The sequence below is a fragment of the Coregonus clupeaformis genome, chromosome 31 (genome assembly GCF_020615455.1).
Source record: "Coregonus clupeaformis isolate EN_2021a chromosome 31, ASM2061545v1, whole genome shotgun sequence".
Lineage (NCBI taxonomy): Eukaryota > Metazoa > Chordata > Actinopteri > Salmoniformes > Salmonidae > Coregonus > Coregonus clupeaformis.
In genome coordinates this window covers 21,681,298-21,969,655 of record NC_059222.1, presented here as the reverse complement: position 1 = coordinate 21,969,655, position 288,358 = coordinate 21,681,298, and the positions used below count along the sequence as shown (strand labels likewise).

The 288,358-nt window shown below is 43.3% G+C and overlaps 3 protein-coding genes across 6 annotated transcripts; all 3 read left to right on the top strand.

Annotated features, from left to right (window-relative positions):
• Positions 1-82,381: 82,381 nt before the first annotated feature.
• On the top strand, positions 82,382-218,327 carry LOC121547289 (thyroid hormone receptor alpha-like). Of its 3 annotated transcripts, XM_041858467.2 has the most exons (10): positions 82,382-82,457; positions 159,737-159,987; positions 176,753-176,814; positions 177,746-177,784; positions 189,988-190,088; positions 190,787-190,934; positions 191,151-191,356; positions 198,772-198,918; positions 207,792-208,050; positions 215,084-218,327. In XM_041858467.2, the coding sequence occupies exons 2-10, from the start codon at positions 159,932-159,934 to the stop codon at positions 215,332-215,334; spliced, it is 1,269 nt and encodes a 422-aa protein (XP_041714401.1). In that variant the 5' UTR covers positions 82,382-82,457; positions 159,737-159,931; the 3' UTR covers positions 215,335-218,327. The 3 variants fall into 3 exon arrangements, with proteins under 3 accessions (XP_041714401.1, XP_041714402.1, XP_041714403.1); XM_041858468.2 differs by lacking the exon at positions 177,746-177,784; XM_041858469.2 differs by lacking the exons at positions 82,382-82,457; positions 159,737-159,987; positions 177,746-177,784 and adding an exon at positions 166,964-167,246.
• Positions 218,328-241,421: 23,094 nt separating this feature from the next.
• Positions 241,422-257,438, top strand: LOC121547290 (ATP-dependent RNA helicase DHX8-like). Its single transcript, XM_041858470.1, has 22 exons — positions 241,422-241,597; positions 243,501-243,586; positions 244,240-244,312; positions 246,145-246,236; positions 246,353-246,456; positions 246,549-246,911; positions 247,025-247,169; positions 251,160-251,363; positions 251,462-251,549; positions 252,489-252,586; positions 252,699-252,846; positions 253,134-253,315; positions 253,431-253,625; positions 253,761-253,946; positions 254,055-254,265; positions 254,440-254,762; positions 254,892-255,047; positions 255,176-255,313; positions 255,408-255,536; positions 255,753-255,949; positions 256,059-256,238; positions 256,377-257,438. Exons 1-22 carry the CDS (start codon positions 241,489-241,491, stop codon positions 256,594-256,596), a joined length of 3,627 nt encoding a protein of 1,208 aa, XP_041714404.1. The 5' UTR covers positions 241,422-241,488; the 3' UTR covers positions 256,597-257,438.
• On the top strand, positions 257,435-285,973 carry LOC121547291 (ATP-dependent RNA helicase DHX8). 2 transcript variants are annotated; one of them, XM_041858471.2, is made up of 23 exons: positions 257,435-257,630; positions 258,120-258,205; positions 258,297-258,366; positions 258,534-258,622; positions 258,743-258,840; positions 258,975-259,277; positions 259,394-259,538; positions 259,657-259,860; positions 261,683-261,770; positions 270,774-270,871; positions 270,988-271,135; positions 271,677-271,858; positions 272,007-272,201; positions 272,303-272,488; positions 272,574-272,784; positions 272,929-273,110; positions 273,242-273,382; positions 273,981-274,136; positions 281,058-281,195; positions 281,457-281,585; positions 284,252-284,448; positions 284,765-284,944; positions 285,219-285,973. In XM_041858471.2, exons 1-23 carry the CDS (start codon positions 257,522-257,524, stop codon positions 285,436-285,438), a joined length of 3,555 nt encoding a protein of 1,184 aa, XP_041714405.1. In that variant the 5' UTR covers positions 257,435-257,521; the 3' UTR covers positions 285,439-285,973. The 2 variants fall into 2 exon arrangements, with proteins under 2 accessions (XP_041714405.1, XP_041714406.1); XM_041858472.2 differs by lacking the exons at positions 257,435-257,630; positions 258,120-258,205; positions 258,297-258,366; ... (4 more) ...; positions 259,657-259,860; positions 261,683-261,770 and adding an exon at positions 264,970-265,010.
• The last annotated feature ends 2,385 nt before the right edge of the window (positions 285,974-288,358 follow it).

Here is a 288,358-nt window from a genome sequence, read left to right as displayed (position 1 = left end):
CATATGTTTGGGGAGACTCCTACATGTCTTTTGGCGAACACCAAACGTGTTTGCTTATTTTTTTCTTTAAGCAATGGCTTTTTTCTGGCCACTCTTCCATAAAGTGTACGGCATAAAGTGGTCCTATGGACAGATACTCCAATCTCTGCTGTGGAGCTTTGCAGCTCCTTCAGGGTTATCTTTGGTCTCTTTGTTACCTCTGATTAATGGACCTCCCTTGTCCGTGAGTTTTGGTCGGCGGCCCTCTCTTGGCAGGTTTGTTGTGGTGGCATATTCTTTCCATTTTTTAATAATGGATTTAATGGTGCTCCGTGGGATGTTCAAAGTTTCAGATTTTTTTTTTATAACCCAACCCTGATCTGTACTTCTCCACAACTTTGTCCCTGACCTATTTGGAGAGCTCCTTGGTCTTCATGGTGCCGCTTGCTTGGTGGTGCCCCTTGCTTAGTGGTGTTGCAGACTCTGGGGCCTTTCAGAACAGGTGTATATATACTGAGATCATGTGACAGATCATGTGACACTTAGATTGCACACAGGTGGACATTATTTAACTAATTATGTGACTTCTGAAGGTAATTGGTTGTACCAGATCTTATTTAGGGGCTTCATAGGAAAGGGGTTGAATACATATGCACGCACCACTTTTCCGTTATTAATTTTTTAGATAAAAAAAAAAAAATGTATTTCACTTCACCAATTTGGACTATTTTGTATGTCCTTTACATGAAATCCAAATAAAAATCCATTTAAATTACAGGTTATAATGCAACAAAATAGGAAAAACGCCAAGGGGGATGAATACTTTTGCAAGGCACTGTATCATTTGCGTAACACCAGCGGTGTTATATTGGCCATATACCAAACCCCCTTGGGCCTTATTCCTTAAATATACCATTACCAACAAGTAAAAAAGTAAACGCCCGTGTCTTTGACTGTGACACACCATAACTGTTGACACTTATTTCATATATTTAAATAGTGCTGTGCAGGGCCTAAAAACGTTTTATTTTTTTATTTTTTTGCCACTCTGATTCTTTTACCAGACACAATAACTTTTTTGCCGCTAAAATTACACCAACAAAACACAAAAAAACAGATGAGCGTGCTTTGTAATGTTTCTAAAACAATTAATGTGTTACTAGTAAGTAGTAATGTGGTATATTGTTTGATTTTATTTCATGTTAACCTGCCCCTTTAAGGGTGGTAGGTTACCGTGGTAACATGACTCCAGTCATGTTTGTGCCTATTAGATAGTCTGACTAGTATATGGGTAGCTTGTGAAAAAATCAATGTAAATAGAAAAGAAACACAACTACAAAGTCTCACTTCAGTAGACTTTAGTTTCAAGTAAATTAGATCAACTTTTATGCCTGTGCGCAACGCTTTGAAAAATGTCTTCACGTGCTCACAGCCCCCAGCCATGCAATGTTGCAATGCGAGGCAGAAATACTTTGAAAACAGCTACTGCAGCATTTATTTTGCTATAAATGTGATCAGACTTGACTTTTTATTCACAAATGTGAGTGAAATGCTCGCACTGTGGAGCACTGACCACCCGCCGACGTGGATGGTGAAATAGACGTCTTACCCGCCAATACCAAAATCTACCCGCATTTCGCGGGTGTTAATTTAAGGCCCTGGTGCTGTGTCATTGCATGACCGGCATTAACCTGCTTTCGAAAAAGACCTCTGTACAACACCAATAAGTTATTTCCAACCTAATTAAGGCACAAAAACCTGCGCTACCAGTTTTGAGCAATGTATGGCATGCTGAATCATCGGTGCTGAGTTTTCTGATTCCTCTGCATGCAGGATTCGCTGTCAGATTGACAGAAGTGTTGTTTAGCCAAGGCTTTAGAAAGGCTTTTCACCTGAGGCGAGGAGTAACTTGGGAATGATTGAAGGACATTAAGAACAGTAGAGTAGGCTGGGCAAGAAACCAATGTTTTATTTTTTTGTGTGTGTGCATGTATGTGTGCGCACGTGTGTGTGTTTGTTTGTGTGTGTGTGTGTGTTTGGGGTGTTTTCAATCCCTACCTGTTTGTATCGTTTGCCAAGTGGTCTGGACTAAAAGAAAAAGGGTGAACTGGGAGTTCAGAATAATGCCAAACGCCCTGAGGGGGAGTGTCCCCCAGGTTGCTTGCGTGGATGTGTGAGTATACATGTGTTAAGGTCAACTGCTGATCTAACATGAAATGCAGGAGTCTGCTGAGCGACAGCGACATACTGAACCATTCAATCCACTGTATGGCCTGTATGAGCATGTACGTGTGCATTTGGGCTGTGTTATGCATGTACAATATGGATTTAAGATTTTGATATATGTTTAGGTGCTGTGTAGGTGTTTATGTTCTCATATGAAAGGGCAGCTAATATGGATCTCTCACTATAGTTGCCCTTGATGTGAGGAAACATCCTCAAAGACATAATGCAATGGATCTGTGATTACTGGACTGTGATTACTGCAGTTTTCAGTGTTTCCCCTAGGATCTTTTTTTCGTGGGGCAGAGAGAAATGTTTTACAGTTTTAAAACAAGTTTCCTGCAATTCTACACATTTTGTCATGGGCCAGTTGACCAAAAATCTACTGGCCCTAACATAATTTCTACTGGCCTGGACATGTGTAGTTTTTAAATTCATTGGGGTCATGCAAGTTGGCATGCTTTCTCTCTGTATGCAGCTACTAATAGGCTATATTTGGTTATGTATTAAAAAGCTGTGTAATATAATTGAGCAATGTAAGTCATAACTCTATTCTTTAGAATTGCATTGTATTAATTGCATTAATTTTTGATTCTAAAGTATGTCATTTTGAGAGACAAAATGTGTACATCTCGACGCTGCACTTTTAATGCTGCAATAAATCACCTTTTGGGTGACCCGACCAAATTCACATATAAACGTAAGTTATAGATCTGTCAGGACGTTTTCGCATTGAAAGCAAGTCTAAGAAGCGTTAGATCTATTCTATGTGGGCTATTTCTAAGCTTCCCGTTCTTGCGTTTCTTTTACTTTGGGTTTTGTACACCAGCTTCAAACTGCTAAAAATACAATATTTTGGGTTATGGAAAATATATTTCACAGCGGTTTAGATGGTACAATGATTCTCTACACTATACTTGCTTATTTTGTCATACGGAAATTAGGCAAACTATTAGAATTTTTGCAACCTGAAAATAACGGAGCGATTTCTGCATAGTGCACCTGCGTTCCAAAAGAGATATCGACCTGGCTACATTAGGCTAGCCAAAACGAATAATAATTTGTATTTTTGTACTGTAGCTTTCTTTTTGCACCCTTTCAACAGTAGCCAGCATATTGCTATGAAGGTTTACTTTTGTAAATCCCTTTCCCTAAAATAAATAAGCTCAGCGAGTAGATTGATGGCAGCTTCTTTTTGCTCAGGACAGCTCGCGTGTGCTGTGTGAACGTATTCACTTCTGCTTTAGTGCTTGAGAAGTTGTCACTCGCTGGAGCATGGTGTAGGGTGTCCAATCAAATCAAATACAATTTGATTGGTCGCGTACACATATTTTGCACGTTATCACAGGTGCAGCGAAATGCTTATGATGTTTCTAGCTCCAACAGTGCAGTAATACCTGACAATACAAAACAATAAACACAAATCCCCCAAATATAAAGAAATGAATTTAGAAATATCAGAACGAGCAATGTCAGAGTCCGGAATATAAATATACACTGAATGTACAAAACATTAGGAACACATTCCAAAATATTGAATTGCACCTCTTTCCCCCCTCAGAACAGACTCAATTCATCAGGGCATGGACTCTACAAGGTGTCGAAAGCATTCCACAGGGATGCTGGCTCATGTTGACTCCAATGCTTCCCACAGTTGTGTCAAGTTGGCTGGATGTCCTTTGGGTGGTGGTTTCCAAGGTAGATTTGTTGGATAATTATACCAGAAGGGAAAACGTCCTGATCGTTGGCGGGAATTGAGACTGGAGTCAACCCTGTGAAATTTGTCTCCGACATGCTGGTGGAAGTGATGGGTAACGGTGTCTTTGACAAGCTTTGACAAGCTGCCGAAGCTCGACCGAGCGCACAGATCCCTCGCCCCCAAACCCAACACAGGGGAGCGGCCTAGGGAGCGATCATAGCCCGCTTTCATCATTACCAAGACAAGGAACGTGCAATGTGCTGGGCGAGGGAACATCATCCAAAATTCCGTGGCCAATATATACGATTTTACCCAGACCTGAGTGCCAATCTCGTGAAGCAAAGAGCTGAATTCAAGGACATCAAAACCTGTCTCTACAAGAAGGGGATAACGTTTCAGCTCCTACACCCTGCCCGACTTCGTGTCTTTTACGAGAAAGAGACCCTAATTTTTGACACACTGGCCGAGGCTAAAGCATTCTATGTCTGGCGCATAGAGTAAAGTTGATAGAGGAAGCGGCCCGGCTGGCTAGCCAAGGCGGGAGGAATATGTGGCTGGCTACTTTGCTAACGTTAGCTGGCAACGGACTGATTTTCATGACATCTAATTGGATATTACTGTTCACATAAAAGCAATGTTTTTTTTCTCATTCTGGGAGCACCCGATGACATCTTTATTGTATTTAGTTTTATTTGACTGAGATTAGTGGCAACGTTAGCTATAATACATTACAGTCAAATTGGCTGGCTAGCAGGAGCTGGCTGGACACACTTGACTGTTTACTATCTGGCTGGCTATTTAGCTTTCTCCTCTACCGAGATTCACTGACGTTGGAATATTTTGGCCTTCGTGTTTGTCGGTCCAGTGACTGACGAGATCCACTGGCCGACACATGTTTTAACTGGTGCTGGGCCAACGGGCCATCATTAATGTCGGACCCTAAGTTTACACTGAAGTGGAGTGGCAGTGGCGATTTAGCAGTGGCAACGACTTAGCAGTGGCGGCTTAATGAATATAGGGAAAACACTGAGTTTTAGAGCAATAGACTCACTGGCTGGGATTGAGTACACACACCCAAATACATGCATGCACACACACACACATGCATGCATACATACATACACAAGAGCATACCCAGTGCACACAGACAGGCACAAATAATTTGACACATTTGAAAGCAACACTCTTACACCCTCACATACACATGACCACTTGGACAGCAAGTGTTATTACAGAAAAGTTTCCTCTGTACAGCGGTTATCACCCTAAAAGCCTGTAGACTGAGTTGTACTCAGGGACACAAGAAATGCACATAGCACAAGGCTTATGATGTTTGAACTTGAGAACCCCGGACGATACATTCAGCATACACAAAAGCACTTTCACTTCATTTTTCATGCAGCCGTGCGTTTGTGTTTGTACAACTACGTCTAAACTCTCGTCTGCAAGCATTAGACCCAGCGCCGTGCGAGGAATGGGCTCTTGACTTGTGTGTATGAATAATCCAAGGAAATAATTGATTATTGAACCGGCTTTGAGAATCTGCAGACGCGCATTAGTGTTTTTGATATTTTCCCGGTATTTTACAAACGTTACATCACGAAAATAAATCACTTTTCTCCTGGGTAACTGTATTTAACATTCAGCAAACAAGAGCAAGATTGCATACCTCTTTGAATAGTCTATTAGTATAATAATAATAAAAAAATTATTCCAACAAGGTATTCTAGTCTAGCTTTCCCAGGACTCCACAGGAACTAATAAGGAGAGAGGCCAGCGAAGAGCAGGTGGGTATTGCGCAAGAGAACATAGTGAAGACAGAGTCTATAAGTTAGAAGCTTATGTATATTAACCCATCATTAATTAGCTAAATTTAAGGCTAATACTGCATTGAATGTAATACCTGAAAGAGGTAGGCTAGGACATCTACAGTTGAAGTCGGAAGTTTACATACACCTTGGCCAAATACTTTTAAACTCAGTTTTTCACTATTCCTGACATTTAATCCTAGTAAAAATTCCCTCAGTTAGGATCACCACTTTATTTTAAGAATGTAAAATGTCAAAATAATAGTACAGAAAATTATTTATTTAAGCTTTTATTGCTTTCATCACATTCCCAGTGGGTCAGAAGTTTACATAGTTTACGCTTTTTCAGTTCTGCCCACAAATATTCAATAGGATTGAGGTCAGGGCTTTGTGATGGCCACTCCAATACCTTGACTTTGTTGTCCTCAAGCCATTTTGCCACAACTTTAGAAGTTATGCTTGGGGTTATTGTCCATTTGGAAGACCCATTTGCGACCAAGCTTGAACTTCCTGAATGATGTCTTGAGATGTTGCTTCAATATATCCACATAATTTTCCTTCCTCATGATGCCATCTACTTTGTGAAGTGCACCAGTCCCTCCTGCAGCAAAGCACCCCCACAGCATGATCCTGCCACCGCCGTGCTTCACGGTTGGGATGGTGTTCTTTGGCTTGCAAGTCCCCCCTTTTTCCTCCAAACATAACGATGGTCATTATGGCCAAACAGTTTCATCAGACCAGAGGACATTTCTCCAAAAAGTACAATCTTTGTCCCCATGTGCAGTTGTAAACCGTAGTCTGGCTTTTTTATGGCGGTTTTGGAGCAGTGACTTCTTCCTTGCTGAGCAGCCTTTCAGGTTATGTCGATATAGGACTCGTTTTACTGTGGATATAGATACTTTTGTACCTGTTTCCTCCAGCATCTTCACAAGGTTCTTTGCTGTTGTTCTGGGATTGATTTGCACTTTTCGCACCAAATTACATTCATCTCTAGGAGACAGAACGCGTCTCCTTCCTGAGCGATATGACGACCTGCGTGGTCCCATGGTGTTTATACTTGCGTACTATTGTTTGTACAGATGAACGTGGTACCTTCAGGTGTTTCGAAATTGCTCCCATGGATGAACCAGACTTGTGGAGGTTTACAATTATTTTTCTGAGGTCTTGGCTGATTTCTTTTGATTTTCCCATGATGTCAAGCAAAGAGGCACTGAGTTTGAAGGTAGGCCTCGAAATACATCCACAGGTACACCTCCAATTGACTCAAATGATATCAATTAGCCTATCAGAAGCTTCTAAAGCCATGACATCATTTTCTGGAATTTTCCAAGCTGTGTAAAGGCACAGTCAACTTAGTGTATGTAAACTTCTGACCCACTGGAATTGTGATACAGTGAATTATAAGTGAAATAATCTGTTTGTAAACAATTGTGGAAAAATTACTTGTCTCATGCACAAAGTACATGTCCTAACCGACTTGCCAAAACTATAGTTTGTTAAAAAGAAATTTGTGGAGTGGTTGAAAAACGAGTTTTAATGACTCCAACCTAAGTGTATGCAAACTTCCGACTTCAACTGTATATATAAATCAATCTTGAACAGGATGATCTAGATTGAATGCAATTTGAATGGAATTGATGGAGAGAGAGAAAGACAGAGAGAGTGCTCACGTGTGCACTGATTTAAAACAACGATTTTCGAGTGATAGGCTTTTTTTAAACTCTGTAGCTGTAATTAAATTAAATAATCATCTTTACAATAAAAAAATAAGGTGACCCCTGAAAGCCAGATGGAGATGTATAAATTAGATGCACATTCAGATATATTAGTCCTAATGTTACTGTAGCATAGGCTATGCTGCGGCAAATGTACCTAAAAAGGTATCAGCATTGATACATGCATTGTGAACTGCGCTCATACTGAGATGCACTGTCTGTCCCAACCCTGAGCGTTGATGATTGATCATGCACATAGCATAGGTCGTGGAGAAGCCAGACATTGCATATAATGTAACAGTACCATTTCACATCATGCGGTTCATATAAATAATTTATTATAATTGACCAGTTTCTCGCAGTTATTTATCCCGGGAAACGGGAGTGGGTTTGGGCGGGAAATCTCTGTCAATCTCGGGAACCCGGTTCCCGCTATTAAACCTTAACACGCATGTACACAATTCAGGCATGGGCAATTCTGGAGATGTCACCACAACAGACTTGTGTCATCAGTTGTTTGTATTTCCTGTGAGGGACACAATAAACACATAAGTATGTGTTGTGTGGTTCTCTACACCAGGGATCATTAACTAGATTCAGCTGCTGGACGATTATTTTCTTGAGCTGATGGTCAGGGGGCCGGAACATAATTACTAATTATTTGTAGACTGCAAATTGACAACAAGAAGCCCAAACAGATATAATATTTGACTAGAACATAACCATTTCAAACCTTGCTTACATTTGTATACGATCACATATACAGTATCTCTCTATTATGTGTGGGAATACTTTGGAACAGATTTCCAAAATTAATAATCACTTGGAGCTGATTTTCTGGTGTTTTACAGTCTTTTATGTCAAAGAAAATAATAATAATATGTATATATTTTTTGTTTTGTTTTTGCTCAGAAAACTTGGGGCCCAAATAAAATCACCCGCAGGCCAAATTTGTCCCGCGGGCCGCCTATTGGGGAACCCAGCTCTACACCATTAAAGAAATCACAAGATCTACTCGTCAATCTCTGCAATGCCTGCCTATCACAGCCAGATACTATCTCCTCTGTAGAACAGAACTGAGAGGGAATGGAAAAGGCAGAGAAATAGGTCAGGCATTCCTTTTTCTGAAACGGGTGTCAGAACGCTATCAGATCTTACCAGGTTGGCTTTGTCTTTCTTTCTTTCTTTTTCTTTCTTTCTTTCTTTCTTTCTTTCTTTCTTTCTTTCTTTCTTTCTTTCTTTCTTTCTTTCTTTCTTTCTTTCTTTCTTTCTTTCTTTCTTTCTTTCTTTCTTTCTTTCTTTCTTTCTTTCTTTCGCTCTCTCTCTCTATATATATCCTTTTTTTCGAAGAGTGTACTGTGGTATATACAGTATTTCATGCTCCAAGCCAGCAATTTACAGTGCCTTCAAAAAGCATTCATACCCCTTGACTTATAACACATTTTGTGTTACAGCCTGAATTCAAAATGGATTAAATATATTTTTTTCTCACCCATCTACACGCAATACCCCATAATGACAAATTGAAAACATATTTTTTTGAAATGTTTGCGAATTTATTGAAAATGAAATACAGAAATATCTCATTTACATTATTCACACCCTTGAGTCAATACTTTGTAGAAGCACCTTTGGCAGCTATTACAGCTTTGAGTCTTTCTGGGTAAGTCTCTAAGAGCTTTCCACACCTGGATTGTGCAACATTTGCCCATTATTCTTTATACAATTCTTCAAGCTGTGTCAAATTGGTTGTTGATCATTGCTAGACAACCATTTTCAGGTCTTGCCATAGATTTTCAAGCAGATTTAAGTCAAAACTCTAACTGGTTCACTCAGGAACATTTACTGTCTTCTTGATAAGCAACTCCAGTGTAGCGTTGTCCTTGTGTTTTAGGTTATTGCTGAAAGGTGAATTCATCTCCCAGTGTCTGGTGGAAAGTAGACTGAATCAAGTTTCCTCTAGGATTTTGCCTGTGCTTAGCTCCATTCCGTTTATTTTGTATCCTAAAAAACTCAGTCCTTAACGATTACAAGCATACCCATTACATGATGCAGCCACCATTGTGGGACAAAACTGCACATTTTAGAGTGGCCTTTTATTGTCCCCAGCACAAGGTGCACCTGTGTAATGATCATGCTGTTTAATCAGCTTCTTGATATGCCACACCTGTCAGGTGGATGGATTATCTTGGCTAAGGAGAAATGCTCACTAACAAGGATGTAAAGAAATTTGTGCAACATTTTTATTTCAGCTCATGAAACATGGGACGAACACTAGACATTGCGTTTATATTTTAGTTCAGTGTAGTAAACATTTTGAAAAACATAATTCCACTTTGACATTATGGTGTATTGTGTGTAGGCCAGTGACAAAAATCTCAATTGAATACATTTTAAATGCAGGCTGTAACACAACAAAATGTGGAAAAAGTCAAGGGGTATGAATACTTTCTGAAGGCATTGTATATATACACTGAAGGTATTTCTCAAAATGCATACTACAGTGCGCCGACCATGCTAACTGGAGCACCGGAGGGCTCAAATCAAAGAATACGAAACAGAGCATGGAGGGCACTTCTCGAATGCGTACTCCGTTTGTACATATTTTGAAGCATGCATCGATGCAAGCTTCAACGGAAAGTGTGCACAGAAATATGATGCATCCATGTAAACACGCAACATTTATTGAAATCATTATTTGAGCTGAAGCGAGAGAAAATAAACTCAGACTTCGGAATGGAATGTTGCCCATTCACATCTCTTATGTTGCCTGACTACAATATTCTATCTTGATATGTTAATAAATACATGCTGTATTAATTTTGGCATGTTTACCTGCCTACATTACCCACTGTAGTGTGCGTAGATCGCAAGCCCATAGTAAGTCAATAGGGCTAACTGGCTAGCTACTACTGTTAGCTAGCCAGATAGCCACAGAGAATTGTTAGCTGGCTAGCTACCCACAAATAATTGACATCTACCTTGCATAACATTAGTTTTAGGTCATTTTTGCCTTTTTAACTAGCTGGCTAGCTAGATCATTATGATTCACATATAGCTAGCTGATAGTTATGAAGTAAAAAGTTTGCTTTGTGTATATCTTGTTTAGTCTCTATTTTTGCCTTTGTCCTGGCTGAAAGAAGGTTCAGTGAATGGGGAAGTGCAGCGTGAGGTAATACAGTAAGGGGAGTGCTTCTCAAATGTAATGTTTTATGCGTTCTCCACACTCTCGTCCTCACAAGAACGTACTCATGAGAACGTCCTCGGAGAATGCACTCGGCGCATGAGAGTGTGGATCACGGCAGTATGCATATTGACAAACACCATGAGTGTACAAAACATTAGGAACACCTTCCTAATATTGAGTTGCACCCCTTTTTGCCCTCAGAACAGCCTCAGTTTGTTGGAGCATGGACTCTACAAGGTGTCAAAAGCGTTCCACAGGGATGCTGGCCCATGTTGACTCCAATGCTTCTCACAGTTGTCTCAAGTTGGTTGGATGTCCTTTGGGTGGTGGACCATTCTTGATACACACGGGAAACTGTTAAGCGTGAAAAACTCAGCAGCGTTGCAGTTCTTGACACACTCAAACCGGTGCACCTGGCACCTACTACCATACCGTGTTCAAAGGCACTTAAGTATTTTGACTTGCCCATTCACTCTCTGAATGGCACACATACACAATCGATGTCTCAATTGTCTTTAACCTGTCTTCTCCCCTTCATCTACACTGATTGAAGTGGATTTAACAAGTGACATCAATGAGGGATCATAGCTTTCACCTGGATTCACCTGATCAGTCTGTCATGGAAAGAGCTTTGTTTTGTCCACTCAGCGTATATTTATCGTATTTCTCTCCCTCTCTCAATTTGTCTTGTCATGGGCCACAAACTCTGAACTATGTAGTCCCCACCATCGTACAGGAGCAGGAATTTTAATGATGAGGGGTCAGATTCAGTCCTCCCTCTCCCAGTCCCCCATCGTGTGGCAGAAACATACCCTGATAGAGGCTTCAGCCCTCTCTTTTTGTCCCTCAACCCTCTTGGTTCACACAAAGCCCCAAAATCCTGCTAACTGCTCTTTGCTCACCGCTTTTCTTTTCCTAAACAAATTAGGGAGACAATGATGTTGACTTAGCTTCTGAGACGCGTTGTCCTCTCCTTTCACTACCCTGCTAACTCACACACACGTAGCTTGTTTTTGGTCACAGGTCCAGGAATGGCTAAAGGATTGCAATATTTACCTGGAGCTAACCCTGCAGATAGCACTACTGGGTGATCTGAAAAGTCATAGTCAATCGATCAAAAATGTTTATTTTCAATTTGCAATCTGTAGAAACAATGAGAATAGAAGGGTTCAAAACTTTTGTGAAACATCAAAGTACAGTTGAAAAATATATGGCAAATAGAAATCCAATATGGATGGTGTTAAGAGATAGATGGGAGGTGTTGAATGGAGCTGAAGGATGGGACTAATAACAACTAACAACAACTAATAACAACAAGATAACTAATGTAAAGCATACTGTGTACATAATAAGTATATAGTTATAGGTTGAGAGCTTTTGTGAAAGAGCACAGTTAGAAAGATATGGCATATGGTAGCAAACCGGATGTACATCATGAAAATGATCGGAGAGGTTGATGGTAGAGGAAGTTCAGGAGTAAAAACAAACAAAATAGAATTATTGTAAATTTGACTGTGTCCATAAAATGTATATAGTATGTATAAGATGGAAGTAGAGGCCTAAGCGTTGTTGTTCACTAGTTTACTCCAATTAGGGAAAGGGTGGTGGGGTTGGAAAGTAATAAAGGGAAATAAATATTTTTAAAGGATATGTATATATACATATGTATATGTATTTATATCTATGTATGTGTATATGTATGTGTATGTATATGTATATGTATATATATATATATATTTGCGAGAAAAAAAACATATGGGGGATTGGAAGTGATGCATACAATTACATTCCAAAAATAAATAAATAATATATATATAATAACTCACACGCACACCACTCCATCACACGGTGAGCCGCACGCACAATGCCACAGGAAGCGTTAGGGAGAGCTGGCTTGCTAAAGACGTGACAGGCGACCAGGGGCCTTATATATTGCTGCTAGTTGACCTCCCCCCACGCTGATAAGAGGCCTGGATGCCCCTGAATGTGGGTCTGGAACGTAATTAGCCCGTGAACTCTTAGCTCCTTCCTGCTGTCCTCCAGTTTGTGTAAAATGGAGGACACGGGAGGACACGGGAGGACACGGAAGGCCCGGGCCGCTGACGGTTTTAACCCTACCTGCCGGCAGCTGGCCTTCTTATCTGGCCAGCTTGTGCTGGTGCATATTTATCCCTCTCTGAGAGGCACGGACACAGCACTGCACTGGCTTAGCATAGGGATTAGCATAAGAATTGAATGCAAGGCCACACCAAACAGCCATAGCCGCTGCGCACTGCTTTAAAAGGGTGCCATTAGTGTGTGCGAACACAACATTTGATATCGGCGATGGGTCTAGATGGCAGCGACAGCAGTTGGTGGAATTATGAGGGCTCTCACAACCTACTGTTGACCCCTGACCCTGAGCTGTGGGTAGAGGTTAGGGGTGAAATGATGTTTGTGCTATTCAGGGATTTCCCTACTTATGAACTTTTGCTTCTTAGACCATGGTGTAAACCATTGGTCTAAAATGGCTAGCTGCTAGCTTTTCTCATAGGCCAACCTGGCAAAATTAGCCACGATGTTGAGGACGTCCAGCTGAGGAGATCATTATATCCGGTAACAAATTCAGTTTCAGCCAATTAAAATCATTCAAGTAGTTGGATCTGACCCAACACTTTTTCACTAAAGCATCCTTACCAGAAGTCTACCGGCACGTTCTGATACTGAAATTAACTGCATCACATGCAAAAAATGTGTCTGGACAATTAGCTCACAACGCTTAGTTCCTGACACTTTTCACCACTTGCGATGTAAGTTTGAATCCCCCGTGGGGTCATCATTTTTGGACACTGTTTTTATAATAATTATCTAGCATATCTTTTCATACGTGTAGCAAAGTGTAAATTGACTGGTCTGGCTACGTTCACCAAGCATCCAGTAGAGGGCGCAGCTACTCCAGGAATCCACTGAGGTGACGCCTCCTCCTGGCTTCACAACTCATGAAGCCGATGCAGTAAAATACAAATCTGATCTTGGTTTCCTGTCAATTAATTTCAGGTCTTTATCAGTAAGTATCCACCACAAATTAAATGTTAATGAAGAGATAGACCAGCAGTGGAGGGTTTTCTCCTTAGAAATAATCTTGTCCCAAATGGGATTTGAACTCACAGTCAGCATATGCTGACGCCGTGGAGTAGAGTTAAGTCCTTTAGTGGATCACACCACTACTCAAGGCTAGCAGTAGTGGGTGAATTACTGCTATTTGACAGCACCACGAGAGTCATCGCCTTTTACTTTTGCGCTGTCTGAATACAAAGTTACATGTTATATAATCCCCCTACTTTCTTCAGTCAAAGTACATGGATGTGTGTTAAATGGATGAGCAAAAATGTGGAGTTTGGTCATATATGCGAAAACCCTTTTGAATTTTGTATGACGTCAGTAGCCTAGTCAAGGAAGCATCATGCAAAAATATATTGGCACACTCCACTTAGACCATAGGTAACAAATTAAACCAAGCAATTGGATGGTTTAACAATCTGCCTCTGGTGGCCAAATTGACCTGTTGAACAAATGCGATTGGATGGTAGCTCTTCTGTTTAAGGTCTCTGATAGGTTGATTAGTTATTTTGTTACCGGATGTAATTATCTGCTCAGCTGGCCGTCCTCAGCATCGTGGCTAATTTTGCCAGGTTTCCCTATGAGAAAAGCTAGCATCTAGCCATTTTAGACCAATGGTTTTTAAACCATGGTCTAAGCAAAAGTTCACAAGTATGGCCACTACGGGTTTAAAATGCGTCCCTGAAAATCCTCCAAATGTACACTAACGTACTAAATGTTTAAAATCAAAAACACTTAAAAGGTACGTAGTTATGAAAACCCCCTTTGCCTCCCGGCATCACGTCCAAAATCCATGAAAAGCTTAAAGAGCTTTCGCAGTCTCTAAAGATGGGAGGCAGTATGGATAATGCGTATTTGCATAAGCCTGTGAACTACTTGACTGCTTATTCCAGGTATTAAATGGACAGTGTGTTAGTTGCCTTTGCTAATATAGACAGTGCCACAGGAGGGAGTAACAGATATGAGTGTCAACAGTGTTGTTATCTGATGTCAATGCACCAATGCATTCAGGTGACCTATAGCCTATTGTACATCTTGATTAATGGTCTCTCAACAGTAAGGGAGAGCCCCTTCCAACGCTCATACAGGTAATTATATTTCTGGCACTATTGCAGTGCAAAGACTGAACAGCGTATAGAGCGTATTTCTATTTGGCTTATTACAGAAATTATTTGAATCCTTCATAGAGTACAACTGTAAATATTAAGCAGACTTCATTGACCAGGAATCCATGTGAAGCCAGCTGGATCACTGACGAACTTGGCAAGCCAAATTCGAGATCAAAAGGCCAAAGAGTTTGTTACACGTTTAGCTTTGATATTACCCCAAACAATGAAGCGTATCACTGGGCGAAAAGGGTTGTCACACCCTGGCTCTGGGACTCTATATGTTGAGCCAGGGTGTGCTCATTCTATGTGTTGTAGTTCTATGTTGGGAGTTCTAGTTGTGGTATTTATATGTTGGCCTGAGTGACTCCCAATCAGAGGCAACGAGTGTCAGCTTGGCTGGTTGTCTCTGATTGGGAGCCATATTTAAACTGTCGGTTTTCCCTTAGTGTTTGTGGGATCTTGTTCCGTGTTGGTCTATGTTACCTAGGACGTTACGTTATCGTTTTGTTGTTTTTGTATCGTGTGTGCACTTTAATTAAATAAAGTATGTTCGCTCAACACGCTGCGCATTGGTCTACTCCATACGACGATCGTGACAAGGGTCAATATCAGGGGATATCTTTTATCTATACATTTGCGAATATCTGACATTTTATTAGATATAAGGAGTAGACATGCTCCAGATACGCATGTCCTTCATTTCATATATGGAGCTAGGGTATTCTCCATAATGGGACAGTTTCTACATGCATCCAATCTAGACAACGGAATTGTTTCATTATCTTCTGAATGCGAGATAGGAGTGCCTTGCGTTCTGTGGCTGCGAAGTCAGGTGGAAACACAAGAGTGCCTGTGAACTACTTGGCATCTGATGTGCAAACCCAAAAGGTACATACCTTTTGCCAATGACACAAAGGGGGTAGTGACAAATGAAGGAGAAGATAGATGCCTGCACGAAGGGTGACACATTTGTTTACCGGTAGTGTATACTGTACTCTACTGTCCTGGGTAAATTACATTATGTTGGTATATTTGCCAAATCAGATACTGATGATAAAATTAATATCAGGATATACTATATGTTTGTACTCAGTCTGAACCTAGTGAAGATACTGTATTAGACCATGCATGGTATAGATTGCCACTGTTTCCATGTTAGTATGTGTGGTACTTTGTACATTCAGAATTTCTAAAAATTAGTTATTAAAAGTTGAAAGGGTATTTATTGAGTTGCACAAGCACCGTAATTGTACTTATGTAATATTCATACAGTGAGGGGAAAAAAGTATTTGATCCCCTGCTGATTTTGTACGTTTGCCCACTGACAAAGACATGATCAGTTTATAATTTTAATGGTAGGTTTATTTGAACAGTGAGAGACAGAATAACAACAACAAAATCCAGAAAAACGCATGTCAAAAATGTTATAAATTGATTTGTATTTTAATGAGGGAAATAAGTATTTGACCCCTCTGCTTAGTACTTGGTGGCAAAACCCTTGTTGGCAATCACAGAGGTCAGACATTTCTTGTAGTTGGCCACCAGGTCTGCAAACATCTCAGGAGGGATTTTGTTCCACAGGACCTTAATGTGCTTCTTCTTGAGCCACTCCTTTGTTGCCTTGGCCGTGTATTTTGGGTCATTGTCATGCTGGAATACCCATCCACGACCCATTTTCAATGCCCTGGCTGAGGGAAGGAGATTCTCACCCAAGATTTGACGGTACATGGCCCCGTCCATCGTCCCTTTGATGCGGTGAAGTTGTCCTGTCCCCTTAGCAGAAAAACACCCCCAAAGCATAATGTTTCCACCTCCATGTTTGACGGTGGGGATGGTGTTCTTGGGGTCATAGGCAGCATTCCTCCTCCTCCAAACACGGCGAGTTGAGTTGATGCCAAAGAGCTCGATTTTGGTCTCATCTGACCACAACACTTTCACCCAGTTCTCCTCTGAATCATTCAGATGTTCATTGGCAAACTTCAGACGGGCCTGTATATGTGCTTTCTTGAGCAGAGGGACCTTGCGGGCGCTGCAGGATTTCAGTCCTTCACGGCGTAGTGTGTTACCAATTGTTTTCTTGGTGACTATGGTCCCAGCTGCCTTGAGATCATTGACAAGAACCTCCCGTGTAGTTCTGGGCTGATTCCTCACCGTTCTCATGATCATTGCAACTCCATGAGGTGAGATCTTGCATGGAGCCCTAGGCCGAGGGAGATTGACAGTTATTTTGTGTTTCTTCGATTTGCGAATAATCGCACCAACTGTTGTTACCTTCTCACCAAGCTGCTTGGCGATGGTCTTGTAGCCCATTCCAGCCTTGTGTAGGTCTACAATCTTGTCCCTGACGTCCTTGGAGAGCTCTTTGGTCTTGGCCATGGTGGAGAGTTTGGAATCTGATTGATTGATTGCTTCTGTGGACAGGTGTCTTTTATACAGGTAACAAACTGAGATTAGGAGCACTCCCTTTAAGAGTGTGCTCCTAATCTCAGCTCGTTACCTGTATAAAAGACACCTGGGAGCCAGAAATCTTTCTGATTGAGAGGGGGTCAAATACTTATTTCCCTCATTAAAATGCAAATCAATTTATAACATTTTTAACATGCGTTTTTCTGGATTATTTTAAATACATTGTTGTTATTCTGTCTCTCACTGTTCAAATAACCTACCATTAAAATTATAGACTGATAATTTCTTTGTCAGTGGGCAAACGTACAAAATCAGCAGGGGATCAAATACTTTTTTCCCTCACTGTATATAGGTAAGTAATAAAAAAATATATATATATGTTTGCAGCTCTTAATGATCTAGTAGTGGCAGGGAGATATATCATTATAGTAGCAGTGAGCAGTGGAGTGAGAGACGATTAGGGAATACCATATAGAACATAAATCCTGTATAAATCCTTTGCACACTGCACCAGCCGCCCACATTCCTGAACAAATGTACCTAAGACGACCCATGTAAAGAGCTATAGGCTATGTATACTGTACATCATATATTGCTTTTGATTCCCCTGACGAGCCTAAGCCTTAGGTAAGACACCTCATTTGGCTGGAGGATTACGATGGTAAGCCTTTTAGTGGTAAGCTGGTCACATGAAATGTACCGCAGAGTTTTGCTTTGACCAGTAGACCCCCCCTCAAACCCTACCTTTTGCAGCCCCCTCTGGTTTCCACCCCTCCTGAACATATAACTACTTGTTGCCTGTCCCTGGCTAGCCAGAACACACACGGATCACAGGTTTTGAAAATCAAGTATTTTCAGATAACATTTGTTATACCATGTTATAAGGACACTTTACCTTTCGGACCGTACCTCAGGCGTATTGAGTTGTTTAATGGTGTGGATTCATCGAAAGTTATTGTTCAATGGGTTTCTGGAGGTCATTAATCCTTTCGCTGAAGAGAACTACTTGAAATATCTGTGAGATATGTTAGTACAGTAGACACTTAACGGTACCCCAGAATAAAAGGCAGAATAGGAGGGGAGGGAGGGGAGGGTTTTATTTCCCCCCGTTCTAGTGCAATGTCTATGACTCCACAAGTGCAGATATCAGGTTTTGGTGGTTGGGAATGGGGAGGAGGGGGGTGGGGTAGGTTTAGGGGGAGCTTTGCTGCCTGTATGGGTATGAGCTCATTGACATCTCTGCTTCGCACACAGATTCACATACAGTACAAGGAGCTATCTTTGGCCACGGCCATGGGTCAACTTGTCTGCTCTCGCTCCCCCACCTCCCCCCTCTCCCCCTTTTTACTTTCAGCTAATGTCCAGTCAGTCTTCACGTGAATCACGTACCCCTGTTCATGCGGAGGACAGTTGAATCAGATCAGTCATGCTGTCAGGCCGGGTGGGGCAGTAAACAGACACACTGGGATTAGCGTAATGCCGCAACAGGTGAGGGGCCTTTTTTCTTTTTTGCAGCCGGCTGACTGGCAGGGGTCCAGCTGCATGGCACTGTCCTCAGGTTTTGTCCTGAAACGCAGTCAGCACTTCAGGAGAATTAATGTCTTGCACAATGACAACTGGCACTTTTTCTCACTCAGTCAACACTGCCTCCTGTCAATATGCAGTGTTGGGTCACGTGAGGGAGCCTGTAGTTTTATGTGCACTGTGATTAGCTAAGGAAAAGCAGCCCACTTTGTCCTAGAAAGAGTGCTCTTTTTTGTGATCAAAATGTTATTGTTGTTGGTAAGACAGTTACACATGGACAAAGAAACAAGTGACAAGACCGAACAAGACAAACATTTCCCCTCCCACCTCCCCTCCAGCAGGACTTCCCCAACCCATAGTTAGAATAGTAGTTCACAATAGCAGTCTTACATAGTCATAAACTGATGATAGAGCAATTATTTTTCTTTCACTAGCACCATGCATGTGTGCTACAGATATGCCCATGTGTATAATGTCCATGAATGAGGAATTTAAGGAATTAGGAGCCTGTCAACGTGAGGCTATCAACAATTTGGGGATTGTCTAGCTTTCATCTTGAATAGTTTACACAGTGTGCAGTAAGTTCTATGGGCAAAATTGTGATGTATCATTTGATGGAAAGAGAGCATTCTTTACATTTTGAACATAGTGTCATAGTATGATATGGAACAGTTAGCATGTTGTATGTGCAGTGTATGCAGGAATGTGTTAGTGAATAGCTAGCGGTTATAGTTTGTGAGAAACAGCTTGATGTGCGTTTTCAGAGGTAGAAGAGTGTGAGTCAGGAAGCAGTTCAAAGTGAATGTGTTTGACAGTGCAGGATCTGCCAGAGACACTGAGAGGAGAGGCATTGGAGGATGGGGAAGTGGTGACACAGATCCCTCACTCGTGCCTCTCAGGTGGAAGAGTGAGAGTGTATTGCCACTCTCTGCCTATCTGTCACTGTTGGAGCGGTCAGGTTAGCATCCCTCACTCTCTCTTTCTCTCCCTGTAAACACACCTATTCCCTCAGTAGGGACAATGGAGGAAACAAGCTATGTTTTCAGTATGTTTTTCCTCTTTTCTGTAGAGCTGGGTTGGGATGCATTTAGCATACAGTGTGGGATTTTTGCCAGTCTTTGAGTTGCCTGAATCTCCAACAGTATGATTCCCCACCTGGCTCAGTGTAATCCCAGTGCACATGTTTGGACCGGATGTGTTCGGAACCTTGACTCTACATTTGAGACAAATACATTTTTCATGTGGGCATTTACGTCTATACTTTACTTGAAGGAGACTTATTTTTCCCTGCTGCATTACAATGCTTAGAGACTGACATTTAAATCACAGCTATTATATCCACACGATACAGTACATACATCAGTGGCATTTAAATGTAATTGTCATTTCTATTCCTGGTTGTGACATTTTAACTAGTAATTTCACCTGGAAATTGTCACGCTCGTCTAAAGAGGAGGACCAATGCGCAGCGTTGAAGGTGAACATATTTATATTTATTAGGGTATGATCACACGATCAAAATAACAGACGAAAACGTGATGTCTCTGGTTCCATAAACAAACCAAATAAGAACAAGAAACCACAAACACAAAGTGAAAGACAGACAGTTAAATATGGCTCCCAATCAGAGACAACCAGCTGACACTCGTTGCCTCTGATTGGGAGTCACTCAGGCCAACATAGAAATACAAACATAGAATTACACACCCTGGCTCAACATAACAGTGTCCCCAGAGCCAGGGCGTGACAGTACCCCCCCCTAAAGGCGCGGACTCCGACCGCGCCAACTAAATACCACAGGGAGGGACCGGGTGGGCACTCCGCCTTGGCGGCGGATCCGGCTCGGACATGACCCCCACTCCTTCTCTAACCCCCCAAAGTACCCCTGGTCCGGTCTGGCCCTGCTGACCAGAGCTGAACTGAACACTGGTGGAGCGGATTGCTCTAGCTCCGGCGTGACGCAGCACCTGACCGGTGCCGGACCCGCCACCGGTGGAACAGGCACGGGCCGTGCCGGGCTGACGAAGCGCACCACTGACTTGGTGCGGGGAGCTTGGATGGGCCGGACTGGGCTGGCGACGCGCACCACAGACTTGGTGCGGAGAGCAGGAACGGGCCGGACAGGGCTGATGAAACGCACCACAGACTTGGTGCGGGGAGCAGGAATGGGCCGGACTGGGCTGGCGACGCGCACCACAGACTTGGTGCGGAGAGCAGGAACGGGCCGGACAGGGCTGACGAAACGCACCACTGACTTGGTGCGGGGAGCAGGAATGGGCCGGACCGAGCTGGCGATGCGCACCGTAGACTTGGTGCGAGTGGCAGGAACAGGCCGGACCGTACTGGGAACACACACCACTGGCCCTACGTGGGGATCAGGAACAGGCCGGACCGGACTGGCAACACACGCCAGTACCTCTCGCCGTGCCTCTACATCTTCCACCCCCTCTTCGACCAGTGGCCCCCGTAACCTGGCGGCCTCCTCTGGCAACCCGCTGGGCCGCTCTATCGCGGCCTCCTGCTGGTCCGACGTCGTGAGCCCCCCCCTAAAAATTTTCTGGGAGTCTCTCCTCCCCGTGGGCCAGGCCTCGATAATTCTCGCCCAACTCTCGCTCTTCTGCTTCCAATCTCCGCCATTCAGCTCCTCATTCGGCTTGACCCAGTCGAAGCTCTTCCTCCACTGTTGCCAAGTCCACCCACTCTGCTCCTCACTAGGCTGCTTGGTCCAGTTCTGGTGGTTTCTTCTGTCACGCTCGTCTAAGGAGGAGGACCAATGCGCAGCGTTGAAGGTGAACATATTTATATTTATTAGGGTATGATCACACGATCAAAATAACAGACGAAAACGTGATGTCTCTGGTTCCATAAACAAACCAAATAAGAACAAGAAACCACAAACACAAAGTGAAAGACAGACAGTTAAGTATGGCTCCCAATCAGAGACAACCAGCTGACACTCGTTGCCTCTGATTGGGAGTCACTCAGGCCAACATAGAAATACAAACATAGAATTACACACCCTGGCTCAACATAACAGTGTCCCCAGAGCCAGGGCGTGACAGAAATCAATAAACGGATTACATTTTCTCTTGTAAGTTATTTTTGTCTAGACAGGAAATAGGGTTGGTGATGGTTACTTACAGTTGAAGTCGGAAGTTTACATACACCTTAGCCAAATATATTTAAACTCAGTTTTTCACAATTCCTGACATTTAATACTAGTAAAAATTCCCTGTTTTAGGTCAGTTAGGATCACCACTTTATTTTAAGAATGTGAAATATCAGAATAAAGTAGAGAGAATGATTTATTTCAGCTTTTATTTATTTTATCACATTCCCAGTGGGTCAGAAGTTTATATACACTCAATTAGTATTTGGTAGCATTGCCTTTAAATTGTTTAACTTGGGTCAAACGTTTCGGGTAGCCTTCCACAAGCTTCCCACAATAAGTTGGGTGAATTTTGGCCCATTCCTCCTGACAAAGCTGGTGTAACTGAGTCAGGTTTGTAGGCCTCCTTGCTCGCACACGCTTTTTCAGTTCTGCCCACACATTTTCTATAGGATTGAGGTCAGGGCTTTGCGATGGCCACTCCAATACCTTGACTTTGTTGTCCTTAAGCCATTTTGCCACAACTTTGGCAGTATGCTTGGGGTCATTGTCCATTTGGCAGACCCATTTGCGACCAAGATTTAACTTCCTGACTGATGTCTTGAGATGTTGCTTCAATATATCCACATAATTTTCCTTCCTCATGATGCCATCTATTTTGTGAAGTGCACCAGTCCCTCCTGCAGCAAAGCACCCCCACAGCATGATGCTGCCACCCCCGTGCTTCACGGTTGGGATGGTGTTCTTTTGCTTGCAAGCCACCCCCTTTTTCCTCCAAACATAACGATGGTCATTATGGCCAAACAGTTCTATTTTTGTTGCATCAGACCAGAGGACATTTCTCCAAAAAGTACGATCTTTGTCCCCATGTGCAGTTGCAAACTGTAGTCTGGCTTTTCTATGGCGGTTCTGGAGCAGTGGCTTCTTCCTTGCTGAGCGGCCTTTCAGGTTATGTCGATATAGGACTCGTTTTACTGTGGATATAGATACTTTTGTACCTGTTTCCACCAGTATCTTCGCAAGGTCCTTTGCTGTTGTTCTGGGATTGATTTGCACTTTTCGCACCAAAGTATGTTCATCTCTAGGAGACAGAACGTGTCTCCTTCCTGAGCGGTATGACGGCTGCGTGGTCCCATGGTGTTTATACTTGCGTACTATTGTTTGTACAGATTAACGTGGTACCTTCAGGCGTTTGGACATTTGCTCCCAAGGATGAACCAGACTTGTGGAGGTCTATAAAAAAAATTCTGAGGTCATGGCTGATTTCTTTTGATTTACCAATGATGTCAAGCAAAGAGGCACTGAGTTTGAAGGTAGGCCTTGAAATGCAGCCACAGGTACACCTCCAATTGACTCATATGATGTCAATTAGCCTATCAGAAGCTTCTAAAGCAATGCCATCATTTTCTGGAATTTTCCAAGCTATTTAAAGGCACAGTCAACTTAGTGTATTTAAACTTCTGACCCACTGGAATTGTGATACAGTGAATTATAAGTGAAATAATCTGTCTGTAAACAATTGTTGGAAAAATTACTTGTATCATGCACAAAGTAGATGTCCTAACCGACTTGCCAAAACTATAGTTTGTTAACAAGACATTTGTGGAGTGGTTGAAAAACGAGTTTTAATGACTCCAACCTAAGTGTATGTAAACTTCCGACTTCAACTGTATGAGGAGGTTTGGAATGAGAGAGATAGATGGTTATATATCAGTAATACACTTTCAATGTAAGGTTTGGTTGCAGAGTACTGGAAGAATAATTGCCATATAACCAGGGATTGGAGCCGAAATAATTTTCCAATCATTACGTTCTGAACAGAAGCACAATTTTTTTCGTTTCGTTTTATATCGTTCCTTTCAGTTCCTTTTTTAACCTGTTTTTTACATTTAACTCATTAAATTACTTCACCAATCAGTGCGGACAGAGCAGGCAAGCTAGTTGTTTACATGCGTGAAGGACAGACAGGTGTAGCCTATGGCGCAAGATGCGACTGACATTTTGCAGGTGGAAAGAGAGCGAGAGAGGAGGCTTGAAGCGCTGGGCATCTTGTTATGACATGCATTATCTGAATTAGGCCCACTGAATTATACCTAGGAGGAGCGGATTCTATGGAGGAATTTTGAATGTCCTATGAGTTAGCTAGCTAACAAGCTTGAGCTAACTAGCTAACAAGCTTGTGTGTGCATAACGGCACCAGAATTAAGAACACGTCTTACCTTTTTGTAGTTAATAAATCCAACGTGAAACGTGATAACTTGGCCTATAGTATCCTGAACTAGCATTGAAAAAGTTAATCTGTTCTTCTGTATCAAGCTTGCAGTAGCCTAAGCTTCGGAGGGGGGAGGGCAGTGCTTAATTTGAGCTGGTGGAACAGGATCCGGCACCTCTCCGTTTTGGACTGTTTTGTTCCAGAACCTATTTGGCCGCATCGGGTAACACTCATGGCATGAACTTTTCTTTTCATTTTTTTGCAATGTAAAAATTATAATAAAAGCGATCAAAGTTCATTCGAGTTGCCTCTGTTAATTCTCCGGCCCCCACAAAAAAAGATAATGTGAAAAAGTAGATTTTCAGCCCGGGCCTAATATTCTAAGAGTTGATTCGGGTTGGGCCGTCCCAGGTTTATGGTTTGTGCAACATTGTAACCTACTGTATGTGTGAGACCAACAGGTGGCCGTGGCTGTGTGAGAAGCGTGCCTGTATCTCTCACGAGATTCACTTTCTATGATCTCTCTCCCGCTCTGCTCTGATAGACATGAGCCTGCAACTCTCATCTCTCCAGCGTTGCAATTCATCAGTTATTTCCTTATAGAATCATAGCGACGGGTTCTGAAGGAACTGCAGCACCCCTGATAAATTGAAATACATTTGCCAAAGTTATAGAATTACTACTGTCTGTTCAGAAATAAATGAAATAATTCAGAATAGCCTACTACACCATGAGTAGGCCTATAATTTAGCCACAGAGGATCAATAGCTTCTTTTTAAAAAATAGCCTAGCTGTGGATTGTAGCCCAATAACAAGGAATAGCCTACAGTCGGGAACGTGCGGCAAATCTGTCCGTGAACAAACAGCATGCAGACAAAACAGGCCTTTCGCAATATTTCAAATACAATCGAGGGAAAACACAGGTTGGAAAGCAAATGACTCCTGCCGAAAAGAGAAGACTATGCTGTAGGCCAGGGTTCTTCAATTCCTGTCCTGGAGGGCCGAAACACTTCTGTTTCGGTAGTTAATTGCACTCACCTGGTGTCCCAGGTCTGAATTAGCCCCTGATTAAAAAAAGAGGTGTCTCGGCCCTCCAGGACCGGAATTGAAGAACCCTGCTGTAGGCTACCAAAATATTTGATCAGCTTCCAAATATTGTTTTACAAAGTAAAACAAGAGAGAGATAGGCTTTTGGTACGAGCGCATCGGCCATCACCAGTGAGTGAGCTGCGCATCATTGGGTGAGTCAGTGAAACTGGAAAGCATTTGTAGGACTATAATTTCCTCCTCATATTGTAGCCTACAATATGTCTCCATACACCTAGGCCTAGGCTATTGATGGATTCAAGACAAGGTCATTTTTATTGATCTCAGATTCTCAGTTTGTCAGTGTCAAAGTAGCCTGCCATTTCGATCATTTGTGCGTGATTAAAAAATACTCTGCGAAAGTCTCCAGTCATGTAAAATGACCTAGAATTTCATGAAATGCGTTAATAAAAGGCCACATTGTTCCCAGACCCTACGCTACTAAAATGTTCCCCATGTGTGCAACTTCTGTACTCTACTGCTCTATGCCACTACGCAAATGCAATGATATGCATGCAATGCTTTATTATAAAGGTACTTTTTTTCCTCATGCGTTCCGGTACCTCAGAACTCCCCCACCCCCCTCTCATGCTCACTTTTTGTTTCCGGCACCTCCCGATTTACAGATTAAGCACTGGGGGAGGGGCATGTAGCCTAAACATTCCAGGTGAAGCTGGTTGAGAGAATGCCAAAAGTGTGCAAAGCTGTCATCAAGGCAAAGGGTGGCTATTTGAAGAATCTCAAATACAAAATATATTTTGATTTGTGTAACACTTGTTTGGTTACTAAATGATTCCATATGTCTATCTGGGACTGTCTGATCCAAATAAGTATGACAGTCTTGCGGCCCGTAGCATTGACCAAAAAAGTATAAAAAATGTACCAATCAGCATTGAGCTAAACTGAGCGAGCTCAACTGTGAATGGTCCTGGCACACCAAAAAAAAGGCTTCCCCAGTGATTTTACCCACGCACTGCAACTGCTTGGCGGCCCTCATATACCCAGGTGACAGACTACAGGGTCAGGTCAGTGCAATTCACTAACTATCCACCAGTGGCATGTCATTTGCATTGTTGGATTGACCCCTGCTGACCCTCATGCAGGCTGGTGAATGGTGGGTGGTCTGTGGGGGGTTGGGAGTCTGTAGCCTCCAAGCCAAGTTCATGTACTAATTACACTAATTGACAGTCTTCTGCTGTCAATTTCCAACTGCATTATATCCTGACTGCTTTCAGATAGGCTGCAGCCCTACAAATAATTGGCGTTAAATTGGTATTTTAAATAGTCATACAGGCATGTACTGTATGTTCTTTTGCGAAACTGGTGTCATTAAATGGCTTATGAAAATGTATAAATTATGCTTTTATTGACAAATTAGGAATTAGTGCTTTATTTTTATTGTAAATATTTTCCAAACCAGTGAGAATTTCCACACGCTCGCCACTTTCCTATGTGAACATTTAAACAATATGCTAGCTGTCCAAACAACATTCTTTTGGCAGAGCTTGTGACATCATTAAACCATGTCGTTTTGTCATTTATCACCCATCGGTAATTCCTGGCAATGTGAAACATTTCAAAAAGATCATTATTAATATCTCTTTGAAAGAAGAATAGTTCCAGTCATATAAAATAAACAATAGCGCTATTAAGTTTGGCTATGTCTGTGCCTTGTTCAGACAAAGTAAGAAGAAATGAAAAAACACAACCTTGAAATTTGCCTTCTGGCACTTTACAAAAGAAAGTAGTGTACCTCAAAGATATACCGGAGGAACCTATAAACTGGTTTGTTATGCTAATCAATCATCTCGTGATTGTTGATCATGGCATGGGACGTTTTTTTAAATAGGGACTAATTCTAATGAATATCTCATTACTAATTCCAACCATAAATCAGTCTTTGTTTCATAATTGTATACATTGAATTTGTCATATTTTTCCACATTCCTGCCATTCTGCCTGATGTTCTCATGTTGATTCAATAAGAACTGACGCCAAAAAAGCTGCTCTGCATGAAAACTCGTCTCGCTCTGGATGAATGTATGGGAACATTTTGTCTTGCTCTCTCTGTCTCTCTCTCTCTGTATTCTCTCTCTCGCTCTCACTTTCTCTCTAGTTCTCTCCAGTGTTGTCAGTTGAAGTAAAAATCTGGTGCAGCCGGGAGGGAGTGATATGATCTTGAGACCCTGCTCAAACAGTTGGGCGACCACACTATACAATCAGTCTAGACCTGAATCTTGCCTTTGAACAGAATAAAAGAGCGGGACCAGGTTGGACCACTCTGATCTCAGTGCCCTGACTCCCTATAGTGATGTGTGTTTTCTTTTAACTTTGTGTGTACTCATCCTTATAGGATTAGAGATAAGGATATCATAGCCTATATGATTTGCATGGATAAGTACTTATGTAGCTGAGGAAAAATGATAGGGTTGTTGCTGCTTTACAGCTAAGCTTTATAAGTAACATTCTCTGTAGATAAGTAGTACAGTATGTCTGGAAATAATCTGAAAAGTGGGCCATTTTACCCTGTGAAAGTACCTGTAAGAACATGCTGGCTCACTCAGTGTACTCTGTATGTGTGTACTGTGTATGTGTGTACTGTGTATGTGTGTACTGTGTATGTGTGTACTGTGTATGTGTGTACTCTGTATGTGTGTGTGTGTGTGTGCGCGTGCATGAGTGTGGGTAAGGGGTTGAGGGCTCGGTGAAACACTTTGTTCCTTGTTTGAGCGATAAAGAAAGGTACAGTGATGGTGCAAAGAGCTGGTGTTGATTTCAAAGCTTGAAAGTACCAAGAATATACACATTGTGGTCCGGGGCACTTTGGGCTATTCGGAACAGCTAGGATGTCCATAATGACTGTGTTCATTGCATCCAAACTGCAATAAACAGAGCCACAAAGCTTTGTATACAGTATACACCTCTGTAATCAAGACCAGACCAGTAATCCAAGTCGAGAGAAAGCGGGAACAAAGAATGAAAATCAAATCAAAGTTTATTGGTCATGTATACAGATTTGCAGGTGTTATAGCAGGTGCAGAGAAATGCTTATGTTACTAGCTCCAACAGTGCAGTAGAATGTCACGTAAATACAATACAAATGATCAAAATCAAAACAAAAAATCAACAAATGACAGAACGAGTCCAATTAACAATCCAGAGTAGATATATTAGAGTGAGAATCCAGAATACAGTATATCCAGAATATAAATACGTGGTGTGTATAGACATTATATCATTTGGAAAGAAAAGGGTATGTACAGTAGTAGGTATATTATGATGAGCTATGTGGAGAATACAGTATATACATACACAGTGAGTAAACAACAGTATATAAACAGAATATGAGGTGACCAGCGTTCAATGACTCTATATACATGGGGCATAGTCTCAAGGTGCAGGGCAGAGTACCGGGCAGGTAGCCGGCTAGTTATGGCTGCTCAACAGATGGCCTGGTGATAGAAGCTGTTTCTCAGTCTCTGTCCCGGCTCTGATGCACCTGTACCGTCTCTGTCTGCTAGATGGTAGCAGAGTGAACAGACCGTGGCTCGGCTGAGGTCCTTGATGATCTTCTTGGCCATCCTTTGACACTGAGTGCTGTAAATGTCCTGGAGGGCAGGCAGCGTGCCCCCGGTGATACGTTGGGCTGACCGCACCACCATCTGGAGTGCCATGCGGTTGAGGGTGGTGCAGTTGCCATACCAGGCGGTGATCCGGCCGACAGAATGCTCTCAATGGTACATCTGTAGAAGTTAGTGAGGGAGAAAAGGGAGGGAAAAAGAGGGAGTGGGAGGAGAGAGACAAGAGGGGCCGAATGTAGCAACAGGATGCTAGCGGTGGGCAGTGTTAGCTAGCATTCTGCGTCTTTTGTTGCCAGCCACACATATTCAGCTTTCTTAGCCTCTCTTCTACATGCTCACCACACAAATGAGCTGCACTGTGGAAGATCAATAAACGGGGTCGCTATAGGTCACAGTGCCGCAAGGAGAAGAGAGGGTAGCGCATTTATTCATAGACAGAGGGTGGAACGAGAGAGAGAGGCCTTACTAACACACAGGGTTGCTCACATATCCAGTAACCCGTATTGTACGCACACAGAGCTTCAACTCCGGCAGTTAATAGTTTCTGGTTGGAGTTTTTTTTTGTGCATGTGGGATAGGGTTTCTGCACCTTTATATACCCTATTGAGGAAACGAGTTATTTGGCACAGTGGATTAATTAAACCACATGCATAACACATGCAGCTGTAGGATCTTAATTTGAGCCAGTTTGCTACAGCAGGAAAATAATCCTGCAGCAACAGGAAATGTGAATTATTATGTGGATTATAACTAATATACATTTTTGTAGGGGTTGATACATTTTTCGTGAGGGAAAGTGTGACATTTCAAAGTGGAAATTACAAGGGGAGAGAGGAATACATAACCTAACTTTGGTATTTGGAAGAGTTCCAGATCAGTGAGATACAGGTAACTGCCAAAATAAAGGAAACACTTGAGTAAATGAGGGATCCAAAGTATATTGAAAGCAGGTGCTTCCACACAGGTGTGGTTCCTGAGTTAATAAAGCAATTCACATCCCATCATGCTTAGGGTCATGCTTAGGGTCATGTATAAAAATGCTGGGCAGGCCATTATTTTGGCTACCATGACTATGCCCCCATAGGATGACAATGCCCCCATCCACAGGGCATGAGTGGTCACTGAATGGTTTGATGAGCATGAAAGCAATGTAAACCATATGCCATGGCCGTCTCAGTCACCAGATCTCTGCCCAATAGAACACTTATGGGAGATTCTGGAGTGTCCCCTGAGACTGCATTTTCCACCACCATCAACAAAACACCAAATTATGGAATTTCTCATAGAAGAATGATGTCACATCCCTTAAATAGAGTTCCAGACGCTTGTAGAATCTATGCCAAGGTGCATTGAAGCTGTTCTGTCTCGTGGTGGCCCAACGCCCTATTAAAACACTTTATATTAGCGTTTCCTTTATTTTGGCAGTTGCCTGTATATTCTGCCCAATGTCCAATGTCACTGTGGGCCTAGTTCCCACTGGTATAATATCCTTCATCCATGGTCTTTTATACTGTACATTGCACCTTCCTACCAGTGCCTGCTATAAAGAAGGACCGTGGATAATGGTGTTAAATCATGGACCCACTGCTGATTGCCAATTCTCTCTCTCTTGCTCTTCCTCCCTCTCGTTCTGCCCATGCATGCCTCTGCCTGCCAGCTCTGGTGTTATCATCATTGCATAAGCCCGCAGTCCAATAAAGTGCCCCACGTGCCTTTTGGCAAAGCACCTCATTGTACCTCTGCCAAGGCTGCTAAGGTTAGCCGGGCGCAAAGTGTGCCACGGCCAGTGCCACACCTCTGAGTGTGTGTGTGTGTGTTTGTGTGTTTGTTAGAGAGCACACCAGGCGGTCTTTCTGCAAGGGTTGCTGCTGTCCCTTTCTGCTGATTGAGGATGTGTGTTTTTTTAAAGTATTTTTTTAACCTTTATTTTGACAGGGAAGTCATACTGAGAGTAGGGTCTCTTTTACAGATGAGCCCTGCATAAATACATCAACTTCATATTAACTAGGTACAGTGGGGAAAAAAAGTATTTAGTCAGCCACCAATTGTGCAAGTTCTCCCACTTAAAAAGATGAGAGAGGCCTGTAATTTTCATCATAGGTACACGTCAACTATGACAGACAAAATGAGGGAAAAAAATCCAGAAAATCACATTGTAGGATTTTTTATGAATTTATTTGCAAATTATGGTGGAAAATAATTATTTGGTCAATAACAAAAGTTTCTCAATACTTTGTTATATACCCTTTGTTGGCAATGACACAGGTCAAACGTTTTCTGTAAGTCTTCACAAGGTTTTCATACACTGTTGCTGGTATTTTGGCCCATTCCTCCATGCAGATCTCCTCTAGAGCAGTGATGTTTTGGGGCTGTCGCTGGGCAACACGGACTTTCAACTCCCTCCAAAGATTTTCTATGGGGTTGAGATCTGGAGACTGGCTAGGCCACTCCAGGACCTTGAAATGCTTCTTCACGAAGCCACTCCTTCGTTGCCCGGGCGGTGTGTTTGGGATCATTGTCATGCTGAAAGACCCAGCCACGTTTCATCTTCAATGCCCTTGCTGATGGAAGGAGGTTTTCACTCAAAATCTCACAATACATGGCCCCATTCATTCTTTCCTTTACACGGATCAGTCGTCCTGGTCCCTTTGCAGAAAAAACAGCCCCAAACCATGATGTTTCCACCCCCATGCTTCACAGTAGGTATGGTGTTCTTTGGATGCAACTCAGCATTCTTTGTCCTCCAAACACGACGAGTTGAGTTTTTACCAAAAGGTTCTATTTTGGTTTCATCTGACCATATGACATTCTCCCAATCCTCTTCTGGATCATCCAAATGCACTCTAGCAAACTTCAGACGGGCCTGGACATGTACTGGCTTAAGCAGGGGGACACGTCTGCACTGCAGGATTTGAGTCCCTGGCGGCGTAGTGTGTTACTGATGGTAGGCTTTGTAACTTTGGTCCCAGCTCTCTGCAGGTCATTCACTAGGTCCCCCCGTGTGGTTCTGGGATTTTTGCTCAATGTTCTTGTGATCATTTTGACCCCACGGGGTGAGATCTTGCGTGGAGCCCCAGATCGAGGGAGATTATCAGTGGTCTTGTATGTCTTCCATTTCCTAATAATTGCTCCCACAGTTGATTTCTTCAAACCAAGCTGCTTACCTATTGCAGATTCAGTCTTCCCAGCCTGGTGCAGGTCTACAATTTTGTTTCTGGTGTCCTTTGACAGCTCTTTGGTCTTGGCCATAGTGGAGTTTGGAGTGTGACTGTTTGAGGATGTGGACAGGTGTCTTTTATACTGATAACAAGTTCAAACAGGTGCCATTAATACAGGTAACGAGTGGAGGACAGAGGAGCCTCTTAAAGAAGAAGTTACAGGCATGTGAGAGCCAGAAATCTTGCTTGTTTGTAGGGGACCAAATACTTATTTTCCACCATAATTTGCAAATAAATTCATAAAAAATCCTACAATGTGATTTTCTGGAATTTTTTTTCTCAATTTGTCTGTCATTGTTGACGTGTACCTATGATGAAAATTACAGGCCTCTCACATCTTTTTAAGTGGGAGAACTTGCACAATCGGTGGCTGACTAAATACTTTTTTTCCCCACTGTATTTGGAGAAGAGGAATGGAGAACAGTAGTATCAAAGAATGGAATAAAAAAATAAGAAAGTGTTGAAAACAGAAGGGGATGATAATTGTATGTCGGATAAGGATTTGTTTCTTTTTGGGATGCTTTTTTTTTTTTTGTAAGGATGTATATCTGGGAGATCTGTTTGGGGTCTGGAAGAAGGTGAAGCTTCTGCTGGGAAATGTGGGATCAATCAGAGTGACCAGGAGTGGGCTTGTCCTGATTAATTGTGTGAGAGTTGGGCCATCTGAAGTGTTGTGCTTCAAACTCCGGAGTAGGGCACCTGTTAAGGGAGTCATCTCTGGGGTGTCGGTGGAAGTAAAGGAGGAAATCCTTGCGACAAGAATCCCATGTGTGGCTATGGCCCGTCGCCTGACCCGCATGGTGAATGGAGGAAAGGAAGCCATTTGTCATGCTATTGTTTTTTGATAGTGAATACCTCCCTACGCATGTAAAGCTAGGATATATGAGGTACGGAGGAAGAGGTTTTGTCCCAAAACTGTAAAGGATTCGGTCATGTTTCAAATGTGTGTAGACGGAAGGAGTATACGGAAGATCGGAGTGAAGAACGTCCATGTTGCAATTGTGGTGGGGATCATGACCAGAGTTTGTGGAGTGCTCTATAAAGGTGGGTTAAGGTGGCTAAAGTTAGGGCGGTCCATCGGATCTCCTATGCGGAGGCAATCAAAAGAATAGAGAGAGAAAGTGACACTAGTGTTGAAGAGATGGTTGTGGATCAGGGTTTCTGTCAGTTGGTAATAGCTGGTTGTTGGCCGATATTTTCTTTTAGAAAAGCAGATAAATAAAATTGCAGCTGGCCAATTGTCCGGGAGAAGAAAAAATAAATCATTGATGGAAATAGCAGTCGATGTAAATACATTTTCTTATTGGTCTATAAGTTCATTTGCATAATTTTGTGGAATTAAATACAGCATACAGATGCAGAGCCTTTGAGCTGAAAATCTGTCAGACAGCACCAGAGCTGCTGCTACAGCATCTCAAACAGCAAATGCATAGGCAACGGAAGACAGGCTTCATCAGTGCATCACACTCCATTTTGCAATGAGCTGGAGGCAGTATGCATTTTGAAAACATATACTTCATTGTTTGAATACTGAACATTTTACTACATATTATGAGGCAGTAGCTTCAAAGTAGCCTAGCCAAAATCAGACCATATCCGTGGAGGCAATTCTTTTATATCAACTTTATTTTATTGTCCAGTAGCCAAAAGCACAATCCTAGTCATATTAACAACCCATGCTAGTTGTTACATATTAGATTGTTTCCCTTCTTTCTACATTTCTAATGGACATTTTCTCAGTCACATGAAACCGTTCTGACGACGATTGTTTTCCTGTTAACTGCATTATGGAACAAACATTCACATGTAGCCTACTGCCTTGTGCGTATTGCCAAACTTATAAAGTGAAGAAATAATAGTTTATCAACATTTTGTGCTAAAGGTTCTGATCTGTTGCATCAGCCTCATTGGTTTTAAACAGGTGTATTTATGTAGCCTAGGCCTACTGGTTGGATGGATTTGGGATCTATCGTCCCACAACTGTCCCAGAGTCAGTTTGGAATAGGCTATTTCTTTCTCAACAAGCTGACCAATAGAATAGGTCAACTTTTCTACTATGGGGGATAGTAGATTGACATAGGCTAGTGATTTTGCTGTTCGTTACTCGTCTTGTTGGCTGAGGAAAAGTAAATGTGGACAGTTATTCTAACATCAGAATTCGGTAAGAAGGACAACACATTGTTGCATCCTCGACTTACATGTTCTGTTAATATGAATTACCATAATCTAAATGTGATTTCTGTCATTCTGAGCACCGTGGGTGGACGCCCGAATCAGGTTACGCACCCAATGCAAATGGGTTCGGTACATTTCTCAAATAACCGGTAAATGTAAATGTTGCCAGTCAAATGTCTGGCTCCACATTTTCCTAACAGAAACCCTGTTGTGGATACAGCCCATAGTGAATGTTTGTCAACTAAGAGAACCAGACATGTTGTATGTGAAGAAAGTAGATTTTGTGGGGTTCATTGCATCTGTGATAAACTGCATGGCTCAAGTAGCGAGGAAGTCAAAGAAATTGGACATCATTGTGGCTGCGGCAGGAAGGTATCTAGGGCTTCAGGAATTCACAGCGGAAGAGTTGCAAGGGTTATCGGAGATGGAAGATGTGCTGCCTTCCGGGCTCCTGAGCCTGTGTAGGGATTAGGATTTTAACAGTAGAGTAAGAAGCATGTTGAGTGACTTTCTGGTAGTCAGTATGAGTATTTCTATCCACATAATTTTTGTCTTTTTGGGATCTTTTATTTTCATCCCGCACAGTAGGTGGCGGCAGTACACATTTTGGATGTAGTCTGCCGTAAATCCCCAACGAAGAAGAAGAATGGTTGCAGTATAATTTCTTTACATGGAGGAGGGAGAGAGCATGATTCTCGTGAATTTGCACGTCCCATATAATGTGTCAAAATCCACTTAGCCTAATTATTGTTTTCTGCCACATTCATTTATTTTCTTTTGCTTGTTTCACATAGATAGCCACAAGGAGTCGTGGCTGATTGGCTATTTACTGTGCTTTGATTGACAACTGAACAGCAAGTGTTGACTAGTTTATTGAAGGTGTTGAACTGACTGAATAAAGTCGGTCTCCCTTTATCATTCATAAATCATGCAACGTGGTTATATGCAGGGCCGGCGCCCCAGAACGAATGCGTTGGACGGGCATTTGATTTCCAAAGGGGGGCACGTTTCTTTCACGGGACCTAGGTGGATATATGTAAAAAATAATTAATCGTATTCGTGGATTGCCTTTGTTACAACTATGAAACAGAAAGCATTGGTGTTGGAACCTGATATAAGCTTATTTTTATAATGACAAAATAAAAATAAATACCCCAACCACCAAGACGCACGGTCAGCAAGATGCATGGTCAAATGACGAAAACATAATCATTACAAGAGACAAGTATTCTTGATAATAGTGAAAATCATCACAAAAGCAATAATGGCATAATGAATATAAGTGTTAATATGACAGCAGTCAAAAAGTTAATTATCAGTTGGAGCATGTCCATGTCACATAGCCTAAACAATGAAAGCTGTTGAGTGAGTTGCTGATTTTGTTTTTTGCTTGAGATGTAGGGCCTGCTCTCTCAGTGATGAAATTTTTGGCTGATAATAGCCTATACAGTGAGGGCAAAAAGTATTTGATCCCCTGCTAATTTTGTACGTTTTCCCACTGACAAAGAAATGATCAGTCTATAATTTTAATGGTAGGTTTATTTGAACAGTGAGAGACAGAATAACAACAACAAAATCCAGAAAAACGCATTTCAAAAATGTTATAAATTGATTTGCATTTTAATGAGGGAAATAAGTATTTGACCCCTCTGCAAAACATGACTTAGTACTTGGTGGCAAAACCCTTGTTGGCAATCACAGAGGTCAGACGTTTCTTGTAGTTGGCCACCAGGTTTGCACACATCTCAGGAGGGATTTTGTCCCACTCCTCTTTGCAGATCTTCTCCAAGTCATTACGGTTTCGAGGCTGACGTTTGGCAACTCCAACATTCAGTTCCCTCCACAGATTTTCTATGGGATTAAGGTCTGGAGACTGGCTAGGCCACTCCAGGACCTTAATGTGCTTCTTCTTGAGCCACTCCTTTGTTGCCTTGGCCGTGTGTTTTGGGTCATTGTCATGCTGGAATAGCCATACACGAACCATTTTCAATGCCCTGGCTGAGGGAAGGAGGTTCTCACCCAAGATTTGACGGTACATGGCCCCTCCATCGTCCCTTTGATGCGGTGAAGTTGTCCTGTCCCCTTTGCAGAAAAACACCCCCAAAGCATAATGTTTCAACGTCCATGTTTGACGGTGGGGATGGTGTTCTTGGGGTCATAGGCAGCATTCCTCCTCCTCCAAACGCGGCGAGTTGAGTTGATGCCAAAGAGCTCGATTTTGGTCTCATCTGACCACAACACTTTCACCCAGTTCTCCTCTGAATCATTCAGATGTTAATTGGCAAACTTCAGAAGGGCCTGTATATGTGCTTTCTTGAGCAGGGGGACCTTGTGGGCGCTGCAGGATTTCAGTCCTTCACTGCGTAGTGTGTTACCAATTGTTTTCTTGGTGACTATGGTCCCAGCTGCCTTGAGATCATTGACAAGATCCTCCCGTGTAGTTCTGGGCTGATTCCTCACCGTTCTCATGATCATTGCAACTCCACGAGGTGAGATCTTGCATGGAGCCCCAGGCCGAGGGAGATTGACAGTTATATTGTGTTTCTTCCATTTGCGAATAATCGCACCAACTGTTGTCACCTTCTCACCAAGCTGCTTGGCGATGGTCTTGTAGCCCATTCTAGCCTTGTGTAGGTCTACAATCTTGTCCCTGACATCCTCGGAGAGCTCTTTGGTCTTGGCCATGGTGGAGAGTTTGGAATCTGATTGATTGATTACTTCTGTGGACAGGTGTCTTTTATACAGGTAACAAGCTGAGATTAGGAGCACTCCCTTTAAGAGTGTGCTCCTAATCTCAGCTCGTTACCTGTATAAAAGACACCTGGGAGCCAGAAGTCTTTCTGATTGAGAGGGGGTCAAATGCTTATTTCCCTCATTAAAATGCAAATAAATTTATAACATTTTTGACATGCGTTTTTCTGGATTTTTTGTTGTTGTTATTCTGTCTCTCACTGTTCAAATAAACCTACCATAAAAATTATAGACTGATCATTTCTTTGTCAGTGGGCAAACATACAAAATCAGCAGGGGATCAAATACTTTTTTCCCTCACTGTAGAATTCTCACCGGCTTGTTCTATTCCAAACGGTGCCGTCCTATCTCCTGTCTCACTGTTTCATTTGGTGGTGGCGTGGGCACCTGCTCAGTGCGTACAGTTCTGGCTTTTTTGCGCTTAGGTCTCGGAGGTGTAGGTTCAGGTTGAGGCTCAGAATCAGAAGAATACTCATCAGAGATGTCATCAGGATTAATTTCTCCCCCACCATCTGAGTCGTTTTCATTCAGATTTTGAAGCAACACTAACGAGTGCATCCATTCATCTTGGTCTTCTTGCCATTATAAATTATGCATGCTTTCACTGTGTACTCCAAGTAGGCCAGAGTAGACTGATAGAGTACATAACATTTTGAGATTATAATTAGAATAGATCAATACAATAGAATGGCCCGCCCTGTTCTTCATTCACAATTGGTGATTACATAATTATGCATTGTTCGCTTCACCTCGCTCATCAACTCATCCATTCTCCCCCATCATACTTTAGCTTTCTTCATTTATTTAATCTGTTATTATATGTGTGAAATTAGTTTCGGTATAGTATTAGGTTAACTTTCGAGGCAATTATCAGGGTGATTATCAACTGGGCATGGCATCTTCAACTATCGGGCGTGCGAGGGGAGCAGGTCCTACTGTCGAGAGAAGGAGGGGCAACGGGGAAAACCATATAAAAAATGACATGCCCGCCTAAAACTGTCTATAACACCAGTTCTGTTTGTGATATTAAGATTCTAACAACGACGGTGTGTATTATAGACTTATTTAGGAAAAGTCAAGGACAGAGGGGGGGCATGACTTTAAAAATGGCAGAGTAAAATTTTTTAAAAATTCATGAGCAGTCCAAATGACTGCTTTAGTGGTTCTATTGTGGGTTTTATAATAACGACATGTAATTTAACTGTAAAAATGTATTAGTCTACCTTTTAATGTGGCATAAACACAACCAGTCATGACATTTTCATCTGATTGTGAAACAAATCACTTCAACAAGTAGGTTACCTTCGCACGTCAGTCCAAAATAGCATCCGACCGACCGAAACAGCGCTCTTCTTACTTACAATATGTAGCCCATGTATCTAATGCGGTCTGGCAAAAAAGAGAATGGTGTGCCATACTCTTTTAGTACAGACATCATCAGATACATGGGCCACACATACTGAGACAGAGGCGCTGTTTCGCTTGCTTGGATGCTTTTTATCTGACAATGATGGGTCTTTCTGTAGGCTCGCGTCTAGGTCAAATACATTATCAATATTTAAATATTTTATTTGGAAGGGCAAAGAGGTATGGTATGGCGGCCAGGAGGTACGTTAGGGCGGGCCAGGCCCCCTAAGGTCCGCCCAGAACGCTGGCCCTGGTTATATGTCCCATGGTATCGCATCGATCACCAAAAGGATTTCCTAGGTTTCCTTTCCTAGGATGTCGGGGCATGCCAGACAGTGACGCTGAAGTGAGTGACTCTCGTCTTGTCAGTCAGTGAAGCCTACCGAATCACATCGGTGAGAAAGCCGTTCATTTGGCTCCCAAATTTGCATAGGCTACAGGTAGGCCTGTTTTTTTGGCGATTATCTACAGATAAATTATGAAAACATTTCATGAAGATGGTGAATCATCACTGCAGGAACAATAGGTAGGGGAGAGACTCATTCTGGTCCATTAAAACGTAATTCAACAATATTCCCAAAATAATTTACCTTAGTAGGGAATCAACTAAATATATTTAAAAATGTATTCACTTGCCCAAGTTTTTCATAAGACATGAACATAACGAATCAGTGATTCGTAGTTCCTGCAACTTTCTGAAGAGGCAACAAGAATGCCCCTCTCTGTGTGTGTGCGGTGCGCGCGTCTACCACTCTGTGTAGCCGTTAGCGATGATGCTAATGAAAACCGTCTTCTGGTAGATGGAAAGGCTTTCCCAAAAACCTTCTCAATTAAATGTTAACTATAAAGTAGCCTCTGCTTACCTGGCAGAATGATATCATGATTATTTTCATCAATGGAAATTCTACCATCACACGTGCGCTACAAAAGCACTGCTAAATAACAGCCTCTTGCTAGGTGTGCACTTGAATTACAGTTTATTTTTATTTTATTGCTAACAAGCATTGTTCAATGCTGCGGATACATGTGCAAAACTCTAAATACAGATATCAAAACAACATGCAACTTGGCAATGCACATCCTACATTTACATTTACATTTTAGTCATTTAGCAGACGCTCTTATCCAGAGCGACTTACAGTTAGTGAGTGCATACATTCTGTCAAAAGAAAGCTAACAGTCTCTCACGACATGCACACTTTGTTATTCATAGTATCATGACCTACAAAACTAAAAACAACTACCACTTGAAAATGTGTACATGTCTTTAATTTTTTTAGATGAACCAACAGTCATTTTTACAAAAGAAGAGTGGCAAACCTGTACTGTATAGAATGTCCTGCAATATATGTAAAGAAATAAAGCAGAAAGGCTGCAATATGCTTCAATACAATTTACTGTATTTTTGCAAATTACTGTATTTTGCTTTTTGCAGGGTAATTCCAAAATACCCAAAAATAAATAATTCCAGTACTGTTAAACAAACAAAAAGTGTATACACAGTATGAATATGCATAGCATATTGTCCAAATGAAACAGATATATAACAATGCTAGTCAACCCTGTCTGATGCATTGGGCCACAAGTTCTCATCCACATCACACCGTATGGCCTCTCGCGCAATACAGCTGGGAAATAATCTCTTTGCATGCCTGATCCATCCCTGGCAATCTTCTGCAGAGATATCAAGGTATTCTGCATTCATTGCATCCAAGAGTGACATTTCATCATGTGGATGGTGGTCATAAACTTTCCACCTCCATGAGGAAAATAATTATTCTATGGGGTTGAGGAATGGAGAGTAAGGGGGGAGGAAAAGTGACACCATCCCGGGATGGGCTGCAAACCACTCTGTGACTGCATGGGAGTGGTGAAATGCCACATTGTCCCATACAATCACCCAGGTTTCCATATTTCTTCTGACTTGCCCTCTTTCTTCACCTGGCAAAAGCCTTCCATAGAGGTCATCCATGAATGAAATGAGGCGCTCTGTGTTGTATGGCCCAATTAGTGGTTTATGTAACAGCAATCCTTCAGAGGATATTGCAGCACACATTGTGATGTTGGCACCCCTCTGGCCCGGGACATTCACTGTTGCTCTTTTCCCAATCACATTCCTTCCATGTCGGTGTGTTTTGGCCATGTTAAAACCAGCCTCATCCACAAAGACGAACGTGGGGTGTTGGCCTGGCTTCAAGCTCCATGATACTCTAAAATATTGTAAATCCACAGGGCAACATAGCAGTTATTCTATAACAGTAGTTTAAATTACAGTATGCTGTAACTGAAATCACTGCTGAGTGTGCAGTGCTCTGGTGGGTTTTGTTTACAGTAAAAACAGTACTGTATTACAGGATATAGACATCTTATCTGGACATATTGGTACCGGAGTTCCTTGACACGATCAGAGTTCCTCTCAAAGGGAACAGTGTACATCTGCTTCATGCTGATATGATGCTTTGTCAAGACTTTGTCGTGCTTACACTTTCAACATTTTGAAATGTATTATTGTCTGCCAACCCTCTCTCTTGAATTTCTCTGAGTTTTATGGCATTGTTGCTAATGACCATGTCAACAATTACAGCTTCCTGCTGAGCAGAGAAAATCCTACCTCTCCCCCCTCCATTTGGTAACCGTTGAGTCCTAAAACAGAAATACAATTACCCACAAGTGGTTCGGAGAGCTTTTGCTCGATTTACTACTGTACAGTAATATTCAGTACAGTTAGATGCCCATGCAGAATGCATATCTTACCTGTTAGTTTGCTGGAAGGTTCTTATAATAGATGACACAGTTGAGCGTTGCAACTCTGGGTCTTCCCCTCAGTCGTCTTCCACCACGGATACGTAATCCTCTGCCTCTCCCGGCAACTCTTCCACCTCCGTAAGCCACTACACGATCTCTGGCTGGGTCCATGTTTATGTAAAATATATTCCAAAGATGTCCCCTTTTGTAGAGATGGTAATGACATAAAAATGAAAAATACCTGGGTAGGTCTTCAGTTACGTAATGTAGAATGAAAATCAGCTGTGAATAATTAAGAGTTATTATAAATAAAAATAATTGCAGTCTAATTCAATTTTCAGTAGCTTTTAAACTTGAGTTTAACCGTTTTGATAAGGGTATCTTAACATTTGCAAAATGGTCTGTAGATACATAGAGTTTTGTTGGTAAATGTGTTTTTGTGAGACAAGTATTTATGTAATTTGAAAAATGTTGTCATTGAATGCATTTTGTGTCAAAGCAATGACAAATGATCCACAGGTTGCCACAGAGTGTTGTTGTGATAACTGTATTTAGAGTTTTGCACATGTATCTGCAGTATTGAACAACGCTTGTTAGCAATAAAAAAAAACTGTAAAGGGTAACTACACGCCGAAATCGAAATTTCTCAGATGTTTTCCATACCTCAAAAGTGGTTTCCTGATGTGGTTTAAGCATTGTAGTGGACTTATAACATCAATTTTTTTATTTTATTTTTTGAAAGATTTTGAGAGTGAAAACCTGAAAAGACTGGGGAAAACGGAAACCTGGAAAAACTAAATGGAATCAAGCACAAAATCTAACGGATTTCATAGGGCCCTACCTAATGATCATTTTAAATTCATTTAGGCTTTATAAAATCAAAGATATAGTACGTAGAACTGATATAACCCTTTAATAAAAAATGTAATAACAATATAATTGTTCTGAACCGCGAACCGACCCCCAGCCCGGGTTGAAGGAATGTTTTCATTTCACCCGCTAGCAAATTTTTTTGCAGGTCACCCATGGGGAACCGAACTGTGGGTACCTGACCTGATGCAGGACTCTAGAACAGGAGGGGTGAGGTGGCTGTCTTTCCATAGGGGATACATGTCGAACCAAACTAATTGCCTCAGCTTATAAAGAGCATGTGTCCATGGGTGAATCAATCAGCTATTTAAAGCTTAGTATCAACATGTAATGGTGGTAAACTGTTCTCTCTGCTACCGCACGGCAAGCGGTACCGGAGTGCCAAGTCTGAGACCAAAAGGCTCCTTAACAGCTTCTACCCCCCTAGCCATAAGACTGCTGAACAGTTAATCAAATGGCTACCCTGACTATTTGTGTTGACCCTGTTATTATTTAAAAATGTTTTGCACTGACTCTCTTGCACAGGCTCGATGTACACTCACTGGACTCTAACACACACACACACACACATATGAATATTGACGTCTTACACACACACACACACATTCCTTCACACTCTTCACATATGCTGCTTCTACTCTCTGTTTATTATCTATGTATAGTCACTTTACCCCTACCTACATGTACGTATTACCTCAATTACCTCGACTAACCCATACTCGGTACCGGTACCCCTTGTATAAAGCCTCGTTATTGTTATTTTATTGTGTTACTATTTTTCCTTTTATTTAGCACATTTTTGTTACTTACTTTTTAACTCTGCTTTGTTGGTTAAGGGCTCGTAAGTAAGCATTTCACGGTAAGGTGCATTCAGCACGTGACAAATAAAATGTAATTAGATTTGAACTGGGTGGAATTGGTTCTCATCCCTCTGAATCTGATCTCATCCACCCTTCAGTTTTGAGTCTCATTTTCCTTTTCAGTGGGCCTGTGGGCCTCATAACTCCTTGATTTCCCAGTCCAGTTTGAGTAGCTCTTTCCACCCCTGCACGTTTGCTGTTGGGAAGGGCCAGACCCTTGGCTGACATCCAGCCTCCTTTAACTGCGCTGTAATCCCATTTCATGCTCTTGTTTTCTTGTATTTTTTCTCTCTCTCCCCTCACTCACTCTCTTTCCCTCTCACTCACTTTTCTTTCCTCCACTTCTCTCTCACTGGCTCTCTCTTGCCTTGAGATATTGTGTAGGCCTATCCATTTGGCTTATTCAATATATTGTACTCCCAATGCGCCAGAGTGGAATTCTCCCCTTCCCAGACTCTGTCCTTACTCCACATTAAATCTACCCCTCCACACAAACAGTCACGTCATGAAACACATGTTACACACACTCAAACACACTCATACAAAGACATACACTATGCACACGGGTAGACTCTTGCAGAAGTACATACACACATACACACACACACACGTTTGTTTTACTATCCTTGTGGGGACCATCCAATTGATTCCCATTTAAAATCCTATTTTCCCTATCCCCTGATCCTTAACCTAACCTTAACCCCAAACCCCTAAACCTAACCCCTAACCCTAACCCCTAAACCTAACATGCTGACCACATCGCCCGCGTTGCGTGCGCGAGCGATGCAAAATACATTTACACATACATGTTATTCAATAATTTCATCTACAAAGATCCAGCAACAACATAAAAAGGACCATATGCATTTCAGGTAAAAGAACAACCCAATGTTTCTTTTCCAGGACGAATTAGCTAGCAATAGCAAGCTAGCTAAATGTCCATGAATGTTTCATGTGTGTTTCGACCTGTCCCCAAATGAATATAGTTGGTTCACAGTTGGTTTTGCTATTTCAACCTGCGTGTCATGAATGCGTCTGGTGGGGATAGACAAAATCAACACGCGTACGATGATGCACGCAGACGCACGCGCAGAGCCGGTTTGGTCAGCAGTTAACTCCTAAGCCTAAAATAGCCCTTTTCCTTGTGGGGACCGGTGAAATTGTCCTTGTTTTACACACATGCACCTACACACACACACACACACACACAAACAAACAAACACGACTGTATCATACATGCATCCACTGCTTTCCACTCCACATGTTTTTCTGTGAAGCCTCAGAAGAGCTTTTTGGCTTGCTGTCCTGCTCACTGTACTCCCCTCAAGAATCCTAAATCAACCGCAGCCTGCGGAGCACCCTGGGCCCCTCTACTCTGCCAACCTGCATGGGGAAGAGTGTGTTTCTGTGTGTGTTTGTGAGAAAGATTGTTTGTGTAAGTGTGCGTGTATGACTGTGTGTGTGTGTGTGCGTGCGCACGTTCAGATGTCGGTGTGTCCGGAGGGGCTGACCAAGCCTCTTATGCTCCCTAAGACAACCTGTCCTGAGCCCTCGGCACAACCTTCCCCCTCTTTACTGCATGTCAATCCGCTAGATAGCTTCTGACAAAGCTCCTTTGACACCCTTTTTTCCCCTCCTTCCTCCCTTCTTTCTCTCTATGACCACCCTCTGTGTTTATCTGTCTTTCTGTCTTTCTTACCCGCCATCGATTTCCAAGTGACCACTTTTGATCTGTCCCCTTCCCCTAACCCTAACCCCCACCTCCCTATGAGTCATCCTCTACTGTTCTTTCAATTGGTGTACTGGTGAGCTCACCCGTGTCCGGTGTCCCGTGTGTGTGTGTGTGTGTGTATCTTTTCTGCGGAAGGGTTGACATTTATGGGATGGGCTGGGGAATGTTGGTATGTGCGCGTTTGTTTTTGCCTGCTCTTTTTTGCTTCCTCCTCTTCCCCCTGGCCTGTCAGCTTCTATTTTAATCCTCTACCTCAACATGACCCTTCCGTCTGATTTCCTCTCTTTCTCTCTCTCCCCCTCTCTCTATATCTCTCTCTCCCCCCTCTCTCTATCTCTCTTTCTCTCTTTCTCTCTCTGTTTCACTCTCTCAGTGTCTGCTGCCACTAATTTGTTATTTTGAATTAAGGAGGATCACATTTGAAGAGACCTTGCTTAGTGGCACTTATCACTTTCAAGAGGGAAGGACCAGCAGACGTTGCTTAGGACCAGCAGCCCTTAAATTCAGCTGCCATTATACTGTACATGTCAATTAACAAAGCCCTAATTGATTATTTATTATCTGTTTACACAGTGGTTATATGTAGTAGAGGTCCCAATGAGGAAGTTTGCATGCATTTTGAGTGCTTTTGTGGATATGTGTGTCTGTGCGTGCGCTAGGGCGGACCCCATTTAGTCGACTGGTCGGTTGTTTGGTCGACAGGCTGTTTGTTGGTCGACCGAGATTTTTTTAGTCGAGCAGTAGCAAATGTATATTTAAAAAATGATGGCACACGAGACATCTGTCTGATTCACGCCTGTCTAAGTGGACTAATCCATTGTGGCACCCCAGTATCATCAGTAGTACATTTACTGTTCATTATCATAATTGCTCATCTACAATGTTTGTTTGGTTATGGTAATTTCTGTTAATGCATTGAATATATTATTATTACAGTCTTACCGTTGTCATTGTAGGAGTGGACACATTGGTTGCAGAGCGCACAACCTAGGCTACACTTGTGAGGAACAAGTTTTGGTTTATTTCATTCCATTTACGAGTTGTCAATTTATTCATTGTCTTTTGTTTGGATAGCTTCTGTCAACCTTGAGTAAGGACACACACCTGATTACGCAAATAGAAGTAGGGTATCTGATACTATTTCTGATTGTCTTAACTCACTCACCATCACTGTGGAGCTTCTTAAAGTAATTTTCCTTTGCCTCAAACAGCAAGTAAACAAAGTCTGTTTTTACATCCATTGTGAATGAAAATAGTTTGTCAACGTAGCCATTTAGAAAAATATTTTCAGCTCTCTCCCTTTCGATTACCAGTCAGCATGAAAGGGGAAAATAAATTAATGCTCTGACCGGTGGAATCGTCATAAAATAGGCCTACCTGATTACTTCTTATCTCTTGTGCAAAATAGCCTACAGCTGTGTCTGTCTGTCCGGAGCTCACTGGCGCAGAAAACTCTTCGGACCAAGTTATTACAATAGTTAATAGAATGTTTCAAGTTAATTGCAGACAGGTCATGCATAGCCAATGTGATTCATAGGATATTTATTTTCATCAGGATAGTTTCTACTTACGGGCTGCAATGTTTTTATTTGTTGGCTTTATGTAGGCTATTTTTACATATTGGCAATGGCAATAGAAGTTACTTTTAGATTTGTATCATTTTCATTTAGAATTTGTATTAACCACATGAAATTGATTTTGAGATATGAATACTTTATTATAAATGAAATTAAACTGTTCCACAAAATGTGAATATGAAAACCATAACTGGCACGCAGATCAGTAGAAATGGTAGGATAACTTGGCACTCCAAATGGAAAAGGTTGCCAACTGCTGGTGTAGCCTATTACCGGCAATTTCAGGAGGAATATAACTGCAGAATCTGCAAAGGCCAGCAGCAGCAGGCAACGGGATCCAGCAGCAGCGGGCAGTGGGAGGAGGAGGGTCGGGAACAGGTTTTTTTCTTCTGGTTAGGCTATATTGATCTCTGGCTCGCTCTTTAGTAATTAGTGTTTCTTAATTTTTAATCGCAGTGCTTAACGCATCAAACAAGCTCAGTAGCCTACATATATAGTAAAGAAAAATATAAGTGTTGGACCCATGTTTGATGAGCTGAAATAAAAGATCCCAGAAATGTTCCGTACGCACGAAAAGCTTATTTATATCCAATTTTATGCACAAATTTGTTTACATCCCTGATAGTGAGCATTTCTCCTTTGCCAAGATAATCCATCCAGCTGACAGGTGTGGCATATCAAGATGCTGATTAAACAGCATGGTCATTACACAGGAGCACCTTGTGCTGGGGACAATAAAAGGCCACTCTAAAATGTGCAGTTTTGTCAAACAACACAATGCCACAGATGTCTCAAGTTTTGAGGGAGTGTGCAATTGGCATGCTGAATGCAGGAATGTCCACCAGAGCTGTTGCCAGATAATTTAATGTTCATTTCTCTACCATAAGCCAGCTCCCACGTCATTTTAGAGAATTTGGCAGTACGTCCAACCGGCCTCACAACCGCATACCACGTGTAACCACGCCAGCCCAGGACCTCGTCTGAGACCAGCCACCCGGACAGCTGATGAAACTATGGAGTATTTCTGTCTGTAATAAAGCCCTTTTGTGGGGAAAAACTCATTCTGATTGGCTGGGCCTGGCTCCCCAGTGGGAAGGCCTGGATCCCAAGTGGGTAGGTCTGGCTCCCCAGTGGGTGGGCCTGGCTCCGAAGTGGGTGGGCTGATGCCTTCCTAAGCCCACTCATGGCTGCGCCCTTGCTAGGTCTTGCCTAATTAATTTATTTCAATTGACTGATTTCCTTATATGAACTGTAACTGAGTAAAATTATTGAAATTGTTGCGTGTTGAATTTATATATTTTTTCAGTATAGTTGATTTTATTCAAACATAGGTTGTGTCTACATATGGAAAAATCCACGTTTAAAAATTCTGACCAATCGATTGGTTGAAAGAACAGATGACTCTCGGTCGACCAATGTGAATTTTTTGTCGGGGACAGCCCTAGCGTGCGCGTTTGGGTGTGTGTATGGATGTGTTTTGTGTTTGCGTTTGTGAGTACCATTGTGAATGTGCGTGTGTGTGTGTGTTTATGTATTCCCACATGTGTACAATGTTACGTGTGTTTGTAGCTCCTCTGCGGGCCCAGTGTTAGTTAGCCAGGCAGCCTCTGGGGCTCCCAGCAGTGTGTGATGCTCAGATGGCAGGCCTGCTGCACATTACCGTAATGATTTACTGAGTTTGGCCGCGGCACTGCCCACAGCCCCTCCCTCCATCCCTCCTTCCACCCTTTCTACTCCTTTTTTCTCTCTATGACCACCCTCTGTGTTTATCTGTCTTTCTGTCTTTCTTACCCGCCATCGATTTCCAAGTGACCACTTTTGATCTGTCCCCTTCCCCTAACCCTAACCCCCACCTCCCTATGAGTCATCCTCTACTGCTCTTTCAATTGGTGTACTGGTGAGCTCACCCGTGTCCGGTGTCCCGTGTGTGTGTGTGTGTGTGTATCTTTTCTGCTGAAGGTTTGACATTTATTGGGTGGGCTGGGGAATGTTGGTATGTGCGCGTTTGTTTTTGCCTGTGTGTGTGTGTGTGTGTGTGTGTACATCTGCGTGTGATTTGGAGGCTTCCTCTAGTACAGTACCCCTCTCTGCTCCACTCTCCTCTGTAGCTCCCCTGCCTCTGGTCTTGTCCCTGCATCCTGCTCTGTCTTCTACTGGAGACGAGAGAGAGAAAAAAAGACAAATTAGAATGAAAAAATGTGTTATACAGATGTTGTCTGTGGAGCAATGCTTTTGTTGAACAGAGGATCACACTCCTCCTCCTCTTCTTCCCCCTGGCCTGTCAGCTTCTATTTTTATCGTCTACCTCCACATGACCCTTCCGTCCGACTCTTTCCTCTCTGTCTCTCACTCTCTCTCTCTCCCTCTCTCTCTATCTCTCTTTCTGTTTCTCTCTCTCAGTGTCTGTTATTTTGAAGTAAGGAGGATCGCATTTGAAGAGACCTTGCTTAGTGGCACTTATCACTTTAAGAAGGAAGAACCAGCAGCCCTTAAACTCACCAGCCATTATGTCAATGAACAAAGCCCTAATTGATAAATTCTTATCTGTTGACACAGTGGTAATATGGACCAGAGGTCTAAAGGAGGTTTGCGTGCATTTTGAGTGCTTCTGTGTATGTGTGTGTATGTGTGTGTCTGTGCGTGTGTGCATGCATACGCGTTTGTGTGTTTGTGTGTGGATGTGGATGCGTTTTATGTGTGTGTGCGTTTGTGAGTACCATTGTGAATGTGCGTGTGTGTGTGTGTTTATGTATTCCCACATGTGTACAATGTTACGTGTGTTTGTAGCTCCTCTGCGGGCCCAGTGTTAGTTAGCCGGGCAGCCTCTGGGGCTCCCAGCAGTGTGTGATGCTCAGATGGCAGGCCTGCTGCACATTACCGTAATGATTTACTGAGTTTGGCCGCGGCACTGCCCACAGCCCCTCCCTCCATCCCTCCACTCCTCCATACCTTCATCCCTTCATCCCTGCACTGCAAACTTCTCCATTGGGCTTTTGTCCATTGTTGTGGCTGTTCTTCAAGGGAGGCATGTGCGGACCAGATGTGCTTGATGTGGGCTTGCTGGGAAGAAGCAACCCAGCTGGCACATAACCAAAAATGGTTCTCCTATGGGGACAGAAGAACCCTTTTTGAATCCTTTTTCCTAAGAGTGTATGTGTGTGCTGTTCATTGACTACAGTTCAGCATTCAACACTGTTGTTCCCTCTAAGCACGTCATCAAGCTCAGAGCCCTGGGTCTGGACACTACCCTCTGCAACTGGATCCTGGACTTCCTGATGGGCAGACCACAGGTTGTGAGGATTGTCAACTACCCCTCCTCCACACTGACTCTTAACACAGGTGCCCAGAGGTGTGTCTTGTTCACCCACGACTGCGTGGCTTTGCACGACACCAACTCCATAATTAAGTTTGTAGGCCTGATAACCAACAACGACGAGTCAGCCTATAGGGAGGATGTAAGTGAACTGGCATTGTGGTGCTAGGACAACAACCTCTCCCTGAACGTCAGCAAAACACTGGAGTTGATTGTTGACTTCAGGAAGCAGAGGAGGCAACATGCCCCGATCCACGGGACTGCAGTAGAGAGAGTCAGCAGTTTTAAGTCACTCTGCGTCCACATCACCTATGACTTGACATGGACCAACAAGACCACCACTCTTGTCAAGAGGGCACAACAGCGCCTTTACTTCCTGTGGCAGCAGAATAAATTTGGCATGCCACCCCGGCTCCTTTCCAAATACTACCGCTGCACCATTGAGAGCGTCCTGACCAGTTGCATCATGGCCTGGTACGAGAATTGCTCCGTCCACGATCGCAAGGCCCTCCAGCGGGTGGTGAAAGTGGCCCAGTACATCACTGGGGCAGTGTCCCCACCCATCCAGGACATCTACTTGAATTGGTGCCTGAGGAAGTCCCGCAACATCAACAAGGACCCTACACACCTCAGCCACGAGCTGTCCACTCCCTTACCGATGGGAAGACAGTATCGGCGCATGAGGTCTCCAACATGAAACAAATATGTAGTCTATACTATCGTAGGAATACTATTGTATTCACTGTAGTATACTGTAGAATTTACAGTTTATTTTAGTATAAATACTGTTGTAAAAAAAAATGGTAGTATATACTATAGGTAGGACTGGATTCTGAACAGACAGTTAAGAGCTTCTACTCTTTCCTATAACCTGTAGCAAGCACAATATATATGGTCTATACTTGGCATGTTGGTTTCTCAGTTATGGGTGGCACAAATTGGGATATGGGGGAGGGGAATGGGCAGGAAATATGCAAATTAAATACTGTAGTTTTTACTATAGTTTTTAAAAATGTAGTGTTTTTGCAGACTGTAGTGTTTTTGCAGACATTTCTGTAGTATTTACTACAGTGTTTTTTGGTGGATAATACTGTAGTATTTACTATAGTATTCTACAGTATACAAAAAATATACACTACCGGTCAAAGGTTTTAGAACACCTACTCATTCAAAGGTTTTTCTTTATTTTTTACCATTTTCTACATTGTAGAATAATAGTGAAGACATCAAATCTATGAAATAACACATATGTAATCATGTACAGTGAGGGAAAAAAGTATTTGATCCCCTGCTGATTTTGTACGTTTGCCCACTGACAAAGACATGATCAGTCTATAATTTTAATGGTAGGTTTATTTGAACAGTGAGAGACAGAATAACAACAAAAAAATCCAGAAAAACGCATGTCAAAAATGTTATAAATTGATTTGCATTTGAATGAGGGAAATAAGTATTTGACCCCTCTGCAAAACATGACTTAGTACTTGGTGGCAAAACCCTTGTTGGCAATCACAGAGGTCAGACGTTTCTTGTAGTTGGCCACCAGGTTTTCACACATCTCAGGAGGGATTTTGTCCCACTCCTCTTTGCAGATTTTCTCCAAGTCGTTATGGTTTCGAGGCTGACGTTTGGCAACTCGAACCTTCAGCTCCCTCCACAGATTTTCTATGGGATTAAGGTCTGGAGACTGGCTAGGCAACTCCAGGACCTTAATGTGTTTCTTCTTGAGCCACTCCTTTGTTGCCTTGGCCGTGTGTTTTGGGTCATTGTCATGCTGGAATACCCATCCACTACCCATTTTCAATGCCCTGGCTGAGGGAAGGAGGTTCTCACCCAAGATTTGACGGTACATGGCCCCGTCCATCGTCCCTTTGATGCGGTGAAGTTGTCCTGTCCCCTTAGCAGAAAAACACCCCCAAAGCATAATGTTTCCACCTCCATGTTTGACGGTGGGGATGGTGTTCTTGGGGTCATAGGCAGCATTCCTCCTCCTCCAAACACGGCGAGTTGAGTTGATGCCAAAGAGCTCGATTTTGGTCTCATCTGACCACAACACTTTCACCCAGTTCTCCTCATTCAGATGTTCATTGGCAAACTTCAGGCGGACCTGTATATGTGCTTTCTTGAGCAGGGGGACCTTGCGGGCGCTGCAGGATTTCAGTCCTTCACGGCATAGTGTGTTACCAATTGTTTTCTTGGTGACTATGGTCCCAGCTGCCTTGAGATCATTGACAAGATCCTCCCGTGTAGTTCTGGGCTGATTCCTCACCGTTCTCATGATCATTGCAACTCCACGAGGTGAGATCTTGCATGGAGCCCCAGGCCGAGGGAGATTGACAGTTCTTTTGTTTTTCTGTTTCTGTGTTTCTGTTGTCACCTTCTCACCAAGCTGCTTGGCGATGGTCTTGTAGCCCATTCCAGCCTTGTGTAGGTCTACAATCTTATCCCTGACATTCTTGGAGAGCTCTTTGGTCTTAGCCATGGTGGAGGGTTTGGAATCTGATTGATTGATTGCTTCTGTGGACAGGTGTCTTTTATACAGGTAACAAGCTGAGATTAGGAGCACTCCCTTTAAGAGTGTGCTCCTAATCTCAGCTCGTTACCTGTATAAAAGACACCTGGGAGCCAGAAATCTTTCTGATTGAGAGGGGGTCAAATACTTATTTCCCTCATTAAAATGCAAATCAATTCATAAAATTTTTATAACATGCGTTTTTCTGGATTTGTTTGTTGTTATTCTGTCTCTCACTGTTCAAATAAACCTACCATTAAAATTATAGACTGATCATTTCTTTTGTCAGTGGGCAAACGTATCAAATACTTTTTTCCCTCACTGTAGTAACCAAAAAGTGTTAAACAAATCAAAATATATTTTATATTTGAGATTCTTCAAATAGCCACCCTTTGCCTTGATGACAGTTTTGCACGCTCTTGGCAATTCTGTGTGACTGGGACCAGTGGACTCAATAGGCTGAGTGATTGAGGAGCGGATGTTGACCTTATTTTAAAAGTGCTTGACAAAGTCGTCTGCAGAGAGGGAAAAGGGATAGAAAGGAAATGAAGGATTAAGGAGGGAGGAGAAGTTTGCAAAGCGTTTCCTAGGGTTAGAGTGATAGAAAGTGGCTTTAGCAGTGGATACAGAGGAAGAGAAGGTAAAGAGGAGGGAGTGAAAGGATGATAGGTCTGGAAGTTTAATTCTCTTCCATTTTTGCTCAGCTGCCCGCAGCCCTGTTCTGTGATGTCTCAGTGAGTCACTCAGCCACAGAGCAGGAGGGGAGGGCAGGGTCAGCCGGAAGGAAAGGGGACAGTGCGAGTCATAGGATGCGGAAAGGGAGGAGAGTAGGGTCGAAGAGGCAGAATCAGGAGACAGGAGGTAGATTGGATTTAACAGAAGGGAGAGATGATAGGATAGAAGAGGAGAGAGTAGTGGGTGAGGCTGAATGGGTAGGGTTGGAGGAGAGGGAGAGAGAAAAGGAAACAAAGTAGTGATCAGGGACCTGGAGGGGGGTTGCAGTGAGATTAGTAGGCGAACACCATCTAGTAAAGATGAGGTAAAGTGCATTGCCTGCCTTGTGAGTGGTAGGGGACTGGGAAAGGGTGAGGTCAAAAGAGGACCTGGCATTGAATGTACATTATATCATTATATTACACTGCCTTGGATGGTATTGCATCAGATGGTCATACGGCTTGGGTCTTTTTATGTCTCGCAGTTGTACCTGCTTTTTGTGATAACATATGTCTTCGGGATGTCAATCTTGCCATCTCTACCTAATGCTCTGGGTCATAAAGACTTATTGTGTAAGCCAATAGCAAAACATGTATTTTATTTTGTGATATCCAATTACGAGTGTGAGGTGCTCACCCTCTGCCCCCCACTCCCACTCCCACCTCCCCCTCCCCCCTAACCCACTCCATGCTTTGTTTTGGGACAGTTACTAAGGGAATCATGGTTTGGGGAGACTGCCAATGTCAACGCTGTGCCGTCATCCACGTGTTTGTTCCCCTGCCAGCCCTACTTGATTGTTGTTGTGGTTATCCGGTGAGGAGGAGGGAAAGAGCTTGACTTAATGATGAACTTAGGCGAGATCAGCTGGAGAATTTTGGCTACCGTGCCTTTGTCAGGCCTGACCAGTACAGATCATCTAGAAATGATTCACCCAGCCGCTGCTTCTCCAGTTGAATATCTATCTCAATCAATATCCATGCTAATGTACCTGTATATCTACACTAACGTTCAAAAGTTTGGGGTCACTTAGAAATGTACTTGTTTTCGAAAGAAAAGCAATTTTTTTGTCCATTAAAATAACATCAAATTGATCAGAAATACAGTGTAGACATTGTTAATGTTGTAAATGGCTATTGTAGCTGGAAACGGCTGATTTTTAATGGAATATCTACATAGCCATACAGAGGCCCATTATCAGCAACCATCAGTCCTATGTTCCAATGGCACGTTGTGTTTGCTAATCCAAGTTTATCATTTTAAAAGGCTAATTGATCATTTGAAATCCCTTTTGCAATTATGTTAGCACAGCTGAAAACTGTTGTGCTGATTAAAGAAGCAATAAAACGGGCCTTCTTGAGACTAATCAAATCAATGTTATTTGTCACATATACGTGTTTAGCAGATGTTATAGCGGGTGTAGCAAAATGCTTGTGCTTCTAGCTCCGACAGTGCAGTGATATCTAACAAGTAATATCTAACAATTTCACAACATATACCCAATACACACAAAACTAGTAAAGAATGGAATTTAAGAATATATGCATATATGGGCAAGCAATGACAGAGCGGCATGGACTAAGATACAGTAGAATATTATAGAATAGAATGCAGTAGATACATATGAGATGAGTAGTGCAAGATATGTAAACATTATTAAAGTGACTTGTGTTCCATTTCTTAAAGTGGCCAGTGATTTCAATAGGCAGCAGCAGCCTCTAATGTGCTAGTGATGGCTATTTAACAGTCTGATGGCCTTGAGATAGAAGCTGTTTTTCATTCTCTCGGTCCCAGCTTTGATGCACCTGTACTGACCTCGCCTTCTGGATGATAGCGCGGTGAGTATCTGGAGCATCAGCAATTGTGGGTTCGATTATAGGCTCAAAATGGCCAGAAACAAAGAACTTGGGGATGCTGACCTTCTAGGCAGAGTTCTAGGCAAAGAAAAAGCCATATCTCAGACTGCCCATCTTAATCTTTAATTTTTATTGGCCAGTCTGAGATATAGCTTTTTCTTTGCAACTCTGCCTAGAAGGTCAGTATCCTGGAGTCGCCTCGTCACTGTTGACGTTGAGACTGGTGTTTAGCGGGTACTATTTAATGAAGCTGCCAGTTGAGGACCTGTGAGGCGTCTGTTTCTCAAACTAGACACTCTAATGTATTTGTCCTCTTGCTCAGTTGTGCACCGGGGCCTCCCACTCCTCTTTTTATTCTGGTTAGAGCCAGTTTGCGCTGTTTTGTGAAGGGAGTAGTACAATTGTTAGATATTACTTGTTAGATATTACTGCACTGTCGGAGCTAGAAGCACAAGCATTTCGCTACACCTGCTATAACATCTGCTAAACACGTGTATGTGACAAATAACATTTGATTTGATTTGATTTTATTAGTCTCAAGAAGGCCAGTTTTATTGCTTCTTTAATCAGCACAACAGTTTTCAGCTGTGCTAACATAATTGAAAAAGGGTTTTCAAATGATCAATTAGCCTTTTAAAATGATAAACTTGGAATAGCAAACACAACGTGCCATTGGAACACAGGACTGATGGTTGCTGATAATGGGCCTCTGTACGCCTATGTAGATATTCCATTAAAAATCAGCCGTTTCCAGCTACAATAGCCATTTAGAACATTAACAATGTCTACACTGTATTTTTGATCAATTTGATGTTATTTTAATGGACAAAAAAATTGCTTTTCTTTTGAAAACAAGGACATTTCTAAGTGACCCCAAACTTTTGAATGGTAGGGTACATAATTGTTATCTCTAGTAAATGTTTTATTTTTGTTCTGCTTTCATTAGACAAAGACGGCTCATTTGAAATGGATTGGTAGTAGGCCTATCTTTTAACAACTTACACCAGGCCATTGCCATGAAGGCAGTTAGTATATATTTACCAATTCCCAAAACAACACCTGACTCAAAACTAGACCTCATTCATTTGATAACATCCCTGCTTAGATGATTAGGCTCCATTTCTCACTGTGCTATAATTTATTACTGGGCTTTTACACTTTTGGAACAGCATCGCCTTCCCAGTCAGTCACTGTGTGCAGTACAGCCTATTTTTAGAACCAATTGCTGCTCAATGGCAGGTTCAAGTGAGGACAGGCCAGGTACACTATTCCGCGGTACTGTAGCTCTATCCCCCTATCATTCATGAATTGCTGCCTGGTGAGCAGAAAGGTATACATAATCAGATTTATTGTAATTGTAGCGAGCAGTTTTGTGGCTTCTAGGAATACCTAGATGACCTTTACGTTTTAGGGCTCAGCAGTGACCCTTTAGCCACCTTAGCTTTTCTTTATGATGTACCCTATTTGTAGAGAGCTGTCATTAACCTAGTATTTTTGTATCCCTCGAACTGGATTAGCCTTGAACTCCTCATTCATGAAGAGATGTTATTGGCTCTGGGGGTCTGTAAACGGACAATGTTTCAGTCTCATGGCCCTGCATGCTACCAACTCTCCGATGTTGGCTCTCCTTCAACACCCCCCACTCCCTCCATCCCTCAACTCCTTCTCCCTATCACACATGCTAAAGGCTAAAGGAGGCCATAACCCCACCAACGATCTGAAAGACAAAGGCAGGCTTGTGACTTTACCCGATAAAGCCCCCTCTGTTCATGGTATAGATCCATTGGTGTCGCCTCTCCACAAGGACAATGCCTTTAAACATTAGAGCACATAGACAAACAGGCAGCGGCCATTCTCCCCTCTAGTGGCCTGGGTCTGGGCCAGAGAAACAAACAGCCTGGCAGGCAGACAGGCCTGCCAAAGAGAGACGCATTACGCCAGAGCCTGGCATTGTACTGCAGTACCATGTCATGGTAAATAAATCGTGTACATTACACATGAACACTCACACATACACACATATGCTCAGAATAGTACATAAACTTACACACACACTCACAGATGCTCTCACACAACAAACACACACACACACACAGAGGGTGGCTAGCAGTGGGATTGGAGCTGAGCTAACACAAATAAGGGTTTGTCCATGTCTTTTCTCCCATGGTTCTGGAAGGAAAGTATGCTATTATTACGATGTGGCCTTAATATAATGAATACAGATAATATATCTCAGCAGCAGCGACAGGCCCATAACTATGCAGAACAAAATGTCTGTGTCTATAGGGCAGAGTTTCCGTTAATGTGGCGCCGGACATTTGACCGGCAGCATTTTAATTTATGCAGTGGTTGCGTAACCTGATTAGGGCATCCACCCACGGTTCTCAGAATGACAGAAATCACATTTCGTTTATGGTAATTCATCTTAACAGAACATGCAACTCGGAATGCAATGGCGTGCGTCATTCTTACCGAATTCCGATGAGCAATTTGAAGATGTCCATAAGGCTAGGGGAAGCTAAGCTTTCCCTAAAGTAAATTGAATTAAGTTGCCAAAATTATATAGCCTAATTAGCTTACTCCTGTCTATAAATAAATAAAAATCATTCAAAATAGGCTACTACACCAGAAAGCATGATTTGGTTAAAAAAACCTGTGGATCGTTTTAAATCGCATAACCTACTGTCGGAAGGGCTCGCAATTTGGGCAGAGCGCGTGGCAAATACTGTACCAAATAGATGATTGTTGAGTTGCGACTGTCAGTGAAAATTAGAGAGACCCAGTCAGGCATATTGCAATATTTAAAAATACAATTGGGGAAAAACAGTTTGGAAAACAAATGGTTATTGCTTGTAAAGAGAAGACAATGAAAAGACTCCAATCTGTCTTTTAGTTATAAAAATTCTCAACTTAATTGAGCGATCTTATTGGCACCAGCGGAGAACATCGGCCATATCCCCAGTGAGTGTGCATATGCACTGTCTTTATCATTGGGTCAGTGCAACTTTTGTTTGTTTTGGACAATAATTCCTCCTCCAGGTTAGATGGACGTCATATTGTCTCCCCTTTTCATAGGCCTAAAATATGGATCAGACAACGTCGTTTCTATTGATCTGTTTGTCAGTGTCAGCAGAGTAGGCTACCCTGTAATTTTTGTCGAATTAAAAATGATTCTGCTAATATCTCTAGTCATATAAAGTGTAGTATGTCAATCTACTATCCCCCATAGTAGAAAAGTTGACCTATTCTATTGGTCAGCTTGTTGAGAAAGAAATAGCCTATTCCAAACTGACTCTGGGACAGTTATGGGACGATAGATCCCAAATCAATCCAACCAGTGGGCCTAGGCTACATAAATACACCTGTTTAAAACCAATGAGGCTGATGCAACAGATCAGAACGTTTAGCACAAAATGTTGATAAACTATTATTTCTTCACTTTATAAGTTTGGCAATACGCACAAGGCAGTAGACTACATGTGAATGTTTGTTCCATAATGCAGTTAACAGGAAAACAATCGTCGTCAGAGAGGTTTCATGTGACTGAGAAAATGTCCATTAGAAATTTAGAAAGAAGGGAAACAATCTAATATGTAACAACTAGCATGGGTTGCTAATATGACTAGGATTGTGCTTTTGGCTACTGGACAACGAAAGAAAGAAAATCAATAGAACAATTCGAGAAAAAGGCTACTGGTTTCAATGGCATATATCTTAATAAAATAATTGCCTGCACGTTTGAAGCAAGGTAAGACATGCCTCATAATATGTAGTAAAACATTCTGGTTTCAACCAATTAAGTATATGTTTTCAAAATGCATACTGCCTCCAGCTCATTGCAAAGTGGTGTGTGACTCGCTGAAGCCTGCCTAGTTGCCTATGCACTTGAATGGTGAATGGGAAGCGAGCTTAAATTTCCAACTGAGAAATAAAAATAGAAGCTCTTTTTAATCGTGGCCATTGTTGTTGTTTTTTACACGATTGCCTTTAGAATTGTTGGGCAATGATTGTTATTAAAGCACATTTCACTCCAGCAGCAACAAACAGCTGTTTGAGCTGTATCAGCAGCTCTCACGCTACATCGACTAGTATTTCAATCAATGAATAGGCTAAAATGCATTATTTTGCTATGGGATCTTTTTTCTTCTCCTGGACAATTGGCCGGCGGCAATTTTATTCATCAGCTTTTCATTTATTTATTTTTGTCAAAAAACGTCTATTACCGGCTAACGGAAACCCTGCTATAGGTTATGGACTCCCCACCCTCCACAACCGAGCTTATTTTCCTAGTTTTTTCCCTAGTTTTCTTCCTTTCTTTCTCCATCCCTTTCTCCCTCTTTCTCTCTCTCTTTCTCTCTCTCTCCCTCTTTATTTCTCTCTCCCTCTTTATTTCTCTCTCCCTCTTTACTCTCTCCCTCTCTCTCTCTCTCTCTCTCTCTCTCTCTCTCTCTCTCTCTCTCTCTCTCTCTCTCTCTCTCTCTCTCTCTCTCTCTCTCTCTCTCTCTCTCTCTCTCTCTCTCTCTCTCTCTCTCTCTCTCTCTCTCTCTCTTTCTCTCTTTCTCTCCCTCTCATAGTATCTGCAGAGGGAATGTGACTTCACATGGAGGGGCCAGAAAGAGAGAGAGAGAGCACATACATATAGCACTGCTACTCACTCAGTACTAAAACGTACACCCTTGCACACACAGAAAGACACACACTGACAAATCCATGGAGAGGAGACACACACTCTCTTTTTTTATTACATCTCCAACCCACAGATAGCTCCCAAATCCTCTTTGCGCCTCAATGGATTTGTGTGTATGTTTGTGTTTGAGCCCATCTGCCTGGGCCTGTCAGTGGGAATCAGATGTGATTGTGTGAGGAGGAGGGTATGCTGGGCATTTGGGGATGTGCTCTCTCTCTCTCTCTCTCTCTCTCTCTCTCTCTCTCTCTCTCTCTCTCTCTCTCTCTCTCTCTCTCTCTCTCTCTCTCTCTCTCCTCTCTAGGGGTGTGCTATAAATCTCTGTTGTTGTTGTCTCTTATGTCACTGTTGTTTTAATGGGGCCAATCAATGTCTCTGAACGGGACATCAGTGGAACCAGACGGTCTTGATGAGTGCTAGCTCTCTAGGGAGACATTGGCTGTCTGTGTGTTGTATGTGTGTCGGGGGTGTATGTGTTCGTATAAATAGACAAAAAAATCAATTCCAACAAAGCTGTTGTGCTATTTCGGATGCTAACTCTATTAATAGTACTTTGGTCGTGTTATCACCTATTTTTGCTGTTGATAGATGCTATGACATGCCTGTGTATCGATATGAGCGCACATGTAAATGTGCGACAGAACTTTGATGTATTATCTAGTGTTTATCTTGTTTCAAACCAAGTTCTCCAATGGAATGAATGGAAGTTTGAGTCTTGAACTATTCATGCAGTGGAATCAAAGATCAAAGTTGTGGTATTCTGACTTGTCTTCCAGCTTTTATGCTGTGACTGTGAACTCAGAGGACCCATGTTTTAATGACATGGCAGCACATAGTAGCTGTCTACTTTAATTATGGAGAGAGTTAGATTGGCCTCATGGCTCATTCCCCTTCTTTCCCACTTTGATACTCCTCCTTTCTCCCTCCTTTCCTCTCTTCTTCATACAGCCCCTTGATTTCCTCCCCTGTCCTGCACGGAGTAATCCCTGAATCGCATGTGTTATGTCCGCTAAACAGCGCTGAATGGGCCAGGATGGGCACCAGGCACTAATCGCGTTCAGCCCCCGATGCTAGCTCCTCGCCCCTGGTCTCTGGTGTTACAATGTGAATGGATGCAGTTCGGCCTGTATCACACCCCAGCTGTTGCCAGGCACCTGTTGCCGCCCCCCTCTTAGCTTGCAGACCTACAGTGGGACCCACGGAATACATTTCAACCTTGTAAATTGTATTTAAGGTGAAATCAACTCCCCTGATGATATTAGCAGAGAACAGTAACTATGTGTTGCTAACAGAACCATGTTGAAACCATGTTGAAAGAGACGCACCATGTTGAAAGAGGCACACGAGATATACAGGGGACATTCACTACTGCACCATGTTGAAAGAAAAACGCGAGATGGACATGGGACTGGGAAGTGACTGGATCTTGATATGTGTGTTCTACTGTAACTATAACGGCTTGGGTACAGGAGCCTTGCAGGGGGCTTACTGTATGCCTCACACCCAGCAAGCTGTGATTGGGCTTGACGTGGGGGACACAGTGGTGAATATTGGGAAGGGCACAGAGGTGGTGGTCATGAGGGTGGGCTGCCCATCCCAATACAAGGTTCCTAACATGGCAGGACAGGGTTAGTAGGGCTTAAAGCGTTCTCCCATTCACAGGACCTGACCTTACTGGTAAGAGAGGCTTAGACAGGACACGGTTCCTAGAAACCAGTGTGGGTCCTTTGACGTGTGTCAGCAGGCCTAGCCGATGCTTTCCAGTCCAGATTGTCTAATTGGTTTAATTATCCAGCACTAAGGGCTCTATTTTAACAAACCTAACACAATGGTAAATCTAAGCGCAGGCGGTAGCGCTATAGGTTCAGGTGTGTGTCAGAAATATTTGTGCTATTTTCACTATCACAATTATTGGCGCACTTGCTGGCGTTGGTGCAAAAGGGCTGGGTTTTGATGAATAGTGCCTTGCAAAAGTATTCATCCCCATGCCGTTTTTCCTATTTTGTTGCATTACAACCTGTAATTTAAATTGATTTTTATTTGGATTTAATGTAATGGACATACACAAAATAGTCCAAATTGGTGAAGTGAAATGCAAAAAATTACTTGTTTAAAAAAATTCAAAAAAATTAATAACGGAAAAGTGGTGCGTGCATATATATTCACCCCTTTTGCTATGAAGCCCATAAATAAGATCTGGTGCAAGTGTCACATGATCTTTCACATGATCTCAGTATATATACACCTGTTCTGAAAGGCCCCAGAGTCTGCAACACCACTGAGCAAGGGGCACCACCAAGCAAGCGGCACCCTGAAGACCAAGGAGCTCTCCAAAAAGGTTAGGGACAAAGTTGTGGAGAAGTACAGATCAGGGTTGGGTTATAAAAAAATATCAGAAACTTTGAACATCCCACGGAGCACCATTTAATCCATTATTAAAAAATGGAAAGAATATGCCACCACAACAAACCTGCCAAGAGAGGGCCGCCCACCAAAACTCACAGACCAGGCAAGGAGGGCATTAATCAGAGAGGCAACAAAGAGACCAAAGATAACCCTGAAGGAGCTGTAAAGCTCCACAGCGGAGATTGGAGTATCTGTCCATAGGACCACTTTAAGCCATACACTCCACAGAGCTGGGCTTTAAGGAAGAGTGGGTAGAAAAAAAACATTGCTTAAAGAAAAAAATGAGCAAACACATTTGGTGTTCGCCAAAAGACATGTGAGAGACTTCCCAAACATATGGAAGAAAGTACTCTGGTTAGATGAGACTAAAATTGAGCTTTTTGGCCATCAAGGAAAACGCTATGTCAGAATTGAAGGAATGATGGATGGCGTTAAATACAGGGAAATCCTTGAGGGAAACCTGTTTCAGTCTTTCAGAGATTTTAGGCTGGGATGGTGGTTCACCTTCCAGCAGGACAATGAGCCTAAGCATACTGCTAAAGCAACACTCGAGTCGTTTAAGGGGAAACATTTAAATGTCTTGGAATGGCCTAGTCAAAGCCCAGACCTCAATCCAATGAGAATCTGTGGTATGACTTAAAGATTGCTGTACACCAGCGGAACCCATCAAACTTGAAGGAGCTGGAGCAGTTTTGCCTTGAAGAATGTGCAAAAATCCCAGTGGCTAGATGTGCCAAGCTTATAGAGACATACCCCAAGAGACTTGCAGCTGTAGTTGCTGCAAAAGGTGGCTCTACAAAATATTGACTTTGGAGGGGTGAATATGTCAGAGTGCTGTGTGTGGATGAGTGTAGGGAATCAAGCGCAGGAACAAGGATGACTTCAACAGACTTTAGTAAATCCAATACAGGAAAATGAGTCGCCAACCCAACCGGGCGGCGCGAACAATTACGCACAACACACAGTGCGGAAAACAAGAAAAAGCGCACGCAGTGCGAACTCTCGAAAAATTACAACAAACGAGAGAGATCAAACTCCTCGGAGGCAAGCTGACAAATACAATCACGCATAACACCTGACCCAAACAAACGAAACTAAATAGGGAACACAATCAAACACAAACAAGGGACAGGTGTTACAAAGAGACAAAACCAAACGAACATGAAACATAGAACGGTGGCAGCTAGTACTTCGGAGACGACGACCGCCGAAGCCTGCCCGAACAAGGAGGAGGAGCAGCCTCGGCCGAAACCGTGACAGAATAGTTATGCACGCTCACATTTTCTGTGTTTTGCATCTTCAAAGTGGTAGGCATGTTGTATAAATCAAATGATCTAAACCCTGAATACTTTCGCAAGCCACTGTAAACAAGTTCTGGGTGTGTCGAGGCTTGGCCCCTCACTGGCCAATCAGAATGTGCTCCATGGCGAAATACAGTGGCAAGAAAAAGTATGTGAACCCTTTGGAATTTCCTGGATTTCTGCATAAATTGGTCATAAAATAACATGTGCTTAAATTAATAACAAACAAATTATTGTATTTTTCTTGTCTATATTGAATACATCATTTAAACATTCAGAGTGTAGTTTAGAAAAAGTAGGTGAACCCCTAGGCTAGTGACTTCTCCAAAAGCTAATTGGAGTTGGGAGTCAGCTAACCTGGAGTCCAATCAATGAGACGAGATTGGAGATGTTGGTTAGAGCTGCCCTGCCCTATAAAAAACACTCACACAATTTGAGTATGCTATTCACAAGAAGCATTGCCTGATGTGAACCATGCCTTGAATAAAATCGATCTCAGAAGACCTAAGATTAAGAATTGTTGACTTGAATAAAGCTGGAAAGGGTTACAAAAGTATCTTTAAAAGCCTTGATGTTCATCAGTCCACGGTAAGACAAATTGTCTATGAATGGAGAAGGTTCAGCACTGTTGCTATGCTCCCTAGGAGTGGCCGTCCTGCAAAGATGACTGCAAGAGCACAGCGCAGAATGCTCAATGAGGTTAAGAAGAATCCTATGTCAGCTAAAGACTTACATAAATCTCTGGAACATGCTAACATCTCTGTTGATGAGTCTATGATACGTAAAACACTAAACAAGAATGGTGTTCATGGGAGGACACCACGGAAGAAGCCACTGCTGCCCCACAAACACATTGCTGCACGTCTGAAGATCGCAAAAGAGCACCATGATGTTGCACAGCGCTACTGGCAAAATATTCTGTGGACAGATAATACTAATGTTGAGTTTTTTGGAAGGAACACACAAGACTATATGTGGAGAAAAAAAGGCACAGCACACCAACATCAAAACCTCATCCCCACTGTAAAGTATGCTGGAGGGAGCATCATGGCTTCAACAGAAGAAAATACGCCTTCTGGAGTGGCCCAGTCAGAGTCCGGACCTCAACCCGATTGAGATGCTGTGGCATGACCTCAAGAAAGCGGTTCACACCAGACATCCCAAGAATATTGCTGAACTGAAACAGTTTTGTAAAGAGGAATGGTCCAAAATTCCTCCTGACCTTTGTGCAGGTCTGATTCGCAACTACAGAAAAAGTTTGGTTGAGGTTATTGCTGCCAAATGAGGGTCAACCAATTATTAATATAATATAATATGCAATTTAGCAGACGCTTTTATCCAAAGCGACTTACAGTCATGCGTGCATACATTTTTTGTGTATGGGTGGTCCCGGGGATCGAACCCACTACCTTGGCGTTACAAGCGCCGTGCTCTACCAGCTGAGCTACAGAGGACCAATTACTAAATTCAAGGTTCCACATACTTTTCCCACCCTGCACTGTGAATGTTTACACAGTGTGTTCAATAAAGACATGAAAATGTATAATTGTTTGTCTGTTATTAGTTTAAGCAGACTGTGTTTGTCTATTGTTGTGACTTAGATGAAGAGCAGATCAAATTTCATGACCAATTTATGCAGAAATCACATACTTTTTCTTGCCACTGTAAATCAAATCAAGTTTATTGATCACATACACATGGTTAGCAGATGTTATTGCGAGTGTAGCGAAATTCTTGTGCTTCTAGATCCAACAGTGCAACAATATCTAGCAAGTAATATCTAACAGTTCCACATCAAATACCTAATACACACAAATCTAAGTAAAGGAATGGAATAAGAATATATAAATATATGGATGAGCAATGTCATTGTCAGAGCGGCATAGGCTAAGATGCAATAGATAGTATAGAATGCAGTATATACATATGAGATGGGTAATGCAAGATATGTAAACATTATTAAAGTGGCATTATTAAAGTGACTAGTGTTCCATTTATTAAAGTGGCCAGTGATTTTCAAGTCTGTATGTAGGCAGCAGCCTGTCTGTGCTAGTGATGGCTGTTTAACAGTCTGATGGCCTTGAGATAGAAGCTGTTTTTCAGTCTCTCGGTCCCAGCTTTGATGCACCTGTACTGACCTCACCTTCTGGATGATAGCGGGGTGAACAGGCCGTGGCTCGGGTGGTAGTTGTCCTTGATTATCTTTTTGGCCTTCCTGTGACATCGGGTGCTGTAGGTGTCCTGGAGGGCAGGTTATTTGCCCCTGGTGATGCGTTGTGCAGACCGCACCACCCTCTGGAGAGCCCTGCGGTTGTGGGCGGTGCAGTTGCCGTACCAGGAGGTGATACAGCCCGACAGGATGCTCTCAATTGTGCATCTGTAAAGGTTTGTGAGGGTTTTAGGTGACAGGCCAAATGTCTTCAGCCTCCTGAGGTTGAGACGCTGTTGGGCCTTCTTCACCACTCTGTCTGTGTGGGTGGACCATTTCAGTTTGTCAGTGATATGTACGCCGAGGAACTTAAAACTTTCCAACTTCTCCACTGCTGTCCCGCCGATGTGGATAGGGGGGTACTCCCTCTGCTGTTTCCTGAAGTCCACGAGCATCTCCTTTGTTTTGTTGACGTTGAGTGAGAGGTTATTTTCCTGACACCACACTCCGAGAGCCCTCGGATGTGGTCGTGTATGTGGTTGCTTCAAGTTGTGTATTTATGGTCTTTTATGTATTGTCTTGGAATCAACTCCAATTCCAATGTTAGTCCGTTATAGTTTGTTAAATGGCTTGCAGAAACAAAATAACAAAATGTAGACCTATCTCTGTTAAATATGTTAACTTGAATCCATTTGCAGTCCACATTGTTCTAAGTAATTGAATGGCTTCAATAGCATTCACATTGATATACAGTGGGGGATAAAAATATTTAGTCAGCCACCAATTGTGCAAGTTCTCCCACTTAAAAAGATGAGAGAGGCCTGTAATTTTCATCATAGGTACACGTCAACTATGACAGACAAATTGAGATTTTTTTTCTCCAGAAAATCACATTGTAGGATATTTTATGAATTTATTTGCAAATTATGGTGGAAAATAAGTATTTGGTCACCTACAAACAAGCAAGATTTCTGGCTCTCACAGACCTGTAACTTCTTCTTTAAGAGGCTCCTCTGTCCTCCACTCGTTACCTGTATTAATGGCACCTGTTTGAACTTGTTATCAGTATAAAAGACACCTGTCCACAACCTCAAACAGTCACACTCCAAACTCCACCATGGCCAAGACCAAAGAGCTGTCAAAGGACACCAGAAACAAAATTGTAGACCTGCACCAGGCTGGGAAGACTGAATCTCCAATAGGTAAGCAGCTTGGTTTGAAGAAATCAACTGTGGGAGCAATTATTAGGAAATGGAAGACATACAAGACCACTGATAATCTCCCTCGATCTGGGGGCTCCACTTGCAGATCTCACCCCTGGGAGTCGAAATGATCACAAGAACGGTGAGCAAAAATCCCAGAACCACACGGGGGGACCTAGTGAATGACCTGCAGAGAGCTGGGACCAAAGTAACAAAGCCTACCATCAGTAACACACTACGCCGCCAGGGACTCAAATCCTGCAGTGCCAGACGTGTCCCCCCTGCTTAAGCCAGTACATGTCCAAGCCCGTCTGAAGTTTGCTAGAGTGCATTTGGATGATCCAGAAGAGGATTGGGGAGAATGTCATATGGTCAGATGAAACCAAAATATAACTTTTTTGGTAAAAACTCAACTCGTTGTGTTTGGAGGACAAAGAATGCTGAGTTGCATCCAAAGAACACCATACCTACTGTGAAGCATGGGGGTGGAAACATCATGCTTTGTGGCTGTTTTTCTGCAAAGGGACCAGGACGACTGATCCGTGTAAAGGAAAGAATGAATGGGGCCATGTATCGTGAGATTTTGAGTGAAAACCTCCTTCCATCAGCAAGGGCATTGAAGATGAAACGTGGCTGGGTCTTTCAGCATGACAATGATCCCAAACACTCCCGCCCGGGCAACGAAGGAGTGGCTTCGTGAAGAAGCATTTCAAGGTCCTGGAGTGGCCTAGCCAGTCTCCAGATCTCAACCCCATAGAAAATCTTTGGAGGGAGTTGAAAGTCCGTGTTGCCCAGCGACAGCCCCAAAACATCACTGCTCTAGAGGAGATCTGCATGGAGGAATGGGCCAAAATACCAGCAAGAGTGTGTGAAAACCTTGTGAAGACTTACAGAAAACGTTTGACCTGTGTCATTGCCAACAAAGGGTATATAACAAAGTATTGAGAAACTGTTGTTATTGACCAAATACTTATTTTCCACCATAATTTGCAAATAAATTCATAAAAAAATCCTACAATGTGATTTTCTGGATTTTTTTCTCATTTTGTCTGTCATAGTTGACGTGTACCTATGATGAAAATTACAGGCCTCTCTCATCTTTTTAAGTGGGAGAACTTGCACAATTGGTGGCTGACTAAATACTTTTTTTCCCCACTGTAAACAGTTTGCACTTATCCAATCATGGGTGTAATCTGAATTAGACATAGGCCTAACCTGATTCCAGAGCATTTTCCTTCAAGGGAGATGTATTTCTCCTCAGAGAGCCGCAATGAGGATATGTATTTCTGTATATTCGCTCTTCCATGAGGTTAAGCACAATGTGTTAAGAGTGTGAAAAATTATCCCCGGCCAAGATATTTCCCCCTCTCCCTGTGTCATGCTCACAATTACTGCATTTATACACAACGGCCCAATAGCAGCTCCCTTGCTCTTTCCGTCCTTCCACCCCTTCTTCCTGACCCATCTTCCATGCAAATTAACTGGGGCAAACTGCAGTACGCTGCTTGACCGGCAATACATTTGAGTTTTGACAAGCCCATCTGCATTGTCTTCCCCCTCCCTCTCACCCCATCCCCTTTCAGGGAGCTGCACAGCTGTGAAGCCTCTTGTCAACGTGGCCTTGTCTTTCTCTATCTCTTTTCTCTCCCCCTCCTCTTTGAGTGCTGTGCATTATAAGGCTGCCCACAATGTGAATGTATTATTTTAGTGGCTCTAAACGGCCACCCTTGGAATGACACAATGAACATGTTGTGTTTTTTAAACTATTTGGCTAGTTTGGACACACAGATGGGCTGTAGGTCATTTAGTGTAATGTCCGTGGGTGTGTGTGTGGTCAGGGAGCGACAGGTAGCCTATCAGTTAAGAGCACTGGGCCAGTAACCGAAAGGTCGCTGGTTTGAATCCACAAGCCAACTAGGTGAAAACTCTGTTGATGTGCCCTTGAGCAAGGCACTTAACCATAATTGCTCCTGTAAGTCACTCTTGATAAGAGTGTCTGCTAAAATATAAGTGTTCTCTTGATAAGTGCGTGAATTGGACCATTTTGTTGCGGCTCAGTTGGTAGAGCATGGCGCTTGCAATGCCAAGGTTGTTGGTTCAATTCCCACAGGGGACCAGTACGAAAACATTTATGCACTTGCTCTGGATAAGAGCATCTGATAAATGACTAAAATGTACATGTCTTGTCCTAGATAAAGAACATGGGATATAATTAATTGAAAGGGTTGCACAATGTTAGAGTCGTGCAAGAGTGATCATCTGATATTGCGGGCATGGTTATCGTAGTGCATTGGTGTTATTTTGAAACAATGCCATTTAAAACATATTTAAGATCAGAATTGCTAGAAGTGCCTTCAGAAAGTATTGATACCTCTTGACCTATTACACATTCTTGTTCTGAAGCCATTCCAGCGTTGCTTTGGCTGTATGCTTGGGATCATTGTCCTGTTGGAACGTAAATCTTCGCCCCAGTCTAAGGTCATTTGCACTCTGAAGCAGGTGCTCATCAAGGGTTTGCCTGTATTTGGCCTGGAAGGGGGGGTTAGAAGGATTACTTTATCCTATCCCAGGTATTCCTTAAAGAGGTGGGGTTTCAAATGTCTCCGGAAGGTGGTGAGTGACTCCGCTGTCCTGGCGTCGTGAGGGAGCTTGTTCCACCATTGGGGTGCCAGAGCAGCGAACAGTTTTGACTGGGCTGAGCGGGAACTATGCTCCCGCAGAGGTAGGGGAGCCAGCAGGCCAGAGGTGGATGAACGCAATGCCCTCGTTTGGGTGTAGGGATTGATCAGAGCCTGAAGGTACGGAGGTGCCGTTCCCCTCACAGCTCCGTAGGCAAGCACCATGGTCTTGTAGCAGATGCGAGCTTCAACTGGAAGCCAGTGGAGTGTGCGGAGGAGCGGGGTGACGTGAGAGAACTTGGGAAGGTTGAACACCAGACGGGCTGCGGCATTCTGGATGAGTTGTAGGGGTTTAATGGCACAGGCAGGGAGCCCAGCCAACAGCGAGTTGCAGTAATCCAGACGGGAGATGACAAGTGCCTGGATTAGGACCTGTGCCACTTCCTGTGTAAGGCAGGGTCGTACTCTCCGAATGTTGTAGAGCATGAACCTACAGGATCGGGTAACCACCTTGATGTTAGCGGAGAACGACAGGGTGTTGTCCAGGGTCACGCCAAGGCTCTTCGCACTCTGGGAGGAGGACACAACGGAGTTGTCAACCGTGATGGCGAGATCATGGAACAGGCAGTCCTTCCCCGGGAGGAAGAGCAGCTCCGTCTTGCCAAGGTTCAGCTTGAGGTGGTGATCCGTCATCCATACTGATATGTCTGCCAGACATGCAGAGATGCGATTTGCCACCTGGTTATCAGAAGGGGAAAGGAGAAGATTAGTTGTGTGTCGTCAGCGTAGCAATGATAGGGAGAGGCCATGTGAGGATATGACAGAGCCAAGTGACTTGGTGTATAGCGAGAATAGGAGAGGGCCTAGAACTGAGCCCTGGGGGACACCAGTGGTGAGAGCACGTGGTGCGGAGACAGCTTCTCGCCACGCCACTTGGTAGGAGCGACCGGTCAGGTAGGACGCAATCCAAGAGTGAGCCGCGCCGGAGATGCCCAGCTCGGAGAGGGTGGAGAGGAGGATCTGATGGTTCACAGTATCAAAAGCAGCAGACAGGTCTAGAAGGACAAGAGCAGAGGAGAGAGAGTTAGCTTTAGCAGTGCGGAGAGCCTCCGTGACACAGAGAAGAGCAGTCTCAGTTGAATGACCAGTCTTGAAACCTTATGCTCTCAGAGTCTTTCACGTGCCTTTTTGCAAACTCCAGGCATGCTATCATTTGCCTTTTTCTCAAGAGGGGCTTCTGTCTGGCCACTACAATAAAGCCCAGATTGGTGAAGTGCTAGAGAGCCTGTGGTCCTTCTGGCAGGTTCTCCCATATCAGCCAAGGAACTCTGTCAGAATGGTCATTGGATTCTTGGTCACTTCCCTGACCAAGGTAATCTTTTCCGGCTGCTCAGTTTGGTCGGACGGCCAGCTCTAGGCAGAGTCTGGGTAGTTCCATATTTTTTCCATTTCCCAATGATGGAGACCACTGTGCTCTTGGAAACTTTCAACACTCTAGAAATTGTTTTAAGCCCTTCCCCAGATATATGCCTCATCACAATTCTATCTCGGAGATCTACAGACAGTTCCTTGGACTTCATGGTATAGTTTCTGCTCTGACATGAACTGTCAACTGTGGGACCTTATATAGACAGGTGTGTTTCTTTCTAAATAATTTCACAATTGAATTGGCCACAGGTGAACTCCAATCAAGTTGTAGTGACATCTCAAAGATGATTGGATGCACCTCAGCTCAATTTGGAGTGTCATAGCAAAGGAGTGTGAATACTTATGTAAATGAGATATTTCTGAAAATTCATTTTTAATACATTTGCTAATGTTTCTAAAAACATGTTTTCACTTTGTCATTATGGGGTATGGCGTGCAGATGGGGAGAAAATAAATCAATGTAATCAATTTTGAATTCAGACTAACACAACAAAATGTGGAATAAGTCAAGGGGTATGAATACTTTCTGAAGGCACTGTATGTACATTAATAGCCTGAATCTCTATCGTTGCTAGATGTACAAATGCCACAATGTGTGCGTGCCTGTCTCTCACACCATCATGCATGAGCAACTCTGCAGTGGTGCCAGAATGTAAGATAACAATGTTGAGTGACACAGTGTAGAACAAGCACTGAACATGGAGGCGATTGGCACTGCCCTGCCCTACGGACTCAACCCGGGTGTCCTTTCCATGCCCTGGCATGGGTCCCCTCTCAACCCCCTGATTTTGCACACACAAACACAGAAACAGAGACCATGTGTGGGAAGGGCAGTGACTAGAGTTTCATCAATGTACAGAACCCCTCTGTGTCTTTTATTGACAATGGATGCGTTCCCGCCATCGCTCCCCTGCCTACTCTTGCAAAGCCATTCGCCCCCCAGGCTGCTGGTATGAAAATTGAGCATTGCCATTGTTTCCTAATCAAATTTCCCATTCATAACCTAACCTACTCTCTGCCTGACTGGGATTTTTTTGCAGTTTTGCCTTCTTAATTGTCTCATGTGATTATAAAGATATTCAACGGTTAGTGTGTTTGTTTTTAGGTGGTTATGGAGGTCAGAGTTCAACATCATGGGAACAGGAGGGCCTCCACATAACCAGTCCAGTAACCACGGTAACACTCCACAGCCAATGGCACAGGCGCTATCAGGGATACACACGCCATCCATCGGTGCTCCCTAGCTGAGTCTGAGTCCAGAGAGTAGCCGCCAACTGCCAAAGCTCCCATGATGCAACAGAGCCTCTGGTTTCATATTGAAGATGAAGGATGCATGAGATTCAAAGTGCATATCTAATGAAACAATACAATCTCCCTGGACCCATGTGCTGGCTAGTTAAGAAAGAAATGCTGCTCATTACATTTTTCATCTCTACCGATATGTATACTTCACCTATGAAATCAAGAAAAATGCAGCCACTTGAAAGTAAAATGATAGAAATTTCTCTGCAACCCTTGATGTCTGCTTACGATTCCTGATTACCGCACTTGCAAAAGTACTCACTAGCCGTATCTGTGTCATCGCTGCATAGGCGACTTACAGTAACCCCGCTGCTGGATATCTTAATATGTCTTGCCATGTTTGGCCTGCACAGCTCCTTCTCAAGCCCTGCAGGAGCGTTTCCCTCGAGGCAAACCAAAGGCAGGATCTGATCTCCTCGATCCCCACCATCAGTCACTGAACCTGTGACATGGCAGTGAATTACCCCTACAACATCAAAGCCCTTCCCTGGCCACCAGAGAAGGGGCCTTTTCAGGTGGGGAAAACTTGGGGCCCACTGAATCTAGCCCCAAGGTGTTTTCAGTTGAAACAGACACACTTTATACTTTTTGCTCATGCGATCAGCCTGAATCACTGTAGAATAGTTTCTCTGGTGTGCTCATCTTGGCTGGGGTGTGCTTTTTCACACAACCCAACACCTTCCTTAGTCAGTAGCAAGGGGGAAACGCATCCCCACAAAAAGTATAGTTGTCTTGTCACCATGAATCTCGTAACCTACACCGGAGCCAGACACATGTTAAAATGCAAAGATTGCATGTTTGACTGCAGCTTGAGTTGCACTTGTGATTGATTGTTATGCGTGCCGAGTGAGCTGCTTGGAAAGGCATCAGAGTTACTGTTGCTATCTCATTCACACAAGGAGGGGCCTTTTTCATGTTCATTTGATTCAAAGGGTTCTCAGATTCAAGATGAAGTTGCGCACAGACTATCTATCAGGGCTTACTTTTTTTAAAGGTCTGCTTTGTGTTAGATCGTGTCATGACCAATGAAATTGATTGAGAGTACCAGTCACAGATCACTTTGAAAGGAGTAGACTGTTTTTATATGGAGCGTTTAACAGCTTCCCATAGTAAATGTAGAGTATGACGATTATGAAGGGCTGTTGGCAGGCAGGGCTTGACCTCGATTCCCTAGGCTTGTCTGAGGTCAGCTAGATTTAGAGCTGTCCTCGACTAAAAAAAATACTGGTCGACCTAGAGTCGTCTGTTCTTTTTTGTAAAGTGTATTTTTCTCTATATAGGCACACCCTATGTGTTTTAATAAAATCAACTACAGTTGAAGGCAGAAGTTTACATACACTTAGGTTGGAGTCATTAAAACTTGTTTTTCAACCACTCCACAAATATCTTGTTAACAAACTATAGTTTTGGCAAGTCGGTTAGGACATCTACTTTGTGCATGACACAAGTACATTTTCCAACAATTGTTTACAGACAGATTATTTCACTTATAATTCACTGTATCACAATTCCAGTGGGTCAGAAGTTTACATACACTAAGTTGACTGTGCCTTTAAACAGCTTGGAAAATTATTTTTTAGAAGCTTCTGATAGGCTAATTGACATAATTTGAGTCAATTGGAGGTGTACCTGTGGATGTATTTCAAGGCCTACCTTCAAACTCAGTGCCTCTTTGCTTGACATCATGGGAAAATCTAAAGAAATCAGCCAAGACCTCAGAAAAAAATTGTAGACCTCCACAAGTCTGGTTCATCACGCCTGAAGGTACCACGTTCATCTGTACAAACAATAGTACGCAAGTATAAACACCATGGGACGACGCAGCCGTCATACCGCTCAGGAAGGAGCGTTCTGTCTCCTAGAGATGAACGTACTTTGGTGCGAAAAGTGCAAATCAATCCCAGAACAACAGCAAAGGACCTTGTGAAGATGCTGGAGGAAACAGGTACAAAAGCATCAATATCCACAGTAAAACGAGTCCTATATCGACATAACCTGAAAGGCCGCTCAGCAAGGAAGAAGCCACTGCTCGAAAACCGCCATAAAAAAGCCAGACTACGGTTTGCAACTGCACATGGGGACAAAGATCGTACTTTTTGGAGAAATGTCCTGGTCTGATGAAACAAAAATAGAACTGTTTGGCCATAATGACCATTGTTTGGAGGAAAAGGGGGTGCCTTGCAAGCCCGAGTGGCGCAGTGGTCTAAGGCACTGCATCTCAGTGCTTGAGGCGTCACTACAGACCCCCTGGTTCGATTCCAGGCTGTATCACAACCGGCCGTGATTGAGAGTCCCATAGGGCGGCGTACAATTGGCCCAGCGTCGTCTGGGTTTGGCCGGTGTAGGCCGTCATTGTAAATAAGAATTTGTTCTTAACTGACTTGCCTAGTTAAATAAAGGTAAAAATAAAAAAAGGCGAAGAACACCATCCCAACCGTGAAGCACGGGTGTGGCAGCATCATGCTGTGGGGGTGCTTTGCTGCAGGAGGGACTGATGCACTTCACAAAATAGATGGCATCATGAGGAAGGAAAATGATGTGGATATATTGAAGTTAAAGCTTGGTCGCAAATGTGTCTTCCAAATGGACAATGACCCCAAGCATACTTCCAAAGTTGTGGCAAAATGGCTTAAGGACAACAAAGTCAAGGTATTGGAGTGGCCATCACAAAGCCCTGACCTCAATCCTATAGAAAACTTGTGGGCAGAACTGAAAAAGCATGTGTGAGCAAGGAGGCCTACAAACCTGACTCAGTTACACCAGCTCTGTCACGAGGAATGGGCCAATGTGGGAAGCTTGTGGAAGGCTACCCAAAACGTTTGACCCAAGTTAAGCAATTTAAAGCCAATGCTACCAAATACTAATTTACTGTATGTAAACTTCTGACCCACTGGGAATGTGATGAAAGAAATAAAAGCTGAAAGAAATCATTCTCTCTACTATTATTCTGACATTTCACATTCTTAAAATAAAGTGGTGATCCTAACTGACCTAAGACAGGGAATTTTAACTAGGATTAAATGTCAGGAATTGTGAAAAACTGAGTTTAAATGTATTTGGCTATGGGGTATGTAAACTTCCGACTTCAACTGTATAAGTAGGCTACTGAGCTTGTCTGATGCTTTAAGCACAATGTGATAATATAAATAAGACACACAAATGACTCAAGAGGGAGCCAGAGATCAAGATAACCTAACAAGAAGAAATAAACCTGATCCCTACCCACTTCCTCCCGCTCCTGCTGGCCTTTGTAGATTTTGCAGTTACGCTCCCGAAGTTGCAGTAGGTAATAGGCTACAACAGGGGTCGGCAACCTTTTCTATTTGGAGTGCCAATTTATCTTACCATTTCTATCGATCTGTGTGGCAGTTATGATTTTCATATGCACATTTTCGTGGAACAGTTTCATTTAATTTATAATAAAGTCAAAATCATTATCATGTGGTTAATCAAAATTCTAAAAGTAACATCTATTGCCATTGCCAACTATGTAAAAATAGCCTACATAAAGCAAACAAATAAAAACATTTCAGCCTGCAGGTAGAAAAAAATCCAGATAAAAATATTGGCTACATATGGCCTGTCTGCAAGGACCTTGAAACATTGTATTAACTTGGGTCTGGCCTGACGCTCTCTCTAGCAAACTTGCAACATTGTATAAAATATCCTGGGCCCTCAGAGTTTCCTGCACCAGTGAGCTCAGGACAGACATAGCTATAGGCTATTTGCGCAAGGGATAAGAAGTAATCAGGTAGGCCTATTTTATGACAATTCCACTGGATCAGAGCATTACATTTTTTCCCCCCTTTCACGCTGAGTGGTGGTTTTTGAAAGAGAGCTGTAAAGATTTTTCAAATAGGCTATGTTGAGGAACTATTGTCATTCTCAATGGATGTAAAAACAGACTTCATTTACTTGCTGTTTGAGGTGAAGAAAAAATTGCTTTGAGAAGCTCCACAGTGGTGTCGAGTTAAGACAATCAGAAATACTATCAGATTCCCAAATGGGCACATTTATAGGCCTACATTTGCGCGCAGGCCACGTAGCCTAGGCCTACTTCTATGTACAGTGCATTCGGAAAGTATTCAGACCCCTTGACTTTTTCCACATGTTGTTACGTTACAGCCTTATTCTAAAATGGATTAAATCCCCCCCCCCCCCTTATCAACCTACACACAATACCCCATAATGACTAAGCAACAACTGTTGAATTTTTTGTTGTTGTTTGCAAATGTATACAAAAATAAAATAAGGAAATACACATTTACATAAGTATTCAGACCTTTACTCAGTACTTTGTTGAAGCACCTTTGGCAGCAAATACAGCCTCGAGGATTCTTGGGTATGACGCTACAAGCTTGGCACACCTGTATTTGCGGAGTTTCTCCCATTCTTCTCTGCAGATCCTTTCAAGCTTTGTCAGGTTGGATGGGGAGCGTCACTGCACAGCTATTTTCAGGTCTCTCCAGAGATGTTCGATCGGGTTCATGTCCGGGCTTTGGCTGGGCCACTCGACATTCAGAGACTTGTCCCGAAGCCACTCCTGCGTTATATTGGCTGTGTGCTTAGGGTCGTTGTCCTGTTGGAAGGTGATCCTTCGCCCCAGTCTGAGGTCCTGAGCACTCTGGAGCAGATTTTCATCAAGGATCTCTCTGCCGCTGAAAAACATCCCCACAGCTTGATGCTGCCACCACCATTCTTCACCGTAGGGATGGTGCCAGGTTTCCTCCAGACGTGTCGCTTGGCATTCAGGCCATAGAGTTCAATCTTGGTTTCATCAGACCAGATAATCTTGTTTCTCATGGTCTGAGAGTGCTTTTGGTGGCTTTTGGCAAACTCCAAGCGGGCTGTCATGTGCCTTTTACTGAGGAGTGGCTTCCATCTGGTCACTACCATAAAGGCCTGATTGGTGGAGTGCTGCAGAGATGGTTGTCCTTCTGGAAGGTTCTCCCATCTCCACAGAGGAACTCTGGAACTCTGTTAGAGTGGCCAACGGGTTCTTGGTCACCTCCCTGACCAAGGCCCTTCTCCCCCGATTGCTCAGTTTGGCCGGGCGGCCAGCTCTAGGAAGAGTCTTGGTGGTTCCAAACTTCTTCCATTTAAGAATGATGGAGGCCACTGTGTTCTTGGGGACCTTCAATGCTACAGAAATGTTTTGGTACCCTTCCCCAGACCTGTTCCTCGACACAATCCTGTCTTGGAGCTCTACGGAAAATTCCTTCGACCTCATGTCTTGGTTTTTGCTCTGACATGCACTGTCAGCTCTGGGACCTTATATAGACAGGTGTGTGCCTTTCCAAATCATATTCAATCAATTGAATTTACTACAGGTGGACTCCAATCAAGTTGTAGAAACATCTCAAGGATGATCAATGGAAACAGGATGCAGCTGAGCTCAATTCCGAGTCTCATAGCAAAGGGTCTGAAAACAGGTATTTCTGGTTTTTCTTTTTTATACATTTGCAAACATTTATAAAAACCTGTTTTCACTTTGTCATTATGAGGTATTGTGTATAGATTGATGAGGGAAAACATGTATTTAATACATTTAGAATAATGCTGTAATGTAATAAAATGTGGAAAAATGGAAGGGATCTGAATACTTTCCGAATGCACTGTATAACCAGGTGCGCGTCCTTATGCAACATTGACAGGAGCGCTACAAACAAAAGACAATGAATAAATTGACAACTCGTGAATGCAATTAAATAAACCAAAACTTGTTCCTCACAAGTGTAGCCTAGGTTGTGCGGTCCGCAAACAACGTGTCCACTCCTACAATGAGAACTGTAAAAGACTGTAAAAATAATATATTAAATGCATTAAGAGAAATTACCGTAATCAAACAAACATTGTAGATGAGAAATTATGATAATTAACAGTAAATGTACTACTGTGTCACGATCGTCGGTAAGAGATGAGGACCAAGGCGCAGCGTTGTAGACGAACATACTCTTTATTTATGATACACGATCAAAAACAACAAAACGATAACGTGACAGTCACTGGTCAAACACAAACCAACACCAACAAGATCCCACAACCACTGTGGGCAAACAGCCTGTTTAAATGTGGTTCCCAATCAGAGACAACCAGCCACAGCTGACACTCGTTGCCTCTGATTGAGAACCACACTGGCCAACATAGAAATGGAATACATAGATCTACACACCCTGGCTCAACATAACAGTGTCCCCAGAGCCAGGGCGTGACAGTACCCCCCCCTAAAGGCGCGGACTCCGACCGCGGCAACTAAATACCACAGGGGAGGGACCGGGTGGGCACTCCGCCTTGGCGGCGGATCCGGCTCGGGCCTGATCCCCACTCCCTCTCCAACCCCCAAAGTACCCCTGGTCCGGTCTGGCCCGCTGGCCGGAGCTGGACTGCACACTGATGGAGCGGATTGCTCTAGCTCCGGCGTAACGCATCTGACCGGTGCCGGACCAGGCACCAGTGGAACAGGCACAGGCCGTGCCGGACTGACGACGCCCACCACTGGCTTGGTGTGGAGAACAGGCACGGGCCATGCTGGACTGACGACGCACACCACTGGCTTGGTGTGAGGAGCAGGAGCGGGCCGAACCGGGCTGGCGACGCGCACCATTGGCTTGGTGCGGGGAAGCAGGAGTGGACCGGACGGGCTGACGATACGCACCCCTGGCTTGGTGCGTGGAGCAGGAACGGACCGGACCGGGCTGACGATGCGCACCCCTGGCTTAGTGCGTGGAGCAGCAACGGGCCGGACCGGGCTGACATACGCACCCCTGGCTGGTGCGTGGAGCAGGAACGGGCTGGACCGGGCTGACGACTCGCACCCCTGGCTTGGTGCGAGTGGCAGGAACAGGCCGGACCGGGCTGGCGACGCGCACCATAGGCTTGGTGCGGGGGAGTAGGAACAGGCCGGGCCGGGCTGGCGAGCGCACCATAGGCTTGGTGCGAGGAGCAGGAACAGGCCGGGCCGAAGCTGGCGACACGCACCGTAGGCTTGGTGCGAGGGGCAGGAGCAGGCCGGGCCGGGCTGGCGACGCGCACCGTAGGCTTGGTGCGAGGGGCAGGAGCAGGCCGGGCCGGGCTGGCGAAGCGCACCATAGGCTTGGTGCGAGGAGCAGGAACAGGCCGGGCCGAGCTGGCGACGCGCACCGTAGGCTTGGTGCGAGGGGCAGGAGCAGGCCGGGCCGGGCTGGCGACGCGCACCGTAGGCTTGGTGCGAGGGGCAGGAGCAGGCCGGGCCGGGCTGGCGACGCGCACTGTAGGCTTGGAATGAGGGGCAGGAACAGGCCGGGCTGGGCTGGCGACGCGCACCGTACACTTGGTGTGGGGAGCAGGAACAGACCGGACCGTACTGGGGACACACACCACTGGCCCTACACCGGGATCTGGAACGGGCCGGACCGGACTGGTAACACACCCCAGTACCTCTCGCCGTGCCTCTACACCTTCCATCCCCTCTTCGACCAGTGGCCCCCGTAACCTGGCGGCCTCCTCTGCCAACCCGCTGGACCGCTCTATCGCGGCCTCCTGCTGCCCCGACGTCGTGAGCCCCCCCTAAAAAATTTCTGGGGGTCTCTCTTCCCCGTGGGCCAGGCCTCTATAGTTCTCGCCCAACTCTCGCTCTTCTGCTTCCAACTCCCGCCATTCAGCTCCTCATTTGGCTTGACCCAGTCGAAGCTCTTCCTCCACTGTTCCCAAGTCCACCCTCTCTGCTCCTCACTAGGCTTGACCCAGTCGAGGTTGCCACGGAGATCTGCTAGCGATTCCCCTGGCGATGGCTCCTGGACACGCTGCTTGGTCCAGTTTTGGTGGGATCTTCTGTCACGATCGTCGGTAAGAGATGAGGACCAAGGCGCAGCGTTGCAGACGAACATACTCTTTATTTATGATACACGATCAAAAACAACAAAACGATAACGTGACAGTCACTGGTCAAACACAAACCAACACGAACAAGATCCCACAACCACTGTGGGCAAACAACCTGTTTAAATGTGGTTCCCAATCAGAGACAACCAGCCACAGCTGACACTCGTTGCCTCTGATTGAGAACCACACTGGCCCTGGCACACCCTGGCTCAACATAACAGTGTCCCCAGAGCCAGGGCGTGACATACTGATGATACTGGGGTGCCACAATGGATTAGTCCACTTAGACAGGCGTGAATCAGACAGATGTCTCGTGTGCCATAAAAAAAAAATATATATTTGCAACTGCTCTACTAAAAAAACTTGGTCGGCTAACATCCTATCGACTAAACAATCAACCAGTCGACCTAATGGGGTCAGCCCTAGCTAGATTGTCATCATAAGCAGTGTTTCCCCTAGGATAAAAAAATCTAATAAAAATTGCAGTCGTGGGCCACAATTTAGAAACGGCAGTGCGCCGCTGCTAAATGCATATAAAAGGAAACGCGTGTAAGTATCAGTCAGGGTGAACATGGTACACAAACCTTTGAAATCGCCCTGTTGAGGTTGAGGTCCTGGAGTTCCATTGGAGTTTCCGAGTGTGTGACAAATATACTAAGTTCCTATCCCAAGGCCTGCTCTCCCACAACTACTCTCCTGTCCTGGTCTCCATTCTCCTGTGTAGATGTGTAGCCTTTGGTCTCACAATCTGCTGGTATTGATGGATGTATAGGTACTGAAGTCAGAGTGAGCGAGAGAGCGAGAGCAAGAGTCAAGAGCAATTTCAAATGAAAGTATTTAGTTATATTATTTAGCCTGTAGATTATAGAGTCACAATAAGCTACAATTGACCTTGGTATAATATATTCTGTTGTCAGTGCTCCTCCATTATAGCTTGGATTGTTAATCAAATATTGTACACTCATCATACAAACACTACACATACGCCGTATTTTTGGTTTGTTGTTCTGCAACAAGGCGCACGTGCCGATCACTGTGTTTGGCAAGGAAGCTGTACCAAGAGTTCAGTAGTGCGGAGCAGCAGCAGCAGAAGCACACTTGGCAGGCATTGCAGGCGTTGTGAATCTGCAGCTTGAGCGAGTCACTGCAGCAAAGGACACGACACAGCCCCTTTGCTATGAAGCCCCTAAATAAGATCTGGTGCAACCAATTACCTCCAGAAGTCACATAAATAGTTAAATAAAGTCCACCTGTGTGCAATCTATGTGTCACATGATCTGTCAAATGATCTCAGTATATACACCTGTTCTGAAAGGCCCCAGAGTCTGCAACACCACTAAGCAAGGGGCACCACCAAGCAAGCGGCACCATGAAGACCAAGGAGCTCTTCAAACAGGTCAGGGACAACGTTGTGGAGAAGTACAGATCAGGGTTGGGTTATAAAAAAATATCAGACACTTTGAACATCCCACGGAGCACCATTAAATCCATTATTAAAAAATTGAAAGAATATGGCACCACAACGAACCTGCCAAGAGAGGGCCGCCCACCAAAACTCATGGACCAGGCAAGGAGGGCATTAATCAGAGAGGCAACAAAGAGAACAAACATAACCGTGAAGGAGCTGCAAAGCCCTGTCCATAGGACCACTTTAAGCCGTACACTCCACAGAGCTGGGCTTTACGGAAGAGTGGTCAGAAAAAAGCCATTGCTTTAAGAAATAAATAAGCAAACACGTTTGGTGTTCGCCAAGAGGCATGTGGGAGACTCCCCAAACATATGGAAGGTACTCTGGTCAGATGAGACTAAAATGGATATTTTTGGCAATCAAAGACAACGCTATGTCTGGCGCAAACCCAACACCTCTCATCACCCCGAGAACACCATCCCCACATTGAAGCATGGTGGTGGCAGCATCATGCTGTGGGGATGTTCATCGGCAGTTATTTTTTAAATTTCACTTCACCGATTTGGACTATTTTGTGTATGTCCATTACATGAAATCCAAATAAAAATCAATTTAAATTACAGGTTGTAATGCAACAAAATAGGAAAAACGACAAGGGGGATAAATACTTTTGCAAGGCACTGTATTCCTCCCTGGCCTACTCCATACCCCCCATTTTAGGGGCTTGTAACGGCATCTTGACCCTTTTCTCCACACACACACATACACACACACACACATGCATGCACACACACACACACACTCATACACTCACATACATAGGCAAACACACACCCTCCTCCGTTGCTTCCCTTCCGATGGGACCGTAATAACATTAACAGCTTCCTCCTCCCGGTGAACCTTGGAACAGTTTCCACTCTGTACCCATTTCTTCTTCTCCTCTCTTTTTTCTCTCCTTCCTCCTCTCAGAGACCCATGTCTTTAATTTTGTAGCCCAATTAAGAGTAAAGCAAACAACGCCGTAAAAGCCAGGGGTCTAAAACAACAAAAGCCAGGGGTCTACAAGAGCTGATTACGTAATCAGATTCAGCCCCACACATGCAAAGAACCCAGATCTGAGATCCCAGGCCCCGCCTAGCTAGCTCACTAGCAAGGCTTATCCGGCCCCCCCACCACCACCAAAAGAGAGGGAGAGTAGTGTTGGTGGGTGGTGCTGTCGCTGATGCTCCAGAAGAGGACTGGCCACCCCTCATAGCCTGGTTCCTCTCTAGGTTTCTTCCTAGGTTTTGCCTTTCTAGGGAGTTTTTCCTAGCCACCGTGCTTCTACACCTGCATTACTAGCTGTTTGGGGTTTTAGGCTGGGTTTCTGTACAGCACTTCGAGATATTAGCTGATGTAAGAAGGGCTATATAAAATAAAATTGATTGATTGATTGATTGATTGATTGTACTGCCTTGCACTGTTTGTTTTCCATATGCTTCTATTCCCCCCCTTCCCACTTTGCTTTACCTCCTCTCCTCCTCGCCCCCCTCTGAACAATCTCCTGTTTATTTCTCACAGGGCGGAAGCCATCGTCCCACAGAACATACTAAAGGCCTGGGCAAATCATTAACCACCACACACAACAGGACACTGGTAAGTTCTGCTGCTTGCTTCTCTCTCCTTATAGCTATATGTGGTATGTCTCTTGAGTAGCGCAGCGGTCTACGGCACTGCATCTCAGTGCTAGAGGCATCACTACAGACCCTGGTTTGATCCCAGGGAGTCCCATAGGGCGGTGCACAATTGGCCCAGCGTTGTTAGGGTTTGGCCGGGGTAGGCCGTCATTGTAAATAAGAATTTGTTCTTAACTGACTTGCCTAGTTAAATAAAGGTTAAATATAAAATACATGTCTGTGGACTGTATGCACATGCACGTGGATGTACACACACACATATATATATATGCACACACATTCTATCTCACTCAGGCAGTGTAACTCATAGCCCCGTCTACAGGGTGATGTATCGACTCCCACTGATCGTATTACCAAATAGGGTTTTTATACTGCCTTCGTCCTACTGTGGAAATATGTACGCGCTCCTTGTCAGATTTCTTTCCTCCATCCTTCTCTCTCTCTCTTTCCAAAATGGTGTTTGCAGTGTGGTGTTAAAGTCAGGGTCCTGATATTAACGGTAACATTTCCCGCCTCCCGCCAGTCCAATGTGTTTCCCTGAGCCGGGGCCTTGTGTGTCTGCTCGGCTCACACACCCTACTCCCACTTACTGGAATATGGGACATTTTGGGGAATAATATGTGAATATGGTGTCCATGGATACATCAGTCCAAATGCCCTGTCTAGGAGGTTAGCCAATAGTGTCTATAAAAAGTCTACACTGCCTTGAACGTTTTTTGTGTCAGTGCCTTAGTGTTTCATGTATTTAAATAAGGATTTCCCCCCACTTATCTACTCCACAGTTTTAAGGAAAAAAAGTATAATTATTGAAAAGAATACATTGAACAAAAATATAAACACAACATGTAAAGTGTGGGTTCCATGTTTCATGAGCTGAAATGAAAGATCCCAGAAATCTTCCATAAGCACAAAAAGCTTATTTCGTATTACATCCCTGCTAATGAGCATTTCTCCATTGCCAAGATAATCCATCCACCTGACAGGTGTAGCATATCAAAAAGCGGATTAAACAGCATGATCATCACACAGGTGCGCCTTGTGCTGGGGACAATAAAAGGCCACTCTAAAATGGACAGTTTTTTCACACAGCACAATGCCACAGATGTCTCAAATTTTGAGGGAGCGTGTAATTGGCATGCTGACTGCAGGAATGTCCACCAGAGCTGTTGCCAGATAATTTAATGTTAATTTCTCTACCATAAGCCGGCCTCCAACGTTGTTTTAGAGAATTTTGCAGTACGTCCAACCGGCCTAACAACCGCAGACCACGTGTAACCATGCCAGCCCAGGACCTCCACATCCGGCTTCTTCACCTGCGGGATCATCTGAGAGAGGAGAGGGGGAGTGCTGAGGAGTATTTCTATCTGTAATAAAGCCCTTTTACGGGGAAAAACTAATTCTGATTGGCTGGGCCTGGCTCTCAAGTGGTGCCCCTGCCCACCCATGGCTGCTCCCCTGCCCAGTCGTGAAATCTATAGATTAGGGCCTAATTCATTAATTTCAATTGACTGATTTCCTTATATGAACTGTAACGCAGTAAAATCTTTGAAATTGTTGCATGTTGCATTTATATTTATGTTCAGGACATTTATATTTTTATTCCTTGGCCATTTCACTGTAGCTTTGTCTGTGTGCTTCAGGTCGTTGTCATGCTGAAATTTGATCTTCCGTTCCAGTTTCAGCTTTCTTGCAGAGGGCAGCAGGTTTTCCTCAAGGACTTTTCTATAAATCGCTCCATTCATATTCCTTTCTATCCTGATAAGTGAAATATAAGTGAAAAATCCCCATAACATGATGCACAGTAGGGATGGTGTTCTTTGGGTGATGTGATGTGTTGAGTTTGCGCCAAACCTAACACTTTGCATTTAACCTAACACTTTGCAACACTATTTGCCACATGGCTACAGAATCTCCCAAGTTTTTTTTTTTTTTCATACTTCAAACGGGATTCAAGGTGGGTTTTCTTGAGTAATGGCTTCCGTCTTGCCATACTACAATACATGCCAGATTTGTTGAATGCTTGGGATATTGTTATCACATGCACACTGACCAGTCTTGGCCATAAAAGCCTGTAGCTCTTTCAAAGTTGCCATTTGACTCTTGGTAGCCTCTCTGATCAGTCTCCTACTTGCTCAGTCATCCAGTTTGGAGGGACGGCCTGATCTAGGCAGGTTCTTGTTGGTGCCATACACCTTCCACTTGTTAATAATCGTCTTGACCATGCTCCAAGGGATATTCAAGGCCTTTGAAATATTTTTATACCCATCCCCTGATCTGTGCCTTTCCTCAGGTCTTTTGAAATCTCGTTGGTGCTCATGGTTGAGTGTTTGTTTTGCAATTCACTACCCAGCAGAGGGAACCTACAGGAACTGCTGAATGTGTCTTGAAATCATGTGAATCACTACAATTTAACACAGGTGGAGGCCAATTAACTTGGTGTGTGATTTTGAAGGTGATTGGTTACACCTGAGCTAATATAGTATCGATATTACAAGGGGGGTGGACACTTATCTTACCAAGCTATTTAATTTGAATATTTCTATAGATAACAACAACCAAAAAACTGAATATTTTTTTCACTTCAAAGTAGTGGGGTAGGATGTGTAGATCAATGGAGAAAAATAACTATTTTAATGCATTTTATTTCCAGGCTATAAGGCAACAAAAGGTGAACATTTTGAAAGTGTGTTTAGACTTTCTATAGGCACTGTATGTATGTTTGTTTTAGCTCTCATTGCAATTTAAGACTTTCAGTTTGTGTCCCAATAGTGTAGGTGGTGGCATTGTGGCAAAAATTAAGGCAGACCAGTTTAGGAGTATAATGCATGTTGGGGTTGGGGTCCATTCAGGGGATGTATTGACATTCAATTTATAAATAGAAGTTGGACATTCCTGTTATATGTGGACTTTTCTCTTCATGAGTTGAATTTTTATTTGCTCTCCTTTAACTTCCTGTCCTCTCCAGCTGGGTGAATGGGAGAGAGAGGGAGAAAGGGATGGAAGTTCTTAATCCCAGTGTAATCCTTGCCTAAATCTGAACGCATTAGGAAACAGCAGAAAAAGATAAAGCCGCCCAAGAGAAACACTGAGCTGAGGGTTGTTGGACAGATGTTGGGAGGGAAATACCTTATAATGACTGCAACGGCATAGTACAGAAAAGCTTTCAGCAAACACTGTTTGAGTCCACATCTAGGAGGGATGGTAAAGGCAGTGGGGAAGGGGGCAGCTGTGGTTGAGACATTGAGTCTGTTTTGCAATGGAAAGCATTAGAAAGGCCATTTTGGCCAGAGATGGCTGTGAGACTAAAGGTGAAGGGTTTGCTTTTCAGTCTGCTTTAAACTGGTGCCTCGTGTGGACCTCTGCACTTACAGTAATACTGTACCTACAGATGGGTTTGGCCATTTGAAGTAAGGTCATAAAATATATATATATATACGTTTTAAAGGCTTTCGTGAACTAACACTCACACTTGACTTTATTCCCCCCTACTAGCACTGACTTTGCTAATAGCTACTTTATTAGGTAAAAATGTACTTACTATGACTGAGATATGTGGTTGTCCCACCTAGCTATCTTAAGATGAATGCACTAACTGTAAATCGCTCTGGATAAGAGTGTCTGCTAAATGACTACAATGTAAATGTAATCTGCCTGTTTGATGGATGTGTCAAGTGGACGCCACTAAAATTACTCTTTTTATATATTGAACTGTGTTCTACAATTTAGGGTGACTGTTACATTAGGCTTAGGGGTAACTATCGGTCTCTTTGAAATGCCTCGATCAGAATTTCTTCAGAAAAGAGGCGTCGTAGTCAAGTGAGATGTATTTTCCATTATCCTGTAGGAGGAGATACTTTGTCATTCGAGAGAGAAAAGGGGGAGCTGGAGGATATTTTAGAAGGTGTGTTTTGCCTGAAGGATGGGGGTAGGAGGACGGAGGGGGGCTATATTGGTGTTACAGACATCATGAGCTCACACTTTAGGGTTAATGGGTTTCGAGGAGTGCGTGGTGTGTGTGTGTATGCGGTTGGGGGGGTTATGTTGAGGCGCAGGCATCAGCCCCGGGAGTCCCATTGCTGGGTTACAGGCTAACATTCTTAACACCTCGTAAATCTCACCTGGTGCAGCAAGGCTGCTGCTGACACAGTCTGCAGTGTTTGCACACACACACCCGTGCGCACACACACACATGTGTCACACACACACACACACACACACACTTACATTCATACACATGCATCGCACCCATGTGTCGTGCACACCCGCTTAGGCCTACACTCGTACACGCACATCGCACAGACCGCACACTCTCCTTGAGTTCTGACGGGAAGTAAACTCTGTCAGCAGCAGGATTTGGTGCAGAATTGAAACGATTGAGATCATTCTTTGATAGATCATCTGATAGGCTTTATTATTCAAACAAAGTCAATCCCAAAATGTGTCCTGGTGCTGGGCGAATAAAATACATCCACAAAATAATGAATTCTATTATAACAGGCAGACAGACAGGCAGGCAGGCAGACATGCTGGCAGACAGACAGACAGGATGTGTCATGTAATCTACACGATGAACTATAACCTATACTGTATATGACCTAGAACTGTCTATGTGGACAGTATTTGGGCGAAGAAAAATACTCCTACTGATTTATGCATCAGGCCTGGTATTAAGGCAAGCAGCTGACATTTTCCGCAGAGATTGGAGAGCATTCCAACCGGGGAAGAAGAATCACCGTAAAGGCCTGGTGTTGAACAAGTGGCATTTTACTGTTGACTTGGCAGCGACAGCCCCGCGTCATCCTGTAGATTCACCCGTTGGACTGTATGTGTGAACGTGCAGACCTATACATGGTCCATGGCAACTGGCACTGAGGCACTGTAGATCAAGGTCGTTAGCTAATAGATACTGTCTGGTCGTTCTGAACTGCTCCACAGTGACCCCATGTTATAAAAAGTGTTCCTGCTTTATAAACAGTGTTGAAAAAGCAGGTGGATGTGAACAAAGCTCTAATATGCCTGAAATATCGCATGGTAGTCATAGTTGCACTATGAAACACTGCCTTTCACCTCAAAATTGGTAGATCTTCTGCTCCTAACAAGCAAATATCACCATGGCAATGTGGTGTGTAAAATAATTGGATGACCCATGTTGTAGGTAGGCTACAGCAAGTTCTTCTAATGCCTCGTAGGCTACAGTGTGTTGGTGCTGGAGTTAACAAGGGCATACATCATATGACCTCAGTGATCTGCTGTATAGCTGAGGATGTTTGTCTACAAACATTTATCTGTCCACCTAGATCCCCTGCATGTTTGGCTTTGGGTTCCTGTGTGGTTTACTGTGTGTGCGCTGGCCTTACCTTCCTTTATGTGCGGATCAGAGGAGGCTGGTGGGAGGAGCTATACGAGTACGGCCCGTTCCAGCCATTACAATGAGCCCGTCCTCATATAGGTCCTCCCACCAGCCTCCACCAGTTTGTGAGTGTGTGTGTGCTTGCATGTGTGTCTGTGTCCGTGCAGGCTTTTGCTTCAACCCTGCTCTAACACTCTGGATTTTACTAATCAGCTACTCATCAGGGCCTCGATTAGCTGAATCAGGTATGTTAGAACAAAGCCTACAGTAGCTCTTTAGGAAGAGGGTTGGCCACCCCTGCCATAGACGGGTTAGCTGACAACGTCATGAAAACAATGCACACGCTTCAATGGGACAGAAGGCAGTGTGTTGTTGTGATTCTGGATGGCCAGATATCTAGGAACAATGACAAGAAGCTGCCATGTGGGGGATCGTAGGTGGCTTGTTTCAACTAGTTTTATCTTGTTCTTGATACCATGTCTTGTTTTGACTGATGTCACGTCTATGCTAATATGACTAACATTTGCTAGTTAGCTTACCAACAACTGTAACAATGTATTTGAGTGACAAGTGCTCATTGTGCAAATGTATTCATGTTTTCAATAAACATATATATTATTTACAAAAATTAATAAAGATTTGGTCATAAAGAAAAATGTAACATTGGAGACTAAATATAGTTTACATGTCAACAATCTAAGCCAACCCCGTCTGTTTTGCCCCATAGTTGCACACACGTCGGTTTTGTTGCTAAACAACCAACCCATCTATAGACCTAGGTTATAGATAGGGTGTTGGGTATCGCTGCAACAAGATCTCATAGTTTCCCTTCGGAATTCTATGTATTATGGGTAAACATATTTTTTACGCATCAATTCAGCGTGGTTACATGATTAAAACCTCTACGGGATCGGTGTCCCTATACCGGGACAGTTGCTGCTCAATATGCGATATGTGACAAGAATGGCGTTGTAAACAACAGCCAACTTTCCGGGACATAGACATGTCTTATATGGGCAGAAAGCTTCAATTCTTGTTAATCTAACTGCAGTGTCCAATTTACAGTAGCTATTACAGCAAAAAAAGACCATGCTATTGTTTGAGGATAGTGCACAACAACAAAACACTTTTATCACGGCAACTGGTTTGATACATTCACCTCTGAAGGTAAATAATGTACTTACATTCAGTAATCTTGCTCTGATTTGTCATCCTGAGGGTCCCAGAGATAAAATGTAGTGTAGTTTTGTTTGAAAAATCAATGTTATATTCCAATTTAAGAACCGGCCATCTAGAGGTGTGAAGGTTAGTGTATTTTCTGTAGGGAAGCAAATGATCCATCATGTAGGACATTACTGGGAGTGTGTAAACTTCAATTTTTTAGTACCATAGCATTTTTGTATATTCTCTGTAGTTATGTACATGAAAATTTATACATTTACCAATTCGGCACATTTGGGAAAACTCCTGGCAGACTTGATACAAAATATTGTGTAGTGATGTACAGTGAGGGAAAAAAAGTATTTGATCCCCTGCTGATTTTGAACATTTGACAACTGACAAAGAAATGATCAGTCTATAATTTTAATGGTATGTTTATTTGAACAGTGAGAGACAGAATAACAACCCCTCTGCAAAACATGACTTAGTACTTCGTGGCAAAACCCTTGTTGGCAATCACAGAGGTCAGACGTTTCTTGTAGTTGGCCACCAGGTTTGCACACATCTCAGGAGGGATTTTGTCCCACTCCTCTTTGCAGATCTTCTCCAAGTCATTAAGGTTTCAAGGCTGACGTTTGGCAACTCGAACCTTCAGCTCCCTCCACAGATTTTCTATGGGATTAATGTCTGGAGACTGGCTAGGCCACTCCAGGACCTTAATGTGCTTCTTCTTGAGCCACTCCTTTGTTGCCTTGGCCGTGTATTTTGGGTCATTGTCATGCTGGAATACCCATCCACGACCCATTTTCAATGCCCTGACTGAGGGAAGGAGATTCTCACCCAAGATTTGACGGTACATGGCCCCGTCCATCGTCCCTTTGATGCGGTGAAGTTGTCCTGTCCCCTTAGCAGAAAAACACCCCCAAAGCATAATGTTTCCACCTCCATGTTTGACGGTGGGGATGGTGTTCTTGGGGTCATAGGCAGCATTCCTCTTCCTCCAAACAGGGCGAGTTGAGTTGATAGTCTCCCGAGTGGCGCAGTGGTCTAAGGCACTGCATCGCAGTGCTAGCTGTGCCACTAGAGATCCTGGTTCGAATCCAGGCTCTGTCGTAGCCGGCTGCGACCGGAAACCCATGGGGCGGCGCGCAATTGGCCCAGCGTCGTCCAGGGAGGGAGCATGGCGTTTGCAACGCCAGGGTTGTGGGTTCGATTCCCACAGGGGGTATGAAAAAAAATTATGTATGCACTAACTAAGTTGCTATGGATAAGAGCGTCTGCTAAATGACGTAAATGTAATGCCAAAGAGCTCGATTTTGGTCTCATCTGACCACAACACTTTCACCCAGTTCTCCTCTTAATCATTCAGATATTCATTGGTAAACTTTAGACGGGCCTGTATATGTGCTTTCATGAGCAGGGGGACCTTGCGGGCGCTGCAGGATTTCAGTCCTTCATGGAGTAGTGTGTTACCAATTGTTTTCTTGGTGACTATGGTCCCAGCTGCCTTGAGATCATTGACAAGATCCTCCTGTGTAGTTCTGGGGCGATTCCTCACCGTTCTCATGATCATTGCAACTCCACGAGGTGAGATCTTGCATGGAGCCCCAGGCCGAGGGAGATTTACATTTATTTTGTGTTTCTTCCATTTACGAATAATCGCACCAACTGTTGTCACCTTCTCACCAAGCTGCTTGGCGATGGTCTTGTAGCCCATTCCAGCCTTGTGTAGGTCTACAATCTTGTCTCTGACATCCTTGGAGAGCTCTTTGGTCTTGGCCAGGGTGGAGAGTTTGGAATCTGATTGATTGCTTCTGTGGACAGGTGTCTTGTATACAGGTAACAAGCTGAGATTAGGAGCACTCCCTTTAAGAGTGTGCTCCTAATCTCAGTTCGTTACCTGTATAAAAGACACCTGGGAGCAAGAAATCTTTTTGATTGAGAGGAGGTCAAATACTTATTTCCCACATTAAAATGCAAATCAATTTATAACATTTTTGACATGCGTTCTTCTGGATTTTTTTGTTGTTATTCTGTCTCTCACTGTTCAAATAAATCTACCATTAAAATTATAGACTGATCATTTCTTTGTCAGTGGACAAACGTACAAAATCAGCAGGGGATCAAATACTTTTTTCCCTCACTGTAATTATTCACTGGATCAGTCTGAAACTTTGCACACACACTGCTGCCTTCTTGTGGACAACATCTAAAGTACACCTAGAATCCTACATCCCTGTCTGGCCTTTCTCTTGCATTTCAAAGATGATTCAACAACAACAACAAAATATAAAATGCATGTATTATCTTTTACCATATCTAATGTGTTATATTCTCCTACATTAATTTCAAATTTCCACAAACTTCAAAGTGTTTCCTTTCAAATGATATCAAAAATATGCATATCCTTGCTTCAGATCCTGAGCTACAGGCAGTTAGATTTGGATATGTCATTTTAGGCAAAAATTTTAAAAAAGGGTGTGATCCTTTTAATTCTGCATGGTTACAGGGTTAAAACAGAAACAACTCAAAGGTTTAGGCATTCATTCCAAGTGGTTAAGGTTGGGGCTATGGTTTGGGGAAGGCTTAAAACAAAATAATACAAAATGAAGTGCAATGGTCTGAGTGCGCTTTGGCTGCGAGCATCATGAGTTCACGCCCAGTGCTGGGCAATCATTTAAAAAAAAATTTGTGAGCACCGATTTAAGGCATATAAAAACGTTCTCAGGACTTTTTCAAACGCCCGAAATCTATTTCTAGTGATCAGGCTGATCGGTCTATGCCCCTGGTCCTCACTGATAAATGGGAATAACAGCAATAGAACTGTCACCTGCATGTTGACAAAGGCCTCATGCCCTTATCATTGACAGATGCCAGGATGTGGGCACTGGCCAATGCCCGACTCACCCCCCTGTTCCACAGCTGGCTACTGGAGATCCCCAACCCTCGGCACCTTATCTAGGCCCTGTTCTCACCAGCCACCAGCCAGCTTGCCACCTTCACACACACACACACATACACATACCCGCAAACACACACCTACAAATTAATATAGACATACACAAAGACATAAAAACGCAAACGCACCTACACACTCCATGGCAAAGGCTTATAGTGAGCTATTTAGTAAGAAGTATTTCACTTCATCGGCTCTATAGATCACAGTAGGACTCCTGGGGCCAAAAGGACTATAGTATGTGCAGCATTTTCCTCCCCAGTGGACTCTGTCTGCCACTTTACAATTGTTTGTGTTATTGTAAGGAACATTAGCCATGATCGAGTTGCCTAGTCAGCACACACACACACACACACACACACACAGACACAAACATATCAGTTCACCAATTTTAGCTCAGGCAGATATCAGTGATTTGTGAGAATGTGAAATCAGTTCTGCTAGATGTGTTTGGCAGTTCCCTGTTCAGTGGCTGATTATTCCTGTGCTCCCTCCTCCCTTAATCACTTCCATGTTGACCTGCTTTTGAATCTGAGAGAAACTCTGTTGTCTATAGCAACTTATATACACACAAAGACACACATACACACTGTACGCCCAGGCACCCTGCCACGTTTTTCTCCTTCCCCCGGTTTCAGAGTACATTGTGTCAGAGTTGTCCCAGCTAAACCCCTCTCTTCTCCCCCTTTCACATGCCCATGCAGAACACACACTTGCCTGTGAAGGCTTGCACAGTAACAGCAGGCCAAAGCCACCAAACCCATCCCGGGCACACACTTACAGACTCCCACACACGCGTGTGTTTGTGTGTGTTTGTGCAAGTGTGTATATACAGGGGCTGTGACTGCCTGACTAATGCTGCCCATACAGCACTGAGTCTAAACTCCAGTAGGGAGTGTATAGCATTAGTGCCTAGCGGGCTAGTGGTTAGCGTCTACCTTTCACAGCTCATTGATTGTGCCCTCCGTGTGCGATATGCCACTCTGCAATAACAAATGGTTTCCTGGTAAACAGACTAACACTGGCAGTATAGAGTTTGGACTGTAAAGACGTGTCCTAGCTGAGATCATTTTGTCCACACCTTAAGTCAAGTAAGCAACCTTTTTACCCTTGCACCGCTAATATGGAAGATTGAATAGGGAAAATTAGGGAAAAAGTGGAGAGGGTCAAAGCTTCAAGTTCCTAGGCGTGCACATAACTGAGGACCTGAAATGGTTCCTTCACACCGGCATTGTGGTGAAGAAGGCGCAACAAAAATGTGGCTCCCAAGTCCCTCACAAACTTCTACACATGCACCATTGAGAGCATCCTGTCGGGCTGTATCACCACCTGGTACAGCAATTGCACCGTCTGCAACCGCAGGGCTCTCCAGAGGGTGGTGCGGTCAGCCCAACGCACCATTGGGGACACACTGGCTGCCCTCCAGGACATCTACAGCACCCGTTGTCAGGAAGGTCAAGAAGATCATCAAGGACCTCAGCCACCCAAGCTACGGCCTGTTCACCTCGCTACCATCTAGAAGGTGGAGACAGTACATGTGCATCAATGCTGCCCAGTACCCTACTCTGCCCCTCAGTCTCTGTCAACAGCCGGCTACCACCGGGCACTCTACCCTACACCTTAGGGACTGCTGCCCTATGTACATAGTCATTGAACACTGGTCACTTTAATGATGTTTACATACTATTTATATATCTAGTGCTGTACAAAATGTGGGATAATTTTTTTAAATGTTGGATTATTGTGTGCTTCATGACATTTACTGCATTGATTGATAGGAACTAGGAACAAAAGCATTTAGCTGCACCTGCCATAACACCTGCTAAACTGTGTACGCAACCAATAAAATTAGATTCGATTTATTTTAGAATGTCAAAAATCCCTAGATGCTTATTTTGGCCTATTTGCTTTCTATTCACGGCCCAGATCATATTAATGATGTTTAGTTGTAGCGACAATGTTGGTACGTAATCAATCCTCTCGATAACGGTGTGTGTCAACAAGGTGGTTGTTGGGTGGTAAAGTCTAGCCTATAGACTAACCTATAGCATTCACATGTACAGTAGAAACATTCTACAGTTCTGTACTGTACCTATTTTTACATTGTTTTCATTGACATGGTTCTGTCAAATAGCCTTAACACTAGAACCGCCATAGGCCAACGGCCACTGACGTTTGATTTTGTAAATTAGAAAAATCAGCCCCCCAAAAAAGCTATGTCCTGCTCCTTCCCTGACTTTTCCTAAATGTTTATATTTTACACTGCTCATTTGTCAGAATTTTGAAATAAAAAATAAAATAATTTAGAGCCTTTCTACCTGTTTTTTTCACACCTATTCCCAACTTTACCCGCCAAGACAATGTGCTGTAGGACGTTGGTACCCAGCCAGACACTAATGCGTCTCTCTCTCCTCACTGAATGAATGACAAATGGATGAATGGCCGATAATTGTGTAAAGGCATGCGTATAAGGGCACAATAGAGTGTCCGATACAATCAACAAATTACTGTTTTTATATCTTGCCATGAATATATTTCCACAAATAGTTCTTTATACAATTCATCCTTTACAATTGTTCATGCACTGGTGCTTTAGAATTACGTAAAATAATTTCACCTGTGCACCTGGCTGGTTATATTATTATTATCTTTGTCAAAAGAAGCTGTAACTGGACTTTATTAATTACTGTAACTCTATTACTAATCAAATCTATAAATAAAGTTGATCAAATGGATCACATTTTAATGTTTTTATTGTAAGGGAAACAAAAATAGATTATAGGCCTACGTTTTTTTCTAGGACTTTATAGAATTATACAAAACATATCCTTGACTCTAAACAAATAACTATTGTTATATTTCCACAAATATTTCTTCATATAATTAATCCTTTACAATAGTTTATGCACTATTTATCAAGCATTGGTGCTTATGTTTGCCCACTTTGTGGGTTGATATGCATCTGATACATATGCTAAAGGAACGCCCGGCAATGTTCTCTAGTAGGTACTTATAGGCTGAAAGGCCAGGCGGTTCTAGTGTTAAAGGGGCAATCAGCAGTTGCTACACCAATTTCTGGACTTAAAATTAATTATATGTACCCATTGATTCTTGAAGAATATACAGTGGGGAAAAAAAGTATTTAGTCAGCCACCAATTGTGCAAGTTCTCCCACTTAAAAAGATGAGAGAGGCCTGTAATTTTCATCATAGGTACACGTCAACTATGACAGACAAAATGAGAATTTTTTTTCCAGAAAATCACAATGTAGGATTTTTAATGAATTTATTTGCAAATTATGGTGGAAAATAAGTATTTGGTCAATAACAAAAGTTTCTCACTACTTTGTTATATACCCTTTGTTGGCAATGACACAGGTCAAACGTTTTCTGTAAGTCTTCACAAGGTTTTCACATACTGTTGCTGGTATTTTGGCCCATTCCTCCATGCAGATCTCCTCTAGAGCAGTGATGTTTTGGGGCTGTCGCTGGGCAACACAGACTTTCAACTCCCTCCAAAGATTTTCTATGGGGTTGAGACCTGGAGACTGGCTAGGCCACTCCAGGACCTTGAAATGCTTCTTACGAAGCCACTCCTTTGTTGCCCGGGCGGTGTGTTTGGGATCATTGTCATGCTGAAAGACCCACGTTTCATCTTCAATGCCCTTGCTGATGGAAGGAGGTTTTCACTCAAAATCTCACGATCCATGGCCCCATTCATTCTTTCCTTTACACGGATCAGTCGTCCTGGTCCCTTTGCAGAAAAAACAGCCCCAAAGCATGATGTTTCCACCCCCCATGCTTCACAGTAGGTATGGTGTTCTTTGGATGCAACTCAGCATTCTTTGTCCTCCAAACACGGCGAGTTGAGTTTTTACCAGAAAGTTATATTTTGGTTTCATCTGACCATATGACATTCTCCCAATCCTCTTCTGGATCATCCAAATGCACTCTAGCAAACTTCAGACGGGCCTGGACATGTACTGGCTTAAGCAGGGGGACACGTCTGGAACTGCAGGATTTGTATCCCTGGCGGCGTAGTGTGTTACTGATGGTAGGCTTTGTTACTTTGGTCCCAGCTCTCTGCTGGTCATTCACTAGGTCCCCCAGTGTGGTTCTGGGATTTTTGCTCACCATTCTTGTGATCATTTTGACCCCACGGGGTGAGATCTTGCGAGATCGAGGGAGATTATCAGTGGTCTTGTATGTCTTCCATTTCCTAATAATTGCTCCCACAGTTGATTTCTTCAAACCAAGCTGCTTACCTATTGCAGATTCAGTCTTCCCAGCCTGGTGCAGGTCTACAATTTTGTTTCTGGTGTCCTTTGACAGCTCTTTGGTCTTGGCCATAGTGGAGTTTGGAGTGTGACTGTTTGAGGTTGTGGACAGGTGTCTTTTATACTGATAACAAGTTCAAACAGGTGCCATTAATACAGGTAACGAGTGGAGGACAGAGGAGCCTCTTAAAGAAGAAGTTACAGGTCTGTGAGAGCCAGAAATCTTGCTTGTTTGTAGGTGACCAAATACTTATTTTCCACCATTATTTGCAAATAAATTCATAAAAAATCCTACAATGTGATTTTCTGGATTTTTTTTTCTCAATTTGTCTGTCATAGTTGACGTGTACCTATGATAAAAATTACAGGCCTCTCTCATCTTTTTAAGTGGGAGAACTTGCACAATTGGTGGCTGACTAAATACTTTTTTCCCCACTGTAACTTATAAATGCCTCATGAGCTTAGTTCAACTGTCAGAACCCAAAATATAAGCTTGTTTTACTCCAAAGTTTGTAAACAAAGAACATGTAAACAAACACTATATAGCCTCAAATTATGGTTAAAACTATAATGTTGATACCATGGAGGGTCAGTCCTTGCATCCATAGCTCTGTCTATGAATTTGAGAGTGATTACATTTCTCCAGCCCCATCCCTCAGCTTTTTACCGAACCAGGGGCATGGAGCCCACTTTGCTATTGTTTCTACTGCTGATTTCCACTTTAATGTTTTTGAATCTACCAAAATAGAGACAGTCCCAGGTATTACACTGTACATGTCGCAAAATAGTACTATTTTGCATGGTAGCCCAGAGATGTAGAGAGGCCTGAGTTTGCATTTCCAAAGGCAAATAGATAATTCAATCTGAGATAATTGTCTTTTAAACCCCTCTCCTTCTCTGATAGCAGGAAGGTTAATGCCTTCACATCTCTCCTCCTCCTGCTCCTTCCCTCCATCCCTCACTCCTCCACACATGGCCACCATCATATCACTTCATTACACTGCTTTCCTGCTGCAAAATTCCTGTTTATTGAGAAAGCTGGCTTTGGAATCGGCCCCAAAACACCTATTGTGTGTGTGTGTGTGCATGCGTGTATTTGTGCGAGCATCCATTTGCGCACACGTGTGTTTTTTTCAACTATTTACAGCCTGGTACAACATCAAATATGAAAGACTGTCAATATTCCCACTTTGCTTGTTAAACCAACATTTGTAAGAAACCTACCTTCGAGGGAATAATGAAATCTTTGTTACACTGCCAAAACATGTTGTGCCGCTTTCTCCATCCATACAAAGAAAGAACCCAGAGTTTTTTGCAGGGTCTGCGTTTTCCAACCAGATGGCCAGCTGTGTTACAGTATTCACCTGGGTGACTGGCAAGTGTTGATGACATCACAAAGGTCTTGAATGTGACTGTTGGGTATGTCCGAAGTGGGATGTGGAATAGTGTAGAAATAACTTAAGGTTTATGTTGAATTGCTCTAATAGTGTAGAGCCAGATCTCACTTCTCTGTGAGATCACTCATGGGACAGATTGGAACACTAATACATTTTCTTTGCTAGGCTCTGAGATCTGCTAGTTGAAATTCACATATTAATCTAGTCAATGGACTGCTTGGTTAGTCACTTCATACGGCAATGGTTCATTCAGAGAAAACAGCAGTGACAAATAATTAATGGTCAGCCAAATATGTTCAATGGGACTTGGTTAGTATGTTGTATTGTGTTGTGTTGTGTAGATGCTCTTTTCACCATGCCCTTGAAGGCACATTCATCATAAGCCATTTTTACACTGTAATGAGACATTGTCCACAAACACAGGTCTACAATCAGCTCTCAGCAGCACAACCACAATCCAATGCTCCCAAAGTGACTACAGGAAACTGACCCAGGGTCTGTGCTTAGCTGGGGCTCCAATGGTGATGAGGATTAGTGCTGGTTGACTGTATCAGGGCCGTTACTGTCTATCTGTATGATAGGCTAATTACCCTGATTATACACTGTGCCCCAGAGACAGGGCTACATAGAGAGAGGCACTAGGTGATCTCTCTGTTTTCTATCTCTCATTCCCATTTTATTATATTTCCCTTACTCTCTCTGACTCTTTCACCATCTATCTTCTTTCACCTCTCTGTCTTTTACTATCTCAGCCCCTCTCTATCTTTTACTATCTCAGCCCCCCTCTGTCTTTTACTATCTCAGCCCCCCTCTGTCTTTTACTATCTCAGCCCCCCTCTATCTTTTACTATCGTGGTCCTCTGTAGCTCAGCTGGTAGAGCACGGCGCATGTAACGCCAAGGTAGTGGGTTCGATCCCCGGGACCACCCATACACAAAAAAAAAAAATTTATGCACGCATGACTGTAAGTCGCTTTGGATAAAAGCGTCTGCTAAATGGCATATTATTATTATTATCTCAGCCCCCCTCTATCTTTCTTATCTTCCCCTTAAATTTGTCCTATCAGTTCAATTTCAATTTAAGGAGCTTTATTGGAATGGGAAACATATGTTTACATTGCCAAAGCAAGTGAAATACAGTGCCTTGCAAAAGTATTAAACCCCCTTGGCGTTTTTTCCTATTTTGTTGCATTACAACCTGTAATTTAAATGGATTTTTATTTGGATTTCATGTAATGGACATACACAAAATAGTCAAAATTGGTGAAGTGAAATGAAAAAAATGAAAAACGGAAAAGTGGTGCGTGCATATGTATTCACCCCCTTTGCTATGAAGCCCCTAAATAAGATCTGGTGCAACCATTTACCTTCAGAAGTCACATAATTAGTTAAATAAAGTCCACCTGTGTGCAATCTAAGTGTCACATGATATGTCACATGATCTCAGTATATATACACCTGTTCTGAAAGGCCCCAGAGTCTGCAACACCACTAAGCAAGGGGCACCACCAAGCAAGCGGCACCATGAAGACCAAGGAGCTCTCCAAATAGGTCAGGGACAAAGTTGTGGAGAAGTACAGATCAGGGTTATAAAAACATATCAGAAACTTTGAACATCCCACGGAGCACCATTAAAGCCATTATTAAAAAATGGAAATAATATGGCACCACAACAAACCTGCAAAGAGAGGGCTGCCCACCAAAACTCACAGATCAGGCAAGGAGGGCATTAATCAGAGAGGCAACAAAGAGACCAAAGATAACCCTGAAGGAGCTGCAAAGCTCCACAGCGGAGATTGGAGTATCTGTCCATAGGACCACTTTAAGCTGTACACTCCACAGAGCTGGGCTTTACGGAGTGGCCAGAAAAAAGCCATTGCTTACAGAAAAAAATAAGCAAACACGTTTGGTGTTCGCCACAAGGCATGTGGGAGACTCCCCAAACATATGGAAGAAGGTACTCTGGTCAGATGCTTTTTGGCCATCAAGGAAAACGCTTTGTCTAGCGCAAACCCAACACCTCTCATCACCCCGAGAACACCATCCCCACAGTGAAGCATGGTGGTGGCAGCATCATGCTGTGGGGATGTTTTTCATCGGCAGGGACTGGGAAACTGGTCAGAATTGAAGGAATGATTGATGGCGCAAATACAGGGAAATTCTTGAGGGAAACCTGTTTCAGTCTTCCAGAGATTTGAGACTGGGATGGTGGTTCACCTTCCAGCAGGACAATGACCCTAAGCATACTGCTAAAGCAACACTCAAGTTGTTTAAGGGGAAACATTTAAATGTCTTGGAATGGCCTAGTCAAAGCCCAGACCTCAATCCAATTGAGAATCTGTGGTATGACTTAAAGATTGCTGTACACCAGCGGAACCCATCCAACTTGAAGGAGCTGGAGCAGTTTTGCCTTGAAGAATGGGCAAAAATCCCAGTGGCTAGATGTGCCAAGCTTATAGAGACATACCCCAAGAGACTTGCAGCTGTAATTGCTGCAAAAGGTGGCTCTACAAAGTATTGACTTTGGAGGGGGTTGAATAGTTATGCACACTCAAGTTCTGTTTTATTGTCTTATTTCTTGTTTGTTTCATAATAAAACATATTTTCCATCTTCAAAGTGGTAGACATGTTGTGTAAATCAAATGATACAAACCCCCCCAAAATCATTTTTAATTCCAGGTTGTAAGGCAACAAAATAGGAAAAATGCCATGGGGGGTGAATACTTTCGCAAGCCACTGTAGATAATAAACAAAAGTGAAATAAACAATAAAAAATGAACAGTAGACATTACACTGACAAAAATTCAAAAATAATAAAGCCATTTCAAATGTCATATTATGTCTATATACAGTGTTGTAATGATGTGCAAATAGTTAAAGTACAAAAGAGAAATTAAATAAACATAAATATGGGTTGTATTTACAATGGTGTTTGTTCTTCACTGGTTGCCCTTTTCTTGTGGCAACAGGTCACAAATCTTGCTGCTGTGATTGCACACTGGTATTTCACCCAATAGATATGGGAGTTTATCAAAATAGGATTTGTTTTCAAATTCTTTGTGGGTCTGTGTAATCTGAGGGAAATATGTGTCTCTAAATGGTCATACATTTGGCAGGAGGTTATGAATTGCAGCTCAGTTTCCACCTCATTTTGTGGGCGGTGTGCACATAGCCTGTCTTCTCTTGAGAGCCAGGTTTGCCTACGGCGGCCTTTCTCAATAGCAAGGCTATGCTCACTGAGTCTGTACATAGTCAAAGCTTTCCTTAATTTTGGGTCAGTCACAGTGGTCAGGTATTCTGCCACTGTGTACTCTCTGTTTAGGGCCAAATAGCATTCTAGTTTGCTCAGTTTTTTTGTTAATTCTTTCCAATGTGTCAATTAATTATTATAATTTTTATCATAATTTGGTTGGGTCTAGTTGTGTTGCTGTCCTGGGGCTCAGTAGGGTCTGTTTGTGTTTGTGAACAGAGCCCCAGGACCAGCTTGCTTAGGGGACACTTCTCCAGGTTCATATCTCTGTAGGTGCTGGCTTTGTTATGGAAGGTTTGGGAATCACTTAAGAGCTCTTTTCTGGATTTGGATAATTAGCGGGTAACAGCCTAATGGATGGTCAGTCCTTGCGTCCATAGCTCTGTCTATGAATTTTTTGAGTGATTACATTTCTCCAGCCCCATCCCTCAGCTTTTTACCGAACCAGGAGCAGGGAGCCCACTTTGTTATTGTTTCTACTGCTGATTTCCACTTTAATGTTTTTTAATCTACCAAAATAGAGACAGTCCCGGGTATTACACTGTACATGTCGCAAAATAGTGCTATTTTGCATGGTAGCCCAGAGATGTAGAGAGGCCTGAGATAATTCAATCTGAGATAATTGTCTTTTAAACCCCTCTCCTTCTCTGATAGCAGGAAGGTTAATGCCTTCACATCTATTTGGTGTTTTATGTTGTACACTGAGGATATTTTTGCAGAATTCTGCAAGCAAAGTCTCAATTTGCTGTTTGTCCCATTTTGTGAATTCTTGGTTGGTGAGCGGACCCCAGACCTCACAACCATAAAAGGCAATGGGTTCTATAACTGATTGAAGTATTTTTAGCCAGATCCTAATTGGTATGTCGAATTTTATGTTCCTTTTGATGGCATAGAAGGCCCTTCTTGCCTTGTCTCTCAGATCGTTCACAGCTTTCTCTTTCTCCTTCACTGCTCTTCCAACGCTCTTGGAAATGAGAAACACATTTCCCCTCTTTTAGCATAATCGATGGCTGCCGTGGCACTGTTACCTATGCTTCTGGCTGGTGTGTGTTAAGCCCCCCTGACCCTGGGGAAACAAATTACCATTCTTTGCATAGGAGCAGTTCCTGCTCGGAAGGATTAGGGTCATTACATGGCAAGTGGAGCTGACATTCCAACCCAGTGCATTATAGCCTTAAACTTTAACCTACATCTAATACCCAAAGAGCAGGAAAACAAACAACATTGACAGAAATGGGTTTCCTGGATTTTGTTTCCTTAAAGGGGCAATCTGAATGCAGAGGCAGGCGGTTGCCGAGCCAAAGCATACATCACATGCATTTCAGGATCCAGCCACCCGTTTTGTCTAGACTTATTGAAAAAAATTATTTTTTACTAACATTCCAGAACTTTGAGAGAAAATGCAGTTGTAGGCTCACGACTTAACCTCGATTCAGTTTGCTGAAGTTGTGGAATTACGAATTCCCCTATGTGCTAATGCACAAGTTCTTATATGTTTTCACACTGTGTAAAAAATGAGCTTTACATTTCTGTAGGATCGTTTCTGCATATATAAACGACAGCCAAGCACGGACCACAGACAAAAAACCCATACTCTGGACCTATGGACGGCTTCTAATTTTAGAGGCTCGTTACGGAGGTGAGGTGTGGTGTAAAGATGGAAAGCTCTTACAGGTGATCCCACCGTTAAATCCCCTCTAGAGGATAATACAGTGGGTACAGGGTGGACTCTTAGAAGATACCAAAAAATATGGACATGGGGATATACATAAAGGAACCTTTGTCCATTAAAACTGAGGTCATTCATTTTCTCCCTGTGCATCTGTGGAACTATTTGGTCGTATCCTTCCTTTGACAATCTGCTTGTCAAGGACACTGTGACTCTTCCAGATCTTTCAGTCTGCCAATAAACATGTCATCAGTAGAGAGCTTTATCGTCCCCCAGGTGGAAATCAGTTTTGCTGCAAAATCATAAGTAACATCAGAAATTTCAACAAATATATTGGACACAGGATACGCAGTATGAGCATAAACCATAAGTCAGACATTGCACATGGTTGCTGGGAAGGGTTCCCTTGAACAGAAGTACAGGAGGTCAGGAGAAGCAGAGCATGTGATGATGTTTTGACTTGGATGACCACTCTTGGCAGATATCCTCTTTTGACACGTCCTGGATCTGATGATCAGACATTTGGCCTAATACACCATGACTGTTACTATAGCGCCAAGGCTGTGTGCAGCAGGTGCGAACCATGCAAACCTGAACTGTAATTGCCATGCTGATAAAACTAGGGGACTGATGCCAGAAGCCACAACAAACAGTGAAATGTGGGCAAGTCGGGGGTATGTATCCTTCTCGGCCAATCAGGATATGTTCTTGAACAGGAAGTTGTCTTGTGCCACACGTGTTTCAGCAACAAAGAAATCAAGTCATGAGCAGCAGCTAGTGGGCAGAACGTACATTAAGGCTATTCTGTGCCAGGTGCTGCATCTGCAGTATTTGATACCATTCAGTTCAATGCAGTTCCATTTGAATGGTGCTGCAACAACTGCATTGTCAAAGAGTAACATATAGCCTACTGTGGCACACAGTCAAAATCATGTAATAGAATATAATAGGCCTATTGTGTGATCTTGTGTGAAGGGCCCTGCTGCATTTAAACAGACAGACACACACACACACACACGATTGTTTACTATCCTTGTGGGGACCAAACAATTGATTCCCATTCAAAATCTTATTTTCCCTAAGCCCTATCCCTAACCCCAAACCCCTAACCCTAACCTAACTCCTAACCCTAAACCTAACCCCTAACCCTAACCCTAATTGTAAACCTAACACTGATTCTAAACCTAACCCCTAAGCTTAAAATAGCCCTTTTCCTTTTGGGGACCACCACACAGCACGTGTTCTATTATCCATTCATGGACAACCAGATAATATAATCTTTGTAATCATTATTTCCCCTAGACAGTCATACAAAGACACAAAGACATCCTAGCACATAGCAACAGAGAGAGATGTAATGACAGGTACATACAACCCTGTGCTTGTCATTTGCCTGTACTGTACATGAAATATGGGGAGTACAAAGAAAAACCTACTGTACATGTATAGCTCTAGCATGAGACACCTCAGCAGAGAATAATGAAAGAAAAGCCCACACATGGTAAACCGTGTGCCCCAGGGCTTTATTCAATAATATGTATTCGATAAACAACGTTTTGCCTGCAATAGCCTCCATCAGGAGCACAGCCTTGTAGTGAGCAGCCCTCCATGTGGAGGTGGGTGTGTGGTTGGGCAGGGCACCTGCACTTGACATCCGTTATTGGTTTGGCCTGGGCATTTGCTTGGCATGGCACAGCGTGGGCAGCTGGTGGTCAGCCTGTTCCACGCTGATGAGTGTGTGTGTTCGACTCTGTGTGTGTGCGTGTCTGCGTCCTTGGTGTGTGTGTTGATGAGTGGATCGTGGGAAGAAGAGAGGAGGCCTGGCTGACTCTCTCTCCATCTCCATCTCCATTTCTCTCTCTCTCTCTCTCGTTGGAGTGCATGCTGGGAGTGAGTCGTGAAGCAGGAGTGATTTGTGAGAGCGACTGGAATAATTTTCACTCTATTGGGTTTTGGTGTGTGTGTGTATATATATATATATTGATTAGTTTAGTTGTTTTAAGGTTATCTTGTCTAACTATCACTAAGCACGTATATGGGTGGTGGGATCGTAGAGGTTGTTTTTCGCGAGGGCACAACCAGGTGGGGCTGGTTGCAATGGCCACTCGCGGAAGTTTGGAGTTTGAAAATTTTTGTCGGCGGCATGGAGTAAAGATTCCTGCTGCGGCAGGGTGTTCAGTGGAAGAATGTAGCTTGGCAGCAGGTGCTATCATTGGGTATGATAGCATCAAATCAGCCTCAAGGATGAATAGCGCTGTAGTGATATTCTTAGATTCCATTGAAAAGGTGAATACGATAGTTGAGAGTGGTGTTGTGTTGCGGGAGACACAGACGCCGGTATTTCCGCTCATGAATCCGGCGAAGAAAGTTAGACTTTCTAACGTGCCACCATTTGTTAGAGATGAAGTGTTGGAGCGAGTGTTATCTCGTCATGGTCAAATTGTATCTACAATAAAGAAGGTTCTTTTTGGATGCAAATCTCCTTTGCTGAAACATGTTGTGTCTCATAGGAGACAAGTGCATATGATTTGAAAAAAGGACATTGATGAACTGAATTTAGCATTCAGTTTTAAGATTGATGGATTTGATTATGTCTTCTACGCTTCTACTGAATCAATGACATGCTTTGGCTGTGGAAGAGAGCGGCATTTGGTACGTAATTGTCCCGAGAACGAGCGCACAGAGTCTGGTAGCAGCTCTAGTGCTGGTGCAGCTAATGCACCACCGCGAAGGGATGAACATGCTAAGGGTGCAGGGGAAGGGAGAAGGTGGGCAGATGTGGTTGCAAAAGTAGGAGAGGAAGGCAGTGTGGATACGGGGGCAATTGTGGTAGATCAGAACAAAGAAGGAGGGGAAAAAGTCGGTGAGATTGTGACTGCCGTCGCTGAGATGGTGCTGGAAAATGAAATTGGAGGTCAAGAGGAGATTGAAATAATGGAAAAGGAAGTAGCTGTTTTCAAAGTACCGAGGAGTAAGAGGAAGAATGTAAGGGGTGGTGAAGGGTCTAATTCCAAGAGGAAGGTAGAGATTGATAAATCAGTTGAGGATAAACAGGTTGTAGAGATGGTGGAGTTTTCTTCTGGGGAGGATAGCGAGAGTGAGTCATCTGATGCGTCATAACAAAATAGTGAGATAAATGGGGTGGAAGGGAGGTATGGGATTGAGAAGGTACGTCAATTTCTGAAGTTGACAAAAGGGAAGAAATATATGCAGGATTATAATGTAACAGATTTTTTCCCTGAAAGTGAATTGTTTATTGAATCAGCAAAGTTTCTGATGTCAAAAATAACAGGGGGAGGTTTGACAAGCCCTGAAATTGCTAGACTCAAGAGTGGTCACGAGAGTGATAAGTGATGGAAATTCTAAAGAAAATGAAAGAGTTCAGTCGCAGCCTTAACTCTGTAACTCTCATTTCCAAGATTGCGTAGTAGTGCAGTTCTGTTTTTGTCGTGTCTGTAAATAGCCTGTAAATACCCTGTTTTTTTGTATTTTTCGTACATATTTCCCTATCAGACTTTTCATCCTTCTACAAAATATACTTTCCTGCAACCCGCCTCACTCAATGTGGAACGGATTCTATTATTGACTTACCTTTATCTGGAGTTTCCAGTTGAAACTAGCTAGCCAGCTGACTGGCTACTTGCTATTAGCCACAGCTGGCGGTATTTCACCCAGAGCATTGGATTTTTTTTCTGCGGGATTGATTTGGTCCATGGACATTAATCACCGGATATTCGCCAGTCTGCACAGCGCGTTGTCGACCCAGAACATATCGTTTTTCCGCCGGAATCACTGGAATCACTGGACCTTTAACTCCGGATTCATCGCTACCAGCTAGCTGCAACGGAATGGACGCTGTGGTCTGGCTAATCATCCTGAGCTAGGCCCATCTCCCGGCTATCTACCTCTCTGTCAACCGGACGGGACCACCTAGTGTTGACACGGAGCCCCGCCGATCCTACACGACTGGTCTGCCGACGAAATCGTCTGATGTGGTTACGACGTTAACCACGAAGATTCCATCTGCTAGCCCCGGCCCGCTAGCACACGCTAGCCGTGGCCTCTTACTCGAACTATCCTATTGCTGTTCACCGGACCTTATGATAACTCAGCTATACTGCTGATGTCTGCTGGACTGTTCCTTTTTACGGTACTACATCCTGTTTATGTTTAGCCTCAGCCCAAACATGGTTAGCTTATTGTTGTTTCGGTTATTTCTAATTGTACTATTTCACTGTAGACCCCCCAGCCCAGCTAAACCTGCTTTAGATAGCTCCTTTGTCCCACCCCCTATACACGCGGAGACCGACTCAATTGATGCCTCCAGTGATGCTATCTCTTTCATTGTTACCCAACGCTTAGGTTTACCTCCACTTTACTCATATCCTTCCATATCCTTGTCTGTACATAATGCCCTGAATCTTTTCTATAACACCCGGAAATCTGCCCCCTTTATTCAATGTACCCAACGCACTAGAAGACCAGTTCTTAAAGCCTTTAGCCGTATCCTTATTCTAGTCCTCCTCTGTTCCTCTGGTGATGTAGAGGCTAACCCAGGCCCTGCAGCCCTCAGTATCACTCCTACTCCCCAGGCGCTATCATTTGCTGACTTCTGTAATCGCAAAAGTCTTGGTTTCTTGCACATAAATATCAGAAGTCTACTTCCTAAGTTTGAGTTATTCACTGCGTTAGCACACTCCGCCAACCCTGATGTTCTAGCAGTGTCTGAATCCTGGCTCAGGAAGGCCACCAAAAATTCTGAAATTTCCATCCCCAACTATAACATTTTCCGTCTAGATAGAACTGCCAAAGGGGGTGGAGTTGCAATCTACTGTAGAGATAGCCTGCAGAGCTCTATCATACTATCCAGGTCTGTGCCCAAACAGTTTGAGCTTCTACTTCTAAAAATCCACCTTTCCAGAAATAAGTCTCTCACTGTTGCCGCTTGCTACAGACCCCCTCAGCCCCCAGCTGTGCCCTGGACACCATATGTGAATTGATTGCCCCCATTTATCCTCAGAGTTTGTACTGCTTGGTGACCTAAATTGGGATATGCTTAATCCCCCAGCCATCCTACAATCCAAACTAGATGCCCTCAACCTCACGCAAATTATCAACGAACCTACCAGGTACAACCCTAAATCCGTAAACATGGGTACCCTCATAGATATCATCCTGACTAACATACCCTCTAAATACACCTCAGCTGTCTTCAACCAGGATCTCAGCGATCACTGCCTTATTGCCTGCGTCCGTAACGGGTCCGCGGTCAAACGACCACCCTCATCACTGTCAAACGCTCCCTAAAACACTTTAGCGAGCAGGCCTTCCTAATTGACCTGGCCCAGGTATCCTGGATGGATATAGATCTCATTCCATCAGTAGAGGATGCCTGGTTGTTCCTTAAAAGTAATTTCCTCTCAATCTTAAATAAACATGCCCCATTCAAAAATACAGAACTAAGAACCGATATAGCCCCTGGTTGTCCTCAGACTTGACTGCCCTTGACCAGCACAAAAACATCCTGTGGCGTACAGCATTAGCATCAAATAGCCCCCCGCGATATGCAACTTTTCAGGGAAGTTAGGAACCAATATACACAAGCAGTCAGGAAAGCAAAGGCTAACTTTTTCAAACAGAAATTTGCATCCTGTAGCACTAACTCCAAAAAGTTTTGGGACACTGTAAAGTCCATGGAGAATAAGAGCACTTCCTCCCAGCTGCCCACTGCACTGAGGCTAGGAAACACTATCACCACCGATAAATCTACAATAATCGAGAATTTCAACAAGCATTTTGCTACAGCTGGCCATGCTTTCCATCTGGCTACCACTACCCCGGCCACCAACTCTGCACCCTCTGCTGCAACTTGCCCATGCCCCCCGCTTCTCCTTCACACAAATTCAGACAGCTGATGTTTTGAAAGCGCTGCAAAATCTGGACCCCTACAAATCAGCTGGGCTAGACAATCTGGACCCTTTCTTTCTAAAACTAGCCGCCTAAATTGTCGCAACCCCTATTACTAGTCTGTTCAACCTCTCTTTCATAACGTCTGAGATCCCCAGAGATTGGAAAGCTGCCGCGGTCATCCCCCTCTTCAAAGGGGGTGACACTCTAGATCCAAACTGCTACAGACCTATATCCATCCTGCCCTGCCTTTCGAAAGTATTTGAAAGCCAAGTTAACAAACAGATCACCGACCATTTCGAATACCACCGTACCTTCTCCGCTATGCAATCCGGTTTCCGAGCTGGTCATGGGTGCACTTCAGCCACGCTCAAGGTCCTAAACGATATTATAACCGCGATTGATAATAGACAGTACTGTGCAGCCGTCTTCATCGACCTGGCCAAGGCTTTCGACTCTGTCAACCACCGCATTCTTATTGGCAGACTAAATAGCCTTGGTTTCTCAAATGACTGCCTCGCCTGGTTCACCAACTACTTCTCAGATAGAGTTCAGTGTGTCAAATCGGAGGGCCTGTTGTCTGGACCTATGGCAGTCTCTATGGGGGTGCCACAGGGTTCAATTCTTGGGCCGACACTTTTCTCCGTGTATATCAATGATGTCGCTCTTGCTGCTGGTGACTCTCAGATCCACCTCTACGCAGACGACACCATTTTGTATACATCTGGCCCTTCATTGGACACTGTGTTAACAAACCTCCAAACGAGCTTCTATGCCATACAACACTCCTTCAGTAGCCTCCAACTGCTCTTAAACACTAGTAAAACTAAATGCATGCTTTTCAATCGAACGCTGCTGGCACCCGCCCACCCGACTAGAATCACCACTCTCGACGGGTCTGACCTAGAGTATGTGGACAACTACAAATACTTAGGTGTCTGGTTAGACTGTAAACTCAACTTCCAGACTCACATAAAGAATCTCCAATCCAAAGTTAAATCTAGAATCGGCTTCCTATTTCGCAACAAAGCCTCCTTCACTCATGCTGCCAAACATGCCCTCGTAAAACTGACTATCCTACCGATCCTTGACTTCGGCGATGTCAGTTACAAAATAGCCTCCAACACTCTACTCAGCAAATTGGATGTAGTCTATCACAGTGCCATCCGTTTTGTCTCCAAAGCCCCATACACTACCCACCACTGTGACCTGTACGCTCTTGTTGGCTGGTCCTCACTACATGTTCGTCGTCAAACCCACTGGCTCCAGGCCATCTATAAATCACTGCTAGGCAAATCCCCGCCTTATCTTAGCTCATTGGTCACCATAGCAGCACCCACCCGTAGTCTGCGCTCCAGCAGGTATATCTCACTGGTCATTCCCAAAGCCAACACCTCCTTTGGCCGCCATTCCTTCCAGTTCTCTGCTGCCAATGACTGGAACGAATTGCAAAAATCTCTGAAGCTGGAGACTCTTATCTCCCTCAATAACTTTAAGCATCAGTTGTCAGAGCACCTTACCGATCACTGCACCTGTACACAGCCCATCTGAAATTAGCCCACCCAACTACCTCATCCCTATATTGTTATTTATTTTGCTCTTTTGCACCCCAGTATCTCTATTAGCACATCATCTCTTGCACATCTAGCATTCCAGTGTTAATACTTTTGTAATTATTTTGCACTATAGCCTATTTATTGCCTTACCTCCATAACTTGCTACATTTGCACACACTGTATATATATTTTCTGTTGTATTTTTGACTTTGTGTTTTTTACCCCATATGTAACTCTGTGTTGTTTTTATTGCACTGCTTTGCTTTATCTTGGCCAGGTCGCAGTTGTAAATGAGAACCTGTTCTCAACTGGCTTATCTGGTTAAATAAAGGTGAAATAAAAAAATAAAAATAAAAATAAAGAGCCACGTACTGTTTCTTCCTCTGTATTTTTTTTCTCCATCCATGAGCAGTTTTAAGATTTCTTCTTTAAACGTAAATGGGGCAAGAGACGTTTAAAAAAGAGCCATAGTGTATGAGTTAATTAGGGGAAAGGGAAGTGACATAAATGTTCTACAAGAAACGCATAGTAATTTGGAAAATGAAGTTATGTGGCAACAGGAGTGGGGGGGACAGTGGTGTGTAGTCATTAAAACTCAAAAAGTGGGGGTGTGGCCATCTTGTTCTCAAAAGGGTTTTTGCCTTTGTCATATGAGGTTGAAGAGGTAGTTGAGGGGAGGTTATTAAAAGTTAGAGCAAGGTATGAAAACATCACTATGTGTCTGATAAATGTATATGTGTCACGCCCTGGCTCTGGGGACTCTTATATGTTGAGCCAGGGTGTGGATTTTTCTATGTTATAGTTTTCTATGTTGTGTTCTAGATCGGTTAGTTTCTATGTTGGCCAGGGTGGTTCCCAATCAGAGACAGCTGTAGCTCGTTGTCTCTGATTGGGGACCATACTTAGGCAGCCTGTGTTCACTAGTTTATGGTGGGATCTTGTTCCGTATGGTTTGTTGTATTACCTAGGACTTCACGTATCGTTTGGTTGTTTTTGTTCGTGTTGTGTACACTTAATAAAAGTATGTACGCCTATCACGCTGCGCCTTGGTCCGCTTCTCATAACGATCTTGACAATATGCCCCTGTGGTGGCAGTTGAGAGGGTATGTTTTTTAGAGACATTATCAAATACCATTGAGAAATGTAATAATGAAGAGTATTTATTTATTGCTGGGGATTTTAACTGCACAGTCAGTGATTTAGATAGAAATCACAAAGAACCTCATATAGCCTCAAGGACTTTTTTAAAACGCCTCATTGTAACACATGAACTGTGTGATATTTGGCAGAGTCAACATGGAGACACGAGACAGTACACCTGGGCGCATGTGAGAGAGAACACCATCTCTATGGCCAGGTTAGATAGGTTTTATTGTTTTGAGCATCAATCTCAGGTCTGTAAATCAAGTGTGATAACCCCAGTGGGATTTTCTGATCATTGTTTAATAACAGAGGTGGTTCATTAACGATGTAAAACCCAAAAGTGCATACTGGCATTTTAATATAACTTTATTGAGTGATGCTCACTTCAGAAAATGTTTTTGTTTTTTCTGGGAGAGGTGGAGGTCTCAAAATGCCAGTTTTGTATCCCTTCAACAGTGGTGGGATATAGGGAAAATCCAGATTCAACAATTCTGTAATCAATACACGAGGAATGTCACCAAGGATATCACCGGATCAATGAAAGCCCTAGAGACTGAAATAGTGGAACTCATGACGTTGGTTGAGACCGCAGGAGATCGAGGCCATACTCAGGCCCTCAAGAGGAAAAATGCTGCATTGGCAGACCTGCTGGGTATCAGAGCACAGGGGCCATTGGTGAGAAGTAAGTTTCAGGGAATCTCTGAAATGGATGCCTCATCCAAATGTCTTTGGTTTAGAGAAAAAGAATGGACAAAGAAGATGTATTAATTGTCTCAAATCAACTGTTGGACAGGAGCTCACTAGCCCTAGTGAAATTAGAAAGAGGGCAGTAGAGTTCTATGCTGAGCTCTACAAGTGTGAGTACAAAGAGGATAAAACAGTGACACAGCAGTTCCTTGATGGGCTCCCACAGGTGGCTGCAGAAGCTCAGGTTGAGCTAGAGCAACCATTGTCTTTGCAGGAGCTATACACTGCATTAAAAGGCATGGAAAATGGAAGGGCACCAGGCATTGATGGGCTTCCTGTTGACTTTTTAAAGTCTTTTTGGGCTATGTTGGGAGAGGATTGGCTAGCAGTAGTTAATGATAGTTTAACCGGAGGGTTACTACCAATAAGCTGCAGAAGGGCTGTCCTCACCCTACTGCCCAAAAAGGGTGACCCTAGGGAGGTGAAGAACTGGAGGCCGGTGGCTTTATTGTGCACTGATTATAAGATCCTGTCAAAGGCTTTGTCCAACAGGCTGAGGGAGGTGATGGGGCAAATCATACATACGGACCAGTCCTACTTTGTTCCTGGCAGGCAGATAGGGGATAACATTTCTCTGATTCGTGATTTTTTGGACGTCTCTAGGGCTATTGGGTTGGATGCTGGTCTAATTTTAATTGATCAGGAAAAGGCATTTGACCGAGTGGAACATCAATACTTATGGCACACTTTTGAGGCGTTTGGGTTCAGCTCTGGTTTTATTGCCATGATAAAGGTGATATATGGTGACATTGAAAGTGGATTGAAAGTTAACGGTGGTTTGAGTGCTCCTTTTAAAGTGTGTAGAGGTATTAGGCAGGGATGTGCTTTGTCGGGAATGTTATTTGCCATTGCTATAGAGCCACTACTAAATAGCATTAGAAGTCACATTATAATTATAATAATAATAATAATAATATGCCATTTAGCAGACGCTTTTATCCAAAGGGACTTACACTGAAGGGGTGTACCTTTCAGAGGATATTCCTCCTATTCGTCTCTCAGCCTATGCTGATGATGTAGTTGTTTTAGTGAAAAATCAAGCGGCGGTAGATAGTTTGAGTCTAATGGTTGATCATTTTAGGGGAATATCCTCTGCAAAGATAAATTGGGAAAAAAGTTGTGCTTTACAGATTGGAGAATGGTCTGGAGGGATCATGGCTTTGCCAGGGGGGCTGAAATGGTGTAAGGGAGGTTTTAAGTATCTTGGAGTGTACCTAGGAGATGAGGGGACAATGGAAAAAAATTGGATTGGGGTGGTTGAAATGGTGGAAGGGAGGATGAGGAGATGGCGTTGGTTGTTATCTCGTATGTCATATAGGGGGCGCACTATTGTGATTGCCTCTGCACATGGCATCGGTTGTCAGTTTTAGAGCCACCATCTGGCCTTCTGGCTAAGATACAGGCAATTATTGTGGATTTCTTTTGAGATAAATATAATTGGGTTCCACAAAGTGTTTTGTATTTGTCAAAAGAGGAGGGGGGACAGGGTCTTGTACATCTTGCTAGTAGGGCTGCTGCTTTCCGGTTTCAGTTTATTCAAAGGTTGCTTTATGGACCGGAAAATTTGGTTTGGAGAGGGGTGGCAGGTTTTGTATTACAGCAGGTTGGGGGATTAGGTTTAAAGAAGGCTTTATTTTTGGTTGATAGTAGCCACATTTCTAGGGAGGGAGTACCTCTGTTTTACAGAGGCATTCTTAGGGTGTGGAGCATAATGAAGGTGTCCAGACGAACTTCAGCGGAGTCAGTGCATTGGCTGTTGGAGGAACCTCTGGTGTATAGGGCAAGACTGGATTGTACAACTGCAGCTGTTCCAAGATTCTGGTGAAGGCCAAAATCATCACCTTAAAACAGTTAATGGCCATGGCTGGGCCTGCCTTAATGGATGGAAGACGGGTGGCTGAACATTTGGGGGTGAGGTCGGAAAGGATTGTCAGACAACTGCTGGGAAGCTGCAGGAAGGCTCTGTCAGCAGAAGAGTGGGGTATGCTGAATACTCACAAGAAGAAGGTGCAAGATGAAAACGTCTCATTTCCAAGACAAGGGATTACACCCAATATCCCAGAGTCAGAAAGAAAGGCGTTATTACTGGATTTGAGATGGTTGGAAGAGGTGGGTTTGGATGAGGTGAATGGGAAAGACTTATATAGGGGGTGTGTCAAGGTGTTGAATAAAGATACATTGAAAAATTGAAAAGACACTCCATGGAGGGTAAAATTGGGTATTGATGACAAGGTAAAGCCAGCATGGAGAGCACTGTACAAGCCACCGTTACAAAAGGGTACTAGGGATATGCAATGGAGGGATTTGCATGGCATCATTGCAGTTAAAGCTTTTGTATCTGTTATTAATTCAGATGTTGAAGATGGATGTCCTTTTTGTAATATAAGAGAAACAATTTTTCACTGTTTTATGGAGTGTGAGAGGATAAAACCTCTCTTGGAAATGCTGGAGTCTTTGTTTAAAGCTGTAGGGGAGATTTTCAATAACACTGTTTTTATTTTGGGGTTTCAATATAGTAAGCAACAGAAAAGAAAATGTCAACTGTTAAATTTTATTTTGGGACAAGCTAAGATGTCAATTTTTCTGAGTAGGAAACATAAGATAGAAACGGGATATGGGCAGGATGTAAGATGTGTTTTTAAAGGATTAGTGAAAGCGAGAATAAAAGTTTTGAGTTCTTCTCGGCTGTAAAAGATCTCCCATTGTTTGAGGAGAAGTGGGCCTACGAAGGAGCGGTTTGTTTTGTGGAGGAGGGGAAACTATTTTTTGTTGAAGAAATGAGTTGAATGTATATGTTTTTTTGTATTTGTAATTTATTTATTTTTATTTTTGTTTTCATTTTTATTTAGGAATGACATTTGTTGTTTCATTTCTGAAAAGGCAGTGTGCCATTATTTATGTTTTTTATAAAATAAAGGTTTTATAATCTCTCTCTCTCTCTCTCTCTCTCTCTCTCTCTCTCTCTCTCTCTCTCTCTCTCTCTCTCTCTCTCTCTATATATATATATATATCTGTCTCTGTGCTGCAGATATCAGAGAGAGAGACAGGAGAATCTCAGGTCTCTGGTAATAGGGAGCCACAGCCGATCAAAAGAAGAGTGAACGTACGTACACCCAGAGCCGAGGCCTTACTGTTCAACTCCATTTAGACGCACATATCAGTTCTGTTATAGCTTTCTAAAATGAAGGGTGTGCCCTTTCCAGCAACAACCTAAAGGTACAGTATGTAATTAATTGGACATTGTGTCATGGCACTGTACTGGCCAGCAATGACATTGATTCATGATTTAAATTGACAGTATAACGCATTTTTCACACACTCAAAGACCTTTGAGTCATTTTATCCACCTACAATGTGTAGTACCCATCCACATATCATATTTGCCCTCATTGGTGTAGTTTACAGTCAGTGTGTTGGGCAGTGGTCCTTGCTAAAGAAGGGTACAGAGAGACCAGCGGGCTGCATTGTATGTTATGTCCGCTGATGTTATTGTTCCCGTGTTGGCCTGGGTATTAGACCAGGGGTTCCTCCATACTGGAAATCAGTCCTCCTGTCAGACGTGTAGGTGGTGCTGTTTTTTTGTGGGTGTATAATAATAATATAATATAATATGGCATTTAGCAGACGCTTTTATCCAAAGCGACTTACAGTCATGTGCGCATAAATTTTTACGTATGGGTGGTCCCGGGGATCGAACCCACTACCCTGGCGTTACAAGCGCCATGCTCTACCAATTGAGCTACAAAGGACCCATCCACATACCTTCCTTCCTGTATGTGTTGGTGAATGTGGGTGTTGTGGGTGTTGATGATGTGTGCGGGAGGGTGTATCTGTGTACGGTCTATGCACCCTGCACTATCTCGAACTGCACATCCTCATTATGCACCTGACTCTTTTCATTTGTATATTTCCTCCACCGCACATAATCCTGTAATTTTTTTAATACATCATTTATAATGTAGCTTCGTTTTTATAGTGTAGCCTGTAGGTCTTAGCTAACAGTGTACATAGTGTACATTCCGCATGCGGATTTGTGTATATTCTACATATAAATATACAGTTGAAGTCGGAAGTTTACGTACACCTTAGCCAAATACATTTAAACTCAGTTTTTCACAATTCCTGACATTTAATCCTAGTAAAAATGCCCTGTCTTAGGTCAGTTAGGATCACCACTTTAATAATGTGAAATGTCAGAATAATAGTAGAGAGAATTATTTATTTCAGCTTTTATTTCTTTCATCACATTCCCAGTGGGTCAGAAGTTTACATACACTCAATTAGTATTTGGTAGCATTGCCTTTAAATTGTTTAACTTGGGTTAAATGTTTTGGGTAGCCTTCCACAAGCTTCCCACAATAAGTTGGGTGACTGTTGGTCCATTCCTCCTGACAGAGCTGGTGTAACTGAGTCAGGTTTGTAGGCCTTCTTGCTCGCACACGCTTTTTTATGTTCTGCCCACAAATTTTCTATAGGATTGAGGTCAGGGCTTTGTGATGGCTACTCCAATACCTTGACTTTGTTGTCCTTAACTTTGGAAGTATGCTTGGGGTCATTGTCCATTTGTAAGACCCATTTGCGACCAAGCTTTAACTTCCTGACTGATGTCTTGAGATGTTGCTTCAATATATCCACATAATTTTCCTTCCTCATGATGCCATCTATTTTGTGAAGTGCACCAGTCCTCCTGCAGCAAAGCACCCCCACAGCATGATGCTGCCACACCCGTGCTTCACGGTTGGGATGGTGTTCTTCGGCTTGCAAGCATCCCCCTTTTTCCTCCAAACATATCAATGGTCATTATGGCCAAACAGTTCTATTTTTGTTTAATCAGACCAGAGGACATTTCTCCAAAAAGTACGATCTTTGTCCCCATGTTCAGTTGCAAACCGTACTCTGGCTTTTTTATGGCGGTTTTGGAGCAGTGGCTTCTTCCTTGCTGAGCGGCCTTTTAAGTTATGTTGATATAGGACTCATTTTACTGTGGCTATAGATACTTTTCTACCTGTTTCCTCCAGCATCTTCACAGGGTCCTTTGCTGTTGTTCTGGGATTGATTTGCACTTTTTGCACCAAAGTACATTCATCTCTAGGAGACAGAACGCGTCTCCTTCCTGAGCGGTATGACGGCTGCGTGGTCCCATGGTGTTTATACTTGCGTACTATTGTTTATACAGATGAACGTGGTACCTTCAGGCGTTTGGAAATTGCTCCCAAGGATGAACCAGAATTGTGGAGGTCTACGATTTTCTTTCTGAGGTCTTGGTTGATTTCTTTTGATTTTCCTGTGATGTCTAGCAAAGAGGCACTGAGTTTGAAGGTAGGCCTTGAAATACATCCACAGGTACACCTCAATTGACTCAAATGATGTCAATTAGCCTATCAGAAGCTTCTAAAAAATAATTTTCCAAGTTGTTTAAAGGCACAGTCAATTTAGTGTATGTAAACTTCTGACCCACTGGAATTGTGATACAGTGAACTATATGTGAATTAATCTGTCTGTAAACAATTGTTGGAAAAATTACTTGTGTCGTGCACAAAGTAGATGTCCTAACCGACTTGCCAAAACTATAGTTTGTTAACAAGAAATTTGTGGAGAGGTTGAAGGTAGCTTAGTGGGTAAGAGCGTTGTGCCAGTAACCAAAAGGTCGCTGGTTCTAATCCCCGAGCCGACTAGGTGAAAAATCTGTCGATGTGCCCTTAAGCAAGGCACTTAACCCTAATTGCTCATGTAAGTCGCTCTGGATAAGAGCGTCTGCTAAATGACGTAAATGTAAAAACGAGTTTTAATGACTCCAACCTAAGTGTATGTAAACTTCCGACTTCAATTGTATGTTTATTGTGGCAGCATCATTTCACCGAGTCAAATTCCTGTATGCGAATAAAGGTGATTCTGAGATGAACCTATGTAGGCCTATTTGTGGTTTTGGCTTCACATCCATATAGAGATGCTGGACTCTCCTCCACACACCAAACCCAAACACACATTACACTCTACTGGCTGTTTACTGTGCCTCTGTTTGATATCTAATGCTTCTCTTTAACCCGAAAAACACAGAGGACACGAGGTCACCGTGTGCTGCACCCAGATAGCTCTTAACTCATTAGCATATCCGTTTGTTCCTGACAAAACCTGCCGGCTAGTTACAGTAGCTCGCCTCTGGTCGCACAAACAACCTCTGATGTATTACAATGTCGAAGATGCAGAGGCACAATCGCAGAATGACACTGCTAACGGGTACCAATAGAACCATTGGAGTCATATTAATTAGCCGTAGAGGTGTGTGGTGGATGTGTGCCTTGTGTAGCAAACAGTTATGTACACTAGTTAATAGGGATAATCTCTTGGCTTTAGTTTAATGAGCTACATAATTACATATACCAGTACAATGTGATTAGCTTTAGCATGCAGACGCTAGGGTCAGAGAAAGGCCAGCTAGCGCACCGCGGCGGTGCTAAGGGACCTTTAGCGACGAAAGCCAGGAAGGCTCAGATGTTCCTATGTGCGGTTGTTCCCCAAGGGACCTGCGGCGCTAATGCTAACCCATCCATCCACTATGCATGTCTGGACTCACTAGCATAGCATCCAGCAGGCCCTCATGTGACCTCGCATGGTCTCTCTCGTCTCTATGTCTCTGGCAGTGTACACAAGGCAGACGAGGTGGAGGTATGTCTTTAGTCTGTACAGGGAGAAGCTATGCCTGGTGGGTGAGTCATCAGAGACATACAGAGTTCAGATGGGAGCGAACCAGTGGAGGCTGGTGTGTGGAGAAATCAGAGGAGGGGCTCTATAAAGTGACACCAGCCTCCACTGGACTGAACAGCTCTCCGTCTCTGCTCCTTTTAGGGACTGTCCTAGTCATGGAACAACCCACAGATCCCTCCTGAGATATGGCTAAATTAAAGCAACCCATTCAGATAGGGAGGGATTATTAGTGTATACAACATAGCAACTTGATAATGTACTTCAATGTTTTTCTAAGAATTAGCCAGACATATAGTAAGTAAGTATAGTAAGCTAAGTAAGTAAGGACGTAAGGAAGTAACTCTCACAATGACCAGCATTCACTGTGACAGGATTAGTGATTTAGTGTACACATGGCAACGTCAAGCTTCATATTTAGATGTTTTTCCAAGAATTAAAGCTGAAGTGACCCACTCTTACACTGACCAGCATTCATTGTGAGAGGATTGGACAGTGAAAACACCATGGCAACCACAGGTATCAAACATTCTATAGTATGATATAGATCAGCGGTGTCAAACTAATTGCGGGGCCGCATTTGGTCTTCGACAAGGTATTTCCTTGCTGTCAAAATTAGCAAACAATAGTCATCTATCCATTGTTTTGGGAATTTTCTATGCTCCTTGACTGTTTAGCTTTCATTTTGGTAGTGCTTAGCGAGCTGGACACAGTCAAGAAACTGTATGAACGTAGGTCCATTATCATGTCTACACAGTTTCGATTTGGTTTTAGTCATTTTAAATAATATTTCGAGGTTGTTACCCCCCCTTCCACACAGACACATTTTATATATAGATGTGTATATATAGTATTATAATGTACACCACTGGTCAAAAGTTTTAGAACACCTACTCATTCAAGGGTTTTTCTTTATTTCAACTATTTTCTACATTGTAGAATAATAGTGAAGACATCAAAAACTATGAAATAACACATGGAATCATGTAGTAACCAAAAAAGTGTTAAACAAATCAAAATATATTTTATATTTGAGATTCTTCAAATAGCCACCCGTTGCCTTGATGACAGCTTTGCACACTCTTAGTATTATCTCAACCAGCTTCACCTGGAATGCTTTTCCAACAGTCTTGAAGGAGTTCCCACATATGCTGAGCACTTGTTGGCTGCTTTTCCTTCACTCTGCGGTCCGACTCATCCCAAACCATCTCAATTTGGTTGAGGTCGGGGGATTGCGGAGGCCAGGTCATCTGATGCAGCACTCCATCACTCTCCTTCTTGGTAAAATAGCCCTTACACAGCCTGGAGGTGTGTTGGGTCATTGTCCTGTTGAAAAACAAATGATAGTCCCACTAAGCCCAAACCAGATGGGATGGCGTATCGCTGCAGAATGCTGTGGTAGCCATGCTGTTAAAGTGTGCCTTCAGTTCTAAATAAATCACAGACAGTGTCACCAGCAAAGCACCCCCACACCAAGACACCTCCTCCTCCATGCTCTATGGTGGGAAATACACATGCGGAGATCATCCGTTCACCCACACCGCATCTCACAAAGACACGGCGGTTGGAACCAAAAAAATAAAGACTCCAGACCAAAGGACAAATTTCCACCGGTCTAATGTCCATTGCTCGTGTTTCTTTGTCCAAGCAAGTCTCTTTTTATTATTGGTGTCCTTTAGTAGTGGTTTCTTTGCAGCAATTCGACCATGAAGGCCTGATTCACACAGTCTCCTCTGAACAGTTGATGTTGAGATGTGTCTGTTACTTGAACTCTGTGAGGCATTTATTTGGGCTGCAATTTCTGAGGCTGGTAACTCTAATGAACCTATCCTCTGCAGCAGAGGTAACTCTGGGTCTTCCTTTCCTCTGGCGGTCCTCATGAGAGCCAGTTTCATCATTGCACTTGATGGTTTTTGTGACTGCTCTTAAAGAAACATTCAAAGTTCTTGAAATGTTCCATATTGACTGACCTTCATGTCGTAAAGTAATGATGGACTGTCGTTTCTCTGCTTATTTGAGCTGTTCTTACCATAAAATGGACTTTTACCAAATAGGGCTATCTTCTGTATACCCCACTACCTTGTCACAACACAAGTAATTTTCTCAAACACATTAAGAAGGAAAGAAATTCCACAAATTAACTTTTAAGAAGGCACAGCTGTTAATTGAAATGCATTCCAGGTGACTACCTCATGAAGCTGGTTGAGAGAATGCCAAGAGTGTGCAAAGCTGTCATCAAGGCAAAGGGTGGCTATTAGAAAAATCTCAAATCTCAAATATATTTTGATTTGTTTAACACTTTTTTGGTTACTACATGATTCCATATGTGTTATTTCATAGTTTTGATATCTTCACTATTATTCTACAATGTAGAAAATAGTAAAAATAAAGAAAAACCCTTGAATGAGTATGTGTTCTAAAACTTTTGACCGGGAGTGTATATCTTTTTTTCTAACTAAAAACCACACACGGGCCGGATTGGACTCCCTCGCGGGCTGAAGCATGGCAGCATCTGAAGTACTGTATTGCAGGTGTTTGAGGTTCTAGATTCTAAAAAAAAATGGAAGTGAAGATTATGCTGGCTGCTTCTGGGTATGATCCAAGGATGAAACTGAGCAGTTACTGTAAGATAACTAATAAATAAAGTATGGTTGTTCAAAGCCCACTAAATAACTAAAATAACCCATAGGAGTCTGTTCAAAAGATCAAGTTCATAAGAACAAAGAGCCACTGGAAAATCAAAGGAGATCAAAGTACTCCACATCCACTTTTATCCCATAGAGACGAGGTAAGGCCTCCACAGACCAAATCACATGTATGTGGTGAACAGCATGAAGTTCTTATCAATGCTATGTGTTGACTTATTAATTAAATGCTTCTGATCTCTCTCCATAGAGCTCCTCTACTTGTTTTTGTGGACTTGAGAAAAAGAGAACAAGCTACGGTTGAAAGGGCCTTTGTCTGTTCAGGTGTGTGATTGAACGTACGGGTAAGAAAGTAAAAAATGTATGCTACCTCAGGCGATTTGTTAATTATTAGAATATTTTACTCATTTCTGTTATTGTGTATTGACTCGGTATACAATATGTTTCCATGTGAGAAATCTGCAGTTGATAAAAAAAAGATTGCAAGCTGTACAAATACCAGGCTGTACAGTAGGCCATAGGGCATATAGACAAATAGCAAAGTACAGTTAGATAACATATCCCCCGATATGCTATTTCCTCGCAAAATAGTAATTTGTATACTGTAGGTCTTTTCTATATTTTACTTAGGTCTGGGTGGAGTGGGGACACAGTAGGCACGTCGTCAACTCCCCACTTGAGAGGGGCCCCTTGAGAATGCTGTCAGAGTGTGAATTACAAGTGCCACTAAGCCGCAGAAGATACAGGGGCGGAGCGCAGCACTCAAGTGTTAAGGAAGCACTTTAGGGCACTAATTGACGTGGTGGTTGATGTTTATGACGTTGCCCTTGAACAAAGTAACATATGATGAATAGGCCATTTTAGCGGTCACACCGGTCAGCATTATAGATGGAGAATATTATACAGCACAGCATGAAGTCATAGGCAGGAGAAGCACCAAGGGACACATAACCCTAATATATTTTAGATGTATTATATGTGCCCTATAACACCCTTCCCATTTCATATGTCCACACATTAAACCTATATAATCTACACTTAGAAAAAAATTGTTCCAAAAGGGTTCTCCGACTGTCCCCATAGGAGAAGCCTTTTTGGTTTCAGGTAGAACCCTTTTGGTTCCAGGTAGAGCCCGTTTGGGTTCCATGTAGAGCCCTCTGTAGAAAGGGTTCTACCTGCCACCAAAAAGGGTACTTCAAAGGGTTCTCCTATGGGTACAGCCGAAGAACCCTTTAAGCACCTTTTTTTCAAAGAGTGTAGTATAGATTGTTCTATAGATGTCCTACTCACATTACATTTCAAAGCGTTTCCTCACTCTTGTGTGAAATAAACCTATTGCCCGCCCCTAACCATCCCTAACTTCCTAATATGAGGATATACACTGAGTGTACAAAACATTAAGAACACTTTCCTAATATATTGAGAATTTTGTGTAACTTCTGGCGCGCGTTTACAGTGAACACTGAGGCTGTACCGTTTTAGGCAGTAGCCAATAGGCTATTGTGGCTATTTGAGCATAATGTAGGCCTTCCAACAAAACTAATGGAGCAAAACCAATAACATTTTTACATGGAAATAGCTTTTGATTTCTATGAGCCTACAGTAGGCTATATGTGGTGTTCAATGCAGGCCTACATTGCATGAGACGTTTAAAAACATTTTTACATTATGAAGGGCTTGACATTAATTCATGATTTTTTACTTGGTCTGTAACACCATGGGCCATTGCATTGTATTGTTTTGTATGATGCAAGAAACCACTTTACAAAATAAAATGTATTATTATTACCATACAGTGTATTACACAATGTAGGCTTCCCCTCTGCCTATTGGCTTATTTGCAAATTCAAGCCTGTCTCAAAATACAACACTGCCCCTTTAATTAAGACATAAGCTTTTTACCTCACTGGCTTTTCAAAGACAGCTTGAAATGTAGCCTACACATTTTGTGCTCTTGTAGGAAGCAGTAACTCCTCATTGCTGACCTATGCTTATCTATAACTGGGCTAATAACTTGCTAACCAGCAAAGAATATCAACAAATGTGCACACGTGCTGCTCTGCACTCTGATCTGAACTGATCTGAAAAGCGCATTAACTCTCGGTTGATTGAAAGACCGCTCGTGGGCTACCCGCCAATAGAATTCTACTCCGTTGCACTCTGGCTCTGCCTACTACAAAATCACAGACTCAATCTTGCAAAGTTAGATTTGTTTTGGTTTGTTGCATTGAAAAGGAGATGATATAATTAAGAAATAAGGCACGAGGGGGTGTGGTATATGGCCATATACCACAAACTCCCGAGGTGCCTTATTGCTATTATAAACTGGTTACCAACGTAATTAGAGCAGTAAAAAGAAATGTTTTGTCATACCCGTGGTATACAACGGCTGTCAGCCAATCAGCATTCCGTGCTCGAACCACCCAGTTTATAATGTTGATTAGATCACAGAAAAAACGTTGATCTATATAGTGCAAACTAATGGGGCGAACTCAGTGAAGTTCAATCTCTTGCGTCTCTGCGCAGCCTGTGTGGCAGTCCTGGAGGAGGTGCGAGGCCGCACACGCGTGCAGCTTAGAGACAGCATTGGTATGGACTCTACAAGGTGTCAAAAGCGTTCCACAGGGATGCTGACCCATGTTGACTCCAATGCATCCCACAGTTGTGTCAAGTTGGCTGGATGTCCTTTGGGTGGTGGACCATTCTTGATACACACAGGAAACTGTTGATCGTGAAAAACCAAGCAGCATTGCAGTTCTTGACACAAACCGGTGTTTTGTACACTCAGTGTATGTTTCACCATGCAGATACCGTATGGGTGTGAGCACTCTGTTCTATGTAGGCTTTCTCACCCTGTCAGAGTCGCACTTATCACTCTGAGGCAGTGACATGAAAAGGCGAGAGGAAGAACACCTGTGTGTGTGACGGAGCTGTCTCACTGTTCTCCTGTGATGTTTTATTCAATGTACACCAGCCAGTTTATAATCCTTTTATGAGTAGCTTTCTCCAGCTTAGAGGTACCATGGGGAAATATGCAGTTGAGCACCTGGCCTACAGGAGTATCTCCTCTTATCTCTACACAAGTCTTCTTTCCCTATAGTGGGAGCATTCGCTTTAGCTCCCCCGGTACCTGGGGAAGGCTAAAACAAGCACACTTAGTTTAATTTGTAGGCGGGCCATACCTTACCCATACCCCTCAAAGCAACACCAAGGCCCTCCTGAATCCCTACAGCTAGCTAGCGACAACCCTGATGCTAACGCTAGCCCCCCATGGCTGTAATTGACTGTTCATTGTCTGACAGGTCACGTGATGCGGCTTTGGCACGGGCCAGTGTTTGCGATAGCCCCGCTGAAGCGCTCTGTTTGTCTTGGATGCAGCTGCTGTAATCCTGCCTCTGCAGAACGCTGTGTAATAGGCCCTGTTTATCTCCACATCTGGAATGAGAGAGAGAGAGGGTGAGAGAGGGGGAGTGATAGAGCAGAGAGAGAGAGAGTACAGTCAAAAGCCAGAAAGCGCACATTTGCTTTGATTATTTGTTTCTTATAGGACAGGACACATTAGAGATGTGTGGGAGTTGTATTTGCTTTGTGGTTCTGTTATGGCTGCATGTCAATGTCCCATTGCCAGACTTGGCTTGATATGTCTTTATTTGGATTTGGATGTGGGGTTGCTAATGTTGATTGTCTACAGTAGAGACGAGAGAGAAACCTTCTTCACTTGAAGTTACTTTAACTAACCCTGAAACTTTCCAGATGGCCATCTCCCAGTGTCTTTTCTCTTCCTTCCAGGGGGAAAAAATTATTTGTGGGGTTTTGGCTGTGGTGAGTCCCCTGCCTTTTTAGTGCGAGCTCTCCTTGCGCCGCCTATAGCTCAATGACGAATAGGAATTGAGTAACCCCTGAGTTTTGAAACCTCTTAAATGTAACTACATTTTCGATTACATTTAATCTACGTAATCCCCAAAAGTAATTATTTATCATGAGAGGGCCATAAACAATAACTAGTAATGCTGCATACTCCAAGAAAGGTGTAGTCACTTTTGAGGACACAAGCTCAAGTACACAGTACAACTATGATAAAAATATGAAAATATGAAATATTTTATATGATGTATTTGCTATTCAACAAAACTGAATGAATAAGGCTTGAAATGACTTATATTTTTTCTAAATATAGTATAATAAATGTATAAAACGACTAACTATAAGATTTCACCTTCCATTTTAACTGTAAAATACATATTTGTATATGTAGTGTTAGAGAAATGTGCATATTTTCTAAAGTTCTCTCTTGATCAAAACGTCTGCCCCCATCGCTGTGAACATCTCACAGAGCTCTAGCTTGGCTTCCTGAATTCGTCAGGAACCCGCCTTTCATCTCATATTAATATTGCCAATCTATGACAAACAGAAAGTGTTTTCTGTTTAAATGCTATTAATTATTTTAGATTACTGGCTGTAAATCGATCTCTGAATGTGCTACAGTGACAAAACCACTATCTCCTGCTGCGTTATGATGTAAGGATCCCAAGCATATGCGTTGTTAGTGGCTGTGACATAGGGTTCAGCCAGGAGTGGATGGAGAGTCAGAAGAGCGAATGAAATGGTAGGAGGGACATCCCAGCTTCAAGTGGTGTCAGATTTCACATCCTGCTTCACACAGGCAGAAGAGACATACTCCTCTGTCCGTGAGAATCAGGTCTACCGCTCAATGCAAGCCATTTCGATCTATGGTGTCCATATATCGATTTATAAGCAAAAATGACGGTCGGAACCGGTACCAGAATCATGTTGGTCCCCAAAACAGCGACTTTACATCTAAGATTAAACTGATGGAGTGATATGATATTGAATGGGGATATGATTTATAATGCTTGAAAGAGCAGCTGGCAGGAGACATAGAGGGAAAGAGAGAGAGAGAGAGGGAGCCCCCTGGGCACACACTGGTTGAATCAACATTGTTTTCACGTCATTTCAATGAAATAACGTTGAATCAACGTGGAATAGACGTTGAATTGATATCTGTGTCCAGTGGGAGGGAGGAGGGCTTTGAGAGTGAATCCTCACCACTGTTAACACTAGGGCTGGGAATTGCCAGGGACCTCACGATACGATATTATCACGATACTTACGGTAGGTGCTGATATGATATGTATTGCGATTTTCACGATTCTATATGTATTGCCATTCGATACTGTGATTTTATTGCATTTTGATGTTCCAAACATATTGCTCACTATATGTCTGCTGCAGAGACAAGAGAGAGCAAGATAAAATTAGTTTTGATCAGTCATTGAAATAAAAGTGCGGAAAACATATTTATACACTATTTAAAAAGAAGATGGAGAACAAGCTATAGAATGACTAGCACTAGCTAACGCTACTTTAAAAAAAAAAAATATATATATAATACACTACCTTTCAAAATTTTGGGGTCACTTAGAAATGTCCTTGTTTTCGAAAGAAAAGCATTTTTTTTGTCCATTAAAATAACATCAAATTGATCAGAAATACAGTGTAGACATTGTTAATGTTGTAAATGGCTATTGTAGCTGAAAACGGCTGATTTTTAATGGACTATCTACATAGGCGTACAGAGGCCCATTATCAGCAACCATCAGTCCTGTGTTCCAATGGCACGTTGTGTTTGCTAATCCAAGTTTATCATTTTAAAAGGCTAATTGATCATTAGAAAACCCTTTTGCAATTATGGTAGCACAGCTGAAAACTGTTGTGCTGATTAAAGAAGCAATAAAACTGGCCTTCTTGAGACTAGTTGAGTAAAACTGGCCTTCTTGAGACTAGTTGAGTATCTGGAGCATCAACAATTGTGAGTTTGATTACAGGCTCAAAATGGCCAGAAACAAAGAGCTTTCTTCTGAAACTCGTCAGTCTATTCTTGTTCTGAGAAATGAAGGCTATTCCATGCGAGAAATTGAGGACAAATACATTAGAGTGTCTAGTTTGAGAATCAGGTGCCTCACAGGTCCTCAACTGGCAGCTTCATTAAATAGTACCCGCAAAACACCAGTCTCAACGTCAACAGTGAATAGGAGGCTGTTGAGTTAATATTTTATTTTTATTGGCCAGTCTGAGATATGGCTTTTTCTTTGCAACTCTGCCTAGAAGGTCAGCATCCCGGAGTCGCCTCTTCACTGTTGACGTTGAGACTGGTGTTTTGCGGGTACTATTTAATTAAGCTGTATACTAGGGACACATAATGCAGAGAAGTGAGAAATACTTATTGAATAGATGCTATAGAGTTACTGCTTTGGTTAATCTGTCTAGCCACTCATTTTACTGGATTCCATATCGACCCCTAGCCACTACACCCTAGTCATCCTATAGATATGAGAGGATTGGGTAGGTAGTATGTCCTCAGGCTACTGCCCAGAGCTGCAACAGGTAAATCAATATTACAGTGGTAGAGAAAGGGTACGGTCACCCCTCATCTTGCCTCACACTGTCCCCTATAGGTCAGATTAGGGTACTACACTGTGGCGCCCCAGCTCAGCTAAACGGCCTCATTTCAAATCAAATCAAATCAAATGTTATTTGCCACTTAATGCGCCGAATACAACAGGTGTAGACATTACCGTGAAATGCTTACTTACAGCCCTTAACCATCAATGCATTTATTTCTTAATAAAAAAATAAAATAAAACAACAACAACAAAAAAGTGTTGAGAAAAAAAGAGCAGAAGTAAAATAAAATAACAGTAGGGAGGCTATATACAGGGGGGTACCGGTGCAGAGTCAATGTGCAAGGGCACCAGCTAGTTGAGGTAGTTGAGGTAATATGTACATGTGGATAGAGTTAAAGTGACTATGCATGAATAATTAACAGAGTAGCAGCAGCGTAAAAAGATGGGGTGGGGGTGCAAATAGTCCGGGTAGCCATGATTAGCTGTTCAGGAGTCTTATGGCTTGGGGGTAGAAGCTGTTGAGAAGCCTTTTGGACCTAGACTTGGCGCTCTGGTACAGCTTGCCGTGCGGTAGCAGAGAGAACCGTCTATGACTAGGGTGGCTGGAGTCTTTGACAATTTTGAGGGCCTTCCTCTGACACCGCCTGGTATAGAGGTCCTGGATGGCAAGAAGCTTGGCCCCAGTGATGTACTGGGCCGTACGCACTACCCTCTGTAGTGCCTTGCGTTCAGAGGCTGAGCAGTTGCCATACCAGGCGGTGATGCAACCAGTCAGGATGCTCTCGACGGTGCAGCTGTATAACTTTTTGAGGATCTGAGGACCCATGCCAAATCTTTTCAGTCTCCTGAGGGGGAATAGGCTTTGTCGTGCCCTCTTCACGACTGTCTTGGTGTGTTTGGACCATGATAGTTTGTTGGTGATGTGGACACCAAGGAACTTGAAGCTCTCAACCTGTTCCACTACAGCCCCGTCGATGAGAATGGGGGCGTGCTCAGTCCTCTTTTTTTTCCCCTGTAGTCCACAATCATCTCCTTTGTCTTGGTCACGTTAAGGGAGAGGTTGTTATCCTGGCACCACATGGCCAGGTCTCTGACCTCCTCCCTATAGGCTGTCTCATCGTTGTCGGTGATCAGGCCTACCACTGTTGTGTCGTCGGCAAACTTAATGATGGTGTTGGAGTCGTGCCTGGCCATGCAGTAATGGGTGAACAGGGAGTACAGGAGGGGACTGAGCACGCACCCCTGAGGGGCCCCCATGTTGAGGATCAGCGTGGCAGATGTGTTGTTACCTACTCTTACCACCTGGGGGCGGCCCGTCAGGAAGTCCAGGATCCAGTTGCAGAGGGAGGTGTTTAGTCCCAGGATCCTTAGCTTAGTGATGACCTTTGAGGGCACTATGGTGTTGAACGCTGAGCTGTAGTCAATGAATAGCATTCTCACGTAGGTGTTCCTCTTGTCCAGGTGGGAAAGGGCATTGTAGAGTGCAATAGAGATTGCATCATCTGTTGTTCTGTTGGGGCGGTATGCAAATTGGAGTGGGTCTAGGGTTTCTGGGATAATGGTGTTGATGTGAGCCATGACTAGCCTTTCAAAGCACTTCATGGCTACAGACGTCAGTGCTACGGGTCGGTAGTCATTTAGGCATTTAGTCATTTATGTAGGAAAATGCATTCACACAACCCACTTAAAATAAATCACACATTTTGGGAATTGTGTGCGTACCTGTTCCAAAATCTAAGCTATTTACATAGAAAGTTGTACTGCTCAAAATTGATACATGAGGTTTCAATGAGTTTGTTCAATTGATCCAATACAATCAGGCAAGTTCATGGCCTAGCCATCTACAGGGAGTGCCCTTATTTAGTCTACACATCATGGTATGGAGGAATCCATTATGCCAATTGTTACGAACCCTGTGGCTCTAAACGTCTAGGGTGGATGGACATGAGACCCGTAACATAAATTATGCAAATTATAAGTGTGACCTGGAACAGCGAGAACCAAAAATGACACAACAACCATGAGCTACCGTCAAACTTAAATGGTTTATTACTAAACACACGGTAAAGGTTTGGGAAAAAGGGGCTGAGCAGGACCCAAGAAATGAAACAATAATGTAAAACCCCCTAAACTGATCTAGCCTGCCTGAAGAACCGCTAGGCTACTGCTAGTCATACAAAAATACAGTGGGTGGTCCGCTCAGGTCTAACTGGTGTTTATAGACAGATTTCTTCCTACGGGTAATGTACGCCCAAGGGCAACTAGCTTAAACCCCCCTTTTCCCAAAAAACACACCAAAACTACTAAACAGGGTACTCAGCAATAAAGTATGTACACAAGATACAACAGTATCCACACTCAGGTAAAGAAATAAATTCTAATAATGTTACCAAATAGGGTAACCAACAACTTAGTGCGTACACAACACACAGGACACCACCGTGTCCATACTCACATATGGCAAAAAGTCTCTCTCTCTTGCAACAAACACAAGTCTGGTTTTATACAATGGGCTGTGTGATTCAACAAACGAGTAACAGGTGGTGCTATTCACAGGAATGTTCACTGATTGGTCCAATCAGCAGACACCTCAACGACCACCAATCAGGAACATACAGGACACCTGTGATTAGGGCAGAAAGAGTAGAAACACACAAAAACACAGGATACCTGTATCCGTAACACTCCCACCCTTAAAAGAGCAAACCAAAATGGTTTGCGACACACGTACCATCACAACACCCAAAATTCAATAATCCTCCTGCCGGGATAACCAAAAAAAAAACCCTAGATCATTACACACGAGACAAAGCATCTGCCAACACATTATCTAACCCCTTTTTGTGGCGGATCTCCAAATTATAATTTTGCACGACAAGTGCCCAACGCATAAGGCGTTGGTTCTGGTTGTACATCCGGTGGAGAAACACTAAGGGGTTATGGTCAGTATACACTATTACTGGTAATGCACTGGAACCAACATAAACTTCAAAGTACTGCAGAGCTAACAACAAAGCTAGAGCTTCTTGTTCAATGGTGGAATAGTTTGTCTGACATTTGTTAAATTTCCGTGAAAAATAACAGACAGGATGGTCCACTCCACTCTGGTCTTGCTGCAGTAGAACAGCACCAGCACCTCTGGCACTTGCATCTACCTCCAGTTTAAACGGCCGCTCAAAATCTGGCGCAGCAAGAACAGGAGTACTACACAAGAGTGCTTTAGCAGTGTTGAAAGCAGTACAACAATCTTCAGACCATACAAATTTTCTCGCCGGACTGAGCAAATCCGTTAATGGAGCAACTACCGCAGAGAAATTTTTACAGAAACTACGGTAGTAGCCAACCATCCCTAAAAAACGGCGTAGCTCTCTTCTGGTGGTAGGTGCGGGAAATGCGTTTATAGCTGAGACCTTGGCATCTACAGGGCGCACCTGACCATGGCCGACCTGTTTACCAAGATAAGTAACAGTGGCCTTCCCAAACTCGCACTTTGCTAAGTTCAGGGTTAGAGAAGCGGTTGCTAGACGTTCACACACTACCCTTAGAGTGTTAACATGATCAGACCACTCAGTTGAATAAATTACCAGATCATCAAGGTAAGCACTACAATTAGGAACTCCAGCCAATACTGTGTTAACCAGGCGTTGGAAAGTGGCTGGTGCGTTCCGCATCCCAAATGCCATGACAGCATATTGTAGGAAGTGATCTGGGGTCACAAAGGCAGAGATGTCGGAGGCACGTGGGGTTAACGGCACCTGCCAGTAACCTTTTAGAAGATCTAATTTGGTTACATAAGTAGCAGCACCAACAGTATCAATACAGTCATCCAGTCTGGGTAACGGGAACGAGTCGGGCACTGTGACAGCATTGACTTTCCGATAGTCCGTACATAATCTGGATGTCCCATCAGGTTTAGGAACCAGAATGCACGGAGAACTCCAAGGACTTGAACTTGGCATAGCCAGGTTATTCTCCAGCAAATAACCGACCTCACCCCTCATTATCTTTCTCTTAGCGACGTTGACACGATAAGGATGTTGCTTGATAGGTGCAGCGTTTCCAACATTAATGTCATGTTCTAACACATTTGTACATGTAGGAACATCATTAAAAGACATGGAAAGCTGTGTAACAGTCTCACAATATCATCTGACTGTCTGTCCGTTAAATGAATCAGGCTTGCCGGGAGAGACAACAGCATCTCTGAATTGGGCAATCTAGCACACTGCTGCTGAGTATTGCGCAACTCCAAACCATCTCCGTCCACATCATTAACATTACCTCCCACTACAGCCGTAGCAGCAACAGAGACAGCCGACTCGGCCAGTTTCTCTGGACTGTCTACCTGAGTGACGGGTCTGTTGTGGTATGTCTTCAACATGTTAACGTGGCACACACGAGATTGGCGTTTTCTATCAGGAGTCTGTATCACATAGTCAGTTTCAGTTAGTTTCTTTTCAATGACATAAGGCCCAGAGAAACGTGCTGACAATGACGCTCCTGGCACAGGCAACAACACAAGAACTCGGTCACCTGGCTGCAGTGAACGAGAAACAGCCTGTGTGTCATAGTGTCGTTTCATCCGTTTCTGTGAGGAAGACAGCGCTTCCTTTGCTAGAGCACAGGCAGCATGTAGGCGCTCACGAAAGCGACTAACGTAGTCCAACACATTTTCTTTCACACACAACTCTTGTGACAAAAACTGATCCTTAAGGACTTTCATAGGTCCTCTCATGGTGTGTCCAAACACCAGTTCAGCTGGGCTGAACCCTAGGGATTCCTGTACTGTCTCACGGACAGCAAACAATACTAGAGGAACTCCCTCATCCCAATCTTTCTCAGATTCCAAGCAATATTTACGGAGCATAGACTTCAGGGTCTGATGCCAACGTTCAAGCGCACCCTGAGACTCTGGGTGATATGCGCTTGACACACGGTGTGTAACTGACAAGGATTTTAACACTTGTTTGAAAAGTTTAGAAAGGAAATTCGTACCCTGATCAGTTTGTATCACCTTAGGTAATCCAAAAGTTGAGAAGAATTTGATCAACGCTTTACTCACCACCGGAGCAGTAATCCTTCGCAGAGGAATGGCCTCTGGGTACCTGGTGGCCACACACATAATTGTCAACATAAACTGGTTACCAGATTTTGTTTTCGGTAATGGTCCAACACAATCAACCATCACCTGTTCGAATGGTTCACCTATGGCCGGTATGGGACAAAGAGGCGCGGGGGAAATAACCTGGTTCGGTTTCCCAACTACTTGACAGGTGTGGCAAGTCCGACAGAACTGAGCCACATCTTGTTTTAAGCCAGGCCAAAAGAAATGTCGCAAAACTCGATCATAAGTCTTGGTGACTCCCAGATGTCCGGACCACTGGTGATCATGAGCGAGGGATAAAACATTTTGTCGAAAGGCTGTAGGAATCACTATTTGGTAAACAGCATTCCAATCTCCGCCAGCGTCAACATGGGAGGTCCATTTACGCATGAGGAGATTACCATCAATGAAGTATGCCATGTTTTTCTTCTTTAGCTCCTCCTCTGAGACAACACTAGAAAAACATTTAGCCAGGCTAATGTCAACCTGTTGGTTAGCGATCAGCTGCTCACGAGTAACTGGTAACTGTATTGCCTCAGCAACAAGTTCCATTTCCTTCTTCCTTTCTCTGGGCTGTTGGTCAGACTGCACCAGCTTACCAGAGGTAGCACCCGAACTATCCTCTGGGTCACACTCTCTGAATAGAATCGTGTCTGACAAATCTACCACTTCACCCACTTGTCGTGCTTGAGCACGTGTGACAGCACAAGCGGGGAACACATCTGGATAACCCTGTGCCAGCTCCTCGGAGAGAGACTGGTCACTTTTATCCAATACCTCCAATATGGGTATTACCTTTCCTCCGGCAATATCGCTGCCCATTATAAAGGTCACCCCTTTTACTGGCAACATCGGACGTACGCCAACTCTGAACAATCCACTGACTAACTCAGAGTGTACGTTCACAAAGTGCAATGGCACTGGGACGAAACCCATTTCAATTCCTTGTACTAACACACTGGAACCACAATATGTATTATTAGACAAGGGCAACACATCAGCTAGTATGAACGACTGCGCCGCACCAGTATCTCTGAGGATTCTAACTGGACGCTGAGACGCTTCATCATCTGATATAGAAACAAACCCCTCAAAAATGAACGGTTCATAACTGTGATCTGGGACAGGGACTTTCAAACCACATTCACTATGAGGCTTCTGTCTTGATTCCGGCCTTACAACCGTACGAATCAGCCCAACACCCGTTGGTGGCCTGGCGTGCTGAGGCATCCCCGGTTTGCGTTTTAGCAGAAAGCAATCATTAACTATATGTCCCACCTTATGACAATAGAAACAGTGACGCACATCTTTTGGGCGTGCTGGATGTACTGCTGGTCGACTAGGACTAGAAGTTAGCAACTCCGCAGCCCTGCTCTCCGTACGAGGCGGAAAACACGCTCTTATGCGTCAACACAAACTCGTCTGCCAATACAGACGCTTCCGACAGTGAGGATACTTTCTGTTCGTTCAGATAAACTACAATGCGTTCCGGTAAACAATTTTTAAACTCTTCTAACAAGATTAACTCCCGTAGAGAGTTAAAATCAGTTACCTTACTAGCACTGTGCCATTTGTCAAACAGATTTCCTTTGTCTCTAGCAAACTCCACATAAGTCTGAGTAGGAGACTTTTTATGAGACCTAAATCTCTGTCGATATGCCTCAGGAACAAGCTCATAGGCACGAAGAACAGTAGCTTTGACCACCTCATAATTCAAACTGTCTTCAAGAGGTAGCGCTGCCAGAACCTCTTGGGCTTTACCTGTTAGCTTACACTGAAGTAATAGGCACCATACCTCGTCGGGCCATTTCAATGCTACCGCTATACGCTCAAACACACTGAAATAGGAATCAACCTCTGACTCCCTGAACACAGGTACCAAGGTGATCTGCCTACTAATATCAAACGTAGCAGATGACACAGCTGGTGAGGATGGCTCACTAGCAGGCATAGTATTAGCAGAGACTAACCTCGCTGTTTCTGCCTCTAGTTCCATTTTACGCATCGCCAGTTCTTGATCAAGCCTACGCGTCTCCAGTTCTTGATCAAGCCTACGCGTCTCCAGTTCTTGATCAAGCCTACGCGTCTCCAGTTCCATCTTACGCGTCTCCTGTTCTATCTTACGCGTCTCCTGTTCTGCCTTACGCGTCTCCTGTTCTGCCTCTAGCTCCATTTTACGCATCTCCAGCTTGTCTTGCCTGATTTGTGCCCGCTCTTCCGCCTCCATTTGGAGCCGCGTCGAGCGGACATCGATCCTGGCATCACTGTCAGTCAGTGGGGAGAGTGGGTCATAACGGGGCAATGTGGCTGGAGCCTTAGCCTCGTCCTCAGACACTGATGGGCTTACAGAAACATCAACCACATCCCCTACAGGAGCAGCAGACTCAGGCGGCGGTAACTCAAGCACTCGCTCGTTTAACAATATCGCTAGCACTACTTCCCTAACTTCTGCTTTCACTATACCCCTCGGTATGGGTACAGAAAAGTGGTCAGCCAAAGCCTGTAGATCCACTCTACGACAATTCTCAAAAATCTCCCACGTAGGGTTTTCCAAAAATGCTTCCAAATCAAAAGTAGCCATCCTACTAACTACACGAGCCATCGACTACTGAACACACACAAAAAAAAACAGGTAGTTACAGCTGCTAAGCTCAACACTGAACCAGACACTTACTAATTTGCACGAGTAGCATGGGATAGATCCCGGACGAACCCCCACTTTATGTTACGAACCCTGTGGCTCTAAACGTCTAGGGTGGATGGACATGAGACCCGTAACATAAATTATGCAAATTATAAGTGTGACCTGGAACAGCGAGAACCAAAAATGACACAACAACCATGAGCTACCGTCAAACTTAAATGGTTTATTACTAAACACACGGTAAAGGTTTGGGAAAAAGGGGCTGAGCAGGACCCAAGAAATGAAACAATAATGTAAAACCCCTAAACTGATCTAGCCTGCCTGAAGAACCGCTAGGCTACTGCTAGTCATACAAAAATACAGTGGGTGGTCCGCTCAGGTCTAACTGGTGTTTATAGACAGATTTCTTCCTACGGGTAATGTACGCCCAAGGGCAACTAGCTTAAACCCCCCTTTTCCCCAAAAAAAACACCAAAACTACTAAACAGGGTACTCAGCAATAAAGTATGTACACAAGATACAACAGTATCCACACTCAGGTAAAGAAATAAATTCTAATAATGTTACCAAATAGGGTAACCAACAACTTAGTGCGTACACAACACACAGGACACCACCGTGTCCATACTCACATATGGCAAAAAGTCTCTCTCTCTTGCAACAAACACAAGTCTGGTTTTATACAATGGGCTGTGTGATTCAACAAACGAGTAACAGGTGGTGCTATTCACAGGAATGTTCACTGATTGGTCCAATCAGCAGACACCTCAACGACCACCAATCAGGAACATACAGGACACCTGTGATTAGGGCAGAAAGAGTAGAAACACACAAAAACACAGGATACCTGTATCCGTAACACCAATGCTTCACACAGCCATGGCTATTACATTTACATTTTAGTCATTTAGCAGACGCTCTTATCCAGAGGGACTTACAGTTAGTGAGTGCATACATTTTCATACTGGCCCCCCGTGGGAAACGAACCCACAACACTGGCGTTGTGAGCGCCATGCTCTACCAACTGAGCTACAGGGGACTGCTATCAAGGGCATAGCTGTATTTGCATTTGGGGGTAATGTGAATGGCTAAGGGTGTTTGTCAAAGTGTGTGTGTCTGTGTTTTAGGCACTGCTGCATCTGCCCCCAACCTCTCTTTTTCTTTCTCCTCTGTTACAAACATGGGTTCAAATACTATTTAGGGTATTTCAATTACTTTCAGAGACATTTGGAAGTAAGTATTTTGATAATTTTGGGGGAAAACACAAGTAGTTGAATATTGGAATGTATTTGGAAATACACTTGGAAAGTGTTGGCATGTAAAATACTCAAATACACAATTTAATTTCAAATACAAATAAATACTCCTGTGCATTGAACCCAGATCTGTTTGGTGTTTTAAATAATGTATTTGGAAATAAGTATTCGAAAATATTTTCAAATAGTGGGCTTTTTATAGGAACTTATTTGAAAATACTTTTGCAAGCACACATGCACTCCGGTGGCGGTCGGTACCGTTTAAGATTAGGGAGGACAATATTTTTTTTAATGAGCATGGCCTTATTCTATTACAGCATATTGGATGACTGTCATTCATATTCCATTCACCTAGCTCAATGTATACCCATCATGAGGTTGCTACAACCTAGCCTACAAATTAAAGTTTACAACAGGTCGAGAGAAAAATGAGTAATCAGGGTGACAGACAGTGACACATTCAATACTGCCTTGCACACTCTTGCCTGAATCTAGCAGATTTAGGATGTAATCATTAGTTTAAACAGTTGCAAACAATAGTTTCTATTGGACAAATCCAGGTATGTTTATCCCCATTTCATTCCGTTTGCTTCTGTTTAAGAAATGAATTGGCGGAATGAATACACCTCTGATCACCCGCACACACAGTTCACTTTCATAGCAGCCACAAACAAACAGCATGATCACTTTGCTCATTGTAGAATTCCTTCTGGCATCTACACGCTCACCTCCAAACACCTTTTCCCTTCGCTTGTGGACTTCAGTGCACAACACAACAGCTGTCTGTGACCAGGCGAAGAAACCTTTCCAAGCCAAACCTTCATACCATAACCATTAACCGCTACACACAGCCTACATTGTTGTTACCATATTAGCTAACGTCATAGTTAATATAGAAATTAGAACTAACACATTAGTAAACCTACCACAGTCATGCAGTACAGTGTGCAGCAAGCAGTTTAGCAGTTACACCGGTGGCAATAAATTAATAAAACCAAAAGCTTACCTTGACTTTGAAGAGTTCCAGTGTTGGATAGCCTTAGCCAGCGAGCTAACATAGCATCCTTCTCTGTTAAAGCCGGGTTTTTGAGTGTAGGCTAAACTAGCTAGCTGCATTCGCTAGCTAAGTAAGTGAAAGTGAAGAAAATACAACAAAATATAGCTATCTCTCTCTTTCTCTCTCTCTCTCTCTTGTTCTCCTTCATTTTTGAAGAAATTAATTTGGTCAAAGCTGTTCAATTATTATTTCTCTCTTTGAGTCAACTACTCACCACATTTTATGCTCTGTGGTGCTAGCTAGCTTTAGCTTATGCTTTCAGTACTAGATTAATTCACTGATCCTCAGATTGGGTGGACAACATGTCAGTTCATGTTGCAAGAGCTCTGATAGGTTGGAGAACATCCCCTGGAAGTCGTCATAATTACTGTGTAAGTCTATGGAAGGGGGTGAGAACCATGAGCTTCCTAGGTTTTGTATTGAAGTCAATGTACCCAGAGGAGGACGGAAACTAGCTGTCCTCCGGCTACACCATGGTGCTACCCCAGAGAGTGTTGTTGAGGCTACTCTAGACCTTCATTGCAAAACAGTGTGTTTTAATCAATTATTTGGTGAGATATATTTAGTATAGTTTTATCTAAAAATGATAGTGAAACATTACAATTATTTATATTTTTCAGGAGGATGGTCCTCCCTTTCCTCTGCTGAGGAGCCTCCACTGACGTACACACACACACACACACACACACACACACACACACACACACACACACACACACACACACACACCAAGAGGTCCTGGCTCTAAAGCGTGTCTGTCTCACTGCAAGTCTTGAGGGAATCCTCTCCTATCCGTTCCCTTCCCCTCCCATCCATATGCCTTCAATCGGAACCCACTGATGTCATAACAATGACTCCTGTCGTTAGCGAGCGCTCGTTAGCCAACCACCGGGACCACACCTTCTGTCAAGCTGTGTTGGTGCGCTGGGAAAGGAAACTGTAACACAAACACACTCTGAGGTATAGCGGCAGTTCAACATGATTTCAGTTCAATCGCCGTAAGGAGAGAGAGAGGGAGAGAGGGAGAAAGAGAGAGAATTAAAGAGACGTGTTTACATATCAATAAATAGACCCATACTCCCCACACAGAGTTGTACATGCCCTGACACACAACCCTAAACATCCACATTAATTACACCTGGACATGGTATAAATAGCCCCAGGGGCTTTCTAAGCAAATAGCCATGCGCTAACAAATAAGAAGATGACAATTAAACACACACACACACACATCATCATCATAGACAGGAAAAATACACACTAATAATGCTACACACATGAGAACACAGGCAGAGAAAATAACAGACAGTATACACGTGTCAACTCAGAAACACATATGGAATCCCACACATAACCACAGACACACGCTGGTACCTACACACACAGACTGACTGACTTTCATCCGTTGGCTCCCTCTAGCCTTAATTCGATACAGTCTCTGTGTGTGTGTGTGTGTGTGTGTGTGTGTGTGTGTGTGTGTGTGTGTGTGTGTGTGTGTGTGTGTGCATGCGTGAAAAAATATGATTAAGTAACTGTTTCATTTTACCATGAAAACTCGCTCTTCCATCCAACCTCCCTGGCCCCTCTGCTTCCTCTCCTTTTTTCTCTGTTATCTGTTTTCTATTTGCCACTATGTCTGTCTGTCTGTCTGTCTGTCTGTCTGGCTGGCTGAGCTTGACTGTATGTGTACAGGGGATTAGTCTGAGTGAGTTTGTGTGGGAGTGGATAATGTTTATCAGTGTGTGCGTGTCTACTGTTGTATTTCTGAATGTGTGTATCGATGTGTGTTTGAGAGCAGATTTGTATATACAGTGTCTGTATCAAAGTGTGTGTGTGCGCATGAATGTGCGTATATCTGTGTGTATACACCTGTGTGTGTGTGTGCAAGTGTGTGTCTATGTTTGTGTGTGTTTGAGTGGGCTGGGGCGCTACTCTGATCGAGGACCACACAGGCGCCTGAGCGAGAGCGGTCTGCCCCGGCCTGGTCCACAAGCCTTGCCAAGAAAATCACCTTCCAACCGCCGGCGCCTGCCAAGCCCACCACCTTCTCCTGTCATCAGGATCCGCTTCAGAGGGGAAGGGACCGAGGCACACACACAAAAACACACACACGCCGACCTCAATCCCTTTTAGGTCCCAATAGACCCCGTCGGGACCGGCCCTGGGGCGGGGGGCTTACAGCTGTGTGTGTGTCTGGAACTTTCCCTCCCATCAACACTATTACTGTACCTCTTTTATTGCTCATTTTAGAGGTGGCTTAGATGGCTGGATTAATTGATGGGCCTCTTTTTATATTGAAAGGGTACAGGAGCTGTGGTGAGAGTGTGTGTGGGGGTGGGGTACAAGGCTGTTATTTTCTTTTTTGTTGTTGGGTGGGTGGGCGGTTGCATGTCTGCAATATGGGAAATTGTATGTGTGTGAGAGTGTGTGTGTACATGTACACTACCGTTCAAAAGTTTGGGGTCACTTAGAAATGTCCTTGTTTTCCATGAAAACATAAATGAAATGAGTTTGAATAGGAAATATAGCAAAATTAATAGGAAATGTAGTCATTGACAAGGTTAGAAATAATGATTTTTAATTTAAATAATAATTGTGTCCTTCAAACTTTGCTTTCGTCAAAGAATCCTCCATTTGCAGCAATTACAGCCCTGCAGACCTTTGGCATTCTAGTTGTCAATTTGTTGAGGTAATCTGAAGAGATTTCACCCAATGTTTCCTGAAGCACCTCCCACAAGTTGGATTGGCTTGATGGGAACCTCTTACGTACCATACGGTCAAGCTGCTCCCACAACAGCTCAATAGGGTTGAGATCCAGTGACTGTGCTGGCCACTCCATTATTGACAGAATACCAACTGACTGCTTCTTCCCTAAATAATTATTGCATAGTTTGGAGCTGTGCTTTGGGTCATTGTCCTGTTGTAGGAGGAAATTGGCTCCAATCAAGCGCCGTCCACAGGGTATGGCATGGCGTTACAAAATGGAGTGATAGCCTTCCTTCTTCAAGATCCCTTTTACCCTGTACAAATCTCCCAATTTACGACCACCAAAGCACCCCCAGACCTTCACATTGCCTCCACCATGCTTGACAGATGGCATCAAGCACTCCTCCAGCATCTTTTCATTTGGTCTGCGTCTAACAAATGTTCTTCTTTGTGATCCGAACACCTCAAACTTCGATTCGTCTGTCCATAACACTTTTTTCCAATCTTCCTCTGTCCAGTGTCTGTGTTCTTTTGCCCATCTTCATCTTTTATTTTTATTGGCCAGTCTGAGAATGGCTTTTTCTTTGCAACTCTGCCTAGAAGGTGAGCATCCCGGTGTCGCCTCTTCACTGTTGACGTTGAGACAGGTGTTTTGCAGGTACTATTTAATGAAGCTGCCAGTTGAGGACCTGTGAGGCGTCTGTTTCTCAAACTAGACACTCTAATGTATTTGTCCTCTTGCTCAGTTGTGCACCGGGGCCTCCCACTCCTCTTTCTATTCTGGTTAGAGCCAGTTTGCACTGTTCTGTGAAGGGAGTAGTACACAGCGTTGTACGAGATCTTCAGTTTCTTGGCAATTTCTTGCCTGTAATCGAACCCACAATTAATGATGCTCCAGATACTCAACTAGTCTCAAGAAGGCCAGTTTTATTGCTTCTTTAATCAGCACAACAGTTTTCAGCTGTGCTAACATAATTGCAAAAGGGTTTTCTAATTATCCTTTTAAAATGATAAACTTGGATTAGCAAACACAACGTGCCATTGGAACACAGGACTGATGGTTGCTGATAATGGGCCTCTGTAAGCATATGTAGATATTCCATAAAAAATCAGCCGTTTCCAGCTACAATAGCCATTTACAACATTAACAATGTCTACACTGTATTTCTGATCAATTTGATGTTATTTTAATGGACAAAAAAATTGCTTTTCTTTCGAAAACAAGGACATTTCTAAGTGACCCCAAACTTTTGAACGGTAGTGTATGTGTGCGCGTGTTATGCTGTTTGCTAACTTATAAAGATACAGACCTGTGGCATCTATGGGGGCTACGCTTAATTAGAATGACCACACACACACACACACACACACACACATTGAGAGGGCTGAGAGGCCAAACTCACTACTCTGGGCAACGTCTCAATCTCTTCCATGGAGCCTTGCCTAGATAAACAATTTTTTTAGGTTTTACACCATTTTATTCCATACATTGTATTTGCGCTGGTGATTACTTTCTTGGCCCGAGCCTTTTTTGTTCACACAGCACAGGAACAATTGGTGCTGTTTCGCTGCACCGGCTGATAACTGGGAGCACTGTAACTTTGGGACCTGGACAACTTCTTGGGTGACTGCTCTTGGATGTGTGTGTGTATTTGTATTTGTGTGATGTCATGTGTGTGATGTCATGTCTGCTTGTCAATTAAATGTGTATGTTGTAAAGCGGCAGTGGGTCTAATGGTATGTTTCGACCAGAAGCGGTGCCTCTGCTTGACAACTCTTCGCTCCAAAAGATTGGCCGCTTCGTGTAAGTAAATACATTTATTTTATTTTATTTTATATATATATATATAGATATATATATATATATATATATATATATATATATATATATATATTATTAGCTAGCTGGCTAGCTACAGCAGGTCACTGTGTGTAGGCTAATGAGCTGCTTGTTAGCTAGCTAGCTAGCCAAGTTTACAAACTATAGCTAAGTGAAATATCATCAGCTAGTTAACTTCCTATTAGCTTGTTATCTTGATGTAGGCCTATTTATCGTTGTAAATTAAAAACTCATGCTCCAGCTGTGAGAAAAGGGAGTCGGTGTACTAGTTAGACAGGGCAGGTTGGGGGATGACTTTATGAAAATATTCTCCAGTTTTAGTCCCTAGGGAGGAAAACTATGAAGACAGACAGAGAGATAATAGCCAGGGCAGTCTAATTGTAATACAATGATGCTTGTTTCTTTGTGATGTCTGTCCTCAGATATGGAGAGCTGCGAAAGCAGTCTGCAGATGAAGAGGTCCCAGTGAATGTCCCAAGAGACTGCTGGCACGTCCTTGTATGCCTTGGGTTGTATGTGTACCTACAGTATGTCACACACAATGCAGGCTACAAACGTATAACAACTGTAGCAGGCCAATCCTTCTCCTGGAGGTATGCTGGGTGTGCAGGCTTCTGTTCCAGCCCAGCACTAACACACCTGATTCAACGTATCAAACCTAATGAGTTGATAATAATGTGTATTATTGCTGGCCTGGAATAGAAGTCTGCTCACCCAGTAAATCAGGGAGTGGAGCAAGGTTGGCCACCTCTGGTATGGACTTTTTTGTTCACCCGAAATTATGCTTTAGTAATAATAGCCTACTTACTAAGATGTCTAACATTTACAAACAATTATTTGTACATTTTGAAATTACATTTGGATTAATTCAATGTTGGTTCATTGAAGTGAAGTGTTTAAACTTGTTTTAATTGTTAACATTATTCAAGATTAACTAGTGTCAATGTTCATTATTCACAGATCACTATTCTGCAATAAAAAGGTGTGAAGGGGATCTGTCTCTAATTTGTTTGTGTTTCTGTGTTGCTTTCTCAAATTAACATTACCTTTTTGTTTTATTTGATTGTCACTCTGTCTCAGGATATCTCAGGAACCCATTTTGCAGCTTATCACAATAGCATGCATCACCAATGCAGCCATAGGTCTACAGTATGATGACATTACTGGCCTAATGGGCATGTGCAATCAATGTGCCCCTTGTCATTGTACATCTGAAGCAGAGAATAGCTAAACTCACACATCACTTGCATATTGATGTTCTCAATTAAAAATGATAGACGTAGATAATTTATATGAGGCTAATCATAAGCCAGATTTTCTACATGATTTTTCTGACATGAAATTGTTTAGTGCAAATCCAACCCTTGTATTCTAGGTACAGTACTGTACATGAAAATAAGTAGCTAATTAAAAATGTCAAAAAGGAAAATAATGTGGCGTGGGGAGCATTGTAATTCTACCTCGTTTATTTGCCAATAATTATTTCAGAAGGTCAGTGGCATGGAGGAGGATTGCAAAGATGTTGATGGTGGGTAAAGATAGATTTGCAAAGCCACAATTTCCTTTACCCAAATTACCCATTCATGTGAAAATAGGCCTATGTATTTTATAGGAAGTGAGCTATAATCATCAATGTAACGCAGAAGTATAATGAAAGAGCCATAAGCTATAATATATGAGAATCTTAATGTTAAGATACCATAATCCAATTGGTAGCATATTACATGGGAAATTCAAGTTTAGTGTATCATTTACAATGCCATAATGCATGTTACTGGTTATTTATATCCTTTGGTGGGCAAATGTCACAATTTAATTAACTCAACACATTCACAAATGGTGGCTTTGATCAGAGTTTTGAGGTTTAGGTTGCTTGATGTTCGTAGCTAGCTAGCAGCATAAGCAAACATTGTTGCGCAAATCTCTATTTACCCACCATCAACACGAACAATCTCTGCAATCCTCCTCCATGCCATTGACCTTATGATTTTGTCTCTGTATTCTAGCAAAGCAAAATCATATAGAATTGGAAAACCAGACACAGCGATGATTTTTGGGATGTGCTTGCCCGGAACTAATGATAGGCGGAACTATGTTTCATTAACACAAGATTTTCTCCTCACCTGATTGGTTAACAGCAGTGGTGGCTGCATGCAATTTGCATAAAGTAGAGCAGAGCTGAACATTTTCTATTGCTAAACTCGCAGGGTAGCGGCCCGCTCACGTTCCCACAATCCCCTGCGCATTGCTCTGCGTGCTCCCGTTGAAAATGAATGGGGGCGGAACTTCATCTGGCGAATTGTGAAGTGGTGGGTGTCAGAGTGCGTTTGTAAACATGTATTTACGTGCAAACTTCATACTCTAATTAATTTGTTTCCTCTTCTCACATATGCCTAGTATATCAGATAGTGTTTGTTGGCATGTTGTGGACCAGGGGACTTTCCCTAGATCCTAGAACACAGCAAGGGCTATATTGAGTCACTGCCTTGGGCTGTTGACAAGGCAACCCTTACCTCCAATTGGCTATCACTTGAGAAGGAGGCGGGAGGGAGGGAGAGAGACTGCCCGGATCGCTGGCACAGTTAGAAGAGGTAACTCACCATCTCATATCTGTTTATGAGTGTGCCACTGGTTTGGCTTTCTGCCTAGACAGTACCGCTCCCAGCCCCTGGCCTCATATTCCCAACCTGGCTGATGTCACACACACCAACCCAGGGCTGCCCTGGCTAATGACATCGCTAATACACACACACACTGGCGGCGGAATTCCCTTTGTATCCGTGCCTTGGCTTGGTTGCCCCATTCATAAAAGTGTACCTGCTGATCTGAGCGTCTGCCAATGCTCACCTAGCCTCCACTTTGTGACCATGAAATAAACAGACACACACAGCAAACGCACACAGCACAGCCTATGTTCCTGCATGTGCTTACCTCCCTCAGACTTCCAGTTGTTCCATCCTTTCCCATCTATAAGGATATGGGATATAATGTGTGTGTGTGTGTGTGTGTGTGTGTGTGTGTGTGTGTGTGTGTGTGTGTGTGTGTGTGTGTGTGTGTGTGTGTGTGTGTGTGTGTGTGTGTGTGTGTGTGTGTGTTGCTGCATACGTGTATGTAGGTGTATAGATGCATTTGTGTGTGGGATTTATAGAATGAGAGACAGACCCCATTACTATGCCAGTTGAACATACACAGACGTGAAATATATATTGTCCCTTATTCCCAGATCTCCCATTATTTTACAGCTAAAACATCTTCCAACTGGGTCAGCTCAGCAGTGATGGCTATACAATTTTTAGTTTGTTATTCATCTAATGTCATTTAGAATGATATTTTAGCTATTTAATTAGTCTTGTGAAATGGATTAATCCAAACAACAAACAAACTAGGGATGGGCACGGTTATTGAAAATTCAAAAATACTGTTGGAAAAGCATTCCAGGTGAAGCTGGTTGAGAGAATGCCAAGAGTGTGCAAAGCTGTCATCAAGGCAAAGGGTGGCTACTTTGAAGAATAAAAAATGTATGCATTCACTAACTGTAGGTCGCTCTGGATAAGAGCGTCTGCTAAATGACTAAAATGTAAAAATGTAAAATAATCTCAAATATAAAATAATTTTGATTTGTTTAACACTTTGGTTACTACATGATTCCATATGTGTTATTTCATAGTTTTGATGTCTTCACTATTATTCTACAATGTAGAAAATAGTAAAGAATAAAGAAAAACCCTTGAATGAATAGATGTGTCCAAACTTTTGACTGGTACTATATACAGTGAGGGAAAAAAAGTATTTGATCCCATGCTGATTTTGTACGTTTGCCCACTGACAAAGAAATGATCATTCTATAATTTTAATGGTAGGTTTATTTGAACAGTGAGAGACAGAATAACAACAACAAAATCCAGAAAAACGCATGTCAAAAATGTTATAAATTGATTTGCATTTTAATGAGGGAAATAAGTATTTTACCCCCTCTCAATCAGAAAGATTTCTGGCTCCCAGGTGTCTTTTATACAGGTAACGAGCTGAGATTAGGAGCACACTCTTAAAGGGAGTGCTCCTAATCTCAGCTTGTTATCTGTATAAAAGACACCTGTCCACAGAAGCAATCAATCAATCAGATTCCAAACTCTCCACCATGGCCAAGACCAAAGAGCTCTCCAAGGATGTCAGGGACAAGATTGTAGACCTAAACAAGGCTGGAATGGGCTACAAGACCATCGCCAAGCAGCTTGGTGAGGAGGTGACAACAGTTGGTGCGATTATTCGCAAATGGAAGAAACACAAAATAACTGTCAATCTCCCTCGGCCTGGGGCTCCAGGCAAGATCTCACCTCGTGGAGTTGCAATGATCATGAGAACGGTGAGGAATCAGCCCAGAACTACACAGAGGATCTTGTCAATGATCTCAAGGCAGCTGGGACCATAGTCACCAAGAAAATAATTGGTAACACACTACGCCGTGAAGGACTGAAATCCTGCAGCGCCCGCAAGGTCACCCTGCTCAATAAATTACATATACAGGCCCGTCTGAAGTTTGCCAATGAACTTCTGAATGATTCAGAGGAGAACTGGGTGAAAGTGTTGTGGTCAGATGAGACCAAAATCGAGCTCTTTGCCATCAACTCAACTCGCCGTGTATGGAGGAGGAGGAATGCTGCCTATGACCCCAAGAACACCATCCCCACCGTCAAACATGGAGGTGGAAACATTATGCTTTGGGGGTGTTTTTCTGCTAAGGGGACATGACAACTTCACCGCATCAAAGGGACAATGGACGGGGCCATGTACCGGCAAATCTTGGTTGAGAACCTCCTTCCCTCAGCCAGGGCATTGCAAATGGGTCGTGGATGGGTACTCCAGTATGACAATGACCCAAAACACACGGCCAAGGCAACAAAGGAGTGGCTCAAGAAGAAGCACATTAAGGTACTGGAGTGGCCTAGACAGTCTCCAGACCTTAATCCCATAGAAAATCTGTGGAGGGAGCTGAAGGTTCGAGTTGCCAAATGTCAGGCTCGAAACCTTAATGACTTGGAGAAGATCTGCAAAGAGGAGTGGGACAAAATCCCTCCTGAGATGTGTGCAAACCTGGTGGCCAACTACAAGAAACGTCTGACCTCTGTGATTGCCAACAAGGGTTTTGCCACCAAGTACTAAGTCATGTTTTGCAGAGGAGTCAAATACTTATTTCCCTCATTAAAATGCAAATCAATTTATAACATTTGTGACATGCATTTTTCTGGATTTTGTTGTTGTTATTCTGTCTCTCACTGTTCAAATAAACCTACCATTCAAATTATAGACTGATCATTTCTTTGTCAGTGGGCAAACGTACAAAATCAGCAGGGGATCAAATACTTTTTTTTCCCTCACTGTATATATACACACACTACATAACCAAAAGTATGTGGACACCTACTCATCGAACATTCCAAAATCATGGTGCTATAACAGCCTCCACTCTTCTGGGAAGGCTTTCCACTAGATGTTGGAACATTTCTGCTGGGACTTGCTTCCATTCAGCCACAAGAGCATTAGTGAGGTTGGGCACTGATGTTGGGCGATTAGGCCTGGCTCGCAGTCGGCATTCCAACTCATCCCTAAGGTGTTTGATGAGGTTGTGGTCAGGGCTCTGTGCAGGCCAGTCAAGTTCTTCAACACCAATCTTGACAAACCATTTCTGTATGGACCTCGCTTTGTGCATGGGAGCATTGTCATGCTGAATCAGAAAAGGGTCTTCCCCAAACTGTTGCCACAAAGTTGGAATCACAGAATTGTCTAGAATGTCATTGTATGCTGTAGCGTTAAGATTTCCCTTCACTGGAACTAAGGGGCCTAGCCCGCCCCAGACCATTATTTCTCTTCCACCAAACTTTACAGTTGGCACTATGCATTCGGGCAGGTAGCATTCTTCTGGCATCCGCCAAACCGAGATTAGTTCGTCTCACTGCCAGATGGTAAAGCGTGATTCATCACTCCAGAGATCGCCTTTCCAAGTCCAATGGCGGCGAGCTTTACACCACTACAGCCAACACTTGGCATTGCGCATGTTGATTTTAGGCTTGTAAGCGGCTGCTCGGCCATTGAAACCCATTTCATGAAGCTCCCGACGAACAGTTATTGTGCTGACGTTGCTTCCAGAGGCAGTTTGGAACTGGGTAGCGAGTGTTGCAACCGAGGACAGATGATTTTTACGCTCTACGCGCTTCAGCACTCGCCGGTCCCGTTCTCTGAGCTTGGCTTGTGTGGCCTACGACTTCGCGGCTGAGCCGTTGTTGCTCCTAGACGTTTCCACTTCACAATAACAGCACTTACAGTTGACCGGGGCAGCTCTAGCAGGGCAAAAATTTGACGAACTGACTTGTTGGAATGGTGGCATCCTATGACGGTGCCACGTTGAAAGTCACTGAGCTCTTCAGTAAGGCCATTCTATTGACAATGTTTGTCTATGGAGATTGCATGGCTGCATGCTCGATTTTAATACACCTTTCAGCAAACGGTGTGGCTGAAATAGCCAAATCCACTCATTTGAAGGGGTGTCCACATACTTTTGAATATATAGACTGAGTGTACAAAACATTAAGGACACCTCCCTAATAATGAGTTGCACCCCCACTTTTGCCCTCAGAACGGCCTCAATTCGTCGGGGCATGGACTATATAAGGTGTCGAAAGCATTCCACAGGGATTCTGGCCCATGTTGACTCCAATGCTTCACACAATTGTGTCAAGTTGGCTGGATTTCCTTTGACTGGTGGACCATTCTTGATACACACGGAAAACTGTTGAGTGTGAAAAACCCAACAGCGTTGCAGTTCTTGACACAAACCGGTGTGCCTGGCACCTACTAACCCTAACCCGTTCAAAGGCACTTAAATTAAATTAAATATTTTGTCTTGCCCATTTACCCTCTGAATGGCACACAATCCATGTCTCATATGTCTCAAGGCTTAAAAATCCTTCTTTAACCTGCCTCCTCCCCTTCCCCTAAATCCATTATTAAAAATTGATTTAATAAGTGACATCAATAAGGGATCATAGCTTTCACCTGGATTCACCTGGTCAGTCTATGTCATGGAAAGAGCAGCTGTCCTTAATGTTTTGTGTACTCCGTGTATATATATATATATATATAGTTGAAGTCAGAAGTTTACATACACTTAGGTTGGAGTCATTAAATCTCGTTTTTCAACCACTCCACAAATTTCTTGTTAACAAACTATAGTTTTGGCAAGTCGGTTTGGACATCTACTTTGTGCATGACACAAGTAATTTTTCCAACAATTGTTTACAGACAGATTATTTCACTTATTATTCACTGTATCACAATTCCAGTGGGTCAGAAGTTTACATACACTAAGTTGACAGTGCCTTTAAACAGCTTGGAAAATTACAGAAAATTATGTCATGGCTTTAGAAGCTTCTGATAGGCTAATTGACATCATTTGAGTCAATTGGAGGTGTACCTGTTGATGTATTTCAAGGCCTACCTTCAAACTCAGTGCGTCTTTGCTTGACATCATGGGAAAAATCAAAAGAAATCAGCCAAGACCTCAGAAAAAAAGATTGTAGACCTCCACAAGTCTGGTTCATCCTTGGGAGCAATTTCCAAATGCCTGAAGGTACCACGTTCATCTGTACAAACAATAGTACGCAAGTATGTACACCATGGGACCACGCAGCCGTCATACCGCTCAGGAAGGAGACGCGTTCTGTCTCCTAGAGATGAACGTACTTTGGTGCGAAAAGTGCAAATCAATCCCAGAACAACAGCAAAGTACCTTGTGAAGATGCTGGAGGAAACAGGTACAAAAGTATCTATATCCACAGTAAAACGAGTCCTATATCGACATAACCTGAAAGGCCGCTCAGCAAGGAAGAAGCCACTGCTCCAAAACCGCCATAAAAAAGCCAGACTACGGTTTGCAACTGCACATTGGGACAAAGATTGTACTTTTTGGAGAAATGTACTCTGGTCTGATGAAACAAAAATAGAACTGTTTGGCCATAATGACCATCGTTATGTTTGGAGGAAAAAGGGGGTTGCTTGCAAGCCCAACCGTGAAGCACGGGGGTGGCAGCATCACGCTGTGGGGCTGCTTTGCTGCAGGAGGGACTGGTGCACTTCACAAAATAGATGGCATCATGAGGAAGGAAAATTATGTGGATATATTGAAGCAACATCTCAAGACATCAGTCGGGAAGTTGAAGCTTGGTCGCAAATGGGTCTTCCAAATCGATAATGACCCCAAGCATACTTCCAAAGTTGTGGCAAAATGGCTTAAGGACAACAAAGTCAAGGTATTGGAGTGGCCATCACAAAGCCCTGACTTCAATCCTATAGAACATTTGTGGGAAGAACTGAAAAAGCGTGTGCGAGCAAGGAGGCCTACAAACCTGACTCAGTTACACCAGCTCTGTCAGGAGGAATGGGCCAAAATTCACCGAACTTATTGTGGGAAGCTTGTGGAAGACTACCCGAAACGTTTGACCCAAGTTAAACAATTTAAAGGCAATGCTACCAAATACTAATCGAGTGTATGTAAACTTTTGACCCACTGGGAATGTGATGAAAGAAATAAAACCTGAAATAAATCATTCTCTCTACTATTATTCTGACATTTCACATTCTTAAAATAAAGTGGTGATCCTAACTGACCTAAAACAGGGAATGGTTACTAGGATTAAATGTCAGGAATTGTGGAAAACTGAGTTTAAATGTATTTGGCTAAGGTGTATGTAAACTTCCAACTTCAACTGTATCGTCTTTGTATCTCAAAATCATTGTAATGTGGTTAACCTTAAATTTAAATGTAAATGATTGAAATCTAAAAGATGAAATTCAACCAGAGAGTGCCCTTAGATTGTGGGAAAAGGCAGCACTTGACCGTTGCGCTTGAATTGGAATGATTCAAGTGCAACAGTCAAATGAGGCCTTTCGAGCTGTCATGTGACCGAATGCTGCAGACAACGCATTCACGGGTCACTATGGAGGAGTTTTGGTTTCTGACTCAAAGAGAATACCCTGCCATCTCCCTCAGAGCATTAAAACTCATGGTACCCTTCGCCAGCTCATCTGTGTGAAGCTTGATTCAGCAGTGCTCTTGTCTGCATTAAAACCAAATATCGATCCAGGTTGGATGTGACAGCAGAGATGAGGTGCGCACTGTTAACCACGCCCCCTGACTTTGAGAAGCTCCGACGCGGCATGCATAAAGCACACCCATCTCATTAGTGTTGGTGAGATAAGAGACGTTATGTCAGACTAATTTGCAATTGACTGTCATAGCCCCACATGAAAAGCATGTGATCGTGAGTTTAGAGGACAATCAGAAATACTGTTAGAATGTCTTGCAATTGACTGCCATAGCCTAAAACCTTGGCTGTTATTACATTTTCTTTTCACATGGGGTCACGAGAATTTTCAGATATCAAAATGGGGTCGCGGAACAAAAAAAGTTTGGGAACCCCTGAACTGGCATGAGTCAGTGGTTACTTTTTCTCTCTCTCCCTCCTGTGTCACACACAAACTGACCCCTGCCCATCCCCCATCCTGCTGCAGTGCTCACAGTCTCTCCCGAGTCACGCAGGCTGCGCAGCAAGTAAGTGTCCAAGTTTAAACCAAGTTAAAAAAACAAAAATGTTTTTGGTCTATCTGGATATCCAACATTGTTTTTCATTCATCTTATTTTAATAGTGAAATTATTTCAAATGCCCTTCCCTAAAACAAACTCACTGTTGTCGGCCAGACAGTGGGATTGTTTGTGTTGACACTTCAGATCTCTCTCTCTCTCTCTCTCTCTCTCTCTCTCTCTCTCTCTCTCTCTCTCTCTCTCTCTCTCTCTCTCTCTCTCTCTCTCTCTCTCTCTCTCTCTCTCTCTCTCTCTCTCTCTCTCTCTCTCTCTCTCGCTCTCTCTCTCCCTCTCAACCCCTTATATCTCTCTCTCTCTCTCTCTCTCTCCCTCAACCCCTTATATATCTCTCTCTCTCTCTCTCTCTCCCTCAACCCCTTATCTCTCTCTCTCTGTCTGTCTGTCTGTCTGTCTGTCTGTCTGTCTGTCTGTCTGTCTGTCTGTCGCAAGTTAGGCAGCAGTACAAATATGTAGGCATTCCCCGAGTGTAGTTCGCTACAATTACACATTTCCAGTTGCCATTCGGAAATGAAGAACAAGAGGGGTGGGAAGTTGCCATATACAAAAACAAATACAGAGCATTAACAAACTCAGAACAGAAAGTGTGTTTTCACACAGTGTGTTTCCGTTAAGGTGGACTGGGGGAACATTAACTTTATGTCAAGGGGTTGGTTGGGTTGGGGTTGAAAAATATGTTGTGCTCAATCAAGTCAAGCAACCTGAAAGAGGGACGCTGACCTGTACCGTTTTTTATCCTTCCAAATCCCTATATTTTCCTCTTGGAGGTACCCAGGCTTGCAAGTGTTGATAGATCTACCTTTTTTAAAATACAGTGGAATTTGTTTTCTAACAACTAGTCACATTCTTGGCAGGGTCTTAACTTGTCTAAGCCAAAAACAGGCTGAAATGGGGCGGGAGGAGTTGGGAAAGGGAGGAGCGAGAGATGGAGGAGAGAGAGAGAGGAGGGAATTGAAAGGGGGATATAGGGCAGGCCTATAATCTTGTTTACATCTGTGCATTTACACTATTTTCCCTGTATATTCCCCTACTATCTACCCTGTACATTGACCCTATTTAGCTCTATGCATTTACCTCAGCTACCCTGACTACCATTGTCTATGTAAACCCCTTTGTTTATAATGCCCCACAAACTGTCCTTGTGTATCTATACCCCTGTGTGTTGAACCCTACAACTCTACTATCAGTCACCCACCCCTGCCTGCCATCTGAAGCCCTCCCCTCGCACACACAGACACACACACACACAGACACACACAGACACACACACACACAGACACACACAGACACACACACACACAAACACTGCCCCACAACTGCCAGTCTCAGTATTTCATATCAGTCCCAGTGCCCCTCTCTCTATCTCCCTCAGACAGCTGCCCCTGTCTGTCTTTCAAGTAAGAGAAGTTGGTCCTAGATACTGATCTGTAGTCAGGTTTAACCCCCCCCTTCTCCCTTAAAGTAACTGTCCAGTAAAAATCTCACTGTTAAAAGTTAATATTATGTTAACTCATACCCAAATAATGTTGTTGACTCATCCTATACTCATATTTTTGGCCAAAGCATAAATTGGAGAAAAGACTATTCAAAAACGCAACCTCCTTAGCACACATGCACTCATGCACACACACATGCACACACACACACACACATTCATGCTACACACACATCACAACTACCAGACTCGTATTATAATTGCTAAATACTGCACAATTGAAACACTCCCCACTTCCCCAAAACACATGTAAATATTGGACTATAAATTGTGCCTTCCTGTATTATACTTATGCTAAAATGTTTATTCTATTCTACTGAGCCATTTACTTCATGTTCATATTCTTATCTGTTCTTATTTTTTATTGTTGTGGCATGTCGAGAAAGAACCTGCAAGTAAGCATACCATGTGTACATACGACTAATAAAACTTGGAACATGAAACTCAAACTTGTATCTCAAACAAACCATTTCAAAAATGCTTGCTATTTCCTCATAGAGGATGATGAGCTGGCCAATCAGCAGACTACTTACATTAAAATTTTTTATGACCGGTATACGGCCACACCATAGGTGGCACCACAGATCCAAGAGTGGTGGGGCAAATTTTTTGCTCTGGGGCCCAGAGTTTTTCCTGATCTGGTAACCTGATAGGGTATGACAGTGATTAATCAGTTGTAAAAGGTTTTATATGGGCTATGATTTACATTTTCATTTTAGTCATTTAGCAGACGCTCTTATCCAGAGCGGCTTACAGTTAGTGAGTGCATACATTTTCATACTGATGGGACCATAGTTTTTCTAATCAGGTCACTTGTTTATTTTTTTTATCCTGGAAAAACTCCTGGCCCTAGGGACAGGCCTGGGACCAGGATAAAGTGACTAAGGGGGCATTTTAAATCGGCGAGGGGGCACCATTTTTGGGATGATATTGGGGTAATGTAAAATTTCATTTTTCAAACGCAGACCCTCCAGAAATCTGCATTTTGAATAGATTTCACCTGCATTCTAATTAAACAAACGTTTATTTATAATCCCCTTTATAATAAAGCATTGCATGCATCTATCATCAAATGTGCATAGTGGCATCCAGTTGAGTAAAGGTATTTATAGGATTCACACATGGTTAATTGTTATATTTTTTGAGGGTCCGGAAAAAAATTGGCCTTTCATAAATGCATTTCATGCAATTCTACGTCATTTAGCCTACATGACTGGAGACATTAGCAGACTATTTTTTTATTAACTGCGGTTATCAGTAGCCTGCCCAACAGTTGATCAGAGTGAAAAATCGTCTCGTTTTAATCAAATACAATATGTCAGAATGCTAATATTTAAGAATAGGCTGCTGCAACATTTCTGTATAGAGTTTTTATGTGTGTCATGTTTGCTAAATAAATACCTGAGGAAAGTGGAGAGCGCACTTTGCTAGAGTGCGCAACCTGTGATTTCCGTGAATCTGATTTAAAAAATCTGGTCAAAACACACACAGAACTTGCAGAAGGAAAACTATTTCACTCATATGTCATAGAAATCTGGAAACACTGGACAGTTACTTTAATGTTTAAGGTTAGAATTCGGGACGTGTAAGCTGATCCTGGATCTGTACACAAGAGCAAGTTTTAACTGGATCATATTATCTATCTACCCATAGAATACGTTAATGTCCTCTCTCTAACCCCCACAACCCCTCTGTTGTTAGGGATAAAAGGTCCCCTATTACTCTATGTGATTTGGGGCTCCGTTATGCCTTGGGGGCCTTGCTGCAATGTTGTTTCAAGATGTGAAACAATTCGCCTAGTATTACAGAGTGGGGAAAGAGACAGCTCTCTGAGAAGTTTGAGTTGCATAAGGGTTTCGCTTATTTGGCTATTCATCATCGTTTTCAAAAGGATCAAATAAAAGAGGAAAACAGATCAGCGAGAGGAGAGGGGGAGAGGGAGTGATTGAGAGAGACAGATTGATTACAGAAAATATGAGTCGAGTGAGATAGATATGTCAGAACAAAAGTATGAGAGAGAGCGAGAGAGAGCGAGAGAGAGCGAGAGAGCGATTGAACATGGTGCCAAGTGGCCCATACCCTGCCCTGCACACTGTACCTAGGGCAGAGCCTCTGCAGCACATCCCATATGCCCTCACAACACACACACTATTTACTTTTTACTCTTTAACAACTGGTCCTAGGTCAACTATATTAATTACTAATAATTGTTAGGGTCCCCAGTGGGAGTATGGAAATCTGACACACACACAGAGGTTTTCTCTCTCTGCCTTAAGGTGGTGATAACACTGAGACGTGCATAATTACACACTAATATCAGTATGGTCTATACCGCCCTTAGCAATGGTGGCTCAATGCATTAGCTTCACCAACTGTAATAAGGCCATGTGAATCAGGGTGAATCAGATACACACTTGGAAAGGAGGAGTCTTAGGAGACTTCCACTTATCGCACTGCAGGAGATCGAGCAACCGCAGTTCTCCATGGTCCAAACAAAGCGAAAGCCCTAAGATCTCTCTGTCTCTGCCAAGTTCCTCTTTACAGTTCAACCTAGTTTACTCCGTCACATCAACTTCACATCACAGCTCAGACATCCTTGATCTAAACTTCTCTCTCTTCCCTGTCGTTTTCCCGCCCAAATAAAGAACAGAGAGACATCAATCATATGAAAAAAGAAAGAAAGGGATGTTTCATTGATATGGAGGCAGCTCCACGCGCCAACATCATACCGTTCACTAGTTATCCGTTTTTAATGTGTTTTAAAGTTGCCAGTTTATAGTGTGCCAATTAAAGGAGTGCAGCTCGGGATCGAGGCTAGATTCTCAAGCCCCAATTAAAAGTTGGAGGGTTGATTTCAGAGGAGAGGGAAACAAGGTGCACAAGATCAGGCCATGTGAGTGAGAGTGAGTGACTGGAGAAATTGCTTGGCTCACATTGCTTAGATACAGATGTCGGATCTTAATATGACCCATTTTCGTTGCAGGAGGAAAATAATCCTGCAGCAGGAGGATTCGAATGAATATTGAATATTTAGAATCGCCTCCAGGGGGCAGCTGGAAGCAGTGTTTGTAGGCTATAAAATGCAGTACCGTACCTAGGAGGCTATGGTTTGGGGAAGGCTCTGCAAAGCAACCGACCTCATACCATCCAGTACCAAGTATTCTCATGGCTTGCTAGAGCATTGTGAACTGCCGTAGTGCAGTGGTCTGAGCAGCAGTGCGGAGCAATCGTTTTGACACTGTATGAATGGAAACTAATGTTGGTGTAGCGTACTGTTATTTAACCAATCCAAAGGCAGCTGCCTGCTGCCTACCTACCTCCAAAGGCACCTACCTTAGTACATAGCACTTTTCCAGTAGGTTACTGCTATTTAGTTGCATCACGTGATAACGCATTAAATTCTACCGAGCTCGAATCGTTTGTAGCCCCTCTAGCAGCGTGAGCAACTAGTGCTAGCAATTCAGTGAACAACAATCCCAAAATGGAAAATTCTGACATGAATAACAAGTAACAGAATTGATCTCCTCAGTACCTGTTAATGAATGAAGTTGACAGCGACCAGAATAATTATCCTAAGGTATAGGGTCCTCCTCTCGCATATTGCTTGGTCTACTGCTCCATTGTTGTGGACATGACAGGTAAGCTTGCATGCATGATATCATACAGGCTACGATTTTTTTCGATAGCTAATTAAGCTAAGACTTTTTAAGAATGATTAATAGCTAGAATAGTGGTGTTTCACTGTGAGGCTAATATTGCATTAGAGCTGCACCCCATAATGACATAGTGAATACATGTTTTTGGAATTTTTTCCAAATGTATTGACACTGGGAGATGAATTCACACAACGCCAAATCTACACTGGAGTTGCTTACCAAGAAGACAGTGAATGTTCCTGAGTAGCCAAGTTAACAGTTTTGACTTAAATCTGCTTGAAAATATATGGCAAGACCTGCAAATGGTTGTCTAGCAATGATAAACAGCCAATTTGACAGAGCTTGAATAATTTTGAAAATAATAATGGGTAAATGTTGCATAATCCAGGTGTGGAAAGCTGTTAGAGACTTACCCAGAAAGACTCACAGGGGGTTGAATACTTATCTAATCAAGATATGTCAGTGTTTTATTTTTCATGAATTTTGTACAAATTTAAAAGTGTTCTTACACTTTGACATTACAGAGTATTTTGTGTAGATCATTGACAAAAATTACAATTAAATCCATTTTAATCCCACTTTGTAGCACAACAAAACTATACTTTCTGAAGGCACTGTATGTGCATAAGCCACCTGAAACCCTTAAATCTGTTATTCAGCGTTTTCACTCCCTTTTCCTGTTCTTGGTCTGTAAGCCCTGATAACTAAGTTCATTTTCTCTCCTCACGCCAACCAACAGTAACCTAATTCAAGCTCCCTCTTTACCTCTCATCAACTCAGTCTTCCTCTCTCTCTCTCTCTTTCTCTGTTCCCCTTCTCCCTGTCTCCCTCTCTTCTCTCTCTTTTACTGTACTTTCAGAGGAAAGTGTAGAATTACTGTGAGCTGTACTCTTTTTTTTATCCCCTCCCTGTGGTCATTCTCTTGCTTTTCTTCTTGCTTTTTTTTCTCATCTCTCTCTCTCTCTCTCTCTCTCTCTCTCTCTCTCTCTCTCTCTCTCTCTCTCTCTCTCTCTCTCTCTCTCTCTCTCTCTCTCTCTCTCTCTCTCTCTCTCTCTCTCTCTCTCTCTCTCTCTCTCTCTCTCTCTCTCTCTCTCTCTCTCTCTCTCTCTCTCGAACAGATATTAAAACAAGCTTTAGTGGGGCTGGGCTGTTTGATAGTCTGTTGCTTTATGGGGTTGACCTTGGCTATAGGGAGAACTCTGCATACGCATGGGTGGCTGGTGGGGGTGCAGGCAAGGTTACAGCACTGATGAAACTAGAGATGAGCTAGTGATAGAAAAGAATGGACACCCTGCATAGAGGGAAAATGGCACATCATAAATAGACAAAATACAATTTCTATAGCCGAACTTATCTGTTGGACAGTATTGGAGATTTAACTGATGTTAATCATTCTTATACTTGAAAACCTGGTTGCATTATTTTTCTCCCTTTGACTGTAACACAATGAGTCCCTTTATCCTCTCTCTGTTTTATTGCTGAGGACAAATTGTTCCAACAGCTACAGGCAGCAGCACGAAAGATAGCTATGTCAATGGATCTGATGAGAGAGAGGGAGGTTTGTTTATGTGTGGCTGAAGGCCACTCTATTCGTTTTCATGTGATAGGCCTTCTGGTGATAGTGTGTCATTACTGTAAAAAAAGAAAATTGGGCCACAATTTGTCCTCACATTTGTGATGTAGGGTCGCGGAAGGCTATATGACAATGCAGTGCTTATGTGCTGTGCTGGATTCTGTGTCTGTCTCGTGTTACCAGTTCCGAACCAGCACATGCTATGTGAGGTGGGGTTATAGGCCAGCTGAGCACTTATTAATAAAAAAGATATATCAGTTCACCATAATATTACCCCACCACTGCATCAGATTATGGTGTACTGGAGTGCCTTGATACACCCTTGAACTCCCTGTAGTATATTAAATATCCAACATGAGGTCAATGTGCCATTATGTCCACAGGGGCATATGGTTAGCTACTAGCATTATCTATCAGGGTCATGACATCACTCTAGGAGACCACCTTGTTTTCTCCCATGATGCCGTGCGGCTGGTAATGCCATAGTTAAACGCTTGTATTCATAGTAAATAGTCATGCTAACATGACCTTAAAATAAATGTCATGATTGTTTTGTACATTTACAATAAGAGAAGATCCATACACCCAACTAATTAATTTTCAAGTGAAATATAGATGGAAAATATTCAGCCACTCTTGGAGGAAAACGGAATACATTAAAGACATAATAGGGTTCTCTTTCTTATCAAAAACCAACTCGTTCTGGCTTTAAATCAATCAATGTGCTATGAAATAGAACACAACAAGCTTGGTGATTTTCATGAAGCAATGTAGTAAATTGTAATCCTGTGGTCCATTAAAATCACAGCATTTCAACTCACACTGTTATGTGGGAATTACGTGTTACCACTATTATACCACAGATTTACTAACAACAATCTGATGCTCGCAATCCCTCCATCCTTCTGTTTGGGATTAGAAAGGTATTGAACGAGGGATTAAGGGAGGAAGAATAGAACTGAGGGAGGAGAGGTCAGAAAGATTGAATAAGTGAGGGGCTCATCTAGGACCACCAAGTCTCCACATCGGTCAACTGTGCCTAGCTAAATGGATCCTATCCTCTCATTGACAGATCTTGTCCGGTCCAGTCCATTCGTCAGTCCCAGGGCCAGCACAGGGGGGTCGCTCCAGAGGCCAGAGCCCATCCGGACCGGGACCCTGTGATGTCGCACTGACTGACCCCCCTATCTGCGAATGACCAGCAAGCATCTGAGGGTGGGGCCCGCCTCAGTCTCGCATGATTTGCTGCTGGATGGAATTAAGGTGAATGGAACACATGCCCAAGGAGCAGGACCCTAACCTATCAGAGGGAGAAGAGAAACTGTGAGTCCCGCCCCCTACTTCCTGGTCTCAACCCTACAGGCTATGACCCTGCCGCTAACATCACGCGTGAATAGGTATCACATGGTCTTATAGTTTTAGAGGTCTTTTGAGGAGTGTAGAATTACTGTGTGTTTTACCTTTTTGTTTCGAAAGTCTGCTCTCCGGTCTCTCTCTCGCTGTGCTTCTCGACTATGCTAGTATTTATTTTATCTCATCCATCTCTTCCCTCTCTCCCGGCTCCCTCTATTTCTTCTCTCCGTTTCCATCTCTCTCTGTCTTTCTCTCCTCTTTCTTTACTGTCTGCAAGTTGAAACAGCTCCAAAAAGTGATCTTGTTTTCTAAGAAACCTGTAAACTAGGCCTCCAGGCTTCCCAACCCTGAACACTTGTGAGTGTGTAACTGCAACTTACAAACTGTACTGCACAGGCTGTTTCCCTTTTTATAATTAATTAAAACACAACGTCAGTGAAATGGAAGCTCCTCTGTCTCAACCAGTCAGGGTGTGGCAGAGTGGATCGGAGATTTTTATCAAAGAGCAACCGGCTCTTGCTCAAAGAGCACAACTATCAGTCAATCTGATATGCCTCGGAGCGATTGGGAACAAAGCTCCACCTGGCTAGGTTAGATTGATATCACATTCTGGTAGCGTAGCCTATAGTTTCATATGGTTGATAGTAGTGGTGTTTTTGTTCTGTTACTGTTGTGTTTATGTGTGTCTACATTATTTATGTGGTTGTATAAACTATGTTCATCAAAGTGTGGGTGTGTGTGTATGTGTGGGTGTTCGTGCGTGAGTTTGTGTGGGTGTGTATTTGCTTGCCCACATGAAAAAATACTACACTTTACTATAGAATATTACAGTATTTACTATAGAATTCTGTAGAATACAATACTACACACTGTAGTTTCCCTCGATCATGTGTAGTACTTACTATAGAATTGTGTTATATTATCCGCAGAAAAACACTGTAGTAAATACTACAGTAATGTCCGCACAAACACTATGGTCCGCAAAAACACTACCATTTTTTAACTATAGTAAATACTACAGTATTTGCTTTGCCTATACCCTGCCCATTCCCCTCCCCCATATCCCAATTTCTGCCACCCATAAGTGAGAAATCTACATTCCAAGTATAGACCATATATTGTGTTCATTACAGGTTAAAGAAAAGAACAGAAGCTCTGAACTATCTGTTCAGACCCCAGTCCTACCTACCTGTGGGTTATGGAACAACTTTTAGTATTTTTCCAGTATGTTTCCTCAAGGAGAAAGCCTCTGCTTATAGCATGTTGACGTTTATTGTCACGAGTCTTGTCCTAGAGGCAGAATTGAGCGATTTCCCCTTAGATAGGCCAGCTGCAAAGTCAAAATTGGCTATATTGTGAAAATTCATGACAACATAAATGTGCTTTTTGGTCTTAATTTAAGGTTAGGGTTAGGTTTAAAATCAGATTTTATGACTTTGTGGCTGTGCCAGCTAGTAACCACTCTGCAGAGCTGCCTCCAGGGCAATATTCATGATGAAAAACGCTAACCTGCCCACTTTTATGTCAAAGATAATAAAACAAAAACACTATAATAAATACCACAGTAATGTCCGCAAAAACACTACAGTAAATGCTACAGTATACTACAGTCCGCAAAAACACGACATTAATTACTATAGTATATACTACCGTTTTTTACTACAGTATTTATACTATAGTTAACTGTAAATACTACTGCATCAAATCAAATCAAATTGTATTTGTCACATGCGCCGAATACAACAGGTGTACACCTTACCGTGAAATGCTTACTTACAAGCCCTTAACCAACAATGCAGTTTTAAGAAAATAGAGTTGAGAAAATATTTACTAAATAAACTAACGTTTAAAAAAGTAACACAATAAAATAACAATAACGAGGCTATATACAAGGGGTCCCGGGACCAAGTCAATGTGCGGGGGTACAGGTTAGTCTAGGTAATTTGTACATGTAGGTAGGGGTAAAGTGACTATGCATAGATAATAAACAGCGAGTAGCGGCAGTGTAAAAACAAAGGGGGTGTCAATGTAAATAGTCCGGGTGGCCATTTGATTAATTGTTTCATCAGTCTAATGGCTGGGGGGGAAGAAGCTGTTAAGGAGCCTTTTGGACCTAGACTTGGCGCTCCGGTACCGCTTGCCGTGCGGTAGCAGAGAGAACAGTCTATGACTTGGGTGACTGGAGTCTTTAGTCAGTGAATAGTACAGTAAAGTCAGCAAAAACACCACAGTGAATACTATAGTATTTATACCATAGTATGCTATAAAAAAAAGTCATGTGGGTGTGCTTGCACGTGTACCTGGGTGTGTGTGCATGTATGTGTGTGTATGTTGTTCCTATGTGCTTGTGTGTGGTGTGTGTCATGGTTGTGACACATGGGACCATGGAGAGGGTGTCTGGCTTCCTGGAATGCTGTGTCAAATTCCCCAGTGCTGATCCCTGTGGCAAATTACCAGGGCACCAAATGAAAGGAAAGCCGGACTAGATTACTGAACCGCGATGGACACCTGTCGGTAGATTAACAACTGGGCTGGTGTGTGTGTGTGTGTGTGTGTGTGTGTGTGTGTGTGTGTGTGTGTGTGTAAGTATGAGTGCATAAGTGTTTGGGTGTGTGTGTGTAGTGGACGTTCAGGGCTAAATTGAGCCTGCTGTCACTGTATTAAAGACGAGGAGGAATTAAAGAGCTTGCTAATCACACTGAAGTTGATTGAACTGTTTGCTACTGTAGTGGATTTCATTAAAGCTCTCCTTCACTGTGTTGTCCTTGCATATCTTCGAATCGATATTGGGGTTAAAGGGATAGTTCAACAAAATTACAGATTTAGACATTTGTTTTCACAGTCAAGTGTGATCAAACGCAGGGCCTGCACACTCATAAGCTCCACCACGTACCTTTATTAATAAAACAAACAACGTTTCGATCCTGCAAGGATCTTCGTCAGGTCATCCTTGCAGGATCGAAACATTGTTTGTTTATTAATAAAGGTAAGTGGTAGAGCTTATGAGTGTGCAACATTTGTTTCCTTACCTTGAATGCAGTCTATGAACAAGGAGTGACTGCAATCCACACTTTGGTTTTTGTTAAACTAGCCACTGTGGATTGCAGTCACTCCTGCTTTTCAGGTAAGGCAACACATATTTAAATACGCAATTTTGCTGATCTATCCCTTTAACTGCATTGCTAAGGTGAGAGTAGATCTTGTACTATTGCACTTGATAGAGGCATGAATAATAACAATGGCATACTGTAATATCATGTGTTGTGGTTCTGTGTGTGCTGATGGTCGCAAATGGCTTAGCATGAGCTTTTTTGTTTCCTTATTGGTTTTGGTTTTCAGCCTTGCCAAAAAGGCACTGTCCTATCTCATTTTATGCAATTATAAGCTCCTTAACACTGTTGTCAATGATGTTACAATGAAGTCAATGAAATTGGATTTTCCTTATCAAATTTTAATTGCTGATAAGATGGCGGAAATTGAAGCGGTGTAGAGAGCACATTGAGAAACGGAGATGGGCTGAATTATCATTCTACAGCTGGAATCAAACGCGCACACACACGCACGCACGCACGCGCACACACACACACACACACACACACACACACACACACACACACACACACACACACACACACACACACACACACGCGCACACACACGCACACACACACACATGCTCATCCACTCCATTCAGATAAGACAACAACATTTGAATTTCGACACATTTGGCAGTGTGAAACCGACCGACTTCACTATCTAATGAGAGATCCATTCAAACAAGCCTTTTTATAAATAGATAGCAGCCGTCTAGCACATTGCATTTTACCTTCTTGAACTTCTCCAACCTCTGTGGCTCTGTTTAATTCAATTGCCATACCAAACAATGCAATTTTTGTCATGCAATTGAAGTCACTGGAGATATAAACAAGATTTTGGCCTAATTGTCTTTTCCTTGCCCTGATGACATCAGGATTTCCTGCCATGGCTTTGCTATAGGAGCTTTGTCCTCTCAATATTGCTTTTACGACTTCCTTGTGTCATATGGAATTTTTTATTTTATTTTTTTATTTCACCTTTATTTAACCAGATAAGCCAGTTGAGAACAAGTTCTCATTTACAACTGCGACCTGGCCAAGATAAAGCAAAGCAGTGCGATAAAAACAACAGCACAGGGTTACATATGGGGTAAAACAAAACATAAAGTAAAAAATAAAACAGAAAATATATATACAGTGTGTGCAAATGTAGCAAGTTATGGAGGTAAGGCAATAAATAGGCCATAGTGCAAAATAATTACAATTAGTATTAACACTGGAATGATAGATGTGCAAGAGATGATGTGACAATAAAGATACTGGGGTGCAAATGAGCAAAATAAATAACAATATGGGGATGAGGTAGTTGAGTGGGCTAATTTCAGAAGGGCTGTGTACAGGTGCAGTGATCGGTAAGGTGCTCTGACAACTGACGCTTAAAGTTAGTGAGGGAGATAAGAGTCTCCAGCTTCAGAGATTTTTGAATTTCGTTCCAGTCATTGGCAGCAGAGAACTGGAAGGAATGGCGGCCAAAGGAGGTGTTGCTATGGTGACCAATGAGCTAAGATAAGGCGGAGATTTGCCTAGCAGTGATTTATAGATGGCCTGGAGCCAGTGGGTTTGGTGACGAATATGTAGTGAGGACCAGCCAACAAGAGCGTACAGGTCACAGTGGTGGGTAGTATATGGGGCTTTGGTGACAAAACGGATGGCACTGTGATAGACTACATCCAATTTGCTGAGTAGAGTGTTGGAGGCTATTTTGTAAATGACATCGCCTAAGTCAAGGATCGGTAGGAAATGAATAGCAGTGGATGCCCAGGTTGATAATGAACAATATGAAAAGCAACAATGCCTGTAGTACCCAATTGTTATCTTGTTACGCATTCATTGGACATGTGAGACAAACAATGTTTCGATTTCCTTTTGGCATGGACCAGAATCGTAATAATTGCTTGCTGTCTCTCTCTCTGTCTCTCTCTTTGTTTCTTTTTCTGTCTCTCGCTCTCTCAAGTCAGTAATGACAAGTATTGACCTCTTCAAACCAATCCACACACATCACCACAAGAGGCTAGTCCTAGAGAGAGAGAGAGAGAGAGAGAGAGAGAGAGAGAGAGGGTGAGAGAGAGAGAGAGAGAGAGAGAGAGAGAGAGAGAGAGAGAGAGAGAGAGAGAGAGAGAGAGAGAGAGAGAGAGAGAGAGAGAGGGTGAGAGAGAGAGAGAGAGAGAGAGAGAGAGAGAGAGAGAGAGAGAGAGAGAGGGTGAGAGAGAGAGAGAGAGAGAGAGAGAGAGAGAGAGAGAGAGAGAGGGAGAGAGAGAGGGTGAGAGAGAGAGAGAGAGAGAGAGAGAGAGAGAGAGAGAGAGAGAGAGAGAGAGAGGAGAGAGAGAGAGAGAGAGAGAGAGAGTGAGAGAGGGTGAGAGAGAGAGAGAGAGAGAGAGAGAGAGAGAGAGAGAGAGAGAGCGAGAGAGAGAGAGAGAGAGAGAGAGAGAGAGAGAGAGAGAGAGAGGGTGAGAGAGAGAGAGAGAGAGAGAGAGAGAGAGAGAGAGAGAGAGAGAGAGAGAGAGAGAGAGAGAGAGAGAGAGAGAGAGATGTGCGTGTGTGTTTGGCCTTCTCGGAAACTCTTGGAAAGCCCTGGTGTCGTGTGACCAGGGGTCAGTCATACATGTTAGGCCCACGTGTGTGTGTGTGTGTGTCATGTCACAGCTTCATGGTCTGCCAATACATATTTCGTGTCCAGCTAAAATAAGACAAATCCAAATAAAAACACCAGCGCAGTGGTGAATCTTGGGTAAAAAGGCAAATAAAAAGATACTCCTGTTCTGTCTCTAATTTGACTAGCATTATTTGTAAATAACCTCTCGAGCAAACAAGACCTTTCATGCCTGAAATCATATGATATGCAAATCTGTTTTTTTTCTAAGTTACAAGCTCTGGCTGCTATTGACATTGATTAATTGCTACAATATCGCTACACCCAAATTAAAGCATACTAGGCGTTATGTTTACGACTTAGAGGTTAGCCTACATCTGTAATTTATTCACCAGCCAGCAATTGTATTTCCCTATAGAGCTTTACATTACCAAGATATGAAGAAATCTCCCGCTAAACATGGTTAACATAAAGCCTGTGTTTGTTTAGAGGTTTGGAAGTCTATCTTTAGTGATCTGGTGTTCCGCTGTGTTTTGATAGAGGGAGTTGGCTAGCTCTAGTACAAGTGGTATGCTCCCTCCCACCGTACCCTGTAATTTAGACAATGGTGGGATGGCTAAAGAACAAAGTGACCATTAGAATGTGAATGTATGGGAGGGGACACCTCAGTTGGATAGTATGCACATTGCACTGGGAACAATAGGCTACTGTGTACTACTGGCCCTATATAGCCTGGTTAGTATACATAGATTAATGTCAGGGTTCTATTAAAGGTACACAACGTGTTTACTTTAGTATTAGTATTTCAGTCCACGAAGACTTGAGTCACACGATAGGTTTACAAAATCACATCTGTGCCAGTTTAAAGGGATCAATCAATGTACTTGTAAGTTTGATTTTATTTCTCAGATATTTCTTCACTCGAGTATTGCCGATCTCTGTCTTGCCTCGTCATTGTTTTGAAGCACAAAACTGGGTTGTTGGCAATTAGCTACGTTTCGAAATAGCCCTCATTTCAGGTTATTGAGCTGTTGGCTCTGTCGCTGAGGTACAAGAATAGACTCATCGAGCCTGCCTTGGGGTCAGAGCTGACAGCTACCTGTTAGTTGCCATATCAACCCACCGTCAATCATCCCCAAACCCACTGTCAAACCCTCAGGTGGAGAGGCTGGCCCACATCCAATCAGAGAGCATGGGCGGGTCTAACAGGAGAGTGAGAGCCACAGAAACGAGAGAGAGTGAGACAAAGTGAGGGTGAAAAGCACAGAGTTGGGATTCTTAGAGAAATGTACAAGGGAGTCAGAGAAACAGATCAGCCAGAGAGAGAGAGAGTCTGCAGGGATTCATACAGAGAGAGAGAGAGAGAGAGAGAGAGAGTGAAAAAGAGAGGGAGAGTGGGTGTGTGTACTAGAGAGCCAAAGTCTTTTCAGAGCTAAACATAGCGAGGTTGGCAGCAGTGTAGATGTGTCTCCTATTTGCCAGCGCTGTTTGAGGCCAGCAACTCTTCTCGCCATGCATATTCTACACTCGCACTGCGTTATAAGGTCAGAAATTGTCTTCTTTTTTGGACTGTCACCTTTTGTTTAGCAGATTAATTGTCTCAGTGTTGGTGTTGTTGGGGATCTGCTGTGTTGTAGTTTTGGGCACAGGAAGGATGGTACAGCTAGAAATAGGTAATGTTGCTTGGTTTACTTCTTGAGTAAAGATTTGCTGGGCAATGGGGGCTTGTGTAGGAGCGTGCGTGCGTGTGTGTGTGTGTAGCAGATGTGAAGACCCTGGTTGGGAAAACAGGGACGGAACTCTCTCTGTCTCTAAGTGTGTGTATGTATCAGGATACTAAGTGGTGTTGTTCCCTGTGTGTGTGCTTAAACGTGTGTGTGTACTGGGCATGCTTGTGTGTTTGTGCGACACAGGCAGCATCAGAAGGCCACAGGGTGGGAGGCTGTACTATCAGTGGGTTGACAAATTGATGGCTTTCACCCCGGGCAACGGTATATCTGATGGCTTTTGATGAGGAAGCCAAAGCTGGGAGTGACATTTAACTTTGGCTGTCACCCAATGACAACACTACACTTGCTACACTGTTGTCACAGCTGGACATGTTCTATCGGTTCCTCCCATAGTGGCACTCGATGACACTTGATAAGGAACCTTGATAAGGAACCTTAGGGAGTGGGTTTATACCAATGATTTATATATACAGTAGATGACTGTCAGGGAGTGCTGTGTTGAAGCCACCGCGCCTCTATCTTGGCACTCCCTCACCATTGTAAAACATATTTTGGAAGCTATAGAAATGCATTTATTAATGTCTACATACATTTCTGACATGTTTATTCTATTACAGACACTTTGATATTGTATTATGTCAGCTAAATATACAAACGAAAAACTATATAAAAACAATGCAGTTTTAAAAAAGTAAGACAAATTTGCTAAATAAACTAAAGGAAAAACAGTAACACAATAAAATAACAATAATGAGGTAATTGAGGTAATATGTACATGTTGGTAGGGGTAAAGTGACTATGCATAGATAATAAACAGTGAGTAATAGCAGCGTAAAAAAAGGGGGGGGGGTCAAGGCAAATAGCCATTTCAGTAACTGTTCAGCAGTCTTATGGCTTGGGGGTAGAAGCTGTTAAGGAGGCTTTTGGACCTAGATTTGGCGCTCCGGTACCACTTGCCGTGCGGTAGCAGAGCGAACAGTTAATGACTAGGGTGGCTGGAGTCTTTGACCATTTTTAGGGCCTTCCTCTGACACCGCCTGGTATAGAGGTCCTTGTGATGTACTAGGTCATACGCACTACCCTCTGTAGCGCCTTGTGGTCGGATGCCGAGCAGTTGCCATACCAGGCGGTGATGCAGCCAGTCAGAATGCTCTCGATGGTGCAGCTGTATAACTTTTTGAGGATCTGAGGACCCATGTCAAATCTTTTCAGTCTCCTGAGGGGGAATAGGCATTGTCGTGCCCTCTTCAAGACTGTCTTGGTGTGTTTGGACCATGATAGTTTGTTGGTGATGTGGACTCCAAGGAACTTGAAGCTCTCGACCTGCTCCACTAAGGTCCTGATGATGTGAATGGGGGCGTGCTCAACCCTGCTTTTCCTGTAGTCCATGATCAGCTCCTTTGTCTTAATCACGTTGACGGAGAGGTTGTTGTCCTGGCACCACACTGCCAAGTCTCTGACTTCCTCCTTATAGGCTGTCTCATCGTTGTCGGTGATCAGGCCTACCACCGTTGTGTCGTTGGCAAACTTAACGATGGTGTTGGAATCGTGCATGGCCACGCAGTCGTGGGTGAACAGGAAGTACAGGAGGGGACTAAGCACGCACCCCTGAGGGGCCCCCGTGTTGAGGGTCAGCGTGGCGGATGTGTTGTTGCCTACCCTCACCACCTGGGGGCGGCCCGTCAGGAAGTACAGGATTCAGTTGCAGACGTAGGTGTTTAGTCCCAGGGTCTTTAGCTTAGTGATGAGCTTGGAGGGCACTATGGTGTTGAATGCTGAGCTGTAGTCAATGAACAGCATTCTCATGTAGGTGTTCCTTTTGTCCAGGTGTGAAAGGGCAGTATGGAGTCCAATAGAGATTGCGTCATCTGTGGATCTGTTGGAAAGGTATGCGAATTGGAGTGGGTCTAGGTTTTCTGGGATGATGGTATTGATGTCAGCCATTACCAGATCACTAATGATACTGTCCCCACTACAAAAACAAAATACTTAAATACATGTAATTTTGTCCTTGAAACCTTTTATTGAAATACTGTAGAATTCCATTCTATCCTATGGAGGACTGCTCCTACTGGGGAGTGCCAATATGTCTGACCGGTGGCTTCAAAGCCTCTCAATGGCCAATACATAGCATCAGCAATCCAGGGTTTACAGTGCATTCGGAAAGTATTCAGACCCGTTGATTTTTTCCACATTTTGTTACGTTACAGGATTAAATAGTCCCCCCCCCCTCATAAATCTACACACAATACCCCATAATGATAAAGCAATAACAGGTTTTTAGGAATTTTAGCAAATGCATAAAAAATAAGGAACTGAAATATAACATTTACATAAGTATTCAGACACTTTACTCAGTACTTCACCACCTCAAGCTGAACCTCGGCAAGACGGAGCTGCTCTTCCTCCCGGGGAAGGACTGCCCGTTCCATGATCTCGCCATCACGGTTGACAACTCCGTTGTGTCCTCCTCCCAGAGTGCAAAGAGCCTTGGCGTGACCCTGGACAACACCCTGTCGTTCTCCGCTAACATCAAGGCGGTGACCCGATCCTGTAGGTTCATGCTCTACAACATTTGGAGAGTACGACCCTGCCTTACACAGGAAGCGGCACAGGTCCTAATCCAGGCACTTGTCATCTCCCGTCTGGATTACTGCAACTCGCTGTTGGCTGGGCTCCCTGCCTGTGCCATTAAACCCCTACAACTCATCCAGAATGCCGCAGCCCGTCTGGTGTTCAACCTTCCCAAGTTCTCTCACGTCACCCCGCTCCTCCGCACACTCCACTGGCTTCCAGTTGAAGCTCGCATCTGCTACAAGACCATGGTGCTTGCCTATGGAGCTCTGAGGGGAACGGCACCTCCGTACCTTCAGGCTCTGATCAGTCCCTACACCCAAACGAGGGCACTGCGTTCATCCACCTCTGGCCTGCTGGCTCCCCTACCTCTGCGGAAGCATAGTTCCCGCTCAGCCCAGTCAAAACTGTTCGCTGCTCTGGCACCCCAATGGTGGAACAAGCTCCCTCACGACGCCAGGACAGCGGAGTCACTCACCACCTTCCGGAGACATTTGAAACCCCACCTCTTTAAGGAATACCTGGGATAGGATAAAGTAATCCTTCTACCCCCCCCTCCCCCTTTACTCCAACCCCCCCAAAAAAAAACTAAAAAACATAAAAAATAAAAATAAACATTGTAAAGTGGTTATCCCACTGGCTATAAGGTGAATGCACCTATTTGTAAGTCGCTCTGGATAAGAGCGTCTGCTAAATGACGTAAATGTAAATGTACTTTGTTGAAGCATCTTTGGCAGGGATTACACCCTCATGTCTTCTTGGGCTTCGCACACCTGTATTTGGGGAGTTTCTCCCATTCTTCTCTGCAGAAGCTCGGTCAGGTTGGATGGGTAGCGTCGATGCACAGCTATTTCAGGTCTCTCCAGAGATGTTCGATTGGGTTAAAGTCCGGGCTCTGGCTGGGCCACGCAAGGACATTCAGAGACTTGTCCCGAAGCCACTGCTACGTTGTCTTGGCTGTGTGCTTAGGGTCGTTGTCCTGTTGGAAGGTGAACCTTCGCCCAAGTCTGAGGTCCTGAGCGCTCTGGAGCAGGTTTTCATCTAGGATCTCTCTGTACTTTGCTCCGTTAATCTTTCCCTCGATCCTTACTAGTCTCCCAGGACCTGCCGCTGAAAAACATCCCCACAGCATGATGCTGCCACCACCATGCTTCACTGTAGGGATGGTATTGGCCAGGTGATGAGCGGTGCCTGGTTTCCTCCAGATGTGACGCTTGGCATTCAGGCCAAAGAGTTCAATCTTGGTTTCGTCAGACCAGAGAATCTTGTTTCTCATGGTCTGTGAGTCGTTTAGGTGCCTTTTGGCAAACCCCAAGTGGGTTGTCATGTGCCTTTTACTGAGGAGTGGCTTCCGTCTGGCCACTCTACCATAAAGGCCTGATTGGTGGAGTGCTGCAGAGATGGTTGTCATTTTTGAAGGTTCTCCCATCTCCACAGAGGAACTCTGGAGCTCTGTCAAAGTGACCATTGGTTCTTGGTCACCTCCCTGACCAAGGCCCTTCTCCCCCGATCAGTTTGCTCAGTTTGTCCGTTTCTTCCATTTAAGAATGATGGATGCCACTGTGTTCTTGGGGACCTTCAATGCTGCAGAAATGTTTTGGTACCCTTCCCCAGATCTGTGTCTCGACACAATCCTGTCTCTGAGCTCTACGGACAATTCCTTCGATCTAATGGCTTGGTTTTTGCTCTGACATGCACTGTCAACTGTGGGACCTTATATAGACAGGTGTGTGCCTTTCCAAATTTTATAAAAGACAAAAACTTTCTGAGCATGTCATCCTCAAAGCACCATGAATCAGAATAATCATCATCAGAGATCTCATGATCCATTTCTTCCCCGCCATCTGAGTCATTTTCATTCAGATCTTGTAGCAACGCATTCGTCTTGGTCTTGCCATTGTAAATTATGCACGCTCTCACTGTGTAGTCTACTCCAACTAGGCCTAGAGTAGACTAATAAGTCTGCTTGGATTTGGTGGACTGATACAGGGTACACAGTTTTGAGATTATAATTAGAATAGGTGAATACAATAGAATGGCCCATTCTGTTCTTCATTCATAATTGGTGATTACAAAATTATGCATTGTTCGCTTCCCCTCGCTCATCAACTTACCCATTCTCCCCTTTTCTCCCCCATCATTCTATACTTCATGTATTTCACCTGTTGTTACATGTGTGAAATTAGTTTTGGTATAGTTTTGGTTCAGTTTCAAGGCAATTATCGGGGTGATTATCAACTGGGCATGGCACATTCAACTATCGGAGAAGGAGCGGAACAGGCCAGGGAAACCATTCAAATGTTATATAGACTTATTTAGGAAAAGTCAAGGACTAGGGCGACATGACTTTAAAAATGGCAGAGTAAGTAAATATTTTAATGTGTTTTAAGTCATTATGACGCTCTCTGCCTTTCTAGTATTAATATACACAATCACAAATAAATCCATTAATATTTAATTTAGGAAGGTCATAAAAAAACATGATACAAGGCTATTTATTTTAAAAGAACAGAATAGCATGTTTGAGTTGTATGTATCTGTGCTTAGTAGCCAAGGCTATGGCTGCGCCATGCCAATGCAATCAACTTGTTCCTTTAGCAGACATCACAGGCCCTGCCCTACCACGGACAACACATGTATTTTACAGTAAGAATATAATGGACTATCCCAAATGGCTATTGCTGATTGTCACCAGTAGCCTACTCACATGAGGATTGCATGGAGCCATGGTTATTCTAGGAAAAAGTTATATTTTAAAACAGAGACCATCCACGCAATTTGTACAGTTATTTGGCAAAAACAGGTTCATTAGAAACCTTGGAATCTGCACTTTCAGATATTGTATAGCAATCAAAATGTCTGGCCTGCATGGACCTCTGTAGGATGATATGGAAGAAGTGCTATTTGGTAAGCTCCTTGCTTCTTTGTCAATGCACACTGTCAATGCACGCAGTCAATGCAAGCTGTCAATGCATGCTGCGCAGGTCATCAGTCTCTTCATTTTCTATTCGACAATTGATAATATTGTCACCCATCATTGACTATTGTAAATGTAATCTTGTCTTTAGGCCATATCTATTACTATAATAATAATTATTATTATGTGTGTGAAATTAGTTTCAATATAGTTTAGGTGTAGTTTGGATGGTCCAGCTGGGCAGGAGACTGTTATCTTACCGTCAGAAAATACACTATCATCTTATTTTAGTATTTACAGTCTATGCGCTTCTGGATCAAACAATTCATTTTATGAACCTGAGGTTTCTTATGACCTATTTTAACATAATAAATGCATTCATTTAGCAATTTATTATTTATTATGGAATATTTATACAATTGAAATATCAAATGGTCAGAATAACCGTCATGGACATTCTAGTAGTGATGGAATTCCGTGTTAAAGTGAACTCTGGCATTAAAAAAAGCGAAATAACTCCGCTCTCTTTGTATTCACACTGCTCTTGCCTTTGAATGAGGACTCAACTCTTTTGCCAATTCACTTCACCCATTTTGTGGTCCGAGTCCTCTTTGCATTCACATTGCTATGTTTAGAAAGGAACCAAGATCTTTTTCCAACATTCACTCAATGCATTCTGGGTTTTTACAAAGTGCAGGACAAGCCATTTCATCAGAATGTGTTATCGGACAGCTAGATATACCTACTTACATTTTGGAAGCTAATAGATTGCATTTAGTTAAAAGATGAGATAATAATTGTAATCAAAAGATACTATTAACATGTAAATATTATTGGTAACAAAATAAATAGCAGAAGAATAACTGCAGATTAAATAATGCTGTAATTGAAAAGTGTACACCCAATGTAGGCTACTGCCCCTTTAAGAGCTATAATTTATTTTGTACCTTATTTTGTGATTCTCACCAAATATGTTGTCTTCTCACACTATTCAAACCCCACAATCGAATAAACAGTTTATGAAGTTCTCTTATATATCACATAATCTGACTAAAAACTCTGTGCATCCTCACATTGGCAGTGATGTAAAGTAATTAATACTTTAAAGTACTGCTTAAGTAGTTGCTTTGGGTATCTGTACTTTACTTTACTATTTATATTTTTGAAAACGTTTGCTTTTACTCCACTACATTCCTAAAGAAAATAATGTAATTTCTACTACATTTTCCCTGACACACAAATGTACTTGTTACACTTCGAATACTTAGCAGGAAAATGGTCCAATTCACGCACTTATCAAGAGAACATCCCTGGTCATCCCTACCTCCTCTGATCTGGCGGATTCACTAAACACACATGCTTAGTTTGTAAATTATGTCTGAGTGTTGGAGTGTGCCCCTGGCTATCAGTAAAGAAAATAAAATAAAGAAAATTGTGCCGTCTGGTTTGCTTAATATAAGGAATGTGATTTATACTTTTACTTTCAATACTTAAGTATATTTTATCAACTACATTTTCTTTTCATACTTAAGTATACTGAACAAAAATATAAACGCAATATGTAAAGTGTTGGTTCCATGTTTCATGAGCTGAAACTTCTGCACAAACTGTCAGAAACCGTCTCAGGGAAGCTCATCTGCATGCTCGTCATCCTCACCACGGCATTGACCCCTCTGCAGTTTGGCGTCGTGAACGACTTCAGTGGGCAAATGCTCACCTTCGATGGCCACTGGCACGCTGGAGAAGTGTGCTCTTCATGGATGAATCCCGGTTTGGGACAACATTCCACAGGCCACAATCAACAGCCTGATCAACTCTATGTGAAGGAGATGTGTTGCCCTGCATGAGGCAAATGGTGGTCACACCAGAAACTGACTGGTTTTCTGATCCACGCCCCTTCCTTTTTTTTTTAAAGGTATCTGTGACCAACAGATGCATATCTGTATTCCCAGTCATGTGAAATCCATAAATTAGGGCCTAATGAATTTATTTCAATTGACTGATTTCCTTATATATTATACTGTAACTCAGTAAAATCGTTGAAATTGTTGCATGTTGCGTTTATATTTTTGTTCATTGTATATTTCAAACCAAATACTTTTAGAGTTTTACTCAAGTAGTATTTTATGGGGTGACTTTCACTTGAGTCATTTTCTATTAAAGTATCTTTACTTTTACTGAAGTATGACAATTGAGTACTTTTTCCACCACTGCACATTCGTGCCTCAAAAGAGAGAAGATGATGATGTGCAGATTCACGGAAAAAAAATGTGTGCTGTTTTTGAATATTGATCAAGTATGCCCAAAAATTCCAACATTTGTGTGAAGTTTTTAGTTCAGATTATTTGTTTGCAATATGTGATATATAAGGGAGCTTCATAAACTGTTTATTCGATTGTGGGGTTTGAATAGTGTGAGAAGACAACATATTTGGAGAGAATCACAACATAGGATACAAAATAAATGTTGCTCTTAAAGGGGCAATAGCCTACATTGGGTGTACAATTTTCAATTACAGCATTATTTAATCTGCAGTTATTCTTCTGTTACTTATTTTGTTACCAATAATATTTACATGTTAATAGTATCTTTTGATTACAATTATTATCTCTTCTTTTAACTAAATGCAATCTATTAGCTTCCAAAATGTAAGTAGGTATATCTAGCTGTCCGATAACACATTCTGATGAAATGGCTTGTCCTGCACTTTGTAAAAACCCAGATTGCATTGAGTGAATGTTGGAAAAAGATCTTGGTTCCTTTCTAAACATAGCAATGTGAATGCAAAGAGGACTCTGACCACAAAATGGTGAAGTGAACTGGCAAAAGAGTTGAGTCCTCATTCAAAGGCAAGGGCAGTGTAATACAAAGATAACTGAGTTCGTTTTTTTGTTGTTTTTTTTACCCCAGAGTTCACTTTAAAGAGGACTGAGTTCGGTCCTTTTAAAGAGGACTATATGTGAAAACACCCTAAGACTCGATTAGGCTCACTGTGGCACCGACATTACTGTCATTGAAAACAACTCAGTCGGTAATGCAACAAGAAGGCATACACACAGGTTCAGACGCAGTTGGCATTTCAGCCCAATTAGGGAGTTAATGAAACAACCACTTAAGCCCTTTTTCGCTGGCAACGATGGATCACTATTTACTGAGAACAGAGAGGGGGAGATAGTCCAGACAAACTAGTGTCCAAATTTACTTTAGTAAGCTATATTATGTTTTATTAAAACATTTTTTAAAGAGCTTCTCATGGTGAGAGATGCTGAAGTGCTCAGGAGAGTCTGGATGGCTGCAGAGGTGGGACCCTAGGAAGTCTACTAGTGTTGACATCTGATAGATCCTACAGCATGACTTATTAGTGCACTCTCCCAGGCTGTGTGCTTCCAGAGCTCCCTAAGGAGCTCACAGTCTGCTCAGTTCTCCTCTTACAGAGCTATGTTCAGATGTGCTACGGCAGCTTGTGTGTGTGTGTGTGTGTGTTTTCGTGTGCGTGCGTGTGTTCGTGCATAGGTGTGTGCGTAGGTGTGTTTTTGTATGTATGTGTGTGAGTGTTGCCGACTTTGTACGTGTGTGTGTGTGTTTCCGCGTCGGTGTACGTGTGCGTGTGTGTGTGTGTGTTGTTCTTGCCTTCCCCGCTAATGTACATTTTCTCACCACAGGCACTTAGCTAGAGCACTGCTACAGTCCTGCAAGACTCCTGTAGGAGAACTGGCAGTAGAAAACCTGTCCTTCACACCACCTGTGTTTTGAATTCCTGTGTGTCCTCCTATACATATACACTAATGTCGCTCTCTCTCTCCCTATCTTTTATTCTCTCCTTCTGCAGGTGGATCGATGGCCCGAAAAGGAAAAGAAAGAACAGTTCATGTTCGGTGAAGAGCATGTCTGGTAGGTACAGTTACGGTACATTTACAGCCATTTGCACACAAAAACACTATTTACACAATGTGGGTTTGATTGAATTCCAACCTTAGACTCTTCAACTCTGAAAAAACAAAATCCGGAATTGTGTTCCCAACCTGTCACCTGGGTTGTCCGGTGTGTGCTTGTGTGGAAGACACAGATGCATCAGCTCATAAATCACTGCCACCTTCTTTACATTTTGAGTCTGTATTTATCACCTAAGAGGAGAAAAAGGGGGATCTCTTTCAACGAGGGGCTGTCACTCTGCTCCCTTTCTTCGTGCGGCAGAATGCACTGACTAACAGCTTGAAGTGCAGGGAGTTGAGGGAGAGAGGGTGAAGAGAAAGAAAAACAACTTTGAGGAATCTGCAGGATGCTACACGTCGCCTCTGCCGAGATGCCATAAAACCTCTGTGTTTATCAACTCCTGAACACGCCCGGGCCGACAGACCAATGAGGAAGCCTGTAGCCCCCCCAAAACCTAGCATGCTCTCTGGCAGCTAGACCTGAATCATGTGACCCACCACGGTCCATCTCAGCTGGGAAACTATGACAATATGTCTGAGCCGGGCTTTGAGGGGTGGTGGGGCATAGTGCAGGTCCTTATTGCCTAAGTGTTATAGGTGATGTCATTGGCACATGGCGTGGCAAACCTTTTTCTAGAGGGTCTTGTTCGTCTGAATACCCCATGATGGAAATGGTTTTCTTAAAAAAAATATTCTGGGAGAAGTGGTTTGTTACCAAAACTGAGTAGAGGTTTAGCTGCTGCCTAAAATAAACAGTATGTCATTTTGCCTGAAATTGATTTTGTATCTAAATTAAAAAAGTGTAGTATTTTTCTATGAAGAGAGCATTGCCCCTTCCATTTTGTATTTGGTGAAAATAGATTTAAATGTGACTTTTCTTTTCTAAACAGAAATGAATGGATACGGACAGACTGGGTCAGAGAATACAGGTCAGTTACATACATCCTTTCGGAGCATATCGACTTGGGATTTGAATAGATGGGACAGTACTTAAATTGAGCTATTGGAGTAGGGGCAACTATAGCAGTGGGTTTGGGCTGCAGCAGCACTATTGATTTTGGGCTCAGGTTCCTAACAAAACCCACACAGACTGGCTTGTGATCAGCCTGAGACTGAGACTGGGCATCCCTACCCTGCCTTACCCTGTCTTGCCATGCCTTCTCCCTGTCCAGTGTCCACTCCTTCGCCTCTGTTTTTATGCCATAAGGGGAGGGCCAGACTGACACTAGTAAGACTGTACTCAGTGTGGGCCAGACATAAACACACACGCACATGCCAAAACACCCACACGTTTACTCCCTTTTTACTCTCTCTCTCTAGGGAGAGTACACACACGTGTGCATACAGTGGTACACACACTCACACACACACACACACACACACACACACACACACACACCACCATGCAGCAATGCAGAGAGAGGAGCCTACACAGACATTACTTATTGGCTCCCTAATCTGCGTCCAAGGATCTGCTATTGGCAGTGTGTGTGTTTGTGTAAAATGCAGCGTACCATTTCCTCTCTCCTCCCCTAGTATATATTTTATTAAATGGCGGGCTATAGGCTGTTTCCTGTTCCTACGCACTCCCCCACTAAATCCCAATGTTCTGTATGGAAAAAGTACAGATTGACCTTTTTCCTAAGGTGGCTTGGGAAGTGGAAGACTAGAATATCACTGGCCTAAAGGAGGGAAGAGAAAGGGAGGAGATAGAGAGAGAGAGGCTGGCTGGTGAGTGTTTTTGTCTTCTACTCGAGGGTGAGGCAGACTTGATTGCTTTGGAGTGTCTCTCACACTGAAGGGTACTTGTTGGAGTCTCTCTCTGCCAATGTACCATTGCTCAAATGAGGAGATTTATTTTAAGGACTTACTCCTTCATTACATGCCAGGAAAAGAAAGACAGTACAGAATAGGTTAACCTCCTCTCTCTCAGGCGAACACAAACACACATTGTCACACTGTCGTCTCCTCTAGTGGTTTGTATCCTGACTCTCATGTGATGGGGTCCTTAGGCCAAGATCTTAGGATATGATCATTAGTTTTTGTTTGACTGTGTTCTATTGTATGTCTGCTTATACCTTCGTTGGGGTCAATTCCATTTCAATGCCAGTCAATTCAGAAAGTAAACCCAATTCCCATTCCCATTTTTCCTCACTGAAAAACATTGAAGAGAATTGGAATTGGAATTTCAGTGTACTTCCTGAATTGTCTGAAATTGAAATGGAATTGACCCCAACCATGGTTGGTACTTTATACAGTGGCTTGCGAAAGTATTCACCCCCCTTGGCATTTTTCCAATTTTTTTTGCCTTACAACCTGGAATTAAAATGGATTTTTTGGGGGTTTGTATCATTTGATTTATACAACATGCCTACCACTTTGAAGATGCAAAATATTTTATCTTGTGAAACAAACAAGAAATAAGACAAAAAAAACAGAAAACTTGAGCATGCATAACTATTCACCCCCCCCCCAAAGTCAATACTTTGTAGAGCCACCTTTTGCAGCAATTACAGCTGCAAGTCTCCTGGGGTATGTCTCTATAAACTTGGCACATCTAGCCACTGGGATTTTTGCCCATTCTTCAATGCAAACCTGCTACAGCTCCTTCAAGTTGGATGGGTTCCGCTGGGGTACAGTAATCTTTAAATCATACCACAGATTCTCAATTGGATTGAGGTCTGGGCTTTGACTAGGCCATTCCAAGACATTTAAATGTTTCCCCTTAAACCACTCGAGTGTTGCTTTAGCAGAATGCTTAGGGTCATTGTCCTGCTGGAAGGTGAACCTCCGTCCCAGTCTCAAATCTCTGGAAGACTAAAACAGGTTTACCTCAAGAATTTTCCTGTATTTAGCGTCATCCATCATTCCTTCAATGCTGACCAGTTTCCCAGTCCCTGCCGATGAAAAACATCCCCACAGCATGATGCTGCCACCACCATGCTTAACTGTGGGGATGGTGTTCTCGGGGTGATGAGAGGTGTTGGGTTTGCGCCAGACATAGCGTTTTCCTTGATGGCCAAAAAGCTCAATTTTAGTCTCATCTGACCAGAGTACCTTCTTCCATATGTTTGGGGAGTCTCTCACATGCCTTTTGGCGAACACCAAGCGTGTCACCAGCTTCATCAGGAAATGCATCACAGACATCGTCCCCACAGTGAAGGTTCGCTGCTTCCCCAATCAAAAGCCCTGGATTAACTCCGAGGTGCGCGGTAAGCTAAAGGACAGGGCTACCGCTCACAGAGCTATCACATCCAACCCCGAGGCTACGGCTGAGGACACGAACATGTACAAGAAGTCCCGCTACGACCTCCACAGAGCCATCAAACAGGAAAAAATACAATATTGGAACAAGGTGGAATCCTATTATACCGGCGCCAACGCTTGATGCATGTGGTAGGGGCTACAATACTTTACAGACTACAAAGGAAGTCTGATCTGCCCAACGATGCCTCTCTACCAGATGAACTCAATGTCTTTTATGCATGCTTTGACGAAAACAACACAGAGCCCTGCATGAGGGCCTCCGCTAATCCGGAGGACTGGGTGATTTCTCTCTCTGAGGCTGACGTAAGGTTTTTAAATGGGTCAACCATTAAGCACTGTCCTCAGAGCATGCCAGACCAGCTGGCAGGCATCTTCACAGACATTTTTAACCTCTCCTTGTCCCAGTCTGTAATTCCCACATGTTTCATGCTGACTACCATCATTCCTGTTCCCAACAACAAGTCATCCTGCGACAATGTCTACCACCCTGTAGCACACATCTGTGATATTGATATTTGAAAGGCTGATCATGGCACACATCAACTCTATCATCCCAGACACCCTGAACCCACTACAATACCTATGTGAGGGTGTTGTTCATCGACTACAGCTCAGCATTCAACACCAAAGTGCCCTCCAAGCTCGGGACCCTGGGACTAAACCCCCCCATCTGCAACACACCCAGGGGTGTGTGCTTAGCCCCCTCCTGTACTCCCTGTTTGACACATGGTATGGCACTCTCAACATTTTTCTAGAGGGTCTTGTTAGTCTGATTAACCCATGATGAAAATGGGTTTCTTAAAAAACAAAATCTGGGAGAAGTGGTTTGTTACCAAAACTGAGTAGAGGTTTAGCTGCTGCCTATAATAAACAGTATGTCATTTTGCCTGAAATAGATTTTGTATCTAGTCTTTTTCTATGAAGAGAGCATTGCCCCTTCCATTTTGTGTTCATTGAAATAGATTTAAATGTGACTTTTCTTTTCTAAACAAAAATGAATGGATACGGACAGCCTGGTCAGAGAATACAGGTCAGTTACATACATCCTTTTGGGTTGGAGCATATCGACTTGGGATTTGAATAGATGGGACAGTACTTAAATTGAGCTATTGGAGTAGGGGCAACTATAGCAGTGGGTTTGGGCTGCAGCAGCACTATTGATTTTGGGCTCAGGTTCCTAACAAAAACCACACAGACTGGCTTGTGATCAGCCTGAGACTGAGACTGGGCATCCCTACCCTGCCTTACCCTGTCTTGCCCTGCCTGCTCCCTGTCCAGTGAATTTCAGCATACTTCCTGAATTGTCTGGAATTGAAATGGTATTGACCTCAACCCTGGTTTGTACTTTATACAGTGGGGATAACAAGTATTTGATACACTGCCGATTTTGCAGGTTTTCCTACTTACAAAGCATGTAGAGGTCTGTAATTTTTATCATAGGTACACTTCAACTGTGTATGATTTTTAAGTAATTCATTTGCATGACATAAGTATTTGATACATCAGAAAAGCAGAACTTAATATTTGGTACAGAAACCTTTGTTTGCAATTACAGAGATCATACGTTTCCTGTAGGTCTTGACCAGGTTTGCACACACTGCAGCAGGGATTTTGGCCCACTCCTCCATACAGACCTTCTCCAGATCCTTCAGGTTTCGGGCCTGTTGCTGGGCAATACGGACTTTCAGCTCCCTCCAAAGATTTTCTATTGGGTTCAGGTCTGGAGACTGGCTAGGCCACTCCAGGACCTTGAGATGCTTCTTACGGAGCCACTCCTTAGTTGCCCTGGCTGTGTGTTTCGGGTCGTTGTCATGCTGGAAGACCCAGCCACAACCCATCTTCAATGCTCTTACTGAGGGAAGGAGGTTGTCGGCCAAGATCTCGCGATGCATGGCCCCATCCATCCTCCCCTCAATACGGTGCAGTCGTCCTGTCCCCTTTGCAAAAAAGCATCCCCAAAGAATGATGTTTCCACCTCCATGCTTCACGGTTGGGATGGTGTTCTTGGGGTACTCATCCTTCTTCTTCCTCCAAACACGGCGAGTGGAGTTTAGACCAGAAAGCTCTATTTTTGTCTCATCAGACCACATGACCTTCTCCCATTCCTCCTCTGGATCATCCAGATGGTCATTGGCAAACTTCAGACGGGCCTGGACATGCGCTGGCTTGAGCAGGGGGACCTTGCGTGCGCTGCAGGATTTTAATCCATGACGGCGTAGTGTGTTACTAATGGTTTTCTTTGAGACTGTGGTCCCAGCTCTCTTCAGGTGCTGCCATGTAGTTCTGGGCTGATCCCTCACCTTCCTCATGATCATTGATGCCCCACGAGGTGAGATCTTGCATGGAGCCCCAGACCGAGGGTGATTGACCGTCATCTTGAACTTCTTCCATTTTCTTCCAGTTGTTGCCTTCTCACCAAGCTGCTTGCCTATTGTCCTGTAGCCCATCCCAGCCTTGTGCAGGTCTACAATTTTATCCCTGATGTCCTTACACAGCTCTCTGGTCTTGGCCATTGTGGAGAGGTTGGAGTCTGTTTGATTGAGTGTGTGGACAGGTGTCTTTTATACAGGTAACGAGTTCAAACCGGTGCAGTTAATACAGGTAATGAGTGGTGAACAGGAGGGCTTCTTAAAGAAAAACGAACAGGTCTGTGAGAGCCGGAATTCTAACTGGTTGGTAGGTGATCAAATACTTATGTCATGCAATAAAATGCAAATTAATTACTTAAAAATCATACAATGTGATTTTCTGGATTTTTGTTTTAGATTCCGTCTCTCACAGCTGAAGTGTACATATGATAAAAATTACAGACCTCTACATGCTTTGTAAGTAGGAAAACCTGCAAAATCGGCAGTGTATCACATACTTGTTCTCCCCACTGTATACACTATATAAACTCAGCAAAAGAAGAAATGTCTCTTTTTCAGGACCTTGTCTTTCAAAGATAATTCGTAAATATCAAAATAACTTCACAGATCTTCATTGTAAAGGGTTTAAACACTGTTTCCCATGCGTGTTCGATGAACCTGTGGAATGGTCGTTAAAACACTAACAGCTTACAGACGGTAGGCAATTAAGGTCACAGTTATGAAAACTTAGGACACTAAAGAGGCCTTTCTACTGACTGAAAAACACCAAAAGAAAGATGCCCAGGGTCCCTGCTCATCTGCGTGAACGTGCCTTAGGCATGCTGCAAGGAGGCATGAGGACTGCAGATGTGGCTAGGGCAATACATTTCAATGTCCGTACTGTGAGACGCCTAAGACAGTGCTACAGGGAGACAGGACAGACAGCTGATCGTCCTCGCAGTGGCAGACCACATGTAACAACACAAGCACAGGATCGGTACATCCGAACATCACACCTGCGGGACAGGTACAGGATGGCAACAGCAACTGCCCGAGTTACACCAGGAACGCACAATCCCTCCATCAGTGCTCAGACTGTCCGCAATAGGCTGAGAGAGGCTGGACTGAGGGCTTGTAGGCCTGTTGTAAGGTAGATCCTCACCAGACATCACCGGAAACAACGTCGCCTATGGGCACAAACCCACCGTCGCTTGACCAGACAGGACTGGCAAAAAGTGCTCTTCACTGACGAGTCGCGGTTTTGTCTCACCAGGGGTGATTGTCGGATTCGTGTTTATTGTCGAAGGAATGAGCGTTACACCGAGGCCTGTACTCTGGAGCGGGATCGATTTGGAGGTGGAAGGTCCATCATGGTCTGGGGCGGTGTGTCACAGCATCATCGGACTGAGCTTGTTGTCATTGCAAGCAAACTCAACGCTGTGCGTTACAGGGAAAACATCCTCCTCCCTCATGTGGTACACTTCCTGCAGGCTCATCCTGACATGACCCTCCAGCATGACAATACCACCAGCCATACTGCTCGTTCTGTGCGTGATTCCTGCAAGACAGGAATGTCAGTGTTCTGCCATGGCCAGCGAAGAGCCAGGATCTCAATCCCATTGACCACATCTGGGACCTGTTGGATCGGCGGGTGAGGGCTAGGGCCATTCCCCCCAGAAATGTCCAGGAACTTGCAGGTGCCTTGGTGGAATAGTGGGGTAACATCTCACAGCAAGAACTGGCAAATCTGGTGCAGTCCATGAGGAGGAGATGCACTGCAGTACTTAATGCAGCTGGTGGCCACACCAGATACAGACTGTTACTTTTGATTTTCACCCCCCCTTTGTTCAGGGACACATTATTCCATGTCTGTGGAACTGAGTTTATGTCTCAGTTGTTGAATCTTGTTATGTTCATACAAATATTTACACATGTTAAGTTTGCTGAAAATAAACGCAGTTGACAGTGAGAGGACGTTTCTTTTTTTACACTCCTTCAAATTAGTGGATTTGTCCATTTCAGCCACACCCGTTGTTGACAGGTGTATAAAATCGAGCACACAGCCATGCAATCTCCATAGAAAAAACATTGGCAGTAGAATGGCCTTACTGAAGAGCTCAGTGACCTTCAACGTGGCACCGTCATAGGATGCCACCTTTCCAAGTCAGTTCGCACATTTCTGCTCCGGTTAACTGTAAGTGCTGTTTGGCGGATGCCAGGAGAACGCTACCTGCCTAAAATTCATAGTGCCAACTGTAAAGTTTGGTGGAGGAGGAATAATGGTCTGGGGTTGTTTTTCATGGTTCAGGCTAGGCCCCTTAGTTCCAGTGAAGGGAAATCTTAACGCTACAGCATACAATGGCATTCTAGACGATTCTGTGCTTCCAACTTTGTGGCAACAGTTTGGGGAAGGCCCTTTCCTGTTTCAGCATGACAATGCCCCCTTGCACAAAGTGAGGTGCATACAGAAATGGTTTGTCGAGATCGGTGTGGAAGAAGTTGACTGTCCTGCACAGAGCCCTGAGCTCAATCCCATCGAACACCTTTAGGATGAATTGGAACGCCAACTGCGAGCCAGGCATAATCGCCCAACATCAGTGCCCAAACTCACTAATGCTCTTGTGCCTGAATGGAACAATATGCCAACATCTAGTGGAAAGCCTTCCCAGAAGAGTGGAGGCTGTTATGACAGCAAAGGGGGGACCAACTCCATATTAATGCCCATGATTTTGGAATGAGATGTTCGACGAGCAGGTGTCCACATACTTTTGGTCATGTAGTGTATATGGAGATACAGGTAACTGCCAAAATAAAATAAACACCAACATAGTGTTACTCAACCCACTGTTACTCAACCCCTCCTGTACTCCCTGTTCACCCAAGACTGTGTGACCACACACGACACGACAGTTGTCAGCCTGATCACCGATGGCGTTGAGACAGTCTATAGGGAGGATGTCAGAGACCTGGCAGTGTGGTACCAGGACAACACCCTCTCCCTCAACATCAGTAAGACATAGCAGCTGATCGTAGACTACAGGAAACGGAAGGCCGAGCACGCCCCCATTCACATCAATGGGGCTGTAGTGGAGCGGGTCGAGAGCTTCAAGTTCCTCGGTGTCCACATCACTAAGGATTTGTAATTGTCCAATCACACCAACACAGTCGTGAAGAGGGCACGACAACGCCTCTTCCCCCTCAAGAGGCTGAAAAGATTTGGCATGGGCCCTCAGATCCTCAAAAAGTTCTACAGCCGCACCATCAAGAGCATCTTGACCGGCTGCATCACAGCTTGGTATGGCATACGACCGCAAGGCAGTACAGAGGGTAGTGTGTACGGCCCAGTACATCACTGGGGCCGAGCTCCCTGCCATCCAAGACCTCTGTACCAGGCGGTGTCAGAGAAGGCCCACCATTTTTTCAAAGACTCCAGCCACCCAAGCCACAGACTGTTCTCTCTGCTACCGCACAGCAATTCTGGAACCAACAGGACCCTGAACAGCTTCTACCTCCAAACCATAAGACTTCTTAACAAGACTGCTAAATAGCTAATCAAATGGCTACCCGGACTACCTTTAATTATCATTTTTTGCACTAACTCTGTTGCACTGATGCTATGCACACACATTGAACTCTACTCACACATACCTACACTGACACCCCAACACACACATACACAAGTACACACACAACATACACCCACCACACATAACATGCACACACATACATACTGACGCCACACACACACACACTCTCACACACACTTTCACACTCACCACATACGCTGCTGCTAGTCACCTTATACCTACCTATGTACCGTACATAGCTACCTCAATTACCTCGTACCCCTGCACATCGACTCAGTACTGGTACTCCCTGTATATAGCCATGTTTTCTATTCTCTATACAGTGCATTCGGAAAGTATTCAGACCCCTTCGACTTTTTCCACATTTTGTTACGTTACAGACAATCTAAAATTGATTAAATTGTTGTTTTTCCTCATCAATCTACACACAACACCCCATAATGACAAAGCAAAAACAGGTTGTTAGATTACATTTTTTTTTATAATAACACATTTACATAAGTATTCAAACCCTTTACTCAGTACTTAGTTGAAGCACCTATGGCAGCGATTACAGCCTTGAGTCTTCTTGGGTTTGACGCTACAAGGTTGGCACACCTGTATTTGGGGAGTTTCTCCCATTCTTCTCTGCAGATCCTCTCAAGCTCTGTCAGGTTGGATGCGGAGCGTCGCTGCACAGCTATTTTCAGGTGTCTCCAAAGACGTTCGATCAGGTTCAAGTCCGGGCTCTGGCTGGGCCACGCAAGGACATTCAGAGACTTGTCCCGAAGCCACTCCTGCGTTGTCTTGGCTGTGTGCTTAGGGTCGTTGTCCTGTTGGAAGGTGTGTATCAAGAATGGCCCACCACCCAAAGGACATCCAGCCAATTTGACACAACTGTGTGGAAGCATAGGAGTCAAAATGGGCCAGCATCCCTGTGGAACGCTTTCGACACATTGTAGAGTCCATGCCCCGACAAATTGAGGCTGTTCTGAGGGCAAAAGTGGGGGGTGCAACTCAATATTAAGAAGGTGTTCCTAATGTTTGGTATACTCAGTGTATAGCCATGTTATTTTTACTCTTTATTTTTATTCGATATTCACTGTGCCACTATTATTATTATTTTGTATTTTTTATATTATCTTTAACACTGCATTGATGGAAAATAACCGTAAGTAAACATTTCACTGTTAGTCTACACCTGTTGTCTACGAAGCATGTGACAAATACAATGTTATTTGATTTTGACACACAGACACTCACCGACCACTTATGCTACTGCCATACTGTTTACTGTTACTATTACTATTTATTATTATTTATCCTGCTACCAGTCAGTTTCTCCTAATCCCCCACCTACATGTGCATATGTATCTCAAACTACTCCAGTATCCCTGCACATTGTACATTTGGTATTTGCACTGACCCTGTGCTTTATCTCTTATTTCTTGTGTTTTTGTTTATTTTATATATATATATATATATATATATATATATATATATATATATATATATATATATATACACTGAACAATAATATAAACGCAACATGTAAAGTGTTGGTCCCATGTTTCATGAGCTGAAATAAAAGATCCCATACATGTTCCATATGCACAAAAAGCTTTTTGTCTAAAATGTTGTGCACAAATTTGTTTACATTCCTGTTAGTGAGCATTTCTCCCTTGTCAAGATAATCCATCCACCTGACAGGTGTGGCATATCAAGAAGCTGCGTAAACAGCATGATCATTACGCAGTTACACCTTGTGTTGGGGACAATAAAAGGACACTCTAAAATGTGCAGTTTTGTCACACAACACAATGCCACAGGTGTCTAAAGTTTTGAGGGAGCGTGCAATTGGCATGCTGACTGCAGCAATGTCCACCAGAGTTGTTGCCAAATAATTTTATGTTAATTTCTCTACCATAAGCCGCCTCCAAAGTCATTTTAGAGAATTTGGCAGTACGTCCGTCCGACCTCACAACCGCAGACCACATGTTACCACGCCAGCCCAGGACCTCCACACCTGGCTTCTTCACCTGTGGAATTGTCTGAGACCAGCTACCCGGACAGCTGATGAAACTGTGGGTTTGGACAATAAAAGAATATCTGCGCAAACTGACAGTAAAACCGTCTCAGGTAAGTTCATCTGCGTGCTCGTCATCCTCACCAGGGTCTTGACCTGACTGCAGTTCGGCGTCGTAACTGACTTCAGTGGGCAAATGCTCACCTTCAATGGCCACTGGAGTGCCCCATGGTGGCGGTGGGGATATGGTATGGGCAGGCATAAGCTATGGACAACAAACACAATTGCATTTTATCAATGGCAATTTGAATGCACAGAGATACCGTGACAAAATCCTGAGGCCAATTGTCGTGCCATTCATCAGCCGCCATAACCTCATGTTTCAGCATGATAATGCACGGCCCCATGTTGCAAGGATCTGTACACAATTCCTGGAAGCTGAAAATGTCCCACTTCTTCCATGGCCTGCATTGAGCATGTTTGGGATGCTCTGGACCGACATGTACGACAGCATGTTCCAGTTCCCGCCAATATCCAGCAACTTCACACAGCCATTGAAGAGGAGTGGGACAACATTCCACAGGCCACAATCAACAGCCTGATCAACTCTATGCGAAGGAGATGTTGCGCTGCATGAAGCAAATGGTAGTCACACCAGATACTGACTGGTTTTGTGATCCACGCTCCTACTTTTTAAAAAAATGGAAGAAACACAAAATAACTTTCAATCTCCCTCGGCCTGGGGCTCAATACAAGATCTCACCTCGTGGAGTTGCAATGATCATGCGAACGGTGAGGAATCAGCCCAGAACTACACGGGAGGATCTTGTCAATGATCTCAAGGCAGCTGGGACCATAGTCACCAAGAAAACAATTGGTAACACTACGCTGTGAAGGACTGAAATCCTGCTCAAGAAAGCACATATACAGGGCTGTCTGAAGTTTGCCAATGAACATCTGAATGATTCAGAGGAGAACTGGGTGAAAGTGTTGTGGTCAGATGAGACCAAAATGGAGCTCTTTGGCATCAACTCAACTCGCCGTGTTTGGAGGAGGAGGAATGCTGCCTATGACCCCAAGAACACCATCCCCACCGTCAAACATGGAGGTGGAAACATTATGCTTTGGGGGTGTTTTTCTGCTAAGGGGACAGGACAACTTCACCGGATCAAAGGGACGATGGATGGGGCCATGTACCGTCAAATCTTGGTTGAGAACCTCCTTCCCTCAGCCAGGGCATTGAAAATGGGTCGTGGATGGGTATTCCAGCATGACAATGACCCAAAACACACAGCCAAGGCAACAAAGGAGTGGCTCAAGAAGAAGCACATTAAGGTCCTGGAGTGGCCTAGCCAGTCTCCAGACCTTAATCCCATAGAAAATCTGTGGAGGGAGCTGAAGGTTCGAGTTGCCAAACGTCAGCCTCGAAACCTTAATGACTTGGAGAAGATCTGCAAAGAGGAGTGGGACAAAATCCCTCCTGAGATGTGTGCAAACCTGGTGGCCAACTACAAGAAACGTCTGACCTCTGTGATTGCCAACAAGGGTTTTGCCACCAAGAACTAAGTCGTGTTTTGCAGAGGGGTCAAATACTTATTTCCCTCATTAAAATGCAAATCAATTGATAACATTTTTGACATGCATTTTTCTGGATTTTTGTTTTGTTATTCTGTCTCTCACTGTTCAAATAAACCTACCATTAAAATTATAGACTGATCATGTCTTTGTCAGTCGGCAAACGTACAAAATCAGCAGGGGATCAAATACTTTTTTCCCTCACTGTATCTTGAAACTTCTGAGGTCAGAATATTGACTATCTTTACAGCATCAGTACAGCGTGGCAACAGAGTGAACTTCAGGACTTGTCCTCATACTCACTCCTTCTCATACCGCTCTCCTTCTCTACCTCTCTCTGTGTGTTGCAGGGTACATCCCCAGCTACCTGGAGAAGGATGAACCGTGTGTGGTGTGTGGAGACAAGGCCACTGGCTACCACTACCGCTGCATCACCTGTGAGGGCTGCAAGGTGAGACACACAGGGCCATATGCACTCCCTATAGATCACAACTTTTGAATGGAGCCTGCACCGTTTATTTTCACTTCAAGCACTGGGTCATTTAAGAACGAGGTTGGGATAAGGCCAGGAAATACTAAATACAAAGATCAGATGGGGGAAGGGTTCATCACAACATCAACCATAAATAAACAAGGATATTCACATGCAATAAATTCGGGGCAGGTACAGCGTGACAGCTTCCCCAATATTTACAGTATGTCATCTCTATGTCAGTTCTGTCATCCTCACTCTAGTCCAAGTGACAGCCTGACACCCTCCCTCTGCTTTCCAACTTCAGATCTCTCTCTCTCTCTCTCTCTCTCTCTCTCTCTCTCTCTCTCTCTCTCTCCCCTTCAACTCTGCATCATGGTCTGTCTGCCTTGTTTGAACTCCCACCACCCCTGTCAAATCCTCACACACACGCACACACTCATACAGACAGACATGCCCACACGCATGTACGCACACACACCCTCTGGCTCCATAACAGCTCATAACAGGTAGCACTGAACTGTGTTGTGCTGAACTATTTCTCTCTCTCCTCTCTTACCTCCCTCTTTCTTCCTTCTTCGCTTTCTGTCCCTGCATTTTTTCTTCACCCTCTCCCTCCCCTCTGTCTCTCTCTCACTCTCCCTCATCTCTTTCTCTCTTCCCTCTCTCTCTCCCAGGGTTTCTTTCGGCGGACAATTCAGAAGAACCTCCACCCCGCCTACTCCTGTAAGTATGATGGCTGCTGCATCATCGACAAGATCACCCGCAACCAGTGCCAGCTGTGCCGCTTCAAGAAGTGCATCGCAGTGGGCATGGCCATGGACCGTGAGTGTCTCTCTCACACACACACACACACACACTCTCACACTGGTACGTATACACACACGCACACACACACAAACACTGTGTCATGCACAATGTCATACATATTACACATTCACAAACATTTTACAAGTCATATGGATGCCTTCACTCGTGACTCCTTGATGTAAGTGAAATCATTTTCTTTCTCCGTTTTTTTTCTCTCTCTCTCTCTCTCAGTCGTCCTGGACGACTCTAAGCGGGTGGCAAAGCGGCGTCTGATCGAGGAGAACCGGGAGAAGAGGAAGAAGGAGGAGATGGTGAAGACCCTGCAGAACCGGCCGGAGCCCACCGGCTCAGAGTGGGAGCTGATCCGCATGCTGACCGAGGCCCACCGCCACACCAACGCACAGGGCTCCCACTGGAAACAGAAACGCAAGTTCCTGGTAAGAGGATGAAGGACTCAGTGTAATCAATCATGAAGAAAGATCAGGATGGCTTCCAGACTATGAGATGTTTTAATGACAAAGACAAGCACAGACATAACAGGTGTCGAAGCAAGCAGACATGACAGGCACTCGGGAGAAAACTCTAGTACAGATCTAAAGTACATTTTCTCAAAGCCTTGCTTCCTTGTTCATCTCTGTTTATACCTGGTTTTGCGTCATAATGTGCCTTGCAATAATTGGTAACAGTAATCAAATTCAACATATCACAACAGCTTGAGTGTAGAGTTTCAATAAACCGGTACACCATATTTGGCTAAGCTTCCAGGTGACGAACTTAACCATTACATCAGTGTTGTTGACATGAGACCACAGATACAAGTAGCTTGTTAGCGGCTGGAGTGTACAACAGGGCCTTCTCTCTCGACCTTGGGAGGAAACTCATCCCTAACTTAGACTCAATGGATTTTTACAAAGATTGAATATGTTTCAGGAACCACCTGCAGCATGACCCCATATTCTATGATAGTCAGAGAAAGTATTTTGTTTTTCGAAGGCCCATTGGACATCACTGCTCAATGTCCATTTGAGCTTACAAACTAAACACACAGAGAAATATTTGTAGCCTATATGCCAAAACATTGTGGTCTATTGCTACAGTGCCTTCCAAAAGTATTCATACCCCTTGACTTATTCCACATTTTGTTGTGTTACAGTCTGAATTCAAAATGGATTAAATATACTTTTTTTTCTCAACCATCTACACACAATACCCCATAATGACAAAAGGAAAACATTTAGAAATGTTTGCTAATTCATTGAAATTGAAATACAGAATTATCTCATTTCCATAAGTGTTCACACCCCTGAGTCAATACGTTGTAGAAGCACCTTTGGCAGCGATTACAGCTGTGAGTCTTTCGTGGCGGCAGGTAGCCTAGTGGTTAAGGGTGTTGGACCAGTAACCGAAACGGGTTCGAATCCCCTAGACGACTAGGTGACAAATCTGTTGATGTGCCCTTGAGCAAGGCACTTAACCCTAATTGCTCTGGATAAGAGCATCTACTAAAATGTAAGTCTCTAAGAGCTTTCAACACCTGGATTGTGCAACATTTGCCCCTTATTCTTTTCAAAATATTTCAAGCTCTGTCAAAGTGGTAGATTTCCAAGTAGATTTAAGTCAAAACTCTAACTTGGCCCCTGAGGAACATTCAATGTCTTCTTGGTAAGCAACTCCAGTGTAGATTTGGCCTGTTTTAGGTTATTTTCCTGCTGAAAGGTGAATTTATCTCCAAGAGTCTGGTGAAAAGAAGACTGAACCAGGTTTTCTTCTAGGATTTTGCCTGTGCTTAGCTCCATTCCATTTTTTCCCCTGAAAAACTCCCCAGTCCTTAACGATTACAAGCATATCCATAACATGATGCAGCCACCACTATGCTTGAAAATATGGAGAGTGGTACTCAGTAATGTGCTGTATTGGATTTACCCCAAACATAACACTTTGTATTCAGGACAAAAAGTGAATTGCTCTGCCACATTTTTTGCAGTATTACTTTAGTACCTTGTTGCAAACAGAATGCATGTTTTGAAATATTTGTATTATGTACAGGCGTCCTTCTTTTCACTCTGTCAATTAGGTTAGTATTGTGGATTAACTTCAATGTTGTTAATTCATCCTCAGTTTTCTCCTATCACAGCCATTAAACTCTGTAACTGTTTTAAAGTCACCATTGGTGTCACGCCCTGACTCAGGGGACTCGTATATGTTGAGTCAGGGTGTGTATATTCTTTGTTATGTAGTATTTTCTATGTGGGATCTAGTATGTATAGTTCTATGTTGGCCGGTGTGGTTCCCAATCAGAGGCAGCTGTCGCTCGTTGTCTCTGATTGGGGACCATACTTAGGCAGCCTATTGGCACTGTCTAGTTGTGGGATCTTGTTTCCGGTTAAGGTTTGTTGTATCTACCTTAGGACTTCACATTTCGTTTCGTTTCGTTTAGTTTCTTGTTTTGTCGTGTGTTTATTTAGTTGAATAAACATGTACGTATATCACGCTGCGCCTTGGTCTGTCCCGTCATTAAACAAACGTGACAATTGGCCTCATGGTGAATTCCCTGAGAGATTTCCTTCCTCACCGGCAACTGAATTAGGAAGGACGCCTGTATCTTTGTAGTGACTGGGTGTATTGATACACCATCCAAAGTGTAATTAATAACGTCACCATGCTAAAAGGGATATTCAATGTATTTTTTCTTAATTGTTAGCCATCTACCAATAGGTGCCCTTCTTTGCCAGGCATTGGAAAACCTCCCTGGTCTTTGTGGTTGAATCTGTATTTGTAATTCACTGCCCGACTAAGGGACCTTACAGATAATTGTATGTGTGGGGTACAGAGATGAGGTAGTCATTCAAAAATCATGTTAAACACTATTATTGCACACAAAGTGAGTCCATGCAAGTTATGTGACTTGTTAAGCAAATTTTACTCCTGAACATATTTAGACTTGCCATAACAAAGGGGTTGAATACTTCTTTTCATTCCCGAGGCTCACATGGGAACCCCCAACATCTAGATCACCCAATAAAGCCCCCTGCTTCTTTCCAGGGCTTAGTGTCAGCTATGCTGTGAGTGAGTGAAGTGCCCAGCTGATACCTCAGCACCTGCTAGGCCTAATCCCTGGCTACAACATCCTGCCGCTGTGTTCCCAGAGCCACCTGGCCAATGAACAGCACATCAGATCAATAGGCCTACCATTACTACCACAGGGTATCCTGACAGGGCTAGCCCGGACAACATGGGAACTAGGGATATAGGGCTGTGGCGGTCATGACATTTTGTCAGCCGGTGATTGGTCAAGCAAATAACTGCCGGTCTCACGGTAATTTACCGTTCATTAACATAAACACATGTAGCATCTCCTGGCTTCCACACATAGCCTAGAAGCCACTGATGCAGACCTTTGGAACATTTACATTTAAAAAAGTTGAATAAATCCATGTAATATAGCTTAGACCTTCACAATAAATCCATGATTTATTTTAGACAGGTCTAAAGAAACATGATATGAAGAACAGAATAGCATACTCTGAGTTGTCCTTATGTTAGGCCCTGATCTGGCTATGCCATATGGCTGTGGGCTCCACTAGTTCATTTAGCAGACAAGATTTGCTTAGAATTCCGTGGCATTATTTTATATTATTTTATAGTATGACAAATACAACTTAACACAGCAGAATCTTTTTTTTTTACAAATGATTTGAGGGAGTGCGCACATGAGGCTATTCTGTGTTGAGCGGTTAACAAAGAAACAGGTCCTCCTATATGCTTAAGTTAAAGATATTTATGCAACTTTTGTTGTGATTGGGCTATATGTTTTGATTTTTAATACATTCTAAGGCTGCATGATGTGACTCTAAACACCAGTCTCAACGTCAACAGTGAAGAGGCGACTCCGGGATGCTGACCTTCTAGGCAGAGTTGCAAAGAAAAAGCCATATCTCAGACTAGCCAATAAAAATAAAAGATTAAGATGGGCAGTCTGAAATATGGCTTTTTCTTTGCAACTCTGCCTAGAAGGTCAGCATCCCGGAGTCGCCTCGTCACTGTTGACGTTGAGACTGGTGTTTTGCGGGTACTATTTAATGAAGCTGCCAGTTGAGGACGTGTGAGGTGCCTGTTTCTCAAACTAGACACTCTAATGTATTTGTCCTCTTGCTCAGTTGTGCACCGGGGCATCCCACTCCTCTTTCTATTCTGGTTAGAGCCAGTTTGCGTTGTTCTGTGAAGGGAGTAGTACACAGCGTTGTACGAGATCTTCAGTTTCTTGGCAATTTCTCGCATGGAATAGCCTTAATTTCTGAGAACAAGAATAGACTGACGAGTTTCAGAAGAAAGTGATTTGTTTCTGGCAATTTTGAGCCTGTAATCAAACCCACAATTGCTGATGCTCCAGATACTCAACTAGTCTCAAGAAGGCCAGTTGTATTGCTTCTTTAATCAGCACAACAGTTTTCAGCTGTGCTACCATAATTGCAAAATGGTTTTCTAATGATCAATTAGCCTTTTAAAATTATAAACTTGGATTAGCAAACACAATGTGCCATTGGAACACAGGACTGATGGTTGCTGATAATGAGCCTCTGTACGCCTATGTAGATATTCCTTTAAAAATCAGCAGTTTTCAGCTACAATAGCCATTTACAACATTAACAATGTCTACACTGTATTTCTGATCAATTTGATGTTATTTTAATGGACAAAAAAATTGATTTTCTTTCGAAAACAAGGACATTTCGAAGTGACCCCAAACTTTTGAACGGTAGTGTATGTGTGAAATTTAGAATGGACCATTATCATGCACCTGTCTCAAAACGGGCAGGGGGAAAAAATACATGTCATCTATGCACTTAAATAGCGAATGGAGGATGCTTTTCCCATGGTTCATTTTCATGCCAGGCAGGTAGGCTATACTCCTGTTGTAAAGAGAAACAATGTGCTTAATATTAGGAAAGTTGAGAAATAAATATAGTAGGCCTAGCCTATAGAAAGCTGATGGGAACATCCTTTTTTTTAAGAGGCCATCACTCTGTTTTCTCATAGCCTATACAAATGTTGAGCAACATGAGCTCATGGGCTCTCATGAAGTGTTTGATTAGATTTTCGATATCATTTGCATTGATGTCAGAGTGATTAGAGGGACAATAGAGTGCTGAGTACGAGGCAGTTAGCAAGTTTGGTAGGCTACTAATGACCAGCAGCAGGATCAGAGCTTGGAGAAGCCTAATTACCATGACTAAAATGTCACATCTGTAAGTTTGCTTTTGCGTGAGCAGGGAACAGCAGCCAGTTCCTACAGCTGGGAGTGCAGTGTGTGTGTGTGTGAGTAATTTACATCAGAATGCTCAAAGGCCAGAGAAAGTGACAGGACACAGCGACAATGACACCACACCATAACAGAAATGTCCCATCAATTTATACACTGAGTATACAAAACATTAAGAACACCTGCTCTTAAAGAATGATTTTTAAGCCTTGAGACAATTGAGACATGGATTGTGTATGTGTGCCATTCAGAGGGTGAATGGGCAAGACAAAAAATGTAAGTGCCTTTGAACAGGGTATGTTAGTAGGTGCTGGGCGCACTGGTTTGTGTCAAGAACTGCAACGCTGCAGGGTTTTTCACGCACAACAGTTTCCTGTGTGTATCAAGAATGGTCCACCACCCAAAGGATATCCAGCCAACTTGACACAACTGTGGGAAGCATTGGAGTCAACATGGGCCAGCATCCCTGTGGAACGCTTAACCACCTTGTAGAGTCCATGCCCCGACGAACTGAAGCTGTTCTGAGGGCAAACTCAGAATTAGTAAGGTGTTCCTAATGTTTGGTATACTCAGTGTATACATGTACATCCCAAAATAGCCTACAACACGGTCCATTAGAAATGCTCAGCGATACAAAACATCTGTGGCTCTACACACAGCAGTAATGATTTAATGGGACTCAAATGCCAGGTATTAGAAGAATGCTGAGAGCATTCCGGAACCACACCAACTACCAAGATAACACATCTAGCCTGAAGTCACATGATTAACCTAACAGATGATTATACTACTCTCCTTCTAACACTGTTATAAAATTTTTAGCTAGTAACTACCTCCTACTTATTACTTAAAATCCATCTGCAGTATATAATACATAAAACTATTAGAACTAACAGTCTAATAAGGATCTATTTAGTACTTAATATACATTTTATACAGTATGTAATGTATTTTGTTTACACTTGCGGTAAGTCGCTCTGGACAAGAATGTATGCTAGTAAATAACTTACATTTAACAGTAGCTAACAAGCTGTAGACTACCTTCATCCACTTGGAATCAAAATCACCCAACCAGATCAAAAAGGCTACAGTTCACTGCACCTCCCTCCTCCAGCCCTGTGTCCTGGAGAGGATCCATATATTTTCTCTAACCTATTTGATTGAAGGTGAGTATGTAAATTGCCAAATTGAATTGCTCCACATGAGTGATAATGAGGTAGTTTCAGGGCATTGGTTGCAATGGATTTTGGACTATTACTTGTCCTTTGTGTGCCAGTGCCCCCTGAAATGCCACTGTAGTCAACCAACCTAGTTTTAAACCCAGTTTGCTGCTAGGGGTTTAACAGACATTTACATTTGAGTCATTAAGCAGATGCTCTTATCCAGAGCGACTTACAGTGCATTCATCTTAAGATAACTAGGTGAGACTTAACAAGCGGCTTAGACAGTGTTAACATACTTATGTTTACCATCTTTAACCCCTGAATGACTTTGTGAACCTTCAGACCATAGACCGGTTCGTTTTGCAGTTGGTTTGAGTTAGTTGAGTCAAGAGAGACCTATTTCTTAACTCTGAAACATAAACCCGTCTGACCCCGAACAATTTAAACTCTGCCTTATTTAGGATGAGAAAAATGAATGTACTGTTATCAAAGCCATTGTTGTATTATTCCAGGTAATTGCGAGATTCTCGGGTGCATACTCCAGATTGCTTCAAGTCTGACTCAGTCACGCAATCCATAAGCTCTGTATGGATTGTGCGTCATTCATTGTTTAAAAGGATAATGCCTTTTTATTTATTTATTTAACCTACAAACTACCTGCAGTGAAGCCGCTCAACATTTACATTACAATACACTATTTACATGTGTGCATGTGTGTGTGTCCCCGTGTGTGTGCACGTGTGCGTTTTAATGCGAGTGTGTGTGTATGCATGTATACGCGCGTACAAGCACCTGCGCGGCATCAGCCTCAGGCAAACAGGCATTGGATGTAACAGCGTTCCCTTTAAGTGTCATTCAAACTTTTTTTTTACCTTCATTCTACCCCCCGCCCAGCAACTCCACTCCCACTTGTCTCCATCCCAACCCTCAGTTTCCCTCAGCCCATCCCACCTATAACGCCTTTTGTTACATATCAGTCCTTTCTCAACTCCCAATGAAATTGGCTGTACCAAGGTTAAGAGTTTGAGTCTGATGTGCCTTTTGCAAAGGTCCATAGAATCCCATCTGCTAGTCGTGCATGTAAATCAACCACTTATTCTGAATATGACCATGAGCTTTGCGTCTCTAAGTGTATTCTCTTTTGTGCTCTGAGGAGCTGTTAACTACACATGATCTCATGCTCCTCAATGATGTCAACCATTACTTCAAAATAAAAACGATTCAGTCATTGTAATGTGTCTGCTATGTCTAATTCCATACTTTTGTTGGATGTGCTTAATTTATGTAATCTTACCAGCAAACAAATGAATAAACTATCATGGAATAACAAAGGACTTAACTCAAGTCTCTTGACTCGTGTTCCTAACCGCAGCTGCTGGCTATCTGTTGACATGTGTTGTGTCCATGTGTCCCCTGTCCTGTCCCCTAGCCGGAGGACATAGGTCAGTCTCCGGTGGCCCCCACGTCGGACGGAGATAAGGTGGACCTGGAGGCCTTCAGTGAGTTCACCAAGATTATCACCCCTGCCATCACCCGCGTTGTCGACTTTGCCAAAAAACTTCCCATGTTCTCGGGGGTAAGGCCCTAAGTATGTGTGTGTGTATGCAGTGGGGTGTGCGTGTTGGCTGGGTGTGATTTTGTTTGTCTGTGTGTCTGTTTGTGTGGGTGTGTGTGTGAGTTGGGTCTGTGTCTTCCTTATATCAGTTCTAAAGACTGCCTCTATCTTTGTTTGTGTGTTTGAATTGAAGCCTGTTGACGTGAGTCTCTGTGTGAGTCTTTCCTCAATAATGAGCCTGCATTGTGTTTGGTGTATTGCTGCAGTGTTGTTGCTACTAACGACAGTATGATTACTATGGTCATTATTCAGTGGAGACTGTTGCAGTGTGTGTGTGCGCTCGCACGTGTGTATATGGCTGTGTTTACTCAGGCAGCCCAATTCTGATATTTTTTCACTAATTGGTCTTTTGACCAATCAGATCAGCTCGTTTGCCAAAATGTTTGCAAAAGATCAGAATTGGGCTGCCTGTGTAGACACAGTCTGTGGGTGTGTGGGCGGGCATAGCAGTGTGTGTGATTCTGAATGCCACCGAATGTGAACCTGGGATGGAAGCCCCCTTAGCACACTGTATGAATCACAGCACATCTAAAGACACACACACACACACACAATGACATATTGTCACACTGAATACACTACATTTATGCATGTGGAAAGTGCATGTTGAAATATGTATAATGTACATAATGTACATTTTCTCTGACTACACCCTAAAGCAGGGCTCTCCAACCCTGTTCCTGGAGAGCTACCATCCTGTAGGTTTTCGCTCCAAGCCAAGTTGTTACTAATCTGATTCATCTTATCAACCAGCTAATTATTAGAGTCAGGTGTGCTGGATTAGGGTTGGAGAGAAATTCTACAGGACGGAAGCTCTCCAGGAACAGTGTTGGAGAGCCCTTCCCTAAAGGAACAACATCACAAGCCCCAAAAAATTGCTGAATCGGTCCCACCCGGTTACTCTACCCTGCACCTTAGAGGCTGCTGCACTATGTACATAGTCATAGAACACTGGTCAGTATGTTTACATACTGTTTTACCCACTTCGTATGTATATTATCACAGCTCAGGAAAAGACCCAGATGCAGACAGTTCGAATAACCGACGTTTATTATATAAACAGGGGGCAGGCAAAGGACAGGTCAAGGGCAAGCAGAGGTCGGTAGTCCAGGGCAGAGTCCGTAAGGTACGGAGCGGCAGGCAGGCTCAGGGTCAGGGCAGGCAGAGAGATCAAAACCGGGAAAACAGGGCTCAAAACAGGAGTATGAAAAACACGCTGGTAGGCTTGACGAGACAAAACGAACTGGCAACAGACAAACAGAGAATACAGGTATAAATACACTGGGGATAATAGAGAAGATGGGTAACACCTGGAGGGGGGTGGAGACAATCACAAAGACAGGTGAAACAGATCCGGGGGTGACATATGTACTGTATTCTAATCTAGGCCTATCCTATTTAACTATTGCTGTACATATACTATTCTATCCTACATATTCTACAGATATACTACATATTCTATCCATATACTGTCCATATATATTGTCCATACACCAACATGTTGCAGATGAAACTCCGAGGGTTACTTCCATTGAGTGGCGAGAGGATCCATAAACCCATCAACTTCAAGACACACTCATGACTTAAATGATGCAATTCATGTTCCACATTTCAATAATAAAACACGCATGAAATTCAAATTAAGAATTTCCTGCTGTCGTTTTACAAGATAATAAACCTCAGTAACAGTTAACATAACATTTAGGAGGTATTTTGTTTGTTTTATGTGTCAAGCCTTGAAATAAGAGACAAACAAATGCACGTCATATAATTAGGCACGCCTCTCAATTATTTTGTATGAAATTGTGCAAACTCCAAACATATCGCAGTGCGTGTTGAGATAGCATTTCGCTCTGGAGCCTGCAGCCTTGCTGGCTCGGTCGAAGTGGCTATCGGAGGGTCTAATTAGCTCTTACACCCTCGATCATTTTCACTCCCTGAGCTTTGGGACACATAAATGTTTATTTGTCACATGCTTCGTAAACAACATGTGTAGTGTAACAGTGAAAGGCTGACTTACCGGCCCTTCCCAACAATGCAGAGAGAATAATAGAAAAATAATAACACAAGGAATTGTTATGATTTAACTGGATAAGAACCCAAATGCAGACAAGTACACCAAGCCAGAGAAGTTTTAACAGGTTTATTTACAATGTTCAAAGTCCAGGTTTCCAAATATATGGGAAGAGCAAGTCCAGGTACAGGGAGGGTAACAGATCCAGATCAGGGCAGGTGTGGTACCGTAATGTCCTAGTGTCCGTGGTGAGTCCAAAAGAGAGGTCCGGTAATGGAGAGCAGGATGGTGGTGGCAGGAGTGAAGCGGAGGCAGGAGTCAGGTTCCAAATATATGGTCGTCTTGACTATGATCTGACGATGAGTGGTAAGTTTGACCGGGTCTTAAAGGCTGAGGTGATATGGTGAATGAGCTGCAGCTGGAACCCTGACTCCCGCACACCAGACTTCACTCCTGCAATCAAGGACAGACAGAGGGGAGGGAGAGAGCAGAGAGAGCTACCTATCAGCAGTAGGCCTAACAGTACCCCCCTCTACGGACGCCACCTGGCGGCCGACGGGGTTTATCGGGATGTAACCTATGAAACTCTCGGACCAGATCAGGATCCACAATGAAGCTCCTGGGCACCCAGGAACGTTCCTCGGGACCATAACCCTCCCAATCCACCAGGTACTGGAAACCACGACCTCGGCGGCGAACATCCAGAAGTCGCCGGACAGTGTAGACCGGACCCCCACCCACGATCTTGGGCGGAGGAGGGGGACGAGAGGGCGGGCACAAAGGGCTAACCGACACAGGCTTAATCTGGGAAACATGAAAGGTGGAATGAACCAGTATGGAGGCAGGAAGCTGTAGCTTAACCGCGCAGGGGTTAACAATAGACAGTATCTTGAACGGTCCTATAAAACGAGGCGCCATCTTCTTAGACTCCACCTTCAATGGAAGGTCCCGTGACTTCAGCCATACCTCTTGACCAGGAGAGTAACCGGGAGCCTGGGACCGGTGACGGTTGGCTTGCCTCTGCATGTACGCCGAAGCTCGGGACAGAGCTACCCTGGCCTTCCTCCAGACCTTGAAGCAGCGGCGCATGTGGGACTGCACCGAGGGTACCGCAAGTTCCCTCTCTTGGGAAGGGAACAGGGGAGGTTGATAACCCAGAGCACACAGAAAAGGAGACAAACCAGAGGAAGCGTTAGTCAAGGTGTTATGAGCATATTCCACCCAGGGGAGCATGGAGCTCCATGACCCAGGGTTAGACCCAGTGACACAGCGAAGTGCGGTCTCCATCTCCTGGTTCGCTCTCTCGGCTTGCCCGTTGGTCTGGGGGTGATATCCAGAGGACAGGCTGGATGTAATGCCCAAAGCTTTACAGAAAGCTTTCCACACCTGGGAGACAAACTGGGGACCCCTGTCAGAGACAATATCCGTGGGTAGACCATGAGAGCGGAACACATGTTCAACCAAAATATCAGCCGTCTCTCTGGCAGTGGGCAGTTTAGGTAGGGCCAAAAAATGAGCGAACTTAGAAAAACGATCAATCACCGTAAGAATGACAGTCTTACCAGATGAGGGGGGAAGTCCAGTGACAAAATCCATAGCGATATGCGACCAGGGCCGGCTGGGTATAGGTAGAGGTCGTAGATGACCAGCGCTGGCCTGAGTGGAGTTTTTACTTCGTGCACATACCGTACAAGCAGCAATGAAGGCTCGAGTGTCCGCCTCCATCGTGGCCCACCAGAACTTCCGTCGCACAAAGTCAAGGGTCCGCGAAACTCCAGGGTGACAGGTAAGGGGAGACGAGTGAGCCCACTGAAGTACCTGGGAGCGAGCAGACTCAGGGACAAACATCCGGTTAGGAGGACCCCTCCCAGGGTCAGCTTGATGATGTTGAGCCTGTCTAACAATCCCCTCGATGTCACATGTGATGACTGCAATACTGCAGGTAGGAGGCAAAATGGGTTCAGGGTTACTACCAGTATCAACAGCCGAATGAACACGAGACAGGGCGTCAGGCTTGACGTTGCGTGACCCAGGACGGTAAGACAGAGAAAAATTGAATCTCCCAAAAAATTGTGCCCACCTGGCTTGACGGGGGTTGAGCTGCTTCGCTGACTGGAGGTAAGCCAGATTCTTATGATCCGTCCAAACGATGAAGGGTTGTTCCGCCCCCTCTAACCAATGTCGCCACTCCTCGAGAGCCAGCTTAACGGCGAGCAGTTCACGATTTCCAACATCATAATTCCTCTCTGCCTGAGAAAGTTTCCTTGAGAGAAAAGCACAGGGATGCAGTTTGTTATCTTCAGGAGAACGTTGTGACAACACTGCACCTACCCCAGTGTCGGATGCATCCACCTCCACGACAAACTGGCGGTCGGGGTCCGGCTGCATCAGAATGGGAGCCGAGGCGAAGCGATGTTTCAGTTCTTCGAACGCTGATTCGGCCCCTTCATTCCAAGCGAACGGTCGTGAGATGGAGGTGAGAGCGGTGAGTGGCGCCGCAATGCGGCTGTAGTCCTTGATGAACCTCCTATAGAAGTTCGCAAACCCCAGGAATCGTTGAAGTTGTTTGCGGGTAGAGGGAGCTGGCCAGTCCGTGACAGCAGAGATCTTAGCTGGGTCCATCCGCAGCTCCCCTGAGCTATGATGTAACCCAAAAAAGAGGTCTCAGACACATGAAATTCACATTTCTCCATCTTCACAAACAGTTTGTTCTCCAACAACCCTTGCAACACCTGGCGCACATGCAGTTCATGTTCCTGGGAGGACTCTGAGAAAATCAAGATATCATCCAGATAGACAAAAACAAACCGATTCAACATGTCCCGAAGGACATCATTGACTAGTGCCTGAAAAACAGCAGGGGCATTAGACAACCCAAAAGGCATAACCCGATACTCAAAATGTCCCAAGGGTGTGTTGAAGGCAGTCTTCCATTCATCACCCTTTACGAATGCGCACCAGGTGATACGCATTTCGTAGATCCAGTTTCGTAAAGATGGTAGCACCATGAAGGAGGGGAAAAGCAGAATTAATCAAAGGCAGAGAATACTTGTTCTTAATGGTGATGTTGTTAAGTCCACGGTAATCAATACAGGGTCTGAGGGTCTTATCCTTCTTAGCAACAAAAAAGAATCCCGCTCCTACAGGTGACGAGGAAGGACGCATAATACCTGCCGCCAAGGAGTCCCAAATGTAGTTCTCCATAGCCTCCGTCTCCGGCCGGGAGAGATTGTACAGGCGACTGCTGGGGAGCGGGGCTCCTGGCTGGAGGTCAATGGCGCAGTCGTAAGGCCGGTGAGGAGGAAGAGAAGTAGCTCTGTGTTTGCAGAAAACGGATGCCAGGTCATGATACACGTCAGGAACAGCAGAAAGATCCATGGACTCCAGTGGAGGTTGAGGCACAGTACTGGCAGGAGTCTGAGCAGAACACAAACAATTCACATGACAAAATGTGCTCCATGAAACAATGCTACCTGTCACCCAATCAATGTGTGGATTGTGTTTTATGAGCCAGGGGATACCAAGGACCAGGGGAGTCTGTGGGCAGTCGATAATATGGAATTGAATGTTCTCCTGATGATTTCCCGACACTCTAAGACAAACAGGAACAGTCTGATGGGTAATGCGGGTCAACAATTGTCCATTTAGACCCTTAGCCTGCAGCGGACAGTCCATAGGAACAGTCTCCAAATCCATTTGTTGAGCCCACTCTCTATCCAAAAAGCTTTCGTCGGCACCAGAGTCAATCAGCGCACTAACAGAGAAATTCTGGGACTGCCACTGGAGGGATGCCTGGAGCAGAATGCGGGGAGAAGAGGAAGAATCCGCTGCTCGGCTCACCAAAACTTCTCCCATTAATGATGAGCCGGCCCTTTTCCCGGACGAACTGGGCAGGAAGGAACGAAATGACCAGCTTCTCCACAATACAGGCAGACCCGAGCCTGAATACGACGTGCACGCTCCTCTGAGGACAACCGTGCACCCGACCCACCTCCATGGCTTCGGGTTCAGTGCTCCTCGTATCGACTCGGGAAGACACGGCTCTCTCCGTAGGGACGATGCAGGGAGGAGTTTGTTGATGACAGACAGGTTGCTTGGAACTAACACTCCTCTCCCGGCGGGCGCTCCCGAATCCGATTATCCAACCTGATAGTGAGTGAAATAAGATTATCCAGCGTAGGCGATTCATCATATGACACCAATTCATCTTTTAAGGTCTCAGACAAAGCATTGATGAACACTCCTTGTAATGCCTCGTCATTCCAACCACTCACTGCTGCTAAAGTCCGAAACTCCACTGCCATCTCCGCCACACTACGAGCCCCCTGCCGAAGAGAAAACAGCCGTTTCGCAGCCTCCTTGCCTCGTACGGGGTGGTCAAAAACCTTCCTCATCTCCGTGGTGAAGGCAACGTAAGCGTTGCAAATGTCCGACTGACTCTCCCAGACCGCGGATCCCCAGGCACGAGCGGAACCGCTAGTAGAGTTGATAAGGTAGGCAATACGGGCTCTTTCTGAGGCGTAGGTGAGGGGCTGTTGTTCAAACACTAACGAGCATTGAGTCAAAAAATCGCCACAGGTTCCCATGTTCCCGTCATAGCGCTCTGGAGCAGGAACAAAAGGCTCTCTGATCTGGGCTGAAGGGGTAGTAAGGGCAGATACTTGATTGGAGAGTAATTGAACCTGATTAAGCAGCACCTGACTGTCCTCAGCAATCGTTTTAAACAGGGTATCATGTTGGCCAAGTAAAATGCCCTGATTGGCTATGGCAGTCCAAATTTGAGTGCACTCTGGGGTGGTATCCGAGCTACTGTCTGCTGGGTTCATGTTGTTCAGATCATACTGTTATGATTTAACTGGATAAGAACCCAAATGCAGACAAGTACACCAAGCCAGAGAAGTTTTAACAGGTTTATTTACAATGTTCAAAGTCCAGGTTTCCAAATATATGGGAAGAGCAAGTCCAGGTACAGGGAGGGTAACAGATCCAGATCAGGGCAGGTGTGGTACCGTAATGTCCTAGTGTCCGTGGTGAGTCCAAAAGAGAGGTCCGGTAATGGAGAGCAGGATGGTGGTGGCAGGAGTGAAGCGGAGGCAGGAGTCAGGTTCCAAATATATGGTCGTCTTGACTATGATCTGACGATGAGTGGTAAGTTTGACCGGGTCTTAAAGGCTGAGGTGATATGGTGAATGAGCTGCAGCTGGAACCCTGACTCCCGCACACCAGACTTCACTCCTGCAATCAAGGACAGACAGAGGGGAGGGAGAGAGCAGAGAGAGCTACCTATCAGCAGTAGGCCTAACAGGAATAAATGTACAATGAGTTATGATACACGGGGTACCAGTACAAAGTCGATGTGCAGGGGTACGAGGTAATCAGTGGTGGAAAAAGTACCCAATAGTCATACTTGAGTAAAAGTAAAGATACCTTAATGAGAATGACTCAAGTAAAAGTGAAAAGTCTAAAAGTATTTGGTTTTAAATACACTTATGTATCAAAAGTAAATGTAATTGCTGAAAAAATATACTTAAGTATCAAAAGTAAAATAATAAATCATTTCAAATTCCTTATATTAACCAAACCAGATGGCACAATAAAAAAAAAAACATGCAGACATAATTTACAAATGAAGCATTTGTGTTTAGTGAGTCCGCCAGATCAGAAGCAGTAGGGATGATCAGGGATGTTCTCTTGGGATGTTAAGTGTGTGAATTGGACAATTTTGCTGTCCTGCTAAGCATTCAAAATGTAACGAGTACTTTTGTGTGTCAGGGAAAATGTATGGAGTAAAAAGTACATTATTTTCTTTAGGAATGTAGTGAAGTAAAAGTAAAAGTAGTCAAAAAATTTAAATAGTAAAGTACAGATACCCCAAACAACTACTTAAGTGGTACTTTAAAGTATTTTGACGTTAGTACTTTACAACACTGGATGTAATTGAGGTAGCTACTGTATGTACATATAGGTAGGGGTAAAGTGACTAGGCAACAGGATAGATAATAAGCAGTAGCATCAGCGTATGTGATGAGTCAAAAGAGTTAGTGCAAAAGAGGTCAATGCAGATAGTCTGTGACTGGGTAGCTATTTGGTTAAGTATTTAGCAGTCTTTTGGCTTAGGGGTAGAAGCTGTTCAGGGTCCTGTTGGCTCCAGACTTGGTGTATCGGTACCGCTTGCCGTGCGGTAGCAGAGAGAACAGTTTATGACTTGGATGGCTGGAGGATTTGACACTTGTGCATATGGCGGAGGCTCGCGGTAACGTGTAAATAGAGGGCCGAGGGGAAGGGGGTGATTTGGGATTCAGACAGAATTATATATACAGACTTGGAACTCGACACACAAAGCCTACACAACTACAGTTGGAAAGTATGTAGGCTTACGTAACTGTACTTTGAAATTCTAATCGAAGAATGGAAAAGTGCCTTTAAGTTCACTTTGTTTACATTCAGTAACAGTCTCTCTCGCCCTCCCTTCCTCCCCCTGAAAACTCTAATAACACAAACAGGATGCTACCAGATCGTACCCATCCCATTATTCACCAAACTGATCAATGTACACACCACATAGCCCAATGGCTTTTGTAAAGTTTACCAAATAACTCAAAATTAGAACTAATGTTGTTTTTAAACCTGCCACTCCAAATGTTGTCGTTGTAGGATTGTATTCGAATTATTAGAATGATGGTGCTTTTTTAGGATCTTACTATTTGAATAAAATCTGATTGTAAATTGGTGTACAATTCAGTCTATGACTGCGAGAAACCAATACTCTACTATTACTCTTCTCCTTTTCCCTCCTCCCTCTCTCCTCTCCTCCGTCCAGCTGCCTTGCGAAGACCAGATCATCCTTTTAAAAGGCTGCTGTATGGAGATCATGTCGCTGCGCGCCGCTGTGCGTTACGACGCAGAGAGCGAGACGCTGACCCTGAGTGGCGAGATGGCGGTCAAGCGGGAGCAGCTGAAGAACGGCGGCCTTGGCGTGGTGTCGGACGCCATCTTCGACCTGGGCAAGAGCCTGGCGCAGTTCAACCTGGACGACACAGAGGTGGCGCTGCTGCAGGCTGTGCTGCTCATGAGCTCAGGTGAGGACGGGGTCAAGGGTAAATGGCCAGAGGTCAATTGAGGTCATTCAGGTCAGAGAGGATTCAGGCCGAGTTCCAAATCCCAATTATGTACCATATTACATATTGGATTGTTAAAATACATCATTTTTACATTATCTTGTAGTTTACCAATAAAATGGTCTGATGGTGAACTAGACATAATTGGTATTCATATCCCTAAAGATATAAATTAATTTACCACAACCAATTTCAATAGAAGGTTAGCAAAATTAGGCAAGATTCTGCAACCATGGATAGGTAAATACCTGTATAGTTATGGAAAAATCACATTGATTAACTCTTTAGTCCTATCACCGTTGACTTACTTAGGGCTCTGCCTACTCCAGACTACTAGTTTTTTAAATCATATGAGCAAAATAAATGTCACTTTATTTGGAACGCTAAACCAGACAAAATTAAACGTGCCTATTTATATAATGAACATGAGTTTGGGGGGCTGAAATTATTAAATATTAAAGCAACTCTCACTAAAAGCTTCACTCATACATAAGTTTGTCACGATCGTCAAAAGGAGTAGACCAAGGCGCAGCGTGGAATGCGTACATCTTTTATTAGAGTACTAACAAAACAACAAAACGAAACGTGAAGTCCTCGGTTAACAAACAAACCAACACGGAACAAGATCCCACAAAACACAAATGCCCAAACGGCTGCCTAAGTATGGTTCCCAATCAGAGACAACAAGCAACAGCTGATTCACGTTGCCTCTGATTGAGAACCACCCCGGCCAACATAGATCTATATGATCTAGAACATAACATAGAAAATACAACATAGATAATCCACACCCTGGCTCAACATATAGGAGTCCCCAGAGCCAGGGCGTGACAGTACCCCCCGAAAGGCGCGGACTGCGACCGCGCCAACCAAAACCAACAGGGGAGGGACCGGGTGGGCATTCCGCCTCGGAGGCGGATCCGGCTCCGGGCGTGACCACCACTCTCTCGCTACCCCCCCGTAGCGCCCCTGGCCGGAGCTGGACTGGACACCGGTGGAGCGGATTGCTCTGGCTCCGCAGTGGAGCAGCTGACCGGTACCTGACCAGGCACCGGTGAAACGGGCACGGGCTGTGCCGGACTGACGACGCGCACCACAGGCTTGGTGCGGGGAGCAGGGACGGGCCGGACCGGGCTGACGACGCGCACCATTGGCTTGGTGCGGGGAGCAGGGACGGGCCGAACCGGGCTGACGAAGCGCACCACTGGCTTGGTGCGGGGAGCAGGGACGGGCCGAACCGGGCTGACGAAGCGCACCACTGGCTTGGTGCGGGGAGCAGGAACAGGCCGGACCGGGCTGACGACGCGCACCACTGACTTGATGCGGGGAGCAGGAACGGGCCGGACCGGGCTGGCGACGCGCACCATTGGCTTGGTGCGAGGGGCAGGAACAGGCCGGACCGGGCTGGCGACGCGCACCATAGGCTTGGTGCGAGGGGCAGGAACAGGCCGGACCGGACTGGCAACACACTTCAGTACCTCTCGCCGTGCCTCTACACTTTCCTTCCCTCTAATCACCAATGGCTCCCGTAACCCGGTGGCCTTCTCTCCTCGTCCACAAACTCGCCCCTTATCTGCCTCCAGCAGCCCCGTCGTCCATGCCATGTGCCCCCCCCTAAACATTTCTTGGGGGTGCCTCTCGCCTGTCCGACGACGACCCGGTTGGCGCCGCTTCTCCTCTCCTGCCTGGGTCTCCCCTTTCATCGCCCTCCGGTAACGGATGGCCTCCTCCTCCGTAATCTGCCCCCAACCGAGGAGGACATCCACTAATGTTACCTCCTGCGTGTGCTCCTGGACACGCTGCTTGGTCCAGTATTGGTGGGATCTTCTGTCACGTTCGTCAAAAGGAGTAGACCAAGGCGCAGCGTGGAATGCGTACATCTTTTATTAGAGTACTAACAAAACAACAAAACGAAACGTGAAGTCCTCAGTTAACAAACAAACCAACACGGAACAAGATCCCACAAAACACAAATGCCCAAACGGCTGCCTAAGTATGGTTCCCAATCAGAGACAACAAGCAACAGCTGATTCACGTTGCCTCTGATTGAGAACCACCCCGGCCAACATAGATCTACATGATCTAGAACATAACATAGAAAATACAACATAGATAATCCACACCCTGGCTCAACATATAAGAGTCCCCAGAGCCAGGGCGTGACAAAGTTCTACTTAAACCCGAACTGGTTCTCCAGTAGATTACTAAGAAAGCTTTATCCTTTGTTCAAAAAAAGGCTGTTTTGCCTTTTCACATTTTCGATTAATTGAAAATGAAACTTTGTTCAAAGTTTCTTAAACAAGCCATACAAAGCTGGTTACAATTTCAATTTTATCCTCCAAAAAAGACAGAACAAATATTACAACACATATTATGGTTAAACTCAAATATACTGATTAATAAATAAATACATAAATAATTAATGTATTTTATTTATTCATGGTATTATATTTATTAATGATATTATGAATAGGAATGGTGGAGTTGTCACACATGCAGCTATTGAAAATATATGGGAATGTTTGCTCAATCCAAAGTTACAACCAACGGATTGCAGCATTACTGCAAAAATGGAGGAGGCAAGTGGAAGGGGGAGAAGGTAGGGAACTTGCTTGTCTGCCATATATTAAAGACAAAAACTGGCTGAAAAAAATTGGCATGAATAGAAAAATATACCAGTTCTATTTGAGGACAAACATGTTGACAGCTGCGCCATACAGGTTGTACCGATATACCGATTTCATTGCACATGGTGGTGTATGAACTGATACAAAAAACAACACTTGATTCAACACTTGAAGTTTTTCTATTTAAATTATTATACAAAATTATTGTATATATGGGGCATACAACAGTCTCAGCTCTGCAGATTTCGCTGCGATGAGACAGAAACATTAGATATTTTATTCTGGTATTGCCCCTATGTAGCTTATTTCTGGTCACAGGTTCAGGAATGGCTAAACAAATCACAACATTTATTTTAAATTAACCCTACAAATAGCAGTGTTGGGTGATTTGGAAAGCCATAGTCAATCAATCAACAATATAATAATACTCCTAGGAAAGGTTTTCATCTTTAGCTCACAATCTGTGGATACTATACGATTAGAATGGTTAGAAATGCATGTAAAACATCACAGAACAGTTGAAAGATATACAGTACCAGTCAAAAGTTTGGACACACCAACTCATTCCAGGGTTTTTCTTTATTTGTACTATTTTCTGCATTGTAGAATAATAGTGAAGACATCAAAACTATGAAATAACACATATGGAATCATGTAGTAACCAAAAAAGTGTTACACAAATCAAAATATATTTTATATTTCAGATTCTTCAAAGTAGACACCCTTTGCCTTGATGACAGCTTTGCACACGCATTCTCTCAACCAGCTTCATGAGGTAGTCACCTGGAATGCATTTCAATTAACAGGTGTACCTTGTTAAAAGTTAATTTGTGGAATTTCTTTCCTTCTTAATGCGTTTGAGCCAATCAGTTGTGTTGTGACAAGGTAGGGGTGGTATACAGAAGATAGCCCTATTTGGTAAAAGATCAAGTCCATATTATGGCAAGAACAGCTCAAATAAGCAAAGAGAAACGACAGTCCATCATTACTTTAAAGACATGAAGGTCAGTCATTCCGGAAAATTTCAAGAACTTTGAAAGTTTCTTCAAGTGCAGTTGCAAAACCATCAAGTGCTATGATGAAACTGGCTCTCATGAGGACCGCCACAGGAAAGCAAGACCCAGAGTTACCTCTGCTGCAGAGGATAAGTTCATTAGAGTTAACTGCACCTCAGATTTCAGCCCAAATACAGTGGGGAAAAAAAGTATTTAGTCAGCCACCAATTGTGCAAGTTCTCCCACTTAAAAAGATGAGAGAGACCTGTAATTTTCATCATAAGGTTCACGTCAACTATGACAGACAAAATGAGAAAAAAAAATCCAGAAAATCACATTGTAGGATTTTTTATGAATTTATTTGCAAATTATGGTGGAAAATAAGTATTTGGTCAATAACAAAAGTTTCTCAATACTTTGTTATATACCCTTTGTTGGCAATGACACAGGTCAAACGTTTTCTGTAAATCTTCACAAGGTTTTCACACACTGTTGCTGGTATTTTGGCCCATTCCTCCATGCAGATCTCCTCTAGAGCAGTGATGTTTTGGCGCTGTCGCTGGGCAACATGGACTTTCAACTCCCTCCAAAGATTTTCTATGGGGTTGAGATCTGGAGACTGGCTAGGCCACTCCAGGACCTTGAAATGCTTCTTACGAAGCCACTCCTTCGTTGCCCGGGCGGTGTGTTTGGGATCATTGTCATGCTGAAAGACCCAGCCACGTTTCATCTTCAATGCCCTTGCTGATGGAAGGAGGTTTTCACTCAAAATCTCACGATACATGGCCCCATTCATTCTTTCCTTTACACGGATCAGTCGTCCTGGTCCCTTTGCAGAAAAACAGCCCCAAAGCATGATGTTTTCACCCCCATGCTTCACAGTAGGTATGGTGTTCTTTGGATGCAACTCAGCATTCTTTGTCCTCCAAACACGACGAGTTGAGTTTTTACCAAAAAGTTATATTTTGGTTTCATCTGACCATATGACATTCTCCCAGTCCTCTTCTGGATCATCCAAATGCACTCTAGCAAACTTCAGACGGGCCTGGACATGTACTGGCTTAAGCAGGGGGACACGTCTTGCACTGCAGGATTTGAGTCCCTGGCGGCGTAGTGTGTTACTGATGGTAGGCTTTGTTACTTTGGTCCCAGCCCTCTGCAGGTCATTCACTAGGTCCCCCCCGTGTGGTTCTGGGATTTTTGCTCACCGTTCTTGTGATCATTTTGACCCCACAGGGTGAGATCTTGCGTGGAGCCCCAGATCGAGGGAGATTATCAGTGGTCTTGTATGTCTTCCATTTCCTAATAATTGCTCCCACAGTTGATTTCTTCAAACCAAGCTGCTTACCTATTGCAGATTCAGTCTTCCCAGCCTGGTGCAGGTCTACAATTTTGTTTCTGGTGTCCTTTGACAGCTCTTTGGTCTTGGCCATAGTGGAGTTTGGAGTGTGACTGTTTGAGGTTGTGGACAGGTGTCTTTTATACTGATAACAAGTTCAAACAGGTGCCATTAATACAGGTAATGAGTGGAGGACAGAGGAGCCTCTTAAAGAAGAAGTTACAGGTCTGTGAGAGCCAGAAATCTTGCTTGTTTGTAGGTGACCAAATACTTATTTTCCACCATAAATTATAAATAAATTAATAAAAAATCCTACAATGTGATTTTCTGGATTTTTTTTCTCAATTTGTCTGTCATAGTTGACGTGTACCTATGATGAAAATTACAGGCCTCTCTCATCTTTTTAAGTGGGAGAACTTGCACAATTGGTGGCTGACTAAATACTTTTTTTCCCCACTGTAAATGCTTCACAGAGTTCAAGTAACAGACACATCTCAACATCAACTGTTCAGAGGAGACTGCGTGAATCAGGCCTTCATGGTCAAATTGCTGCAAAGAAACCACTACTAAAGGACACCAATTAATAATAAGAGACTTGCTTGTCTCCTGAGTGGCGCAGTGGTCTAAGGCACTGCATCGCAGTGCTAACTGTGCCACTAGAGATCCTGGTTCGAATCCAGGCTCTGTCGCAGCCGGCCGCGACCGGCAGACTCATGGGCGGCGCACAATTGGCCCAGCGTCGTCCAGGGTAGGGGAGGGAATGGCCGGCAGGGATGTAGATAGAGCATGGCGTTTGCAACGCCAGGGTTGTGGGTTCGATTCCCATGGGGGGCCAGTATAAACAAAATAATGACAAAAAAATAATAAAAAATTGTATTCACTAACTGTAAGTCGCTCTGGATAAGAGCGTCTGCTAAATGTAAAATGTAACTAATGTTGCTTGGGCCAAGAAAGACGAGCAATGGACAATAGACCAGTGGAAATCTGTCCTTTGGTCTGATGAGTCCAAATTTGAGATTTTTGGTTCCAACCGCCGTGTCTTTGTGAGACGCAGAGTAGATGAACGGATGATCTCCTCATGTGTGGTTCCCACCGTGAAGTATGGAGGAGGAGGTGTGATGGTGTGGGGGTGCTTTGCTGGTGACACTGTTGGTGATTTATTTAGAATTGAAGGCACACTTAACCAGCAGGCTACCACAGCATTCTGCAGTGATACGCCATCCCATCTGGTTTGCGCTTAGTGTGACTATCATTTGTTTTTCAACAGGACAATGTCCCAAAACACACTTCCAGGCTTGGTAAGGGCTATTTGACCAAGGAGAGTGATGGAGTGCTGCATCAGATGACCTGGCCTCCAATATCACCCGACCTCAGCCCAATTGAGATGGTTTGGGATGAATTGGACCGCAGAGTGAAGGAAAAGCAGCCAACAAGTGCTCAGCATATGTGGGAACTCCTTCAAGACTGTTGGAAAAGCATTCCTCATGGAGCTTGTTGAGAGAATGCCAAGAGTGTGCAAAGCTGTCATCAAGGCAAAGGGTGGCTACTTTGCAGAATCTCAAATCTCAAATATATTTTGATTTGTTTAACACTTTTTTGGTTACTACATGATCCCATATGTGTTATTTCATAGTTTTGATGTCTTCACTATTATTATACAATGTAGAAAATAGTAAAAATAAAGAAAAACCCTGGAATGAGTTGGTGTGTCCAAACTTTTGACTGGTACTGTAATTACATAAGAAAAACCTATATCTTTGTCATGTGAATGTTGTATATAAAAGTACCATGTATGTAGTATGTAAAATGTATATGTAAAATGTATGTATGTAACAAAAAAGCTGTAAAAAATTTATGTTTTCTTTTTGACCTCCAAAAAATAGAAAATAATAATATGCCTTTCCCTATGATAGGCTAGGTTAAATATGACCCTCATCGTTTACTGACACAAACCTTTTTCTCCCTCCCTCCCTCCCTCCCTCCCTCCCTCCCTCCCTCCCTCCCTCCCTCCCTCCCCTTGCCTTTGGTCACAGACCGCTCGGGCCTGACGAGCAGTGACAAGATCGAGAAGTGCCAGGAGACCTACCTGCTAGCGTTTGAACACTACATCAACTACCGCAAGCACAACATTCCCCACTTCTGGCCTAAGCTGCTGATGAAGGTGACGGACCTGCGTATGATCGGGGCTTGCCACGCCAGCCGCTTCCTCCACATGAAGGTGGAGTGTCCAACTGAACTTTTCCCCCCGCTCTTCCTGGAGGTCTTCGAGGACCAGGAAGTTTGAGTGGCGCCCCCCGCTGCCGAATAGGAAGTAGTGGGGCGACTTGGGGTGTCTTGGGATAGGAATGGCTGTTTTTCTGGAGCGGGGAAGGGTTTTGGCAGGACTTGCGTTTCTCCAACATTTACGTGGTAAACAACAAACAACAGGCAACAACCACACACCAGCAGCAGGAGTCAAACAAACAATGATTTTTGCTTTTAACCAACCACCTATTCATACCTGTTTTGGGGAATCAGTTTGGCGGCCCTCCCTGTCTGAGCAGTCTTATCCAGTGGGATGTCTTATCCAGTGGAAGTTGCAGCCCTTTGCCAAGGCGCGCACACACTCACACACACACACACACACTCTGGGTCCCTTCCCAGAGCCCTATTGGAGGCACCTCAGTTGTCACTCTGTGCCACTAGATGGTGGTCTTCACAGCTTTGCACCGGTTTGAAATTATGGCAGCCATGTTTTAAACTGGTCCACTAATTTCAGTCTCAGAATTAGTGTAAAACAATAATTCAGGAGACGCTGTCACTTGCAACAGAGACACACACACAAACAGAGGTCCTGAACGTGTGCCGTATAGCGCCTACCGTAGAGCAAAGCTACCAGTACCTACTATCACCTCTGAACGCAACTGAGACATGCTCAGACTGGAGCGTGATCATGTTTTAAACAAGTCAGGTGCTATATTTATAAGTCTACTTCAATTGTCTGAAATGTGTAAAACTACAGACCATGGCTCCGTATCTACCTTCAGTTCTGTCATTAGGCCGGTTCCTGTGACTGACACACACACACACACACAGGGCAGACGTGCCTTGTCATTCCCTGTGCTGCTGGTGCCAGCAGTAGACCCTCTTATGAATGACAATTGAGCCCTGCTCTCTCCAAGGAAAGTCATCGCAGTGAAGGAAAGAGGGAAAGAGGGAAGGGGCCCACTGACAGGAGGGAGAGTGAAAGAGAAGAGGGGAGGAATATGAGTGAGAGAGAGAGAGAGAGAAAGCGAGAGTTAATCGCAGGCAAGTAGATTCAGTGGCTGGAGACTGAACAGCATCCATGTAGACTCCCACACCCTGTCTGAATAGCAGTGAACAAGGCAGGGAAGCTCATGTCTCACACACACACACATCCTCACCTCAGAAACTCAAATTCCATGTTTACTGTACGCACTGCAGTGATGTAGCCCTGACCTGCAAGGTAAGTTAGTCTGAGTCTGCGCCTGTGTGACTCAGCTCAGTATGGCCCTTCCAAGCTTCCATACTCAATTGTTGTTAGTGTAGCTGTCACTGAGAAAGGGCAAGGCCAATGACGTCTGCCATTTACCTCAAAGTGGGCACACCCTCAAGGCTGGGGCGCCGCCATTGCTCCTGTGCCGACAGGCTCTACCTCACCTCTGGACACAGGGCAGCAGCCCCCAACCTCCTCACCCACCCATCTACCCACACACACACTCTTAAGAATACTCAACAAACACACATAGGTGCATGTGCATGGGTGTAAACTCGTAAGCACACATATATTAAGACGAATCCCACAAACACACAGGACACACATTCTCAGTACTATCACTCAGTCGAATCAAAATACCACTGAAGACAGGAGGGCCTGCCCTTCCCTATGGTGATCTCATGGGTTTCACTGACTTCTCTCCTCTTTTTCGGGGGAACGGTGGATGGTAACCATTACGTTCGGCTTTTCTCTTTTTTGTTATGTGGGACCAAGTGTCACTTTTCTTATTTGGAATCCCTATTTTTTTCCAGTTAAAACGGAAGTAAATAAATCACACAATGGAGGAAAATAGATGTACAGTCCAGCTGTCGCCCTGGAAGAGGATTGGTTGGAGGAGCGATACACTGTGAGCAAGCAGAGAACCCCAAGGTTGCCAGGCCGTAGCCGGGCAGGTTTAGCACTGTTTTTGAGGAAAGAAAGTTCAAAGACAACCAATTTTTAGTGAATGCTAAGCAGTAGTTTGTGAACGACTGAACGAGGCGGAGGGAGGGATGAATGGATGGATGCGTTTCAGCATTCCGGGAGCATATGGAGGAATGCGTGAAGACATGGAGCGGCGCCGCGAGTGGGATCAGGATGGCGGGTACTCATAGCAGATGGCCAAGCCTCACTGCAGCAACCTCAACTGCCGTAGGAGGAATCAACCGGAAATCAACTGTTACCAGACCTCAGAGCAGCCAGAGCCCCCCCCCCCCAACGCCCCACCCTAGACTGCCACTCCTTCCAGTCTCCCCACCCCCAGCCCTGGCTAAGCCCCTATAGAGCCTAGCTCTACGTTTCACCAACACCACCACCAAACCCCTCCAGCCAGGCTGGTGTTGTTGTTTTTAACACTACTGCAGTAGTCCCAACCCCTCTCCCCAACCTCATCAGCAACTATACAACCCCTAATCCTCAAACCTAGCCCCAACTCATCTGTCAGGCATGCCCCCTCCTCTGGGAGTCCTGGCCTACTCTGTATAAAATAGGCCACTGGGACGGGGCTCCCAACCAACCCTGTCACATTTTCAGTATTAAACCAACAGCCCTCCTCCCCAACCCTCATCCACTCTGGGCTGGAGACGTCCCTGGGTGAGCGAGGGATGGTCCGGGGGTGGCCTGTTTTTCACTCAAACACTCCTCTCAGCACTGGTCTCCAAGTCTACCCAGATCCAGCGTCAGTACATACTCCTTCCCCTGCCCTACCACCCATTCACCCATTCACCCAACCCAATGTAGGAGGCCAACGGTAGGTCAGAAAAATTTACACCAAACGGAATCCATGCCTTTCCCTTGTGAGACAAGGCTGGCCATAACCGCTCACTTAAGGCAGTGTTACCGAATGAATGTGAACGGCAAAGCAGCAATGGGAGCAAGTGAACGAGAGAGCGTAATATGGTCCTTCATATGGTGTGGGTTAGAGGGGGATTGCCGCCCGTTGTCAAAGCACCGTTATGAAGTTGGAGGAGGGGGAGATGATCAGATGGTCTCCCCCTTAACTCCCTCATTGTGACATGAGTCCCCCCCACCACCTGCCCATTTCCTCAAATACCCCCTTCAGCTCTCCATAAGGAGAGCCACCAACTTTCACATGGAGACGATCGGCAACTGAAACAGAACCGGCATTCAATGGATGTGGGTATGAAATTCCAAGCTTCTTTGAAAAATAGCCAGTGTAAAAAATATCTTGCAATATGTCCTTCGTTCTTGTGAGCCTATTGGGCATGTATGTGTGACAATAGGGGTTGAAATGCTGCTTTTACCTTCGGAGTTGAATTTTAATTGAGAAATAAATATATGATGATAATGACTATGAACCAAGAAAAGTGAAATGAGAAAAATATGACTTTAAAAAGACTCCTGAACAAAAGTTAAATGCTTGGAGACTAAGATTTTTTTCCCTTCATTTTATCTCAACGTTTTTTGTTGTTGTTGTGATGTTGTTGTTTTTTTATGCTTAAACTGCTTTGTGTAAAAGAGAAAAAACAACAGCCGTGCAGTGTAACATAGACAGACATTTCACTTCTTTTTCACATCACCTATAGTTTGTGTTGATAAGCCAACTGTTCTGTTGTCTGTGTATCTGTCTGATTGTCCGTCCCTTTTATCAGGAGGAATTTACAACAAACAAAAACAGGAATATTTTCTTTTTATATATATTTGGTTTCCTTTTTTATGAAAGAAGACTTTGAAAAAAAATCACAAACAGGAAATATAATGCAACCGAAACACAATCTTCTCATACCTCACACAACACAAAACTCAAAAGGAACTTGAGAGGAGTGATGATTCACAGGCACATGTGGAAGTGCGTAAATGCATAGAAAAATGTACATTGAGGTATATATGTGCTTGTGGCGCGTACGCATCTGTAGTAATTACAAAAAGACTCACCCTCAAGCCTTGGCGCTCGCTACCTATTAAATTGATTCTAGGAGGATTGTGGATACAACACAACATCAGTAAAGTCTTGCATCATCAGCAGGTGCTGAAATGGATTGCTGGCAGTTGGCCTCTCCCAGGTGTATCCACGACCATAGATAGTGAAGTCAAATGTGAATGGCCCAGAGCTTGGGGGATGTCTTTTGTAATGGCTGAGTGCTCTATGGTATTGAATGTAGCTGACAGGACGGGGCTGGATCTGAGCCCAGTACCCACAACCTCACTTCCGCTCACCAGCAGAATGGACAGTGGTGTCACATAGACGTTACACACAAACAAACTGAGAATATTGCCCATCTGCAAGGTGCAATATATACAGTATGTTCTTTTTATTTTTTTAGTAAATCATTTTCTGTTTGTTTTTATTCTTTTTTGTTTTATTTTGGCCATAACCAAGGATGTAAATACAAAAATGAAAATATGAAAAACCAGTATATGTAAAATCATATGCAACACTCACAAACTGGGTGTTGAGGCTTGAGCACAACCTTGCCGGCTCCAGCATCCCACCATCATGTAAAGTAAGAGAAAAAAATGCAATGTATATTAATGCTTCATACATCTTTGTGTGCTTGTGTGTGCACTCTCACATGCGCATGTCGATCCGTATTCAAAAGTGCCCCGTGACATGAATCATCCCTGTGCCTCCTATTCTTTGCAAAGAGATAGCTAGCCATCCCTACATTATGTCCTGGCCACGACTCTAAGCGCTACACAGTCAAGGTTATACAGTGTGTCCACCAACAGAATAGTCTGTCCAGGTTAACGATGGCAGTGGGTAACAGCCACAGTAGGTAGAGGATGTGAAGGTGCAGTGGATATTGCCGTTTAGAAGGCGAATGGCAAGACCTCGCTAAAAGAGAAGTCAGCCAATATTTCCAATATAAAGCTACGCCTAAACCTCAGCTTGCCTGGCTACTGCCCGCTACATCTTCATTTGGGAAAGCCCATTTAATAGAATCCCCCAACACCCCTGTCTTTTCATCAGCAGTCTTAGCATGGTTCAGTCCAACAGGCTGACACATGGGAAGAGGAAGGAGATTATCTGTGACAGTTTGTTTTTTGGGGTTGTGTTTGCTCCACCTATGCCAAATGTAGAGTTTTGTGAAGACAAAAAAAGAAACGCAAGTAGTAAGATGTCTATGCAAATCCCCTACAACCCCCCCCAAAAGTGTGCTCCCTTTACTGGCGAGGCAGACTGGCAGTCATGTTTATATTAAAGCAGTTTCAACCTTGTCAACTCAACTGCATGAATCCCAGTGGTCCTTATTTGATCTGGGAGCAAAGACCCTTGCTAATCTGTGCGGGCCGAGGGTCAGGGCTGTCAAGTGAGTGGGGCCCAGGGTTGACGGGATACTCAAAGGCTCTGGTTCCAACCATGACCCAGCTCACCGGCTGGTCCCTGGGGTCCAGCAAGTCTACTTGTTGAAATGGCAAAAGGCCAAGTGTTGGAAGGGCACTGTCGTAGAAGAGTTGTGCTGTTGTAAACTGCTCCAGAATCAGTGTGTGTGTGTGTGTGATGTGTATGTATCTGTGTAACAGTATTTGTCTACATGATACAACGCTCTCATGGTTCAGTGGATCGATTCGGTGCTACCTAACAAGGCCCATGCAGCCTCAGACGAGTCCCTAAATTCTATCTTTGTATCGTTCTTTTAGAAAGATAAGTGAAAAAAAAGAAACACTTGCATAGATGAGCTTTAAAATATTTAATCTAGTGGCCAAATGAATGTAATTCAAGACGTTATGGTGCTCAGTGGGTGGTGAGTGACGTACGTTGGTGAGATGCGAGTAACGTGTGCAATGGCAGGATGATCTCTCACCTCTCATCATGGAGGTCAAAGGCCAGACAACTCGGAGACACGAGCGAATGCACTGATGAACAACCATTGAACAAACCAAGTCACCACACATAAACAAGACAGCTTCAACCCGCTGTGAAATGACATAGCACAGGGCTGCCCAACCCTCTTCCTGGAGATCTACTGTCCTGTAGGTTTTAAGGTTGGACTGAAAACCCACAGGACAGTAGATCTCCAGGAAAAGGGTTAGGCAGCCCTGACATAGCAGCATGTATGTAGTTGAGATGCACTTTCAGTAGCCTAGATTCTAGAGTCTTTCTGGAGAATATAATATAAAAACAGTTAATGATTGTGTCAGCACAAAGAGTTGAAATACACTGATTGCACCCGATAATGGCCAAATAGCGCTTGCAACATTTGAACTATTACTTTGAATTAGTTCAACCATTATATTTGTGGCGCTGTAGCCTCGAAGCCATAGCAGTTGACAAAAAAATTTAACAAATGATTTTGGATGAGCTTTTAATGAAGTGCAATATGTGAGCGAGTGGTGCTGTAGTTTAACTGGTCTTGTCAGACCCTATTAGGTGATTTACTGTGAGACAATATAAATTTGCATGGCTGGTTTTAACACTCATGACCCATGAGAGCGTTGGCTACAACACCGTGACCCACTCTAAACATGCACACTCACAGACACACTTGTTTCTCGGACTGGATAAGAAAGTTATTGAAGGGTTCTCTCAGGTAAAAATAACATTTTCTAAATAAATGATGATAAACCTTAGATGAACCACAATTGTTAGCTCATATTTTTTGCCCTATGGATGGAGAATGTTATGTTATGTACTGTTTGTACTGTGCTCCCTCTCGTTGGTTTTCCATTTCTTTCCCCTTATCCTTTCTCATACTGATCATGCAAAGAAACAGCACCATAACCTCATAGCTTTGTTCAAATGAGAGAGTATTTCTGTGCGTGTGTTTGTGCGTATGTCTCTCTGTCTCTGTCTGCCTGTATTCATAATGTCTGTCTGCTTCAGTGTGTGTGTGTCTGTGAGTGACCGTACGTGCGTGTGTTTGTGTGTTAGGTGATAAACACTGACAGCACGGTGAACACTCACACAGGAGTTTTCTGTGTTTGGGCCAGTTCCTTGCCCCCAGACAAAAACAATTATACCCTATGGTCCAGAAGGAATCACATGTCCCACCTTTGCTTACTACACACAGACACACAGTGTACAAAATAGATTGTAACAATCACAGACAGTGGATCCCTGCTTGATTTTCCGGTCTATGCGCGTTCCCTTTACAGCTACAGAGTAGGCAGCAATACTCAGCTCCCCCACACAGTTAGCGAATGGTCCACTTCATGGCTTCCATCCAATATGGCAGCAATTCACCATCTGAGGAAAAGCTTTGCTCCTCTGTCCACAGGCCTGTTCTATTTAGGTGTGCTTAATGCCAATACTTAGTGATGCATTGGAAGCTTGGTATGGCTCAAATTTATTTGTGGTGTGTGTGTGTTTGTGTTTGTATGTACGTGTGTGTTGCGTGCGTGTCCGTCTTTGTCGGTTTGTATGTGTATGTGCCTCTGTGTGTGTTGTGGATGCGTGCTGTGCTGACCATGCACTGACCTGTGTTCTCCCCTACTCCCTAAGCATCTTTTGAGGCCGCAGTACGAGACAGATTTCTGTAAAACAGCCTTGTCATAGACTAAAATTATTATTTCCCTTGAAGAATGTAGCCAATGACGTGTTAAATAGGTCAAATAGGGAGTGCTTATATTTGTCCTGTTTCACTCCATATACAAGTGGGTAACCTGGACGAGTGTGGAAATGTGTTTTTTGCATATCCCAACTCCCCGAGACACCCTAGAAGAGTGGGGTCACAGCCAGGGATCAGCCAATATTGACGGCAACCCTGGAGCAATTAGGGTTAAGTGCCTTGCTCAAGGGCAGATTGACCGATTTTTCACCTTGTTGGCTCTGGGATTCTAACTAGAAACCTTTCGGTTACTGGCCCAACGCTCTGACCGCTAGGCTACCTGCCGCCCAATAGGCTGGGGAGGAGGGGGGGGATTGGGAACCGTTAGGGGTTGTAACTCACAAGTGCAGAATGCGAGTGGGTAGTAATGCTTTAAAGGGGCTCAGCTGGAATTACTTTCTGCTTGCAAATGGAAACCAGACTGTTCATAGTGTTACATCTGTCCTGGGTTCTCTTGTTTTTGGCACTAGAGGCATTGCAGGTTTTGAAACGGCTGCCTTACTGATTGCGTTTTGTATTGCTCCTTTGTGACACTGTACTGCAGTATTTTATATAGACATCGATGATTCGTGTGGATGTTCATTGGTTTGCTTTGAAAAAATGCAGGTAACAGAGTTGGGATCTTGGGGGAAAGATAGGCCTATGTACAGTGGGGAAAAAAGTATTTAGTCAGCCACCAATTGTGCAAGTTCTCCCACTTAAAAAGATGAGAGATGCCTGTAATTTTCATCATAGGTACACGTCAACTATGACAGACAAATTGAGAGAAAAAAATCCAGAAAATCACATTGTAGGATTTTTAATGAATTTATTTGCAAATTATGGTGGAAAATAAGTATTTGGTCACCTACAAACAAGCAAGATTTCTGGCTCTCACAGACCTGTAACTTCTTCTTTAAGAGGCTCCTCTGTCCTCCCCTCGTTTCCTGTATTAATGGCACCTGTTTGAACTTGTTATCAGTATAAAATACACCTGTCCACAACCTCAAACAGTCACACTCCAAACTCCACTATGGCCAAGACCAAAGAGCTGTCAAAGGACACCAGAAACAAAATTGTAGACCTGCACCAGGCTGGGAAGACTGAATCTGCAATAGGTAAGCAGCTTGGTTTGAAGAAATCAACTGTGGGAGCAATTATTAGGAAATGGAAGACATACAACACCATTGATAATCTCCCTCGATCTGGGGCTCCACGCAAGATCTCACCCCGTGGGGTCAAAATGATCACAAGAACGGTGAGCAAAAATCCCAGAACCACACGGGGGGACCTAGTGAATGACCTGCAGAGAGCTGGGACCAAAGTAACAAAGCTTACCATCAGTAACACACTACGCCGCCAGGGACTCAAATCCTGCTGTGTCCCCCTGCTTAAGCCAGTACATGTCCAGGCCCGTCTGAAGTTTTCTAGAGTGCATTTGGATGATCCAGAAGAGGATTGGGAGAATGTCATATGGTCAGATGAAACCAAAATATAACTTTTTGGTAAAAACTCAACTCGTCGTGTTTGGAGTACAAAGAATGCTGAGTTGCATCCAAAGAACACCATACCTACTGTGAAGCATGGGGATGGAAACATCATGCTTTGGGGCTGTTTTTTCTGCAAAGGGACCAGGACGACTGATCCGTGTAAAGGAAAGAATGAATGGGGCCATGTATCGTGAGATTTTGAGTGAAAACCTCCTTCCATCAGCAAGGGCATTGAAGATGAAACGTGGCTGGGTCTTTCAGCATGACAATGATCCCAAACACACCGCCCGGGCAACGAAGGAGTGGCTTTGTAAGAAGCATTTCAAGGTCCTGGAGTGGCCTAGCCAGTCTCCAGATCTCAACCCCATAGAAAATCTTTGGAGGGGAGTTGAAAATCCGTGTTGCCCAGCGACAGCCCCAAAACATCACTGCTCTAGAGGAGATCTGCATGGAGGAATGGGCCAAAATACCAGCAACAGTGTGTGAAAACCTTGTGAAGACTTACAGAAAACGTTTGACCTGTGTCATTGCCAACAAAGGGTATATAACAAAGTATTGAGAAACTTTTTTGTTATTGACCAAATACTTATTTTCCACCATAATTTGCAAATAAATGCATTAAAAATCCTACAATGTGATTTTCTGGAATTTATTTTCTCATTTTGTCTGTCATAGTTGACGTGTACCTATGATGAAAATTACAGGCCTCTCTCATCTTTTTAAGTGGGAGAACTTGCACAATTGGTGGCTGACTAAATACTTTTTTGCCCCACTGTATGTTTGCTTGGTTTTTCCAGCTTAGGTTTCCTGAGAATAACCTTATGAGGATATCGTCACAGAGAAGTAGAAATGACTAGAGCAAACACCCCCATGAAGGCAATTCTGATGCAACAGATGCAAGAGAAAACCTCTTTGAGTTCAGAGATCGGAGGGATCTAATGAAAGAACCAGATTGCCATGTTAATCCTGCCAACGATAACAGGAAAAAGGAGTTAGAGGGAGTGTGTGTGTGCGCGCGTGCCTGCATCCGTGTGTGTGTGCATGATATAGAGAAAGAGGTAGCTCACGCACTTGTGTGCGACATTTTGTGTTGTGAAGTGCTTTAACTGTTAAAAGTTGTCTCTGTTAGGTGTCGGTAAGCCCTCCTCGAGATGTGCTTGTGTACAGTAGTAAGTTGAGTAAGATGGAACACGTGACTATAGTCATTACAAAGCACTATGCCCCCTCTATGGCACATGGAGCTCCTCTCCTTGACCTGCACTGTGGCCTGCTCACTGTCTCAGGCATGGAGAGCTGTGAATATTATAACGTGTGAAGATCTATGAATGGGAGTGAAGCAATTGCTCTGGCGATTCGTCAGATTGTCCTGTATTGAGTCTGTTACCTACTAGGCCAAATTTGTCCAATTAGTTATTAGCAGAAATAGGTAGTGCCTTTAGGAGCTTTTGAAGACAGGTGATTATAGTTGATGAGTTGGTTGCTCGGCTTTATGCTGCTTGGACTACCTACAGTGGCTTGCGAAAGTATTCACCCCCCTTGTCATTTTTCCTATTTTGTTGCCTTACAACCTGAAATAAAAAAAATGTGGGGGGGTTGTATCATTTGATTTACACAACATGCATACCACTTTGAAGATGCAAAATATTTTTTATTGTGAAACAAACAAGAAATAAGACAAAAAAACAGAAACTTGAGAATGCATAACTATTCACCCCCCCAAAATCAATACTTTGGAGAGCCACCTTTTGCAGCAATTACAGCTGCAAGTCTCTTGGGGTATGTCTCTATAAGCTTGGCACATCTAGCCACTGGGATTTTGACCCATTCTTCAAGGCAAAACTGCTCCAGCTCCTTCAAGTTGGATAGGTTCCGCTGGTGTACAGCAATCTTTAAGTCATACCACAGATTCTCATTGGATTGAGGTCTGGGCTTTGACTAGGTCTGGCCATTCCAAGACATTTAAATGTTTCCCCTTAAACCACTCAAGTGTTGCTTTAGCAGTATGCTTAGGGTCATTGTCCTGCTGGAAGGTGAACCTCCGTCCCAGTCTCAAATCTCTGGAAAACTGAAATAGGTTTCCCTCAAGAATTTCCCTGTATTTAGCGCCATCATTCCTTCAATTCTGACCAGTTTCCCAGTCCCTGCCGATGACAAACATCCCCACAGCATGATGCTGCCACCACCATGCTTCACTGTGGGGATGGTGTTCTCGGGGTGATGAGAGGTGTTGGGTTTGCGCCAGACATAGCGTTTTCCTTGATGGCCAAAAAGCACAATTTTAGTCTCATCTGACCAGAGTACCTTCTTCCATATGTTTGGGGAGTCTCCCACATGCCTTTTGGCAAACACCAAACGTGTTTGCTTCTTTTTTTCTTTAAGCATTGGCTTTTTTCTGGCCACTCATCTGTAAAGCCCAGCTCTGTGGAGGATACGGCTTAAAGTGGTCCTATGGACAGATACTCCAATCTCCGCTGAGGAGCTTTGCAGCTCCTTCAGGGTTATCTTTGGTCTCTTTGTTGCCTCTGATTAATGCCCTCCTTGCCTGGTCCGTGAGTTTTGGTGGGCGGCCCTCTCTTGGCAGGTTTGTTGTGGTACCATATTCTTTCCATTTTTTAATAATGGATTTAATGGTGCTCCGTGGGATGTTCAAAGTTTCTGATATTTTTTTATAACCCAACCCTGATCTGTTCTTCTCCACAACTTTGTCCCTGACCTGTTTGGAGAGCTCCTTGGTCTTCATGGTGTCGCTTGCTAGGTGGTGCCCCTTGCTTAGTGGTGTTGCAGACTCTAGGGCCTTTCAGAACAGGTGTATATATACTGAGATCATGTGACACTTAAATAAAGTCCACCTGTGTGCAATATAACTAATTATGTGACTTCTGAAGGTAATTGGTTGCACCAGATCTTATTTAGGGGCTTCATAGCAAAGGGGGTGAATACATATGCACGCACCACTTTTCCGTTATTTATTTCTTTAGAATTGTTTGAAACAAGTTATTTTTTTCATTTCACTTCACCAATTTGGACTATTTTGTGTATGTCCATTACATGAAATCCAAATAAAAATCCATTTAAATTACAGGTTGTAATGCAACAAAATAGGAAAAATGCCAAGGGGGATGAATACTTTTGCAAGGCACTGTATGTGTCTATTGAAATTTCTAATCGTGGAGATATTTTTGTAAATGGTGTGGCGGAGATTATATGCCTAGACAGCAAGGAATGTACACTATTAGGGAAAAAATGGATTAGAGAATTAGCAAGCCATATGTATGAATGCATATGTAAAGTTTGATCGGTTGGGACTGCTCAGGTTTGAAAGTGAGGCCTCAAAGGGTGCTTTCCTTAACCCCTCCTGTTCCCATGCTGTCCATCAAATGTGTTTCCTGTCTTTTTCAAGGCACTGCTCTGACATGCACCCTCCTAGCACAGATTGCACCCTGCAATCCCATTGGCTAATACTCTACTATAGCATTTTATTGTATGCAAAACCAGAGAAATCCTCTGTTAAGCTAGTTTAGAATTCCAGCAAAAGGATCAAACGTTTTCACACAGAATTTCCACACAGACTAATTGAGTCCATAGTTTACCAATACCTAGTACTGTACTACAGTACTTTACCCACTACTAAATCCAGTCTACAGTAGCTGGTGCTGACAGAAGGGTCCATGTCAAACTGCCTCTCTTACTATGTCTCCACTGTTCTCCAGTCCTGGAATAGGGACTACATTCTGGCTGATGTTTTGTTGTACAGATGTGTGTGTGATCATTTTGTGTCGCTGTCTATCACCTGAACTTTTGCAATCCACTGTTCTATCCAGAGAGAGGCCACGTGCCAATTTTCTTCAAAAGGTCTTGACGGTGCACTTCAACATGACACCTGATTCAAAGCTATGGGTTTTATCTTGCCAAATTTGACTAATGGAAAGACGCAGAGGTGACCTCAATATCGATGGGTTCAATTTTATTTTCTCTGGTTCGAGTCATTTTTGTGTCACTTGATGTTGTTTTGATGGATATTTGTGTCCTTTTTCTAATGAATGTTTTTTTTTTCTTCAAAAAAGTTGTTCGCTAACTTCTCATTATATTTGTGGTTATTGTTACATAAAACAGAATTCAAACCCTTCAGCCAGCAGTACATGTAAATCTATCAAGGCTTTAGTCTTGATCTGAGACTGCCGTAACCTGTGGTGGCCAGAGAGGACACAGTACCCTGCTGAAAAAAACAGTATTGACCAGCATAGGCTGGTGACCAGCCTTCGTTATGTTTTTCACTGGAAACCAAACTTCGTTGTGGTTTCGCTGGTGACCAGCTTTTGTTGTGTTTTCGCTGGTGACCAGACTTGTTGTGTTTTCGCAGGTGACCATCCTTTAATGTGTTTTCCCCGGTTGACCAGCCTTTGTTGTGTTTTCACTGGTGACCAGCCTTTGTTGTGTTGTTGCTGGTGACCAGCCTTATCTGTGTTTTAGAAACTGGTCACCAGTGTACCAGCATATGCTGGTCACCCACAAAACCTGCGTCAAGTCACATTATGCTGGCCTGCAAAGTGATGTCTAATTCCTACTGGAATCCAATCTGAGTGGGGATAGCCAATAATTCGCTAGAATGACTGCCTAGGTTAAAAAGATTAATAAATGACACTACCTAAACCATCTAAACTGGAACAACCATTTCAGTAACGGGTGCAATAAATCCAACAAACAGATTGGATTAGTTTAGAAAAATGTATGTTATTTATCTTTGTGTAATTAATTGATTAATGAATCGATCAATGTACATGCAAAAACACAGATATTGAAACAAACAATTATAAAAAATAAAACTGCAATAGAGCATGATGGGAAATAGGATAATTATGGGTGTGGTTTTGCAGACCAGCTTGACCAGCTAGACAATGCTGGACCAGCATACACAAAAAAAAATCAGGAAGGGTTCTTTACTGCTGTGATGGTTGTGAAGAACCATTCTGTTCTTTCCCTCTCCACCATGTTTTCCTTTCATGCAATGAAATGCTACACTGTTAAAAAAGTTCCTGTAATTTTACGGTACACTACTGGTTGCAGTGAAAGTACGGTAAACGACAACTAATTACAGAAGTTTTACAGCTGAATTAAGGTGTTATTGCTGTAAAAGGACAGTATGCTTCTGAATGCTGGTTACTTGAGACTATACCTAACTTGGGATTTGAACTCACCACCTCTTGGTTGCTAATGGTTGACCATAGATTTAATGGCAAAAATAAATTTCTGCACTTTGCTAAAAGTTGCCCAGAATCAAGTCAATAATTGTCAGATTATCTGACAACACAAACTTTAAAAAATTGCTTTAGGACACAGTTAGGGTACAGTGTTGTTCCCTGGGGTACAAAAAGGTCAAACTCCCATGGTACTTGTCGGTTCCTTTTAGGGTACATGTGCAGATAATCTAGTATAATGTCATATTTTTCTACCCAATATTTTGAATATAAGGTACAATCATCACTGCACTTTGAAATGTAGGTGGGGGCAATGTACCAGTGGGGCTCATTAGCATATTTGTGTGTGTGATCTAATATACATGTATTTGTGCCAACCGTCAGTAGAAATGTTGTACCAGTTTAAGGGGTTGATGGTTATGTTGTCAAAGGTTGAGCACCTCTTTTAACACTGTCAGTTCTGGAATCTTTGTAAAGAGCATGTGACATTAAAGAACTGCAATGTTAAGAAGTTACTGTGCATTTCACAGTCACTTAATGGAAGTTAGTTGCTGTGAATTTTGCATTACCTAATTGGCAACCAGCTGTCAGTAAGTTATTGTAAAAAGCACAGTAACTTACTTGCAACTAGCTACCAGAAGCTTGCGGTACCTTCAGTGAACTTTTCTGATTACAAGAAAGCTTATAACATTAGCTGACAACTAACAAGCTTTCTTTGTGGTGAGCACACTTGAGACCCAGCCTCACCTGGCCTCAACCTCTTGGTTGGCAGCAAATCGACCTTCCTGCAACACCATCAGGTCAGCGAGCGTGGCAGAGATCAGCCACAGTAAGTTACTGTGAATTGTATAATAACTACTTGCCGCAAGCTGACAGTATGTTATTGAACATTAAACATGAACTTCCCAGTAACCAACTGCCATTAAGTTACTGGAACATGCAGTCACCTCTTAACAATGCAGCTCTTGATTGTCACACGCTCTTACAAAGATTGCAGAACTGGGAGTGGACAAATGAGGTGCTCAACCTTCATCAACATTTTACATTGGTACAACACTTCTACTAACGGTTGGCACAAATACAACATATTTTAGATCATGCCCCCAAATATGCTAATGAGCCCCCGCCAGCACATTGCCCCCACCTACATTTCAAAGTACTGTGAAAGTAATGCTGCGTTCGTAACCAAGTGGGAGGTGGAAATGTACAAGTTGTGAAGTCATAAATACCAGTTGGATGCATTCACGTGCTTTAAACTCATTGAGAAATGCCAGTTGGCTAATGGCCAAAAAGCTGCGTAAACCGTAAACTAAAAGTACACTTTAAAAAACATAAGTTGTTTTTACGGTAACTTACTGGCAGCCAGTTACCTGTACGTTACTGTACAAAAAGTTACAGTATGTTACTGTAAATTCCAAAGAAATTTTGGTTGAACAGTACATTTGTTTTTTTACAGTAATGTACTGTTAAACCAGGTAACGCTGCCAGTAAGTTACTGTAAAAACAAGTTATGGTTTATACAATGTGGTCACCAGCAAAAACACAACGGTTATGCCAGCATAACCAGCGACCAGGTGTAGGCAACACTGGTCCTGGAGTGTCGCAGGCACTTCCAGGGCCGTAGCCAGGGTTTGAGTTTCAGTGAGAAAGTTGAAGCTCATTTACTGCATTTCTATACACTTTACAAACTCTAAAATGCTATTTGGAGAACAGCAAAAATAAGGAAAAATTATCCCAGCCATTATCACATTGGTTGCTGTAGCTTCATTAACCTCAGTCGATCTACAAACGCATAGCCTATTTATCTATACAATTAGCAGCTACACATTAACTCACCAGGATTATAAACGATCATTTAATACTTAGTATTTTATTAACAAAAGGTAAACAAATAAGTTTTAGACATTTTGCCATGACTTATGCCATGTTAATATGATATCTGAGCATGACTAACAAAAGCAATGGGGGCCCCCTGGAGGTCAGGGCCCCTGGGCACGTGATTACTACAAATTTAGATAGCTGGCTAGACTAACTACCCTAATTTACCAATCTAAATATTGTTTACTGACATGGGCTAATTGAATGACTGACAGTGAGTGACATATAACAAGAGGAAAACTTCTAATGCACAACCAAGTTTCGAAATAGCATGTATTCTACTATTCTAACTCTCATCAGTAAGTTGAGACCCTGACTGAGTTCCCCCCCCAAAATTTTTTTTTTTATCTCGGTGTCCTCATATGTAGCTCCTACGGCCTTGGGCACTTCATGTTTTTGATTGAACCGACCTGGGAGACCAGGTGTGTTGAATTTAGGCACTGATCACTGAACTGATTTTTTGGGACATTTTAGTCATTTAGCAGACGCTCTTATCCAGAGCGACTTACAATTAGTGAGTTCATACATTTTTCATACTGGCCCCCCGTGGGAATTAGCTCCAGGAACAGGGTTGCCTACCCCTGAGCTAGCCCATGCTGGTCGGCCAGCAGAACCAGGTAGACCATGCTGGTCAGACCAGCTTGACCAGCATCCAACCAGTACTGACCAGCATAGACCAGCATGGACCAGCTTGAAATGTATGCGGGTCTATGCTGCTTTTTTCAGCAGGGTACACAGACAAACATGTGGCCTTCAACTGGTTAAAGACAGTACACCACCAGTAGGGATCTGAGACTTTCTATTTGTTTCTCTATCTCAGATGCAGTCACTGTTACAAGGACATGACAAACTGTATTCAGAATCCATTCCCACAAAGCACAGGGACAAACACAAGCTAGTCAAACACAGGCAGGCTGTAGGCAAGCTCTGGGCAAAATACTCTCCTCTCTCTTAAAACACACACACACACACACACAAAACCTCCGAATATCTACTGTGATCTCCTCTCACACCACCCACACTGTCATCACACCTACCAGCACGAACCAACCCCACCCCAAACTCCACCCCCTTCCTCCTGAACCTGTACCCTCGTCCCATCCCCCTTCCCGCCCTAGCATCTGAACCCTTCCCCCTCCAGTGGGTGGTGTGATGTCAGGTTTTTGTGGTGGGCTGCTTATGACAGGTCCAGACAATCAGCGTGTTTGTAAATGTCAGTGTGTGATTTTCAAATCTTTGTTTATGGTCAGGATTTTAAAGGAAGATATTTTTATGGTAATTGTCGCTGGTCTATTTTACTATATATATTTATGTAATAAATATGTGACTAAATTTACATTCCCCCGCTCCCTGGTCTGTTATTGTCTCCTCCTCCTCCTCCTCCATACCTTTGTTAACGGTGGGTAACCTGAGCCTGCCAATATCATGGGGTAAGCAGATATACAGTTGAAGTCGGAAGTTTACATACACTTAGGTTGGAGTCATTAAAACTCGTTTTTCAAACACTCCACAAATTTCTTGTTAACAAACTATAGTTTTGGCAAGTCGGTTAGGACATCTAAATAGATGGCATCATGAGGAAGGAAAATTATGTGGATATATTGAAGCAACATCTCAAGACATCAGTCAGGAAGTTCAAACTTGGTCGCAAATGGGTATTCAAATGGACAATGTCCCCAAGCATACAGTGGGGAAAAAAAGTATTTAGTCAGCCACCAATTGTGCAAGTTCTCCCACTTAAAAAGATGAGAGAGGCCTGTAATTTCCATCATAGGTACACGTCAACTATGACAGACAAATTGAGAAAAGAAATCCAGAAAATCACATTGTAGGATTTTTAATGAATTTATTTGCAAATTATGGTGGAAAATAAGTATTTGGTCACCTACAAACAAGCAAGATTTCTGGCTCTCACAGACCTGTAACTTCTTCTTTAAGAGGCTCCTCTGTCCTCCACTCGTTACCTGTATTAATGGCACCTGTTTGAACTTGTTATCAGTATAAAAGACACCTGTCCACAACCTCAAACAGTCACACTCCAAACTCCACTATGACCAAGACCAAAGAGCTGTCAAAGGACACCAGAAACTAAATTGTAGACCTGCACCAGGCTGGGAAGACTGAATCTGCAATAGGTAAGCAGCTTGGTTTGAAGAAATCAATTGTTGGAGCAATTATTAGGAAATGGAAGACATACAAGACCACTGATAATCTCCCTCGATCTGGGGCTCCACGCAAGATCTCACCCCGTGGGGTCAAAATGATCACAAGAACGGTGAGCAAAAATCCCAGAACCACACGAGGGGACCTAGTGAATGACCTGCAGAGAGCTGGGACCAAAGTAACAAAGCCTACCATCAGTAACATACGACGCCGCCAGGGACTCAAATCCTGCAGTGCCAGACGTGTCCCCCTGCTTAAGCCAGTACATGTCCAGGCCCGTCTGAAATTTGCTAGAGTGCATTTGGGTGATCCATAAGAGGATTGGGAGAATGTCATATGGTCAGATGAAACCAAAATATAACTTTTTGGTAAAAACTCAACTCGTCGTGTTTGGAGGACAAAGAATGCTGAGTTGCATCCAAAGAACACCATACCTACTGTGAAGCATGGGGGTGGAAACATCATGCTTTGGGGCTGTTTTTCTGCAAAGGGACCAGGACGACTGATCCGTGTAAAGGAAAGAATGAATGGGGCCATGTATCGTGAGATTTTGAGTGAAAACCTCCTTCCATCAGCAAGGGCATTGTAGATGAAACGTGGCTGGGTCTTTCAGCATGACAATGATCCCAAACACACCACCCGGGCAACGAAGGAGTGGCTTCGTAAGAAGCATTTCAAGGTCCTGGAGTGGCCTAGCCAGTCTCCAGATCTCAACCCCATAGAAAATCTTTGGAGGGAGTTGAAAGTCTGTGTTGCCCAGCGACAGCCCCAAAACATCACTGCTCTAGAGGAGATCTGCATGGAGGAATGGGCCAAAATACCAGCAACAGTGTATGAAAACCGTGTGAAGACTTACAGAAAACGTTTGACCTGTGTCATTGCCAACAAAGGGTATATAACAAAGTATTGAGAAACTTTTGTTATTGACCAAATACTTATTTTCCACCATAATTTGCAAATAAATTCATAAAAAATCCTACAATGTGATTTTCTGGATTTTTTTTTCTCATTTTGTCTGTCATAGTTGACGTGTACCTATGATGAAAATTACAGGCCTCTCTCATCTTTTTAAGTGGGAGAACTTGCACAATTGGTGGCTGACTAAATACTTTTTTCCCCCACTGTACTTCCAAAGTTGTGGCAAAATGGCTTAAGGACAACAAAGTCAAGGTATTGGAGTGGCCATCACAAAGCCCTGACCTCAATCCTATAGACAATTTGTGGGCAGAACTGAAAAAGCGTGTGCGAGCAAGGAGGCCTACAAACCTGACTCAGTTACACCAGCTCTGTCAGGAGGAATGGGCCAACATTTACCCAACTTATTCTGGGAAGCTTGTGGAAGGCTACCCGAAACGTTTGACCCAAGTTAAACAATTTAAAGGCAATGCTACCAAATACTAATTGAGTGTATGTAAACTTCTGACCCACTGGGAATGTGATGAAAGAAATAAAAGCTGAAATAAATAACTTTTCTCTACTATTATTCTGACATTTCACATTCTTAAAATAAAGTGGTGATCCTAACTGACCTAAGACAATTTTTACTAGGATTAATTGTCAGGAATTGTGAAAAACTGAGTTTAAACGTATTTGGCTAAGATGTATGTAAACTTCCGACTTCAACTGTATCAGAAGAAAAAAAGCTTTGTCTCAGCTTAGCAAGCTATATTTCTGTGCCCGTGCATTGCAGAGTGGGTATTATATAATAGTAGCTGGCAGGTAATAAATAGGGGGGAGAGAGAAACTCCTGATTTTTATTTTTATTCATGATTAGTAGTCGTGATAGTTGGGTAGACGTGAAGCTCACATTGGAAATGTAATTTTAGATCCAGTGTTTCCTACACAAAGAAAGGCCTGGCAACAAGTCCCCCCACCAGAACCCTTAACCTCTCTCTCCATCCCTCCCAGACACTGCACTGCTTTACTGAAACAGTATATAAACCAAAGACAGATTATGTGGGCACATTGGCTCCCTGAGTGAGCGGTTGTCACCCACTCCACTAAGCATTTATAGACGGCGACATCTTTTGGACGTCTTTTTATACTACTAATAATTTGGTCCTTTTCGGACTGGCCTTGATTTCAACGTCCAAGGACGTTGATTTTTGGTCTGGACTGGATGGCAGGAAGCTTGGCCCCAGTGATGTACTGGGCCGTACGCACTACCCTCTGTAGTGCCTTGCGGTCAGAGGCCGAGCAGTTGCCATACCAGGCGGTGATGCAACTAGTCAGGATGCTCTCGATGGTGCAGTTGTAGAGCTTTTTGAGGATCTGAGGACCCATGCCAAATCTTTTCAGTCTCCTGAGGGGGAATAGGCTTTGTCGTGCCCTCTTCACAACTGTCTTGGTGTGTTTGGACAATGTTAGTTTGTTCGTGATGTGGACACCAAGGAACTTGAAGCTCTCAACCTGTTCCACTACAGCCCCGTCGATGAGAATGGGGGCGTGCTCAGTCCTCTTTTTTTTCCTGTAGTCCACAATCATCTCCTTTGTCTTTATCCTGGCACCACACTGCCAGGTCTCTGACCTCCTCCCTATAGGCTGTCTCATCGTTGTCGGTGATCAGGCCTACCACTGTTGTGTCGTCGGCAAACTTAATGATGGTGTTGGAGCCGTGCCTGGCCATGCAGTCATGGGTGAACAGGGAGTACAGGAGGGGACTGAGCACGCACCCCTGAGGGGCCCCCGTGTTGAGTGCCTTGCGGCCTCTGACCGCAAGGCACTACAGAGGGTAGTGCGTACGGCCCAGTACATCACTGGGCCCAAGCTTCCTGCCATCCAGTCCAGACCAAAAATCAACGTCCTTGATATTTGGTCTGGACTGGACCAAATCTGAACCAATCATAGACGTCTATGTTCGGTTCAGATTTGGTCCAGACAACATTTTCTTGATATCATGTTTCTTTAGACCTGTCTAAATAAATAATGAATTTATTGTGAAGGTGTAGGCTATATTAAATGGATAAAATGTAGATGTTCCAAAGGTCTGCATTAGTGGCTTGTAGGCTATGCGTGGAAGCCAGGAGCTGCTAAATGTGTTTATTTTAATTAACGGTCAATTACAGTGAGACCGGATACAGAAGGTTGTGCGTACGGCCCAGTACATCACTGGGGCCAAGCTTCCTGCCATCCAGGACCTCTATACCAGGCGGTGTCAGAGGAAGGCCCTAAAAATGGTCAAAGACTCCAGCCACCCTAGTCATAGACTGTTCTCTCTGCTACCACACGGCAAGCAGTACTGGAGCACCAAGTCTAGTTCCAAAAGGCTTCTTAACAGCTTCTACCCCCAAGCCATAAGACTGCTGAACAGCTAATCATGGCTACCCGGACTATTTGCACCTGACGCTCCTTTTTCCTATATTAAGACTCTTAAAAAAGTATTATTGTGATATAATGAGAATGTACACACTCTGGGTCTTCCATTCCTATGGTGGTCCTCATGAGAGCCAGTTTCATCATAGCGCTTGATGGTTTTTGCGACTGCACTTGAAGAAACTTTCAAAGTTCTTGAAATGTTCCGTATTGACTGACCTTCATGTCTTAAAGTAATGATGGACTGTCGCTTCTCTTTGATTATTTGAGCTGTTCTTGCCATAATATGGACTTGGTCTTTTACCAAATAGGGCTAACTTTTAAGAAGGCACACCTGTTAATTGAAATGCATTCCAGGTGACTACCTCATGAAGCTGGTTGAGAGAATACCAAGAGTGTGCAAAGCTGTCATCAAGGCAAAGGAGGGCTATTTGAAAAATCTCAAATATAAAATATATTTTGATTTGTTTAACACTTTTTTGGTTACTACATGATTCCTTTTGTGTCATTTCATAGTTTTGATATCGTCACTATTATTCTACAATGCAGAAAATAGTAACAATTAAGAAAAACCCTTGAATGAGTATGTGTGTCCAAACGTTTGACCGGTAGTGTATGTGCTGTTGAAATTTGCCCATAAAATCAATGACAGAAAAATACATATTTTCAATGTCTGTAAATTACATATTTTCACCTTTCATTCAGCACGTAAAATGCACCTGACGTCAACGTCTGGAAAATACATCTAAAAGACGTATTTTCAACGTCAATTTGCTTACTGGGATATCTGTATTTCCATACACCACATATTTCCACTGCAATAATAACACATATAAACAGACTATACAGTTGCACAGCCCTTTATATTTTTTCATCTTCAAGATTTCAAAAAGGATTGTGGAAAAGTGGAGGCTTTCAGAAATGTTATGGAAAAAAGTACACTTGTGGTGCTTTTCCAATTAGACTTACCCCCACACCAGTGGGTCGCCACTCTTCTATGTTAATGTAGGCTCTAGTGTTATTGTGTTTCCATCAGCAGTATGACACTAAAGACTTGAGGCGAGCAGTATCAACAACCTCTGCATCATTCAAGACTGTTGCTTTGTGAGAAGGTGTTAAAGCTCACAATTAGCCATTGTTATGTCAATGCCAGTTGGAAAGTACCAGTGGCCTGGCTTTGGTCCCAAGTTAGAGCTGGTCCGCCAGAGCCATGCACGGGTGCCAGCCCGCCTAGATGGAAACAGAAAAGTCTGAGCCTTTTGGGTAAAACACTGGGTAAATCCTAATTGGAAATGCACCATTGCTAAGCTCAGTTTACATTTACAGTCAGCCAAGGATGGAAATGCATCATGCACGCATTGCAGCAAATGATGAGTAAACAGAACCTGTCATGTCACATTGCTATGGGACTGAATGGATGGGACTGCTAACACTGTTCAGTTCATCAGTACGTCACACTGCATTCTCCCCATGACTGATCAACTCTGATGTCTGGTGTTTTTTAGAAGTGCTGTCTAAGTTTTCTTCATGTTTTCATGTTGTTGTTTTTTGATGATTGCATGCACTAGATTGCAGGTGAAATCTAGCATGTTATGTTTTACAATAAACACTTGATGCCGTGGGTATCATCCCAATTTCACACTCCCAGACAGCAAGCATGGTGTGAGGGTCCCGCAGGTGAGGACATGGCCAGCCTGACTGTGTGTCACCCTCTGGTGGCAGAAATACTGCATTACCCAAGCGTGACAGCTTCAGGTCAGCATGTGCAAGACAATAAAAAGAGCATGGGCAAGCTCTCACCTTTGCACACATATACACCTGATATGATTGAACAAAAATCAGAAGTGGGTGGACAATATATGCTGAAATTTGCGTTCTCTTTTTTTACAAGGCCTAGCTCTACTAAAACACATTTTCATCAATGTGAATGTCCATTATCTAGTAAATTTGAATGAGTCACATAGTGACACATAATAACAGATGCGCAGGCGTTTTCTCATTGATACTTTTCTTGTCTCAGAATCTTTAGCAGGGAGCCCGCTCACTCATCATGTGGGTGGAAGCTGTTGTGGGGGCTGTGATCTCACAAAGGCAGCTTTCCTGCCAACCAATCCCTCCATTGCTTTTCGGACCCTAGCCCTGCCCCCTCAGCGGCCCCCTCCTCCTCTCTTCCCTATTTCCCTCTCTCCATACTCAGTTGTAGCAGGAATTTTCCACTCAGCATCAGTCAAACAATGCAGCCAGCTGTGCTGTCAATTCAAGAATATGCTCACATGTGTACGCGCATTTAGACACTTTACCTCTCTCTCATACACTCCTCCTCCCTCTCACTCGCTCTTTATCTGACACAAACACATTGCCATGCTGAACATGTAGCACCATTGTGAATTCACTTCCTGCCTGTAGGTCAACGGCACATTTGTTTGGAACCCCATCTTTTCTCTTTTTTTTTGTGCCCCATGCTCACTAATGTGGCAAAGAGCTCGGATGAAGTGACAAGAAATAAACATGGAAAAAACCCTGCATTCCATCCACTTTTTTTATGTATGAGTGCGGGGATCTTTTCCCATGACGGTTAAACAGGGGAATGTAAAAACAGACACAGGGAGATGACTGCCTGTCGCGCGCCCCCCTTCCTCCCCCGCGTTGCTTGTAAACAAGCAGGAAGGAATTTACTCTGACAGTGATACTCTCTCTCTCTCCACTCCATTCTCTCTCTCCCCCCCCCCCTTGTCACTCTCCAATTCTACTCCCTCTCCATCCCTCTCTCTCGCATACACATAGGCTAAACCCACACATCTGCACATGTATAAGTCCATTATGAAAGAGTCTCTACTCCCTCCTCAGCTCCACTCTGCCGGGACAGAACAAGACAGGGGGCTTCAGCTACACCACCCGTCCCCCCAGATCCACTTCAAAACACATAGGAATATGTAGGCTACACCACGCTGGATAAGAGAAGAGGGAAGTGGGGGATGATTATACAAGCCATTGGCTGGGACCTAAGCAGTGGGCCAGGGGGTAGAGAATTAAGGGAGATATAGGATATCCAAATCTTTAATGAAGGAGGGGAGGAAAGAGACTTTAGAAGAGGATGGGGAGCAAGTGGGTCTTTTGAAGGGAAGGAAATAGATCTCAGAGACGGCAGTGCAAAGAAAACGTTTGAAATTCAGGGCAGTTGGGTAACTCAGCATAACAAAGTAAGACAATGAAACCTGTTCAATTATCTCTAGAGTTATAAAAAGAGTGTGGCGTAAGAGAGATGATGTATTTGTGGCAACAGCTCTTCCTAGATAGCAGTGATTCAGTGCTGCTGTGTGTTCAGGGTTAGGCAGGTTGCTTTCTAAATGTAATCTGTTACAGTTACTAGTTACCTGTCCAGAATTGTAATCAGTAACATAACTTTTAGATGACCCAAACTCATTAACGTAATCTGATTACTTTCAGTTACTTTTGGATTACTTTCCCTTTAAGAGGCATTAGAAGAAGACAAAAAGGATCCATCAAATGCATTTGGTCTGTCATCATAGTGGTCTCTGACCTGTGGTCAGACTCGTTCAGGTGGAACAAACTTAAATATATGCCTTTTTTCAATGCTGAATTGAGTGTCATAATGTATTTAAAAGTGTGCCACAATTTCTGAATTGAAAAGTCATCCAAGAAGTAATCATCTAGTTTTTCAAAAGTGTCTGTAATCTGATGACAATATTTTTTACTGGTAACATAACTGATTACAGTTAAGAGTTTTTTGTAATCTGAATACAGTACATGTAACTGATCAGTTACTTCCTAACCCTGTGTGTGTTTATGAACAGGGCATAAGGCGCTTACGGCCCAGGGAGAGAGAGGATAAGTAGACAGACAGATGAGAGGAAGCAGGGGTCCTGGGACTGGGTCAATGGGTGCGGACATGCAGAGAGAGGAAGGAGAGGAGGAGGGTGGGTTATGGTGGGACATGCAGGAAGGATGCCACGTCTGTCAGGTTACATCATGCTTCCAACATCTCCCAGCCATCTATTACATAACGGAGAGGGAGAGAAAGATAGATAGAGAGAAAAAAGTACATGTCTCTTCTCTTGACTATGTAATATGTGGCTTTTTCTTGTCATCAGGGCATGAGAGGCCACAAAACCCCCCAGAACTGCTCTCAAAAACTACGATGTATGCCACATAGTTTGCTGGGTCCTGTAATTCAAGGCCATGTGTGAACTGACTAGAGCTGTGTAAAGCAAGGTGTATGAATGTCATTGTGGCAGTCAAAACATCCTGTAAACTCTACTGACTTTGTTATTATGCAGTTCTATAGAGATAGTGTCCATCTTGGGAGATATCTTAAAAACACGCCCCTTCGATACAGTTACGACTTTTTCGTAGCAGATTAGGAGGATTACGCAACAATTTAGGATAATTAGGTTAAGATTAGGATTAGCGAAAATGCTAACTTTACCTGCTACGAAAAGTCACTTGTATCGAAGTGGAGTGTTTCTAGTGAGTCCCATTTTGTGAATGGTTTTACCACCACCAGGTGACAAAATAGAAGAACTACACCACACATACTAATTTCCTGTAGAACCGGAAATGGTGTCATACTCCATCATCAAATTCCAAATATGTCTGCTGCTGTTTTCTTCTGACCACAAAACAATCTCGTGGAGAATGGCAAACATCGGAGATAACGAGCTAGAACAGCTCGAATACCTCTCGTTGGTATCCAAAGTGTGCACAGAACTCGACAACCATCTGGGGATAAGTGATAAAGATCTAGGTATGTAAAACTGAAAGTTGTGTTTTTGTTTAGCAGTTAGCAAGGTAGTTAACCAGCTAAGTTAGCTACCTGATATCCAACGATAGCTAGCTACCTACCTAACTGTCTACTTACTAGCTGGATAGTATTTTACCCAAAACGAGTCCAAGTAACTCGCTTGGCACTAACTTGTGGTTGTCTTGTTGCCGAGACAAAGTTAACAGGACGAACGTTCGCTAACTAACACAACATTGGCATATTTCGCTCTGTCTGACCTAGCAAGCTCTCAACTCAAGGCAGCATTCTGGCTTCTCACTACAGTTCTCAGGCAACATTCGATTCGCCCACGACTGCCTCATGTGAACTACAATCCCGACGCTATGTTTTAACGTTTAGAAACTAAAATAATCATTGCTTTCGAAACATATGGCCCTTAATTTTCATAAGCGATAAAGAATCCTTCAAATACAAAAATATACACTTACTGTCAGTTTTGGACAGATCCATAGACCTATGGATGACTCCATCTACGAAACGACACTTCCGGTACACTTCCAGAGTTACACTTACACCCAGGTGTTCTGCTAATGCTAGATGGCTAATTAGCGCAAGTGGTCGCCTCTTGTCTGTCTTCTGTTCTGTAAAAAAAAAAGTGCTGTAACATGGATATATGGCAGTGTGGGAACACTAACTAAAAAGGTGTGTATCAATTTAATATTTATATATATATATATATATATATATATATATATACACACTACTGTTCAAAAGTTTGGGGTCACTTAGAAATTACCTTGTTTTCGAAAGAAAATCATTTTTTGTCCATTTAAAATGACATCAAATTGATCAGAAATACAGTGTAGACATTGTTAATGGCTATTGTAGGTCAAAACAGTTGATTTTTTAAATGGAATATCTACATAGGCTACAGAGGCCCATTATCAGCAACCATCAGTCATGTGTTCCAATGGCACGTTGTGTTTGCTAATCCAAGTTTATCATTTTAAAGGCTAATTGATCATTAGAAAACCCTTTTGCAATTATGTTAGCATAGCTGAAAACTGTTGTGCTGATTAAAGAAGCAATAAAACTGGCCGCCTTGAGACTAGCTGAGTACCTGGAGCATAAGCAATTGTGGGTTTGATTACAGGCTCAAAATGGCCAGAAACAAAGAATAAATAAAATAATAATGGTCAAATATTTGTATTGCTAACCCAACATCGACCAGAGCTTGTCGTTTCCAATGGGAGCAAGTTAATCATAGTGGGCAGAGCCAAGCACGAGCTAGTGAGATCCTATTGGTGCGTTTATTTGCATATTTCTGTTTAGGGAACGCCTACCCTGATGTGTGCGTGTGCAATAACTCAATTCGCCCTAGCACTCCTAAATAATGCAATGTTTTTAAACTTTAGCAAAGGGTAAAGTCTACAAAATGCAGTCCACTCTGTTTGTTACAGATTCTAGTTTTGGAAAAAACTGTATGAAGATAAAATGTTTCATTGAGTAATTTGCACAATGTCGGCCAAATTCCATCTTCTCCCACTGCCGGCCACTTGGCTTCCTCCCATCACCATATTTGGTAGTGAGTGGAAACGCCAACTGGAAGCATCACATTTATACATCCGGTGAAATATCTGTCTCATTGTTCTATCTGTGATAAGGTCCTTATGCTTCCAATACCCTACCGCAAGTGACGCGTGTTAATGTTCTTAACAAAACTTCCCCATACAGAGGACGTATGACTCTTATGTGTAATGGAACTGAGTCATGATCTAGGGCTATGTCTGACCCTAAAGTTGGCTAGCTAGCTGGTGTGATAGCCCCGTTAGCAAGCAAACAAGGCTACACTCAAAATGTTTAGGGTTAACGTTACTTGGCTAATCAGATTAATCTTGAACTAATGTGTATGTTCTTTGCCTCACAGCCGAGTTTGTCATCAGCCTTGCTGAAAAGCAACCAACATTTGATGGCTTTAAATCACTTCTGTTGAAAAATGGCGCAGAATTCACAGTAAGTACAGACTACCTACTGTCTGCTGCTATCTACTTTAACTAGCTAGCTAGTAAGTAGCCAGCAGATCTGACCCGCTTGCGTAGCGCTGCGCTAGGGTCGTACAGACTTCCTGTGTAGATTAAGACACCGCGGAGCCGGCGCAAGATATGGCTAAAAAAAGTACCTAGATCCAGGGATGAGAAATACGGTGTACCGTTACACCGAGAAGATTGAATGACTGATAGTTTAAGTAAACTGCCATTTTCATCCTCACGCTAACTAGCAGTAGCTACAGCAGCCATTATGGAATGGCATGTCACGTTGAACAACAAAGGAGCTGATTGGCTGACACTACCATTCCAAAATGGCTGCTGTGGCTTCTGCTACCTAGCATGAGGACGAAAAGGGCAATTTTCTGGGAAAACGAGCAGTCGTTCAATCTTCTCGGTGTAACAGTTGGGATAATGGGACAAGTCGGAGTACAACACATTTCTCATCCCTGGATTGATGTAGGTTTTCCGAGACATATCTCGAGCCGGCCCCGCAGTGTCTTAATCTACACAGGAAGTCTGTCCGACCCTAGTGCAGCTGTAAGCAAGCGGGTCCGATCTGATGGCTATGTACATTTTTCTATGAACACAGCAAATTCAATTTATTTTTCCATGTTTCAGGATTCACTTGTTGGCAATTTGCTCAGACTTATTCAAACGATGCGGCCTCCACCAAAGGAATCTACAAGCAAAAGTATGTGCGCTATATTCCACCTATATCATTTGATAATTTATAATGATGTATGCTTTTCACTTACTCTATGCCAATTGCAAAGGTATGGGCTATGTACAGTGCATTCGGGAAGTATTCAGACCTCTTGACTTTTTCCACATTTTATTACATTACAGACTTATTTAAATTTTTTACTTAACTTTTTTATATTTTCTTAAAATTGCATTGTTGGTTAAGGGCTTGTAAGTAAGCGTTTCACTGTAAGGTCTACATCTGTTGTATTCGGCGCATGTGGCAAATTAAATTTGATTATTCTAAAATGGATTCAATTAATTTTTACTCATCAATCTACACAATACCCCATAATGACAAAGCGAAAAACAGGTTTAGAAATTTTTGCAAATGTATTAAAAATGAAAAACATACCTTAATTACATAAGTATTCAGACACTTTGCTATGAGACTTGAAATTGAGCTCAGTTGCATCCTGTTTCCATTGATCATCCTTGATGTTTCTGCAACTTGATTTGAGTCTACCTGTGGTAAATACACTTGATTGGACATGATTTGGAAAGGCACACACCTGTCTGTATAAGGTCCCACAGTTGACAGTGCATGTCAAAGCAAAAACCAAGACATGAGGTCGAAGGAATTCTCCGTAGAGCTCCAAGACAGGATTGTGTCGATGCACGGAGCTGAGGAAGGGTGCCAAAAACAAATTCTGCAGCATTGAAGGTCATTCTTAAATGGAAGAAGTTTGGAACCACAAATACTCTTTCTAGAGCTGGCCGCCCGGCCAAACTGAGCAATCGGGGGAGAAGGGCCTTGGTCAGGGAGGTGACCAAGAACTCAATGGTCACTGACAGAGCTCCAGAGTTCCTCTGTGGAGATGGGAGAACATTCCAGAAGGACAACCATCTCTGCAGCACTCCACCAATCAGGCCTTTATGGTAGAGTGGCCAGACGGAAACCACTCCTCAGTAAAAGGCACATGACAGCCCATTGGAGTTTGCCAAAAGGCACCTAAAGGACTCTCAGAGAAAGTGAGAAACAAGATTATCTGGTCTGATGAAACCAATATTGAACTCTTTGACCTGAATGCCAAGCATCACATCTGGAGGAAACCTGGCACCATCCCTATGGTTTAGCATGGTGGTGGCAGCATCATGCTGTGGGGATGTCTTTCATCGGCAGGGACTGGGAAAATAGTCAGGATCGAGGGAAAGATGAACGGAGCAAAGTACAGAGATCAATGATGAAAACTTGTTCCAGAGCGCTCAGCACCTCATACTGGGGCGACGGTTCACCTTCCAACAGGACAACGACCCTAAGCACACAGCCAAGACAGTGGCTTCGGGACAAGTCTCTGAATATCCTTGAGTGGCCGAGCCCGGACTTGAACGCAATCTAACATCTCTGGAGAGACCTGAAAATAGCTGTGCAGCAATGCTCCCCATCCAACCTGACAGAGCTTGAGAGGATCTGCAGAGAAGAATTGGAGAAACTCCGCAAATACAGGTGTGCCAAGCTTGTAGCGTCATACCCAAGAAGTCTCGAGGCTGTAATCGCTGTCAAAGGTGCTTCAACAAAGTACTGAGTAAAGGGTCTGAATACTTATGTAATTGTGATATTTCCATTTTTTAAAATATTTATATTTGCTTTGTCATTATGGGGTATTGTGTGTAGTTTGAGGGGAGGGGGGGACCAATTTAATCCATTTTAGAATAAGGCTGTAACGTTACAAAATGTGGAAAAAGTAAACGGGTCCGAATACTTTCCGAATGCACTGTATATGCTATTGTTACTATGTTGTAGACTTGCTGAGTTGCTGACTCTTTACTCTATGATTCTAGCCTTTGAGCCTATGGTCAAGCAGAAGAGTGAGAAGGACAAACTGAAGGAGTTGTTTCCAGCATTATGCAGGCCAGACGATCCTGCTCCCATGGTAAGTCTTTGTGTTATAACTTAGTTAATTTGCAGGTGAAATATACAGTATAGGCTATACTTTGGTTGACTGCGTGACCTACTGACATTTGCTCTACCATTTCTGACCCCCCCCAGGCCATACTAGATGAAGACGATGTGAAGATTGCAGACGCCGCCATGAAGGAGTTGGAGATGTTCATGCCCAGTGTGAGTAGATCAGACTCAAAGAGCAAGAGCAGGTAAAGAGATTTCACCTATTAAACTCTTATTGGCTTCAAGTGTACATTTTGCTCAGTTACATAGATTGGAGCTCATAAATTGCATTCCTCAGGTCGGACAAAAAGAGGCGGCACAGCAGAAGTCGGAGCCGAGACAGGGACAGGAGGAGGCGTCATCGTTCTCGGTCCCGCTCACGCTCTAGATCTCGCTCTAGGGAACGTGATCGTCAGAGAGACAGAGACCGTGAGAGGGACCGCGACCGTGGTAAGAAACGTGCATCTCGCTGGAGTGAGCGCAGTCGCACCCCCAGCCCCCACAGAGACCGAGACAGGGACCCAAAGGAAGGCTCTGACCGGTGGAAGGACAAACACGTGGACCGCCCTCCACCAGAGGAGCCTACTGTGGGAGACATCTTCAATGGCAAAATCACTAGCATCATGCAGTTTGGCTGCTTCGTGCAACTGGAGGGGCTGAGGTCAGTAAAGGAGTTGTGTTAATGCTAAGCCAAAAGTCATTAGTTCAATAGTAAAGAACTTGTTTCGCGTTTGAGTGGCCAATGTTGAAAGCCTTATCTGTTTTGCATTGTAGGAAACGCTGGGAGGGGTTGGTGCACATCTCTGAGCTACGCAGAGAGGGACGCGTTGCCAATGTGGCTGATGTGGTCCAGAAAGGTCAAAAGGTCAAGATCAAGGTGCTGTCCTTCACTGGCTCCAAGACCAGTCTCAGCATGAAGGTGAGTGTATTCTACCATATTGAGCCAAAGTGCCTTCAGAAAGTATTCGTACCCCTTGACAAAATGTTGTTACAGCCCGAATTCAAAATTGATTAAATATTTTTAAAAAACCCATCTACACACAATACCCAATAAACTTGTTTTTAGAAATTTTAGCAAATGTATAAAATGAAATTCTGAAATATCTCATTTCCATAAGTATTCACATCCCTGAGTTAATACTTTTGTAGAAGCACCTTTGGTGGCGATGACAGCTTTGAGTCGTCTTGGGTATGTCTATCAGCTTTGCACATCTGGATTTGGGGATTTTCTCTCATTCTTCCTTGTAGATTTTCTCAAGCTCTGTTAAGTTACAATAGATGGTGAGTGGCGGTGAACAGTGATCTTCAAGTCTTTCCACAGATTTTCAATAGGATTCAAGTTGGCTTTGGCAGGACCACTCAGACTTTCACATCTCTTGTTCTGAAGCCATTCCAGCGTTGCTTTGGCTGTATGCTTGGGGTCATTGTCATGTTGGAACATAAATCTTCACCCCAGTCTAAGTTCATTTACACTCTGAAGCAGGTTCTCATCAAGGATTTGCCTGTATTTGGTGCCGTTCATTGTTCTCTCTATCCTTACCAGTCTCCCAGTCCCTGCCGGTTAAAAAGCATCCCCATAGCATGATGCTGCCACCACCATGGTAGGGATGGTGTTAGGTGGGTGATGAGCTGTGCCTGGTTTTCTCCAGACATAGTGCATTTCATTCAGGCCAAAGAGTTCAATTTTTTTGTCCCATCAGACCAGAATCTTTTTCACATGCCTTTTTGCAAACGCCAGGTGTGATGTCGTGTGCCTTTTTCTCAGGAGTGGCTTCTGTCTGGCCACTCCCATAAATCCCAAATTGGTTAAGTGCTGTAGAGACTGTTGTCCTTCTGGCATGTTCTCCCATCTCAGCTAAGAAACTCTGTAGTTGTGTCAGTGGTCATTGGGTTCTTTGTCACCTCCCTGACCAAGTTCTTTCTTGCCCGTTTGGTCGGACGGCCAGCTCTAGGCAGAGTCTGGGTAGTTCCATATTTTTTCAATTTCCCAATGATGGAGACCACTGTGGGGTTTCTGTTACATTTGTTTAATTATTGGAGCGGCTCGCCTCGCGGATATTTATTTTCATTTCGGCAGTAAGAACAAGCAGTTCACTCTGATTTCGCTGTCATGCAGCCTCTGAGTGCCACTGCCATAGAGGAAAAATGGAGCACAGTGACAGTCATGCTTGTTCCTTTTACGTGAAACTGAAAACCATTCAAAAGTTATGCCCAATATTACTGGAGCTACCTTCTGCCCTTTCTACCGCTATTAGCGCACATTTTATCATTTTATAAACCATCTAGCGGGCTGCTCGTTGTTGGACCTTGTTTAGTCATGTTAACTGGCTAGCTAGATAACAACATTGTACCTTGGCTATGCACAAATTTGGATGGCACTGGGAAAAACAGAAAAGGGATATATATATATATATATAGCCTACTCAAAGAGATGCTTCAAAGGTAGAATGCATATGCCTAATCAAAGTAATTCTAAGCTGAATCAATTTTTCTGGTGTTCCTTAAATTCAGTTTGGTGCCTAACTGTTGGGAGGGGAGGGGAGGGGGGTGAGAGATGTGTAAAGTTGTCTGACGAGTAGACTAAAGATGGTTTCATATAGGCCTAGTGTGTTTTCCCCTTACTGCCACAATGAAAATGCAGATCATTATGCATTTACAGTACCAGTCAAAAGTTTGGACACACCTACTCATTCAAGGGTTTTTCTTAATTTTTACTATTTTCTACATTGTAGAATGGTAGTGAAAACATAAAAACTATGAAATAACACATGGAATCATGTAGTAACCCAAAAAGTGTTAAACAAATCCAAATATATTTTATATTTGAGTTTCTTCAAAGTAGCCAAATCAAATTTTATTTGCCACATGCGCCGAATACAACAGGTGTAGACATTACCGTGAAATGCTTACTTACAGCCCTTAACCAACAATGCATTTATTTTTTAATAAAAAAGTGTTGAGAGAAAAAAGAGCAGAAGTAAAATAAAATAACAGTAGGGAGGCTATATACAGGGGGGTACCGGTGTGGGGGCATCAGGTAGTTGAGGTAATATGTGGGTAGAGTTAAAGTGACTATGCATAAATAATTAACAGAGAAGCAGCAGCGTAAAAAGGTGGGGGTGGGGGGGGCAGTGCAAATAGTCCGGGTAGCCATGATTAGCTGTTCAGGAGTCTTATGGCTTGGGGGTAGAAGCTGTTGAGAAGCCTTTTGGACCTAGACTTGGCACTCCGGTACCGCTTGCCGTGCGGTAGCAGAGAGAACAGTCTATGACTAGGGTGGCTGGAGTCTTTGACAAAATGTAGGGCCTTCCTCTGACAACGCCTGGTATAGAGGTCCTGGATGGCAGGAAGCTTGGCCCCAGTTATGTACTGGGCCGTACGCACTACCCTCTGTAGTGCCTTGCAGTCGGAGGCCGAGCAGTTGCCATACCAGGCGGTGATGCAACCAGTCAGGATGCTCTTGATGGTGCAGCTGTAGAACTTTTTGAGGATCTGAGGACCCATGCCAAATCTTTTCAGTCTCCTGAGGGAATAGGCTTTGTCGTGCCCTCTTCACGAATGTCTTGATGTGTTTGGACCATGTTAGTTTGTTGGTGATGTGGACACCAAGGAACTTGAAGCTCTCAACCTGTTCCACTACAGCCCCGTCAATGAGAATGTGGGCGTGCTCAGTCCTCCTTTTTTACTGTAGTCCACAATCATCTCCTTTGTCTTGGTCTTGTTGAGGGAGAGGTTGTTCTCCTGGCACCACACGGCCAGGTCTCTGACCACCTCCCTATAGGCTCTCATCATAGTCGGTGATCAGGCCTACCACTGTTGTGTCGTCGGCAATCTTAATGATGGTGTTTGAGTTGTGCCTGGCCATGCAGTCATGGGTGAACAGGGAGTACAGGAGGGGACTGAGCACGCACCCCTGAAGGGCCCCCTGTGTTGAGGATCAGTGTGGCAGATGTGTTGTTACCTACCCTTACCACCTGGGGGTGGCCCGTCAGGAAGTCCAGGATCCAGTTGCAGAGGGAGGGGTTTAGTCCCAGGATCCTTAGCTTAGTGATGAGCTTTGTGGGCACTATGGTGTTGAACGCTGAGCTGTAGTCAATGAATAGCATTCTCACGTAGGTGTTCCTCTTGTCCAGGTGGGAAAGGGCAGTGTGGAGTGCAATAGAGATTGCATCATCTGTGGATCTGTTGGGGCGGTATGCAAATTGGAGTGGGTCTAGTGTTTCTGGGATAATGGTGTTGATGTGAGCCATGACCAGTCTTTCAAAGCACTTCATGGCTACAGACGTCAGTGCTACGGGTCGGTAGTCATTTAGGCAGGTTACCCTGTGGTATCACGATACTACTTGGTATCACATCGTTAGTAAAATGTTGGTATTGTGACAAACCCACTCGAGAATAGGCACATTTTCTTGCAGTTTACACTGAAAAATGTCACCTTTTTGGGCACTCACCAGTTGCATCCCTGTAACCATGTGGGTAAAAATATGGGCATTTAAAGTACTTTTCCTGTTGAATAAACAATATCCCAAGTTTAAAAACAGTAAAGTACACACACTAAATGGGAAAAAATTTTTGGAGCTATATATATGTATGTATGTATGTATGTGTGTGAGTATTTATTTTGATAACTGCATACTTCAAGAAGTTGGTTTGATGAAATTTGTGATGCCATCGGCCTCCCCCTTGCTTGAGGAACAAAAGAGAAAAGGCCCACCCCACACTTGTGCTATGTCATGACTTACCTGGACCTCCAATTGATGTAACTTTTTGTTAAGAAATGAGCTGTTAAATTAGGTGAAAAGGAGGCTGGAGTGCCACTTTAAATTTGGAAGACTTTGGAACTTTTGGAAAGCACTATGAAAGACATTTTAATTATTACTGAAACATTGGCTCTCCTCTTGGTTGCCAGGATGTAGACCAGGAAACTGGGGAGGACCTGAACCCCAACAGGAGGAGGAACCAGGGCCCGGATGGTGAGGAGGAGAAAATCATGAGGAACCCCGACCGCCCAACCAACCTCAACCTGGGCCACGCCCCTGAGTTGGAGGATGACACACTGGAGCGCAAGAGACTGACCAAGATATCAGACCCCGAGAAGTGGGAGATCAAACAGGTATGTGCATACAGGGTTTTATCAAGACCTCTTGGCTGTTATTAATGTGATTTTGATCTAATAATGCTATTTTGATCTAATAATGCTTCTTTCCTCAGATGATTGCTGCTAATGTTCTTTCTAAAGAGGAGTTCCCTGACTTTGATGAGGAGACCGGTATCCTCCCCAAAGTAGATGACGAAGAAGGTAAAACATGACTTATGTTATTGTGTATTCTACAACGGGTTGGTCAAAACAAGCATTGTGATTTGGTTGAGACATGTTCTAAGCCATACTAAATAAAACGGTTTAGTACGGGTAAGTCTATGATGCAAACATGGGCATCTCCTTTTCTGTTCCATCTGAGAAATCCCTGAGCATCCACTGTCCTGTCAGCCAATTCATTAACTTGATCTCCACTGTAAAAAGCATGTAGACATTATTTCCCCTTGCTTCTAGCCTAACATTTGGTTTGCAATAACGGGGATTTGTACAAACATTGCTGTCAGTCTTGACATTTGCAACATTGTATCAATATTGAAATTCGATCTCAACTGTTCTATTGAGAATGAACATGTCAGGACGAGACGGGCATATTTTCTCAGCCATTCAAAATCATGAATCAGCATAATTTATATATATATATATGGAAATGTCACTAGAAAAACAGGTCAAACTAAATGAAATGCAGCTACTTTGCTGTTATTCTAGCTGCACGGTTTAACGTGATAGTCGTAGTTGGCTAGCTAGCAAGCAAGGGATAATAGCGTTGCCAGCCAGCATGGCAACGGAACATTTAGAATGAACGACTGGGTCGCGTCCATAGATATAGAACAAAAAGACTTCACGACAGGGTCGCATCTCTGGCAACCTAACCGATTTGAAAATAATAACTTTTTTTATTTAATTGGTAACCAGTTGTAGAAAAGCAATTGTACACTCAAGGTTGTGAAAAACTACTTTTTTAGCACGGTTGTGCTGATCTACGGTGCTCGGCTCCGCCTTGTACCTATGACCGCAGCACATCCGTGCTAAAAGAGTAGTTTAGCACGCCCTCTCGTGTACATTTGCTGTATAGAAAACCACTGTCAGTTTAGATTCACATCAATGTATTGGATACTGATTTGCCCCATGTCTTTCTTTCAGATGAGGACCTGGAGATTGAGCTGGTGGAGGAGGAGCCTCCGTTCCTGAGAGGACACACTAAACAGAGTATGGACATGAGCCCTGTCAAGATTGTTAAGGTATGTTTCCATGTCCTCTTGATCACCCTACTTTCAAGGCAATTTTGTTTGACTGTTTTCGTCCTGTTTAGTAGTGTGAACAAATGCAGCTTACTCTGTTTCCCTCTGTCAGAATCCAGACGGCTCGTTGTCCCAGGCAGCCATGATGCAGAGTGCTTTGGCTAAGGAGAGGAGGGAGGTGAAGCAGTGTCAGCGAGAGGCCGAGATGGACTCTATCCCCATGGGCCTGAACAAACACTGGGTAGACCCCCTGCCTGACGGTAAGTCCGTATGGAAGCACACAGTAATCCAAAACACAGTCCTGTCTGAGCCACTACATCAGACTTCCTCCAGTGTAGCAGCAGCCCTCAGGGTTAGCAGGACTGGAGATGGTTATCTGGTTTCCTTTAGCATCCTAACAGGCCGGATAGAGTGTGCTGTGTCCTCCATGGGTGTAAAGGTTCCTGCCAGGGCCCTAGACTCGGGCTGGCTCACCAGTCATCTGAAGGGGTGGAGGTAAAATATCATGCCAGTTCATCTCAATTAAAGACACTTCACTCTTACACAGTTGATGGAAGGCAGATTGCAGCCAACATGAGAGGAATCGGCATGATGCCAACTGACATCCCGGAGTGGAAGAAACATGCCTTTGGGGGCAACAAGGCCTCTTATGGCAAGAAGACAGCGATGTCCATCCTGGAGCAGAGAGAGAGCCTGCCCATCTACAAGCTCAAAGAGCAGCTCATACAGGTTTGTGTGCAAAAGTTTGCAAATTATATCTCGCTAGTTATTTCTACTTCAACATCAAACGTTTTGATAATTTATGGCATAAGATTTTGCTGACATCTCTGCTTCTCTATTACAGGCTGTCCATGATAACCAGATCCTGATTGTTATTGGCGAGACTGGCTCTGGGAAAACTACCCAGATCACCCAGTACCTGGCCGAGGCGGGCTACACCACTCGGGGGAAGATCGGCTGCACTCAGCCCCGTCGTGTGGCAGCCATGTCTGTGGCCAAGAGAGTCTCTGAAGAGTACGGTTGCTGTCTGGGCCAGGAGGTGAGTGATCTGTCCACACTGCATATATCTTAACACGTGACCACGAGACAATGTCGAAATGTATCTGATCGTAAAAAAATCTCAAATGTCTGGTCCTAGTGATTTCTAACTTCTGTCTTCGTTCTTCCACACCAGGTGGGCTACACCATCCGTTTTGAGGACTGCACCAGCCCTGAGACGGTGATCAAGTACATGACAGACGGTATGTTGCTGAGAGAGTGTTTGATAGATCCGGACCTTGGCCAGTACGCCATCATCATGTTGGATGAGGCCCACGAGAGGACCATTCATACTGACGTACTCTTCGGTCTGCTCAAGAAGGTATACCAGGGTCTTGTTTCCCCTTGACAGCAGGGTCTAAACAGCTCTAATATTTTGAAGGAAAGTTTTGTCTTAAGCTAACTCTTTCTCTTCCTCTCCCTGTTTCAGACGGTGCAGAAACGCACAGACATGAAGCTGATTGTCACTTCAGCCACACTAGATGCCGTCAAGTTCTCGCAGTACTTCTACGAAGCACCCATCTTTACCATCCCAGGACGTACCTATCCAGTGGAGGTGCTCTACACCAAAGAGCCTGAGACAGACTACCTGGACGCTAGTCTCATCACCGTCATGCAGATCCACCTGACCGAGCCCCCAGGTACGGTTTTTACAAAGTTCATATCCAGTCTATAGTCAAACTGTAATTCATAGTCATTGACCTAAATCATTGCATGAATGAAAATCCATTGCTATAAAATGTCAGTTTGAGATTCAACCTTGATTGTAAAGAGTTATCAACCTTTAAGTCCTCGCTCTCTCTCCTTCTTTGCAGGTGATGTCCTGGTGTTTCTGACGGGTCAGGAAGAAATTGACACAGCTTGTGAGATCTTGTATGAACGGATGAAGTCTCTGGGACCTGAAGTGCCTGAACTCATCATTCTACCTGTCTACTCTGCACTGCCAAGCGAGATGCAGACCCGTATCTTTGACCCTGCTCCCCCCGGCAGCAGAAAGGTTGTCATTGCCACTAACATTGCTGAGACGTCTCTGACCATTGACGGTATCTACTATGTGGTGGACCCAGGGTTTGTGAAGCAAAAGGTGTACAACTCCAAGACTGGTATTGACCAGCTGGTGGTGACCCCCATTTCACAGGTAGGCTGGTTAATTACTATTTATATTCTAAATGTACCCAAATTGTAACCCTGCTGTCTCTCTCAAGCCCTTTGCATACCATGCAATTAGAATTTGGGATGCTAAGGGCTTCAATGTAACTTCTGTTAGGCCCAAGCCAAGCAGCGGGCTGGAAGAGCTGGAAGAACTGGCCCAGGGAAGACCTACAGGCTGTACACAGAGAGAGCCTACAGAGACGAGATGCTCACCACCAACGTGCCCGAGATCCAGAGAACTAACTTGGCCAGCACTGTGCTGTCCCTCAAGGTATGCACACAGTAACAAAAGTGGCTAAACCTTGTTTCCCTGCACATGCATCTGTGGTATATACTTGTCTGCTCAGACCTACTCCTCCTGTGTCATCCCCTGACTTTCCTTTCTCCTTATTCCTTCAGGCCATGGGCATCAATGACCTGCTATCGTTTGACTTCATGGACGCTCCACCCATGGAGACGCTGATCACAGCTATGGAGCAGCTCTACACTCTAGGGTCTCTGGACGATGAAGGGTTGCTCACTCGCCTAGGACGCAGGGTAAGCATTTATATAAAAAAAAAGGAGTATTGTTAAAAAAGGAAAAAGTGAGGATTCATTACCAACTAATTAATTATTTCCATCTCTCTGTCAGATGGCTGAGTTCCCTCTGGAGCCCATGCTGTGTAAGATGCTGATCATGTCCGTCCATCTGGGCTGCAGTGAGGAGATGCTCACCATCGTCTCAATGCTGTCTGTGCAGAACGTCTTCTACAGGCCCAAGGTACAGAAAATCACAAGACCCATAAACACTGAAATAGGGTTGGATCACTCCTCTGGGAATCCTAATTAGATTTTTATTTTTATTTATTTTTTGTAGCAAGGTTGAATGTTGTGTTGAGGTTTACCATTATAGGTGGAGACCTCAATGAGGCAGTTATATGGTGTGCCATTGTTGATAATTTGATGGCTAACAGTCCTTTTATTCTCTGTCTCTCAGGACAAGCAAGCCCTGGCTGACCAGAAGAAGGCCAAGTTCCACCAGGCTGAGGGAGACCACCTTACTCTGCTGGCTGTCTATAACTCCTGGAAGAACAACAAGTTCTCCAACCCCTGGTGCTACGAGAACTTCATACAGGCCCGCTCCTTGCGCAGAGCCCAGGACATCCGCAAACAGATGCTGGGTATCATGGACAGGTAGGTTCCACTATCCATTTGATGATGAAGGTAATTGTATATCTGGTAAAGAAACCTCACTTGCATGAAATCTTCTCACACAAATCCAAACCCTTTGACCTCTTTTCAGACATAAACTGGATGTGGTGACTTGTGGAAAGGCCACAGTGCGTGTACAGAAGGCCATCTGCAGTGGTTTCTTCCGGAACGCAGCCAAAAAGGATCCCCAGGAGGGCTACCGTACCCTCATTGACCAGCAGGTGGTGTACATACACCCCTCCAGTGCCCTGTTCAACCGCCAGCCTGAGTGGTGAGTCAACGCTCCTTACATGATTACCATGGGGACTAAAGGATTAGTCACTAGTTTACATTGAATGTCAACTGTTACTGAGCCATCCTGGAAATCCTTTTCCTTTTGCCTGATCCTCTTATTCCTCTCTCTCCACAGGGTGGTGTACCATGAGCTGGTGCTGACTACTAAGGAGTACATGCGGGAGGTGACCACCATTGACCCACGCTGGCTGGTAGAGTTCTCGCCTGCCTTTTTTAAAGTGTCTGACCCCACACGCCTCAGCAAACAGAAGAAGCAGCAGCGCCTCGAGCCACTCTACAATCGTTACGAAGAGCCCAACGCTTGGAGAATCTCCCGCGCCTTTCGGCGGCGCTAGAATGTGTATCGTGTATCTCTACACAGAAAGAGAGGGACACACTCTTATATCAGCTGGTTGAGAAATACCATGGAGAGACATTGTCTGCCAACAGGCCTTGCTAGCTGTTAGCTGTAACATGCTATTGATAAAGCTGGGTCATTATCTACTTGTTTTGGATGTGTAAAGTATGTGTTTTATGTGTGCTCCGCTGTCTTCTTTTAACTGCTATTCTATCATTTTGAGCTGAGGTACTGGTAGGCCCAATTCTCTCTCTCTTGACCTGTGTAGAAGTCGACTAGTAAAGTGAGACGATTTAAGGGGTCAGGTCATTGCTCCCCTGTCCTACAGGCTTGTTTGGGGAACATGAATAAATGTCTCATCCCCTGAGGAGAATCAATCTCCTATTTGAGTATCATGGACAACGAAACATATGTTTGTTTTACTTGAATGTCACATCACATCTGACCTGTGTGTGTGAACTTCCGAAAATGATAAATTGAATAGGAAGGGGACTGGGCAGTAATTTAAAGTCGGTGAATGTAATTGCTTTAAGAGCACAGTGCTCTGAGACAGTTTGTCTTTTATAGTAGGCCATATGTTATACAATGAAGGGAAATACCAGGATGGAACTTCATACTTGCATTGTCTTTGGTTTAGCTTTGAGGGATTGCTTTACTGTGCTAGTGTAATCCTAACATTTTCCTGCACTCATTAAATATTGTATGCGCTCTCTTACTTTGTTGCCAATGTTTAATTTAGAAATGTTTTATTGGCAGCCACACTCGTGTAGGAGTTTAAATGGTCAAATGGGCAATGAGTTTACCCCCACCTGGTGACTAATAAAATCATTACACACAGAACCCGGAAATGTGGTCAAAGTTCATAACGTAACGTGTGTTGCCAATGCCTACGTTTTCTGAAAACAAAATAAACGCCGTGGAGAATGGCAGACTTCGGAGTTGAGGAGCTTAAACGGCTTGAATACCTGTCTTTGGTGTCCAAAGTGTGTACAGAACTTGACAACCATCTTGGGATATGCGAGAAAGATCTTGGCAAGTTGAATCGGCATACACTACTTTTATTCCAAATGTGGGGTGACAATCTTACTAACGTTAGCTTGCTGCTAAGCTAGCTAGCTTAGCTACCTTTGGTTTTAGCTAGCTAACATTAAGAATTGTACTCCAGTGTTTGACAACAAAGAATTCCGATTGTAAAACGTCTTCTCTTTTTAGTCATATCTACTGTACAGTAGATGGCTACTTTGGCTTGAAAGTGTGGTGGGTGGTGTGGACCCCATAACATTATTTTACATGTTGAAGTATTTGGCAGTAACGTTACTGTATTTCACATTTCCCTGAATTCCATAAAAGCTAGCTAGTTTAGTTTCATTTGAGCATTCATGGCAAAACAAGAATAAAGCATTTGCTGCTAATCCGTTATTTAATGATAGCGGTATAGCTAGTATCAAAAGAGAAACAGTAGGCTACCTCAAATTATCTGAATTACACAGTGAAGTTGACTATTCTTGCCGTCTCTTTTAGCTGAGTTTGTCATCTGCCTTGCTGAAAAGCAACCAACATTTGATGGCTTCAAATCACTGTTGCTGAAAAATGGAGCAGACTTCACAGTAAGTGTGATGTAGCTGTTTGATATGTTTAAAATTAGCCCCGCCAATCAATACACTTTCTGATTTTGAATCCACTTTCACTCTTTCATAGGATTCTCTCATCAGCAATTTGCTCAGACTTATTCAAACTATGCGGCCATCAAAAGCATCTACCAGCAAAGGTTAGTTGATCATATACTGTATATAACCCTGGTTAGTGTTGAATGCAGCTGATATCTTACATTCAAATATGATTTATACAATGCTGGTATACAATTTGACATACTCTATGTGATTATTTAAACTGTTTCAAAATGACATGCTGAATCTCTTAATTTTCTGGTGGTAGTCTCAGAGCCTGTGGTCAAACAGAAGAGTGAGAAGGACAAACTGAAGGAGATGTTTCCTGGATTGTGCAGGCCAGACAATCCAGCTCCCGTAAGTTTCTCAGAAATGAGTACATACACAGTGGCTAGACAAGGCACTGCTATTATATCCCACTCCCCACACACAGCATATGGTTGTCAGTAGACCAATGCTCTCTAACAACACCCACAGGTTCCGCTAGAAGACGATGATGTGAAGGTAGCAGATGCCGCCATGAAAGAATTGGAGATGTTCATGCCCAGTGTCAGTGGAACAAACTCAACTAGCAGGTAAGGACATTTAGATAATTCACAGGGTTTGCAAGAAAGTTTTACTGGTGCACTATGAATAGCAAAACCCTGAATTGGATGAAAAATAGGTCTTATCTATTAGGGCAACTTAATTTATATGGCTCTTGTTTTAGGTTGGACAACAAACGGCAGCGCAGCAGAAGTCGGAGCCAAGACAGAGACCGGAAGAGACGCTCACGCTCTCCGTCTTGCGACCACGAGAGGGACTTCAAACGCGGTCGAAAACGCGTTTCCCGCTGGAGTGACCGCAGTCCTAGCCCCTCCAGGGATCGAGACATTGAGGTTGGTTCTGACCGCTTTAAGGACAAACACGTGGACCGGCCCCCACCAGAAGAACCTGCTGTTGGGGACATCTTCAACGGCAAAGTCACCAGCATCCTGCAGTTTGGCTGCTTTGTGCAGCTGGAGGGACTGAGGTCAGTAAAGAGAATTGGAAAATATCGAAAGCATGTATCCAACACGTTCTGTCTCTGTAGGTGAGCCAATGTTTTGAAAAACCAATGTTGAAAGCCTTTTTTGTTTTTCATTGTAGGAAACGCTGGGAGGGCTTGGTCCACGTCTCTGAGCTACGCAAAGAGGGACGTGTTGCCAATGTGGCTGATGTGGTCCAGAAAGGTCAAAGGGTCAAGATCAAGGTGCTGTCCTTCACTGGCTCCAAGACCAGTCTCAGCATGAAGGTAAGACAGCAACACAGAGCAGGAATGAACTCAAAGCCTAATGCCCTTTGGTAAGCATTGAAGACATGAAGCTAAATTAAATTATAATTGAAACTAATACTCTGCTCTTGGTTGCCAGGATGTAGACCAGGAAACTGGGGAGGACCTGAACCCCAACAGGAGGAGGAACCAGGGCCCTGATGGTGGGGAGGAGAAAATCATGAGGAACCCCGACCGCCCAACTGACCTCAACCTGGGCCACGCCCCTGAGTTGGAGGATGACACACTGGAGCGCAAGAGACTGACCAAGATATCAGACCTTGAGAAGTGGGAGATCAACCAGGTACAGTACCAGTCAAAAGTTTGAACACACCTACTCATTCAAGGGTTTTTCTTTATTTTTACTATTTTCTACATTGTAGAATAATAGTGAAGACATCAAAACTATGACATAACACATATGGAATCATGTAGTAACCAAAAAAGTGTTAAAGAAATCTAAATATATTTTAGATTCTTCAAAGTAGCCACCCTTTGCCTTGATGACAGCTTTCCACACTCTTGGCATTCTTTCAACCAGCTTCACCTGGAATGCTTTTCCAACAGTCTTGAAGGAGTTCCCACATGCTGAGCACTTGTTGGCTGCTTTTCCTTCACTCTGCGGTCCAACTCATCCCAAACCATCTCAATTGGGTTGAGGTCGGGGGATTGTGGAGGCCAGGTCATCTGATGCAGCACTCCATCACTCTCCTTCTTGGTCAAATAGCCCTTACACAGCCTGGAGGTGTGTTGGGTCATTGTCCTGTTGAAAAACAAATGATAGTCCCACTAAGCGCAAACCAGATGGGATGGCGTACCGCTGCAGAATGCTGTGGTAGCCATGCTGGTTAAGTGTGCCTTCAATTCTAAATAAATCACAGACAGTGTCACCAGCAAAGCACAACCACACCACCTCCTCTGTGCTTCACGGTGAGAACCACACATGCGGAGATCATCCGTTCACCTACTCTGCGTCTCACAAAGACACGGCGGTTGGAACCAAAAATCTCAACTTTGGACTCATCAGACCAAAGGACAGATTTCCACCGGTTTAATGTCCATTGCTCATGTTTCTTGGCCCAAGCAAGTCTCTTCTTCTTATTGGTGTCCTTTAGTAATGGTTTATTTGCAGCAATTCGACCATGAAGGCCTGATTCACACAGTCTCCTCTGAACAGTTGATGTTGAGATGTGTCTGTTACTTGAACTCTGTGAAGCACTTATTTGGGCTGCAATTTCTGAGGCTGGTAACTCTAATGAACTTATCCTCTGCACCAGAGGTAACTCTGGGTCTTCCTTTCCTGTGGCGGTCCTCATGAGAGCCAGTTTCATCATAGCGCTTGATGGTTTTTGCGAATGCACTTGAAGAAACGTTCAAAGTTCTTGACATTTTTCGGATTGACTGACCTTCATGTCTTAAAGTAATGATGAACTGTCGTTTCTCTTTACTTATTTGAGCTGTTCTTGCCATAATATGAACTTGGTCTTTTACCAAATAGGGCTACCTTCTGTATACCAACCCTACCTTGTCACAACACAACTGATTGGCTCAAATGCATTAAGAAGGAAATAAATTCCACATATTAACTTTTAAGAAGGCACACCTGTTGTGCATTCCAGGTGACTACCTCATGAAGCTGGTTGAGAGAATGCCAAGAGTGTGCAAAGCTGTCATCAAAGCAAAGGGTGGCTACTTTGAAGAATCTCAAATATAAAATATATTTTGATTTGTTTAACACTTTTTTGGTTACTACATGATTCCATATGTGTTATTTCATAGTTTTGATGTCTTCACTATTATTCTACAATGTAGAAAATAGTAAAAATAAAGAAAAACCCTGGAATGAGTAGGTGCGTCCAAACCTTTGACTGGTACTGTATGTGTACACATGTAGGGTTCATCAAGACATCTTGGCTCATTTTATTCCTGTGATGTTGATCTGTGGTCCTCTGTAGCTCAATTGGTAGAGCATGGCGCTTGTAACGCCAGGGTAGTGGGTTCGATCCCCGGGACCACCCATACCTAAAAATGTATGCACGCATGACTGCAAGTCGCTTTGGATAAAAGCGTCTGCTAAATGGCTTATTATTATTATTATTATTTCATGGTCTTTTTCCTGTCCTCAGATGATTGCTGCTAATGTTCTTTCTAAAGAGGAGTTCCCTGACTTTGACGAGGAGACCGGTATCCTCCCAAAAATTGATGATGAAGAAGGTAAAATATGAGCATGTTTTTTTTGTTGCAGTGATCTACTGAAAGCATTAGGGGTGTAATGATTTATCGATACAGATCGGAATCCGGTTCAAATGTTTAAGATGCATCGGTCAGCGACCCCAAACCGATCCAAATGTAGCATGAATCGGTCAGAAAATCTATTCAAAGTTACAACCGCCGGTTCGCTAACGTTTTTACTCATTTTACTTTCTTTCTACCTTATGAAAACACTTCTCATCTTTTGGGGTGTGTCCCCAAACTGTGTACGTTTTTGACAAACTCCCTAGTCCCTGCCGGTGACCAGCATACCCATAACATGATGCTGCCACCACAATAATTGTAAATACAGAAGATCAACAACATTGCATTCACTCCACATTACTGGCTTGTAAGAAACATGTAAAAGAAGGAATCCTGTGTTAAAAAAATACACTTAAAATCCCCCATTCTGTTTCCAATAAGGCCGTTAAGTAATACTTAGTGCTTAACGATTAACTAAAATGTCAGTTATTTTGTGGCTTTGAAACAACTAAATGACCGACGTCGGTTCAATTATTTGAATTCCATTTTGTTCGCGGTTTTTCTGTGAGCTCAATGCGCGCATTGCAAAGTGTTTATAAACCCAGAGGCGCAACATCGTGAGACCTCCAGGAAAGCTTGTGAAGCAGACCAAGAAGTCCAGCCTGGGATTTGGGGTTTGACAAGTCAATGAGAGAAGTGAAATATTCCTCCTTAGTTGTTGATTTTCTCGAAATATTAAGGCAGAACCTAGATTCGAGCCAAAGTCTTAAGTAGATGAACATGTTTTTACTCCAACCCCGTGAAAGTGACAAACTGACACGTTTTCAATTCCGTCAAAAACAACTTTATATCGAAGGAGTGCCTTTGATTTGACGGCCTGCACATGCGCAGTTAGGCGAGACCCGATGTCATGTTTCTACGCATGAGGGGATATAGAGAACAGCTGTTGCTTCGCAAGGTATCTCTACCTGAAAATACGTGATCTAAGTGATTGATAGTTGGTATTCAGCAGTCATAAAAGTATGCCTTATTTACTTTTGAAGAACTACAAAATAGTGATTTTGTCAGACAGCATAGGCAGCAGCTCTATAGAGATGAGACGACTTGGAATTAAATTATTAAGTCATCAAATAAAACAAATGTAATATACACAACTTCAATATTTTATTAAAGTAATGTGAATCAATTATGGTCAATAAGTGATCAGCAGTAATGGGCAGTCACTACCATTATGGGACTTATATTAATTGTTTTATTCTGTGTTACAGCATTCAACCCAAATGATCGAAATCGAAAACCGTGATTATATTTTTATAATCACACCGACCTCAAAAAGCACTAATCGCTCAGCACTAGTAATACTGCAAGACAACACTGCAAAGAAATTAAAATGTTTGCCAAAATTAAAGATTTGGGTCAAATACAATACAACACAACACAGAATGAAACCCTCTGTATTTTTAAGTATTGTAGAGGCAGCATTATGTTATGGGTATGCTTGTCACCGGCAGGGACTTAGGAGTTTTTCAGGATCAAAAGAAATATGAAAGCTCAGGTAAAAAGTTAGAGGAGAACTCACCTCAGTCTTCTGAAAACCTAACCCTGGGATAGTTATATTTTTCACCGGGACAATTACACACATTTTAATGCCAAAAACACACTAGAATGGCTTTTCAAGAGGTGTTGAGTGGTCCAGTCGCAGTCCTGACATCAATTTCCTTGAAAATCAGAGAATGTTTGAATATTGCTGTCCATCAATTATTCCCTACCAAATTTACTGCTTGAGCAATTTTGACAAAAGCAATGGATAATCAGTTCCTTCAGAAATAGTGCCTAAATTCTAAATCGATTATTTTTTTCAAGTGAATTTTTTTTATTTATTTTTTAAATATCCCATTTACACCCCAGTGGCGGTTGGTGCCGTTTAAGATGAGGGAGGATGATTTATTTTTGGGGCGCATGGCCTTATTTGTATTAGAGCATATTGGATGACTGTCATTCATATTCCATTCACCCAGCTCAATGTAACTTCGATTGGTTTAGGTTATTACATGATACTCACATTTTTCCTATACCCATCATGAGGTTGCTACAACCTAGCCTATGAATGAACATTTACAACGTAGATACATAGGTCGAGAGAAACATTTGAGTAGCCTAATCAAAGTGACAGACAGTGACATGTTCAATACCGCCTTGCTCACTCTTGACTGCATCTAGCTGATCTAGGGTGTAATCAGTAGCCCAACAGTTGCAATTGAGAGAAATTTGACAAATTCAGGTATGTTTATCCCCATTTTGCCAGTTTGCTTCCATTTAAGAAACTTTTTTCAACAGAATTGGCAGAATGAATACACCCCTGATCACACGCAAACACAGTTCACTTTCATACCAGCCACATACAAACAGCATGATAACTTTGCTCGTTAATTCCTTCTTGCATCTACACGCTCTCCTCTCACCTTTTCCCTTCGCTTGTGGGCTTCAGTGCACAACACATCAGCTTTCTGTGACCATGCGAAAAAACCTTGCCAAACCTTCATATCATAACCGCTACACACATCCTACATCGTTGTCACTATATTAGCTAACGTCAGTCAACATTGCTACTAGAACTAACGTGTTAGTAAACCTGCTACAATCATGCAGTACATTGTACAGTTAGCATGCAGTTTAGCAGTTACTCCGGCAGGCCCCGGTGGCAATAAATTAATAAAACCAAAAGCTTACCTTGGATAGCCATAGCCAGATAGCTAACATGGCATCCCTTTCTGTTTGAGCCAGGTGTTTGGGTAGGCTAAACTAGCTAGCTGCGTTCGCTAGCTAACTAATTGAAAGTGAAATAAAAAATTACAACAAAATATAGCTAGCTCTCTCTCTCTTGCTTCTCCTTCATTTTTGAAGAAATTAATTTATTCAAAACTTTTCAACTATTGTCTTTCTCTCTCTTTGAGTCAACTACTCACCACATTTTGTACTGTAGACCTTCATTGCAAAACAGTGTGTTTTAATCAATTATTTGGTCACGTGAATATATTTAGTATACTTTTATCTGGAAAGGATAACCTTTTTAACGTTTACTATTTTTATTTTTATGAAATTCACTGAGGAGGATGGTCCTCCCCTTTCTCCTCTGAGGAGCCTCCACTGATTCACACCCCTGAGTCAATACATTGTAGAAGCACCTTTGGCAGAGATTACAGCTGTGAGTCTTTCTGGGTAAGTCTCTAAGAGCTTTCCACACCTGGATTGTGTAACATTTGCCGATTTTTATTATTTTCTAAATTCTTCAAGCTCTGTCAAATTGGTTGTTGATCAATTCTAGACAACCATTTTCAAGTCTTGCCATAGATCTTCAAGCAAATTTAAGTCAAAACTGTAACTCGGCCACTCAGGAACATTCACTGTCTTCTTGGTAAGCAACTCCAGTGTAGATTTGACCTTGTGTTTTAGGGTATTGTCCTGCTGAAAGGTGAATTCATCTTCCAGTGTCTGGTGGAAAGCAGACTGAACCAGATTTTCCTTTAGTATTTTGTCTGTGCTTAGCTCTATTCTGTTTCTTTTTTTATCTTGAAAAAAACTCCCTAGTCCTTAATGATTACAAGCATACCAATAACATGATGCAGACACCACTATGCTTGAAAATATGGAGAGTGGTACTCTGTAATGTGTTGTATTGGATTTGCCCCAAACATAACACTTTGTAATCAGGACAAAAAGTTATTTGCATTGCCACATTTTTTGCAGTATTACTTTAATGCCTTGTTGCAAACAGGATGCATGTTTTGGAATATTTTTTATTCTGTACAGGCTTCCTTTTAACTCTGTCATTTAGGTTAGTATTGTGGCGTAACTACAATGTTACGCCACAATACAAAAAAAATTGTTGATCCATCCACAGTTTTCTTCTATCACAGCCATTAAACTCTGTAACTGTTTTAAAGTCACCATTGGCCTCATGAAATCACTGAGCGGTTTCCTTCTACTCCGGCAACATAGTTATTTATTTTATTTATTTAACCTTTATTTAACTAGGCAAGTCAGTTAAGAACAAATTCTTATTTATAATGACAGCCTACCAAAAGGCAAAAGGCCTCCTGCGGGGACGGGGGCTGGGATTAAACATACTAATATAGGACAAAACACACATCACGACAAGAGAGACACCACAACACTACATAAAGAGAGACTTAAGTCAACAACATAGCATTGCACCAACACATGACAACACAGCATGGCAGCAGCACCACATGACAACAACATGGCAGCAGCACAACATGGTAACAGCACAAGACATGGTACAAACATTATTGGGCACAGACAACAGCACAAAGGCAAGAAGTTAGAGACAACAATACATCACGCGGAGTAGCCACAACTGTCAGTAAGAGTGTCCATGATTTGAGTATTTGAATGAAGAGGTGGTGATGAAACTGTCAAGTTTGAGTGTTTTTTGCAGCTCGTTCTAGTCGCTAGCTGCAGTGAACTGAAAAGAGGAGCAACCCAGGGATGTGTGTGCTTTGGGGACCTTTAACAGAATGTGACTGGCAGAGCGGGTGTTGTATGTGGAGGATGAGGGCTGCAGTAGGTATCTCAGATAGGGGGGAGTGAGGCCTAAGAGGTTTTTATAAATTAGCATCAACCAGTGGGTCTTGCGACGGGGTATACAGAGATGACCAGTTTACAGAGGAGTATAGAGTGCAGTGATGTGTCCAATAAGGAGCATTGGTGGCTAATCTGATGGCCGAATGGTAAAGAACATCTAGCCGCTTGAGAGCACCCTTACCTGCCGATCTATAAATTACGTGTCCGTAATCTAGCATGGGTAGGATGGTCAACTGAATCAGGGTTAGGTTGGCAGCTGGGGTGAAAGAGGAGTGATTACGATAGAGGAAACCAAGTCTAGATTGAACCTTAGCCTGCAGCTTTGATATGTGCTGAGAGAAGGACACTGTACCATCTAGCCATACTCCCAAGTACTTGTATGAGGTGACTACCTCACGCTCCAAACCCTCAGAGGTAGTAATCACGCCGGTGGGGAGAAAGGCGTTCTTCTTCCCAAACCACATAACCTTTGTTTTGGAGGTGTTCAGAACAAGGTTAAGGCAGAGAAAGCTTATTGGACACTAAGAAAACTTTGCTGTAGAGCGTTTAACACAAAATCCGGGGAGGGGCCAGCTGAGTATAAGACTGTATCATCTGCATATAAATGGATGAGAGAGCTTCCTACTGCCTGAGCTATGTTGTTGATGTATATTGAGAAGAGCGTGGGGCCTAGGATCGAGCCTTGGGGTACTCCCTTTGTGACAGGCAGTGGTAGTTTGCAAACCATGCCAAAGACCCCTCAAAAGACACTAATACTCCTTAGCCGGCCCACAAGAATGGAATGGTCTACCGTATCAAAGGCTTTGGCCAAGTCAATAAAAATAGCAGCACAACATTGCATAGAATCAAGGGCAATGGTGACATCATTTAGGACCTTTAAGGCTGCAGTGACACATCCATAACCTGAGCGGAAACCAGATTGCATACCAGAGAGAACACTATAGACATCAAGAAAGCCAGTCAGTTGATTATTGACAAGTTTTTCCAATACTTTTGATTAACAGGGCAAAATAGAAATTGGCCTATAACAGTTAGGATCAGCTTGATCTCCCCCTTTAAATAAAGGATGCACCGTGGCTGCTTTCCAAGCAATGGGAACCTCCCCAGAGAGGAGAGACAGGTTAAAAAGGTCAGAGATAGGCTTGGCGATGATAGGGGCTGCAACCTTAAAGAAGAGAGGATCTAAACCATCTGACCCAGATGGTTTTTGGGGTCAAGTTTAAGGAGCTCCTTCAGCACCTCAGACTCAGTGACCGCCTGCAGGGAGAAACTTTGTAGCGGGGCAGGGGGAAAAGAGGGAGGGGCATCGGGGCTAGTCGCATTAGAAGGGGTGGGAGATAAGGAAATGTTGGACGGGCAATGAAGCATGGCTGAGTCCAATAGGAATCCTGACTTAATGAAGTGGTGATTTAAAGAGCTCAGTCATGTGCTCCTTATCAGTAACAACCACATCATCAACATTAAGGGACATGGAAATGGGAGGAGGGTTTATTCTCCAGGTCTTTAACCGTTTTCCAGAGTTAGGAAGGACACCTGTATCTTTGTTGTGACTGGGTGTATTGATACACCATCCAAAGTGTAATTAATAACTTCACCATGTTCAAAGGGATATTCAATGTCTGCTTTTTTATGTTTTACCCATCTACCAATCGGTGCCCTTCTTTGCGAGGCATTGGAAAACCTCCCTGGTCTTTGTGGTTGAATCTGTGTTTGAAATTCACTGCTCGACTGAGGGACCTTACAGATAATTGTATGTGTGGGGTACAGAGATGAGGTAGTCATTCAAAAATCATGTTAAACACTATTATTGCACACGAAGTTCATGCTACTTATTGTGACTTGTTAAGCAAAAGTTTACTCCTGAACTTATTTAAGCTTGCCATGACAAAGGGGTTGAATACTTATTTACTCAAGATATTTCAGCTTTTCATTTTTAATTAATTTGTAAAAATGTCTCTAAACATAATTCCACTTTGACATTATGGGGTATTGTCTGTAGGCCAGTGAAAAAAAATCAAAATGTAATCAACTTAAAATTCAGGCTGTAACACAACAAAATGTGGGAAAAGTCAAGGGGTGTGAATACTTTCTGTTGCCCTAAGTTGGTAGAATATTATTCAAATTATTCACAGCTGTAATGGCTGCCAAAAGTGGCTCCACCAAGTATTAACTCTGGGTTGTGAAAACATATGCAATCAAAACGTTTTAATTTTTTAGGTTCTATAACTTTTCTTTAACTTTGAAAATGAGTAGATTGTGTAGATTGTTAAGGGAAAAAAGCTAATGAAATCCCTTTTTAGATTACATTTTAAGACAGCAGAATGTGAAGACTGTGCAAAGGAAGTAGACTTTCACTAGCGACTGTAACTGCATATTACAGTCATTGATCTACAAGTCATTGCATGCCGAGCAACCTCAATACCTATCAGTAGCCCTATAACAACTTTGCGCAGAGTGCACACTGTCCAACGAAAGGTAGGCCTATCTCTGCTACCTGCTGATTGGGGTTTTGATTTGATTTCGATTGCTCAGGTTCACCATCAGAAATAGCTTTTTGTAGTTTTGCCTTAAATGGGGCAATCTGCAGTTGCTTCATCCATTTTTGGACTTCTGAATTAATGAAATGTACCCATTGATTCTTGAAGAATATAACTTATGAATGGCTCATGAGCTAAGTTCAACTGTTGTACCCCATCAGAACCCAAAATATAAGCTTGAAAACAAAGTAAGCGTAAACAAACACTATATAGCCTCAAAGCAAGATTAAAACTATAGGTTCGATATCATGGATGGTCAGTCCTTGCATCCAATGCTCTGTCCATGAATTTGAGTAGTTACATTTCTCCAGCTCTATCCCTCATCTTTTTACTGAAACGGGTGGGGAAAACGCTTTATTGTTTCAACTGCTGATTACCACTTGAAACAGTCAGTGTATACGGTCATCTTTACATGAATAGGCAAAGTTGGTAGCTAATTTAATAAAAAGGACAGCAATCATTTTTGCAAGCCCAACTGCATTGTTGGAGCAGGAGGAAAAGAGAACCTCACTCCGTAAAACATTTACTTGAAATGTTCAACTTCAAGAACATATTTCAGCTTTTTGGTATAAGAACCGTGTTGGTTTCACCTTAAGGTTATGGTTAGACGTACCTCTGTCCTCACTACTACCTGTTACATTCTAAGACTGGGTCTTCTCTCTGAGTCAGGGAACATACCATTCTGTATGCAGCCACAGCCATGCTGCATTCTCATACAGGCTTCCACAGATAACCCATAACATACCCACGCACACACCTAAGTTCTCATCAACTGTGAAATCAAGTCTCCATTGTATGGGTAGAATGGGTTAATTTAGTAAAATTGCTACAATTTAGTTGATAAAAGGCGCTTGTAACGCCAAGGTAGTGGGTTCGATCCCCGGGACCACCCATACACAAAAAAAATGTATGCACGCATGACTGTAAGTCGCTTTGGATAAAAGCGTCTGCTAAATGGCATATTATTATTATTATTAACCTTGTCAATGTTCTTTGTGGCTTCAGAATGCAGGTGATTGACTGAGAATTATACCTGCAGTGATATTATGCTTAAAAGAACATTAGATTGATACATTATAATATATTTGAAGTGGCAGAGAATATTTCTTTTGTTGCTATGGATGAATAGAATCAGCAACCAATGAAACAACCTGGGTTGTATTCATTAGTCGCTCACCGTAGCAAAAGGTTTTGCACCGGGAACCATTTACTCTAAACTGAAAATGTTTTGCCATGTTTGTCACATTTTCTCATCTCCCCACTGCCCAGTAAGCTCTATTTGCTCATACTATAAAGCACAACTTTGGCTATATCGTTAAGCTTATAGGGCAACGGACACGTTCAGGACTAATTCACATAAATTCAACAGTCAAGTCTCCATTGTATGGATGGAATGGTTTACATTAGTAAAATTGCTACACTTTAGACGATACAAGGGAATTGTATCGCCTGACTTTTACCTGCTGTGATCTTTGTGGCATAAGAATGCAGGTGATTGACTGCAAATTATACTAACCTGCAGTGCCATTATGCTGGAAAGAACATTACATTGATTCATGACGATATTTGCCCACCATTTAGTGGCGGAGGGAAAGAATTGACATGAATGTCTTCATGTAATAAATGTTAGTGCATCGAATCCAATCGTATCGCATCAATTTCCTCCTCTAATCAAACCGAATCACACCGAATTGTTTCAAACTAAAACGTATATTTTCTGTATCGTATTGGAGCTCATGTATCTAGATGTGTATCGAATCATCTTTGAAAGGGAAGATGCACACCCCTAGTAAGCATACATTGACTGCAGTGTACTAAGTGCTCATTTTCTTTCATTCAGACCAGGACCTGGAGATAGAGCTGGTGGAGGATGAGCCTCCGTTCCTGAGAGGACACACTAAACAGAGTATGGACATGAGCCCTGTCAAGATTGTTAAGGTATGTTTTATTTTCCTCTGCACCACCCTACTTTCACCCTACCTTTTAGACCGAACTGTTTTATCCTGTCCCATGTAATGTGAACAAATGCCTTTCTCTCGGTTTCCCTCTGTCAGAATCCAGATGGCTCGCTGTCCCAGGCAGCCATGATGCAGAGTGCTTTGGCTAAGGAGAGGAGGGAGGTGAAGCAGGCTCAGCGAATGGCTGAGATGGACTGCATACCTATCGGTCTCAACAAGCACTGGGTAGACCCCCTGCCTGACTGTAAGGGCCTGGACCACACACAAACATTGCATTAGGGATGCAGACATACAGTATGCTTTCCAACAATGCGATTTACCTCTGGACTTCCACCTCATGCTTTCATTTCTGCCCTCCATATGGTGACTACCGCATATTAAAACACAGTCCTGTCTGAGCCAAAACATCAGACATCTTCCAGTGTAGCAGCAGCAGCCCTCGGGGTTAGCAGGGCTGGAGATCTCTGGTATTTGGTATTTTGTTAGGATCTCCATTAGCTGTTGCAAAAGCAGCAGCTACTCTTCATGGGGTTCACACAAAACATGAAGCATGATATAATACTGAACATTAATAGACAAGAACAGCTCAAGGACAGAACTACATAAATAGTTATCTGGTTTCCTTTAGCATCCTAACAGGCCGGATAGAGTGTGCTGTGTCCTCCATGGGTGTAAAGGTTCCTGCCAGGGCCCTAGACTCGGGCTGGCTCACCAGTCATCTGAAGGGGTGGAGGTTAAATATCATGCCAGTTCATCTCAATTAAAGACACTTCCCTCTTACACAGTTGATGGAAGGCAGATTGCAGCCAACATGAGAGGAATCGGCATGATGCCAGACGGCGTCCCGGAGTGGAAGAAACATGCCTTTGGGGGCAACCAGGCCTCTTATGGCAAGAAGACAGCGATGTCCATCCTGGAGCAGAGAGAGAGCCTGCCCATCTACAAGCTAAAAGAGCAGCTCATACAGGTCAGTAATTGTAATTGCCCTATAGGGAGAAATAAAGTTGTTGTCAACATTGCTTTATTTCTAATGTTACCCTACTTCAATATTACTTCAACCGTTTCAATTATACATTTTATCTGACTTTGGTCACCTCTCTTTTGCATTATTACAGGCTGTCCACGATAATCAGATCCTGATTGTGGTTGGAGAGACTGGCTCTGGGAAAACGACCCAGATCACCCAGTACCTGGCCGAGGCGGGCTACACCGCTCGGGGGAAGATCGGCTGCACTCAGCCCCGTCGTGTGGCAGCCATGTCTGTGGCCAAGAGAGTCTCTGAAGAGTACGGTTGCTGTCTGGGCCAGGAGGTGAGTGAGCAGTTTTACCTTGGTATTCCTTTTGATTTGCTTGTAGACAATGACATCCTTTTTTGAGGGACCTCTCACCTCTCAATTCTTTTCCACACCAGGTGGGCTACACAATCCGTTTTGAGGACTGCACCAGCCCTGAGACGGTGATCAAGTACATGACACATGGTATGCTGCAGAGGGAATGTCTGATAGATCCAGACATGGGTCAGTACACCCTCATCATGCTTGACGAGGCCCACGAGAGGACTATCCATACTGACGTGCTCTTTGGTCTACTCAAGAAGGTATACTGGGTCTTGTTCATAACAGAACAGTGTGAATATTTCCTTGACTGTGTGTTAATTCATTTGAATTCTCTGTCAATTTCAGACAGTGAAGAAACGTCCAGACATGAAGCTGATTGTGTCCTCAGCAACACTAGATGCTGTTAAGTTCTCCCAGTACTTCTTCGAGGCGCCCATCTTTACCATCCCAGGACGTACCTATCCAGTGGAGGTGCTCTACTGCAAAGAGCCTGAGACAGACTACCTGGACGCTAGTCTCATCACCGTCATGCAGATCCACCTGACCGAGCCCCCAGGTACGTTTCAAACACGGTTACAATGCATACGTCCGCAATGTCTAAACTCCTTCACCTGCGTTAGACGCAAATCCTTGATTGACATCCATAGTAAAGGATTCGGCCATTAGTGACTCATTGTCCTCTCTCGCTCCTTCTTTGCAGGTGATGTCCTGGTGTTTCTGACGGGTCAGGAGGAGATTGACACAGCATGTGAAATCTTGTATGAACGGATGAAGTCTCTGGGACCTGAAGTGCCTGAACTCATCATCCTACCTGTCTACTCTGCACTGCCAAGCGAGATGCAGACCCGTATCTTTGACCCTGCTCCCGCCGGCAGCAGAAAGGTATCAGAAGTGCCCACCCTAACACAAACCAGAACGGTCCCAAAAACACATACACACTCTTCTACTGCCACACATGCCCGATATCAGAGGTAGGACTAAGCCTAATCATTTTGTGTTATTTGATTCTGCAGGTAATAATTGCCACTAACATTGCTGAGACATCTCTGACCATTGATGGGATCTACTATGTGGTGGACCCAGGCTTTGTGAAGCAGAATGTCTACAATTCCAAGACTGGCGTCGACCAATTAGTGGTGACCCCCATATCACAGGTAGGTTGAATAAGACATATGCAGATATCATTAATCGTACATGGAGAAGGAACACTGAAAACATTAAAAACACCTGCTCTTTCCATGACATAGACTGACCAGGTGAATCCAGGTGAAAGCTATGATCCTTATTGATGTCTCTTGTAAAATCCACTTCAATCAGTGTAGATAAAGGGGAGGAGACAGGTTGAAGAAGGATTTTTAAGCCTTGGGACAATTGAGACATGGATTGTGTGTGTTTCATTCAGAGGGTGAATGGGTAAGACAAAATATTTAAGTGCCTTTGAACGGGGTATGGTAGTAGGTGCCAGGCGCAACAGTTTCCCATGTGTATCAAGAATGGTCCACCACCCAAAGGACATCCAGCCAACTTAACACAACTGTGGGAAGCATTGGAGTCAACATGGGCCAGCATCCCTGTGGAATGCTTTCGACACCTTGTAGAGTCCATGCCCTGATGAATTGAGGCTGTTCTGGGTGCGAAGGTGCAACTCAATATTAGGACGGTGTCCTTAATGTTTTGTACACTCCGTGTACTTTGTGTTGTCCAGAGCATTGAAATCCAATCTAAATGAATTGCTTTCTCTATCTTTCTCAGGCCCAAGCCAAGCAACGTTCTGGAAGAGCTGGAAGAACTGGCCCTGGGAAATGCTACCGGCTATTTACAGAGAGAGCCTACAGAGACGAGATGCTCACCAGCAATGTGCCTGAGATCCAGAGAACTAACCTGGCCAGTACCATGCTGTCTCTCAAGGTCCTAAGAAGTTACTGTAACCATGGGCCCTCATTAACACTGCAACACCTTTTTCTAAATATATTATATATACAGTGGGGGAAAAAAGTATTTAGTCAGCCACCAATTGTGCAAGTTCTCCCACTTAAAAAGATGAGAGAGGCCTGTACTTTTCATTATAGGTACACGTCAACTATGACAGACAAATTGAGATTTTTTTTTCCAGAAAATCACATTGTATGATTTTTTATGAATTTATTTGCAAATTATGGTGGAAAATAAGTATTTGGTCACCTACAAACAAACAAGATTTCTGGCTCTCACAGACCTGTAACTTCTTCTTTAAGAGGCTCCTCTGTCCTCCACTCGTTACCTGTATTAATGGCACCTGTTTGAACTTGTTATCAGTATAAAAGACACCTGTCCACAACCTCAAACAGTCACACTCCAAACTCCACTATGGCCAAGACCAAAGAGCTGTCAAAGGACACCAGAAACAAAATTGTAGACCTGCACCAGGCTGGGAAGACTGAATCTGCAATAGGTAAGCAGCTTGGTTTGAAGAAATCAACTGTGGGAGCAATTATTAGGAAATGGAAGACATACAAGACCACTGATAATCTCCCTCGATCTGGGGCTCCACGCGCAAGATCTCACCCCGTGGGGTCAAAATGATCACAAGAACGGTGAGCAAAAATCCCAGAACCACACGGGGGGACCTAGTGAATGACCTGCAGAGAGCTGGGACCAAAGTAACAAAGCCTACCATCAGTAACACACTACGCCGCCAGGGACTCAAATCCTGCAGTGCCAGACGTGTCCCCCTGCTTAAGCCAGTACATGTCCAGGCCCGTCTGATGTTTGCTAGAGTGCATTTGGATGATCCAGAAGAGGATTGGGAGAATGTCATATGGTCAGATGAAACCAAAATAGAACTTTTTGGTAAAAACTCAACTCGTCGTGTTTGGAGGACAAAGAATGCTGAGTTGCACCCAAAGAACACCATACCTACTGTGAAGCATGGGGGTGGAAACATCATGCTTTGGGGCTGTTTTTCTGCAAAGGGACCAGGATGACTGATCTGTGTAAAGGAAAGAATGAATGGGGCCATGTATCGTGAGATTTTGAGTGAAAACCTCCTTCCATCAGCAAGGGCATTGAAGATGAAACGTGGCTGGGTCTTTCAGCATGACAATGATCCCAAACACACCGCCCGGGCAACGAAGGAGTGGCTTCGTAAGAAGCATTTCAAGGTCCTGGAGTGGCCTAGCCAGTCTCCAGATCTCAACCCCATAGAAAATCTTTGGAGGGAGTTGAAAGTCCGTGTTGCCCAGCGACAGCCCCAAAACATCACTGCTCTAGAGGAGATCTGCATGGAGGAATGGGCCAAAATATCAGCAACAGTGTGTGAAAACCTTGTGAAGACTTACAGAAAACGTTTGACCTGTGTCATTGCCAACAAAGGGTATATAACAAAGTATTGAGAAACTTTTGTTATTGACCAAATACTTATTTTCCACCATAATTTGCAAATAAATTCATAAAAAATCCTACAATGTGATTTTCTGGGAAAAAAAATCTCGTTTTGTCTGTCATAGTTGACGTGTACCTATGATTTAAATTACAGGCCTCTCTCATCTTTTTAAGTGGGAGAACTTGCACAATTGGTGGCTGACTAAATACTTTTTTTCCCCACTGTATATATTTTCTTGTATTATGCCCCTAGCCCCCTCTCCCCTGGTTGGAGGACTTGGTGGAAAACATTAACATTCAGTGAATATATATACTGTGATTTCAGAAAGTATTCAGACCCCTTCCCTTTTTCCACATTTTGTTACGTTACAGCCTTATTCCTAAAATGGATTAAATAACTAAAAAATCATCATCAATCTACACACAATACCCCATAATGACAAACCGAAAACAGGTTTTTAGACATTTTTGCAAATGTATTATAAATAAAAAACAGAAATACCTTATTTATTCAGATCCTTTGCTATGAGACTCAAAATTGAGCTCAGGTGCATCCTGTTTCCATTGATCATCCTTGAGATGTTTCTACAACCTGATTGGAGTCCACCTGTGGTAAATTCTATTGATTTGAAATTATTTGGAAAGGAACACACCTGTCTATACAAGGTCCCACAGTTGACAGTGTTTGTCAGAGCAAAAACCAAGCCATGAGGTCCAAGGAATTGTCCGTAGTGCTCCAAGACAGGATTGTGTCGAGGCACAGATCTGGGGAAGGGTACCAAAATCTTTCTGCAGCATTGAAGGTCCCAAATAAAACAGTGGCCTCCATCATTCTTAAATGGAAGAAGTTTGGAACCACCAAGACTCTTCCTAGAGCTGGCCACCCGGCCAACCTGAGCAATCGGGGGAGAAGGGCCTTGGTCAGGGAGGTGACCAAGAACCCGATGGTCACTCTGACAGAGCTCCAGTAGTCCTCTGTGGAGATGGGTGAACCTTCAAAAGGACAGCCATCTCTGCAGCACTCTACCAATCAGGCCTTTATGGTAAAGTGGCCAGACGGAAGCCACTCCTCAGTAAAAGGCACATAACAGCCCGCTTGTAGTTTGCCAAAAGGCACCTAAAGACTCTCAGACCATGACAAAAAAGATTCTCTGGTCGGATGAAACCAAGATTGAACTCTTTGACCTGAATGCCAAGCGTCACGTCTGGAGGAAACCTGGCACCATCGCTATGGTGAAGCATGGTGGTGGCAGCATCATGCTGTGGGGATGTTTTTCAGCCGCAGGGAACGAGGGAAAGATAAACGGAGCAAAGTACAGAGAGATCCTTGATCCAGAGCGCTCAGGTCCTCAGACTGGGGCGACGGTTCACCTTCCAACAGGACAACGACCCTAAGCACACAGCCAAGACAACGCAGGAGTGGCTTAAGGGCAAGTCTCTCTGGAGAGACCTGAAAATAACTGTGCAGCGACGCTCCCCATCCAACCTGACAGAGCTTGAGAGGAACTGCAGAGAAGAATGGGAGAAACTCCCCAAATACAAGTGTGCCAAGCTTGTAGCGTCATACCCAACAAGACTCGAGGCTGTAGTCGCTGCCAAAGGTGCTTCAACAAAGTACTGAGTAAAGGCTCTGAATACTTATGTAAATGTGATATTTACGTTTTTTTAAATGATAAATTAGCGAACATTTCTAAAAACCAGTTTTTGCTTTGTCATTATGGGGTATTGTGTGTAGATTGATTTGGAGAAAAAACTATTAAATCAATTTTAGAATAAGGCTGTAACGTAACAAAATGTGGAAAAAGTCAAGGCCTCTGAACACTTTCCGAAGGCACTGTATATACACACACACATATATACAGTGGGGAGAACAAGTATTTGATACACTGCCAATTTTGCAGGTTTTACTACTTACAAAGCATGTAGAGGTCTGTAATTTGTATCATAGGTACACTTCAACTGTGAGAGACGGAATCTAAAACAAAAATCCAGAAAATCACATTGTATGATTTTTAAGTAATTAATTTGCATTTTATTGCATGACATAAGTATTTGATCACCTACCAACCAGTAAGAATTCCGGCTCTCACAGACCTGTTAGTTTTTCTTTAAGAAGCCCTCCTGTTCTCCACTCATTACCTGTATTAACTGCACCTGTTTGAACTCGTTACCTGTATAAAAGACACCTGTCCACACACTCAATCAAACAGACTCCAACCTCTCCACAATGGCCAAGACCAGAGAGCTGTGTAAGGACATCAGGGATACAATTGTAGACCTGCACAAGGCTGGGATGGGCTACAGGACAATAGGCAAGCAGCTTGGTGAGAAGGCAACAACTGTTGGCGCAATTATTAGAAAATGGAAGAAGTTCAAGATGACGGTCAATCACCCTCGGTCTGGGGCTCCATGCAAGATCTCACCTCGTGGGTCATCAATGATCATGAGGAAGGTGAGGGATCAGCCCAGAACTACACGGCAGGACCTGGTCAATGACCTGAAGAGAGCTGGGACCACAGTCTCAAAGAAAACCATTAGTAACACACTACGCTCTCATGGATTAAAATCCTGCGACGCACGCAAGGTCCCCCTGCTCAAGCCAGCGCATGTCCAGGCCCGTCTGAAGTTTGCCAATGACCATCTGGATGATCCAGAAGAGGAATGGGAGAAGGTCATGTGGTCTGATGAGACAAAAATTGAGCTTTTTGGTCTAAACTCCACTCGCCGTGTTTGGAGGAAGAAGAAGGATGAGTACAACCCCAAGAACACCATCCCAACCGTGAAGCATGGAGGTGGAAACATAATTCTTTGGGGATGCTTTTCTGCAAAGGGGACAGGACGACTGCACTGTATTGAGGGGAGGATGGATGGGGCCATGTATCGTGAGATCTTGGCCAACAACCTCCTTCCCTCAGTAAGAGCATTGAAGATGGGTCGTGGCTGGGTCTTCCAGCATGACAACGACCCGAAACACACAGCCAGGGCAACTAAGGAGTGGCTCCGTAAGAAGAATCTCAAGGTCCTGGAGTGACCTAGCCAGTCTCCAGACCTGAACCCAATAGAAAATCTTTGGAGGGAGCTGAAAGTCCGTATTGCCCAGCGACAGCCCCCGAAACCTGAAGGATCTGGAGAAGGTCTCTATGGAGGAGTGGGCCAAAATCCCTGCTGCAGTGTGTGCAAACCTGGTCAAGACCTACAGGAAACGTATGATCTCTGTAATTGCAAACAAAGGTTTCTGTACCAAATATTAAGTTCTGCTTTTCTGATGTATCAAATACTTATGTCATGCAATAAAATGCAAATTAATTACTTAAAAATCATACAATGTGATTTTCTGGATTTTTGTTTTAGATTCCGTCTCTCACAGTTGAAGTGTACCTATGATAAAAAATTACAGACCTCTACATGCTTTGTAAGTAGGAAAACCTGCAAAATCGGCAGTGTATCAAATACTTGTTCTCCCCACTGTGTGTGTGTGTATATATATATATCATATATATATATATATATATATATATATATATATATATATATATATATATATATATATATATATATATATATATATATATATATATATATATATATATATACACTACCGTTCAAAAGTTTGGGGTCACTTAGAAATTTCATTTTTTTCCATGAAAACATACATGAAATGAGTTTGAATAGGAAATATAGCAAAATTAATAGGAAATGTAGTCATTGAGGTTAGAAATAATGATTTTTAATTAAAATAATTGTGTCCTTCAAACTTTGCTTTCGTCAAAGAATCCTCAATTTGCAGCAATTACAGCCTTGCAGACCTTTGGCATTCTAGTTGTCAATTTGATGAGGTAATCTGAAAAGATTTCACCCCATGCTTCCTGAAGCACCTCCCACAAGTTTGATTGGCTTTATGGGCACTTCTTACGTACCATACGGTCAAGCTGCTCCCACAACAGCTCAATAGGGATCCGGTGACTGTGCTGGCCACTCCGTTATAGACAGAATACCAGCTGACTGCTTCTTCCGTAAATAGTTATTGCATAGTTTGGAGCTGTGCATTGTCCTGTTGTAGGAGGAAATTGGCTCCAATCAAGCGCTTTCCACAGGGTATGGCATGGCGTTGCTAAATGGAGTGATAGCCTTCTTTCTTCAAGATCCCTTTTACCCTGTACAAATCTCCCACTTTACGACCACCAAAGCACCCCCAGACCATCACATTGCCTCCACCATGCTTGACAGATGGCATCAAGCACTCCTCCAGCATCTTTAAATTTGGTCTGCGTCTCACAAATGTTCTTCTTTGTGATCCGAACACCTCAAACTTTGATTCGTCTGTCCATAACACTTTTTTCCAATCTTCCTCTGTCCAGTGTCTGTGTTCTTTTGCCCATCTTAATCTTTTCTTTTTATTGGCCAGTTTGAGATGTGGCTTTTTCTTTGCAACTCTGCCTAGAAGGTCAGCATCCCTGAGTCGCCTCTTCACTGTTGACGTTGAGACTGGTGTTTTGCGGGTACTATTTAATGAAGCCAGTTGAGGACCTGTGAGGCGTCTGTTTCTCAAACTAGACACTAATGTATTTGTCCTCTTGCTCAGTTGTGCACCGGGGCCTCCCACTCCTCTTTCTATTCTGATTAGAGCCAGTTTGCGCTGTTCTGTGAAGGTAGTACACAGCGTTGTACGAGATCTTCAGTTTCTTGGCAATTTCTCGCATGGAATAGCCTTCATTTCTCAGAACAAGAATAGACAGACGAGTTTCAGAAGAAAGTTCTTTGTTTCTGGCCATTTTGAGCCTGTAATCCAGGGTTCTTCAATTCCGGTCCTGGAGGGCCGAAACACCTCTGTTTTTCATCCTCTCCTTCTAATCAGGGGTTAATTCAGACCTGGGACACCAGGTGAGTGCAATTAACTACCAGGTATAAATAAAAAACAGAAGTGTTTCGGCCCTCCAGGACCGGAATTGAAGAACCCTGCTGTAATCGAACCCACAATTGCTGATGCTACAGATACTCAAGAAGGCCAGTTGTATTGCTTCTTTAATCAGCACAACAGTTTTCAGCTGTGCTAACATAATTGCGAAAGGGTTTTCTAATGATCATTTAGCCTTTTAAAATGCTCAACTTGGATTAGCAAACACAACGTGCCATTGGAACACAGGACTGATGGTTGCTGATAATGGGCCTCTGTACGCCTTTGTAGATATTCCATTAAAAATCAGCCGTTTCTAGCTACAATAGCCATTTACAGCATTAACAATGTCTACACTGTATTTCTGATCAATTTGATGTTATTTTAATCGACAAAAAAATTGCTTTTCTTTTGAAAACAAGGACATTTCTAAGTGACCCCAAACTTTTGAACGGTAGTGTGTGTGTATGTATGTATATATATATATATATATATATATATATATATATTATAATATATACACTCTGTTCTTCCAATGTCATCCCTTCATTTCCCTCTCTCCATACTTCCTTCAGGCCATGGGCATCAATGACCTGCTATCGTTTGATTTCATGGACGCGCCACCCATGGAGACAATGATCACAGCTATGGAGATGCTCTACACTTTAGGGGCTCTGGATGACGAGGGGTTACTCACTCGCCTTGGACGCAGGGTAAGATGGAGTATGGAACAACAAGCTATCTATTCGAGAGACTGAAGATGTAAATCAGGCAAGCAATTCTATTTGAATTGTTGCAGTAGTTAATATTCTAAATTGAAAAACATGCATTACAATTGGGCAGTTTATGGTCAGTGAATTGTCGGAGTTAAAATTGACTTGACCCCAACCACAATATTGTTGTAATGAGTGTGGTTAAATGCATGCTATACACTCTTCCCCATTCCTCTCCCTCTGTCTCTATGTTTGTAACAGATGGCTGAGTTCCCTCTGGAGCCCATGTTGTGTAAGATGCTGATCATGTCCGTCCACCTGGGCTGCAGTGAGGAGATGCTCACCATCGTCTCCATGCTGTCTGTGCAGAACGTCTTCTACAGGCCCAAGGTACAGCAAATCACAGGTCCATAAATACTGTGTAACCATGGCTATTAGTGATGTCCAGGCCAGTGTGTTAACTGAAATATCACATAAAAAGCATGGACGGATAACATACATAACCTTCTGCAGCTCGACAATGGTAGTAGCTATTCAAATTGGAATACATTTCTCTACTGTGTCTGCAAATACTGTTTTGTAATAAAACATTGACGCCAATATCATGTTCAATGTTGTTAGCTTTCAAACTAGCTAGCTAACCAATTACCTGTAAGTCAGCCTCACATTCTGGTAATTTTGACTGCAAATATTGAATGTTACATTACTTAATAAGATACATCTCTCTCAGATTGGTTTCAAATGGGCACATATCAACTTCATTATACAGCACACGTATTAGCTAATAGCTACCGATGCTAGTACGCTAGCTAGCAGAAGCCAAGCTAGCATCAAAGTAAAATGTTACTCAAATCAATCAAATAAATGTGTATTTGTCACATGCTTCGTAAACAACAGGTGTAGACTAACAGTGAAACGCTTACGGGTCCTTTTCCAACAATGCAGAGATAAAGATACATATATATATATATATATATATATATATATATTCATTCCAGGGTTTTTCTTTATTTTTACTATTTTCTACATTGTAAAATAATAGTGAAGACATCAAAACTATGAAATAACACATATGGAATCATGTAGTAACCAAAAAAGTGTTAAACAAATCAAAATATATTTTATATTTGAGATTCTTCAAAGTAGCCACCCTTTGCCTTGATGACAGCTTTGCACACTCTTGGCATTCCAGCTTCATGAGGAATGCTTTTCCAACAGTCTTGAAGGAGTTCCCACATATGCTGAGCGCTTGTTGGCTGCTTTTCCTTCACTCTGCGGTCCAACTCATCTCAAACCATCTCAATTGAGTTGAGGTCGGGTGATTGTGGAGGCCAGGTCATCTGATGCAGCACTCCATCACTCTCCTTGGTCAAATAGCCCTTACACAGCCTGGAGGTGTGTTTTGGGTCATTGTCCTGTTGAAAAACAAATGATAGTCCCACTAAGCACAAACCAGATGGGATGGTGTATTGCTGTGGTAGTCATGCTGGTTAAGTGTGCCTTGAATTCTAAATAAATCACAGATAGTATCACCAGCAAAGCACCATCACACCTCCTCCTCCATACTTCACGGTGGGAACCACACATGCGGAGATCATCCGTTCACCTACTCTGCGTCTCACAAAGACGCGGCGGTTGGAACCAAAGGACAGATTTCCACCGGTCTAATGTCCATTGCTTGTGTTTCTTGGCCCAAGCAAGTCTCTTCTTCTTATTGGTGTCCTTTAGGAGTTGTTTCTTTGCAGCAATTCGACCATAAAGGCCTGATTACGCAGTCGCCTCTGAACAGTTGATGTTGAGATGTGTCTCTTACTTGAGGTGCAGTTAACTCTAATGAACTTATCCTCTGCAGCAGAGGTAACTCTGGCTGTTCCTTTCCTGTGGCGGTCCTCATGAGAGCCAGTTTCATTATAGCTCTTGATGGTTTTTGCGACTGCACTTGAAGAAACTTTGAAAGTTCTTGACATTTACCAGATTGGCTGACCTTCATGTCTTAAAGTAATGATGGACTGTCGTTTCTCTTTGCTTATTTGAGCTGTTCTTGCCATAATATGGACTTGGTCTTTTACCAAATAGGACTATCTTCTGTATACAAGCCCTACCTTGTCACAACACAGCTGACTGGCTCAAACGCATTAAGAAGGAAAGAAATTCCACAAATTAACTTTTTAGAAGGCACACCTGTTAATTGAAATGCATTCCAGGTGACTACCTCATGAAGCTGGTTGAGAGAATGCCAAGAGTGGTCAAAGCTGTCATCAAGGCAAAGAATCTAAAATCTGGCCTCCACAATCACCCGACCTCAACCCAATTGAGATGGTCCTTCAAGACTGTTGGAAAAGCATTCCAGGTGAAGCTGGTTGAGAGAATGCCAAGAGTGTGGAAAGCTGTCATCAAGGCAAAGGGTGGCTACTTTTAAGAATTTGTTTAACACTTTTTTTGGTAACTACATGATTCCATATGTGTTATTTCATAGTTTTGATGTCTTCACTATTATTCTAAAATGTAGAAAATAGTAAAAATAAAGAAAAACCCTGGAATGGGTAGGTGTGTCCAAACTTTTGACTGGTACTGTATATATTAAATAAATAAACAAACAGTGACAGATGAAATACATACACAAAAAATACAGAAATATGTCTGACAAAACTGTTCTTGGTTGTCTCGTTGGCTAACAAAATATATTATTACAACTTGGAGATATAGGTGTTGGATTTAGTTTGTTTACTAAAATTGTAATGGTTTTCACTCTATTGCAAATCGCAGTTGATGGTTCACCTTTGCCGCGCAAATGTGAAAGCTCGAGCCATTGTGTGCGTGCACCCTCTGTAGGATTTGAATACCCTTGGGCAGGTTGGTTCATGGGTTTACAACTAGAATCAACTGCTATCACAGCTATCACATTTGTTGATTGTGGTGAATTATGGTTGACTGACTTCCCTAACTTGTCATATGTTGAAACCTCAGACCATAATGAGACAGTTGTAGCCTAATGTGATTTCATGTTGATCAGTTGGTGGCCAGTCCTTATAGTCATTTTATTCTCTGTCTCTCAGGACAAGCAGCAGATGGCTGACCAGAAGAAGGCCAAGTTCCACCAGGCCGAAGGAGACCACCTTACTCTGCTGGCTGTCTATAACTCCTGGAAGAACAACAAGTTCTCCAACCCCTGGTGCTTTGAGAACTTCATCCAGGCCCGTTCCTTGCGCAGAGCCATGGATATCCGCAAACAGATGCTGGGTATCATGGACAGGTAGGACACTCATCATAAGCATATGTAATTAATTCTATATCCGGCAGTTCTCAAATGGTAGCTTTACTTGTAAGTCATATTAATCCTGTGACTCAAAGACGCAATCTCTAGGGCACAACATTTTAGAGAAATAAGCTTTTTGTGCGTATGGAACATTTCTGGGATCTTTTATTTCAGCTCATGAGACATTGGACCAACACTTGTTGCATTTATAGTTTTGTTCAGTATACTTAATAGAAAATCTATAGTCTTTACTGTATCAATATGTCAGACATAGGGTGAATTATTGGAGTCTTACTTTGACCTGTTCTTTCAGGCATAAACTGGACATGGTGTCTTGTGGAAAGGCCACAGTGCGCATACAGAAGGCCATCTGCAGTGGTTTCTTCCGGAACGCAGCCAAAAAGGATCCCCAGGAGGGCTACCGTACCCTCATTGACCAGCAGGTGGTGTACATACACCCCTCCAGTTCCCTGTTCAACCGCCAGCCTGAGTGGTGAGTCTATAACCGTGGGGGGCTATAGGCATAGTCACAAGTTTACGTTGACTATCATCAATTGTTACTTGTAAAAGTTTTTGACATCCTTGCCTGTATGTAGTAGAGTCATTGTATAGACCATACATTTTTGGAAAGTAAAGAGTACTGTATGAGTATATAGACCATGATACTTTTTAAATATATATGATCAGGCAATAGAGCTACAGAAAGATTAAAAACGTGCTCTTCTGTACACTAATTTCCCCCACTCCTTTCATCCCCATATCGCCAGGTTGGTGTACCATGAGTTGGTGCTGACTACTAAGGAGTACATGCGGGAGGTGACCACCATTGACCCACGCTGGCTGGTAGAGTTCTCGCCGGCCTTCTTTAAAGTAGCCGATCCCACGCGTCTCAGCAAACAGAAAAAGATGCAGCGCCTCGAGCCCCTCTACAACCGTTACGAAGAGCCCAACGCTTGGCGAATCTCCCGCGCCTTCCGCAGGAAGTAGAGGTGTATCCCTTTGCCCTTACACACAGGCTCACACCACAGCAAGAGAGAGAGGGAGACTGTCATTGACAACTGGTTGAGAAATACCAGGCCATTGTTCCTTTCTGTGTTCCTACAGAGTCATTTGGCTTCATGGTTCAATGTCAGTTAACTTACCTCCCTCAGACTTTTGGCCCGTATATGACCCAAAAGTTCGTTTTTGCCCAGTGTATAAATTACCTCAAAACCGAACATCACGGAGTCCCTCAAAGAAAATGACTATTAAGTGAATAGGAAGGAGACTGGGCACTGTAAGTGGGCAGTAATCTAATCAGTCAGTGGAAGTCTGTCTGTTTTTGAGGACACGATGCTCAGAGTCCGTTTAGTCTAGAGATCTCATGTAATATAGTTTATATCTAGGGAAATGGATCGGACTTTGATTGTAGTCAGCAATTACCAGATCTGTGGTTTCATTAAGATGGCGGAAATGTAAGCGAACTGAAATGAGTGATTTCTAAATTACCATATTCTTCCATATTAAATATTGGATGGTCTCATGTCTGCTGTTTTTGTCTTGTTGCTGTTATGTTATAATTAAACTGTCATGGTCTGCCAATGATAGGAATGGAAAGTATAGTACAGACAAGTTACAGAATTGGCCCTTGCAGAACTACCATCAAAAGTCAACTGATCATTCCATTTATGAATGTTCAGGTGTCCCATTGCAGCTGTGTGTGCAGATACAGTGCCTTCGGAAAGTTTTCAGACCCCTTGACTTTTTCCACATTTCGTTACGTTACAGCCTTATTCTAAAATGGATTTAAATAGTTTTCCCCCCTCATCAATCTACACAATACCCCATAATGACAAAGCAAAAACAGATGTTTAGAAATATTTAAAAAAATATATATATATATATATATATCACATTTACATAAGACCCTTTACTCAGCACTTTGTTGAAGCACCTTTAGCAGAGATTACAACCTCGAGTCTTCTTGGGTATGACGCTACAAGCTTGGCACACCTGTATTTGGGGAGTTTTCCCATTCTTCTCTGCAGATCCTCTCAAGCTCTGTCAGGTTGGATGGTGAGCATCGCTGCACAGCTATTTTCAGGTCTCTCCAGAGATGTTCGATCGGGTTCAAGTCCGGGCTGGGCCACTTAAGACATTCAGAAACTTGTCCCGAAGCCACTCCTGCGTTGTCTTGGCTGTGTGCTTAGGGTCGTTGTCCTGTCTTCGTCCCAGTCTGAGGTCCTGAGCGCTCTGGAGCAGATTTTCATCAAGGATCTCTCTGTACTTTGCTCCGTTCATCTTTCCCTCAATCCTGACTAGTCTCACAGACCCTGCCGCTGAAAAACAACCCCACAGCATGATGCTGCCACCACCATGCTTCACCGTAGGGATGGTGCCAGGTTTCCTCCAGATGTGACGCTTGGCATTCACGCCAAAGAGTTCAATCTTGGTTTCATCAGACCAGAGAATCTTGTTTCTCATGGTCTGGGAGTCCTTTAGGTGCCTTTTGGCAAACTCCAACGTGCTGTCATGTGCCTTTTACTGAGGAGTGGCTTCCGTCTGGCCAATCTACCATAAAGGCCTGATTGGTGGAGTGCTGCAGAGATGGTTGTCCTTCTGGAAGGTTCTCCCATCTCCACAGAGGAACTCTGGAACTCTGTCAGAGTGACCATCGGGTTCTTGGTCACCTCCCTGACCAAGGCCCTTCTCCCCCGATTGCTCAGTTTGGCCGGGCAGCCAGCTCTAGGAAGAGTCTTGGTGGTTCTAAACTTCTTCCATTTAAGAATGATGGAGGCCACTGTGTTCTTGGGGACCGTCAATGCTGCAGAAATCTTTGGGTACCCTTCCCCAGATCTGTGCCGCGACACAATCCTGTCTCAGCGCTCTACGGACAATTCCTTGATCCTCATGGCTTGGTTTTTGCTCTGACATGCACTGTCAACTGTGGGACTTTATATAGACAGGTGTGTGCCTTTACACATTTTACATTTACATCATTTAGCAGACGCTCTCATCCAGAGCGACTTACAAATTGGTGCATTCAACTTATGATAGCCAGTGGGACAACCACCTTTTTATTTTATTTTATGGGGGGGTGGGGGAAGAAGGATTACTTTATACTATTCCTGGTATTCCTTAAAGAGGTAGGGTTTCAAGTGTCTCCGGAAGGTGGTCAGTGACTCCGCTGTCGTGGGGGAGCTTGTTCCACCATTGGGGTGCCAGAGCAGCGAATAGCAATGACTGGGCTGAGCGGGAACTGTGCTTCCGTAGAGGTAGGGGAGCTAGCAGGCCAGAGGTGGATGAACGTAGTGCCCTCGTTTGGGTGTAGGGTCTGATCAGAACCTGAAGGTAAGGAGGTGCCGTTCCCCTCACAGCTCTGGTCTTGTAGTAGATGCGAGCCAGAGTGTGCAGAGGAGCAGGGTGACATGAGAGAACTTGGGAAGGTTGAACACCAGACGGGCTGCAGCGTTCTGGATAAGTTGTAGGGGTTTAATGGCACAGGCAGGGAGCCCAGCCAACAGCGAGTTGCAGTAATCCAGACGGGAGATGACAAGTGCCTGGATTAGGACCTGTGCAGCTTTCTGTGTAAGGTAGGGTTGTACTCTGCGAATGTTGTAGAGCATGTCCAATCAATTGAATTGACCACAGGTGGACTCCAATCAGGTTGTAGAAACATCTTAAGGATGATCAATGGAAACAGGATGCACCTGAGCTTAATTTCGAGTCTCATAGCAAAGGGTCTGAATACTTATGTAAATAAGGTATGTCTGTTTTCTATTTTTCATTCACACAAAAAAAAAAAACTATTTTCGCTTGTATTGTGTATAGATTAATGAGGATTTTTATTTATTTAATTCATTTTAGAATAATGCTATAACGTAACAAAATGTGGAAAATGGGAAGGGGTCTGAATACTTTCCGAATG

What these genes read in the sequence shown, in the direction of transcription:
- LOC121547291 (XM_041858471.2), top strand. Translation starts at nt 257,522, where the DNA reads ATGGCAGACTTCGGAGTTGAGGAGCTTAAACGGCTTGAATACCTGTCT. An exon ending in GGTAGACCCCCTGCCTGACT is followed by an intron (nt 271,136 to 271,676) that starts GTAAGGGCCTGG and finishes CCTCTTACACAG; the next exon opens with TTGATGGAAGGCAGATTGCA. An exon ending in TCACTCGCCTTGGACGCAGG is followed by an intron (nt 281,196 to 281,456) that starts GTAAGATGGAGT and finishes TGTTTGTAACAG; the next exon opens with ATGGCTGAGTTCCCTCTGGA.
- LOC121547289 (XM_041858467.2), top strand. Translation starts at nt 159,932, where the DNA reads ATGGAACACATGCCCAAGGAGCAGGACCCTAACCTATCAGAGGGAGAA. An exon ending in GACTGGGTCAGAGAATACAG is followed by an intron (nt 177,785 to 189,987) that starts GTCAGTTACATA and finishes TGTGTGTTGCAG; the next exon opens with GGTACATCCCCAGCTACCTG. An exon ending in AACAGAAACGCAAGTTCCTG is followed by an intron (nt 191,357 to 198,771) that starts GTAAGAGGATGA and finishes CCTGTCCCCTAG; the next exon opens with CCGGAGGACATAGGTCAGTC.
- LOC121547290 (XM_041858470.1), top strand. Translation starts at nt 241,489, where the DNA reads ATGGCAAACATCGGAGATAACGAGCTAGAACAGCTCGAATACCTCTCG. An exon ending in AAAATGGCGCAGAATTCACA is followed by an intron (nt 243,587 to 244,239) that starts GTAAGTACAGAC and finishes TCCATGTTTCAG; the next exon opens with GATTCACTTGTTGGCAATTT. An exon ending in TTCAACCGCCAGCCTGAGTG is followed by an intron (nt 256,239 to 256,376) that starts GTGAGTCAACGC and finishes CTCTCTCCACAG; the next exon opens with GGTGGTGTACCATGAGCTGG.